This window comes from Alligator mississippiensis, chromosome 4 (genome assembly GCF_030867095.1).
Source record: "Alligator mississippiensis isolate rAllMis1 chromosome 4, rAllMis1, whole genome shotgun sequence".
Classification (NCBI taxonomy): domain Eukaryota; kingdom Metazoa; phylum Chordata; order Crocodylia; family Alligatoridae; genus Alligator; species Alligator mississippiensis.
Window position 1 is genome coordinate 223433444 of NC_081827.1, and position 288358 is coordinate 223721801.

The window sequence follows — 288358 nt, forward strand, 5'->3', positions numbered from 1 at the left end:
AAAAAAAAAGAGCTTGCCAAGGAGCTCAGGGTATCCACATATTAGTCTCTGCCTCTATTTATGAAATAGGAAGAGTAATGGTGCGCCCGGTAAGCTGCCTATTATATCAGTGGTGTCTTGTATTGTGTTAAGAAGTATTGATTCTGGAGTGAAGCCCACACCTTGTCACAGTACCTGTGCAAATATCCTGCGGTGTCATCAAAGCTCTTGCGTCACACTATGTACATTCACAACTCTTGTGGCTAATTAGGGGAATGAGGGCTAAAATGTAAGGAAAAAAAAACAACCTGAAATCATGAGAGGCCCTTCATTTTTCTTAGGGAGAAACAAAACTCAGTTAGTACTAAAGAAACATCTTTGTTGAAAGTGTTTTTGCTCCTAACATTTCTCCTTCTCTTACCAGATGCAATCAGTCCAAATTTAAGGTAAGTACCACACAGATCAAGCACTAATACTTAAATATTAACATTGCTATGATATTCCATATAATATTTTTCTATGTTCACTGCAACCTGTTTTAGCTACTATAAATCTATGTTTTCCACATATTTGATGCAAAGATCATGCTAAGAGGGAGGCTCCAGGCCTGAAGTTTATTGTTTAGCAAGGCTCCTGTTCATTTTAATAGGAATTTCATTAAAAAATTCAGGATCATGTCCCTAGGCTATTCTAAGGATGCAAAGTATTTGAGGGTGTTGACTATGGCAAATGTTTTCTGATAGCTAGACAATGTTTATTCTTTCAGAATTATACTCAGGAAGTATAAATCCTGTATATCTACTAGGTTGTGGGTGGAAAAGAAGGTTCACCCCTGCTGCATATATACAATGACTTCATACAGCATGGCTAAACTGCAAATGCAGAATATCCCTGTTACATGTGTAAATTAAAACCTATAAAATAATATGGGCATTATAAAATTTGTGTTAAAACTGATAACAGCTTTCCTGATTTACTGACAGTGAAAATATATAGCATTTTTTCTGTCAGAACATTTATCAACACTTGGCAACACTGGACTAACTTGACATGTAAAATGATCAAAATGGATTATGTAATCTTTTGCATTCATTTCTATTGGTTTAAGTTTTGATAAAATTCATCAGCATACATAGGAACACTTGGCCTGAAAGGCTTTGGTTGCAATTGGCTGCCTGTGGTTTTAGGATGAGACTGCAAAACAGAATATTCAGCATATCTTACTCTGTGTTTCATTAGTGAATGCAAACAGCTTTACCATTAGTACAAATTATATTCACTTATCACTTTTACTTTCTGTTTTAAAATTGCTGAATTCCAAGTCAAGACGACAACATGTAAATTACGTATCATTTAGGAAAAAGCATCTGTTTTGAACTTTTGTTTTAAACTTGTTCAAGGCTAATCAAAGTTATTTCTGTAACTGCCAGTAACATCAAAATGCCAGTGAGTGGACCATTTTAATCAGTTTATTGATTCATGCTTTCAGTTCTTATTCAGTTAAAAACAAGGCACATTAAATACATCCTCTTATTGCTCTATAAATGCATGCAGCTCATTCTGTATATCAAAAGTAATAAATAATGGCAATAAAACACCAAGACAGTTATAAAAATGACAACCCAGCCTCAAACACAGTATTTAACAGTCCAATCTAGAACAATAACCCAACACAATACATAAAAGTGCCACATGTAAAAACATGCAGTATATATACACACACACATCACTACTGGTCTTAGGCTTGTTTGTTAAAGAGCACAGTAGTTGCTTCACATAATATTAGAACAATGCCAGACACTGAAATTTTATAGTTGCTTTGACTTCAACAGTAAGCTTGTGAGACAATCTCATCTGGAAACAAAGTGTGTTGATGAAATTAATAAAATCCAGAATTATTTTTTTTTACTGATTTAAGCCATTGTAAATAACATGTGCAACTTTTTTCCTGTTGTACAAAATAGGTAGTTATACACATTTGGCTGTACTATGACAAAATAGAAAAGCGGAGGCTAAGACAGTAACCTGGCTAAAATTCATGTAAATCAGAATACGATGACTTGCACACTGCCATGAAAATCCCAGCATTATATTCTGATGGCATTATTAGTAAAACAGGAGAACAGCAAGGAGTGTATTGGATATAATTTTGGCTTTACAGGAAATCTGTTCAATCACACTGAACAGTGTCAGTGAGAGAGGAATTTAAGGATAGGAGGAGAGAAAGGGGAAGTAACAGGATGGACAATTAAAATATATATATATATTACTGAACTATACAAGTATAATGGTTTTCTTTACCTGACATGAAAAAAGACTTTCACATCATCTATTAGAATTACAGTTTAAAAATTACTGGTAGCATAAGTCCTTTCAAAAACCAAACCCAAACCTTGTACTGTTGTATATTTATTCCCCTCCTCCCTACCCTTAAACACTGTGATATGTAGTAACATTGGTTTGGGGTTCTTTACTCTGCTTGGAGAGCTTATTTGGCAAATCCAGTTTAAGTTTCAAGATTATATTTTATCTAGAAAATATACAGATATATATTTTATCTTGCAAATGCTGGCATATTCAACAGAAAAAAAGTTGACAGAGCCACAGGGAAACAATCCTTTTTATTCAAAATAAACGTCACATTGTCAAGTGGTCTGAAGGTTTTATCACATAGACCGAGCCAAATGAGAATACACAGGTCTCCAAGCAAGAAAGCTGAGTTTCCCTCATGCCAGGTCTGCAGGGAGGTACAAGGTATGTTAGCCAAATCTAATAAGCAAAACACTTTTCCAGAGGATGTCACCTGGGACTTTTTAGAAAACTATTTCTTTCCCTAGACTTTACAGAGACTAACTGCCATATATCTGTCTTGGACTAATAGATACACAATTATTTACAGAAGTTTAGGTGTTTTTCTCCTTTACTATTTTTAGATAGTCACCACTTTTCATAGGAGGGAACTTGCTAGAAGAAAAATTTCAAACAATGACACTTGTGCTTACTATTATCATCATAGATCGTAAGGAAATCTCCGCACTTATATAGTTTGCATAAAAGATATTTTCCCTTCTATTCTAAAAAAAGAAATATGTATTTTTTCAGTTTTGTAGTGTTGCAGAATATTAAATTTTTTCCTTACAAAAATTTTAACATACAATTATGTGCAGATATTCTGGCACCTAATACTCAAGGCTTCTGGTTTGAGATGTAAACTGGCATCTATACTCAGAGAGAGAAACATCCATAAGATTATTCATATATTATCCTTTCCCCACAGTATACCAGGCAAAACATTTTGATCTGATCTTGATACCAATCCTAGTTAAAGCTAACAAAAGAAAAAGTCACAAGGCAAACAGCCAGGTATGGCATATGTTGAGACTGGCTCAAATAAGTGGTCCAAAATTGGCTCTTAACTTTGCTTTTAATTTGCTGAAAAATAGCCTTTACACTTCTCAGTAAAGTCTGCTGGAATGCAAATTAACTTTCTTATTTCACGTGATGCTTGTGAATTTTACAAGCATAAAAGTGGCAAAAAAGCGATAGTGCAAACACTATCACAGAGGTCTAGCTATTTTACATACATTCCGCATTTGTCTACAAGCACAAAAACAAACAGTACAAGAGACTTTACAACATGTGGCAACACTTGCCAGACCAAGCAATTTACTCAGGCCAGCAGACTTTTCACAAACATGGGGGAAGGAAAGGTGTACCCTTGCTTTTCCTCTAACTTATATTAAGCTATGATAAGACTTATTTTATTTTTTAGCAATTCTTCTTGTGGTTGTCCATTCTTATGCTTCCAAAACATTATTGCTGGACATTAGTCTGACAAACTATTGATGCCACTGAAATAACACAATGCTGAAAACAACTGAAAACTTCTATCTATAAATTTCAATTTCCCAGTAGAACATTTAATTTACAAAATTCTCAAGCTAGTTCTTGCTACTCTTCTGATATCCTGGAAATGAACATTTGCCCTAAATAATTATTCCTATAGAAAGAAACAAACAAAAAACCCTAAAACAAACCAACAAACCAGGCACCACTTTGATACATGCAGTCTCTCTCTTTTTTTTTTTTTTTTTTAAAGATGTGACCCACTCTATGCATCTTTTTTTTTTCTTTTTAAGTATAAAGGATACCAAATTTTAATGAACAAGGCTGGTGGTGCATGTGCATGTCTGTATGCATATGTGTGTGCATGCGCACACAAATCTTTTCCAGACAGCACTCTGAATTCCCACTAATAAATTCTACACCTAAAGCATGTTCAGTCCAAAAGGCCACATATTGAAGCATTAACAGCTGTTCAGAAAATGTTAATAAGGAAAAGATAAATGCACCAATGTACTTTTTGGAGAAGCGGCACTGAATGCCAGATACTGATCATGTTGAATAAGCAGAGACAAACTGAAAGCATTGGAATGTTTTTCCACACTGAGAGAAGCAGCTACACATATCCACTATCTTGTAGCTGTAAGCAGGTTTTGTAGTTAGACTCACAGTCCACCTCCACTTCGATCCACTGGAATTACAACTCTCTGATGTAGATTCTCTTCAGCAGTCTTCATAAGCACTGCAAGCCGGCTCCCAGAGACATAGCCCTTCTGAATAGCACTCATGAGCTTAAAGAAACAACATTTAGAACATATTATGAACTCTGCCAAATGTATTAGCCAGACAAGACATAAAGCCAAACAGGCTGAAGTCTTTTCTCCATCCAGGGGATTCCATCCACTGGAGTCTGCCAGTAGGGTAGCTGCTCTTTTTACTCATGTAGCTTATCTGTATTTGAAAGCAGGGTATACTGCACTGGTGTAATTCAGAGCTCATTTCTTATTTCCCTCCCTAGATTAGAGGTTTGCATCAGAATCAGCTGGCTACTAACAACTGACGACAACTAACAACAATTTCTAGTGTAAACAATGCATGAGAGTTAATTATTTTATCTATGCCAGAAGCAAAGGCTATTACCCAAATACCAGTGCTGTGATTTTTGTATTTATTAAAACAACATGGCATTACTGTTTTAAGCTTTGACGGTGAAGCCCTTTTATATACTGCTACCAATGATATCAGGGGGTGTTTTACATATGCCTGGGCTGCAAGAGCCGTACAAGCATCTAATGTGCATTTGAAAGTAATGCTGAAGTAGCCAACCCACATGCTGGCTTTTCAAAGCCTTTTAATAAGGCTGAATACAGATGATAACTCACATATTTGATTTTTTTTTTAACCTGAAGAGAGTCATTTAGACAGAAGAAGGAGAATACAGATCTCAATCTACCACTGGCCCTACCTGATACCCTTTTTCACTTAACTCCTCTTTTTGGAAGGGACAGCCTACTTAGCTTCCATAATTCTTTTAAATCCAAATTTCTTTATAGACTTTTAAAAACTAATTTGCTTTTAAGTCCTTGAAACTGGACTCTCAGTTCTATCTTAATGAACACACTCCAGTGCTACGAGTTTACTTAATTCTTTTTTTATCCAATGGATCAGATGAGCATTAGACTTGAAATTACATGCAGTCAGCTTGTAAAAGGCTAATCTGGAAAGCAATTGGCACTTACACCATATAATTTCTTACTCTTATGGAAAGCTACGTAGCCATTTTGTTTCAAATGTCTTCCCTTTTTACAAAGAGCTACTGCACATAGAAAAGGCCCCACACAAGCTTGGTAAACCTGAAGGACGACTGACTGCCAGGCAGCCAAAACGGGATGCTACAATAGACTGGTAGGGGACAAATGGGGTTCAGCTGCGCTTTGCCTCCCCCAAAAGCTGAACTGTTCAGGGAAGATTCCCTAAACTGGGGGAAAGTGCTAGGGTGGGGATTCTCTCCCCCATCATGCAGCCTTAGGGAAGCAGTGCAAAAGAGCAGCCTCCCACCACATCCTCCTGCCATCCTGAACAGCAGCAGAAGCAACTAAAAAGCAAGCATTCCCTCCTCTTCCTCACAGTCTCTTCATCCCAGTTCAGGCAGTCCTCTTACCCTTTTGTCCCTTGCCCTATCTGTCAAACCCTGTCATCTCCTCAGTTTTCTTCCATTTAGTTTATCCCTACTGACAGTAAACTCACTAAAACAACAAACAAACGGGAACTAGCAGGGTGCCTCCTGCCATCACACTGTTCATTTTATGTTGCCATCTCATTTACTACCGCACACCTATCTCACCTACTTAGGCTGTGAAGCCCTTATGTCACAAAGCTTCCATCCCACTGGGCCACGTAAATAGAGGCAGTGCTGGATCTTTGACTAGTACCTCTTAAGCAAAACAAGATCTACAAATACACCAGTATGTACACAGGCCATGTTAAAAACCTGCCAGATCTTCAGTTGGAGTAAAATCAACAAGTTAAGAAAATGGTCCTAATATAAGACTGGCAGTCACTATCTGGTGACCAAATACAGTCCTTCTACCAGAGCCTGAAAACAGCCTGCAATTGTCAAAGCATCATATCCAGCCCCCCCTCTTCCCCCTTACTGTTCTTGTATAACATTAGTATGTCAGGAAACCATGCAACATTCTTACTAATTGTATTTAGACCTGGGTGAAATATTTATAACAAATAGTTTAACTGATTAATTCAACTTCCTTCTGCTAATATTCTCGTGGAATATATCTGTGAGCATCAAGATTTCCCTTCATTTTCTGCACAGTTGCTACAAGAATTCATTATTTTAGCTATATTCAGTGCTTGTGATTGGTCAGATGAGTCACATGCCAGGATTCTGCTCCCTACTTGGGAAAGTGAATAAGCACATTAGCACAAACTTTCAGTCACTGAAATACAAATTCCCATCAATACCTGCACAAAAAGCTTTCCATGAACAGTAATATGCCAGTAAATTCCATATGATTAAATTAAAGTTTTCAAATAGGAAACACAAGAGTACCACAAATTTGACATAAACAAGCCTTTAAAGAAAACTTACTACCATTCACCATATTTACTTGAATAGAAGATGATCCTGATTATAGGACAGCCCCCCTGCCCCCCAATAATTAGATTCTCTATATGGAAAATTTATAAATTTGTTATAATTTTCCAAGTACAGAATCTAATTATTGGAGGTTTGCCTTGAATTTGTCCCACTCCCACTGCTACAGCAGGGAAGTTAAATCTGGAGAGGTCAGAGCCCTTTTGCTCTCTGCTTCCCCCTAACTTTTGCCCCTGGCAACCCCTTTCCTCTCTCCTTATTATCAGATCCTGCTCTCCTTGAACATGAAGTGAGGAGCAAATCTGAAAGCAATAACCTTTGAATTAACATGGCTATAGCAATTTGCATAGAGTACCCAGACACTTAATCCACCCACGATTGATCCATGTTGGTTTTTTTTAAACTACTGCAAGTTTTAACACAGGTACTCCATAAATACACTTTTGAGCAGCACTTTGGCAGTTTTTTTGTTTGTTTTGTTTTAAACAGAAAATTTTTCATGTCCCAGGTCAAATCAGCCAAATCAGTTCCAAAACCGTTTGAATCATTCAAGAACCACATATGGCCCTGCTACTGACAAGCATCTTCCACCCCAAACTGGGGCTTCAGATACTTCCAAATCCTTTGGCAGGTATCCTATGTTCAAGCCCAAGTCTGGAGGCTTGGGGTTTGGATGCCCCTGACTTTCACTTGCCCCTGAGTTCCATATCACCACAGAAGCAAGCTAGGGAGGAGTCTCCCATTTCCAAAAAGTTGGCAGGTAGCCAAGATCCTCCCACTGGAAGCTGGCCAGTGGGAAGTTAACTATGAAGCTCTCATAGGTAGTCCTGTTCACAAGCAGACAGGGGTGCACCCTCCACTACACAGTGACATTTTAATTGCAGTACCTCGGCCAGGGTATTTCCCCTGCAGCACTTTGGCACCTACTGATATGCATTAGTCCAAAGCCAAATGTTCATGATTTACCACATAGCTTATTGGGCTGGGCCTCAGAGTCAACAGGATTTCAAGCCATGGTGATCACACAGCTCAGCACTGCCCAGTATGTGCGTGTACTCCAGATAACCCCCTCAAAGGATCCATGTGCTGATTAGCCCTGAGCCTCCCCCCATGCTCATGACTGGAACTCGATGTTCTTGTCACAAGTCCTGAGGTGCTTCAAAAATTTGTATGCAGATGAAGCACGGGGCATCCTAGCCTGGCTTTATCTCATTGAGGGCAGGGCAACACTAATCATATGTTCCAAGCTAAAAGAGGAGGCAAAAGATGGATTCTGGGTGAACTGTTTGGGGCCCTGTTTGGTGATGTTTGCTAGGCATTTATGGCTGGTGAAGTAACAGGAATCATTGGGAATGGAAAAGAAGGGCACAGTTCAGCTGTGAGAGTAAAAGGGAAGTGAAAAATGGATACAATGCCATGGCTCACCATGACTTAAAAAAAAAAAAGTGTCAGCAGTGAGGGGGACTGGGTTTAATGAGTACTATCATATGTCTTATTCAAACAGACTGCACTAATTTAACCTGGCAAGGGAAATACCGTGATCACCAAAGAGGTTTTCCTACTGGTTGGGGAAGACCACGAATGTGGCAGGGGGTAGTACCTTGGCTGAGGTAATAAATAGTTAGCATCCCGCTTTCACTTCCAGTGGGAAGATCTCGCCTATATGCCAACTTCATGGAAATGGGAGACTCCTCCCTAGTGTGCTCCTGTGGCCATCTGGCTGAGGGCAAGTGAAACTCGGGGGCACCTGAACCCCAAGCCTCCAGGACTGGGCCTGAACATAGGATGACTGCCAAAGTATTTGGAAGTATCTGAAACCCCAGGCGAGGGTGGAAGATGCTTGCCAGTAGCAGGGCCACATATGGTTCTTGAATGACTCAGATTTGGAATTGATTTGGCTGATTTGACTTGGGACATGATAAATTTTACTGTAAAAAAAAAAAAAAAAAAGGAAAAGAAGAAAGAAAAAGAAAAAGAAAAAAAATCTCAGCTTTTTTTGGCAAAGATCAAATGCAGCATTTTTGGCCCCAGAGTGATGGTGTCAGGGCTGGTTCTGGCCCTTCTGGTGCTGGTCTGGTATTGCAGTACCTGCGTGCCAAGTTCCAGGTCCCTGGAATTTTTTTTAAGGGCTACACAAAAAAAAAGGTTTCCATCAGCATGTTTGCTCAATATGGGCCATATGTTTTATAGTCACGGTCAGTGCCAGCTGCATTCAACTAGCTTCATACATGGTTTTCATTGCTGAGCAGATGCTGCTTTTGGCAGCAGTTTAACAATAGACAATGTATTTAGTAAGATGTCCTTGTATGTGATTTTGAGGGGCTTTTTCCCCCCAAGCCAATTGGGATGGAAAACCTCATCGTGTATTTAGGTAAATACGGTACTTTTCATATTCCCTGTGTGTGTGTGTGTGTGCGTGCGCACACACACACACACACACACACACACGTGTATATACATACACACATTCACATATTTATTTAAAGGATACGGTCCTTATGCTACATTTTAAAATGCAAAAGAGGGCAATATAGAAGGCACCACAAGGTGCACAGCTTTAAAAAGTAACTTAGAAATACACAAAGATATCTGCCATTTCTATTTTGGAAGTATTAAACTATAGGACCACCTCTAAAGAGACTACTGAAAACAGTAAGTAAATCACAACAGGATTCATTGCTTGTTATTTCTATTTTTTAACTACAGTGTACTCAAACTAATCAAATTATACCATAAAATGTAGTCATAAAAGTAAAGAGTTTTCTATGTGAAATGCAAAGTCACATTTCTTCTTTTAAATTAAAGTTTCTTATGAAAAAAAAAATTAAAAAGGAAGCTGTCTCCCAATTACCTGACTGTGGTGGGGTTTTTTTCCTGGTTGGTTTGTAGGGTTATATTTTTCTTTTTTTTTTTTTAAATGTATTGGTATAAAGACATAAGGCAGTTCTTAATTAAAAACAAAACATGCATTTTGTCACACAGCTGAACCACTCAGTTTCAGGTGAATAAATACTGCTTTTTTGTAATGCTGGACACAACCTGTGAAAATTTTCTGCATTTAGATTCAACAATGCTCCTCTTATCTACAGCTCATCTCGAGAGAGACAATTACCATTTCCTTTGCCTTGATCTTGTTTGTTTAACTTGACACAGTGAAGAAAGGGCTGACATTGACCAAAATCCCCAGCATTAATTTATCTCATGTTCGGCATTCATCATTGCCATGGTGCAGGAAAGACCTGGCAGTCATTTGAAATACCTGACCAAGAAAGACTCTACAAAAAACAAACCCAGCTAGCTGGAAACAAATAAATGGCTCGTTCAAGAGGAGTCAAATGGACAAACATTTTAGTAGTATCCTTATTGCCTTATTTTTTTTAAAGCCTTGGAGAGAAAAGATGCACGGGCAACTGATGTTCATTGCTTCCTTTCCCGTACTCTGATACATTCCTCTTTACCTAAATCAGAAATTAAACAGGAACATATGAACTTGACAGTGAATGGGCTTTGACAGTGAATCTGCAGTTTCTCATCCTCAATGCTTTTAAATTGAAGTTTCTAATCAGTGCTTCCATTAGGAACATACAAATGACAGTGTTTGTACTGTGTAGTACAGGCCAAATTATGCCTTGAAATGCTGCTTGGCTCTCACCAAATTTAGGGGAAGAAATATATGTTTATCTGGGGCAGAAGTCATCCCTGTCCTCTTGAAAAGGACCCTCAACAAACTGTAGGATACATTGTTTGAGTCTAACAGCAGTTATTTCTGCAAAGAAGAAACTCCTTGCATTTTAGAGTTCCTTAAAAGTCAAGGGGTGTTTTGCTGTATTGCACTGAATCATGATGGCAAACAGCTTCTGATGACTCTTGGGAGTCTGGTGCCACCCAGGTGATGCTATTACTAAAGCACTCTATTGCATGTTGAGGAAATAGGAAAATCAGCGTAAGTCACTACAGACTTAGTCAAAAGTTTATGTTTTGCTTTGCCCTGAAAATCTGCTTGGAGAGTTATCCCCCGGTTTTCCCCCAGTAGCATCCTTATCTCTCTGAAGACAGGAGTCCATGTGGAATTGGGGGCATAGGATGAAAACTTACAAAAACAAGCCAGCACTTGCCCCTTCCATGTCTACTCCACTTCCATCCTGCTAGTTAAAGGTCTCCTGGTCTTTCACACAAATAGAGGGGAACATATTCTTTCCCCTCCCTTACTTTAGCCTCCTTGTAGAAGGAAAAAAGGACAACAGAGAAGAGGTTATTAGGACAAATTTTCTTTCTAAACTCAGTTTGTCAATTATAGAAGGACTAGACCCACTTCCTCTTCTAGTATGTGACCTTTCTAATGCACCTTTATAGATTAACTAAACAGGATACATATATAGAGAGAGCACAAGCTTTCATGAATCCAAGTTCACTTCATCAGATGCTGTGAAAGGACAGCATAGTTCTATATGCATGTCTCCCTGTCTGTCTTTCTTTCTCTATGTCTCCCTTATTTAGTCAGTCTAAATGGCCAAGGATAGAAATTACACATCAACCAGTATAAGTGACTGGAAACTGGTTCAAATCTGTAACACAACAGAAGTTCAGTGCACGTAAACCACTTTCAGACGCCAAGTACAGTCAAAAAACCTAAGGCTGAATCAATTCAATCTTTGCACGTTTTTTTTAAACTGCATAGACTGAACCAATAAGCAAGTGAACTCATGTTCACTTTTCAAACAGGAAAGGCAGACAGACCTCTGCAGTGGCCGATACTAATAGCTGGGGAGCGCTAGAGCACGCCTCTCAGCCTGCTCGCCACAGCAGAGAGCTGAAGCCCACAGGGTAGCTGTGCAGGAGGCATGGCTTGGGGTATCCGAGGGCTAAGCAAGGTATCTTGGGGGGTATCTTCGAGAACTCCTGGTGCTCAGGTGAAGTGCCCAAAGAATGGAAGAAGGCCAATGTGGTGCCTATCTTCAAGATAGGGAGGAAAGTAGATCCGGGGAACTACAGGCCTATCAGCCTGACATCTATCCTGGGGAAGATCTTGGAAAAAATTATCAAAGGGACCATTCTTGACAAACTGGCTGATGGCAACATCCTGAGGGACAGTCAGCACGGGTTTGTTGCGGATAGATCTTGCCTGACCAATCTCATCTCCTTCTATGACCAGGTGACATATCACCTGGACAAGGGAGAAGAGATTGAAATCAGTATCTATGACTTTAAAAAAAGCCTTTAATCTGGTGTCCCACGATTTCCTCACAGAAAAATTGGCCAACTGTGGCTGTCGCTACATCACAGTCTGATGGCTGGGGAATTGGATCCGAGGTCAGACCCAGAGAGTGGTAATCAATGGAAGTAAATCATCGTGGTGTGCCATGACCAGTGGGTTCCCCCAAGGCTCCATCCTTAGGCCTATACTCTTTAACATCTTTATTAACAATTTAGACATTGGTATCAGAAACAGACTGGCCATGTTCACAGATGACACCAAACTTTGGGGTAAAACGTCCACACCCGAGGATAGGCTGGTGATCCAGGCTGACCTCGACAAGTTCACAAAATGGGCAGATGAAAGCCTGATGGCATCCAACACCGAAAAACGCATGGTACTCCACCTTGGGGAAAGAAACCCGCAGCATGCTTGTAGGCTCGGCAGTGCTACACTTGGTACACCACGGGACTTGGGGGTCATGACTGACCACAAGATGAATATGAGCCACCAATGCGATGTCACAGCTGGTAAAGCAAAAAAACTCTGGCTTGCATCTATAGATGTTTCTCAAGCAAATCCCAGGATGTCATCTTCCCGCTGTACTCGGCCTTGGTGAGGCCACAGCTGGAGTACTGCATTCAATTCTGGGCTCCACAATTTAAAAAGTACGTGGAAAAGCTTAAGAGAGTCCAGAGGAGAGCCACACGTATGATCAGAGGGCAGGAGAACAGGCCCTATCATGAGAGGCTGAGAGCCATGGGACTCTTCAGCCTGGAGAAGTTCAGGCTCAGGGGTGACTTGGTGGCAGTCTAGAAGTACATAAAGGGTGTGCATTAGCATCTGGGGGAACACCTGTTCACCAGAGCACCCAGGGGATGACAAGGTCCAACAGTCACAAACTCCTGCAAGACCGTTTCAGGCTGGACATAAGGAAAAGCTTCTTTACTGCCTGAGCCCCCAAGGCCTGGAATACACCCCCCCCCCAGAGGTGGTGCAAGCACCTACTCTGGACTCTTAAGAAACATTTGGACATCTATCTTGCTGGGATCCTTTGACCCTAGCTGACTTCCTGCCCCTGGGGCAGGGGGCTGGACTCGATGATCTCCCGAGGACCCTTCCAGCCCTAATATCTATGAAATCTATGAAACAGCCCAGAAGGAAGGGAGGGGAAGCTGGAACTGAGGGCTTTACTCTGTCTCCCCTTCCCCCACGCCTCCCCCCCACAGCTGGGAGAGGTGCTGGAATCTCCCAGCTATGCCCCCTTCTCAATCTCCCAGCCAGCTGAGGCAGCAGGGGGAGAAATCTGCACCTGAGCTTGGCTCAGCCCCGAGGTGAAAGCCAGGAGTCGTGCCCCCTCCTCAGCCTGGGGCTGGCTGAGGGGGAGGAGAAGGAAAACCTGTAGCAGGGGCTTGGCTTTGCCCCCAGAGCTGGGAGCCAGGAGTCATGCCCAGTCCTCAGCCTCCAGCCTGGATGCAGGGAAGCTGCAGTGGGGATAGCCTCCGTGCCCACCTCAGAGCTGGGAGCAGGGCTGGAGTCCCCCAGTCACACCCTCTTCTCAGCCTCTGGGTGGGCTGAGGGGAGAGGGTGCAGGGGGGGGTCTAGGCTCTGCTACCCCAGAGCAAGGAGGCACATCCCTTCTCCACCTCCAGGTTAGCTGAAGGAAGGAGGATGGAGAAGCCTGCAGCAGGGCCTTGGCTCCACCCCCCAGAGCTGGGAGCCACACCCCCTCAGCTAAGAAAGGGGTGGAGAAAGGTGACTCCTCCCCTGTTCCCAGCTCTGTGGGGAAGAGCCAAGCCCTGGTGCTGGGTTTTCCCCACTTCCCAGCCAGCCCAGAGGCAGAGAAGGGGGCGTGGTACCCAACTCCTGGCTCTGGGGGGGGCAGAGTCAAGCCCCCACTGCAACTGTGCCCCCCCCCCCAGGCCTGCAGCACCTGGCTGGCAGTCTGCTGCTGAGCTAGAGGGTTGAGTTTTTCCCCCTCGCCCCCTACTCAGCCACCCAGAGGAGTGATAGTGCTCCGGCTAGGGAACAGAAGGGCAGGGCAGACAGCACAGCCCAGCACTGCAAAGTATCGTGGGATGCTGGGGGACTATAAGTTAACTTGAACCAAGAAGGGATCTGGGACAGAAGTTCCATAAACTAGTTTGACCTAAATCAGTTAAGTCTGGTACAGCATCCAACCAGGCTTATCTTAAACCAGGTTTGGCCATTTTGAAAGTGTTTGAAGTGCATGGAGTTTCTGTTCTGTTACAGGTTTAAACCAGTTTCTGATCTCTTAAACTGGTTTATGTGCAATTTCTGTCCCAAGCCAAAGTGGCCGAAACAGGTTTAAAATAAAAGTGGATGGATATAGTATCAGACTTAATTGATTTAAGTTAAGCCAGTTTATCAAACTTCTGTCCCAGATTCCCTGGATATTCAAGTTAACTCAGTCACCCAGCATCCCATGATGCTTTGCACCTCCCCCACAAACCCTCCCTCACAGGGTGGGTGAGCTAGCTTTGACCCAAATTGTCTGCTCCAGCTGAGCAGGGAGGTGTGCTCTAGTGCCCCCTGGCTTTTGGCCTGGGCTGCTGCAGGCATGTGGCTGCATTTGCGGAACCAAAAGTGATTCCAGAAATGCGAAGATTAAATTGATTCAGCCTTGGACTTTTTGACTGTCTGTACTTAGCCTAAAGGTATGCATCTACGCTGCCTTCTAATTAACTCCAGACTAACATGGCTAAGTACCTCCTCACCTTTCTTACTCTCATGGGCACCAATAATTACAGTGGATTCTATGAGGCTACGATTTTAAACTTAAAGCTTGTCTTCACTGTAAGTTACAAACTTGAGCTAGCTTATCGCTTGTTCAACAAAAGTAACGAGATCTACCACACTCCAAAGCTACTCAAGCCAGACTACTTTTATTAACAGAACACAGGGCATTTATACATGTGCTCCAGCAGTGGGGGGGGGGGGGGGGGGAAGGGCAGGTGCTTTAATCAGCGGGGCTCCAAAAGCCCCTCTAATTAAAGCGCCTGGAGCGTCTTGTATATCAGCGTCCCCATGCTGAAAAGTGGAAGCAGGGGTACTTTAACTAAAGCTCGTTAAATTAAAGCTCATAAAATTGGGGTTCCCTTTGCTCTAATCAAGTTGGGGAAAATTCTTCCCCCCCACTTCAGATTGATGATTGTAATACTTACATATCTCCGCTTGGGCTGGCCACAGTGTACCTGGATTTGAATTTGACCATGTACAGGTGTCAGCACTATTCAAGCAGCAACATTAGTAAGCATGCATAGGGCATCTGGGCTAATAAGTACATAGTCTTTGGAGCAAAGGAAATTATGTGAGCAATACAGATACTACATTTAGGCAATTGCTTAGCATTTTTCATGGTGACCAAATTCATTGCCCACATGCAGGCAAGGTAAATTAGTATGAAAATCAGATGTACAAATGCTACATCTAGCTTTAATAAATCCTTTCTAGCCATCTATAAAATAAGACAGCTATACAGAGTAAAGGGGAGATATTCCTTTGTCGTCTTCATCATGATTCCAAATACAAAATACTCACCTGTAAAAACTCATCGAGTTCCACCTGCCCATTTTTGTTTAAATCCACTTCATTTAAAATATCGTGAAGTGTATTTTCATCAATTTGAATACTGATGCTCTAAATAAAGAAGGAAAAAAGACAAATCAACTGGATTAATTAAACACTATTTCAGTCATCCTGGGCAATTTAGATAAGAATTCAAAAATCACAAGAGAAATGTTACCTCTAAGACACGTTGGACATCCAGTATGGTAATAAATCCTTTATTTTCTTTATCAAACATGTGGAATCTCTTCTTATATCTGCAATATAGGTTTATTACTGAAATGGAGCTGCACTCTAAAGAAAGATAGAATTTTTATTCCCAGAATCAAGGGAGGAAGGGGATAAAAGGTCAACTTGTGCTTATTTACCTTTCAATATCCGAAGGCACAAGACTGATTTCAGAACTGTCCGTTAATTGCTCTGATTTTGCCTTATATCCCATTTCATAGTACAGAAACTTTTTCGCAGCTGCAAGTTCTTCCTACAACAAGAAAAAACTTCAGTTCTAAACAACAACTACTTAGTTACTACGCTGTTTAAATGAAAGGAGCCCATAAATTAGAATTTCTTGTCCTCAGAGGAATTCAACAGTTGATTGGCAAAAATCACTTAGAGGGGGATAAGATAATTAAGATTAGGTGATACTTGATGTTTTCACTGGATCTCTAGAACATTGGACAAATGTTGTTTGTCAGTTGATAATTATGCTGAGAGATATGGAATGTAAACATTTTTAGGGTCATACGTGGGCTCACAATGAAGCAGCAAAACTACACATGCACATCAGAACCATGAATGACACTTAATTTACCGAGTTGATGTCTTACAGTTGTAAATGACCCATTATGATTCTAAATGATCAATCAGGTATATCAAACAAAGCTGACATGCTATCCTCTTCACGTAGCACAATGTAGAATGAAGCAGAATGTTTTGGCATTAAGTGTGAATTTCTCTGTTCAATTTTTAGGATAGAGGGTCTGGCATTTTTTTTTTTTTTAACTAAACAACAACACTATGTCTCAAATATATAATTTAATATACTTGCATACAGTTTTATTCTACAACTATAAATATATTTCTGTAGCATTTTCAAGAGCATGTTCACCAGTTTGCCATAAAAGAAAAGTAAGTTAACTGGCTTACTCAATACACTACAGATTATGTATAATGGCATGCAAAAATATGCTGGAGCCATCATTTAGCAAAGACGTACTCAACTTTTAAGCACAAAGGGAAACCCTCTGAACTTTCTGGAGCTACTTACAAGCTTCAGGTTAAACAATCTAGTCACACTTTGCTAGACTGGGATTTAATTTAGCCTTGAATGCAATGACCTCATCCCCAGGACTGTACTTAAGGAGTAATATGCTAAGCAACAAAGTGCACTAAGGACAGCCTGGGCACTGCCCACCTGGACTGCCTGTTGAAAAGGTTGAGCACCGCTGTACTAGACTATTATGAAAATAGACCATGTACATAGAAATGAAAATTACAATCTCAAGATGCTCCATCCTTGGTTACAGAAACTGTATTTTATATAGAAGTATTTGAAAAATGAGCCATGATCATGCAACTACTGACTGCACACAATACGTAGACGGGTCAGAATTAAAATTGCCTATACAACCTCAACACTGACATTTCCTCAGTTAGGACCCTTTTGTGTTAACACCCTAACATTCTCCCGATTTAATCTTTGAGCAGTTTTCTAGAAATCCTAACTTCTACCAATTCACTAATTATCATAGAGGACCCAATCCTGACTGTACCTCCTCCTCCCACCCCTTTTCAAAATCCTAGATCTGCCCCTGAATTCTCTCTCTCTGTGTCCATTTAGCTGAGAAGAGTAAAGCAGGCTCTTTTCAGAATTTTCACGCAACTTTTGACAAGCTAGGCAGCAATATGAATAAGCAACAAAAAGCTTTCCATTCTTTCTAGCAAACTCCCTGAGAGTATTTTCAAGTTCTGCCTATACCAGAAATAAGAGAGTGAGGATCAATTCTGGACATTCTGCTTGGATACAGCTTCAACTACTGTTCTCCCTCCTTGTGGAAGAGCATTGAAAAAAAACCCATACCACATTAAGAGTGAAATCCTAAAAAGGTGCTGGGAACTCGTATCTGACACTGGAGACAATGAAAACGAAGGATGTTTCACACCTTGCAGGCCCAGACTCCAAGTCACCAGATTTCAATGACTGCCCAGGAGGATTCAGGGAAAAGAGACTAATAGGAGATTATTTTAGGGCAGCAGTGGCATCAAGCTCCATTTCATAACTAGTCTTGTGAGACAGGAGACACAAGGAGGTAAGGGAGACATCAAAGAACCATAAGCAGCATGCCTCTTCTCAGCAAAGCCAACCCAGTTGTTACGAACCCCATCATGAAGAAAGTACTTTAGGGAACAGACTGAAACCACAAAACTTGCTTTCACTTCAACTTAAGCAGCTGTGAAACACAGGTCTTTTTAGACCAATCAAAACGTGTTTGATAGCTATTTTTATAGCTAATAGCTATAACTACTGTAACTGTGGTATACAGGCATATACCAAAGGATTATTCTTTCAGGAAACAGATTTCATTTATAGTTTTCTCAGTCAACTAATTTAGACGTTTGCTCGTTAAGATGGAAACTAGTTAAGAAATATAAAATTCCAGCTGTAAGGTGCCCTTTGTACCTTTTTCCGCTGTTCACTCCAATTAAGTTCCTTCCCCATGATATCAACAATTCTTGGTAGGGCTTCATCAGCAGCCTGCACATTCAGGAAGGCCAGGCGAGTACGACGCGAGATCATATCGACTACAGTGCAGGCGTACTCTTTTACACCATATATCACCTAGGATATTAAAATAAAAGGTAAAAACTCAAAAAGACAACACAAGATTCTGCCTGGTTGGGCATGGAAAAATAAACTGAACTATTTGGGAGCAAAGTTAGATAGGACAAGCATCAGTATATGGGGGGTGGGGGAGGAGAGAAGAGAAGGTTTGCAAGAACGTGGCACACAATTACGGAAAGGATCATAGCTTTTCACATACCTCTGCTTCAATATATGGAAATTCGGACACAAGACGTTTTCCAACAATAGGCCACCTCTTGCCAGTAACCTGGGCTATTTTAGCCACCTCAAAAGCCTTGTCACCATATGTAGAAGCAAGATGCTGAGCCACCTACAGAATTGAGAGCAAATTTAGACGTTTATATCCCAGGAGTTTCTGAAACACAGATGAATACATGTAAACTATCTTGTCAGTTCTCCCAGTGCATGTAACAAATAGTCCAAGGAGGCTATTAGATTTTGATTGTGTGGGTGGAAACTACTTGTGTTGTGAATGCTTAGACCAGCACTAACACTACTATGCATGTATCAATGTAACGGTGACTAATGACACTTCAACTCCTTTCTGCTACTGTGATCACATTTGAAGAATAGATTTTGTTGGGCTTGAGATGCCCAAGACTGGTGTTGTCACACAAGTTTCAAAAGCAGAATTCATAGTTTCAAGTTTATGATGAATCTGGGATAAAGAACGTGCATGTTTTTTAATGATCCAATAGCGAAGGCGGCAAAGGACTAGAACCTCGCTCACATACAATTATGGTAGGTTTTCCCTGATTAAATAATACAGCCTTATCTGAATTAAAATCTCCTACTACAGGTGATAGTGTGACTAGACTTTTATTTATAAAAGGTTATTTATAACTGTAATTATTTTACTGAATTGAAATAGAAATAGCTTACCTCACTTTCAAGTCCATAATCCTGGACCAGTCTAATGTAAAGAGTAGGACTCCAGTCTTTTGCCCCCTGTAATAAAAGTCCTACTGTCTTACTGGAGCCTGCCATGAGATTGTGAGCCTGGACAGCAGCATCAATGGTATCCTGTGCCATGGAGCGATAGGTTGTCCATTTCCCACCTATAAGCAATTTATTTACTTGGTTAGGTTTCTGTTTTTATATGTCAATAAAAAATGTGGGTGGTTGCAGTTGCTGGACTTCACCTTCGTACTGCTTCGTTACTGGACTCTTGCTCCTGACTGGACTTGAATCAGCAATTCACTTATTCAGAAAGAATACCACTTATTTTTAAATATGGCTTACTCCCTCAAATTCTTGTAATAATATTCATTTATTATTAATTAAATACAGAAAATCCTAAAAAAGCCACACGAGAAACATCTGAAATGGTTTACCAGTACCTGCTATGGTTACAAGGCCACTATCACTGACAGCAACAATGTGATTCCGAGATATTGACTGTGTGTCTTTAGAGTTCGGATCTGTGACCAGGGGACGAATGCCACTCCATGCTGCCAAGACATCTCCTCTTCTCACTGTTGTTGGGAACCAAACAACAGCCAAACAGAATTAGAACGTAATCCCTAAGGATTCCATTTCTGATTAAAGGCAATTATTTCATTTCCTTAAAGTTACTCTGGCACAAATATTTACATCTGTTCTCCCAAATTCATATGCCAGACAGTCAAAAGACAGAAGCACATGCATCCTCAGTTTCATCACATCTAACTTAATTAAGCTTAATACTTCAACAACATAAAAAATTAGAAATATCTGACAAGGGGGTTGGGAGAGTTAGATGAGTCAGATATTGCACATGGGGAATCCAAGGAAGAAGACTGACAAGACTTGCCTAAGGACAAGAGAGGGTTCCTGTTTCAGAATAAAGTTAGAACTCAGAGTCCCTTGGCTCCCTGTCAGGTGCTCAGACAAACAGGGACCAAAAACATAATGGAAATTATAATACCTGTGACAACCCAAGGCTTACATATTATTTCATGCAGACTTTTTTTTTTTTTTTTTTTTTAACTGCTCATTCTTCTAGACCACCCTCTAACAGCAACATGAGGCATTTGTCTGTATGGTATGGTTTACAATGACCCATTCTTAGCAGCTTGGAAGAAAGCCAAATCAGGAGCTAGTTTAGATGATAGTCTAAATGTTAATGCAACAAAACTACCATAGTGTTAACAGCTGAATTAAAAATAGGAGCTAGAACAAAAAATACTTCTGATATTCTATATAATTTTTTATGACCTTCCTGTTGGTAGGATGCAGGAAGCTTTCACTGAAAATCAGAGGGAAGATAGGGCTAAGACACTTCCCGGCCAATGTTAAGCCTACCATTTCAAGAAGAGAATCCAGTATCTCACACTTCCCCCGTCAGAACAACTATCCTGATATGGGGTTTGAAGGAAAATAAAAGACTCATAGAATCACAGAAAAAGAAGAGTTACCCTGTATCCTTCGCCTGGTAAAGCAGTACAATATGCACTGGCTGAAGGACATGCCTCTTCTCAAAATATGTGTGTGATAGTTCAGAAAGGAGAATTCCCAGTACTGGAAGCCTCTTGCCAATTGAAAGAGGTTGGGGGGGGGGGGGAGGAGGGGAGCAAAGAGAGCAAAAAGAACTGGTCAGTTTTGTTGGTAAAAGAGGTCAAAAAGTTTATTTCATTTTAAATGGCAAGATTCCACCCCCCTCTTCTCCTCCCCCCCACCCCCACCTTTATTTGAAGTCACTTGCAGTTTCCTTTGGACTATTCTAATAAGACAGAGGTTATTGCAGTTGCCACTATGGCACTTTATTCTTCACTTCTAAAGAAGAAATGCACATAGGAAATAGTGCAGTTACTGCTTTCTTTTCATGAGGAAACCATTTTATTATTGGTGCATAATGGCTACTCGAAGAAAACACTGTAGGCTTTTCTGAACCCATCATGAACTCTCTCTGGATCAACAGGTAAACAAAATTATAGTGAAAACATAATGATTTGTTTTCATAGAAGGTGAAACATATACCCAGGTAAATGAAATATCATTTTTTCTATCTCTATCTTAGAGATGACAGGTACCCAGCATACACCAAATATAAAAACAGAAGAAACTAACGTGATACATGTTGTCCAATTGCTCTTCTGAGAGCATCACCACTACTCGCTGTTCAAAAAGCTTCTTGAATTAAAAGCTTTACATGTCTTTAAATTCAGTTTCCAGTGGAGACCGCCACTCTTCAACTGCTTCCTTTTTCACTGACTTATTATCCTTTGAGGTATCCAAACATTAATATTTTATATGTAAAAGAAGAATCTATCAGGCTCTCTCTTATTTCACTCCCATTTTCCTCCACCTCTCTTCTTTTGTTTAATCTAGGGGTGTCCGCACTAGCTAGATGAATGGTGCAGAGCCAGATCCCTTGGCATACTGAATCTGACAGGTGCTCCAGCTGGTCTGGGACCCAGGCTGCATGTGGCACAAATCCCAGAAGGGGCATCATATGTGGTGCACTCTGGCCAGAGCAGCAGCAGTGCTACATGCTGTGGCCACCTGGCCCAGACTGTGCTAAGCACAGCACCTGCTCTTGGATGTACACCACACACAGAAGCCACTCCAGTGCAGGTTGCAGTGGGCTTATCTACATGTGAATTAGTGTGCCTTTTCTAATCCACATTAAATGTAGTACCTCCAATGCGAGGTGCTAAATTAATGTGCATTAGACTGTGCTAATGCGCAGTAGCACATTTGCACACTTTAGTGACACTCAGCGCTCAGTAGACTATTTACTACACGTCGGCATAACATCATGATTTTTACATGATGCTTTAATGCATAGTAAAATGGTTGACTGTACATTAAAGCACACATGTAGATGCTCCTGGTTTGGCTAAAACAGGTGCCACAGACGAAACAGGTGCTGCCAGATCCAGTATGCTGGGAGAGGGAAGGAGGAAAAGAAGAGAGGGTCTGTGTGCGAGATCTACCTAACAGATGGACCCTACTTCACAGGTGTGCATGGTGCCCAGTGTGGGTATGATCAGACCCAGGGGCAGCACTGGGGGCTGGATAGCAAGGCTCCATGGGCCAGACTCAGCTTATAGTCTATATGTTTGGCACCTCTGGCTTAATTCCTTGAAGTTCTATATTTAACTTCAGGGCTGTCCCTAATCCTCATAAAATTAATGGAAGTTTAGGCACTGATTTCACTGAAAGGAGGAGCAGGTCCTTAGACCAGGAATGCTTAATCCCTGGTCTACAGGCCAGATCCAGCCTACAGTGCCATGTCATCGAGCCAACAAGGCTCCCCACAAGTTTAGCAATTTGGTGGTGGGGGAGTGGCACCACTCCCTGGCAAACCAGATCAGACACTCATCCCAGTGTGCAGGGGCCACACAGGGCCCCAGGGCTCACTCCTGTTGTGGTGAGGTGGGGAGTAGGCAATCCTAGGCTCCCAGGATCCAATCCCAGTGTGCAGGGGTGGTGGGAGGGGGTCGTACCAGGCCCCAATACTGGCAACAGAGGTGGGGGAAGAGAGGAGGTGCTACCAGGCTCCCAGAACCTAAACCCAGTGCGCTGGGGCAGGAAGGGGAGGTGCCAGGTTCCAATACAATACAATTTTATTGCAGAATAATTTGCCTGAACATCTGGCATATTCCAAAAAAAGTTGGAAAGCATTTACTTATAACCCATAGCAAATGTTATATCTTACATTGGCCTTAAAGACATTAACCATTTTGCTTCAGCAATGTAACAAATGTTTCTCATAGATCCTATGAAGGTGGGATCCTCACAAATACTTACAGCAGACAATGTACAATTAAACAAATAGGTATGCTCTGACCACTGTAGAACCTACACAAGTCTTATGTTTTCTAGCACTCAGCAAAACTTTCTTTGCACTGAGGCCAATTTACTAATTATTGTAATTAAAAAGTGTTCCTTGTCCTGTATACAACAGGAGCTTTATCTTTTTTTAGAATATGTAAATACCAAAGTGTTTTAAAATTGCCAAGCAACTCAAGCAATATAAAGAAAATTTAACAGATTTTACAAACAGGGTTAACAAATAATATAGTGGTTTAGACCACAACAGCATTCTTATTCAAGACACAAGAAGATGATTTCACTTTTTAAATAAAAAATGAAAGCAGCAGTGGCATTGATCAATTTAATTTTGTAGCTTATTAAATTTACAATGGAAAAACTGAAAAATTACTTTATAGTGAAGCATTTGGGTATAATTTTAGATACTGGTATCTTATAAAACTGATCAATGGAAAAAAATTGATAATATTGAATAAAAATGTCCCAAAAGAACCTAGAAAAGATTTCAGAAATTGTTGTTGCTCTACTAGAATGTTTAACCTGCCAAAATGAAGTGCTAATCACAGAATAAGATACCATATTACGTTTATAAACTAATGAAACTAGAAAAAGCAGCATGCGTGACACTATAATTAAACAGCTGGAACACATCCAAGCCTGTGTAAGTTGATAACCCTGGCACTGTTTCTGGCAGCAAAAAGGCAGGTCTGCAGTGAGTTGATATGGCCAGCACAGTTGTTAATTCAATAACAGGCAATCTATAAACACTGCTAATTGCATACGTGAAAAACAGCGTGCACCTAGGCAAGTTTCCTTCAGAAGCATTAAACACTTCAGAAAACTACTTGTGTAAAACATCTTGCAAAAATTTCTGTCTTATTCATAGCTTAGTTCAACCAACTACTGTCCTGGCATGCCACATCATTTTGATTAACTTCTTTATAAGAGACTTAAATGGTACATTTTTCTAAAGATCATTTTTCTTAAGTAGATACAAAAACAGAACTATCAATTATCCATTTCAGGGAAGAACAAACAAGTAATCTAGAATTCTCAACCTCTGGCTAGCAGGCCTCCTAAATCTAATTACCAGACACTGCTACATTCCCAACAGATATTCTGATTTATTTTAATGTTTCTGCTATGAGAGGAACCCAAAACTGCAGACACTTTCACAAAAGCATTTTAAAAAAACCATGAGAGGTGTTGGGTAGCACAAAGATAGTAATAAGCTACTAAACAGTGATCACCGTGTTTTTATCATTTTTTTAATACGTTTTTCTACCATTTCCTTTTCGCTTTTAATCCTCCCCTCTCTTGAATTGAAAACTGATCATGTTGGATACCTTTCAGTCTTTAAGAAAGTTTGCAACTTAAGAGTATTAGTATTAAGTGATTAAAAGTGGAAATACCACTAAGACTTGGAAAAAGTCAATGGAAAAACGTGACTAAAAGTCTGATGAACTCATGTTTTGATGCTACACGTATCCTTGAACAGTTTCATTTCTTCAAACACATTCCTCTTGAAACAGACAGTATCATGCACTTTCTCTCCACTCCTACAGAAGCAGATGAAGGCGGTCAAGGATGAATACTATTCTGGTCGAAAAGGAGAACTTGGACTGGTTGTTTAGATATCAGCTGATTTTACCTAGACTACTCTAGGGCATGTATACATGTCTGGAAAAGCAGCATTTTTGATAACCATGAAAGGTAAAGCAAGATGAATGTCCCACGTACATCAGAAACAGTTATCAGACTGTCTCATAAAACAGCATTCTTTCTTTCAAAACACCCCAGATGCATCAGCTTGCTTCCAGTGAAAAACACAGCTAAAAGATTTACCTTCAACATCACAACTCAGGTAGTTGCGCACTTCATTCAAAATAAAGTTGATATCTTCTTCTTTAGGTATTGGGTGAGGAGTGATATCAGTTGGAGTATCTGTTGTCCCAGCAACAGTCATCTTTTCCCACGGCAGGAAGAAAATCACTCGGCCATCACTAGTGGCTGGGTCAAGCAGCCCCATGTTGTCAGGGCTGAAACAAAACAGAAATAAGGTTAAATATTTTCTTTAAATCCTCACATCAAATTTAAAAAGTCTAGTTTACTAATTATAAAAATCACTGTGCATTGGAATTAATGTATTAACCAGACTCCCGTATTATACTCATAAGCCAAGATTTGAAAAAGAAAAAAAAAAAAAAAAAAGTAACCAGGGATTTTGCCTCCCTTTTATGTTCCAAGTAGAGTCATATGAAAGAAGCTTGTTTTTGATAAAGTTCTGTGAACCACATTTTAAAAACTGAGGCTGCAGGCATTTCTCAAGTGGGAACCCAAGACTGTTGGTCACAGTTCAGAACTTTGGTCATGTAATGTAATTCTAAGGTCTGTCAATTTAAAAAAAAACAAAACACCAATGTTTTTGAGAGAAAAAGTATGAACTGAAAAATAAGGTTAAGTTTTCTTAAGCAAAGACTGGAATAGGATCGATATTGTGTAACATTAAAAACAAGGTAGTAGCCTGGGAGGAGAAGAACCATAAAGAAATTCACTTCCAGTTATAACCTACATAAATGAGACCAACTATGTCTGCAATTACACTTAATAAGTGAGTGAATGCAGCTTCTTTGCTAGTGACAGGTGACAGATCCTGGAGAATATTACTGTATTTACTTGATTTCCAAGATAACGTTTCCCCCATCCCCCCATTTAACATGGCGGGAAAAGCCCCATATCTTGGAATCAAGTATGATGCGGCAAGGGAGTAGGCAGCTGTTGTGGCTGCGCCTACAGCCTCAACCCCAGTTCAGGGCTGGAGTCAAAGCTGTCCTGGCCCCAACCCAGGGCTGGGGTTAAAAGTCACAGTTGCTGCCTAGCCCCCTCCCACATCTGCACCCCCCATCTCTCCCTCCCTTCCAGCCTGACCTGCTCCCCTTTCCCTTCATTTTCCTTCCTCCCCTTATCCTTGCTCTAGCACTGGCAGGCTCTGTCCCATCTCCATCCTGGGGCATGGAACACAGCCCTAGTACAGCCACACAGCAACGGTGCTGGCTCTGCACTGCTGCTATGGGGCTGTGCTCCAGGCTACAGCAGGCCTGGAGCTTGCTGACACTGAAAAAAGAGCAAGTGGCAGGGGGTGGGCAGGAGGAAACAGTATGTCATTCACTGGACTCTGCTGCCCCAGCCGAGCAGGAACCAGAATGTGCCTTCTTTACTCTTTCACAATCCAGTGTGCAGCAGAGAGACGGAATGACTCTGAGCAGTGTGGGTCAGCCCAGAGCTGCCCTGTGCACTGCCAGGCAGACTGCGGGAGCTTGCAGAGCATGTGGACATGTGTGCACAGGGACCTCCTGGCTGCATAGCTCTCTGCTCTTCAGGGGCCCAGCATGTGAATATCTGTTCAGACATCTCCAGGTAAGTTTTTCTACCAGGAAAACAGACTTGGGAAAATTCTCCCAGATTATTTGAACATCTGTATGCAGCCTATGCCTAAACTTCTGTAGGAATAATTTTTTCATATTAATATTTTTAATTCATTTACATAGTTAGCAGCATAAAGAAAAAACTCAGATATGTGAAAATGTGCAAAAGGTCTGCATGTGAGGAATTTTGATCCACATGACTAACCAATATCAAAAGATATTCATTAAAAACCAAACCAAAGCAAACCACCTGTCATTTGTAAAGCAAATAAATGAATCTAACAGAGTTGAATCAGTATAAGCAAAGCTACAGAACTTTCTACAATAATAATCATTAAATCACAACCTCTATTTATAGTACTTTTTACTATAAAAGCTGCATCAGTAATGAGCATTAGTTCATCCCATTTGCCTATCTACCCTAGCTATTTCAGGTACAAATCAGTAAGGAAATTGTCCCATTTCTCTTGATCTTTTTTATTCAATAGGCTGTTTCCATAAGTAGCATCCAATGTTACAGCCACAATGATAAGATACATGTACTGGCTAACAAATTAGTAATAGGAATTATTAATAGGAATTTAGTAACAAATAATAATTATTAACAAATTATTAATAGGAATTTATCTGCTAAACTTCATCACCTGGGGTCAGATGCGTCTACCAGCCCCTACTTGAATATTCCACATACAAGACCATGTACTCTATATAACTGGGCCCAATGGAGCTATACAACTTTGTTCATGTTGAGTGCTACCACCTGTGAGTGCACATGTGAAACACAACACAAAGCCTTTAAATAAAGTCAGAATTTGCAGCAGCAGCTGCATGTACTGGACCAAGTCCAGAGTAAGCTCCATCGAGGTAAATGTCTTTTTTCTTATCATATACACATAAATCAATAGTATACTTTTCAGCTGAAACACTAACTTGCATGACATGCCTATAGCTGTAATTTCACCTAGGCCTGTTATTTTAAATATATTACCTTAAAAGAGAGCAGAGGGGGAAAGGGTGAGGGGGGAGGGGGAGGGGGGGGAGGAGAGAAAGCAAGTAAAAAATGGGAATCTTCCAAGGCACCAACACTTAATTGCAAGCACTTGTAGGAATGCTATGAAAAATAGCACCAAGTGGGGAAAAAAACTGCTTAGGCTATTTATTTAATTGTTAGACTGCCCTCTGAACAGAGAATACAAAATTAACAGAATAAAGGCAAAACTGTGTCGTAACGGTATGCCTGAAAGATATAACAAAAATAAGGCAAATTTTTACAATTCTTTTTAAATGGGCATCTTTACAGTTTTCACCCAATATTAGCAGCAATTGTCTTCAATCCATGCAAGGAAATTCCATTACAGTGTACTGGAGTTATGTCAGCATGAACTTGGAATACGTAAAAGTTTATTAAAGACCTGCATTTGTCCACTGTTCTCTTCACAGCAAAACTTAATGACTTCCTCAGACTGGAAATCTCAATCAGAGGAAGTTCAACTCTCAAATACCTTCCTTAATTTTTTAAAGGTTTATAGCTGCTTGTCCTGAGGGGAACTGATAGTGTTTTATTTCTGTGTGTATCCTAAAACCAATTGTGAAGAACAGTGAAGAAAGGAAGGGGCACTGGGAATTCCTAGAAATACAAGTGCATAAACCTTGAAGGATCTAGCATTGAACTGGTTGAAGAACAGAAAGAAAAACCATCAGAGAAATAAGTGAAGAACAGGTTAGACGAGAGAGGAGTGGTACGAGCAGAGGAAACAGCTGATCTTGGAAAGTCCCCGTAAGAAAGGGTAGTCTTGCAATGAGGGCACTAGCAACAACTACCAATTTGCATCCGAGATTCAGAACTGGGTTTAATTCCCAATTGGACACATACTGCCTATGAGATCCTAGACAAGTAATTTCCTCTCCTTGTAGTTCAGGTCCCCGTATATAAACTAAAGACAAGAGATATCCCTTTGTCCTTTTTTTGTTTTGGTTATAAGCTTTTCCTAATCTCTGTATAACACCTACCATAATAACCCACTCATGTTAATGGAGCCTGTGTGTACTCCAAGGGCTCCTAAAACAAATTAGAGTTAGGGGTTTAGAGAGAATTACTGAAACCCCCAAAAGATGCAAGTGTCTAAATTTTTTTTTTTTTTTTTTTTAAAGAGCTCAAAATAATCACAGCTCTCATTAATGAGGGAAAAATAGCTATCATCAGCACATATTCTTTAAATATATTGGGAAAATGAACAAAAACAAGTTTGTAGGAAGTGAAGTGGCAAAGTAAAGGAATCATTCTGAGAGGAAAAAAAAAATCTTCCTTGCTAGTGAAAATGTTGTTATGGGGAATGTGTCTGCAGAACTCACAAAGGGCAATTGGAAAGAATCACCATTTCACAGAATTGTTGATCAGCCACTTTCACAAGATAACAGTAGACATGGAATTAGTTAGACGCAACTTACCTTAAGAACATAAAATTGACAAAATTTGAGCTTTTTTTTTTTTAAGACGTTAAAATAGTTTATAAGAAACACTAGTTTTCAATACTGAGGAAGAGGGATTCTAGAAAGAAGCTGAAATATTTAACTTTGAAATACTGCATGTATATACTAGAATGTTCCAGAGATGATATTTATAGACAGCTTAAGGATACACTTGGAGAAGTACCATTTAATAGGCACAAGTCAACATAGATTTGTGAAGGGTAAATCACATCAGGGAAATGATTACTTTTCAAAATGAAAAAAGCTATTGATTTAGAGACAGAAGAACCTAGAGCTTTAATACACATTAACAGAATATTCACAAAATTCATCTTCTAAAACTTGGGAAAAAAGCGTATTTTCTTAATGTGATTTAGGTAATAAATTATTCATATTAGGAAAAAGCAAGCAAGCAGACTGTTTAAGTTAAAATAGTTGTATGATTTCTAGAACCTACTAGGACTGAATCTATATAAGTATGTAGTCGCACCATTATATTTGCAGATGATAGTGAAACTGAGGGAGGGAAACACTCAGCAGGATGCAGAGAATCCTCTTTGAATCTTTCCACTCTTCACCCTCATCCTACTCATCTATCCGTCCTGTTTCACTGCTACACATTTGACATACTTTGTCATTTATGTAGGCCTTGACTACTCCCATTGGTCTGCCTCTCCCATTATATGTCAGTGCTGTCCACTATACATGGAACATCCTTCTTAAGAGCATTCTTAATACTGACCTCCGCCAACTTTAACACACATAAGACCAAGTTTTTAGCCAACTAATGGCTAGCCAGAAAGGCAGCTGGAAGCAGTTTCTATTGAGTGTTTAAAACACTAACCATATTTTATCCCTCTCCCAGACATTTCTTTCGTATGTTTCTTGTCATCTTGATAGGAGGGACTGAAACTTCCTTTGTGAATGGACAATTTTTAGCAAATTGTAGGTGCCATTTCAACTGGTCAGGAATTTTCAGATCAAAAACATTTCCACTGCAAGAAGTGTTTATTCATCAAAACCAAAGTTTCTTGCAAGAATGGTGCAATTTTGATGACACTTATTGGGATAGGTTTCTTGCATCTAAGATGGAATTTTTAGTGAAACGCAGAGACACGTCAACTCACATAGGACTCATTAACTGAGTGTTTGGACACTCTCCTAAAATGTTTAAGACTAAAGTTCAAGTTCTCAGTCTGAATTGGGAGCAAAAAGAAACGACCTGAAACTGGGTCTTTTGACACTGTTTCCCACCACATTCTCTCAAAAAAACTAGGTGACCATGGCATTGATACCTACATAGTCAGATGGGTGGCAAATTGGTTGGATGGTTGCACCCAGACAGTGGCGGTAGACAGTTCATTTTCGACCTCAAGGGATGCGGGCAGTGGAGTCCCCCAGGGCTCGGTCCTGGGGCCTATACTGCTCAACATCTTTATCAGCGATCTGGATGTGGGTGTGGAAAGCACGCTGTCCTAATCTGCTGACAACACCAAGTTGTGGGGCGAGGTGGGCACGCTGGAGGGGAGGGATAGAATCCAGCTAGATCTAGACATGTAGCAAAGGTGGGAGATAAGAATAGGATGGAATTCAATGCAGACAAGTGCAAGATGCTGCATCTAGGTAGAAGGAACTAGCAACACAGCAGGGGGTTGGACTTGATGATCTGCTCAGGTCCCTTCCGAGCCTACCAACTATGAAACTATGAAACATACCTATAGGCTGGGGAACACCCTTCTTGTCAACACAGTGGCAGAAAGGGATCTTGGAGTCACTGTTGACTCCAGGATGGACATGAGCCGCCAATGCGAGGAAGTGGTCAGTAAGGCTAGCCGCACCTTGTTGTGCATCTACAGATGCATCACAAGCAGGTCCAGGGAGGTGATCCTTCCCCTCTATGCAGCATTGGTCAGGCCACAGTTGGAGTACTGTGTCCAGTTCTGGGCACTGCACTTCAAGAGGGATGTGACTAGCATTGAGAGGGTCCAGAGGAGAGCCACTCGCATGGTCAAGGGGCAGCAGGTCAGGCCCTACAAAGAGAGGCTAAAGCGCCTGAACCTATTCAGCCTGCACAAGAGAAGGCTGAGAGGGGATCTGGTGGCTGTTTACAAACTCACCAGGGGGAACCAGCGGGAATTGGGGGGAGGCTCTGTTCCCCCGGGCACCACCCAGGGTTACGAGGAATAACGGCCACAGATTGTTAGAGAGAAGGTTCAGGCTGGACATCAGGGGACATTACTTTACAGTTAGGGCTGCCAGGCTCTGGAACGGGCTCCCAAGTGAGGTGGTACTCTCTCCTACCTTGGGGGTCTTTAACAGGAGGCTGGGCAGATATTTGGCTGGGGTGTTATGACCCCACCACTCATTCCTGCCCGGGGCAGGGGGTTGGACCTGATGATCTGTTTAGGTCCCTTCCAACCCTAAGCACTATGAAACTATATCTCAGTGGGCAATTGGTTATTATGTGTAGATTTCTCACTCTCTCCTGTTGCATCTATTCTAACTGAATGTTCACTGGAACAGTAACTTGATGCTGGGTCTCCTACATTTTAGGTAAGAGCACCAGTAGCATAACTGGGAAAGGGGGTCCACTGAGGCAGCAGCCCAGCAGCTCCGGGGGTTGCTTCTTGGTTGGGATGGGGGAGGGGCAAAACAAGCTACCACTGCAGCTGACTATGCTACTGCCTCTGTAGCTGGAGCTACCCTGTGTGCCACTACTGCTCAGGGCACAGAGTTGCTTTGCTTTGAGCAGGGGGTGGAGAACTAGATGACCTCCTGAGGCCCCTTCCAACCGTAATTTTCTATGATTCTACACTTCTGGAGAGCCCTGGTCCCTGGGTTACTCACTATTGAGGCTGGAATTCTGTCTGTGTTTTTTTTCCATGAAAACCTTTGGAAGGTCCTTTGATGTAGACTGGAAAAAAGAATGAAGATTCAAATAAAGTCAAAAGAAGTATATGTAATTTGGGCATTACTTGCAAGTAAAATTTAAACAAACAGCACTAGTATACTACAGATTAAAATGGGTGTAGGTTCGTCAATAGAATAAATATTTCAATATCAGATCTCTACTGCACCTGACAAAAAAGAAAAGATAATGTCCTGAATACACAAGTGCATATAAATCAAAAACTTCCTTGCAATCTTTTGCAATCTCTTTACATAGTAATTATTGGACCATATTTAGATTGTATGTCTGATTTTAAAGAATTCAAAGAATGGTATATTACATTGAGCAAGCATAAATGGAATAAAATGGCTAATATATGAGGAGCATTAATGAAACCTGGGGTCTTGAGAGATCACAATGATATTCTTAACTAAAAAATTTAAGGCTAGCTAAGGATTATAAAAGAATACAAAGTGATTTATTTGAGGTTGTTGAACAGAAAAAAATAATTTGATATTTAAAGTAAAAAATTGATACATGTGAGAATAAGACTGCATTTCATAGCATGCAACAGATGCATGAACAGAAATCTAGTTCAGGTAATGGAGTAAGGTACTGGATGGCTATACCAATTTTAATAAGACTTTTAAGTGGTGTTAGGGCTTAATATAGTACAAGTTTAAATTTAATTTAATTTAATTAGTAATCTGTATTAATTTGAAGCTGGGTAGTAGTAGAAGGATCTGAGTAATAAGAAATAAGAGTTTATGACAAATTCAGATTTAATATTAAAAAGAAAATTCCAGACAGGAAGTTCCTATGGCTCACATAATAAAGGCAGTTTAAATCCTGCCTCCATGGTTAGAGACAGACATTCAAAAAGCCTGAGCCTGAACTGATTCAGTCCTTTCAGGTTAGTCCAACTTGCAGAGTGAACCGGTTTGCAAATGGCTAGACATTTGGCACATGCCTGCAGTGGCACAAGACAGAAGCCTGGGGGGACTAGAGCAACCCTTCACTTCCACAGGGAAGCTGAGTTGAGGAGTGGGGGCATGGCCAGGCCCTGGCAAGCCTGCCCCAGCAACTCCCTGACAGCCAGGAGTAATCCAGGAACACAGGGATGGCCAGACCCAGAGGGGAACTCTTCCCACTCCTCCTCCTCCTCCACTGCCCTGAGGCTGGGAGGGGAGCCCTGTTCAGTGCTAGCGGGGGTTCTTCTCCCTCTTCCTCCCCCCCTGTGGCGGGTGAGGAGGCAGGCTCTGTGAGGCTGCCTGGCCCCGGAGGGTGACTCTTCCCCCGTTTTCCCCCATCACTGAAGGGTGGGGGAGAGAGGGCTCTATGGGATGCTTCCCAGCCCCAGAGGGGGACTGTTTCCCCTGCTCTTCTGCCCCCCAGGGCAGGGGGAGGCTCTGTTCCATGCTGGGGGGAACTCTTGCCTCTCCTCCTCCCCCCAGAGGGGCAGCAGGAGCATGGAGCTCAGCTGGGCAGGATGTGGGCATGTAGGGACCATGCTCTGCAGCCCCTGCTGCCTGGCAGCAGCAGCAAGTGGGGTGGTCAGGGTGCTTGTGCCCAGCCCAGGCATAGCTCTAGCTGGTGCTGGACAGGGGAGAGGGAGTGGAGCATGCGTTATCCCTAAGTCTCTGCTCCCTGAACTTGCAATGGGGGAAGCCCTGCACTGGAGCCAGTTGCTTCCTCCACTCCCCACTGTGCAGATCCCACACTGCTGGGAGTGGAGGGAGCCCCACCCCCTGCTTCGCTTCAGAGTACAGCACCGGGTTTCCCCACCGCAAGTGCAGAGCTACAGGTGTGGTGCAGAGCCATGGAGATAGAAGCGGCTGGGCAGGCTGCAGTCCTCACCCCGGTGCAGTGCAGGCTGCCTCTACCCCTGGGGCTCCACGCTGCACGCCTGCAGTTCTGCACTCACAGTGGGAAAGCCCAGCGTTGGAATGCGCATGGAAGCATGGGGCAGGGCTCCTTCCACTCCGGTCAGACTGCAAGACCTGAACAGCGGGGAGTGGGGGAAGCAGCTGGCTCTAGTGCAGGCTTTCCCTCACTGCAGGCTCAGGGAGTACAGCTGCAGGGATAAGGCAGGCTCCACTCCCTCCCCCCCGTGCAGCGCTGGCCGAAGCTGCGCCTGCACCGGGCATGAGCACCCTGACATCCCTGCCTGCTGCTGCTGTCAGGCAATGGGGGCTGCATGCCATGGAGGGAGTGTGTGGGGGTCCCTACACCCCCCACATTCTCTCACACCCACACCCTGCCCAGTTGAACTCTACACTCCTGCTGCCCCTCTGGGGGGGAGAAAGAGGAGGGGGAAGAGTTCCCCCCAGCATGGATCAGAGCCTCCATCTGCCCCCACTCTGGGGCCAGGCAGCATCACATGGAGTGCGGCCCCTCCATCAGCAGCGGGGTAAATGGAGGAGAAGGAGAAAAAGTCCCCATCCAGAGTCTCCCTCCCCACCCTGGGAGGAAGAGGAGGAGGGGGAAGAGTCCCCCCCAGCAGGGAAGAGAGCCCCACTGCTAACCTTGTGGGACAACCTAACCAGCATGGTCCCGTTAAAGTGACGGAGGCAGGGAGAAGGGTTAATTCCTTCCCCCATCCCTTCCCTGCAGCTGGGGTCTGCCAGCTCCGTGGGCCACTGCTGTAGTCCACAGCTCCCCAGCAGACAGGCTGACCATGGCTGCAGTGGGGGAAAAGGGGAAGGAGGGAAGAATTGATGCCCTCCCTGTCCACTTTGCCTTAATGGGGCCATGCCAGCTGGTGTCTCTGCTAGGGCCAGTCCCTGCTCTGGCTGTGGAGCAGAGAGCCCTGCCCAGCCTAGACAACATTCCGGGAGTGTCTGGTTTATCTTAAACCAAGAAGGGGTCTGGGACAGACACTGCATAAACTGGTTTGAGCCAAAACAATGAAGTCTGATACTACATTCAGCCAGGTTCATCTCAAACTGGTTTTAGCCATTTTGAAACTGGTTTATGTGCACTGAATGCCTGTTCTGTTACAGGTTTAAACCAGTTTCTGATCACTTAAACCAGTTTGGTGTGTAATGTCTGTCCCTAGCCCATCTGGGCAGTCCATCAACAGAAATAGCGAGGTTTCCAAAAAAATGATAAATTTGCATGGGTAAGAGGGAAACATACTGTAGCTATTTGACTAAGAACATGTATACTAAAAATAGAATTAATGAGAGAAGGAATACAGAGAGAATTAATGAGAGCAGGAAGATATAAGAAACCAGTAGCAGATAAATGAATTGTCTCAAGTTGCACCAAGGGAAGTTTAGGTTAGATATTAGGAAAATCTCTCTTTCACTAGGGGTCTAGTAAAGCACTGGAACAGGTTACCCAGAGAGATTGTGGAATTTTTATCCTTGGAGGTTTTTAAGGTCGATTTAAGGCTTAGCTAGACAAAGCTTTGGCTAAGACGGTCTACTTAGGGATGGTCCTGCTTTGAGCACGGGGTTAGACTTGATGACCTCCTGAGGTCCCTTCCAACCCTAATTTTTTATGATTCTATTAACTGAATTAAAATCAAGTTAAATTAAATCTTATCTATACTTAGAAAAAAGTTCTCCCTGTTTGTTATGAAGTATTCGCTTGTGCAGGACTGGACCAAAGTTCTATTAAGGCAGTTACCAAAAGGAAAGTGGTTGCAAAAGAAAAAAAGAAAAAGAAAAAAAAAATCAGATTTTGCTGAGCAGCATTCTTTTGGCAACAAGAATGGGGATTTGCCAATTTATACATATAGCAAAGATTCAATGCTATGAAGATACTACTTATGCATACTGTTCCTTGTTGGCATACCCATCCTATTTAAAGCAAATTCAGTACAGCTTTAGCTAATCAGTTATCCCATGGAGGCTACGTGTGGGTAGACCCTATTTTATGAGAAAAGAAATGCCTACGCACTGACATACACTGGAGAACAAGATTTGGAATGTTCCTTTGTTCAATTTTAGTTTCAAATAATTTAGTTCATTATAGAACCACTGATTAAATTCATTATGCACACTGAATCATCTCAGTCCAGGCTACAGAAGATCACAAAATAATGTAGAAAATAAATAAATTCTGCTCCAAAGTCCAGTATCAATGAACAAAATGGGCAGCTGACCATCACATACCTGCATTAGAAAGTCTCCTAGATTTACATTTACATGGAGAAAAGAAAAATAACTTCATTGTTTACGAGCAGAGAGTTAGACAATATAGGTTTTAATCCTGTTCTGTCTATATAACCTTCACTAATCGACCTGTAAAATGGGAAGAACAGTATGCTATATACACTGTAACATGGTTTAGTGAGCTCAGATGGAAAATATTATAGAAACGCACAGTGAAATTTGTGCTGAATCTGTTTTTAAGGATGGAGTACAATGGGACTCTGAAATCTTCTATTTTTATATACATAAAAATGCCATCTGAGGATCTACACCAATATCCTTTGGTCTGAGTCAGAGGACTGGTTTTTTTTGGAATATTTTACTTTCAGTTCTGTGGTGATCTGGACCTGGGAAGGCGGGAGGGTTTCAGCTTCTCTTTAGCACCCCCTACCGAAAAGACAAATCTGGTGTCAGATAACTAGGTATTTATGACCTTCCCAGTCTATAGGAACTGGAGCTGTTGGCTCTAAGGAAGGCTAGCTAGGAGGGTAAACAATAATGCATAACAACTCTCATCTAACAAACTATTCTAATTATATTTCAAGCTATATTTAGAAATTAGAAGGAAAAAGAAAGGAAAGAAATGGGACAGCAGTGCAATTTAAATGAGCTGTAAGTTTGACCCTCATTAATTTCAGTGAAGGTAAAAGAGCCAAGGATGGCTGGCCATGCATTTCTTAATACAAATTTTGCTCCAAACATTCAGATCTGCCAGAAAGCCCGTGGCTTTGTGGAGTGCTGCACTGAGGCAGCACTCCACAAAATGTGAGGGAGACTTCTCAAATCAGGCAAAAAAATACATTGTTATGGACTGATATCCTCAAACAGCTGCAGCAAATATAGAACAAAATCATTTTTGTTAATTTTATGAGTGGATTAGAGGTAGAAGATGTTCTCTGTTGGATTAAATGGGGGTATCTTCAATGGATCTGATCTAATTCACACTACAAGACAATACAACCTTAAGTATATAACCAGGATCCACAAAAGATTCTTTGACCTTAAATCCCATTCCCATAAACTGATTTCCTCCTGTTTCATGAAGGGACTACTTCTGTCTGCATTCCATCAAATCCCTTCAATATTTCCAAAATAAATTCCTTGTCATACTACTTGCTCTGGGGACTAGTCTCACACCTAGGAACCAGGAACCCAAAGAAAGAAGACTTACTGAACTGGAAATGCATGCTGTATAAATTCTGAATCTAGTCACATTAAAAACGGTCTATTTTTAAAAGACTGACTTTATTGACAGGTACAGCCATTGCACAGATAGTGACCTAACATAAAAATTAAAGTGGATTTTCTTCATGAAAGAAGCAAACAAATATAAAAGTTTATGTTCCTAAGAGGTTTTATACATTGCTTATCTCTAGAATCAGCATTGCTGGGGAGGTGGTACATACCACAGCAAGTCTGCAGTAAGTACTTTGGCTAACTTCCCACTTATTTCAACTTCACTCTTTGTTTAACTGAGTCTTAGAGAAGAGACAACTATCTGGCTGGTTTTCAGCAAGATAAAATCCTTTTGCTGGTATGTACACTGCTAGAATTCCTGACTTAAAAAGGCATGCATTCAAGCAGTCCCATAAAAACTGGAAGTGCGTATTCTACGACCTTATTCATTATAGACACAGACATTGTTACAAATGGCTTAAGCTTCGAATAGCGTTACCTATAATAACCAGGCATCACAATATGCACGCCTGCACTTGGCTGACAGATGTTTGCTACTTCCTGATCATCCATTTTGCGCACAGAGTCTGTGAAAGGTCCCGTAGCATTGATAACACACTTGGCTTTGACATCAAATTCCTGCCCTGTGAAAGAAAACAGCATCAATCACATACCCCATTTGCTTCCCTGCTTGCTGACGCTCTGGATTATTAATCTATCTATGAACTTAACCCATTATAAAATACACTGCAACATTCCAAAGGACCTGAACAGCTGGAATTATTAAGATACTAATGAAGGGAGTTGAGGATTTTCTTCTTCTTTTATTGGTGAAAAAGAAAAGAAAGAAAGAAATATATATCAAAGTCACCCTGACAAAAAAAAAAGGAGAGTACTAGATTGTTTTTACACTTTAGTTAACTGAACTCTTATTTAAGAGCAAATCATGGGAAAACTGGTGACACTGCAGTCTGAACCCACAGAGCTGGTAAATAGTGTTACTAATGTACAGCATCTTATAGTGCTAGCTCTGCTTGACAGAGGGCTTAGATGTAAAGCCTAGTCTACCCTGCCAATGTACTAGAATTGGAATGAAACCCTGACAGAAGTTAAAGATGACTGACATTAATGACATGCTACTGCACTCTGGAAACATGCCTCTTTTGTCAGCTAATTGATATTTACAAATATTAGGGTCCCCTTCTCTTTTTCCCCGTTTCTTCAAGGAAAACAGAATGCATCTGTTAGAAGCTGTTCTTCATCCTTTTAAGTAAAACTATGAAAAATGGCTAATAGGGAAAATTTTCAGTTTCTTTCAAAGAATGTGCTACAGAACACATGTATTTGAAAAGTCACCTCCACACAATGAACTATGATCTAGGTAAGATTATAACTAATAAAAGGTATTTATTAGGAATAGTTTAGCCACACTCTGTAAATATCTCCAACAGTGCAATCTACACACCTGTTAAAACATCCCTGCAATGTGCGCCACAGACACGCTCCTTCCCGCTCTTTGGATCTGTCTTCTTCAGCAAGTGCACCACTTCAGTGTAATTGGCTGTGGCAGCACCATACCTGGCAGCAGTGAGGGCAATGGCAAGGTTCATTCGTGCATCATTGTGTTGTCCTGCAGCAGGGGACAGAATCAAAAGGAAGGACATGAGTCACCTCAAGCCACTGACTTGTGGTATGGAAGTGTGTCAGAACCGATCTGTCACATCTGTCCCTGTCACACTGAATATACATGATGGTTGGTCAGGTCTAACAAGAATTATTTAAAGATATGTTATCTCTTCTAGGTCAGAGCATTAAACTGCTATTTTAACTAGAAAAAAATGCAATTTTGTTTACTGTACAGGCATTTATAAATACAAGATTATTGCCCATACTGTATCATCTTTATAAACCCACTATGAATGAATGAATGCTAATTGTTTATTTCATCTTAGAAACTGAGGTATACACAAATCATTTTCTCTTTATTTTTGCAGACATCCTCTAATTTTGATACGTAGCAAGACACCACCTTTAGAGTATTACTTTTTGACAGTCCCCTGGTATTAACAATTTCTTTTAGTATAGGCATTACATGGCATTCAAAATCCAAAAAAAGATCTCTCTCACAGATTTGCAAGCTAAACCATCAGTTTTCTATAAACAGACATTTATTTTATGCACATTTGCAGTTCACAATTAATAACATACAGCATGAAGGCATCACAAAAAAGAAATAAGCAGAACAAGATTTAATTAATGAATTACTCTTAACATATATCATTAAAGATTTATTACTGAAACCCCCTCGTTAAAAAGAATGAAGAGAGGGTGGAGGAAGCATGAGGAGAAGATGATTAATTACTTTAAAATACTGGCATCACCTGAGACTTTTTCTATTTATTATTGCCACTGAAGTTAAAATCCTGGATGTTGGCTGGGAAGAATTACTCTATATTGAAGGGGCCAGGTTCTGTGCATCCTGAATAATTAATTTACAAAGGGCTAAACTTATTGAGGTATGGTTCACGTTTCCATGTGCTGAGATCGGTTCTATCAAGATAATACTGATAAAGCGATGAATTTGTAATGGATATTGTTGTTGATTTATGTTGCCAGCATACCAAACACTGAGTATAAATGGTTTATGTAAAGTTTGGTCCTTCTGATTCTGTCTGCACAGTGTTGAACCACCCTGCAAGTAATCTGTTCCAAGCTAAAAGGGCAAAGTTATAAAAATAGGATCAATGACTTTCAGGGCTCTGCTTTCCCACCCCCAAAACTTATTATAAACACAGCTGAAATGATGCAGTGCAAGCAATCCTAAACTATTTAAAAAAATTAAATTCTGTGAACATGAAAAGAGTAAAATGACAAACTATTTCTCAGAAAACAAACAGAAACTGAGTCAAAGTAACCAAAACAACGACACAGAAAGAGAACAGCTAAATAGAAATAGAATAGAATAGTTAAAAAAAACTAAGAATAGAGCAATTGAACAAGATATTAGAAGACATAGGCTTGCCATGTGAAGATGCTCAAACCAAGATAATTATCCAACAAAAACGGGGAAGGAATAGGGTACTCTGTGATGCAAGCAACAAACTAGATGATCCACTAGAGGCCTACTTTACACTAAGCAATGTACATGGAATTGAAAACACACTCAGCAGCTCAGCTATTGAGCTGCCAATGTGTTAAAGGCTAGGGACAGAAGTTACACATAAACCAGTTTAAGTCATCAGAAACTGGTTTAAACCTGTAACAGAACAGAAGTTCAGTACACATAAACCAGGTTCAAAATGTCTGAAACTGGTTTAAGATAAACCTCGTTGAATGTAGTATCAGACTTAACTGACTTGGGTCAAACCAAGTTATGAGACTTCTATCCCAGACCCTCCTTGTTCAAGTTAAATCAGTCCCCCAGCATGCTTTCCAGTCCTGGGCTGGGCTGTGCTGTCTGCTCCAGCAGAGAAGGGTGGTGGGGGGAGGGGGAAGGGGGAGAGGCAGGAACTGCGCCTCCTAGGAGCCAGGGGTGGGAGGTTAAATTTTCCTTCCCTCAAGTACAGAGATGCCCTGCCCTGCCCTGCTAAAAACTTACTGCTGGCTGTAACTGTGGACTCCAAATCACAGAGGCACCTGGAAGCAGGAATAGGAAGTGATGAGCAACCCTGCAGAGTCCTGCTGCTGTAATTCTGAACTGCAAATCCCAGAGACCTGAGGAGCAACAGGAAGAGAAAGCAAGTGCACAGCCCATGCTGGGTTTGTGACAGAAAGCTGTGCTCTGGTGCACCCCGGTTTCTGGCCTGAACCACTGCAGGCATGCAGCTGCATTTCCTGAATCAAAACCAAGTGTCTGTCCAGTTGTTTCTCAGTTTGATCTCTGCATTTTAGGCTAACCTGCAAAGACTGAATAGATTCAGCCTCAGCCTTTTTGACTGTCTGTACTTAGCCTTAGAGACCTTGAGAAGACTACCTGCTCTGTTTTCTGCATGGCAGCAAACTGTCCAAAGCCAGGGACTTAAGACCTTAAACGGCTAAAGTAATCTAAATAGTAATTCTAAAAAAGTGGCAAAGATATTCAACTCTTCTGGAGCCACTCTACTTCTCTCTGATACTTTGTTTTGGAGACCATAAAAATGTCTCTCTCTATCAGCTTCCTCCAAAAAGAAAATATGTGATGTCTTCCAGCTGCTTAAGAAGGCTGAAAACCTCCATAGGATGCAAACTTATAGAGCAGAAAGGTCACTCTTTTATCAAAGTCAATAAAAAGCCAAACAAAGAATCAAACCCAGCACAGCAGAGACACGTAGAATTGACCAGGATTTGGATTATGAATGAGAATAGTATCTGCCCAGCTCCACAACATGATGTTAGGGATTTGGGGCCAAGTAGAGAAGGCAGGCTACAATCAACATTTTTATAAGACCATAGCAGCAGGACACATGAGCATGGATGTTTATTTAAAAGTTCTGAAACTGCTTCTTAATTGGCATTACTTGGTTGGTTTAGCTCCTTAATAAGTGTCCAAGAGCTAAATCATTGGGCTTGCCTTCATCACTTTCTGATTTGTCCCTGAAAGAGACCCTTCAGCCAACCACTAGCATATCTTCATGCTTGGCATGAATGGATTCCTCTTGCTGACTTCAAGAACGGACTCATTCATCAAGAATCTGCATAAGGTAGGGTGATAGACAATACTTGGTTTGCTTCGCTGAGAGAGATCTTTACATAAATCTGGGAAGATTGCCTTTTCCACAGGATTTCCATCTTATTTACTTGCCTAAACACAGAGCAAATGAATGGCAGAAATACTACCAAAGCATATACAGTCTGTAAAACTAATAAAAAAAACCCCACAACATTCAGAGTACCAATATCCCTTAACTGGTTTATAATTTAGGAGCAAAGTCTAAGGGTGCTCAGCACCTCTGTAAAACCCATATTTCCTACCCATCTTCAACACACATTCCAGGAGCAAAAAATAGGCAGGAGTTCATCTCAGGTTTTGACTTTTTTCTAGCAATACATTTGAACTGATATTGAATGCATTTACCAGGGTCTAAGGTGGGCAGGGAAATAAGGAGTTCCGGTTGAACTAACGTAAAATACCTATTATATTTACAATGCAATGGCTAGCAATTATTATAACCCCAGAACACCTGATTCTTGCTCAGATGTTAGGTACATATGATAAAGATTGGTGGAGGGGGAAAGAGGAATCTTTAAAGTGGTTATTACTTATTACATCACCAGTAATACACACCACCTCTTAAACCAGATCAGCCTACTCTTCCAAAGGAAGTTAGTACAGCAATGGTTAGAACTAGGCATAAAATGTGTTGCTGTAAGGCAAACTTCATTGGCTTTCAATATGATTTGAACAGAGAGGGCCAGAAACAACCCTTATGTTACTCTGTTTAGTATAATACAGCAAGGAGGGAGAAATTTACATGTGAATTCCAGAAGTATGTAACTGGACCTCAACATCACTCTGCAATGAGCTTGCATTTCCTGTATTCTCTTCTACGTAGTTGCAATCTTACTTTCAGGTCTGGCTTTGAGCAAATTCAAAAATCTTCACTTGAAACTGCCTCGTTTATTTGTAAGTTCTGCCTTGTTTCAGACAGAAAACCCACAAACCTGAATTTGGCACTGGTTTAAAGCAAAGTCAGAATAGTACTAGAGTAACTATTTTAATGTTATCTATTAATTAGGCAATGCCCTCCCCACTTCCCTCCCTGTACATCCCAGAAAACTCAATTCAAATAACGAAAAACAAAATGGAGATATGATTTGGTACACTAGAAATTATGAAAGTTCTTTGAGGTAGAATTTTTTCTTCTCTCTCTTTTGGCCGAGACAGTATTACAGATTTCTGAAGACACTGCTATTCCAGTCAGCAACATGAAGATGTTGATCCCTGACCAGTAGAAATGTGCCAGCAGATGCCCAAATATACATGCAGTTTTACTGGCAAAACTGCACATTTACCAGTACATCTTGGAGGAGTATTTTTATTTTCTGCTCCAAAGACTTCAGTCAGTGCCAGCATACCCCATGTCAGATAATGCTGACATGTTATGTCTTGTATAGAAACAGGATATATATTTGTTATTATTCAAATCAACTTACTGGGGGGAAGGGGCACACACAAAGACGGTCCAACTGTTCATGCTAAGAAACACCAAAATTGAAAGACCCAAATTAGTTTACTTCAAAAACATCATAACAAGTTTAAAATTCTATTAGCTAGCACATTTTGTGAACAGGATAGTGGATGACATGCATAAAAAAAACAAATTCACATCTCCCCCACAAGAACAAATCTGTGCTTAAACTTTCAGCAGTCATACTTATGAAGCTGTCCAACTTTGTGCACATTTTATGTACTTCTGGATTAATTAAAATAATTACAGCAAATCAGCAAGTATGTTAGAATCAAATTTGGTAGGGAGGAGGGGGGCAAGATAAATTAATTCACTGTACTCATTTGCTTTACTAGGTCTTGTGCTTCTCATCTGGATGAGCCTGCTAGAATTGTACCATGGCAGATAATTACTTTTACTATTAAATATACATACATACAATATAAATACAAGCATGGCATGCAGCCTGCATCACTGATGCAAAGCTTCTCTCCTGTACCTGTCCTTTTCATTACCACAAGCTTTTGTTTTTGTGGTTTTTTTAGCCAGAGTTTCAACTAAATATTTACTCTTTGAATAATTAGTAATTAAAGTCAAATTCTATACTTTGGCATAATACAAGATTTTGCCATGTCTAGATTTGCAACAGTTGAACAAGGATCCCATATGGTTAATGATTTTTTTAGATTCTATTATTTTAAGTCTGAGACACAAGAGTGGGGAAGCTAGAAGAATTTCCATATTCAGGGCGCTGAATTGTCTTTTAAAAAGCTGCAGCAAAGTCAATTTGACTGAATTTACTGAAATTATACTGCAATTACCTTACAAATCTCAAGCTTTATAAGCAATTATCCATCTTGATTTTCAGAAGAAATAGCAGTCGCATATTTTATTTCTTGCATAGTCCCCTTCTTTCTGCTTTTCATATTGTACAATTCAGAGGGGTCAAAGTACATTTTGGGCAATAAGGGGGAGCTGCTATAAAGGAAAGTTTCATTTTTTACTTTTGAGCCAAGGATAAATAACTGGATTTCAGAAAGATCATTACCTATTTTGATGCTTACATGATAATCATTGCTGTAGTGTCAGAAGATGCTACACTATCATAACCTGATTATGTTGCTGATGAGTTAATGTTTTAACTCATTTACACAATTTATCTTTGTGGACTTGAAATTCTCTCTCTCTCTGTTTCCCTTTTCATCATTTTTCAGCTAAACAGTGGCCTCTAAATTTGTCAGCTCCTCCAATCACAAGATACTTGCTTCCCTATATAATTTTCTTCAGAGCTCATATATAATGTTTTATCAACCCACATACAACTTACAGGGCTAGATGACTCAGGAAATACAAGACAGTTCTGTGTCAAATGGCAAGTCTATAAGCATACGACTGTCCATAGAATATATATGCTTAGGATGGCTCCCATGCAAACCCACTGGCTCTTGTATCAGTCTTCATGTTAAAAAGGAAAAACTCAATAACAAGAAGAATAGTGTTTTCAATGCAGTTGGACTTGCACTATATACAGCTGAGGACTGTCACTTCTTGTCCCTTCGGTGACAACTCATGTATTAAACCCTGAACATCTTTCACAATGTTTGGAAGATAATTTAAAAATAAGAGAAGAGAACTGTCTAAGTAACTTGGTGTCTCTTCAACTAAAGAATGAAGGAATGGAATCAGCTGTTTAAGAACTGACAACAGCTAACCTCAGGTCAATAAAGTAGGAATTTATTAGTAGGGCATTTGTCCCTACCTGATGTCCATTGCCCTTTAATACTCATTACTTCTTTATTCCTGTCACTTCACAGGGCTACAATTTTGGATTATTCATTTTTTTTAGATGTCAAAAATTAGCTAAGGCCTGATCTGCTCTAGAGGCAATCAGAATGGGTTGTACTCAGAGGGTAGTGGTGGACTGGTCTTTTTGGACGTGGAGGGAAGTGGGAGTAGAGTCCCCCAGGGCTCGGTCCTTGGGCCCGCACTGTTCAATTTCTTTATTAGTGACTTGGATGATGGGGTAAAAAGCAGCCTGTTTAAATTTGCTGATGATACCAAGATTTGGGGCGAGGCGGGCACGCTAGTAGGGAAGGACAGATTATAGCAGGACCTGGGCAGGTTACAGGGGTGGGCTAGTGAAAATAGGATGGGTTTCAATACTGACAAGTGCAGGGTGCTGCACTTGGGCAGTAGGACCCAGCAGCATGCTTAAGCTGGGAAACTCCCTTCTCGAGAGCACGGTGGCAGAAAGAGATCTTGGAGTCATTATTGACTCCAAGATGAACATGGGCTGACAATGCGAGGTCACAGTCAGTACAGCTAACCGTACCTTGTCGTGCATCCACAGATGCATCTCAAGCAGGGCCAAGGAGGTGATCCTTCCCCTCTATGCAACACTGGTCAGCCGCAGCTGGAGTACTGTGTTCAGTTCTGGGCGCCGCACTTCAGAAGGGATGTGGACAGCATTGAGAGGGTCCAGAGGAGGGCACCCGGCATGATCCAGGGCCAGCAGGGCAGACCCTACAAAGAGAGGCTACGGGACCTTAACCTGTTCAGCCTTCGCAAGAGAAGACTGAGGGGGGACCTGGTGGCCATCTATAAACTCACCTGGGGGGACCAGCAGGGTTTGGATGAGACCCTATTCCTCCTAGCGCCCCCCAGGGTAACAAGGAATAATGGCCACAAATTGTTAGAGAGTAGGTTTAGACTAGACATCTGAAGGTACTACTTTGCAGTCAGGGTGGCTAGGATCTGGAACCAACTTCCAAGGGAAGTGGTGATGGCTCCTACCCTGGGGGTCTTTAAGAGGAGGCTTGATGTCTACCTGGCTGGGGTCATTTGAGCCCAGTTTTCTCTCCTACCCGGGGCAGTGTGTTGGACTTGATGATCTACAAGGTCCCTTCTGACCCTACTATGAATCTATGAAGAATGATCAAGCACTTTTATGTAGCTGCCAAACATTAATTGTCCATCCCACAGATGTACTAAGTTTTCTTTGCTATCCTTCTGTTTTACCATAATTGTAAGATGAAAAAGAAAAGAGAACCAATTAACCAATTTGTTTTCTAACTATCCTTATCAAAAAACACAGCATGGCACAGCTATCATTCAGTTGACTATGCTGTTACCAATTGATAAGCCAGCAATCAATGGGTATGACAGTTTAGTTTACCATGTAAGGTGAAATCTTCAAAATCTCTCAGCTCTAACTTTGAAATCAATGGAAACTTTCCCAGGGGCTTCCATGGGAGCAGGTACACCAAACCGAGTGCTTTAGAAAATCCTACTCAAATATTTATATTGATAACAAAGCATTTTGAAACCAACAGTAATGCCACTTTATCTGTGGTGGGCATTTCTGTAGTTTGCAAAAACTCTTTTCATTTCCTTAGCAACTGCTATATTTTCTCCAGATTCTGTTCATCTTTGAAGTGTGCACCGTTCCCAGAAAATGAATCGTCCCATGAAGCAAGCACAGCATGCATGTAATTGTGTTTTCACCTGCAATTAATTACAGCCAGTGCAGCAGTGGTCAAAGACCAAAGAATGTAGAAGTTTTTTGGGGGACAGATTTAACTGGAGTTCGTTTGCAAACTAAGAGATAGGAAAGAAGGTTTCAGCAAGAAGTCAATAACAACGTCTTCCATTTGTTCTGATATCTGCTGATTTTATTCTGACCTTTATTTAAAAACCTGGAAAGAAAACCTGATATGCTAACAGTGGCACAAGCTCTTTGTTTTTTCACCCTTACAAAAAAAAGAATTTGATTGGAGCAAAATGTCACATTAATATATTGCTACAGGGTAGTTCAGGACTGCAGTAAAGTACCCACATTACTACCTCCTTTAACTCTACTCCTTTTTCAAAGAACAAGGCTCATGAGTAAACTGCCTTTTAAAAGGAACAGAATAATTCTTTGGGTAAAACCAGATGGATTTGGAGAAGCAAAAATAAGAACATTTGCCATAACAGAAAGGTTGCCACTAAGTCTTCCTACAAATCAAAATCCGCCTGTTCAATAAGAGCAGCAGTGCTTTCAAAAGGTTGAAGGAATGCTCTGCCCATACACTGCGATGGGTACAGGAAAATAATGCAAAGTAGGGCTGTGCAAAATTTCGACAGACGTTTCGTTTTGAAGGTATTTCAACGCATTTCATGCTCGAAACACCGAAACTGAAATGAAACGCAAGGCTTTGAAACAAAACAAGGGCACCTGAAAAGTTTAAAAAATGTCAAAGAGTTTTGAAGCCAGATTTGTAGGGAAAGGGAAACCAAGGAGAGGGAGGGGAAAGAGGGAGAAAGGACTGCTCTGATACTGACATCTGTAGCTGGCCAGTGACTGTGATCCTTCCCTGAGGTTTCTTCCAATCCCAGTGTTCTGGGGAAGGGACATAGAAGAAGCATAAAAGCATTGTTTGAAGTGAGCTTTGTCAGCTTACTGAGCTGTGTCCTCCAGCAGCATCAAAAGCATTAGGAAAGCTCTCACTTCCTACTTGCTAGCCTGTTCCTAGCAAGTGGGATCCAATCCTTTCTGAAATATCCTAATACCCTTTCCCAATCCATTTCTTTCAATTTATTCCTCCCCCAAAATCGTCTTTTTGTTTTTGTTATTCTCTGTAATTCTTTCTCCACATAAAATAAACCTGTTTTCCCTGACAATCTGCATTGACTGTGCAGGAAAGCACAACATATATTACAGAACATATATTTATATATTACATAAATACATACATTACAGAAACACACAGATTTTCTAGCACACCAAACATGAAGTATGCTGGGAAGACATGTGACCACTCTTCTGGCCAGGGCGGAAGAGGGGGCAGAGGGAGAGCTCTAAGTTTCCCTCCCCCCATAGCCACAGCCTCTTTCCAACAACTAGCAGTCATGCCGCTTCTGCTGCTAGTGACACCAAAGAGATGGACAGCGTCTGCATTCCCTCCAGTAATGCCTGCCATAATAACAACAACCCCGAGCACCACCACCATGACAGCAACAAGCAGCACCAGCATTAGTCTCCTCCACCCCAATTTCAATTCCCAGCCTGAGTCTTCCAGTACCAGAGGAAGAGCTGGAGCTAGATCTGAGTGCCACAGCTAGGGAAATTCTGGGGAAGGAGGGCAAATCATCAGAGTTTGTGCTCCACATCCCTCAAGTCTGCCCCACAGCAGGGGTGGGTCGGATGCAGCCCACCAAGCCATTCTATCCAGCCCGCGGGGACCCTAAAAAAGTTAGAAAATTAATATTTATCTGCTCCTGGCTGCCTATCATGCGGCTCTCACTGAATTTTGGCAAGCCATGAAGTGGCCCTCTGCCCAAAATAATTGCCCACCCCTGCCCTAGAGCCAGGTCTTCTTCCCCAGAAGGCACTTGGGAGGAGGTTGAGGTAGGGGTTGTAGAGGCAAGTGACTCAGGTGAGTCTGTTCCTCCTGTTGCTGTGCACCTTGAGGCACCTACTTAGAGTGGGTCCCAGCAAGGGGTCCAAAAACCTACAGGGTTTAGTGGGGTCCATTAAGACCATGACTGAGCAGAAGCTTGAGGGTAGCCTCCCTATCTGTTATCTTTTCCAACAAAACATGGCAGCAGGCAAGAAGAGAAGGTGCCCACAGGCACAGTCACAGGGCCCTAGGGGTATCACAGCCATCTCTAGGGACCCTACTCTGTGACAAAGTACAGCTTCCCAGAAACCCCGGCACCTATCTCCTTGAAAGCTAGCAGGCTTCCTGGCCTCAGGCAGGGCTAGCAACCCTGCTGTTTTAATCCAAATCAGGCAAGAGATGACAAAGTTTTAGGTTTTTTTGCCAAAATGCGTATAAACAGCATCAAAGCAGCAAAACAGTTTCATCTAAACAAAACAAAACAGTGCTTCACAACAGCAAAACGTAACACTGTCCCTTTGAAACGGCAAATCTGAACTCGAAACAAAATGCTGCCATTTTGCACAGCCCTAATACACAGTTAGACAGACAGATAGAAAGAGAGGGTTTTGCCTTCCTCCAGAGTGCTTGGAGGAATACAAAGGTCCCCAGGGAAGTGAAGTGCATGCCAAATGCAAGGAAAAGCTACTTTTAAGTACATTCTCTCTCCACCTTCCCTGCCCAGGCTGACTAATTTCCACAGCCAATTTAAAAGATACTTCATGTAAGGATAACTGTGGGTCCACGCCTTTTACCACTGAAAAGTGTTTTATTTAAAACAGATATGGGAGGCTTACAAAGATGTATTCATTCATTCATTCGATTTATATGCCACCCTTCCCAACAAAGGCTCAGGGCACCTTGTAGTAAGGGAACAGAATAACTTATAAAACAGGAGAAGAAACAAGAGAACAGAACAACGTAAAAGGCAACTAGAATCATTCTAATATTATAAAAGCCTAAGTCTCTCTGTCTGTCACACTTTATTTGCAATCTGATTGGCTGACAAACAGCCAATCAGAGTGCAAAGATGCGTTCTGACAGAAAGCAGCCCACCGCCATGATGGTGGGGACACAGGGGTTGAAGCAGGAGCAACAGAGTGGAAGAAGTGGGTGAGGTCAGCCCTGCTCCCTGCAGGTAACATGGATCTACTTACCTCCCGCCGCAGTGGCCCAGCTTCTCCCCCACCCTCGGGCCCAGTCCTCCCCTGCATCGGGCCCGGGCCTGGACCCGGACCCACTCCTCCCTTCCCCCTGCCACTTCAGTGAGGAGGGGGGGAGAGGGCCCAGACTCCAAGCAACAGGAGGGAAGGGGGAGTGGGCCCAGATGGGGGGGGGGGGGGGAAGGGGCAGGCTGGGGCTCCGTCCCTGCCTGCTCCCCCCCATCATTCTTGATGGGCAATTGGCTAGTATCAACATAAAATAGAACCCCCCTAAACAATACCCCAGCCTAGCTCTGTTTGCTGGATACCTGTCCATTTAAATAGGAAGGTCTTATAACACTTCCAAAAGATGTCCAGGCTCAGGGTCTGGAGGGCCTCAGGTGGAAGAGACTTCCAGAGCTTTGGAACAAACTGATGACAACAAGCTCTCATGCCCTTTTACCCGGAGGAGTTGGCACTGATGGTACTTACAAGAGGCTGCTTTTGGCTGACTTTGGGGAACAGGATGGGGCATAAGAGAGAAGGCAGTCCCTTAGGTTCATATCACCCACACTACACTATTTCAGATGAATATTTCTGAAGTGTTTGCCAAAACTTTGCCATCAGGATAGGTCTGAGTGGAAAGTTTCAGATACTGAGGCACACAAGCAACTGAAAGTCAGGGTGGATTTGAGGCGAAGTACAAAAGACAAATATCAGAAAAACTGATTTTTTTTTTTTAGATTTTCTCATTGGTTTTGTACCAGTGAATGGAATCTTACTTGACAACTGCCACTGATGCATTAGACTATGAAAAATATCTGCCATTACAAGGCATTTACTAAACAACCACCACATTGTGAATCTTCTAAGAATCCTGGTCAGTCCTTGCCTATAAAGGACTCCTAATTACACTGCTGGCATAAATTACTATGAATCTGTATTAGACTTGATGTCTATGCACCAGGATGAGAGTTGTGGCTAACAGAGGAAGACTACTTTCTTTGCCTACTCCACACTAATAAAAACCCTACACAAAAATTTCTCCTCAAGGACTCTCCAGCTAGCTTGAGGATTTATGCTTTATAACTCTAGTTTTATCCTAAAAAATAATGTTTCATTGTGGAACATATGCCGCTGATCTCAAAAATTACTGTTTGCCAACTTAAACCCTGTAGGGAAGTCACAAAGACTATGACTGCCTCAAATACACATAATAACAAAACAATAATATTGCAATTGGGATGTTTAGGTCTGAATACCATATTTATCCATCCAAATCCAATACAATATTGAATTTAAGATAACCTTCCAATAATTAGATTCCAGACATGGAGAATTATAACAGATTTTTAATTTTCCATGTCTAGAATCTAATGATTAGGGCTAAGTACAGACTGTCAAAAAGCCCGAAGCTGAATTGATTCAGTCTTTGCAGATTAGTCTAAGCTGCAAAGATTGAACCAATAAGCAAATTAGTAGACATCCACTTTTGATTCAGGAACTGCAGCCACCACATGCCTGCAGTAGTTCAAACCAGAAGCCAGAGGGTGCAAGAGCACAGCTCTCTGGCATGTAGCCAGCATGGACTGTGCATTTGCTTCCTCTTCCTGCTGCCCCTGAGGTCTCTAGGATTTGCAGTCCACACTCACAGCAGCAGGTTGCTCAACACTTCCTCTCCCTGCCTCCAGGTGCCTCTGGGATTTGTAGTATACAGTCACAGCCAGCAGTAAGCAAGCAAAACAGGGCAACTCTAGTGGGGGGGGGGAGAAGGGGAGTTTAACCCCCACTCCGTTGCCCCAGACCTCAGCCAGGATTTGCCTGGGGGAGCCAGTGAGCCATCCAGTGAAGCCAGCGAGACAACCCTCACTGCTCCAGCTAGGGAGCAGAGGGGTAGGGCCAGCCCTGCTCTCTGGAGCAGACAGCACAACCCAGCCCAAGGATGAAAAGCATGCTGGGATGCTGGGGGGACTGTGATTTAACTTGAACCAGGAAGGGGTCTGGGACAGAAGTTTCATAAACTGGTTTGACCTAAATCAGTTAAGTCCGATATTACATTCAACCAGGTTTATCTTAAATCAGTTTCAGCTATTTTGCAACTGGTTTCTGTGCACTGAACTTCTTTTCTGTTACATGTTTTGTTTAAACAGGTTTCTGATGACTTAGGCCGGTCTATGTGTAACTTTTGTCCCTAGGCTAACCTAGAGGGTTATCTTAAGTTTGCCCCTTTCACTGCTGTAGTGGGGGAAAGCAGCAGTAGGGAGGCATCCAACATTGGGAGCAGGCAGCCTGCCCCCTGCCCCTTGTGCCCCTGGTGACTGTTCTCTCACCACTTATCTTCCCCCTGTTGCCTGACCCCCTCCCCCACCAACACTTGCCTCTTTACCTGCCCCCACCTTCCACTTTCTTCAGCTGACCCAGCAACTGAAGACACCCCAGAGCTGGTCCTGCCCCACTGAAGGCACTGCAAGAAGCAGCAGTGCAAGAAGCCCAACTCAGCTAGGGACAGTGGCAGCAGCATGGGTCAGGAACAGCTCTGCAGCTTCACCTATGGCTGTCACCTGAGAGTTGAAGCTCTAGAGTTGGGAGCAGTGGGTATCAGTTGTGTGGGGAGCTGCATGCAGATTCTTCCTTCCCTGCCCAGCTTCCTGCTAGCAAGGGAGATATGGGGGAGGGGAACCCAGCAGTGAGCAGATGCAGGAAAGAGGAACCTGCAAGCCAGTAATGTCCCTGCCCCAGCCAGGCTTCCTGCATGGTTGAGACGGGCAATTATCATTACTCCCAGATGGAGCGATCTAATACTTGATCAAAAGACAAGGCTCTGTTTCCCCCTCAAGATGAAAGGGAAAGAAAATTTCATCTTGGAAGTTAGTAAATCTGCTGATAAAAATGTCCTGCTTTAGCGTATAAGCTGGAAGAAGCGTATAAGCTGCAGAAGTCAGGATAGGTCTCTTCTTCCTTCACTCAATATACAACATACCTCAAATATGGACATGTCATTAGGAGTGTGGACTTCACCTTACATGGAGCATCAAACATTGCCTATTTTCAGAGACTGTAAAGTAATGATTGATACAGTTTGGCATATGAGAACCTACATTTCAACATGGGAGATTTGACATTGCTACTTTTGGAATTAAAAGCACTGCAAATCTCAAAATGTTCCAATGCATTTACAATGCCTTGTGGCCACAGGTAACAGCCATGCCAAGTCTTTTTCCAAGTTTAGGTTGCAACAGTGAGTTGAAACCCTTGAGAATTGGCCTTCAATTTGAATGCAAATGAAGCTGAGATTTACAGTGTTCCCCTATCCGCCCTCCCACCCCTCCTCCCTAAGTGCTAGGAGAGCCACCTGAATTCAGCTAGCTCCATCGCACAACATGACACCTTCAATAGGGAAATTACTCAAAAGCCTGTGACTAATCAAATCAAACTAGATGTTTTGAGAGTCCTAAGGTGTATTGATATAAAATCAAAATGTACTGCATGTGGAAATGGCAAAAGACTACTTTCAAGGGCACTACTGTGTGGGCGTACTGAACCATTACAAAGAAAACAGTTACGCATTTGAGGTTCCTGAAATGCTTTTCTGGGTTGATCTACACAGATCAAAATTTGAAATCTTACTATACTAGAAGCTCACAGCTCATAATTAGAAATTCTGCATTATCTTGTCACTAGTCAAATCAGGCCTATTGCTTCCTATTTTTACATGTATTAATATCACACTTGCAAATTTATTCACAGCATTAAAAGCAATTTGAAAAGGATACTGAAATTGCTCCTCAAGTTCAATAATTAAGAATCAAATTAAGTGGATTCAAATGGTTCCAAACTTCATAAGGAAGCAGATTAGTCAATTCAATTCCATGCAGAAGTATGTGAAATGAATTCAGAGTTAACCATCAAAACCAGGTCAATGAGACATATGGTTAGTGGCTCGAATTCTGACCTAACCTCTACTCCATACAACTGTACTGAGAAAAGACAAAGCAAAAACAAAACAATTAAATGGGGTTTCTGAGACCTGTTTTATCATTACATCAGATCTTTATAACAGTTATATCAAATCTTTCATGCTACAGAAAGAACAATTTTTAGGGATATTAAGGATCTGAGTGGATTCTACATCTGTTAGGTAAGTGATACACAAATCAGTTCTATCGTATTCAGTTCTAGTGAAATATGGACCAGATGTCAAGGATATAAGTGCATGTAGGTGTGCTTTTACAATTGAAAGCATTACTCAGAGCTCCAAAATCAGGTAAAGAAATATACAGCTTCAGTCACCATTCTAGAAGAAGATTCCTCAGTTTAAACCCATTCTGTTCTCAGACCCACATATTTTGACAGATTAATCTTTGTATGAGTCAGACGCAGAAATTTAATACAAATCTCAAGGCATTTAAAATAGCTACTGAATGACTGCTTCAAATTTAAATATACTCCTGCTGCTTTCTTTCTTAGCCCTATTCTAGACTAAGAGAAGTCCTTAGTCTCTCCCACTACTCAGCAACCTCTACCTGGGTGCTTCAACACTACTGCTCATTAGGACTATTGGCAAGTGAATTTTGCCTTCATTACCCAACAGTTAATTAAGAGCTACCATCTATTCACCAATAAATACTAGAGTCATCACTAACCCTAATAAATATTTCTCTGGAGAGAGAATGACAAAAGGCCACCTAGGATAATTTATTATTTTAAATATCCACTGTAAGTTATTAGAAAAGCTTAAGGTATTTAAGGCAGCCGAGTCTATTCTCATATAAGGAAAGATTAAAGGAATTAAGGAAGATGGAACCAAGAAAATTGCTCATGTGGCTAAAGAATTCAAATAAAAACACATCGCTATAAAAATTCAGAAACAAAGTCTAGCCAATTGTCCAATTCATGCTGTCTTTTATGCAAAGTAATCAACAAAAATACAGCAAGGATGACCACAAAATTCTGATGAATCCTAAAAGTATTTTACATCTCTAATCAGGTTTATTGCTAAACAGAAATACTAGAAACAAGTCACCATATCCAGGCAAAAGGGTCTACACATGTTATGGTAGAAATCTGGAACAAATACTATCAACACGCATTTCCAGTTGTGAGGACTCCATAATACTAAAGAGATTTGCCACAATAAATTCCTTGATTTGCAATAAAAGGGATGCCAAGCTGAAGAATTTAAGATTTATTTTTTTTAAATGGTTTATCTTGTTCCCCCCTTCTTTTGTATCAGCCTTCAAATTGCCAAAATCTTATTAGTGTCAGTACAAAGGAAAGCACAGTGTTAAAATGCAACCAAACACTGTCACTGCCAGTTACTATGAACTGTACTAAAATATCATAAAAAAAAATGTCACTGAAGGTCTGTTGTGTGTGGCCTTGCTGCAAAGTCAGAAAGAAACAAGATGATGTCAATAAAAGTTGTTACATATCTGTACAATAAGGCCTGACTGACTCAGCACCCAATCTCATATCTCAAATTTGAGACAGAGTAATTGTGTGGTCAAAAGCTATTTTTCAAAACCTGTCTAAGCCAACTGGAGATCAGTCAATAGTTTATGAACTACTGCCCGCTTCATAGAATATAAATGGAAATGATTTCCTGCTATATGACCTTGTCTAAACCAACCAGCTCTAGAGTTATCATCCAAGAGTATAAAAAGAGAGACAGAAGTGATGTTAAGAGATATGAAGTAGATGTAAAATTACTTTTCATGAGATAGGAGTGACCACATCACTCCCTAGTGACACACAGTAGTTTCTCAGTGAATAATGAGTGCACCCATAATCAACTGTACAGAGAAGTCAAAATCCCTTTGTTTATTGCATTTATAGAGCACTTATTGCCTTGTTTATGACTGTGCCAGCAACCTTGTAGGTTCTGGACAGTCATCAGCACAAAAATTACCAGAGAGAGAATGGTTGATTCTGCAAATGATCATGTGCCCCTCTCAGCCTGCAATGAAGTCAGGGTTGCTGAGACCCTCATAAGACTGCTCCTTCCCAAGCCACTTGGTACAAGAAAAACCAACAGAAACACAACATTTGGCCTATTACCCACATATTTATTATAGCAATACATTATTTAAAAGGGTAATGGCACATTCCAACTATTATAAATGGGAGACTGTAAACCCCGATCCTGCATATTGCACTGTAGAGAAATCCCCTACATACACTGAAGCGATGCATCTTTGCAAGACTACAGCCTTATCAACCTACAAAGGCAGCTGGCAGAGTAAGCAAGCAGGTAGCTGGTCTTCATTTTATTCAGTCCTGTTAAAAGAGCAAATAAATATCCCAATAGCTTTAAACGTTCATATACAGAAAGCACAGCATGATGGGCAAAGACATAATGGATTTTCCCTCAACCATATATATTATCATATCTACAGTATGGAACAATGTACATATTAACTAATGACCTACCATTAAGTTCACATAAAATACACACATATAAATTACAACAAAATTACATGCTTCAATGGAGTCTTTCCTCTAAAAGCCATGACACGCTGGGGAATACTAAGATGTTTGTGGCATAATGTGCAAATAATGTCATTTCGCTCAAGAATAATCTTAAATCTTTTCAGTAACATGGGATCTGTAGAATTAATCCCCATTCGCTTCTTGTTAATAAAGACAAAAATCATCCTTTGGTGATACGAACATTTAAAAAAAAAATAAAAGCATAGAATTCACTAGAATATTCATCATTTCCAACCTTAAACTCACAGCTTACAAATAGATGAATCCAGCAAGTCAGAGAGCAAAGCCAATTTAATCTGTGGCTCCCCTGAGGTAAATGTAGTTCACAGTCCTGCCCCCACCCCAACCTCAGCCATAATCCCTGGTTCCTGGAGGTAAAAAAGCACTGAAGTGAGGAAAATTCTGCAGCAGGATATAATGATCCAAAATGACAGGGACAATAATGACAATGAATTTCATGTCTCCCAGTCATGAGCTGGGGATGCTTGACTGGGCTGACTTATACAATTAAATTGTTACAGGTACAGCAGGAGATGCAGTTATCATCTGCATGCTTTTGGGAACGATGCCTCCAGCAAAGGAAGTGCTATGGAATGCACAGTCTCTTTTGTTATGAACAAACTATTACTCCTGTAGGTATGCTTATATAGTTGTACCCTTTGACAGAGGAAAAACTAGGTTAAAGACACAAGTCATTTTAAGATATTGATTTTATCCATTTTGAGAATAAAAATTCTTTGATGGATGAAATACCAGATGATGCAGAGGATCAGATTCTAGTAATTTAAGAAACAGTCACAATTCTGAACAAAGGCTTAGGCTTCCTGTCCCCTCCCCACTAATACTTACACAACATGTTATTTAAAAAAAAAAAAAAATGTTTTTCCCTCTTAAAAAAATAGTTTCTTGGTTTTTTTGGTTTCAGCAGCAAGTTGAACACATTTCATTTCCTTTCCTTTCCTTTATATTCCACTAGGGGCATCCCAACATACCTTCAACAATCCTCCTCACAGTAGGTAACCTTTTTTTAAAGCTTCTCTTATGCCTTTTTATATAGATCACTCAAAACACATTCTGCATGTTCTAGCTGCTTTTAATTATCTATAATTTTTCCTTGCCTTATTTGTACTTCCTGTGGGGTTGTTCATTAGAACCTGTGCCTGTAGTCTTCAATTTTCAAGTCAAAACTTCTACAATACATGTGTAATAATGGACTTCATCCGTCCAAAATCCTTTCAGTAACAAATTGTCAAACAGTTTTCATTTTTAGGGAAGAGAATCATTTGTAATAGGTATTTAAAGTTATACAATTGTCTATGTCTGCATTTGACCAATGCCCCAATTAAAGACCTTCATATTCTCAAAAGTATATGCTCAAAATATCAATTTGTCAAATATGAATTATAAAGCTGTGCCATTTCATAATTCACCACATACTCAAATAGTTGGAAAAGTAGCCATAGGAGCCTAGAAGAAAACAAAGAGCATTTATTCTATTTTTGACAGCTTAATGAACACTCTCCTTTTTGCACTAATTTTCTTATTTTTTCCCCCTCCTCATGCATCAAAAAGGATTTCTCATAGGGTTAACAGTAAACAAGGAAAGCTGAGCCCTTGACCAAAGATTCTACCTCTTTTCTACTTCTATTTCAGCAACTTTTTTTGTTAAAAAAATTAGAATGTTACTGTACTTTAGGGAAAATAGTCACAAAAATTATGACAGAAATGGAAAATTATGAAATAAAGAACAATTAATCAGGATGTAACCAAAAAAGGAAACTTACAAAATTACATGAATTTTACTAAATCTGATATATTTGGATGTGTCAAAAAATTATAGTACGGGTTAAAGCAAAAAGAGAAAAGGTCTAATTTTTGTCTTTGGGAAATAAAAATATATAAATATTCTAGTAAGAAACAAGAATTAACATGACTATACCATTTAAACATTCATAACTCACTCAAGAACCCATAAAAATTTTTCTCTATAGATTTCAAAATTCATCTTTGAAGGGAAAGTATGTAAAATACACAGAAACTTGTAACACAAAGATACGAAATAAAGCATCTTGAAAGAACTGACACTTTGATCTAGCAGCACAGAAAAGCTTTTATTAACAAAAAATAAAATTGTAATATTCTGGATGGCTAGATCTTAGCTTTAGACGTATAATATTTTTCTACCTCATATCATAATGTATTACATATAATTTAAATGGAGATTAATTCTTCCATTAAAATGCTTTAAAATAATTCTCTCTATGATCTTGAGATGTCAGCCTTAGCTTCTCCATAGTGCCTCTTTTCCAATTTTCCTTAAGCTACATAAATGAAAATGACAGATCACTGCTCAGATAGCAGCCACATTCTTCCCCCAAAATGTTGCCTTTTTGCTATTCGGGAGTATCCGAATACCAATAAATGCTAAATGAAGTCTGACATGTACCCCTAAGAAACAAACTTGTAAGTTGTGGCTTCAAAGGAAACCTTGAATAAATAGGACACATTGTGTACACCCAGGCTAACATCCAACATATGTTTTAGTTTCCTGATGCTGAGACAGAGCAAGAATAGCCCCTGGTAAAGTCTGTGATTTGCTTTTGCTGGTACTTCCAACATTTATAATGTACCATCTATTTTTTGCCTGTATAAACAATTTTAAAATGTAATTAAGAGGACTAGAGCAACAACATTTCAGAATGGGACACATTAATGAATAATGGATTGTTTGACACGTCCCTAGTTTGATAAGCAATTACTGAAAAAGGAATAGAAATCTGGTCCCTCTATAACTAAGAGAGGCAAAAAAGAGTAAACTAGATAAATGGGGTTTTATCAAGAGGGAAAATAACCTACATAGTGAGCCATGTTAAAACTGCTCTCTTTGGTGCTCTGGATTAACATGCCTGTCAGAGCTGATTTGGATCAGTGCCTCGACACAGTGGAACTTTCCAGCACAAGGCACAGTAAGGCAGGGGAATTCTCGGCATGGTGAAGAGTTCCGGCAGGGATAGAGTTCCCGTTGAGGATATGCAGATTTGCATAACACGATTGGCCGAAGTTAAATTATTCCCATGTGGCAGCTGGCAATTGGCTTGCTAGCCGTATAAAAGGTTAGGGGCGTTTCCGCCCTAGTTGGAGAACTCCGCGATTCCTCCTGGAGTGGAACTCCGGCAGCTTGATCACCTGCCAACGACTCCCCGTGGATGAAGCCTTGTGACATATCCTCCGTGTTGCATGCCCGAGTTAGACCCCAGCTACCCGGTCTACAAGAGCTCCTCGATTAGCGACTAGAGATTAGAATTGTTGCAACTACGATTGCCTGCGCTGTATACGACTCTACAGTGTAAGTAAAGCCATCTCTGTTTTTCCAATTGATACGTGTCTCGTCTGCACCTAATTCCGCTCTGGTGATAGAGAGTACCCATCTGCCCGCCACGGGATCGCAGCCGCAACCCCAGCTAGCGTTCCCGAGGGCTCCTGATCCTCCATTCCCCCTTGGCCCCCACAATGCCAAGCCTGGGAGAAACTTCTGGTAAGCACTACTCAGTACAACCAGTAGGTGCTATTAAGGGCGCAGACAGAGAGGAGAAAAAAGAAAACACTAATAAAGCAAATGTGAAACCTTAAGTTTTAAATGAAATCAACATTATCTAAAGCTAAATTCTTTAAAGGTGCCCATTTTCCTCTGTAAGTCATGTACCATTATTCTGCTGCTTTAGTAAAAAAGTGATATAAAATTAAAGAGTCCAATTTGTCTGTCCATCCCTTTTCCTGCTTCTTGAAATAAATAATAATGATAAAAATTCCTTTCACCAAACAGTTAGTGTAGAGAGGAATATTAATTGATTAATGTAAACCAACTACTGTTAAAATACATTTGTCCTGACTACACTGTGGCAAAACCATTGACTTGTGTCTGGACAGGATTTCATCTTGGAGTTTTGAAACTTGTTAGCCTAAACAATAAAGTTAGCAAGTACATTTTAATGACTTTATTCTAGTCTAAGCATAGCCTCAAAGGACTCAGGAGTGCATCATGAGCTTTCTCTCTCCTTGAAAACGCAGTTCTCAGATCATATGATTTCTCCACACTGGAGAGAGAATTAGAAGGTCGAGTAAGGTGCCACCAGTATGCTGATGATGCCCAACACTACCTTTCTCTCTCATATGACCTGAGCCCCTCAGTATCTGTCCTCTCCCAGTGCTTGGCTGCAGTTGGGGACTGAACGTGGGATAACTAATTGAACCTTAATCCAGACAAGACTGATGGGCAGTCTGCCTTACCTAGGAGGATTTTAACCCATTGTGGGGTTCAGCCTCCTTTTTCAACCAGGTTTACAGCCTTCAGGTGCTCCTGGATCCTCTACTACCCCCTGGATCTCCAGGAGGGAGCAGTGGCTAGGAGAATCCCTTTCACCAGTTCTATATCACCACTTGAACAAGAGCTGTGGCCCTTTCTTTTAGATTTGTATCTGAGCACCATCATCCGTACCTTTGAAACGTCAAGACTAGAATACCGCAATGCGCTCTATTACAGTTACAGAACTCACAGAAGGTGCAGAATGCCGTTTGATTGGGGTGGTTCTCCAGAAGCACATATTCCAGTGTTCCAAAGTCTGCACTTGCTTCCAATAGCTTTCTGGGTGTAATTCAAGGAGATGGTTTTGATCTGTAAGGTCCAAAATGGTTTGGGTCCTATGTACCTAAAAGACTACTTTTTCCCTTATGCCCCATCATGATCCTTAAGGTCAGCCAAGAGCAGCTACCTCCTGGTAAGTGCCATCAGTGTGCTGATTCTGCTGGCAAAGACACATGGGAAGCCCCTCAGCTTTGGAACTCCCTCCTTCTTGAGACCCACAAAGGCCAAGCCTGGGCTTCTTATTTGAGCTGGTGGTTAGCAGGCAAAGCTAACTGGGATACTCTTGGGGAACAGGCAGTTACTGTATAAGCTATTTACACACTTTATTACCTTTTATAAGATGCTTTGTTTCTTCTGTGTTGTTCCCTTGCTCACTAGTTTTATACATTATTTTGATGTCTTCTGTAAGTGGCCCTGGGCCTTTGTTCGTGAAGACGGCATATAAAAATTGAATAAATAAAAATTTAATCCAATTTCTCACTACTGTAGTAACAGGACATTGATGGTGCCATTGCACCTCCTAGCAACATAGGACTGAAAGGGTTTTGAGCCAGAGTCCAGTCCAATGCATTTGTAGGCTATAATTAACCAAAGCAATACCCCAAATCAGTTCAGGCTCTCAGCCACTATTACAAAGAACAATACCTGAAACCCAAGAATACTTTATAACATGCCACAGGTAAGAGGCAATACAAAAAACACTGGGTTTCTAGTGCCACCAAGAGCATCAGCACACCTTAGTCAATGGCTAACACACCAATGCCTTAAAAGAAAGGGACCCTCTTCCAGGAGCCAGTAGCATTCATGAGGGTAAAATATTTTTTTCCTGGCCTCACCAAAGCTGCTGCTTCTTCTCGTATCCTTGTCATAAACCAGATGTTTTTACAGAATTGTGCACAAGCGATGGCTCTTTCCATTGCAGCAGCGTGGTCTTCCTTTGTATAGGTCTCACTAAGGAGTTAGCAAACAAACAAGCGATCCATGGCCTGCCTTTCACTGCATTCACATGTATTTGTGTCGTTAGAGTAGTCACATTTGATCATGTTTGGTTTTGATCTTCCAGGTCGATTTCAGGGCATCTAATTGTGCACAATCTTTCCTTCCATAACGTCAGTCATGTCCTGTTGACCATCATGTCCAAGGGCGTAACACTGGTTACAAAACTCTTTTCCACTTTAAGCCACTGAGCTACTTCTGTGTGACCACACAGTAGATGATTGGGGTCTTCCATCTGTTGTGACCTTTTTTTGGCTCGCTACCTTTCTTCTGATATCAGGTGGTACAATGACAGCGTGTAAGTATAAGCTATCCTTTGGTATTGGCTTTAGCCATCCTGTTATTTCATGACAGCTGTTGTTTAGAACTGGATCTGGTTTCTTGGCATGTACTGATCATTCCCATACTGGACATGCATACTCTGCAATTGAGTAACACAAGGCAATAGCAGTGGTCTGTAATCAGCTGGTTTTGCTCCCCACTTCTGAAGTATGTTGTTGTGGGTGCTGACTTTTCCTTTAGTCTTTTCCACATATGCTTTGAAGGCAAGTGTTCAGTCCAATGTAACCCCCACGTACAGAGGGTCAGAGGGATTCCATCCCAAGTGATGTTTAATTTCCTTTTGATTTTTGTATGGAGTAGGTGAAAGGCTGTGACCTGCATCTTGGTTAAGTTGGCATGAAGCTGGTTTTTATTATAGTAATCTGAGAGACTGCAAGTGTCAGTCTGTTCTCGACAGTGGCAAAGTCCTTCTCTTGTGATACAATGCATATATCATCAGCATATACAGTATAGTCTCATAAATCTGGATATCAAAAATCCAGAATCATCAAAACACTGGCACTTTTTAAAACTACACTCCATCGGGGAGTAGCGGCGGCTGGTCCTGGAACAGCACAGGGGGAAGCTTGCAAACGGCGGTTGCTGCCACCATCCACCACTGTGCGCCGCTGCTCCACATGCAGTCACTGCTCTGGGACCAGCCGCCACTACCCCTTCCCCCTGGGACTGGCCGCTGCTCCAGTTTCAAAAACCCGGAATATTTACACTTCCAGCAGGTGCTCGATCCCAAGCATGCAGGATTCCTGAGGTTAAACTGTGTAATGTTCCTCATATTGCTCTGTATGGGTTAGGCATTGGTATAAATGTTAAAGAGGATCGGTGCTAGCACACTGCCCTGTGGGAGGCGGTTTGTCATTGCCTCCAGTAGCTCTATTTCTTGCATGGTTCTACATAAAAACATCTGTTTTCCGAAACAGATCGGACGAGCTGCACCAGGTGGTAGTTGTGCATCATATCGTAGACTTTGGCAAGCCGGTTTCAGTGGCTGTGTTACATGCCACTGACAGACCTACAAACACGGCACCCATTATCATCCCTTTCTTGAATCTATCCTCTATATGCTGATTGATGTTTAGTATTTGGCTAGTGCTGGACTTGTCTGGTCTGAATCTGGCTTGTTTTGGTATTAGATGTTTCTCAATATAAGGTGAAAGGCAGCTGAAAATAAGGCATTCATAAAACTTAAAAAGATGGCACAGGAGTGACACTGACCTGAAGTTCTCTGGGCCAGAGGCATCCTTCCCCAGCTTTAATAGAGCTATGTCATGGGCTTATCACCAAAATTTAGGTATTCTAAAGGTTGATGAGCAAGTATTAAAAAAGCATAATACCCATTACTTGCTCACAGGACCAAAGTGCTCAATCTGCTCCATGTATATATTGTCATGTCCAGCTGCTTTGCTACTCTTCAAGTGACTTATTCCAGCATTGAGTTCATCCCCTGCAGCTGGAATGCTAAAAGGAGTTTCCTTCAGATCACTCTGTCATCTAATCCATATTTAGGCTGTTTGTTTGCAGCTTTACCATTGAGCAGAAGCTGATGAGCCACCTGGTTGGCTGCAATGTTGTGGTATTGCTGTACTTTTTTTGGGTGATTACTCAGCTTGTGAGTGGTTAAATTAGAACTCCATACATTTCTCCTTTTATATACCTTGCACTAGTGGGTCTTGAGACAAAGGCCAGGTACAGGCATTACATTTTACCAGTATAAGTGATCAGAAACCAGTGTATACCTGTAACAGAATAGAAGGTCGGCATACAAAACTGGTCTATACCTGTAGCAGAAGTTTGGCACACACAGATTGGTTTAAAAATGCCAGAACCCGGTTTAAGATTTGCCCTCCCACACCAAAGGGCAACTCTGTGTTCTGATCACTACTGATCTAAACGATGCTGCTTCAAAACTGCATAACTTGTATCAATTCTACCTTGGGCTTTTTGAATATCTACCCAAGGAGGGATCAGCTGAAGGAAAATGAACTAAACGCACAGAAGTTTAAGCCAAGAGTTGCTGTGTTAAGTTTCTAATAACTTTTACATCAGCTCTTACTACAGAACAGGACTATTCAACTCCTTAGGCTCAATGGGCCAGGCCTAGTCCACAAGGCTTCTCAAAGGGTCTGACAACTTGCTTCTAATTGCAATGTGACATCAACTTATCAGCACAGCTGCCAGAATTACTGCTTTGACATGGCTCTGGGATCCAGGGAGTGAATACCACCGTTGATTCCCCCTCTCCATTTTTCTCTATCATCAACTTGAGTCACCAACAGTGACCAAAGATCCCAAATTAAGTAATGAGCAAGGAGGGTGGGAAGGTAAGCATTCACTCCATAGATTCCAGAGCTGCACAGGCTTCAATTTCACCCCAGATGGAGACCACAGGTGGTGACTTGGAAAGCCCTGCTGTAAGTCAACCAAGGAAACTTTCAGAAACATATTTTCCAAAATATTACTTTGATTGTAGGCCTTGGGGGTTTTATAGATATAGATATGTATACACACACGTTCTTTAAAAAAATACTCCTTAAAAAAGGAAAATACCATAGATGGTAAGGTCTTTTTTAGCCCACATAAGATGGATGTATTTCTTTTTAATATTGGTTGGACTGAGGCCTTTGATGATGCTTACTATCAAAAACCAAGAATATTTAATACAGATGTATTTACTTTCAGCCATATAAAAATATACTAATCACTGGGAAGATAGATTTTTTTTTTTTTAAATGGTACTGAAAATATGCTTATATTTTAGGCAGACATACACTGGTGGGTGAGCTTTAGTTATTGACTGGTGGGGACTTAGGCCTTATTCCTGCCATGAGGTACACACAGGACACTGCTGACAGACCTGAATGAGGCTTTGCTCAATGCCCAAAGAATGAAGTGGCTTAAACTGTGCCACCTTAACAAATGGAGTCCCATGGAGGAATTGTGGCTCCAAGTCTCTGAATTCCTTCCACTCTTCTAGGATAGAAAGTGTAATTTACTATTATATCCCTTAGTCATCCTTTTCTCTCCATTCGCCACTCAGTTCTCAAACAGGACGACGTAATTGGCCTAAACTCCCTGATTCTCTGTGCAGCCGTCTCAGAAACAAGCAGGCTTGATACAAGCAACTAAAGAGCAGAATTTGTACTAAAATATAATAACCTCAAGTATAAGCAGGAATTTGATGAATGGAAGTTGATGTTAAAGAAAATGGCATACACTTTTGTTTCAGGGCCATACTATCCTATTGAGCTTTTTGCAGAGATGATTTTAAATTGTGTTTGCATGTCAAAACACCTGACGATAGACAGCTAATAATAAAACAACAGAATGACATACATTTATTGATTTGCGCGCTTCAAAAGATTTCTGACTAGAATACTATGCAACTTCCTTATACTAAGTACTGTTTTCAGAACTCACTTGCCGTAAGTCCACAACAAATATTGCCTCAATATCTTCTAGGTGATTAAGTACCAAGACAATATATAGCTTCCAGTGGTCCTTTTGAGACATACATTCATTAGCTCTGCTAGAGCTTAATACCAGAATGTGGAGAAGAGAAACAAAAATTAATTTCTCTCCTTTTAACAGTTTCACATTTCTCCTGATTGTGAGAATGTAGATATTTGCTACTTCATCCTTCTCAAGGGGAACATCTAATTTACATGCTTGCTAATTTTTCCCACTGTGTACTTCCCAAAGTCACCTTCCTGTACCCAATGCATTTCAACTGGGTTAAAAAGTGTGTCCTTATTTTTCCCCTTTGAGTATCTGTACAAATAAATTTTTATAAATTCTGATGAAATTCATTCTAACAAGAAAGAGAAACCCCTTTTCTAGTCAAATATTGGGAGGAAGAAATTTCAGGCTGGCAAATTAGAGCTAAGAAACTACATTTCCAGCTTTTAAATCAATCAATCAATCAATCAATCAATAAAATAAAAGCATAACTTTTAAAGGGAAATAAGTGTTTATAATATTTCTTCTTAGCAGGATGCCTCCATGCCTAAAAGGGATGTGTGGCTTTTACATAACTGTTCCACATATGGTTTGTCAGGCTGCCATGCTGGCCATGAAAGTCACAGGAAATCTTTTATGTAAAAGTACCCTTACTTCCAATAGGAAAAAAAGATATGAAATTGTCCAAATGTATAGCATCACATACTAAAAATCTATAAAGACACATCATTATGGGTCTTATACAAGCAAGTAAAGTCAGTCAAGACTGTCCTTTAGTATGCTGACACGACAGGATACACTAAGGAATTAGTTAAATGGAGACCCTCCTGGATCCAGATGTTACACTCCAACTCGAGCCTTGAACTTCCATGTTGCATTTGCATGTGTATTCAGCATTTTTGTTTTTAATTTGAGCACTTTTAAGTAATTACCTATCAATCTAGACACAAGCATAGCTAGGGATGGTTTGAAGATGCACTGTAGAAAGGATTTTCAAAGTGGTAGAAGTTTCAATAAAACTCAAGGCACCCTTGGATTAATGAAACAGACTAATATTTTGAAACATACCTAATTTAAATTTCCAAGAAAAAAAAGTCTTGAGTTTCTAGGAGGATGTACTTGTTCATTTCACTTCAGAACTCCTTAATTATGTTCAAATGAAAAAAAAAAATGTCTTGTGTTAAGGAGTCTTTAATTGCAAGTTTTGCTGTGGCATCTGCATTCCTCGGATGACCACAATATAGTGGCTGACAGGCCTGACTAATGCTGCTATGGGATGGCTATATGAACACATGGCAGAGAAAGTTATCATCTCTGGCATCACAAGCTCCTTAGCTCATGTGGTGATGGACAGAGAACAATGCAGAAGATTCTTAAAGCTCCATGTGAATTGGAGAGCTCATGAAGACTTGTTTCTATGAATGTATAGTTTAGTATGTTATAGCTAAATGCATTTGGAATCGTATCTTTCTTAATGTAAAATGTTTTCTCTTCTAAAGGAGAAATTAGTTTCCAATGCAACTACCAGCAATAATGTGTCAGGAAATGATACATGCAACATCCTCACTTGGTGAGTTTCTATCAGTATCAGCAGCTAAAGCTCCAAAGCAGCTGAAGATATCTAGACTCTGACTTGCAAACTAGACCCCTATCCTTCAAGGTTAGTTTGATCATGTGGGGAATTTTTAGACTCCTGTATACTGAAATGGTCAGTAGCCCAAAGATGATATGGGGATGTTGAGTGTCAAGAGCAGATGTTCTAGCCTGGCAGAGGTGGTTTACGCAACCCATGTGGAGTACATTTGTCCATTTTATCTAGGATTGTCTTACATGGTAGGCACTTTTGGTTTCCTGGCTATTTGTGGATTCCAAGGCAAATAATGTCACTTATTTGCCTTAAATAAAATGTTGGTAATAAATATGTTGGGTAAAGTATCAGCCAATTTTATTTAGATTCACACCTCACTATAATTATTTTGGCTATTAAGATCTTATGCCTAGATAACTGCACGGCACAATCCCTGTGGTTGGAACCAAACTACTACAGTTCGGGTATAATGTAGCTATCTCCATGCCCTAAAAAGAGATTCTTTGTAAATGTTCTTCCTGAACAGTGCAACTTACAGCAATAGCTAATCAATAATATCATGTATGGCTTGTCCTCAAGGCTTTTGTGAGAATACAGGGAAGGGAAGATGTATGCAACTGGACTGGAGTCTAGCCACCCCAAATGTTATTTATATTCAAAGTGAGATAGTTACAGGGTTGTTTTTTTCTTTTCCAGGCCTTGCCAGGGACAGGGGGCAGGGTATCATATCTTGTGTAATAACAGTGAGGTCACGTACACACACATACCTTGTTCTAAACTATACAACCCTGACTCAACTGATGAGAACATATGCATGAAGCTAATCCTACCAAATCAACATCAATGAGACAAGTCGCATATAAAAATCTTACCAGTATAAATAATGTATGATTTCTAAAATGCAACAGCCTACAAGTCACTAAATATTTTACATGCCATGAGCAGCGAACACTTAATGAAATAAAAACCCCCAAACTGTTCTGGTAATCATATGAATGTTAAATCTATTCCAAGTGTGAATGATCAATATCCATAACATTCAGAAGTTTTTAAAGCACTTTTGCTCATTTTTTTAAAAACACAGTGAGTATTGATATAAAAATGCCTACATACAACCTAAATTGGTGTACATTTGGACTTTCAATTGCAAAATTTCATTTTTTTTTAAAGTACCACAGATGTGAAGACATCTTCATTCTCTCCATCTATAACTCAGTCACTGATTTTGTTTAAGTGTTTTATACATGAATATACTCCACAGGACATAGTTTTGGGTAGATTAAATTTGTATCAAGCTTCAGCCCAGAGGCGATTTTCTTATGGATTTATAACCCTTTAAAATAGAGGTTTCCAATGGAAACTACCCAAGCCTGATAGCTGCTCGTGTTACTTAATTGTATTTGCAATGAGAGTTCCATCTATAGAGTGAACAATTGAAATGAGAGAGGATGGTAGGAGCCATAAAAGAAAGTGATTGATGAACTGAACCAAACCAAACCAAACCCAAACATAAGAACCACAAACAGGAACTCAAATCATGAGTTTTGAATTATTCTTTTAAAAATGGAAGTGGCATAGTTAGCTATTTACGATCATTAACATAACAATGTCCCCTTGATGTGCACTACTTTAGGAAGAGTGGTCAAGCTGAGATCATAGATTTTTTCTAAGGATATTCTAAAGAAAGGATCTGACCCTTTGATTACTTCTGAACAACTAGGTCTTGTTGAAACAGTGTTCAGATGCCTGACTTAATATTCAGGATATTAACCAGTTAGGAAACATTTGTGTTATGCAGGTTCTTTCAGGGGAGTGTGATGCTTATGGAAAAACGACAGAAGCACCATGGATACTATGTGCTTAGAAACTGTTTTACATCAATCCAGCACAGAAGGAGCTGTTCTAGTATGACAGAATTATACGTGCCTGTAGAAGTCACCAAGACTCCCCATAGGGAGTCACCAGAGCATGAAAAATACTTTCACATATGTTGCTGCATCTACTAGCTTCAGCTGACAGTGCAGAACAAGTTCTCATCTATACACAGCAAATGTATTAGGGAGGCCAGCATCAAACCAGCTAAACACATGAGACCAGTGAACTGGGTTTAGTCATACAATTAAATTTAGCCAACAGAAATTATGCAGGATGCAAGGTAGATCCTTTAAGTTACATTCCTTAGTATGAAATTGTTTGTTTGGTTCGTTGGTTGTTTTGGGGTTTTTTTGTTTTGGGGGGTTTTTTTGTTTTGTTTTGTTTGTTTGTTTGTTTGTTTTTTTACACACATGAAAACATATGTTATTACTTAGAACTAGGTAGGACTGAGTAAGGACATCAAGAACCATAAAAAGATGGGTTTAAAAATCATTAAAAAGGAACATACCATCATAGTAGACAATAGCTCCTACAAGCCTGTCTTTCTGTAACATTGGAAAAAGTTCCAAGGCTCTTGATTTGCTGAGGACATAGCTGCTTTTCAGACACTGACTTCCTGCTACGAGGTCATAGAGTTTTATTCCCACCCAGTAATATGGTAACTGCCACCATCTGCAGAAAATAAGAAGAAATTCCATTCAGAAAAAAAATTAAAATCATTACAAGTTTTATTTAAAATAGATTTCTGCATACAATTAACATGATGTATTGAATTTCTTCTTATTCTACATAAATACATAATGTTTACAATCTAAAAATGAACTCAAGACTTCCTGGAGAAAAAAGGGAAAAGATTTTAAAGCTTGCAGAAGCATGGCTGGGAAATGCATTCCAAATGTGCCTATAACTATTAGGGGTGTGCGAAGTGGGCCATATTAGATTTCGATTCAGCCCAATTCGGGGGACAGAGATTCAATTCACTGATTTGGATTACTGTCTTGATTTGCGTCAGCTGAATCCGAATCTGAAGATTCAACTCTGATTCAGGCACAGACACAGCTTTATATGTTTTTTCTACATACCTCGAAGTACCAGGTGTGGCTCATGAACGCTGAGATGGTGGGGCAGGTGGAGCATCCCACAGGAGCATGGGGGGCCCCCCCCCATGCTTGGCGGAGGACCTGGAAGTGGACCAGAAGTACTTCCAGTCCACATCTGGGCCCGCTGCCAAGTGCACGGGGGACCATGGGTGCCCCCCCCAGACCCAGGAGGCACCAGTCACTGAGCCAGGGGAGTCCCCCGCATGCTCTGCAGCAGACCCAGAAATGGACCTTAAGTGCTTCTGGTCCACTTCTGGGTCTGCCACTGAGCGTGCTGGGCACCCCCCATGCTCCTGTGGGATGCTCTATCTGCCCCACCATCTCAGCATTCACGAGCCACCTGGTACCTTGAGGTTTGTAGAAAAAACATATAAAGCTGTGTCTATGTCCAAATCGTCAAATCTCTCCAAATCGAATCGGAGGCTTCCGATTTGATTCAGAGAGGTTAATGGGTCTCCTGATTCGATTTAGATTAGGAGATTCGCCTGCCAAATCGGGCCGAATCTCTTCCGAATCAAATCGGTGACTGAAGCTTCACACAGAGCTAACAACTATAGCTTCTGGATATCAGTATATAACATCGTTATATAACGATTTGCCTCATTTTAATGATACCCCATAATGATTTCTCTCAAATTTGAATCTGTATCAACTACAGAATCAAAACTTCGGCATTACTAAAAAAAAAAAACCACAAACTAAAAAAGGTCTTGCGTAAAAAGAATGTTCATCACTAGAAATGAATGCATTCAGGAACAGCTTACAGGGTGTTTTTACACATGCCCGGGGTGGGGGAGGGCTTTAATTAGAACAGTTCTGAGAGCTGCTCTAATTAAAGCACCTGCAATGTTTGTGCTCCAACATGCTGTAATGACAGCGCATCAGAGCAGCACCCCCACACATCTACAGGCACCCAAAAAGCTTTGTGATAACAAAACATACAAGTTAGTTCAAATTAAGGATCTGGAACTACACTCCTTAATCAAACAAAGTTCTTATTGTCATCAACAGAAGTCTGGCAGATTGAATGGTTAGGAAATCCCTCAGACTCTTGCAGACATTAAAAAAAAAAAAATAACCCCAAAAAATCACTTTAAACTCTGCATACTCCCGTACCAAGCCCAGACCATGGTCTGAAGAGGCAGCACATTAGTTGGACCCAGCTCGCCTAATGTCTGTATAGATTGGGTGCTTTAGTGGGTTTTTTTGGTGCTTTTATCTAATAGCTGATTGACTCTAATTGCTGCTTCTTCCAGTAACGCATGGGGGGGAGAAAAGGGGAGGAGGGTTTTTTTTTGTTTTTTTTTGTTTTTTTATAATTACAAGCAGCCTTAGGTTTCTCTAAAACAATGGTTTTCAATCTGCGGTCCGCAGACCCCTGGGAATCCACAGACTATGTCTAGGGGTCCACAAAAGAAGACTATGACGTTGGTCAATCAAAAATATGCAAATATTCACACTTACAATTCAAAGGAGTCCGCCCTCCATTTGAAATTTCCAAAAGGGTCTGCATCTCCATTCAAAATTTTTTAGGGTTCCACAAATGAAAAAAAGGTTGAAAAACAGTGCTCTAAAGGTTGCTTGTTGACCACAAGGCAAAGAAAAATGCATACTTGGCCCTTCATCTAACATCTGTATCTTCACTGATTTTCATTCATCTTTTTCCTATCTTTTTTCCTCAGTCCTTACCAGTGTTGCTCTTCCTTTCACTTTTATGCTTTCCTGTTCCTAGCTTTTCTTTTCTTGTTTTTTTTTCCAAACCCACACAGCCCTGCAGAGGCCTACACACATGCTTAATTTTATTTAACCTAACTGACAACTTTTTCCACTGTGAATTTAGAACCATTAAGTGCAAGCATACTTTGGGCCTTAGCTATTTTAGAATAGGGACTGAATAAGCATTCTATACACCTTCAACATGATTTCAAGAAAAGGAGTCCGAGTATGGGAATCAATGCAGAGGGGGTTAGAGTTCCCTGAGTTCAGGTTCCTGACCTTAAACCCTCCTATGCTAATATGATCAGAAATGTTGGAATGGACATGTCTGTGAGACAGTCTAGGCAGAGGCTGGATCAAGTATACCAAGATGGCTCTTGACAGATCTTTCTCTAAACTGTTCTTTAAAACCTCCAGTGACAGATATAGAATCTTGAGTAACCTATTTCCGTGCATATATTTTTAATTTTAAGGATATGTTTTCCTATGATCTAACCCAAGGGTGTCAAACATATAGCCTGCCAGCTGAATGCATCTCACAGAACCATTCCATTCTGCCTGCCGGTACTTTGGTGGGCTACAGGAAGTTGGGGGTTCTTTCTGCCTTCCCCCAGCCTTCTCTTTTCTTAACTTAAGAACCCCAATTCATTCAACCCTTCCTTACAGAAAGGTTCCTTACAGGTTTTCTAAGACTCTTCTTCTTGCTTCTACCACTTGTCTTCATCTTTCTTGAAGTGTGCTGCCTCAATTGCACTGGGTAAAGAGAAATAATTACCCCTTGTGTTGAGTTATCCTCATTCTGAGATATCTTTTTTTATTTTATTTATTTTTTTAACAAGATCACAATGTTGACTCATTAGAATTGTGACCCACTATAATCCTTTTCTCTAGAATTGCTGCCTAGCAAGTAATCCCTTACTCATACATTAGATTTCTCCTTCCTATTTTTTACTGAATTTTGTCTTGCTAATTTCAGATTTTCTCTTCAATACTTCAAGATCATTTTGAATTCTAATCCCATTCTCCCGAGCACCTGAAGCCTCACAGTTTTGTATGGTCCACAAAAATTATAAATACACTCTCTACTCCATCATCATCTAAATTAATGAAATAGTAAATAAAACCAAACCCAAAACAGACTCATCAGACCCTACTTGAAATACTCTCCCACCTTGATAGTGAACTATAATTACTTCTTCCTCATTTTCCCAGTCAGCATCCACCACATGGGCTACTTGCAGATGTTAAAAAACAAACCAAAAAAACCCACCACACTTTACCGGAAGTAGCAGCGCTTTACTTCAACCCAGCTCTGTAGCATCTGTACAGATTGGGCACTTCAGCGGGGCTTTTTGGCACTTTTAGCTAAAGCTGAGTCAATCATCTATTAGATAAAACAGCCAAAAAAGCTCCACTAAAGTGCCCAATCTATACAGACATTGGGTGAGCCAGGTCCAACAAACATGTTGCCTCTACTGGACACACACTGGGCTGCGTGCACAAGTGCACAGAGTTTAAAGTAAAGCACGGCTTTATTTTCATCAAAAACTTAAAATATATCACATCAACTACTAGTCGCTTACCTAACAGGCCAGTTATCCAGTCAAGAAAACTGGGCTCATTTAACATAACAAGTTCTCACCAATTTCACACTGATTATTTTAATTACTTCACCATATTCTAGAGATTAATGAATAGATTGACCAATCAATCACTGATCAATTCAACTGACTGATCAAATCAATTGATTCATTGATCAATCATTGATCAGTCTTCCTGAGTTGTCTAAATAAGGCTGAACTGTCTATAACCCTCTGGGTCTTCCTTTTCCCCACTATTAAAGAGATAGGTCCTCTGTTTGCCCTTTACCAGTCCCCCAGGATTTCCCTCATCATCATAAGTTTTCAAAAATAAATTGTTAATGATTCAGAGATTGCTTCAGCTAGTTCCTTAAGAACTCGAGTGAATTTCATTAGGCCCTGATGACTTAAATACATCAAACTTATCTAAAATATTCTTCAGCTTGTTATTTCCCTCTTCTGGCCCGCTCTCCTATTTCCTTGTCAAAATTAATTGTGTTAAGTATCTGGTTACAATTTACTTCTTTTACAATGACTGAATTAAGGGCAGCACTGAAAACTTCAGCCTTCTCTGCATTATCCATTGTTTCTTCTTCTTTCCCCATTAATGGATCTACAACTTCCCCATCTTCCTCTTACTTCTAAATTCTTTAAAAAAAACCTTTTTTTGGTGTCTTTTGTGCCTGTGATAGTTGCACCTTTTTTTGCATCTTAGCCTCTCTGATTTCATTTCTGCATGCTTGTGACGAAGCATGAATTTAAGGGAACAGAACATGCCCTTGTTTCCAGAAGAACTACAAGTCCTTTAAGACCTCTGATGCAGCCATACTGTTTCCTGTCTGTGCAGGTGATGGCCTGCCTAGCTTTATGAGTAGGGAGCCCATCCAACCTTCAGGATGGGCTGCACGCACACACAACTTAGAAGGGAACGCTCCTCTTTACAAATTGATTTAATTTCAAAATATTATGTAATATCTTATGAATCAAGCTTCACCTTAGAATGCATTTTTACTGCCTAGAAGGTACTTGAGTCTCAGAAGGACACAAGAACATTAACTGGTGGTGCTATACAAAACATCACACGTCCGCAACCCAACAACAGAATTCTCACTTAGGAGACAAGGCTTCTGACAGGTTAAAAGCATGCTAAGTAAAAGGCATAATAAAAAAACTCCTCTAGTGAAAAAGCATTGCTTTTGTCAAGAAAAGCTCTAAGAAACTGCAATAGAAAGAAAATTGAGGGACTTACTTGTAAACAGGAAGCATTATAGGTAAAGGAGAGGACAGATGAGGAGCGATCTCAAGCAAATTGGCACGCTCATGAAGTGCCTCTTTTACCATCTTGTACTAAAAACAAAATAAAACTAATAATTCAGGATTTTTACCTTAACAAGTGCGAGGTGATAAAACAACTGTGCTAGTTGTTGCATAAACTACATATAGGAGCCTTTTACTGTGGTAGTTTATTATGCACTCTCTACTACTTTTTCAATATTGCAATGACATTATTTGAAGCATTTGTTTTAGAACTTCCCAAATAAGAAAATCAAAATCTTTATCTTTCAGGTACAGAGCAAGTTCCAACAGCAAGTTTACTTATTGCCACTGCATATGAGTTAAACTGCTAGCTTTAATTAGCACTCAAATGGTATGAAACAATTCCTACCTTTGAAAATATCTAAGTAATTGCTTTAGATCCATATCCATATCAGATCCATACAATTATATTCTCTATCATTCACTGGGAGCAGCAAACACATAAGCAACAGAGTGAAATGGTTCTTAACATAAAGCAGTGATGTAGACAGCTGAATAGGGGATATTCAGTAAAATGTAATTCTACTGTATAATATTCAACCATGTTTGAGTATTTTTAGCAAGCTTTCAGGGAAAAATTTCACAGGGAGAGGCAAGCTTTTGGGCTTTCACAAACGTTCAGTTTTGCCTCACTTTCCATCTCAGTGCATAGGTTAAAAATATATAACCATTCATTTCCCATTGTCACCTTCATAACAAATCCATTCCCATCAACAGGATAAGAAAGGAAACACTGTACACTGAAATCATTCAGCCCCTCTTCTTTCCCCATACACTACACAACATACAAGTTACTGCATTCCCAATTGCCTGTAAATATAACCCAAACAAGAAAAAGCAGTGCATGTTTCCCCATTCTAGAAGAATTAACTGAGGAAACCATTTTGTATGCACAGTACCTCTTTTATGCAACAAAAGAAAGTATTAGCAACCATAGAATGGGAATACATATTTAATTGGGAAGAAGAAAAAATAAAAAGTCTACTAGCAATTTTTGCTTAACAACCAGCATAAACAATTACCTGCTCAAAATCCAACTTCATGATGGCCTTCTGAAGATATCTCACTCCACCATGGATCAATTTAGTGCTCCTGCTGCTGGTCCCTGATGAGAAATCATCTCTTTCTACAAGGGCTGTTTTTAGTCCTGTGTAACCAGAAAACCAAATTAACTTCTTAAATTACACAATTTGTATGTAATTCATTAAAGACACTTCTCTAGGGTAGAGGCAATCACAAGAAAAATTACTCTGAACATGGATAAATTTGTATTCAAAGTGCAGCACGCTGTCTACATTGTAATGAAAAGATTCTACCCTCTTCCTAGGGGAGAAGTCAAAGCACAACTTAAACAGAAGCACATTAAAATCTGGACATATCACAACAGAAAGGCATTATAGTACATTACAGAGGCTATATTCTTATGAGTTAATTAAAGTTTGTATTCATTGTAGGACCACATAATGTCTTATTAATAATACTAAACTCTATAGAAGTAAATCTCTCCAACTACAACATTCACAAATTAATCATCACAATACCCTAACGAGGTAGGCAACTGTTATTACTCTGATCTTATAGGTGGATTAAGTAAGAAAGGTACCAAAAGCCAAAGGAGCAATCAGTCACAACCAAGATTACAACATTTAAGGATTTTAGTACAGACTTAAAACATTTAAGTCTATTCCCAAAGCAATTCAGGACACTTTCCACAGAAAATACTGAGTTTTTGGTTTGAGGAAGCTATGAAAGACGAGAGTAGGAAACTCTAATGAGGTTTTAGTCTCACTTAGCCTAACTTTTAGGTTAGGGACAGACATTCAAGAAACCTGAGCCTGAATTGATTCAATTGTTGTAGGTTAGTCTAACCTGACTAGGCTGAACTGGTTTGTAACCGTTCAGACATTCCCTTTGGACTGAGGAAATGCCGGCACACGCCTACAGTGGCTCAGTCTAGAAGCTGGGGGGAGAGGAGTGCTAGAGCAGCCTCCCCTTCCATTCCACAATGCTGAGCTGGGGGCAGGGGAGGGCAGGGGGTGGGCAGGCCCTGGCAGGACACTCTTATTAGGGAGGGGTTCCCACCCACCCTCCCTGCTCCTGACCAGCCCAGCAGGGAGTTGGTAACAGCATTTATCAGCCCATCAACAAAGCAAGTCTTTCTCATTAGTTCAGGCTCTTTTTAAACAACTTTTTTCCAAGGAAGGAACAGAGAAGGGATATTACCAGCTACCTGTTGATTCACTCCAAAAAGCCCCATGTGGACACTGTCCTATCTGCCATACACAGACACGTCTCAGAATTAGCTAGCATACCACATGCTGGCTACAGTCTGTGCTATGGGAGAGGGGAGGAATCCCTGCTTGAGCAAGGTGGGGTGGGGTGAGGGATGGGGCAGATACTACTGTGCCTGCCATCACGGCTGGAGCTCCAGCTAGGGAGCAGATGAGAGGGGCCAGCCCAGCTCTCTGAAGCAAAGAGCCCCACCCAAGGCTACAAAGCATCTGGGATGCTGGGGGACTCATGTTTAAACTTAAACCAGGAAGAGGTCTGGGACAAAAATTGCATAACTGATTTGGGTCAAACTGGTTTAAGTTTGATATACTACATTCAACCAGTTTTATCTCAAACTAGGTTCAGCCATTTTCAAACTGGTTTATGTGCACTGAATGTCTGTTCTGTTGCAGGTTTAAACTAGTTTCTGATCACTTAAACCAGTTTGTGTGTAATGTCTGTCCCTAGCCTGAGTATAAAGTTAAGAACGAACGTTTAGTATTGAAATTGTTCCTGGTTCAGGACCAACACATAGTACTTTCAGTATGTGATCTCATGTAATTTGTCTAATCCAAACATTCTATTCTAGGTTCAAAACTGCTGTTAAATGATAGACTAACTCCACCCCAGGTTTTTTTTTTTTTTTTGTTAATTAAAGAACAGCTGCAATACCCAGGTTCCAAAAGCCAAATTTAATCAAGTGATGTCTCAGCTATCTTCTCTCTTTCAAGGACATATTTAATTACAACAGCATCATAATAACAGTAGTTATAATACTTTTATTGTTGCTACTAGTATTAGTAGCAATAGGAATGCTATGACTATTGTAAGTACTGTTGTTAATAAAGGATGAAAAACAGAGGACTCTTGCATTAACTGACATACTAGTTTTGCATGGGCCACATCAAGTGGATTAATTTTTCACATTAAAATTTGAGTCCATCATGGTTACTGAGGATGCAATTCAAATCTATGCTGCAGTTTAAACCTACTGCTTTGTATTCAGCTTTCTATGGTGAGGAAGAATAGTTGTTCTCTCTCCTTCATACAAGCCTTCCTAATATTTTTAAAAAATGGCTACCTTGTCACTCTTTAGTCTTCTTTTTGCCAAACTAAGCATTCCTAGGCCTCTCAATCTTTGTTCATACAGCTTGCTTTTGAACCCCTTTATTATCTTTGTTACTTGCCTCTGGAGTTTTTCTATGTTCTTCCTAAAATGCAAACCCCAGACTACTCCAGCTGAGGCCTAAACAGCTCCGAGTAGAATAGTACAGGGGTGCTCAAACTCCAGCCCACATCATTGTCATCTGGCCCACAGAGCTCCCCACAGGTCTGAAAATTTGGCAAAAAGGGAAAAGTGACATCTCTCCCTTCCTACCAAATCTCAAACCAGGCGCTGTGCACTGTATGATGAAGGGCCAGGCAGGGCAGCACTGGGTCCCAAGGCCCAATCCCATTGTGGGGGCTATGTGTGGGTGCTGCCAGGCCCGCAGGACCCAATCACAGTGTGCGTGGAGTGAGAAGAGGCAGCAGCAGGCCTCAGAACCAAATCCTGGTGCTAGGCGGTGATAACGGCCCCCAAGGACCCAAATCTGGCATGCACGGGGCAAAAGGAGATGGCACCAGGCCCCTAGAACCCAATCCCCGAGCACAGGAGGTAGAAGGGGACAGTGCTGGGTCCCTGAGGCCCAATCCTGGTGTACAGGGCAGGGAGGGGAGGATGCCAGGCCCCAGGGTCTGATGCAGCCTGCAGAAGGGCTCTGTCATTCATCTGGCCCGCAGTCTTCCAAACTTATATTATAATTGGTGTCTTAATTGACAGCTGTGTTAAGCAACTACTAACTTAACTGTCTAGAAATTCTAAGCAGCTACAAGCAACTTAACCACTGTGTGGTTATTTCATACAGCTGTATGAATTTGGAAGGGATGGTGCTCGTCTGAAATGCATTTCAGACAAGGTGGCAGCCTCTTATTCAAAACCTCCAGGAACAATATGCATACCTGAGATGGTTGCTTTCATAGAGACCTTATGTTTTTTCCTCATTTGAAATTAGGTAAGCAAAGCAGAAATAAAGGAGGAAGCAGATTCAATAAGATTCTAAGTGAAGCTGGGAACAGCAACTGTGCATGACCAGGGACAGAATAACCAATGCTAGCATTTGTCCCTGTACTCTGTTCTTTACCCTGCATCTCCTAAAAAACATTACAGTGCTTCATAATACTGCTTGTAGAACAATGATATGCAAACCTTTTAACATCTATTAGTTTCCCAAAACTTTGATGTCCTTAAAAATTATTACTGGTAACTTCAAAAGATCACAGTAATTTATTTTTGTCAAATGTGACTGAAGATTAATGGATACAATCAGGAATAATTTGGTAAAAACTTATCAAACAGAGAAAAAGCAAAATTTGTTGTTAAGTGAAGCAGCAAACATAATAAAAGAGCAAATTCCATGAATGAACAGTAACAATACACAATTCATTAACCAAACGCTCATGATTATTTCACACTTCAGAAAGCTACTGATATGATCAAAATATGTAGTAAAATGATAAATATAGATAACCTGCAAGAATTCTTTGTACACTGAACATTACAAACACAATTTTTTCCAGAGGACCAACCTAACAAAGTCCTAAACAACAATCTTTGATCTCACAGATTTACCAATTAACTTTACTGAACAGTAATTGTTACTTGAGTGGGATGTGCCATCCTCCTGTTCCTCCCAGAGAATCAAGACCAATTCATCTGCACCAAGTAGAAGGCAGTTTCCATCTTGGAGGAAAAGACTGAATGGTTAGAAGCACAGACATCCATGCTGCGTGCTATGAGGATAAATGAAGACTTCTTTGATAGAAGCCATGAGAAGTTGGCATTAGACAGGCCAAAGGGAAAAAAGAAGTGGCAACATGTGACAACTAGAAGGAAGAAGAGGAACTGAAGAGGAAGAGACTGAAATCATCAACTGCTTTCAAACACTCTGCAGTGGAACAGCTTGGGAAAAAGCAGAAGTGAAGACATCAGCATGGGGGATCCAGAGGACCCAGAAGTCCAGAGAACAGGAAGTGCATGGTCCCAGGAATGGGGCCTCTAAGATTAGTGCAACGAGAAGGAAGACGGAAGTGGTTGTGATAGGTACCTCCCTTCTGCAGGGAACAGAAGAACCAATTTCTTGTCCAGATTTGGGGTCCTGGAAGTGTGCCTGAAATCTGAGCTCATCCATCCCTCAGACCATTACCCTTTCCTGCTTCTCCACGTAAGTACCAACAATACTGCAAAGAATGAAACCGAGCAGAAAAGAAGAGACTATGAGACTCTTAGCAGGAAGATTAAGAAAATTGGGGCACAATGGAAGGTAACGGCCCAGGCAGGGACCATCATATCACGGAAATAAAATTGTGGCTATGGTGGTGATGTCAACATGAAAACTTTAGATTCTTTAACAATGGGCAGGTGTTCTGAGAAAAAGGTCTGCTATCAAGAGAAAGGATCCATCTAAGCAAAATGTGGGGAAAAGCAACTTTAGGCATTGTGTGGCCAACCCAATAAAGGAAGACTTTAAGATCCACAGAGGATGGTGAACAAAACCATGCAACAACAGAGCAAACAATCCAGAGAAGAATGGACCAGAAGCAGCAGCTCAACTCTGGGAAAGGTTCAGAGAGCCACATGAAAACAAGCAGGGCAGAAAGCAAACTGCATACAGATGTGAAAGATATGGGAAACAAGCAAGAGGAGCTGGAAATCACAGCCTGTAAAATAAACTATGAACTGACTGGTATCATAGAGGCTTGTTAAGACAGCGCTTATGACTGGAAAAATCAATACTGGATGCATCTGCTATGACCTGTTCATTAACGCACTGCAATCATGGTGCATTAAGTTAGTACCTGTAATAATGCACCGTACATTAGCACATTAACGCAGATAAATGCTTCTTCTGTGACGTTAATGTACATTACACTAAATCTACTGTGCATTAGCATGGTTTTTGCCTGCCATGCTAATGCGTAGTAGAATTAGTCTTCAGCATCTCTTGTAGATGCGCCCAACTGAGAGCTACACTCTGTTGCAGAAAGACGGGGCTGGGAGAAAATGCGTTGGTATTGCCTAGTATGTCAAAAATATATACACTTGTTCCTTGGTTCAGGAGAAAGAAAGTAGCATATCAGAATGCTAGAACAATGAGGCAATGAAATAGACTGCCTATGGAAGTTGTGGACTGCACATCATTGGAGATGTTCAAGAAGAGGTTGAATAAGCATTGGGCAGGGATGATCTAGTAGTAGCTATGCCTATTGGATATGGATATTTCCCACAGGGTCAGGAAGGAATTTTACCCTGTGGTCAGACTGGTACAGATTGTGGGATTTTCCCTTCCTCTATAGCAGAGGGCATAACCCTCTTCCTTAGATCTCTTGAACATATTTTAACAATGCTTGCAATAGCAGGACATTGGTCGCTGTTGTCCCCTGCTTTACCTGTTGCAAGTTAGGGTGACATGCCCTGTGGTGTGTGGCAGGGTCGACTATAATTTTAGTAACAGGCTAGACAAGGATTTATATGGGATGTTTTGGATATGAATAATCTTGCTTAAGGCAGGGAGTTGGACTAGATAACCTCCAGAGGTCCTTTCCAGCTTTACCTCTATGATTCTATCCATAAAAAACATAACAAAATTCACATTAGACTACCGATTGAAATGAACATGTAATTCTACAAGAGATGTGCGTGTTACTGCTTTACCTTATTTGCAGTCATACATTTTCAAGTTGAAACCTCCTCAAACTCTCACTGACTCTACAGGTCCAGAATTTCACCCCTCACTTCCAAGACTTGTCTTTCTGAGGCCATGTAGAACTTTACATTATGTGCAAGAATGGTAGAAAAGTGCATAGCTTCAAAAGTTAACACTTGAACCAAACAAGCCAGGAAGCTCAAAATTAGAGATTGCAAAGCATGTTCAGACTGCTATGACTGTCTTTTGAGACTCTCTGTCTTTTGCTTTAAAAGCACTGAGTTAGCAGCATACATGGGGATGTACCATAGGACAATTATACTAAACAAGGCAGTCTTCATCCAACAGAATTTGCTGTCAAAGTACATATTGTAGAAAAATAGTTTTGTCTCAATTTGTTTCTAAGCAATGCAATCAAGAGAAACTGGTGAATTTATAAATTATAACTCAGCTAAACTTGAGCAGAATTTAAGCATACAAACAAAATGTACCTCTCTAGTCTGATGGTTTTCTTCCAACCATGTTTAAAAGGCCTACTGCAGACAAGTGTTAGCATTTCATTAAAATGGTTACAAGAAATCACCATGAGAAATATTAAGCAGCTTTAATATTGGTGTGGCTGCCATATCCCCCTCTAATGAATGAGTTTGGTCTTTGTGTGGTGGATCTTTATAAGCACGTGGAATAGCATAACAGCCAGCAGTAAAGCCAAACCCACAAAAGCTAAAGTGAGGATCCTAACATTCCATGAGTGCAATTCACAAAGCTCTCATGGACAGGGCTGTAAAGCACGTTGATTTTCACCAGGAAGTTGCCTAGTGTTGCATTTTGACATGCCCAGAATAGTTACCAGCTTGGCAAGAGTATTTCTAAGTACACCCATGGATCCCAAATTTGCTTACATCCCCTGAGGGTCCCAATCCAGGAGGCACACTTAGAGCATGCCTAACTCATCCCAACAGCATTGATATCTGTGCTTCTGCTGAGCTATTTGATAATTTTTTGCAAAACACAACTGGAGGAAGAAGTGGTGATGGTCCTATTGCCAGCAGGCTTTCAAACCTACAAGTTAGAGTACTTACCAAGGAAGTGGGAGAACCTTGGCTCAATGCTCCTGATGGGAATCAATACCACAATCTCACCTCCCAGCAGAGGGCCATAAGCATCAGGCTACAGAAAAGGCTGAGGCTGGGAGGCTTGCTTACTCTCCCCCTAGTTCCTGCATTCCTTCTTTGCATAGTTAATTCTACTCCAGGAGCCAGGTCATAGGCCCAGCAATGCTCAGCATCACCATATCTAGGTTCCAAGTATGGGCTGTATGACAGATGAGGGGTGAGAGAAAGAACGAATACAATCAAAGAAAAATGAGGGCTGAGCAAGAAAGATAAAGACAGTGAAATAATGGGCGAGAACGGTAATAGAATGCTTTGAGGTGGATGTGAATCTTAATATTAATATGGATTAAGGCTCTAATACTGGTCACACAAATCAACACAGAAAGCAGAGCAGGGCAGCACCTTCGAGAGAACTGGTTCAGAGGGGCACAAGCATTGTAGGCTACTTCAAATGCTAATGATGCATCTAACAAACTAGGCTGTCACTTACAAAGGTCTGTGCCTCTCTGAACCAGATTAACCTCAAAGGTGCTGCCCTACCCTGCCTTCTGCCTGACTTCAGACTAACATATCAAGCTACCTTTCTCCCTGCCAAAAGGAGGGTGCCCCCCTCCCTCCACCACCACCGAATTCAGTTGGAGCCTAAAGGAGAAAAATGACAACAAATATTCAAAGAATGAGAGGGAGAGTAGTCACAAACAGAAAATCATGACAAAGAAAGAAAATGGCTACATTTTTATGGCCTACCATAAGGAAATAAGAGAAAGAAAATGAAGTAGCCATGATGGGAAGTCCAAAAGTACTGTCTTTCTATTAGGGATGGAAAATGATGGATAAAGACTTGGATAGCAAAGGAGAAAGGCACTAATGATTCAAGTTTAGGAGATGGGAAGCATATTGCTAGGGTAGACAATGACAAAAGAAAACAGAGAGGGGGCAGGGGTAGGAAACAAAGTAAGTGAGATAAAGCAGTTCTTTAAAAAAAAAACAAACAAACATATCTAGCAAGTTCTATAAGCAATTTATCCAGGTGTGCACCTATACATTGTTAATCTCATTAGCCACATTTTCATCAAAGCTCATCCTTACATCATTTTTTCCAGAACTTCCAAAGGGTTCCATGAATGAACTTTTTCTACAATTCTACGATAAACATTTCATTCATCCCTGCTAACACAATTTCCACGACTGTGAAAAAGAGACCACGGCTTACAAGCACAGTGACACTTCTGTCACAGCAGACACTTCTGTCAGCACCCAAAGGAATCCTCCCAACAGATGTGCAGCTCCCTGCTCTGACTCATGGTGCTGTACAGAAAGTGCCAGGAGTTAGGCAATCCCCCAACACAACTGACACCTGCTGCTGGGTATCAAGCTCCACTTTGGAGCTGATCTAGGAAGAGCTGTCTGTCTGCAGCCTCTCTCTCCTAGTACCCTCCCTCCAGCTCTGGTACTTTCTGCAGGAAGGGAGGGGGAGAAGGGAGGGGAAGTAGCTGTGGGTTGGGGTTTACCCAACCTGAGCCAGAGGGGGGGACATGAGGATTGGAGCTCCCCGCAAGTCACTCCACCTGGAACGGGAGCTCCAATCCATGTGCCATCCCCCATCCCACCTTCCAGCGCAGGCTGGGTAAACCACAACCTGGAGCTCCCTTCCCCTCCTCCCTTGCCGCAGACAGCACTAGGGGCAGCCCAACCCCAATCCTGAGAAGGGACACAGAGAAGTTAATGAAGTTGTTCTGCTTTGAAGTGCCTTCATCTGAACCCTCATTACATGAGGGTTTATTTGTCACGTGATCATGCACTTTTAAAGCATTCTGCATCTGTGCATTTCTGTCAGGGCACAGCTGTAGGAGTCTTTCAAGGGGTCGATTGCACGACAAATGTCACTTTTGTGAGTGCCCTTTGAGACAAGCTATGAGCTCTTACAAGAGATTCAGAATTAACCACTGACATGTCTTGAAGTGTGACGTTTCACAGCTCCTGAGACAATCACCATCCCAAAAATTCACTTTTAGATGGTCCATTTAACCAACAGCTAATTGATTCTGAGGCCTCTGCTGACTATTTCAGAGGAATGCTCAGCCTGCACAGCTGCACTTTATCATCTTTCTGTAATCATTTTTTTCTTAAACTTCTCAGATTTGACTGTATTCTATACTATTAAAAAGGTAATAGAAGGGCATCTATGGCAACAAGTAAACTACAGTGAGATTCTGGTACTTAGGAATGAGCACATCGCAACACAACACAGAAATTGAAGGGAGTTCAATAGAAACATAAAATCAAAGTTTAGGTGCCTCTTAGGCAAAGGCAAGTGTAACTAGTCTATTTGCTTGATTCGCTGATTGCTACGTGTTAATTTTTAATTATAGAGAGCACGCCATGATTTTTTCTTTATCAAAATGTATCAATTCCAGTTCTGGAATTGGTTAAAAATCAAAGGGTCACATTCCACCCACAGCAAGAAAATAACTCCTCTCACCACAAAGGAAGTTGTTTCTCTTTAAATTGGTTCTAAAGAATTTTGGTCCAATGTTTTAAACAATAAACCAACTGAAGTCTATGAAAATAGTATTAGAAGAGTAATATTTCTATCCATTTTAATTGTACAACAAAAACAGAAACACTTCAAAAGAAAAAACAGAAACTGATTCTGAAACCCATAGAGTGCGTCTGAGTGTGGATATTATATTCCCCCTTGCTACACAGAACTTCTCATTAAGGAAGAGAAAATAAATCAAAGACTTTCAAGCTGAATATGGTCAGTATATTTTAAACTAAACTGACTCAACTTAAAACCTGTGTTAAGATGAACAACTATTAAATGTTTATAGTAGCTGCAGCTGTCTCATCCCTATGTAAAATAAAATATTGTCATTTTAGAACAAAAGCAAGGAACACACATTTAAATAATAAAAAAACCCCACATATATATACTCATGCCCCCATGGCTCACCTCTAGTAACAGCATCTAAAGCGCAGCCACTCCCTGTTGCTCCTCCTCCTATAATTAGCACATCAAATTCGCTTGTGTTTTGTAGAGCTAGTAGCTGATCTTCTCTTGCAGGAAGGTGATTTTTCATTGGAACATTCGCAGGTTCTGCTGCTTGAATATATACGAGGTTGCCCTACGAAGATGAAAAACAAAGAAAGAAGAAAAGAAATCAAATTAAAAAAAACGTAAGACTAGTAGATACCTTATAAAGCAGGTGTAATTTAGCTGAGAATAACTGAAAGACGTGCATTTGAATATTCAGATCCATTTTTAAGATCAAAAGGATAATAATGACAAACAAGCAAAAAGAGTGAAAGGTTAGTGTACACTTGGCTCACACATCTATCACCAGGATAATAAATGATGTACAATATAAAAGTACCCAGAGGAAAGTAATGGAGATTTTAAAATAAATATATACCCTACACAGAATTTGAACTCTGTACCTCTGTACCCTAAAGTGCCATGACAGCCTTCTAAGGGGGCTAGGGAGTGCCAAGCAACATTAGCACTGTTAGGTGTGCAAACACTGACACAGGAGAGTGGCAAGATAAACCCGGAGATTTCAAATAGGAATCCATAGCATCAAAAACATTCGCTAGGGACAGAAGTTACACATAAATTGGTATAAGTGATCAGAAACCAGTGCAAATCTGTAACACAACAGAAGTTCAGTGCACATAAACCACATTCAAAATGGCCAAAACCAGTTTAAGATCAATCTGGATGGATGAAGTATCAGACTTCACTGACTTAGATTACATCAGTTTGTTGAACTTCTGTCCCAGATCCCCTTCAAGTTAACTCGCAGTCCCTGAAGCATCCCAGGATGCTCTGCACCTCCCCTGCAAACCCCTCCCCCCCCCCCTTGCAGGGTGGGCTGGATAGCTTTGGCCTAAGCTGTCTGCTCCAGCAGAGCAGGGAAGCATGCTCTAGTGCAGGGGTGGGCAAAATACAGCCCGCGGGCCAGATGTGGCCTGTGAGGCCATTCTTTCCGGCCCACAGGGCCCCTAAAAAAGGTAGAAAATTAATATTTCTTTGCCCTTGGTTCCTGTCAGAATGTCAGGTAAGTGGCAGGGACCCCGGCCAGGGAAGGGGGGGTGGGGGGAGTGGCCCCTTCCCTGCCCCGTGGCCGGCACCTCATGCTGCAGCTGCTCGTAGCCCACATGGGGCTGCCTGTGCCTGCTCCAGACAGCCCCGTGGGCTGCAAGCAGCTGCAGCAGGGGGCGCAGGCCACGGGGTGGGGGAGGGGCCGCTTTTCCCCGGGCTCCTTCCCTACATGAAGAAAAGCAGCCCCTTGCCTACCCCGTAGCCGGCACCCCCTGCTGCAGGCACTCGCAGCCTGCGTGGGGCTGTCCAGAGCAGGCACAGGCAGCCCCAGGCCGGCTGTGAGCTGCTGCAGCATGGGGCACCGGGCATGGGACAGGCATGGGGCTGCTTCCCCCCCCCCCCACGGTTAGCACCACCTTGTAACTTGGCCCCACTGCCAGGCTGGCAGCAGGGGCCTGTTACAAGCTAGTGCTGAGCACAGGTAAATGTGGCCCCTCGCTCGTTGTGTGGCTGGTGCCTCATGCTGCAGCCGCTTGCAGTCTGCGTGGGGCTGCCTGTGCCTGCTCTGGACAGCCCCGCACAGACTGCAAGCGGCTGCAGCAGGGAGCACCAGCCACAGGGTGGGTGAGGGGCTGCTTTCCCCTGCACTCAGCACCAGCTTCTTCCCTGCTGGCAAGCAGGGGGTCAGGGCTGTGCGCTGCCCCCCGCCTGTACCACGGGGCTGGGGGGTACTGGGTATGAGTGGGTGAGGAGCCAGTGGGAGCATGAGGCCCATACCGGTGCCCTGCGGCCAGCACCGGCGGGGCCCAGAGCAGGGTGGCAGGGGTACAGGGTCCCAGCCAGCAGGGGCTCTATGGAGCCGGGCCAGCTCCCCCCTCTCCCTGCTGGTGCAGCCCGGCCCAGCTTCACAGACCCCTGCAGCCTGCACCCCGCTTTGTGACCCACCAGTGCTGGCCCTGGGACATTGATCCCAAGACATCTGGACATTGGTCCCAAGATGGTGACCAGGGGGCGAGGCACCTGTCATGGGGCAGGGCTAACCATGCAGGCCTCCACAGCCTGCCAAAACTGGATAAGTGGCCCTCTGCCCGAAATAATTGCTCGCCCCTGCTCTAGTGCCTCTCCAGCCTCTGGCCTGGGCCACTGCAGGCATATGACTGCATTTCCGGAATCAAAAGTGAATGTCTGTTCACTTGCTTATTGGTTAAGTCTACACAGCTTAGACTAACCTGTAAAGATTGAATCAATTCAACCTCAGGCTTTTTGACTGTCTGTACTTAGCCATAAGAGTCTAAACCTGTTGTTGCCTTTCTGTGTCCTCTGCAATAGAAGAATTGCTCTATTATTTTTCTGTAGTCAAAATAAAGGGTAAAATGTAAGAGCTGGCATTTTCCAAAGGGTGCTTCAAGTCTAATGAGAGGAGCCTTGAGTCTAAAAAAGTTGAGATCCACTGACACCAGCACCTCTTAATCAATTAAGGTAAAGTCTTTGTAAACTACTTAGACACTGAAAGAATCCTAATTTTTACTGCTATCATGAAACATTAATATTGTAATGTATTTCCATTGTTGTAATACTTGTTCAAATCCCAAATATGGATCATACTTGCATGGGTCCATACAGGAAGGAAAAATTAATACAGTTAAAAAACCTGAATGCAAAATTTATAAAAGCTAAAGTTTGCACTGCTATTTTTCTATTGAAAAGATGCTATTTCTGGCTCTCTCTCTCCCCCCCACCTCTTTTTTTTAAGCCTTAAATACAGATATATTCACCTTCACCTTTTAATGATGCACATAATTGGATGCTGGACCACTTTCCAAACTATTGTTTGCAAGGTCTGAGGGGACTAACAATCTTTTCCATAAACAGAATAACAACTTGTTCTGAAGTAAGTAGATCTGCTAGACAAACTGTCTAATCAGAGCTTGGGCAAGTAATTACCAATAACATGTCTGGGCACTTGAAGGTAAAGAGGATAATTCTGTGGTTAACATACTTAACTGTGAACTAGATCAGGTCTATTCTACTCCCCACTCAAACAGATCTATACAATCTGAAAATGTTGACTGGAAATGACTTGTTCACAAAAAGTATCCATTACTTTCGAGCGCCTAAACTAAAGAGTGATTGTCAGAGGTGCTAAGTATCTGCAATAAACATATTTGTGGAAGATAAGATATTGAGGCTGCTTGCAGACGTGAAAAATGGCGTTTTACTTTAAACTTGGCACGCTCCCGCACCAAGGCCAGCACATGCCCAGAAGAGGCAGCACATTAATTCAACTCGGCTCTGCAGCATCTGTATAGATCAGGCATTTTAGAGGAGCTTTTTGGCGCTTTTATCTAATAGCTGACTCAATCAGCTATTAGATAAAAGTGCCAAAAAGCCCTGCTGAAGTGCCCAATCTATGCCGACACTGCAGAACTGAGTCCAACTAACGAGCTACTTCTGGTAAAGCATGGGATTTTTTTTCCTTTTCGCATCTGCAAGCAGCCTAAGGGTGCATCTACACTGCAGTCATTCTGCTTGATCACTTTTCATCTCAGTAAAATAGCCTTGGTTCAACTATTGTGGGTACTTGAGCTAACTTATAGAAAGGGCAGTGCAGGCAACTCTACCCTGAAGTTTAGATGTACCCTCAGTATCAAGTTAAGTACCTAAATTCACAGCTACTGCTAAAAATGCTGGTCCCTACAGTGCCTCCATTTCATCACGTAACATGAAAATGCTACTTCCTTTCCTCATGTAGGTGTTGCAATGCAAAAAACACACACACAATGATAAGTCACATGCATATTTAGAGAAGTTTTGTGCTACACCTCTAAAAGGTGCAGCATGGGACTTACAGCCTAGGGGAAAGACAGCAAAGATTTTCAGCTATTTTAGCACCCTCCCACCCAGCCTTTCTTTGACTGCTCTCAGGGCCAAACAAACCAACTTCATAATTTAGCCTTGACTGACATCTTGCAGCCTTCCTAGCCTGCCTCATGAGCCATAGGACTGGGTGGAACTTCTGTAGCACTGTATCATGTACCATTGTTCATCTCTTACCCAAATGTACCCACTACGCACTAGGACTTTCAAAGAGGTCTTCTTTAAGCAGCCTTCCAGCCATCTTCCAGAGTCCCTTCTCTGAAGAAATCTTCCCTAGCTGCTTTAAGTCTCTTTACATTACTCCTGACTCATCTACCCAATGTTGGCACAGAGTGTTATGTGCCTATGCACAGTTAGGTTAAAAAATTCTGGACAATTTTCTGAGTTTTAAAAAAGAAAACCTACATTACCACACACTGAATCAAGTCCATTAAATAAACAGGAGGACAACAAACTATTCTGCAGGCTTTACAAGAGGAGGTAAATGCACTTACTGCATTTGAAAGTCTATGCAGTAGTGCTTATTTCTTTACCAAATGAAGCGTTAGAATGCAGACAGGAATAACTTCTGCTGATTCAGTGCTGAAGAACACACCAAGTCCTTCTGGGAAATTTATTCCTATCTTTGGCTGCACATGCTGAACCTGATACTTCATTAAACTTCTATTCGTATGAATGAACATCTAGTGAAGTGATGGCAAACAACCAGTAAAGCATATACACACTGCAGCAGCATAAAGGGAATCAGTCCACTAAAACAGGACAATCTCCTTTCAAGTTCAATATCTACATATGACTTTAAGACTCTGATGAGTATGTGAGCCTACGCAAGAGCGCTTTGCCCCATATACTTCTTAGAGGTGCAAAGCCAACATTATACCACCTGCTCTCCCTCTTCTGCCTCAAGACCAAATCAGGGGCCTGGAGAATGGTCATTAGAAGAGAATTCCAGGGACTTTAAACATAAAACAGCCCTATAACTGTTCTAACTTATACTGAGGGCATGTTTGGCCTCTGTCAGCTGAAAAAAATAGGAAAGATATAAGGTTTATAAGTACTTTTTGTCTCCCCATCCCTGGCCTTAGTTCATCACTTGCTATCACTGAATATCAAGAACATACCAGTAATCCCCCCAATATTGCTAAAATGCAGGCAAGGGGCATGAATGGTCAAAAGCCACGTGCTTCAGATAGTCATTGCTTTGTGTTGCTCTTAGAGCTTCAGAAAACTTTAGCACACCATGATATATATGAAAGTAGGACTGAATGATTAGCAGTTGTTAGTAAATGATTAACAGACTCACTCTCTCTCTCAGTCTGCTAACACTACACAAAACATAAAACTGTCTATATGTATACCAGTGTGTACAACCCAAAAGAGAACGAATTAAGGTAATCAAAGTAGGTGCAGCTAGAAATTAAACGGACTAAGGTGAAGAAGAGGAAAACTTAGGCTGAGCATCAGAAGAGTTCCCACAACATTTTATGTATTTTTTTTACATGGGAAATGGTTGAGGCCCTAAAACCATTGCCCAACATACTGAATTAAGCAGACAGTACAAAATTTCTTACAATGGAGTGCAGTCTAGCTGATCAAATGCATCTTTACCCTCTCTAATAATACCCTCTTTACCCTACCAACCCAGATAAAACTGTGCGTGGCTGTCAGTTAGTGGCTTGCCCATCTCTTCTCACCTGCTGAGTTGTGCTGCATCTATCTTTCCTCAATGATCTCTAAATTATAAAACTATAAAACAAGATAATGTCACCATTTAGACTAGGTCAGCAACATCCAAACGTGCAGCCACAAAATGTGCTGAAATGGCTAATCAGCATTGTAAATGAACTGCCTAGCAGGGAGATGTGAAGCAGTATAGCCACATCTGCACAGTTCTTCCCATGTAGGAGCCCAAGGCAGCATGACATACTCTGAAGCACAGTAACCCTACACAAAACAAATATGGCCTCAAAACAGGGTTTCCCTAAAAAACTGTGAGAAAAAACAAAAGATTTGTTTTTGGTGTTCTGAAGGACAATTAAGATACACCGATATTCTCAACTGTTAAACTTCCACAATATCCCTTTAATAAGCAAATCACAGTTTGCCCTTTGGTTCCCCGTGACATACCTCTCTGGCTAAATAGCAAAACAACAACAGGCTTTTGTTTTACATCCAAGGTAAACTAATGACCAGCTTAGCTAGACACAGATACCAAATCTTCAACTCCTGTGAGCTATATATAGCTTCCACTGAAAAGGACTGAATTGTTCTTTTCCCGGGATGTAAGCCTTTAAAAAAATTGCATTGTTTTTAATAAAGTTGTACACATTTGTCACCACTTATGCAGCAGAAAACAAGACCTAATAATTACTGTCCATTTGTAAAGAAGTGCATATTTAAAGACCACAAGCAATTAGCAACCAGGTTGTAATCTTATGCAGTATTAATGTGAGTATGATAAATAAAGTTGCATGAAAATTACTTACTACAGCAGCAACCACTTCATTCTCTTACGTATTGATTCAATCAATGGAGGAATTAAAGCAGGGATGTTAAACTCACATGGCCCTGCAGGCCAGTTCACAGGCTGGATCAGGTCCACTCACCACCTCCCACATACTGTTGCAACCCACAAGCCTGATGCAGTATAGGCAGCACCTACCCACGGCGGCAGTGCAGCCCAGGAACGAGCCCTAGTGAGCTGCCTTGCTGGGATCAGTCCTAGGCTGAGTCACATGGTAGGGCAGGGTCTTGGGCTGTGCCAGCCGCACCATGCACTGGAGCCATGTCCTGGGTTGTGCTGACCACACCACCCACCGAGGTGTGAGTGGCACAGGCCAGAACCAGCAACAAGTAGTGTGGGAGGCACAGCCTGGGATTGGTCCCAGCAAACAGTGCAGCCCAGAACCCAGCCCGAGTGAGTATTGCGGGCAGCACACATCCCGAGCACTACGCAAAGGGCCAGTCTGGTGCAGGAAAGGGGCTACTACCTGGGGCCAGATTATAGGGCTCTGCTGTATGTTTGACACCTCTGAATTAAAGCAAAAACTGCTTTATATCCTGTTTATCGTCATTAAGAGGATAATACCATAATTACATGGATCCAAGATGATAATGCATGGAAAATTTGTTACAATTTCCATGCACCAAATATAATTATTGGAGGGTCATCTTACATTAGTCTCCCCCAGCTGCAACCAGGAAAGCAACAGGAAGGAGCCAAGCAAGAGTAAGGGGGCAGGCAGTGGTGGAGAGGAGGGTCAGGCAGCTTGACCTCAACCCTGCCACCTGTACTTGAATCCAAAACAAGGGCCTCTGCCCCACCCCACATGTTGTCTGGAATGAAAGCCTTGTCTTGGATTCAAGTAAATGCTGTATGGCTCTCTTACAAGTTAAGTAAAAAAAAAAGTTAAAGGGAATTAAAAAAAAATAATATTGACTACTCAGCTATGCTTTTTCATGCTGCTGTTCCTGGCTTTAGTTCTCTTTAACTTGTCAACTGCTGTACAAACCAAGATCAGTTTATTTTAGATAAAAACAAACAAACAATCTCACCTGTGATATTAATACTGCCATCTGAACAGATCTAACATCCACTTCCATAATGGAAAATGTATCTTTGGAATAGGCAAATTTCAGGCTTTGGTTTCCTCTTCTGATCCAGTGCTATTGTATTCTGTCTTTGCACACAAGGAGAATTCACTGCCTGAATACTGCATATCAATGGCACCAAAAATTAATTGTGTGCTAATGGCTGCAGTTTTAAAAAAAGGTGTTTAAAAAAAACTGAAGGTAGAGCATGGAGTGAGGACGCCCAATTTAGATGCTCTTTAAACTAAATGTTAGATACAAGTTCCATTTCTCTCTAATATTCTAATGTCCACTGAAATGTATTCTATTCAGGGAAAAATTCTATAGCTGTGATCCCAATACTACTAATTCTACCCCCGCCCCCTCCCAATCTACAACTTAGAAGGCTGGGAAGAAAAATCATGGGAAGTTTACACTTAGAGTCTTATGGTAAGACTGCCTGCAGTAGAAGCAATATCTGCATGGTACAAGGTAATTGCAATCCATGCTCCAATTGAGCTGTTATTCTTTGGCTTTCTAGAGATTGTTAACAATCTTATAATTATATGTTATAATATGTTATGCTGGTCTTAATTATGAGGCATTTGGAATACTTCTTAATGCTGTATAAATACCAAAAATATTTTAGTTTCCTCACTGATTCTCTTAACATCACCGTGCAACAGCCAAATAATAGCAATTGCTACAAAACTAATCAAAGGCAGATCAACTTGTCACCCAAAGCTGAGCTAGAAATTTCCCAGTTATTTGTGCTTATATTTACCCTGTACATGCAAGCTTTTAAAAACACATTTAAAAAGAAAGCCCCATATCATGAAATTAATTCTGTCTAGTAACCAAGGTAAACAAGTTTCTCCAACGTAATCCACATCCATTAGGAAACGAGATCCATCAGCATGCTCAACTAAATTTTGGGAGGACATAAGGTAAAGTAAGAAGAAAAATTCAAGGCTCAAGAGAGAGAATCAATGCATACAGCTGTACGTGTTTTACAATCTCTACCCAGCTAAAAGAAAGGGTCCATTGGCTAAGTGTAGACCAGAGTTCTGAGCACATACTGGTCTGGTGCACAGACAGCACAGTGATTGGCATGCTTGCAACTCATATATAGATAGGTTTCATCTTGCTGTCAATTAAACATGAGACTGAAAAAAAAACTGCATACAGAGATTACATCTGTAATAACATGATTAGTTTGGCACTGAACAAGAGTGCTTATTGAAATAAGCACTTGCTCTTTGTATCTACAACTTATCAGGCAAGAGTTCTATGAATGGTTTTGATTACTCAGTGGGCACATCTACACAAGATATTTACTGCAGAGCTGACTAATTAGCTCTGCAGTAAAACATCAGCATCTACACATGCGATACTATTAGGCCGAAGTAAACTAATTTACTCTGTCACAGGATAGTACTTGCAGATTCAATACACATGTAGACACTGACAGGGCTGGCTCGGGTGCAAGGGTGCTTCAGTGCGGGAGCTGCCTGCCTGCTATCTCTGCACTGGACCACCCTTGTGCCCCAGCCAGCCCATCCACAGCCCACTGATCTAGGTCAGAGCAGCTCCGGCTGGGAGACCAACTCCCCAGGCCTCCTGCCAACCAGGGCTACTCCGATTTAGCTCAATGTGGCGTATGGGAGCAATAAACTCTGGCGCATTGTGCACCAGAGTTTACTGCGTTGCATTAATAGCATGCCCTGGGAGAACAAATTTAGTTTGTCAGCCTGAATTAAATTTCAGCATTACAAGTGATCCAATAATCCTAAAGCAAGAATTTCTGATCATAATTGGACCTGTGTTAATTTCTCTGAAGGTTTAGAATCAAACCCCTGGTCATCGTTTTAAGAGTTATATAAAAAATAAATGTATTTGGAGATCTTTTTATTTTTGTTTGTTTGCTTGCTTTGTTTTAATAAGAGGCCTATGAGAGGTTAGCGCTATCCAGATATGTTTGTCCTGACTTGCAATACACAGTCACCATCAAGGTACAATATCTCCTTCTACACAAGAGAGGGAGGAAAGGATATTATAACTTGGACAAAGGCCAAGGCTCTCTAACTCAAGGAATGGCAACCCATCCTTTAGGCCAGGTTCCCATATCAAGAATTTTATGTCAAGCAACATGGCAGATATCACAAGGAAGGTATGTTGTGATTAGGTTAAAAAGTATTAATATAGAAGCACAAGGAAAATAAAATGTGTGAGCAGGCAACATCTTGCAGGGAAAGAAAGGAAGAGAAATCCTGTCAGCATCTTTAAGAAATACCATAAAACTACCTGTGTTTCTATTTCTGGCTATTGGTATCAAGGTTACAGAACTGTCTGCAACCCCATCATCTCTCTGGACTCTCATTTTGGTCCTTCCACTGTCAGGGCTCATACCTTTACTCCTCCCAGGATAGTCACATGATTCTACTGCTCTTAGACCAGACTCCTGCATGCAGTACCCTGTTCATAGGCTGTGCATATCCAGCTGGTACAACTGGGCTCAGCATACGTGGTTTATCCCCTTGAAAAATCTTGGCAACCAGTCACGGCAGTGACACAACAGCTCTCTTAAATCAAAATGCTGTTTAATATTAAGGAAATAGAAACCTAAGAGAAAAATATTTAAAGTCTCCACATGTTTTTTTCCATACCTATATGCTTAAAAAATCCCAATGGTAGCTCAAGCAGGTCTAGCTTCTTCAATTCACCTGTAGGTGTCTGTCTAAAGAGCTCACTACACCTTTTCCAATTCTAGAGGCTCTTTTTATTCAGCCCAAGTTCCTTTGTCCTTCTCAGTCTAGGATATTAGGTTCTGCTATTCCAACATAATTTAGGCTAAGAAGGGCAACCAAGATGATAAAGGACCAGGAGTGACCAAAAAGGCTAGGACTGTTCAATCTGAAGGAAGGCTGAGAGAAAATAGGCTAATATAAAAATCAGGAAGGGTGTGGACCCTTGGAGAACTACTTCTCCCAAGGCAAGTAAGTTAGACTCCACAAAAGACAAAGCCACATCCTCAGAGTCAGTAGTTCCCCCATTGTCCAGTATGCGTATGTATTTATCTTGAGTTACCATGTGCTTCCTGTTTGTTTCCTTACCAGCATGCAATTAAACTCAACCAATACAGGCATAGAGTAAATATCTCAATGACCCACACACAATATTCATACATTACTACAGAGCAACTCCAGGCTCACCAAAACAGTTTAAGAGTTAAGACAGGTTCATCTTCTGGCCACAGAAATCAGCATGGCCAAATATAGAGCCACTATAAGGTAAGAAAGGCTATTTGTGGTATAATTTAAAATCAATCAATCCTCTTAAACATTCCCTGATTTTATAGCTATAGCATTTCCTAAAATTATCCCTTCTACATTCTTACTGCAGAGTTGTGTTCTAGAATCTCAGCTGTTTATCTACACGTGAAGAACATGTTGAAAACATGAACAGTGTGTGAACCAAAGCAGTACTTCCTTTTGTAAGCTACAGTCTGTAAAAATAGCTGAATTATGCCAACAGCCCCATTCATTTCATTGACACGTGGACTCTGAAACCTAACAATGGCAACTAACTTGCCAATATTGTTCACTACTAAACATTTTAGCAGAAACATGGAAATAAAGTGCTTACACAACAATTTCAAATTGCTTCTCACATCTCCAAGTGCCAAGAAATCCAAAACCTTCAACTTTCCCCTGGTAATTTGTATGGTGCATTCACGTGCTACCAATACAAACATCAAAAACAAAAACACTCTAAATAGAAAAAGTAAACAAATGTAATATCAAAATTACTAGAACTGTTGTACCAAGTGCATTACTATTTATCTCAAACTATTAATGTTAAAGTTGATCTTGGCTGCAGCAGAAATTTCAGTTGGCTGAACTACGGCCATTATGCAGCTCTGAAAAGAAGCTTGCCACAGAGTAAATGAGATGATGATTATAGATACGTGAAATGTCTTTGTGCACATCATAGTTTACTAATATTTACTGTGTGATAAAGTTTTAAATAAGCAACAGACTTCCTACAATGTGCAGCCAATTGCTGCGTGTCTTGGGGCAGCCACATTCCCTGGCACTTGGACACTGCTAGATCCTTTGCCGTAGCAGATATTTGATTGGCAGGTTTTAGTAAAACAGAGGACACTTTTGCTGGGGGACAGTCTTACAGTGTAGACATCACTGTAAATGGGGTGTCCTTCTGCAAGCCCATCCCTCCAACCTGGTGTGCTCCAAGTTGGTTGTTTAAGGTATTCTGACATGCTTGAGGATCACCCCCTCTAAAGGAAGTTTTTAATTCAACACAGAAAGTATGTTTTGCGATATTTTCCAGTACTGATGGAAAAAGAGCAAAATTCTCCAAATCTTGGAAATCAGGTTAATTTTGCCTATGTGTAATTAATCTATTACATCTCCAATAGCTATTAGCACCTGACAATAATGCAACTTGTATTCATCTGACTGTTTAAAAGTAAAAGAAAGAAACAGTAATGCCAACAAAATAACGAGACAGTGTGACAGAACACCTTTGGGTGCTTGTCACGTTAAGAGCTAGAATAGCCATTAGGGCAGCTGCCAGGTGTGAGCTGGAATAACGAGCCAGTCACATGACTGCAGGAGGGCCCCGGGATTGGAGGAGGTGGTGGAGTAGCCTCCATTTTAGACCCAGACCCTCAGGACAGAGCCAGAAGTCTGCTGCTGGCAGCAACAACAGCAACTGGCTAAGCTGCTGCTCAGAACACTTTGGAAGTAAGGACAGGGGCTTTGGGGATGGTAGGAGGCTCCTGGTATGACTTGAAACTGCACTCTGCCAGGGGAGGGTGGTCTGGTGGGACTGTCCGTGGTGGGACAGTTCTCCAGAAATGCCAGGCCAGTTACCTACCCAGTGAAAGGCAGATGGGGTGCCTTAAAACCACAGCCCCCACTACCTAGTGGGCCATGAAAAAATGGTGGGACCAGATGCACCTACTGAGAGGCACCTGAGCCCAGGGGGTGTAAGACCCTGAGCCCTAGTGTAGGGGGCATAGTGTGTAGTGGGGCCAGGCATGCCCAGAGAAAGGCATTTGAGCCTAGTGGTGTGAAAAACCCCAAGGCCCTAATGTGTGGGGGCGAGAGCAATGAGTTACATGGAGAGGGACTGAGGTCAGAGCTCCATCCAGGGCCTGGTGAACTGGCTGGTCACCATGCAGATGAGGGTCATGGGAGATGCCCAAAAGGCTGTGCCACGGCCAGTCAAGGACTGTGAGTAGGCAAGCCTGATGACCTACACAGTCGCTCAAGGGAGCAGGGTGGGTGAGGCCCAGAGTGGGGCAGCATGTAAGAAGCCCAGTGAGAGAGGGCAGAGTGCAAGAGGCCCCAGTGAGAGGGGGGCAGTATGAATGAGGCTCAGTGGGGTGGTGTGAAAGGATGAATGCATGCGGCCTAGCAAGGGGCTCAGTTTGGCCCGGCCATAAGCTGAAGGAAAGAGCAACTCTAGGATGACATTTTAAACAGTCAGATGCCATAGGCCACATAAGGGAAGGCTGGAGTCATGTATAAACCCCTTGGCATCAGGGTATTAAAACTGGCAGCTTCCTGCTTATAACAACAGGTGGTTCCCAGCAAGTCATGGCAGGCGAGATGGGCTGACTGCCCTCGATGGAGGGCTGGCAGGTACAGTGACCAGCTGAGTAAGCTCCCTGGTCACACGATGAAAGAACAGCTCAACCGAAATTTCACTTAATTTCACTTAAAATGCAGAGATGACGTCAGGAAGGCCAAAGTGCAATTGGAGTTGCAGCTAGCAAGGGATGTGAAGGGTAACAAGACAGGTTTCTACAAGTATGTCGATAGCAAGAGGAGGATCAGGGAAAGCGTGGGTCCCTTTTTGAATGAGAGAGACAACTTTGTGACACAGGATGCAGAACAGTCTGAAGTGTTCAATTACTTTTTTGCCTCCATCTTCACAGGCAAGGTCATCTCCCAGAGTACTGGATCGGGCAGCAGTTTGGGGAGGAGGTCAGCAGCCCTCAATGGTCAAAGAACATGTTAGGTACTACTTAGAAAAGCTGGATGTGTACAAGTCCATGGGGCCAGATGGGATGCACCCAAGGGTGCCAAGGGAGTTGCGATCACAGAGCCATTGGCCAACATCCTTGACAACTCATGAAGATCAGGAGAGTTTCTGGATGATTGGAAAAGGCAAACATAGTACCCATATTTAAGAAATGGTTGAAGGCAAATCCAGGGAACTACAGACCATAGGCTCACAGATTTCATAGACATTAGGGCTGGAAGGGACCTCTTAAAATCATCAGGTCCAGCCCCCTGCCCAAGAAGCAGGAAGTCAGCTAGGATCAAAGGATCCAAGCAAGATAAATGTTCAAATGTTTCTTGAAACTGTCCAGAGTAGGTGATTGCACTACCTCTGAGGGGAGTCTGTTCCAGGCCTTGGGGGCTCGGACAATAAACAAGTTTTTCCTTATGTCCAGCCTAAAATGGTCTTGCAGGAGTTTGTGACCGTTGGACCTTGTCATCCTCTGGGTGTTGTGGTGAACAGGTGTTCCCCCAGATACTAATGCACACCCTTTATGTACTTATAGACTGCCACCAAGTCACCCCTGAGCGTGAACTTCTCCAGGCTGAAGAGTCCCATGGCTCACAGCCTCTCTTCATAAGGCCTGTTCTCTTGCCTTCTGATCATGCATGTGGCTCTCCTCTGGATTCTTTCAAGCTGCTCCACATCCTTCCTAAATTGTGGAGCCCAAAACTGGATACAGTACTCTAGCTGCCGCTTCATCAAAGCCTAGTACAGCGGGAGGATGGCATCCTGGGTCTTGCTTGAGATGCATCAGTAGATGCAAGCCAGAGTTTTGTTCGCTTTGGCAGCTGCAGTATCACATTAGTGGCTCATATTCATCTTGTGATCAATCATGACCCCCAAGTCTCTTTCAGTCATAGTGTTAGCAAATGTAGCATTGCTGAGACTATAAGTGTGATGCAGGTTTTTATTCCTGAGGTGGAGCAGCTTACATTTTTCCATATTGAATGCCATCAGGTTTTCATCCCCGCACCTTGCAAGCCTATTGAGGTCGGCCTGGATCACCAGCCTAACCTCAAGTGTGGACACTCTTCCCCAAAGTTTGGTGTCATCAGTGAACTTGGCCAGTCCACTTTTGACACCACTGTCCAGATCATTTATGAAGACATTTAAGAGTACAGGTCCGAGAACAGAGCCTTGGGGTCACCGCTAGTTGCCAAGTGCCATGTTGATTTGGTTTCCATCAACTACCACTCTCTGGGTCCGACCTTGAAGCCAGTTCCCCAGTCATTGGACTGTGGAGTAGTCAAGGCCCGCAGTTGCCCAATTTTTCCATGAGGACATCATGGGACACTAGGGTAAAGGCATTTTAAAGTCCAAATATATGACATCAACCTCTTTCCTTTTGTCCAGGTGATCATCATGGTCACCTGGTCATAGAAGGTAATGAGACTGGTCAAGTAAGACCTACCCCCAACAAACCCATGCTGGCTATCCCTCACAATGTTGCCTTCTGTTAGCCTGTCAAGAATGGTTTCGTTGATCAATTTTTCTAAAATCTTCCCAGGGATTGAGGTCAAACTGACTGGCCTGTAGTTTCCTGGGTCTTCTTTCTTTCCTTCCTTTCTTGAAGACGGGCACCACATTGGCCCTCTTCCAATCTTCAGGTACTTCGCCTGAGCGCCATGAGTTCTCGAATTTCCTCTCCAGTGGCTGTGCTATGTCTGCCAGTTCTTTTACCACTCTTGGGTGTAACCTACCTGGGCCAGCTGATTTATGGGGGTCTAGCCTCTGAAGATGCTCCCTCACAAGATCCACACTAATGGTGGGCATATATTAATCTTCATCCTGGTCATCCCATATCATGTTTGGCAGGGTGGTCCCTTTGGGCTGGTGAAAAACCAACACAAGGTTATCATTAAGCAGACTGGCTTTTCTCTGGGTGTTGGTAGTCAGCTGCCCCAGCTGGTTTAACAGGGGTCCAATGTTGCCCTTGTTTTTCTTTCGATTCCCCAAATACCTGAAGGAGGACTTTTTATTGTTCTCGATTCGTGTAGCCAGATGGAGTTCAGTTGCAGCCTTGGCTTTTCTAGTTTGCTCCCTGCCAGTGTGGAACCATGCAGTATATTCCTCCTTAGTGGTGTTTCCTGTCTTCCACCCATTACACTCCTCTCTTTTTAAATGTAGGAGGTCCAGAAGTTGCCTGTTCAACCAAGGGGGTTGTTGAGCCCTTTTACCACCTTTCCTATGGGTGGGGATGGACTCCCCCGTGCTTCTAGGCCTTAGGGAGCTCATCATGAACTCCCCTCCCTGTGAAATCATGGCCTCTTAGGGCCTCAAGAACAAGCCTCCTGAGCTTATTAAAGTCAGCTTTCCTAAAGTCAAGGACTACTGCATTGCTGGTGGACTTGCCAGCTACGCGATGGATAGTGAAAATTAACAACTCGTGGTCACTGTCACCCAGCTTCACTTCAATTCTTAGGTCACTGATTAGATCATCCCCTTTGGCCAGTACCAGGTCCAGCAGAGCCTTGCCTCTCATCAGCCCATAAACTTCTTGGGACAGGTAGAGCTCATCTATGCATGTAAGGAAGCTTTGTGACTGACTGGATTTGGCCGAGCTCTCTTCCCATGAGGTGTCTGGGTAGTTGAAGTCTCCCATGACAACCATGCACTGAGAGCGTGCAGACTCAGCCGGTTCCCTGGCAAATTCTTGGTCAAGCACTTGTTCCTGGTTTGGAGGTCTGTAATAGACTCCTACCATTGTATCCCCTTCACTATGGTCCCCTTGTATTCTAACCCAAAGGGTCTCCAGACCAGTCAGCCTCACCTCAGTCCCTGGGAAAGTCATGGACAAGATCCTCAAGGAACCCATTTCCAAGCACTTGGAGGAGAAAAAGGTGATTAGGAACAGTCAGCAAGGATTCACCAGGGGCAAGTCATGCCTGACCAACCTGATTGCCTTCTATGACAAGGTGACTGGCTCTGTGGATGTGGAGAGACCAGTGGATGTGGTGTACTTTGATTTAACTAGGTTTTTGATACCGTCTCCCACAGCATTCTCGTAGGCAAGCTAAAGTATGGGCTGCATGAATGGATCATAAGGTGGATAGAAAACTGGCTGAAGCATCGGGCTCAGAGAGTAGTAATCAATGGCTTGATGTCTAGGTTGGCAGCCTGTCTCAAGTGGACTTCCCCATGGGTCAGTCCTGGGGCCGGTTTTATTCACTGTTTTCATCAACAACCTGGAAGATGGTATAGAGTGCACCCTCAGCAAGTTTGCAGATGACACCAAGCTGGGGGGAGTAATAGGTATGTTGGAGGGTAGTGCTAGGATTCAGAGTGACCTAGGCAAGTTGAAGGACTGGGCCAAAAGGAATCCCATGAGGTTCAAGGGGGAGTGCAAAGTCCTTCACTTAGCACAGAACAACCCCATGCAGTACAGCCTGGGAACTGACTAGCTGGGTAACAGCTCTGCAGGAAAAGACCTGGGGGTTGCAGTAGACAATAAGCTAGCAGTGTGCCCTTGCTGCCAAGAAGGCTGACAGCATACCAGGCTGCACTGGTAGGTGTGTTGCCAATAGTTCAAGGGAAGTGATTCTTCCCCTCTATTCAGCACTGGTGAGGCCACATCTGAAGTACTGTGTTCAGTTTTGGGCCTCCCACTACAGAAAGGATGTGGACAAATTGCAGAGTCCAGCGGAGGGCAACAAAAATGATGAGGGGGCTGGGGGACATGACTTATGAGGAAAGGTTGAGGAAATTGGGCTTATTTATGTCACAACCCAAAGTTGTGATTTTTTGTTTGTGTGCGCGCTTCGGCACAGCTAAATTATTTCCCGCCAATTTGTCGCTTTCTTTGCACGGTAGAGTTCTCTGCAGCTAGAAAGAACTCTGGTGCAACGGGGGATTTCCCGCCAGATTACAGCTTCTTTGCAGTTTGCATCTCTTTCTTGCATCGTAGTGATACACGCTGTAAAGAAGTGCCCGCCATTTGTATTGGGATTCGTGCCACGTTATTGGCCGATTCCTAATGTAGGCACACGTGGCGGCTAGCGACTGGCTTGCTAGCCGTACAAAAGGCTTGTGTGGTTTCCGCCCAAGTTGGAGGACTCCACGAACACTGGAGGAGGGAGGACGAGAGAGATTCTGTGTGAAGATCTCCAAGCGCTGCGGACCCTCGCGGACCCGACGCGCCTCCCCTAAGCAGGCAATAGAGGCAATAGAACCGAGTCTACGGAGCTTTCGCTTCTCGCCTCTCCCCGTCGCCGAGCGCAATCTTAGACGTATCCCTTTCCTGTAACTTCGGACCCGCGGAGCCTAAGTAACGCCGGGGAAATTTTTCGAACCCAACTTAACCGGACGCGCGGAGCCTAGCAAACTCCGTGGGAGCAATCGATTTGTCAGAGTCCTCCAACGAGGGTTCAAGCGGGAGCTGTGCCTGGAAACCTGTCCAGCCTACACCATACCATCTTTGGGTGTAAGTAAACAATCTTTTCAATCAACCATTACGCCTCCGTAACTAATTCCAACTCGCGTGTGCTAAACCGCCCCGCGGTTCTCTCCAGCCCCGCGTGCCCGGGCTGCTGGCCACAGCCCGTGTGCACCGAAGACGGGTCCGGTATGACCCCGGTTCGCCCATGGCGGCCAGAATGGGATCGGAATCACCGCCGCACATGGCGACAAGGGCGGGATCAGGGCCCGGCCCACACAATTTAGTCTAAAGAAGAGAAGACAGAGAGGACTTAATAGCAGCCTTCAACTACCTGAAGGGGGGTTCGAAAGAGAATGGAGCTGGACTGTTCTCAGTGGTGGCAGATGACAGAATAAGGAACAACGGGCTCAAGTTGCAGCAAGGGAAGTTTAGGTTAGATATTAGGAAGAATTTTCTCACTAGGAGGGTAGTAAAACACTGGAACAGGCTACCCAGAGAGGTAGTGGAAGCTCCATCCTTGAAGGTTTTCAAAATCTGGCTAGACAAAGCCTTGGCTGGTATGATCTAGTTGGGGATGGTCCTGCTCGGAGCAGGGGGTTGGACTAGATGGACTCCTAAGGTTCCTTCTAGTCCTAACTTTCTATGACTATTTGCAAGGTGGAACTGCCAGCCTTGCAACATCAAATAGGGCTAAAAGGCATGTGATACTGCTCTGCCTTGACAGGAATCTTAATAAATGTACCACACTGCACAAAAGCCAGTTAGTTCACACCATACACATACAAAAAGCATAAGTGAAGTGTGCACATGTTACCACTAGTTCTGTCCATGATCTCAATGCTACATGCTCTCCATTCTCTCACACTTACCCCCATATGGGTTCCTCCCCTTGACCTCAAGCTCTGCTTCTCCTTGTAGGAGAGAGAAAGTGCATCCAATTCATATCATACTAAATTAAAACACAACAGCCACTGGATTTGTTTTTTCACTCCTGTCACTATTTTATCCAACATTAAATCTAATTGTCATCCTTTGCTACTGTAGGATTTTATTTTGTCAAAGTATCCTACTTGGCTTAAAAGCAATTGACTTGTACCAGTTCAGTGAAAAAAGTTTTTGAATGTGGGTGTCTACACTTATGCACCCAACTCTAAGTCTGATCTAAGACACAAAGTTAACAGGATTTTTTTTCATGGAATACATGCTAAAAAAGGCCTGATTTTCAAAGGCTGTAACAGGCATACCTCCCATACTGACATAAGAGGGAACTGTGAGTATTGAGCACCTCTGAAAACTCAAAGTCACTCCAGCTCTTGCTTTCTTAACTTTCGGGTTTCAAGTTTGAAAGTACCGGCCTATTTTATTATTTGTGTGTGAGGATCAAAGTCACTTTCTACCTTAACTTATTAGGAGCCCAGGAAATTTTCAAAAGCAATTGTATATAGCGCTTTTTTTTTTTTTAATAGTATTAAAAATGATTTACAAGAATTCTCAGTACTTTCTCACTTCAGAGACTTAGACCACTGAAACATCATGAAAGCAGTTCTCTAAATTAGTACCAGCCAATCAAGCTAAGAAGTCTTTGGCATTCATTTCCAAACAAAGCATAAACCTAACAGATGCTTTAGCAGATTTTAAGTTTCATATTTTATCAGAAGTCATAATTAATACTTACATGTTTGTTTCTATACTGAGAAAATTGAGAGAGGCCAAAAATTGTTGCTATGGCACCTCCTCCAATGAGAACAGTTCCTTTTACTGCCTTTCGAAATGCCATTTTTTAGTTCTACAAATGAGAGAGAGAGAGAAAGAGAGAGAGAGAAAGATTAATACACAATTCTAACATGCTTGAATCCAGACTGCCTAGAACAGAACACTCATTTAAACTGGAGGTGATGTTGTGGCAGATAGCATTAGGATAAAAAAAAAAGTTACAATCATACCAATTCCCTAATAAGTATAAAAATAACATACAGAGAGATTAAAGTAAAAATCCCTTGGAAGAGTGTATGTTATTAGTGGGGAGGGAGTGGGGGGATAGAGGGGAGGAGAAAGGAAAAATATTTCATGCTCCTTAAATCTGCTTACACAGTACCTTTGTGAACTACAGATAAACATGTATGTGTACAGAAGCAACTACTTTTACCACAGCAGTGTAAGCACAACTTAAACTTCCAATCATCCATGACTGCCAGGCAAGATCCAGCACAAAACTTGTCAGCAAGTGCCCTCTGCAACAAGACACCAACTAGCCTGAAAAGATACCTCCTCCATACAGTCTCATCAGCATCCAGATCATTCTTACAATCCCATTGCCCAAGAAAACTAGACACCCATCTCCCTATCTGCAAAAATATCCATTCTCTCAACGCTATGGTGAACACTGAAGGGAAAAAAAAAATCAAATTTCCGAGTTTACAAATGAAGAATTAAATTATTTGCCTGGTATCTACAAGGTGGGGCTACGTGAATGAAAGCCTTAGGAGTTGAGAAGAAAGATACTGAAGATTCAGATTCAGACTCTTAAGTTTTTTGGTTTTATGAAAAAGATTCTCTCCCTGAAATGTCTCTTACTGAATGCAAGAGCTAATTTACTAATTTCACCAGTCAAATTAGTTGCAGTCCACTTTTTGTCCTACCCCAACAGTAGCAATACACGTTTTACATTATTCTATTTACTTTGAACAACAATAAAAGAAATAGCCTTGTTAACATTCTACAGATATTTCATTTTACCTCTTTCTCCCATGTTTAGCTACATAACAGAGTCCCTGAGGAATTTTCCCAAAGTGCTCTTGCTAGGGTTAAGACTATTACATCTTGAGACTACTGCTCAGAACTTCATCCCTAATAACCAGATATTCCAATCTGGCTTTGATTGTCATAACGTCTTGCATCTTAATTCAGTTCCAGACATACTACTATAGAGCACACCTTCACCTCCACTTTATCTTAAACTATACACACTTGAATAACTCAAGTCAGATTAACTCAAGAAAAGTGAGACTTGCCACATTGCAAAGCAATACAAACAGCTGTATCCACATAGTAGGGCTGTTCAAAGCTTCGATCCCCGATTCAATTTGGCGGAGATTCAGCCCAATCTGGCGGCCAAATCTCTGAATCCAAATAAAGTCAGGAGACCCTTTAATTTCTCCAAATCGAATCGGAACCCTCCAAATCAATTTGGAGAGATTCAGAAAGATTTGGATATAGACACAGCTTTAAATGTTTTTTCTACATCCGTCGAGGTACCAGTGCGGCTCGTGAACGCTGTGATGCTGGGGCAGATAAAGCGTCCCACAGAAGCATGGGGGGCTCCCCAGCGTGCTCAGTAGCAGACCCAGAAGTGGACTAGAAGCATTTCCATTCCGCTTCCCGGTCCGCCAGGGAGCACGCAGGGAGGCCCCGCCACACCTCCCCCAGCTTGGCAGCTGGTGCCCCCTGGGTCTTGAGGGGGATCTGGGGTCCCCCTGCAGCCAATCATGGAGGCAGGGGAGTTCGTGCGGGGGGGGGGGGGGCAGTTGCACACTCCCCAGCAGACCCGGAAGTGGACCGGAAGTACTTCCAGTCCACTTCCAGGTTTGCCGTCGAGCACACAGGGGCCCCCCCGTGCTCCTGTGGGACACTCCATCCATCTCAGCATCACAGCCTGCATACCTGGTACCTCGAGGTATGTAGGAAAAATATTTAAAGATGTGTCTATGGCCAAATCGTTGATTCTCCAAATCAGCATCAAATCTTCAGATTTGGCCAAATCAAATTGAGGATAGTGATCTGAATCAACAAATCAAATCACTGTCCCCGACTCGGGCTGAATCCATGTCTAATATGGCCCATTTCGCACACCCCTGCCACATAGTGCCACACACGAGTGTGCAGCCTATGACTTCTTGTGTTATATCTCATGGTTTTTTACACTAAAGCAGGCATAACAATTCTAAGAATTCTATTAGTGAACTGCAGGAGAACCTGTCCAACTTTCATTAGGTACATGGGGGAAAAAATAAGTGTAGGAAGACAGGAGGAATAAGAGCATTCACATGGAGCTAGCCTGCATTCGTTGCATAAGCTATATTAGTGCAACTCCTCAGCTGTTAACTCAAGCTGTAGCCAATAACACCCAACAGACCAGCTCTTTTTAAAAAGGACCATTACCCACACACAAAATACTTTTGCTCAGGAAACACTTGAGATTCAATTCAGGTTAACTTTGCCATGAAGAGGAACCTATGGATCTGATAAGGATGACACATCAATAGCAGTATGCATCCGTGCCAAAGCAACAGGTTTGTGGCATGCAACACATTGTGTCAAATGGATTCAGTGGTTCTCAACACTATCTACACACTAGAAGAATTAAAACAAAGAGGCAGGGAGCATAACCCTGCCTGACAAGTTTATTACCTCATCTGAACAGATGCTGCCTCTATGGTTTATGAATGAGCTGCATGACGTACTTGTAGCACACACAAGAAAAGTAAATAACTGAATCAATCTGTGTCCAAACACATGCCAAGACATGTGCCTTCAATCGACAGATTTAGAATTTTCTGAGCCAAAGCCTAGAAATGTCTTCTCTCTCCAACATGTATAGACAAACAGCAGGTTTGCTTTAAAAGCTTCCATCATCACTAATGTTGCAAGTCTTTCTTAATGCACCTATTCACCTAATCTACATGTGCTTCCTGGATACAGTGATCAGGAAAAGAAGAACCCCATCCTTCTGTTTCACCACAGCCAGGAATGAGGCTGCAGGAAGCAGTAAGAGAAACATCCCAGACCCTGGACAGAGAGAAAGAGGTTCTGTCCCAAAGATCAGACAGAGAGTAAGAGAATCTAGGTGAATGTAGATGCCAGGCAATCCTAAAGAAATCTTGTAGTCAATAACCTTAAAGGTTGGGCTGCAATTTGAATAAAACTACCCCCTGGTTGTTCATATTAAATAAAATAGTAGACACTGAAGTCCTTACTTGAGTATTTATTAAAATGCACTCCTTCTCCCTATAATGGTCACCATTCAGGATTTACTGTTTATCTCAATCTGACTGGAGTCAGTGAGAATATCAGTTATAGATCACCGATTCATTGGCTCCCTTGTAATGTATCACTTACATTTTGAAAGCCACTATAAAGTCATTTAAAATAAGCATAGAAGTCAGGGAATGACAAAAAAAATAATCCACATACAAATTTCAACTGAACAAAAATTAAGATTTGAAGTTTAAAAAAAAACTGAATGGAATTGGCCAGCAGGCTCTTTTATGAATCCCTAAACATAAAAAAATAAGTTTATGAGAATTCAACTGCAATTCATGTACTTCTATATTTACACAAAACTTACAGCAGTGAACAAATACACATTATCCAAGCACGGTGTACTATCTACTCCTGCAGTTAAGATTCCTCAATCACTTGAATAATAATTAAGTATTCAGATTGAAAACTAGTAGCCCCATGCTAATCTGGAAACAATTTCACACATCTTATGCAGCAGGGATAAAATCATCTTACATAATACAACGAATTTCTAACTTTTAAATGCTTGTTCTAGAAAACCAAGAATCTGAGTGAATTTAAACAAAAAAACACCAAAAGAACAAATTAATATCTTTCACAAGAGAGCTGGGTTACATTATCCAAAAATGAACTGGCCCCATAGAAAACAATGGAACCGCATCCTTAGTGTTTCTATGGTTTACATTTATAAAAATTAATATTTAAAAAAATTTAAAAGGTACCAAGTTTATATATCTATTTGTCTGACAAATCATCTGAACACATACTCAACATTCCCTGGTGTAAACAAACCCAAAACCTTAGAATTAAGCCATGAGATTTTAATAATTTAAACTATGAAAATAGTGGCTTAGATGCAGTAAACACCCTACTAGTCCATAAGTAAACTACATATAGTTCAGAAAGCATTCTTTTTTAAAACTCAATTGTTTGAGAGAGAGAGACCAAAATATGATTTAAAATTAAACTGAGTTTAATTCGTTTATAATTGTATGTTGAAGGTGAGTCTCCCCCAAGAAGGCAATATGCATAAATATGCCACTAAGCAAGATTACTTTGAAACAAATATTGTGCACATACTTGTAATGACATAATAAGCAGCATTCCCATTTCAATGGGATTGAAGACAGAGAAGTTTGAACTGAATCACTTACAGAGCTCAATTCCCATTTCACACACACATCTGTGTGCTAGTCCGTGTGGAAAAAAGAAAGAAAGTAGTTTCCACGGCAACTTGCCCATCATGTTATTCTTCTACTGTTCTAAACTGGAAAACTATGCTTCTAACACAGCACATGCTATTAGGCCAAACATTTTCCAAATGTTTTCAAAACAGTCAAATATTCTTAAACTAAAGCCATAACTTAACTTTTTGTTTAGTTTAACTGACCTTTACATTTTCTTCATTACGGATAAAACAACTCTTTGTGTGCTGGCCCAGATCTACAATTTTATCTTATGAATCACACAGGAAAGATGATCTGATACACATGAAGAAAAAAAAATAGCACAGACTATCAGCTTTCGTGTGCTCCAGATTTCTGGATTGTGCTTGTAAAGCAATGCTGCATAACATTAAGGAAAACAATCTAACTGAATTAGTGTTCACACACCCACGCACAGAAGTCATAGTGAATAACTAGCTACTTTTTAAGTCTGAATGCCATGGTGACCAGTCAGTCCTCCATGGGCCATGGTGACTACTCTCCACTCTCCCCTAACCAATATTTCTTTCCACCCCCCCCCAACTCCCCCTTCTGCTGCATATAGTTAAGTCAAAATTGTACTAAGTTCTAAAGGAATTACTAGACCTGCATTGGGGCCAGGTTATAAAAGAGGCATCTATTTTAAAAAAAGCTGTTCTTGCCCAGCCACCCTGACTTATCACCCTAAACCCATCCTTTTAAAGGTAGATTTGCACCATTCCTTTGTGAGCAGTCAGACTAGGACCAGGGTGTGTCCCCAACCCAAATCCAGCCCTGTTTTCCATCACCTGGAACTCTTCCCCTTTATCCCGCCAAAAGCCCCAGTCAGGTAGGGGAGATTCAAGAAACTACAATATTAGTTTTTGGCTTTTGAGGACTGCTGTTCCAATTGCAGCATATCCAATGTACTGAAATGCCAGTTTATGTAGAGAATATCATATGATATTAATTAAAATAAAAATTTTCACTTGTCTGTTATTCCATTAGGGAAAAAGCAACTTCTTACAGCAAGGAGAATTAATCTTACTGCTGATTTATAGGGAAGCTGTCATGCAAAGACACTACATGCCCGTATCTACATGCCCAGTTTTTGTATCACCTACTATTAATGCCTCCGTACAACTTGTCCCACTGCTATTAACACAGGTAAGTAGCTTATATTCGCCAACAGGTTTCTCTACATAGCCTGACAAAGGGCTTATTGTGTAATAAGGTAAACCAAGCCCAGTTGTACTGTCAGTTACACCCACCCAACCAATTCATTCCTTGGCATGAAACAATAAAAAGAACTTGGTGCTTTAAAGTTACAGCATTAGCAGTTCCATTAACATTCCTAGTGAAAGATGTTTCTTGAAAAGTTCGATGAGGATACTGTGACAGGGGGCCATCCCGGGGCCTGTCCAATCATTGGCCTGACCACCTGACTTTCCTTCCACACCTTTGTTGGAACTAAACAGTTGTTCATAGGCAGGAGGCTGCCCATTTATTGCCCCAATGCCGTGGGTGTAATACAAGACTCCGAACCATCCTTATGCCACGTCCCATGCCTCACAGATGGCATCCAAAATCACTTCCAACTCCCCCAACCACATTGCCAGGCCAAACTTGGCCTCTGGCCCTAACTTGGCATCAGCCATCCTCAGGGATATCCTGTCAAATCTGTAGAATGCTACCTGCTGTACCACAATGCCTTCTAGGACTTATTGTCCCAAATTCCTATCTATGAAACTTGTCAGGTACAACCAGCAGAAAAATTGTGTATTGACATCAGTGCATTTCCACTGATGTATCCAAAGGTACAAACTGGCTTTTCACATGGTGTTTCATGCTGAGCGGCATATCCAAGAATTTATTCCTATGAATTGTCATGATTTGCAGAGATTGGAATACTCAAATTGTGTTATCAAGGCTTTTTGCTACTACACTCTATTTTCTACATCAGCCTGATTACTGTAGATCTGTGTTTATATGTAGTACCACACTGAAGTGTCTAATTATTCCTGCAATACAAGCATTTTCTAGTAAAGGAATATGGTATACTATGCCAGCGAAGGGCTTCTACTGTGGATACAGCTAGTCTAGTAGGGCAGCATGTTCCACTGATATATAAAACCATTCCCCCTTCCCCCCACAAATCAAGAACAATTTTGCTTATATAATTGCATCTGCACTAGTCTTCTGCTGGCAAATGCATCTCAGTTTCAGATCACCCAACACCCCTGACACACGCACATCTCAGCTGGCAAAAATCTATAATGTTGTCATGGCCTTACATTATGACTTCTGCTTGCTGTACAAATACTGATAATGTGCCACGTACAGATTTACAGTGGGTGCGCGCCTCATATATACATGTTTGTCTCAAACTAGGCTGTCAACAAAGAACCTCCTATTTATTTGCATAGCAATTAAGCACTTATTTTCTATCATTAGCCCTACTCACAGAGCAGACAACTAACTTATGTAATGCCCTAGGGAAAGGAATATTCCCGGAAAGCCTGCTACTCAAATTGTCATGTACAGCCTTTTTTTCATCAGTTAAAAAAGCTGTTTTCCTGTCAGTAACTAACACATAAGCTATCTCACAGCAAAACCAGTCAAAATAAGGTATTATGAATCTAAATACCTAAAAGGTATTTTCAAACATTGTCTATGACTTATAATTAATTTGCTCTATACTGGAGCAGCTCCCCCACCATAGTGCTGCCACTGTGGCTTCTCTCCACTGTATGGGCAAAGCCTCCCACACAAGCTCCCCAGCTCCATGAACTGGATAAAATATGGCCCCATAGGGCAGGTCACAGACTGCTGACCCCTAATTTACCAGATTAGGCCAAGTCACCCTGATTTCAGAGTTTGTACTGTCTCGCTACTCTTTTTTGACATACATAATGCCAGTTACGCCAGTGTAAACATTTACTCTCTCCAGTATAGATTCATAGATGTTAGGGTCGGAAGGGACCTCAATAGATCATCGAGTCTGACCCCCTGCATAAGCAGGAAAGAGTGTTGGGTCTAGATGACCCCAGCTAGATACTCATCTAACCTCCTCTCGAAGACCCCCAGGGTAGGGGAGAGCACCACCTCCCTTGGGAGCCCGTTCCAGACCTTGGCCACTCGAACTGTGAAGAAGTTCTTCCTAATGTCCAATCTAAATCTGCTCTCTGCTAGCTTGTGGCCATTGTTTCTTGTAACCCCCGGGAGCGCCTTGGTGAATAAATACTCACCAGTTCCCTTCTGTGCCCCCGTGATGAACTTATAGGCAGCCACAAGGTCGCCTCTCAACCTTCTCTTGCAGAGGCTGAAAAGGTCCAGTTTCTCTAGTCTCTCCTCGTAGGGCTTGGTCTGCAGGCCCTTGACCATACGAGTTACCCTTCTCTGGACCCTCTCCAGGTTATCCGCATCCTTCTTGAAGTGCGGCGCCCAGAATTGCACGCAGTACTCCAACTGCGATCTGACCAGCGCCCGATAGAGGGGAAGTATCACCTCCTTGGACCTATTCGTCATGCATCTGCTGATGCACGATAAAGTGCCATTGGCTTTTTTGATGGCTTCGTCACACTGCCGACTCATGTTCATCTTGGAGTCCACTAGGACTCCAAGATCCCTTTCCACCTCTGTGCCACCCAGCAGGTCATTCCCTAGGCTGTAGGTGTGCTGGACATTTTTCCTCCCTAGGTGCAGCACTTTGCATTTCTCCTTGTTGAACTGCATCCTGTTGTTTTCTGCCCACTTGTCCAACCTATCTTAAGCCATGTTAAACTGGGTGCCCAATCTGGGGTAGCTGCTGGCTAGCATAGTCAGATAAAAACCACAGTATAACTTTAGGGGATTTAAAAGAAGAGTCCTTCACTATACACCCAGAAGCAGGTGCGGGGGGGAGATGCAGCCTTCTTCCAAAGTTATGCCATGGAACAACCTAAAAGTCAATATGGGCACAGTGCGGACCTAATGGCCCAAGGGATATGAGGTGACAGTTAGATACATTTTTCTGGTCTTCAACAAATAAACTGCACACAAAACAGTTACCTGATGGTAAAGTATCATTTACGTGCTTGTAAAATGCATGCTAAGATAACTATTCAAAATTATGTAAGAAAACTGTATTCTCCTCCAAGTTTGGAATTGATGGCTCATACTAGGAACACAAGAGAGTTTGTCAATCACTTCACTGATTTTTAAAAGACTGAAAAATAAGCTAATTATCATGCAAGGTTCACTTTGTAAAATGTGCCCAGTGATGCAGTCAGATTCATACTGCCATACTCCAAATGTTTCAAATAGCTACAAAAAAATACCTTGAGCAGAAAATTGGATTGTTCTGATTTGACTAGATAACATTCGTACCTCCTACAACAAGTGACCCCAATTCAAAGTCCAAAGTCAATAGGAGTCGCCTCAATTACTTCAACAAGCTTTGGTTTAAGGTCAAATAGTAGCTCAGGAGTCTTTGATTTCATACAGCCAGCTAGTACAGATTATCATTTGTGTGCATGATACATATATAGTTGCATTCTTTTCATTTTTGAGGGATAGGGTGAGTGTAAATCAGTCAACTAAGGGAAACTGTTTAGCAACAATAAAGATTCACCAGGACAATCATTCAAACACATAGGTGTTGAAAAGTTTCTGAACATATGGCTTAAGCTTGTAAGGAAACAAGAAAAAACAGATGGACAGCATTAAACAGACAAACTATTCAAGTTATTTAGATATAGAATGTGCCTTTATGCAAACTTTCAACTTGCAAACAAATGGAAAGGAAGTTTATGCAAACACAAACTGGCCTCTCCAGACAGGGGAAGGATGTTGGTTTGAATTTAGGCAGAGAAGGTCTACCTGGGGTCTATACCCTCGGTGACTGCTCGAAGCATTAAGCCATTATACGAGTGTAAAAATATGACTACAGGAAGAAGAGTGATCACTGTTTCATTCTCAAAAACACAGGCTTAGGCTATGGACTGGTATTACATTTGTCTCATGAGAAATGCCTTTATCTTGGTACAAAATGCTAGCATTTCAAGGGGGAGGGTTGTAGAAGAAAACCAGCTCTTCGTAGAAAAAAGGAGAGCACTTCCAACCAGGAAGCTCTCCCCCACAAAAAGAAGCTTTTTTGAGCCAACTTCAACAGCTGTACACTTACTTCTCTCAGGTTCCCAGTATCCCTCAGCCCTCTGCTCTCCCTTCCCCCCTCCCCAAGGAGCAGGGAGGAAGCACAGTGGCTCCCAACAGCCCACCTAGCGGTGAAGTGTCAGTAAAGCTTGGGGTTGCCCTGCTGCCAGACACCTCAACTGTGTCCAGACTGTTCAAGCTACTAGTACCTTTGCCTCCTGCCCCACACACAGACCCTGGTCACCCCAGTCTGTACAGGAAGGGAGCGAGGGGAAAGGGCATTTCCCTACAGTTCAACGTATCCAGTAGGGATGTGCAAAACGGGCCGTATTCTATTCCAATTCAGATATGGCCCAAATCGGGGATAGTGATTCGATTCATTGATTCGGATCACAGTCCCGATTCAATTCGGCCAAATCTGAAGATCCAATGCCGATTTGGAGAATCAGCGATTTGGCCATAGACACATCTTTAAATGTCTTTTCTACATACCTTGAGGTACCAGGTGCAGCTCATGAATGCCACAATGCTGGAGCGTCCCACAGGAGCGCAGGGGGGGTCCCCCTGCGTGCTCGGCAGCGAACCTGAAAGTATGTCTGGTCCACTTCCAGGTCGGCCAGGAGCACCCAGGGGGCCCCCCCCCTGCACCTCTCTGGCTCGGCGATCAGCTGTGGGGGGACCGTAGGTGCCTCCCCAGACTCAGAAGCACCGATCAGCAAGCCAGGAGGGTGCAGGCCCCCAGTATGCTCCCTGGTGAACCCGGAAGTGGACCAGAAATGCTTCTGGTCCACTCCCGGGTCTGCAGCCAAGTGTGCTGGGGAGCACCCTACACTTCTGTGGGACACTCTATCCGCCCCAGCATCACATCATTCACAAGCCACCTGGTACCTTGAGGTATGTAGAAAAAACATTTAAAGCTGTGTCTATATCCAAGTCTTTCCTAATCTCTCCAAATCATTTCAGAGAAATTAAAGGGTCTCCTGATTCAATTCAGATTTGGAGATTCAACCACCAAATTGGGCCGAATCTCCACCAAATTGAATCAGAAACCGAAGCTTTGCACAGCCCTACTATCCAGGGTGTCAATGGGAGACCTTGTGTCTGCCATGAGGGAAGGGGGAGTAAAGGAACAACTACTTATCATTTCTGGCTGACGAGCTTGCCTCTGAGGAGACTTTTTTGTGCTCTGGCTAGGGGGCTAGAACACCTGTATGATTCCCCCATCCTGCTGCATTTTCCAGAACTGCAAATTTCCCGGAAGTTTGAAGCCCTGGGGAGGATCGCGATTTAAGACAGACAAACCCCATCATTAGGAATAACTGGTGTAAACTAGTTGAGAGTGGATTTAGGTTAGATATTAGGAAGAAATTTTTCACAATAAGGGTGGCCAGGATCTGGAATGGCCATCCAAGAGAGGTGGTGCTATCACCTAGCTTGGAGGTCTTCAAGAGGAGGCTAGATAGTCACCTGGCTGGGGTCATCTGACCTCGGTCCTCTTTCCTACCAGGGGCAGGGGGTCAGACACGATGATCCATTGTGGTCCCTTCCGACTCTACAATCTATGAATCTCTTTGCCTATTGGCAAGGTCTAGACAGCTGCTGCTTGGCATGCTGGTTGTTTTGGTGCAAATAACTCTCTCCAGGCACTGAATGGGGCAGAGTTGATCAACCTGCAGCACATGTACCACAAACAACATGGGCACCTGGTACATTTGCCACACAACTAACAAGGAAAGGTGCAGGGGGCAGGGCAGATACCTGCCAAAAAAGGTTGGCCAGCACTGGTATACAGAGTCTAGACGCCTCATGCAGGGTTCTGAATTCTACTCTGGGGTCCAGGAGCCTAGAGTTATGAAACATTCAGTATTACTAGACCCAAGACCTTTTTTTAGATCTAGCCCAAATAGCTTAGTAATAAATAGCACTCAGCCACTGGGGGGGAGGAGGAGGGAGAAGAAAAGTCAGAGGCAACTTCAGGAGAGAGAGGTCTAAAAAGAACCTGTTCCTTGAAAATTAAGAAAAAAAATAAAAACATCATATTTAGGCAAAAAAGAAGAGAATTCTTGCTAACAGAAGGGTAAAATTGTAAAGCTTAGCAAGAAGAGTGTGCAACGCCCTCTGTGCTGCTATAAGACACACGCTGTATGAAATACAAAACCTGTTAAATGAAGAGAAGTAACCTAATCTGCCGTTACGTTTGTTTTCAAGTGCTTTATGGAAGCCATTACCATGGAACCTGGGTGCTTCATATTCCATTAAAAAAAATATATCAACACATTTAACAAAACGTGAGTCACCCAGATGAATGACTCAGAAAGACAATCAGTGCAGGCGGTCATGATGTGATGGTGATTGTTACGATAAATTGCACTTGTTTTCATAACTCTGCCTTAACTTAATTATTGTTTTCTTTCCCTTTTCAAAGTTATTTAAGTGATTTTTAAATTCTTTAAATAGTGGAGTATGTGAAATGACATTAGTGAAAGGTTCCAGACTGAAGTTTCTGCAGCCATGGACAGCACAAATCTTCTTAAACGTGGCTCATGGTCTGACCTAAAATCTGTTAAAGTGTCCCCCTGCTCCACAATGCTGCCAACAACTGTGGTAGATAATTCCTGTTGAAAGAAATGAGGTAAAATTCTATTAGTGCCAGTTACTCTGGCTCAAGTTTTACCTGTCCACATACACCCAGGATACTCTACCTCCCCATGAGCTAGCAGCAAACCTGTTGTTACACCAAACTCCCCGCCCATTCCATATTTAGTCTTTCTAATAGCACTCTGTATAATGTTGCCAACTATGACGGTAAACAGAGACTGTCAAACCATGATTGTTTTGGCTAATTTTATGTTTCAAGTAGTCTGATCCTGAAATGCTAGTCATCTCTACAAGGGAGATTGTCAGAGAGGTAAATGTCATAATCTCTACTCCCCTTCTATGACAGCATCATCAACCAGCTTTTTGTTTGTTTGTTTGTCTGAAGGGCCAAAAATGCCATTATGAAACACCTGGTCTGACCTCCTGTACATCTATTCCAACTAACGCCTATCACAGATCAGCACCTGAGTAAAGAACAGCTGGTTAAAGCTCAATTAAATTAAAATTAAGGAGCTTCCTCTGCAACACACATGCATATATTATAATGAGTCTCCATCCTCAATTTAAGAGTGCATTACAGCCATTTGCTACTCCCAGGCACTGCATGGGGAAACTGATGCATGTAACTTGGTGTAGGGGCAGAGGTGAGCAGGATCAGGGAACTGGGGAGACTAGCAGGTCCACAGGGGAGTTGCCTAGATAAGGCAAGAGACCAGGGGCCTAAAAATAGCCCTGTCAGGGGAGGGGGAGACAGCCACAGGGTTGGGATGAACAGCTGGGCTTTCTTAGACTGGGTTAACTCAATCTCTATCTAAGTTAGTGCACCAACTTAGATTTTGCATGACATTTTTGGGCAAATTAAGCCCTCTGCACACTTGTACAATTGGCCATTTAGTCGACCTAACCCTGATTAGGTCAATCTAAATGTAATGCCTGTATGTACCCAAAGCGAGTCTGCTGTCTCCTGCATTTCTCCTTGCTTAACTATCCATGGTAGCAAAATAATCACTTACCCTCAACCTCACCTAAACAGAAAAATCACTACTGATCCCAGCAGTGACGGTGACACTATGGTGAACCACACACTCATGATTTCTACATTTAAATAGCTACATATCATTTATAGGAATGAAGCAACATACCAAGCGAGACCCAGGTGCTACAAGTCATAGGAATATTGTAGTTATTCATATTAACACCACAGGGGTCCATCTTCTGCACAGCCTCCTCCTCCCAGCCGCTGAATGCACAGTTCAGTTTAGGTTCTCTACCCTGATCCTCAAAGCACTCCATGGCATTCGCCTAATTACCTAAGGAATCACCTCCACTATCAGTACCCAGAGACAGATCCTTTAGGACCTGCCAATGAAAGACTGATTGGTCATAGAGACATCAGCTGGACCATTTCAAAGCCACAAATCCCTCTGGAAGCTGCAAAGGTTGAGACTTTAACTTAACTCCCAGAACTAGATTGTCCACCCTCCCTGCATACTAAGGGGAAAATACTAGATACTAAGGGGAAGACAAAAAAATATAACAGCTTGCCCTATAAGGACAATGTGTTGTTCCATGCTCCAAAAGTAGTTATCAGCTGTATCAGAACAGACACAGTACAAAGGGTGGTTAACTAGGGAACATATCACTGTGGCTACTGCCAATCAGGAAGCAACTTATCACCTCACCTCTAGCAAAGGAGCAAGGAAAGAGTGTCACGCACCTTGCTTGGCTCCCCTGCTCACTGGACAGGAACTAGGGGTTTTTCCACATTAGCTTCTCTCCTGACTCCAACAACTTTTTCCAAACCCACTGTATGCCACACACTATGCACTAATCAAACTCTCTCTCATACAGACTGAGAGAACGATCATGAGTAGATAGATATAATTATTTTCTAATAGGGACACAGGACTGAAAGGAATCTCCTGGCTCAAAGTCCCACAGGCAACCCCATCATATCCTACTAATAGAATTATCAAGCTCTATACTAGAATTAGTTAGGTTTATCTTCACTACTCCTGTTGAATAGCTATTCTAGGGCCTCTTTCTCCATTCCTCTCATGGTTAGAAACCTCTAATTTTCCACCTAAATTTATTCATGGGTATTTATACCAACTTTGTCTTTTAGTTGGTAGACAAGCCCTCCTCAATATCTACCTCCTTCTTGTGATGCAGTCATAAAACCATGTACACATAAGATACATCATGATACTTGTGCATTTTATAAGTCATCTAGTGACTTATCAGCATTAAGAGAAAATCCCTAACAGACAAGTTGTGTAATAACTGTCCACTAAATGGGTCCTTTAACATTCTTCTGGTACTAATCACCCACGGCAGTGTGGTAAGGTAAGGATATGGTATTATACGGGCCAAGAGCATAGTAACTACCAGACTTGATCATTTTTTTACCCGAGTAAATGGCATAGGAGAAATCAACAAATGCTGCTTTGCTTCTTACAGAACTGGACAGATTTGCACAGCCAAACAGCCACCACCCTAGAAATACTTACTGCACAATAAAGAAGCATTAGGCTGGTCCGGGGAGGATTCCAATTTTCTCTATTAGGACCCAATTTGCAAAGCAGATGAGCACCTGCAACTCCCATCCAAATAAAAAATGCAGGTGCTCAGCATCTTTTGCTATCAGTATTAACTAGCAGACAAAAGGAGAAGTCTGTAAAATATTTCAAATTGAAGCTAAAACTAACACACAAAAAAATAATATTCCAAAGGGTCAAAAATAAGTCACACTATAAGCATATGTGCTCACATACAGACACCTAGCACACTGCAATAAAGTTCCTGACAATACTGACATTAGGCTGCAATTTTAGAATGAGATGTTCTGGTACTTCTGTCCCAGAACAATTTCAAAGTAAGTGCTTTGTCAGAGGATAAAATAAAATTGCTTGGCATACTTAAGCTAGGTTAAGTAATTGACTAATTTGGGAATACCAGGAAACTTTAAAGCAATTCTGCTTAATGTAAAAAGTTTAAATAAGGACAAATAACAAATATATTTTTGTGATAATGTCTTCTGGTGTTTTGGAGGAAAATAGGCACCTACTGGGTTCCATGAAATTTTAGTTGCACTCACTGCTATGATGTAGGAACACAAATCATGCAGTAATTTTTCTTCTTTAATTAAAAAGGCTTGCAGTCAGACACTAGGAGAGAAAAGAAAGGGGTCAGGTTGTGATTTAAGGGCATAATTATAAATGTGTTTTCTTCCCAGAAGGGAAGGGGAGATCATGCTCAGGGGCAATCAGCCTGGGTTCATCAAAGGCAGGTCCTGCCAGACCAACCTGATTGCCTTTTATGACCAAGTAACTAAATCCTTGGATGATGGTGTCACTGTGGACATAGTCTTTCTAGACTTTAAGAAGGCCTTTGACACTGTCTCTCACCCCATCCTCATCAATAAATTAAGGGATTGTGGCATTGATGGCTGCACAGTTGGATGGGTAAAAAATCTGCTGATGGGGTGCACCCAGAGAGTAGCGGTGGACAGGTTGTACAAAACCTGGCGAGATGTGAGCAGTGGGGTACCCCAGGGCTCTGTCCTCGGGCCCGCACTGTTTAACATCTTCATCAGCAACTTGGATGAGGGGGTGGAAAGCATGCTGTCCAAATTTGCTGATGACACTAAGATGTGGGGTGAGGTGGACACACTTGAAGGGAGAGAGAGGCTTCAACTAGATTTAGACAAACTACAAAAGTGGACAGATAAGAATAGGATGGGGTTCAGCCTAGACAAATGCAGGGTGCTGTACCTTGGGAGAAGGAATCCACAGCATACATACAGGCTGGGGAGTTCCCGTCTTGAAAGCACAGAGGCGGAAAGGGATCTCAGAGTCATTATTGACTCCAATATGAACATGAGCCACCAATGCCAGACCGCAGCCAGCAAGGCCAGCCATGCATCCAAAGGTGCATCTCAAGCCGGTCCAGAGAGGCGATACTCCCCCTCTACGCGACTTTGGTCAGGCCGCAGTTGGAGTACTACGTCCAGTACTGGGCGCCGCACTTCAAAAGGGATGTGGCCAGCCTGGAGAGGGTTCAGAGGAGGGCCACCCACTTGGTGAGAGGGCAGCAGGACAGGCCCTACAAGGAGAGACTGATGGACCTGAACCTGTTCAGCCTCAGCAAGAGGAGGTTGAGGGGGGGACCTGATGGCTGCCTACAAGCTCATCAAGGGGGATCAACAGCAAAAATGGCAGAGCCCTTTTCTCCCCAGCACCACCAGGGGTGACAAGGAACAATGGTAATAAGCTGATGGAGAATAGGTTTAGGTTAGAGATCAGAAGGCAATATTTTACAGTTAGGGTGGCCAAAATCTGGAACCAACTTCCCAGGGAAGCAGTTCTCGCCCCTACCTTGGACAAATTCAAGAGGAGGTTGGATGATCACCTGTCTGGGGTCTTGTGAACCCAGCATTCATTCCTGCCTGTGGCAGAGGTCAGGCTAGATGATCTGTTCAGGTCCCTCCTGACGCTAGCTACTATGAAACTATGAATAGGTGTACAATAAAGCAGGGTGCCTTCAATTATGGGACCCCTAAAAATCAGATTTTTTTTTTGTCTTTCCAGGAGCATAGCTCTTTTTAATAGTAAAGTAACTAAAAATGAATATATTCTGGTAAATCTTTTTTAACCATTACATGCATCTAACCCTCTTATTCTCTTGAAGTCTGTTCGGCTTTCCTTTCCTTTTCCATAGGATGCTGCCTTTTCCCTTCAATCTGCTTCATCTTTATTTTGTCGGTTTCACAACAAAAATTTGTTTTGCATTTATTTTTCTTCCTTCCCAAAGCTTCATGGGTTTCATTTTTTCACCCTGTTTCTCCAGTTGCTCCTTATATATCTGCAAATTTGTGGAGAGAGGCAATAGGTATGAACCAAAATATTACTATAGCTCTGTGCTTATCCTAAGTACCAAATTCTATTCACATGAATGGCTCCACACTAACTTCAGTGGCACACCTATGTGAATAAAGGATCCTGCATTTTTTATGCGATTAACAAGTCACAAATGGAATGCCTAACTATATACAATTGATCCTAACTAATTAATGGATTGGGAGATCCATCTTTCAAAAAAAAAAAAAAAAAAAAAATTACAACATAGGCCAATAACCTCAGGAACAAGCAAATCCTGCTTACAACGTTCAAAACACCCCCACCCACAACAAGCTATCTAGAGAAAACTAAGGAGGAAACTGTTGCTAAACGCAGGTTGCATATAAATGAGAACGCTTGTTTTGAAATAGCCAAGACATTTAAAATTTGAAAGTAGGAACTAACTAGCCAAATGATAGGAAGAAAATGCTTCTTAAAGGACACTTGGGAAAGGAATTTTAGAAGTATGAATGACACCTAATGTTTTCACTTCAGAAACTGATCTGCCATACCTTTGTCTGCTCCTAAAATTGTCCAAATCTCTATTAAATTCCAATACATATGTAATAATTGACAGAACACAACATTATATGACAAGTTTTTAGATGCGCCCAGTTCACCAAGAATCATGAAAGTTTTTTGGTTTGTGCTCATATTTATAATCATACTCGCCCACACTATACACTATACTAGAGATTATTCAGGGCTGGATGGGATCCAAGGGTAAAACAAACAATAAGCAGACAAAACTACTAATGCAGGGGTGGGCAAAATGCAGCCCGGGGGCCAGATGCGGCCCGCCAGGCCATTCTATCTAGCCCACGGTGCCCCTAAAAAATTTAGAAAATTAATATTTATCTGCCCTGGGCATATGGCCCTTGATGGCTTGCCAAAACTCAGTATGCGGCCCTCTGCCCAAAATAACTGCCCGCCCCTGTACTGATTGGCCATTCCTTAACAGCTGAAGCTTGGTATGTCATTATTATTAAGCTGGATAAGAGTTAACAACTAATTTGCAGTCACTGCCCCTCATTGCTAAACACTTATGAATATAACAAATCAAGGGCAAACTCCTCTGGCCTGCCAGTCCATGGGCCAAATGAATGGCATGGAGTCAGCCCCACAATGGCATGGGGTCAGCCCCAAAAATCTCCTGTCTGTTCCAGCTAATCTGGAATCTGCACTGCACGTGGCACTTGTTCTGACCCAGTACAGCACAGGTGCCAGTGCAACATACATCACGGGTCCCAGACCAGCTGGAGCAAGCACTGGAGTGGATCCAGCATGTGAGGGACCCACAGACCCACCCCACCCTACATACAGGATTCAGCACCTACCCCTCTGGTTTGGGACTTACATTGTATGAGCCTTATGACCTCGACCAGACAGAGCAGGCACTGCATGCAACCTGCATCCTGGACTGGCCAGAATAAGAGCCATGGACACTGGATCCAGAATGCAGGGGGGGGAGGGGGACAAAGACCAGCACTGCACAAGCACCATGTACAGTGTGTGTCCCAAAACAGGTGCTACATGTGGTGCATGTCCCTGGCCCTGCGTGCAACCCAGGGCCAGCACAGGGGCCAAACAATATGGCTCCACAGGCCAGATCCTTAACACCCCTGTGATAAACTACTACCTTATCCAAGACTGTTCTCTTTGACTGGTCCTGAACTTAAGTTCACCATGTACTTTAGCATTAAATCCCTTAATCTGTTCCTTAACTGCCATTATAGAAAATTATACTATAACCAGGAACTGCCAAGTCACAAGGCCTATATCAATGCTATAACAAACTTTTGGCACAGATACAATATATGGATGCAGACCCCATTTTATGCTAACATTATTCACTCTCCATGTATGCTAAGCCTTTTCTCTTTTGTAGTTAAACATCATCAAGCACAACTTTCATGCTTTGCCACCTGAGACTATATCATTTGGATTGCCAGAAATCTAGTGCAAATGTGGCAGTATTACTAGAAGTGATAATTTACACTGTTTCAAATATAACTTCAGGGAAAAAACATCTCTCTCTCGCTCTCTCGCAGCAATCATAGCTGCCCCACTAACATAACCCAAGGAACTCTTTCAGCCTCAACGTATTCCTGACCCGGAGCCATACCAAGCACAAACACCCTTGGCCAAGAAACTCAATCACCTCTACCCTGTTCTCCCCACCCTCACCAAGCCAAGCTCTGCAAGTTCTTCCAGTTCCACCCCTAATTCTAACTCTACCATAGAGATTATAACATTATGTTTTGTGTTAGTGTCTATAGTTTAAAAAGTTAAACCAGGCATAAGTTCAAAATGAAATCATCAACAGAATTAGGCATATATTTTTGCCCTGGTAGTAAACTTCAGCACAAACATTAATCTTTTGAAAGTACTGCAACTTAGACACTCAAAACTGAAGATTCAAATTACTTGGTCATGTAATTATGAGTTGTGCAACTTTGGAGGCCACTTTTGAAAATATGTATAGGAAGAGCAAAATCCTCCACTAGTGTAAACTGATGAGGAATTCAAACCGCTGAAGTTATGCTGATGCATACAAGCTGATCTGGTCTCTCATGGTTGGTCAGTTCCTAACTGTATGAATGAGACAAGAAATTCAAGGATCCCCTAGTGTGAAAATGGAAGCAGGTTTGGTTTTAAAGAGTGGAACCAAAATTAAATGGTTCCAGCACCTAAAATATGAATGAAATACTGCTTACCAGATGCCTAGCATCTATAATATTACTAAAGTTGCACAATTAACACAGCAAAAAGTTGACTGAACCAGACTGAGATGATATGCCTTATAAACCAATAAGGTTTATAACCCACTTATATAAACTCACTTCAAATCATAAAAAGGTCTATATAATTCATATGTATGATCAGGACACAAGAGACTCAATCATAAAACACACAGCTAACAGAGTTAAAATTCTAGTGGAAAGTGACATTCTGAATTTTCTGACTTCGTATAACTGTAAACTTTGCTTATATTGGCCCAATTATTTTGCATACATTAAATTACCGCACAAAAATCAATTATGATGTGCATATCTGCTGAGGCCTTTTTACAGATGGTCCCCATCCAAAGACATGTTTCATGAACAGGGTCTGTGAACAGATGAACTGCCTCACGTCACTCAGAATGAGACAACCAACCTATATCAACTGCAGTGATTCCTTATACAGAAAATCTAGGTCAGAAAACTGTTTATTATAGTTTGGCTGTTTTTAAAAGTGACACAGCAACTAGAAATAAGAGCCACCATCACAATCACCTCTCCTCAAATCCCTAGCAGCTATTGTGTAGACCTCTGAAATTTGGCAGGGAGGAAGAATGTGTCAGTAAGAAAGAAGACAAGATTAACATCTACAAAACGGCTGCATAAGAACCTCAAGGTCGACTGGCTCTGACACCAGCCCTGCCATAACACCTATGTCTTCACAAGCATTCATAACTTGAAAATCCCAGGCACCAGAAAAGGCTAAAAAAAAAAAAGTTCATTGTAAATTAGGTACCACAAAAATTTAAGATTTCAAATATATTTGTCCTTTTTAGTCACTAAAATGTCTTTCCAAAATGAGAACTGATGCAACAAGAGGACTGGTTTTATAGGCAACCCCTCCCCCCCATCCCCCCCCAAAACAGACAAAAACAGACCCAGCTCCTCTACTGCTGTTCGCTGCTTCCTTAAACAGCAGCCGAATGAAGAGTAGGGTGTCTGTACCCACCAGCTTGCAAAGAAGAAGTTTTAGTTGGTCTAAAAAAAAGATATTGGATTTACCCAAAGAACCTGGAGAGATGAGCAGAGGCACTTGCTGCTATTAGGTGCCCTTCTATCAGTTTCCCATGACCGTTGTTTGAAAAAGTTCTGAGCAGCAGCTTCAAGCACTTACAGCTGACAGAAAAAGGAGGTCCCTTTATAACAGAAACAAACAAACAAAAACAAAATGATAGAAAAAAGGTCGAGGGAAGGAAGAAAAAAAAAAAAGATGACACTGTTTTCACCCCAAGAGCCAGCTGGGAAGTGAGAGTTCAAGACAGCCAGGTCCTACTTCCTATCAGCAACCAGGGAAACAGCTAACTTTGACCGCATCTTTGCTAACAGCCTGCTTAGTCTCCTGAACCGTACAGCTGGAAATTTTTCAAGCCCAAAGAGATAAGCCTAATGGCATGTATTAGGCAGTAATGGCTTTAATGCAAAGCGTTTACTGGCAGTTATTGATCACCTAGAAGAACTGGAAGCCCCAGGAAACCCAGCTGACTGCTCACGAGGCACAAACACGGAGTCACCCTTCCACCACTACTTTAAAAACACAAACACAAAATCACGCCCTCGTCTTGCGCTCACAAGTTGGGGGGATATCACCCGAGCCCTGAGGGGCGCCCAGTCCTCCCAGGCTTCTCCTGCCAGACCCGCGCCCGGTACCCAGCAGTCGCCGCTGGGCCGCCGGCCTTCCCCGGAACAAAGGGGCGCCCGCCGGCAGGAGACGCGCCCTGGCGCGGGGAAGCGTCCCGGCAGCAGGAAGCCCCGGGGCCGCGAAGGCCGCTGGCAGAAGCCGAGCTCCCGGGCAGGAGGAAAGCCTGGGGCGTGCGGAGAGCCGGACGAGCTCCTCGCATAGATCTGCCCGCGGACGTGGGCTCAGCAGCCCCAGCCTTCAAGCGACAGCCTCGGGGCCGGCGGGATGGACGAGGAGCCGCGAGCTCGCTGCCCGCGCCTCCCCCGATACCGCCCAACAGGTGCCCCCGTCGAGCCCGGCCGGAGGAGCGCGGCGCGGGGACACTTACGCTGCGGGAAGCCGCCGCCGCCGCCGCCGGGAAAGGCGGAAACTGAGGGCCGGGCCGGGCCGGGCCGGGCTGGGCCGCCCACGCGGGAACGCCCTGAGGGGGGCGCGGGCCCGGCAGGGAGCGGCACCGCGCCCGCCTCCCGCCGCCTGGGCCTGGTCCTGGTCCTGCCGCCAGCACCCGGCGGCTCCCCCACGCCCCTCCCCGGCAGCCGCGATCGCGCTCCGCCTCCTCAGCGCCAAGTGCCGCGGCCCCGGCCCGGCAAGCAGCCGGCTGCGGCAGGCTGGGCGCTCCTCCCGCCCCGGCCCGGCCTGCAGCCGCCGCCGCCGGGAGCATGTACGCCCGCCCCCCGCGTCTGCCCCCTGCCCCGGCCCGGCCCTTTCGGGGGCTTCCCCGGGGGTTGCTCTCCGGCAGGGTGGATAAATCAACCGTTTTCAAAATTAAAAAAAATCGGAGGTTTGTTTGTTTTTTTTTAATTCAATTCAGATATTTTTTAATTTTTAAGAGTTGTTTTAATTGACCTATATATAGTTTTAATTTAAGACATGTTTGCTCAAAGGTGTCATTGCAGAGTAGGGTTATAACTTAACATTATACACTATTTCACTATTTACACTGAGACTATATTCAGGTATTTAGTACTTTTATAGATGGGTCACGACAGGCCATGGCCTGTATTAGGGGCCCAATCTTCTGGGGTTCGCAGAGGCTCCTCTGTTAAAGAAAACCGCTCCACCCAATGGGACTCGGTGCTCAGTCTAGATGCTCCCTTTAAGCATCTCGGTGGTGCTTACTTCTCAGGCTATGGATTTATGTTTCTGGAGATAGCATCCTTGTTAACAGCAGTATATGGAGATAAGAGATAGTAGACCTGATTACCTACCCATCAGCCCTATTGTCTCTCTGCAAGCTACGTGTACACAGTCAAGCCCTTACCGCTCTCTGCAAGTGCAAAGTTTGAAGAAGTTAAATGAGGAGGATTGTTGGGGATGTAGTAGATCTGGACAAGGAAGAGGAGGCTGGAGATAAATGCAAGGAGGGGGTGGCAGTAGAAACAAAAGAGAAACATTTTGATCAAAATGTTGTTGAAATTGCAAAATACTTCCAGGGGAACCACTTTGCAGGCGCTGCTCTGAAGAAAGCAGGAGGAAAACCTGCTTACCAGAGTAAGTCTCCCACGAGACGTGTGGTGGAACTCAGTAGCGGACTGTTTTGAGGAATATATTGGGAGCTGGCCTAATCTGATGACAAGTTGTGAACAAAGTCATGACAAAATAGAGTTGTCATAGCCAAAGTTCTCAACGTTGGGCAAAAGAGAAATGTAGAATGGATGCTGGCTATCTTGAAGCCTATTTCCGTAGCCTTGAACAAAGGTTATATCAAACAACAAGACTGCACTTTTTATAGAAAACTGATTAAATCAAGGCTTCCTGACTAGTTACTGAACTTGATTTGATTTAAATCCACCCTGCTTTCAGGTCCTGATCTATGGGTGGAAGCAAGATAAGCACTGAGGGCCCTTAGCTCCCCAGGGGGCCTCAGGGATGTACTACAGTCTGGTTGGTGAAAGGTTGTCTCTGTGCAGCCTGTGTTCACAGCCACTGATACTTTAAATGGACTGGAAATAAAGGTGCTGCTATCCTCGGGACTGCTCTTCCTCCTGAACATGGGCTTGTTTCCCCTTTTTCCCCTGGATTTTTCCTTATACCACTCTCCTGTTGGGATGGAGGAACTTAAGTTTCCATCAGGTAGTCTTTCTGTGGTCAAGTTAAGCCAGAGGGGTTCTTTGTTTTGCCATTCCAGGAGGCCTAGCACGTGCTCTTTACATGTTGGAGGAGATGCAGTGCTTTCTGTACCAGGTACTGGGACATCTTCAAAGGAGTTACCCTACCACCTAATAAGAAGCAACTGATCCCCACAGGTCAAGGGAGGACATTGACCTATTCTTCCAGATGGTTCTTCCTCCCTTTCACTTTGGCTGAGTGACATGCTGCCTTATACCACAAGATCACTAGTAGTAGCCAGCTGAGTGGGCAACCCCTGCAAGCTATCCTACAAATTCTTAGCAAGATAGGAGATACTGGGAGTGACCCCCAAGAGAGGGGTCAAGATGCTGCTGCCAGTCCTGTTGGCCCTTATCCAATCTCCCTTGCTAGAAAAGTCTGTCACTACTGATTCTAACACTGCCACCTGGGAAATGGCCCTAGAGAGTATGTACAAGGCAGAAGCTGAGCACAAACTTCAGATAACTGACCCCCTCTGATTTGTAGAGGAAGTCACTTGCCATTTGCAGAGGTTGTTGTAGCTGTGTCCAAGATATTAACTTTCAGGAAGTCCAGCAGCTGAGGCTGGCTGAGTAAGAAGCAGAAGGTGATAGAGTTCTTGTGCCCTTTTCTTCGAAGTCTTTCATGGAGGAGACAGGTGAGATCACCCAACCTTTGACACCTTCTTGGCATCAACATCAATAGCTCCTCAGCAGATTTCTATGGTAGGAGTTTAGAGTGCATCTTCAGCGAGATTTTTGAGAGCCTGAGGCTGACTCTGGTTGACCCAGGGGTGATATTCTCTTTATAGGCCTTGGTTCATTGCTGGGCCAAGCCCATTGCAATGCTCCCTCCTCTTCCTGCCCTTGACTCTGATCATATTCTATGATCCTAACTATCCCCATGCTTGCTTCTAGGCCATCAAACCAAATCTGCTTATGCCACCATTGACATCCTCAGGGAGACTGCCAGTGATCATTCCCTAGTGGATATTCAGGCAATAGATGATAAGGATTTCCAGATAGGGAGGCTAGGTACAACACTCCCATTTGGACAGAATTTACATTGTTCATGTTTACACCATGCAGGTCACAATTGTAGCATTCGTGTAACTCTTCATCTATCACAGACTGCCACATGACAGTCTGTTTAATCTCTAAGGATATGCCCACGTGCATTCCTGGTGCATTGTTTTCAAGCCCTCCCAGCTGCCCCCAATTGCACACACCAAGCCTAAAAATAAGGCCAGTGACGACATAGGGAGTGCACGGGGGTGCATGTGCACCCCATGAGAGCATTGGTACACCCCCTTACTGTCTGCACTCTCTGCTTAGGCAATGGGCAGGGGGGACAGGTGGGAGTGCCAGTGCCCCCCCCTGCAAGCGCCAACCGATCGCTGCAGCCACTCCCAGAAGCGGCCCCAGTGATGGGCCATCACAAGATCGGCCGTGGGGGGACCCCCTCCTGACTAAAGCAGCACCAGTTGCCCATGAATGAGGTATTGAAGCCACGGCAGGAGCACTTTCCACCACTGCTTTCAAGCTTTCTGCCTCCACCGTGGTTAACTGCTGTGGAGGGAGCACCCTCAAGGGCAATTTATTTGCCTCATTTCTGAGTTGTTTATATATGAGCAAGAATGAGTGTGTGGGGTGTGCTTGGGGTAGGCTACAGATATTGCAGAGGTTGAAATATATGTAGCTTATTTCATTTGAATAGTGAACTATTTGGGCAAACTATCTGTAGAATTCTAGGGGTTCTGGCTAGACTGGCCAGGACAGAGGCATGCTTTACACTTTGTGTAAAGTTAGTAGGATACCTACATGGCTCTCTTAGTACCAGTATGCTCAGTGGAGTGGCAAGTTGTGAAGGCATGCATCAAAGGTGCAGGAGATGATGGAGCTGGAAAGTGAAGTGTAGTAAGGGCTAAGTCTTTGACAACCACAATGCATTTTTACAGTCAAGAATCCAGCGTCTTATATCCAAGCCTGGATCACAGCTTTTGCTGCTTTCGTGCCACAAAGAGGCAAAAACACTTTCTCTGCCTCCTGGTTTAAGACAGTACAGGTTTCGCTTGCCAACCACAGTTTTGCCAGTCACAGTCTTGAGTATCCACACTTAATATTCTATATGCCATTTTGGCTACCATGGTATACAGTTTTGAGTAACCACTGTTTTCCGTGGCCTTGCATCAGTCTGCCACCTGCCATTTTCCCCATAAACCTTTTGTCTTGCTAACCACAGTTTTGCTAACCGTGGGAACTTTCAGGAACCTTACCCCAGCAGTTGTCGAGGGAAACCTGTACCACTTTTATGGATATGTAGTTGATGCAGGAAATGGCATGTGCCTTCTTTCTGTGCTGATGTGTTTCCTGTGCATCTGATTAATGATGAAAGTCGCAAGGTCATGTAGGATGAGCTCCCAACGAGTCAGTACAGGTGACCAACGCCAACTGGAGCTTCCTTTTACTTTGGCTGAGCTCTTTATGATTCTACATGTGATACACACTAAATCTGTATGCACTGATGGACTGACTATAAAGCTCTACCATCCGTTCTATAATGTCCTTAAACTGGCTTTATATGTGGAGTAAGCCTACTGAAAGTGGAATGCCCCTTTTTGTTCAGGCCATCAGTGATAGCCTGCTGCCAAATAAAGAGAACCAATATGACCTGAGGAACTCATCTTTTGCATGCCAGCCATCTGGTTTTTTTCCTTAGCCATATCAAGGGTACTTGTGTATCACAAGGCCATCTCACTAATTGAAGTCCATGCTGGCAGTACTGATCCACCTTGACTGGGCCTGTACCATCTCAGGCTGGAATATATTTGATAACTCCTATTTGATCTGGAATATGACCCATCTAGTGTTTAGAGATGGTTTATCCAACACGATGATTCTCAATAAAGCTGTTGTGAAATCCTATTAAGGGTGCCAGTCAATATTAGCAGTCAGATATACAAACATCTATATGTGATATACAAGATAAACCCAAAGATTTCAAATACAACCCATATGTATCAAAAGCATTCTGACTTGTGGTCTTTCTGAGTTCTTTGCAGCAGAAGAATACCTCATTTCTTTTTCTGTAGTCAAAAACAAGTGAAAGTTAATAGCTGGTACTTTCTGAGGGGTGCCTTGAGTCTATAAAGGTCTGTTGACCTGTTATTTGCCTTCTGACCAAGAAAAGTTATTTGACAGAGTAGATCATGAAATACTTGTGAGACCTGGTATTAACTTTTTGGTTTTGCTCTAGTTCTTTCAGGTGAAGTACACTTCTAACAACCTCACATCAGCACTGAATACATTTCATTTTGGGAGTGTGTCAGGCCTGCCCTCTGTCCAAACTTTACTACTTTACCATTGGGTCTTTTCTCTTGGCAGAAAAAACAAATTGATACTCCAGGATGAGGAATGAGTGTGATGTTGACTGATGCCAGCAATGCATTTTCTGCAGCTTAGGACCCAGAGAACCTGATATGAGTGCAAGTCTAAAGCCCATCAATTTGTAGACCTTCTCCTTCAGAATCAACTAGAATGCAAATTCTTGCCTGGTGGTCAGGAATGAGCAGCAAATGGGTCCCCTCCACTATTTGATACAGGAGACACCCACTGTTTTACCTCAGTAACTACTGTCATTAGCTACCCTGCTTATCAAGTGGACTGAGTTGGAAGTGGACTGAGTAGGGCACTGGTGATCAAACAGCTAGACCTGTTCAATCTATGCCAAGTCATTAGTTAAAATCTTGGACTTCTACAAGAGCCTCCATCAGGAGAGGGTGGTTAGGGCCTGGTTTATGCTTTTAGGTCCCCATCTAAGGGGTTTCTAGTCTGATGTGGAGCCTGTTAGCAAATTCCATGGTGTTTCTAATTTGATGTAGAGCCTCTGGTGCCTCCAAAAGCTCTAATATGACTCTCAATCTTCTTACTTTAACTGAGAGGTCTCCCATGAAACTTCACTGAGCTGCTAGTTTCTTATCAAAACCTCCTCACAATCTAAAAGCTAGTCTCTATAACCAGGTCCCGCGTGACTTCTGAATATGAGATTCCTTGTTAGGTCCTTACTGCACAACCTTACATCTTTGTAGGCAAGTAGTGGTCAGTGTTCCTAAGTCTAGCCCAGGCTGGCATTACCATGAGACTGTGGATGAAGCTACGCTTGCAGAACACATGGGATTACTCATATCTTCAGAGAATGAAAGCTTCACTAATGTACACCTCTCTTGATTAACCGGGTTGAGTTGTGTGAGAGGATTGTCCTGTCCCCCTGGAGCTTTATGTTGTTGCTTGCTTTTTGAAACCCCACTCTCCAAAGCAAACTAGACATCCAGTCTGCATATAAGCTACACTTTGAAAGCTACACATTAGGACTATATATGCTCATGCCCTCACTATAATTCCTGCCCTCTTGTTTTGCCATGACACCAAGCAGTAGGACTTGCTACCTCTAAGGCCTAAGGTTCTTGATGGGCCACCCCATCTTTATCCTTGGTTTCACAGCCTACCAGGAAAATCATTTGGTAACTTCTGCATGGAGGAAAGGAAGGGAGATGGATATGCTGTATGTATGCTCATGTTTTGGGGATAATAGATTCCTCTGTCCCTGCTGCTTCAGTGGTGAGAAGAAAACTGCCCTGCACTTACCTACATTGTATCAGGTTGCAGCCATTCCTCTTCCTCCATGATGCATTACTAAAGTTTTGGCTGCACTTTTCCCTACACCTTTTCATTTCATATCCCCAGCAACACAAATGTTTGGGGCAGCTTCCTTGTAGTCCTCACCAAAATGATCAGGAGGAGAAAGGTGGTTGGGAAGACTGCCTTTATTATGGGTATTTTTCTGAGCATTCTTTCTAGCACATATACCCAGGGAATTCCTGAGGGGCTGTCCTTTTAACCCCTTAACTCCTTGGGCTACTGGAAACTGGTAGAGGTTTTCTACATAGTGTCCTGTTCTGTATCCCTTGTTTTGACACTTGGACCTCACTTTTTTTCCTCTTTATGCTTTTTCACCCCATGCTATTGTCTCTGCTCCTGGGACGGGGTGTGGATGCAGTGAAGCCAAAGCAGGATCCATCCAGAAGACCAAATAACTACTTTCACCAGCACATAGCAGAGGCCCATAAGAATTCCAGATACTGGGAAATGCAAAAATCCAAGGTTGCCTTGGATGATATACCCGTTGCTTAATAAAATGGTAACGCTCCAGGAAGAGGAAAGGCATGAGTTTCTTGCAGATGTAGTGGCACTGTGATCCAGCTTGCAAGAATTGCCTAGTACTTGAAAGAAGTTGCTTCTACCCTGCACTATGTTCAAGAGCTTCAGAATGCCAGCTGGATATGACCTTTAGATCTTGCATTGGGGCATTTGCTTTAGGTGAATCATACTTAAAACCATGCTGGGCCAAGATGTAACCTGATTTGATGGCTATTTATATATACATGCATACACGTACACACATGCACCTCTTGGGTCTATCTTTATTTACGCACAGCCTGTATCTGTTCCCAAACAGAATAGGTGTCAGTGAGGCAGTATCCCCAAATAGATTGCACTGACCATTGCTTTTCCAGCATGCCAGGATCTGTGCATTTATTTCCTTTACCATGCTTCTTGGCTGCTACCCAAGAGCTGCTTTCTTGGCCATACTTCCTTGCTGAGCTTAATCAACTGTTTTGCAGCCGGCATGAAATGTGTCTTCTACCAGGCACAGAAAAACAACCTGCTGCTGCTATGAATGCTGGGTCACATCTTCCTCCCACACACAGTATCTTTGAGGCATGCTCTAGTCTCCTGTCTGCCAACTAAATGTCAGCAACAGGTCTAATCTGAAGAGGCCATAGGGATCCCATCCTTCCCTACTTGTACGCACACATCAGCATAGATATAATCCGATTAACTAAATTGGAAACTGGAATAACGTATGGCTTTCACCTCTCTAGGTGGCATTTAGAGCCAGTAAACAACTCTTCCAGCTCAGTGTTGGATTTCAGATGTTTTGCAAAGTAAGTGATATTCAGGCTGCCAAGATTGGACTATACCAAAAGAATTAGAAGTGCAATGACACTTCTAAAAGAAAAAAAAGCCACTGGAGTGAACTTCAGGTTTGAAATTCCATAGAAATAACTGAGCTCTGAATCCTTCTCAGATAGATGAACCAGATACTATAGTTTGGTTTGCAGACATGGATCTTTAAGATGAGCTTGTCTGTTCTGTCTGTATAGAGATGGGCCCAGAACTTTACACCTCAATATTTTGGTAAAGTGAAGGCTGTAAGGTAGGAAATAGGTCAAATTATACATCCTAAAGCAAAACATATATAAAGCCTCAGATTTTTTAATGGGTCAAACCAAAATTCCAAATCAAAGCAGACACACATTTTAAGAGGTTGTAATAGAGCTGAATTGTGTAGCTTAATCCAATCTCTAACACACACTAAAAAACCCACAGTATTTTTTGTTAGTGTTGGACTTTGTCCCAGAGTCCTTGGCCTTAAGTTCTCTCCTCCAATTTTTTCTGAAGGGTTGTCATCCTCCACCGCAAGAGGAGATGTATTAGTGATGCAGTACACATATCATTTGTGAAATGCTTGTATATCATTCAAAATAAAAGATCCTGTATAAATAAAAGCTAATGACATATTTTGTTCCCAGGTAAGCACATTTTGAGCTCTGTAACTTCTATTTCATGAGCTCTCCAGAACAAAACAGATCTTCAAGGGGCAGAGACAGCAAAGTTCTGTTCCTCTTCCAAAAAGGAGAAATCCTAGCATGCATGAAACTTGTTCAAAAGATCATATTTCCCCAGCAATCTCCTTCAGAGACACTCCCTCAAATCTCCCCAAATTCCAGCTCTCTCCAAATGTTCATTGTACAGTCTTGCCCAACCTTAACTGGAACAGTTCTGTAAAACAACCATTTTTGACAGATCTCTTTCGTGCTTGCTGATGGCAGCTGTTTATACATTAAGATAGTGCATAACCTATCCACTCAGATTATTACAAGACTGAACCAAAAAGCAGAGTAGAAAAATTCATCCCTCTGAGTCTCTTTATTTAATGTCTAGATGAAATTGTTGCTTCCTGATTCTGAGTGCATATGGCTTGCTGCCTGGGACATATGCCAGAAAAAGAATTTCAGATGTCCCCAAATCATGTGCTCAGCAGGTGTAAATTGTGTTAAAGAAGAGTTCACCTTTTGTCCTTAACCCGTGGCAGTTTCTCTTCATTAGAAGGAGAACATGGAGAAAGAGATCATAATTTCCTGACTATATGCCAAAGTTATGTATCATAATAGAGACCTACTCTTGAAGAAAATCTGTTCATGCATTCGAAATCTGCAGTGTTTTCTTTAGCTACATTTCTTTATTTTTATTCCATATTTTTGGAATAATAACTACAGATAAGTAGAAAAATATGGCAGAAAAAAAACAGCAGCAGAGTTTGAACTCTGAGATTTCAAGTGGGATCGATTATAATTACTACCTTCAGAGAACAAAAGTACTTAGTCATAGCTATGATTACACATTTAGAAGTGTGTTTTCCTATATCTCACTGCTGGTATCAAGTATGACTTGATTATTGAGAAATCTATTTGAGCTAGCTACATTACAATAGAATTTTAATGTACAGACTGAGACAGGGATGTGACGCCAATATTATAATTAGGGGTTCCCACCAAACTCTTCCTCCTTGGACTGGGGTAACCTAATATGCAAAGGGAAAAGAGATGAAGAGGGAAGACCACATTTCCATTTAAATGAAAATATATTTTTATAATCATAATAAAGGCTTATTGATTACCATATAAATAAAAGCCCAGTCACAGCAGAGAATACAAAAAGTTACAGTTTTGATCAAAACCTGTAAGGTCACAAGTCACATTATTTGATATAGAACAAACAAACAATTTAAACTGCCAAGCCCAGGCAGCTGGAATGGAGCACTGGCACTAAAGAGGACCTGGCAGTGAAAAGTGACCAGCCAACTGTGTATTTGGTTCTTCTGAGACCAACATATGGGAGCGATTGTTAGGCAATAATCATAAAAAAGGGGCACCTCCAAGAGAGAGAGTGGAAATCTGTTTTTTCTGTGGATGAATGTTTACAGTTAATTTAGTTGGGCCCCAAGAGTCCTTTCCAGTACAACACAGGATGGCACAATTTATCATTGGTCAGGTTTGTGAACCTCACATGGGTGATTATAGGTAAAAAATGCTGTAGTCATTGTGTTAACTGAGGCCCCTAGCATAAGTTACACTTAAGACATGATTAGTCTGTTAATTGGGTCTTAAATGGTAACTTGACCACACATTCAGGGAATTAATGGTGTCACTAAAAAGTAAACTAGACATAAAAATATTACACAGAAAATGTATAATATTTTTGTGACTGGTTTCCATTGCACCTTAAACTCAACATGTGGCAGGGTTAGGACCATGCTGTGGTCTCCGAGCAGTCCCAGTCCCCACTGACTGACCATCAGCTGGATCTGAGACTGCACCAGGGTTCAGCTGGCCCTGATGCAGTCCCTGCTAGCTGATGATCAGCTGATTGTCAGGCATCCTGCCTTCAGCTTTTTGGTACAGGGGGATCCCAAGTTCATGATCCCAGACAATCCCTGCACTGGCAAATAGGATGCAGTTGGGATCTGATCCCCAATCCTAAAATCAAACAACTTGCCACGCATGTGTAGCATGAAGTTGTTGGGAGACATACTTGTTGGGATCAGGGATCAAATTCCATCGTGCCTTTAAATTAACATCTATCAGCAGCTGAAGTCAGGAGTGCTCAGCCTCCAGCCTGTGGGCCAGTACTAGACTCTGGTCTGGTGCCATGGATTCTGACCTACAGGGCTCCATGTGGGTCTGCAGGGAGACCCACAGGCTGTGTCTCCACATGCTAGATCAGGCATGCAGGGTAGCAAATGGGGCTAGAGGTGGCATGGGACCACCAAGCCCAAAGTGTGTGGAACCAGTCAGAAGCATCACAGGGCCCTGGAGTCTGATCTCAGCATGGGGAGGTGACACAGGGCTAGGTTGAGTGCCACTGGCCTCAATGGTCCAATAGCCTTACTCTGTTACATAAGGTATACTTTCTCTTTTTATTATGTCAATGCAAATCACAGAAGACAAAAGCCTTGGTACACTTCTCAGCATGCTCAGCACTAAGGCACTTTCAGGGTCTGGGGGCCAATGAGGCCCCCCTCCATATCTCTGCAATAATCATAGGAATTATTGTAAAACTATGCTTATATGATTGCTCTCAGAATTGAAGCCTGAACATCCAGTGAGTACCCACTAATTCCTGATTATTTAAGTGAATTTTCTGCTTCTCACATGATAAGGATAATGGATCACAAAGAGTTGTTTTCTTTTAACAATGAACAGCTTTATCAGAATAAAGGAACAGCTTCACTGTCCCTAAAGCTCCTCTGTGTACCTCCTGTCCCCATGCCTCGTGCAGAGCTTCTGCAGGGCTCCATATAGGACAGCCATTCTGAAAAGCTGGCTCTAAGGCAGTGATTCTCAACTAGGGTGTTGCAGCATCTTGGGGTACCCTGAGATCCTTTCAAGGACGCCATACAACATTTGCATTGTTTGGCGTGTAAACATGATTCACAACATAAAACTAGAGATTTCAAATAGGAATCCAGAGCATTAAAAAATATGACCTGTTGTGGCATTTCTGAGTTTTTTGCAACAGAAAAATTTGCTCTATGATGTTTCTGTAGTCAAAAAAAGAATGAAAACTAAGAGCTGGCATTTTCCAAACGGTTCTTTGCATCTAAAAAGATTGAGAACCATTGCTCAAAGGAATGTGCTTCCAAGTCATGCAAGTCATAAAAAGAGCAGGTTGTGCCTATCTCCCTTCTGCAGCTGTGGCTGCTCTGCCCTGCCTATCAGCCAGAGAGGTGTTTCCATGCCTCCCCCATTCCTGTTCTCCTGTCTGAATGACTCTGGCATGAGGTGGGCAGCTTGGAGGGGCTGTGCAAACAGCTCTGCACCATCAAACTCCACCCCTGAGCATTGTGCAGGAAAGGAAAAACCACCATGACAACATCACCTCCCTCTCAAAAGCAACTGTACCTACTGCTCCAGTTCACAGCTCTCACCTCTCCCTCTGCCACTTCTTTTTCAGAAGTCAGAAAATGGCCAAATAATTGTTTCATATTCCAGATCCTACCATCCTTTGCACTTGTAAGGAGAGTCCAAATGAGCAGTCGTGCGGTGTGATTGCAGCACTGCATACTGCAGTCCAGCATTCTCCACACTGCAAGGGCATGCTGCTTGAGCGTGCGTTGCTGTTTTTATTTTTCCTGCAGATATCCAGGGGTAAAAAAAACATACACAGGAAAAAAACCTGAAGCAGTGCATGCACCAAAAAAGCGGAACCGAGCCGCTCAGAGCTGCATTGCAGCTGCTGGCAGGCTCTGCCTGGCAGGATCACCATGGCTGCAGCTCCAGGAGGCCGCCACAACCTGAGGTAAGGCTGCAGAGGCCAGCAGAGTGCTGGCCCCAGCCTCCCCTACCCAACCGGGGGCAAACTGCTGTGCGTCAAAGCACACATGGCATGGGCGTTCCCTAGGGACAAGCAGTGGCACAAGGTACATCACTGCTACTTGTCCCCGGAGAACCAAACATCCACGCAAGTCTGGACACACCCATAGAGAGCTGTGGGAATTGATGTGGGAGATGATGGTCTATTTAATGGACACTGGAAGCAAAAATGCCACCATCTTGGCACCTTCCTCTGTACCCTCCTGCAGATGTGTAATGAGCAGAGTGTGCATCCTAGGCAAACCCTCTGGGAGAATAGAGTGAACTGGGGAGGTGGTACTGAGCATGGAGGTAGGGTGACCATTGATGCATCCCCAGAATACAGGATAGCCCCTTGGTAAGAGGCAGGCCCCCTTGGTCAATCAGCAGAGGAGCTATGCCGTGGGGCTACTTCTGCTGCCCTGTGGGGTTGGTGGCACAACTTAGGCATCCCTACTAAAGTGGCATCTAAGGCTACTGCCCCATTTGCCAAGTGCAACTTATCCTACCACATTTTTAAAGAGACAGAAATTGGGTTCACACCGTGCTGTGAGCTGGAACGAGATGGGGAACATATTTCTTTATCCTTGGTATTTTTCTTCCTTATATCACCACCTTGAAGTAACTGAAAGACATAATCTGCTATCAGGGTAATTAACATGATTTCATTTAACTGCTTCTATAACCAGGGGGAGTCAGGAAGCAGGACACAAGTTGAACAAGACCTATTGTATAGTCTTTGGTCTCAGAGATGAAATAAGTATCTAACTGGAACATTTCTACTTTCTCTAAAGGGCTATCAGCAGTATCCCCAAATTCTGCAATGCTGATAGGATATGACCTATAGTTCAACTCCTTAAGGAACCAAGCTCAATTGGTATATAATTGTGCAACAAATAAATAAACTATAAAAGTGTATATACACATATGCATACATATGTGTGTATGCACTATTAGGTAATAATAATACAGTTGCAACCGTTTTAGGAATTTGTGGCCTACTTATTTTTTATGGGACACTGGAAGACTAGAATCAACTCCAGAGACTATGCAAGTTTGCTACTTCATCCTTAAAACTTTTACCAGCAATAACTGAAATTATATCATCAAAGAACAAATGCTTTCATGGGTGTCTATAGATTTGTGACGAATTTAAGCAGATTGGTAGCAATGTAATCAATATCTGCCTACTGAAATCATATTAGTTTAAATGGTCTTATATGTCTTATCGGTTTCTGTTTAGTGACCTTTTGTATAGCAGAACTATCCAAGTGAAAACAAAGGGAAGTGAGGGAATCCAGAAGTTTCCAAATGACTGATATTGTACCCGTCTCTCTCTAGACACAAAACAATTACCAGCTAGAAAGGATTTACAATAGAAAATTAAATGCACAGATTGTATCTCATGTTCTCAGCCTCTTTCCAGCTGTATTTTTGGCAATTCTAGCTATCCTGCAGCCTTCTGAAAACACATGGTTAGAGCTTTAGTCTACTTACATATTTTCCCCATATATTTTAATTATTAATTGGGACAAGCCTAGTGGGGGTTGAGATAAACTTAAAGGAGGCAGATGTGTGACCAAGTGACCTTTTCCTGTTCTACAAGTCCCTGTGCTCTCACTGTGCTTAAAGGGATGCTGTCGAAATTGCTAGGCCTTAAAACTTTAACCTGCACTGACAAGTTGTTCTACATTATAAGTCTTTCCTTAAGGATTACAGCAATTGTTTTGTTTGTTTTGTTTAAACAATCTTTGCTGAAGGCTCCATAATATATATTCATTTTGTCTTTCAAGGTTGGTAGCTATTTCAAAATGGCTCATTTATAATGTGGCCCGTTTAACTCAAACTGATGAGTGTGCCCTGCTAGGAAGAGAAGTTAAGTGGTCTGCAAAGAGTCTGCAAAAAAGTCAGTATGTTCTTTTGGCAAGCATTTATAAACCTAATAGCTACAATACAAGTGATTTGTCACTTTAAGGGATTATGAGTAGTATCCATTATTTTGGGGCCAAACATAAACTTCAACTCAAATTGGTGATATTTAAGGGTAGCGAATTGATTAAATAAATTACCAGCCAAATCAGTCCTACAAAGAGGCATGGTTTTACATTTGTTCAGTTGTAAGAGTGACTGAGAAAATTGCTAATAAGGATGCTATCTATAGCACAGAATGCAGTCAAATTAGGTCAGAGCAAACAATGTCATAGTTTATCTTTCTTACATACTAATTTCTATTCCCGTGTTATCTGTCTGATCACCACTTATCTAGCAGTCCTTACTTTGTGCCCTGTTGCAAACTTACTACTCACCTACAAAGATTTTATGGTATCTCTCTGGATTACAGGCTGGTGCAATGTCTTCCCCCAGTGAAATAATATTGAGCCTGAGGCACACTAGAGCCAGCACCACTCTAAATCACAATGCGATGTTAGAGAACTACTTGGCATTCTCCATATTCCACTGTATAGTAGCATGGACAGTACGGACATTTAGACTTGCATGATTATTTAGTGTTCTTTTGCATTACCTAAGATAGAAGTAATAAAATTAGAAGTAAACAGGCCATTGTTGAGATTTTTTTCAAGATAGACTCATTGATTAAAAAATTGGTATCAGGCCTCATATCCAAATCTAAGCATTGTTGTAACGTATTAGAAATGTCCCTTATATTTTATGCTACAAATTAAAAAGTACACCACGTCATAATCCATGAGTAGGGAAAAATGAAATTTGTCTCTATATCCTACAGCAAAAGCTTCTATAACTGATTTATGGATCTGTATCAGCTTTATTTTAATGTGGCAAATGACATAAGAAGCAATTGAGGCGTGATATTTTGAAGGAAAATTCTTTTACATAGATTTAAATAAAGATAGATATGTCATATAAGACTGCCGTACTTCTGTAATTCTGTTACGGATATCATATCATTCCTCTTTTCAGTTTTACAGAAAGTGCTTCCTTGACCATGGCAGTGAATGCCCAAGGGACTCTCATCTCTTCTATGAAGAATACGGAATATAAATCAACTGAAAAAGTACTCAGAGATTTTGACTCATCCTGTCACTCTAGGACACCATTTTCTACTACCCAGTCCAATTCCTTCATAGATAATATATTTTTTAAAAAAGGTAGCACAGTATGAGCCCACACTATGTAGTTTTTAGAGGTGCTTACAGGCATGTTCAGGAACCATATCTGAGCTCTGGTGTTACCAGACTCCTTTTGGTTGCTTTCAGATATCCTAAAACAGATGCAAAAAGTGGTTTAGCAGATTAAGGAAACAGTTTGCCAAACAGTTTAGCACTAGCTTCATTGATGCTCTTAGAATGATTAGAGATTACTTGTTAAAAGCACAAAGCTTGTGAATCTGGAATGCACTTCACTAGCAGCCCCATATGAAGTTAATCAAAATGATTTCTTAAAGACTGTAATTCAACATAACTCAGAATGCTTTGTCAGCCAAAAAAGCCCTGATCCTTCAAAAAAAAAAAAAAAAAAGCCTGGAGACTGGCCTCTGTGCAGACCTTTTGATTTCAGCGGGTTTTGCTCTAGGAATAAGACCACAACCTCTTCTTTGCAGGCTTTGGCCTTTACCAATGCTCCTTTCCCGTTGAAACTCAAAATTGATTCCTCCTGGAGTCGGAGCTGAGCAACTAACGTTTGACAAGCGCTCGATTGGGGCAACTGTAGCAATAGTTCCAAATCACCTCTTCACCGTTCCCCTTTAGTTTTGTGTCTAAATCAGAAGGAACGTTTTTCAAACCTATCAGAATAATTTAGAGGCATTGTTACAGAACTGGTCAATTGCAGCGTGGTTTTTCCAAGCGGAAAACCCATTCTTCCTAGTTTCCATTCTTTACGAAGGCATATAGGAAGGTAATGCTGCATGGACGTGCGGGAGAAGCTCAGATGAAACTGTAAAACAGCCAGCTCGATGCTAAACAAGTGTTTATCCAGCCGCTAAACGAGGCCGGGCCAGAGCAGCATCGCTCCGCAGTCCGCGCGGCCGGGCCCCGGAGCCCTCCGCGGGGGGGACTTTCCATGATCTGCATCTGGCGGGAGCTGAACGAGAAGTGACGCGCTTGCCGGGACCCGCTGCGGAGAGGACGGAACAGACTCAAAAACTGAAGTTTCCAAGCTGGAACCAGAGCGCGCGGCTCCCTGCCCTGCCCTGCCCTGCCCTGCCCTGCCCTCCCCTCCCCGACCGCAGCGCAGCGCGGCGCGCGGCCCCGTGACGAGCCTCCTGCTCGCGCGCCGGGGCGACGCTGCAAGGCCTGGCCTCAGCAGGACGCGAGAGCCAAGAGCCCGGGAGCCGCGCGGGGAAGCGCCGCCTCCCGCAAGCGCCGCCCCGCGCCCCAGACGGAGGCGGTTCGCGGGGGGCAGCGCTGCAGCCGAGGCAAGGGGAAGCGGGGCGCGCGAGAGCCTCACCGGGCGCGCATTGGTGGTTCAGTGGTAGAATTCTCGCCTGCCACGCGGGAGGCCCGGGTTCGATTCCCGGCCAATGCAGCTTCGCTTTTGGGGGCCTCGCCTCGCTCGCGCTTTTGCTGGGGTGGAGGGGTGCTGGGCGGTCCCCTTGAAAGAGTCGCTCCGTGCGGGCGGCGCGGGCACTTTGCAAAACGAGCAAACTAAAAATAACTAAACCGCTGGAGATGCCGGGGATTGAACCCGGGACCTCACACATGCGAAGCGCGCGCTCTACCACTGAGCTACATCCCCCGGCTGGCGGCCGCCCGCCGCCGCGCTGCATGCCTCCTACCCCGCCGCGCCGAGCCCGCCTCGTGGAGCCTGTCCGGGCACAGGCAGAGGCCTGGTCCCGGCCCCGGGGAGGGACTTGCTGTGCCAGGCACCCCCAGGCTTTCACCGCCGGAGGGTCCCACCGGGGAGAGGGACAGGGAATGAGGCCCCTCCCCACGGCGCGGGCTCGTGGGACTGGAGCAGTGGCTCGCCACCTTCTTAGTACCAGGACCCGTTTGTAACCAGCGCCGGCCCGCCCCCACCCCCGCCCAGCGCCCGCGCTCCCGATCCGAGCCCCCCCGGCTCCGCGTGCGTGGGGCAGCGGGGCGCCCAGCAGCCCCTGGCCGGGGGATCGCAGCGCCCCACATCTTTGTCCTTTGAAGGGCAATGCTCTTTTAAAGTTTGTTCGCAACTCTTTCATATATTCTCGCAGCCCACGTTTGGGTGGCGACCCACGGGTTGGGAAACGCTGGTCTGTAGGGCTCGTGGTTTCTCCAGATGACTTCGTTGCCACGCCGCACGGTGCGAAGGAGGGCGGGCAACACAACACCACACAATAGAAAGGAGACACTGAGGGTAAACTGTATAATGGTTACATTGTATCCTGCGCACTGGGGAGGAGCAGGGGCTGCCTGGGGGAGTGGGCACACGACTCACCACACCACGACCGCCGACAGACCCCACAGCAGCCAGCACTTGCCTCCTGCCTTGCAGCTGTCTCAGGCCCGGAGCTGCCCTGCTGTGCCTCTGAGGAGATTACCTTTTAGGGAAACTCTAAACAAGTTTAGGATTTATGAAAGAACTTGATTTGACAACTCTCCATTGTATGGAGATTAGCAGCAGCAGTGCAAGGGCCACCCATAAAGCCCTGCCTGTAGGCCTCAATCCTCTCCCTGCAGTGTGGAAGCACTTTTTTGGAAGGAGAGGCCAATTCACTCTTTCTACCCATTAATTCCCTGGCTTCTTTGCCAGGTTAATACCAGTTCTGAGGAGGCTTTTTCTAACGAGTGAACATAGTTCTGAAAGAAATACATTTAAAATTACCAACCCATGTTACAAAGACAGGGGACAGGCATCAAAGGTATTGTATTTCTGTCATTTTTGACCAAGGTTATAATTCAGGTGGTAAACTGAAAGCGAAAGGCTCTGCAGTCTTCAGTTGCCAGTCACTGGAACTTTTCAATCTCTTCTATTTTATATTTTGACATGTTACATAGAAATATTTTGTTGTTATTTTACATTGTTGGCAGGGAGATAAAACAAGAATAGAACAAGAAACAAGAAATGCTCCTCTAAATCTTTTTGCTAGAACATTCCACTTAGTCCATAAAGACGTCCTAATATTTCAGTAATGAAATAATTAAAATAAATGGCACTGGGAACTATTTGTCCAACGCCATTTTTTGATTGGCCGGTAGGTACAGGCTGGGATGTAGACAACTACATCCAAGTCTCTACCAAACTTACAACCAAAATCTCTAATGAATGGGAAGAAAAAATTAATATGAGCAACTATATTCTTATTCTTCTTTTTCTTCATTTGTCCTTCTCCTGTTTTCTGCTCATCACACCTTTATTTGTCTGATGCCCAAAGCCTGTGAAGGAACAGACCTGAGACCACCCTAATTCACTTCTTTAAATAATAGTTATGCTATTTGCGGGGTTAGTAGTTAGAAGCCCAGCTATTCCAGAGACATCCCTAAACACCACCGGCGGACTAAGAGAGAGGCAGATGCTTCCCTTTGAAACTTATCATGGAATAAAGCAAGCAAGTAATTTTACAAGAAAACTGCTACTTGTTCCCTAAATCCAGCAACAGCATTAAAGACATTGGAAGGATACTTTTAATTTTAAAAATAAAATGATTTTAGAATAACTTACTGTGAATGTATTTGTAATAAAGAAAGGTCCTTATAATTAAGATCTGCTTAAATCATAGAGAAACTAAACAATCCTCGTGGGTTGGTCATGGTATAAATAGCATACTCCACAGATATTTCCTGGATGTACTCATATACCATATAAAGAAAAGTAAATTGTATGTAGAGTTGGGCAAAAAGATTAGAAATACTAATTTATACTTACCTTAATAAAACCAATCCATTAAGGTTAAGAGGGGTGGAAGGAGAGATGAGTGTGTGGGGGGAGGAGCAATGAAGGGGTGGCTACCATCTTGTGCGTAGCTGGAGACAGGTGGAGCAGCCCTTGGCAAGGCAACTGCTGCCCTTTGTGCCGCCCTGCCAGCCAGCACCTTCCCGCCCCAGGCAGGCTGCAAGGTTGAGCTGCAGAGGCATTAAGGACCATTGGCTCCCACTGGGGAGCCTGCATTTTATTTTTATTACATTTTTATTTTTTAAGTTGATTTCATAGATAATCTCATATTTTGTGTTTTCCACAAAATTCACAGAATTGCAAGTTGAGTAGACCCTTACTTATAATAGTTTCTCTACCATTTCACTTTTCTTTCTACTACTGTTTCCATAATGGAAGGGTTATTTGCAGGCAACTCCATAATTGTGGAGTTTACTCCCAAGTTCTGCCTTTTCTTTAGGAAAATAAAAAGGAAAAATCGATTATTTTATTGTCATAAGTCACATATATATTGTATAGGCTGTTAACACGTTTACTCAATAAAACCAAAAAGAAACTTAGATGCCTCAAGTGGGAGCTAAGTGGCATGCAGGTACCTAAATCTAAAAGTGCTATCCTTAGACACCCCTACCTAAATTTATAAGTCCTTAGTTGCTTATGTTTCTACTACATAAGTAACCTAGAGATCTAAATTTATGCTTCTGTGCATGCCTAAAAGTATCTTAATCATGAGATTATGAACAGTCCAATGACTACCTCATGCTTGATTTCCATCCAGATATGGATCTGGCCCGTGGGCCATATTTTGCCTGCCCCTGTTCCATGCTATAGTCCAGGTGGGGGGCAAAACATGTCCCCGGGGCTGGATGTGGCCTGCCAGACCATTCTATCTGGCCCGCGGGGCCCCTAAAAAATTTAGAAAATTAATATTTATCTGCCCTGGGCTACCTGTCATGTGGCCCTCAATGGCTTGCCAAAACTCAGTAAGTGGCCCTCTGCCCAAAATAATTGCCCACCCCTGCTATAGTCTAATGGCTGGAGTGATCATGAGAGCAGGTGTGAAAGAAAGACTAATGCTTAATTCCTCCTTTCCTGAGAGGATTCAAATCCACATCTCATACCTCTCTGGAGAGTTTCCTAAACAACAAGTTATGAACTATTCTGGGATGAGGCAGGTTGCAATTTCTACCCCTCTGGTTTTCATAAAATAGTTAAAAGTTATTTGGGCCCAAGAGTCAGAAAGTAATCATGACCCTCACGTTTAGTGGTTAGGGTACTCATGGGGGGAGAATTCACAGTTCTGGTTCCTGATTCCAGAAATATTTGTGGTTTTTCTCCGGTGACAGCCATTTGTAATTTATATTAGCAGTCCTGAGAACAAGGAACCTAGGTTTCCCCCTCCCAGATGAATGCTCTGGCCATTAGACTACTGCATAAAGGTGGGAGGGCCCCACCATGACATCTTTTTATGCTTTAAAAGAAAGGAGTGATCCCCAGCTCCATGTATGAAAGAAAGGGTTTAAGTGCCTGACTCCAAGAGAGGGCTAAGGGATGTGAAGCAAATTGGAGGCAGGCATTTCCTTGCAACCCCCTAGATGTGCCTACACTATGGTCTTCACGTAGTGAAACTAGCTTTCATCTAGGTAGTGTGACTAGTGACAGCAATCTAATCACGGTAGCATGGAACCCAGCATGGTCTAACTCACTCTGCCAAAGAAGTTGTTAGACACACTTCTATCATCAGTGTTTTCCACTGGAAATCTTTATTAGGTAGTTCCCCACTCAGCCTATTGGCTGTTAATCTTGCCTGATTTTGCCCATGTATTGTAAGGAATCCTAGACGCATACTTCGAGGCTGTAGAATTGCTGGTGGGGGGCAAGCATCTAAGATAGGCATTAAAATGCTGAGCATCACCACACAGAAGATTCTTTGTTCATCTCACCTTTAGCTTTCAACTCATGACTTAAGAGTCCATGAGGCATACATCTGTAGCCTACTTGTGCACTTCTTTGCTATGGTAACATTCAGAGGAACCAATCCATCTGAGTGGATGTTTCTCAAGTAACATATCCTTTTACAAGCAAAACAAAGGGCTACAAAATCAACCTTAAATACTATCCCTTTGTGATCTGGTCTGAGTCATTTTGTCCGTGTTCAAGAACCTCTGAGATGTGTCTCTGCATTTTAAACTAGTCTGGGCTTGTCTTGGCTCATACAAAGATGTGGTGTGAAATTAATGGTTTCTGAATGTACTTTATACGGGGCGTGAACCAGCATCTGATGGTTTTAGACTGACTCAACTAGGCTTATGATGATGCATAAAATATGCTATCAGAACTTCCCAGAAAGATTGATTGATAGCCCTGCCAGCATTGAATTATTGTAATATTACTATGGCTTTTGGGGTTCCTAACAGAACAGAAGAGAAAAAAGAAAAGTGCTTATTTTTACCATAGCTCTCTTTTCCTCATTGCACCTTGGGTTGTATCAAAGTTGGCTACTAAACAAGAATTTGGGATTTGAAGAGAGGGAAAAAACTCAGATTATTGTAACATAAATTCAGTTTAAATGCTCTGGAATAAACAGGCCAATAAATTGATAACAAAAAGTAGGAATTTATCCTCAAAGTCATAAAAATAACTATTTGTAACTGCTACTGAAAGCACAATGAGGCCATCACCAAGAGAAAATCCTCATGTGTGGGGACCTGGGCTGGGCCACAGTTTCTTGACAGCATTGCTTTAACTTAATTAACCTTTCCACAGAAAACTTATTACAAGATCTATAATAAAAATGTTTTATTATTTCTCTTAAAATGGACTTTTGCCAGCTTCTCTCCCTTCCTACCTGCAATGGCATGTTGAGACCCTTTCTATGAATACACTAATTTCAAAAAGTTTTTCTTTTTCAGTCTCATGGTTTTTAGTGACCTGCAACTTCCATTATTGGGTATTCAGGAGGAAAGCTCTCCCCACATTTCCCTTATCCTATTATGTATCTGAAGTAACATCTAGTCTAGTATTATTGCTGTATAAAGAAATTAACGGATCTTCAACAAGAAGCTGAGCTGGAAAAAGCATCCTGCCACCTCATTGAATCATATATTCATAGAAAATTAGGGTTGGAATGGACCTCAGGAAGTCATCTACTCTAAACCCCTGCTTAAAGCAGGACCATCCCTAAATACATCAACCCAGCCAAGGCCTTGTTTAGTCAGGTCTTAAAAACCTCCAAGGATGGAGATTCCACTACCTCTCTGGGTAGCCTGCACCAGTGCTTTACTACTCTCCTAGTGAGAAAGATTTTCTTAATATCTGACTTAAGCTTCCTTTGCTACAACTTCATAACATTGCTCCTTGTTCTGTCATCTGCTACTACTGACAACAGTCTAGTCCCATCCTCTTTGTAAACAGCCTTCACGTAGATAAAGACTACCATTAAATCCGGTCCCAGTCTTCTCTGCAGACTAAGTAAGTCCAGTTCCTCTCCTCATAAGTCATGTACCCCAGCCCTCTAGTCACATTTGTTGCCCTCTGCTGGACTCTTTCCAATTTGTCCACAACCTTTCTGTAGTGGGGGGCCCAAAACTGGATACAGTACTCCAAATGTGGCCTCACCAGTGCTGAATAGAGGTAAAGAATCACTTCTCTTGATCTGCTGGCAGCACTCCTACTCATGCAGCCCATTATGCTGTTAGCCTTCTTGGCAACAAGGGCACGCTCTTGGTTTATATTCAGCTTATTGTCCACTGTAACCCCCAGGTCCTTTTTTGCAGAGCAGCTGCTTAGCTATTCAGTCCCCAGCCCTTACCAGTACATGGGATTTTTCCATCCTAGTGCAGGACTTTGCACTTGTCCTTATTGAATCTCATTAGATTTATTTTGGTTCAATTCTCCAATTTATCTATGTCTCTCTGAATCCTAGCCTTACCCTCCAGCATATGTACTACTACCCCGAACTTGGTGTCATCTGAAAACTTGCTGAGGGTGCACTCTATGTCATCTTCCAGGTCACTGATGAAGATATTGAACAAAACCAGCCCCAGGACTGACCCCTGGGGCACTACATTGGACACCATCTGTCAACTAGATATTGAGTCATTTATTCCCATCCTTTGAACCCAATGATCCAGCCAGTTTTCTGTTCACCTTACAGTCTATTCATCCAACCAACCCATACTTTCTTAGTTTGCTTGTGAGCATATTGTAGGAGACCATATCAAAAACCTTGCTAAAGTCAAGGTATATCATGTCCACTGCTCCCCCGGCATCCACAGAGCCAGTCATCTCATCATAGAAGGCAATGAGGTTGTTCAGGCTTAACTTGCCCTTAGTGAATCCTTGCTGCCTGTTTGTAATCACTGTCTTCTCCTCCAAGTGCTTAGAAATGGATCCATTAAGGACCTACTCCATGATTTTTCCAAGGACTGAGGAAGGCTGACCCATCTGTAGTTCCCCAGCTCCTCCTTTTTCTCTTCCCTGAAGATGGGCAAACCCTTTTCTAATTGTCCAGGACCTCTTCCCATCGCCATGAGATTTCAAAGGTAATAGCCAGTGGCTCTGCAATCACATCAGTCATCTCTCTCAGCATCCTTGGGTACATAGCATCTGGCCCCATGGACTTGTACACATCCAGCTTTTCTAAACAGTCCCGATCTTGTTCTTTCACCACTGTTGGCTGCTCACCTCCTCCCCAAGCTGTGCTGCCGGGTGCAATAGTCTGGGAGCTGACATTGCCAGTGAAGACTGAGGCAAAAAAGGCATTGAGTACTTCAGCCTTTTCCATGTCACCTGTCACTAGGTTGCCTCCTTCATTCAGTAAGGGACCCACACTTTCCCTGATCGTCCTCTTGATGCTCACATACTTAAATAAACCCTTCTTGTTATCCTCCATGTCCCTTGCTAACTGCAGACTTCCTGATTTCATCCCTATATGCCCAAGCAATGCCTTTATACTAATCATTTGTCTGTTTCCACTTAATATAAGCTTCTTTTTAGTGTTTTAGCTCATTGAAACGTTTTCTGCTCAGCCAAGCTGGTCTTCTGCCATACTTAGTAGTCTTCCCACACATTGGAACAGTTTGTTCCTGTGCCCTCAGAAAGGTTTCTTTAAAAGACAACCAGCTGTCCTGGACTCCTTTCCCCCTCAGACTGGCCTCCCAGGGGATCCTTTCTATCAATTCCTTGAGTGCACTGAAGTCTGGTTTTCTGAAGTCCAGGGTCCTTTTTCTGCTGCTCTCCATCCTTCCTTTCCTCAGGATCCTGAACTCAATCATCTCATGGTCACTGCTGTGCAAGTTGCCATCCACTTCTCCATTCCCCACCAATTCTTCCCTGTTTGTGAACAGCATGTCAAGAAGAGCACAGCCTGTAGTTGCTCTCTCCAGCGCTTGCACCAGGAAGTTGTCCCCAACAGTCTCCAAAAACTTCCTGGATTGCCTGCACACTGCTGTATTGCCTTCCCAGCAGATGTCAAGGTGATTGAAGTCCCCCAGTGCCTATGGTCTGGAAACTTCCTTGTTAGCTGTCTGAAGAAAGCCTCAGCCATCTCATCCTCCTGGTCTGGTGATCTATAGCAGACACGCATCACAGTATCACCCTCATTGCTCTCCCCTCTTACCCTAATCCAGAGACTTTCAACAGGCCTATCTCCAGTTTCATACTATAGCTCTAAGCAATCATACAGTTCTTTTACTTAAAGCAAACTGCTCCTCCTGTTCTCCCCTGCCTATTCTTCCCAAACAGTTTAAATCCATCCATGACTGTTCTCCAGTCATGCAAGCTACCCCACAAAGTCTCTGTTATTCCAATCACATAATAAGTTTAGTGACTATGTGAAGACTTCCAGTTCTTCCTGCTTGTTTCCCAGGCTTTGTGCATTTGTGTACAGACACCTGAGGTAACTAGCTGGTTGCCCTGCTTTCTCAGGAAGAATGAGAAGGCCTCCCCTGTTGCTCCTTTCTGCTTTATGCTTACTCCAGGTCACCTGTTTCCCCACTTACCTTAGGGCTTTGGTCTCCATCCTCCAACAAACCCAGTTTAGAGCCCTCCTTACTAGGTTTGTTAGCATGTCTGCAAAGATGCTCTTCCCTCTCTTTGATCCCATATCTTCCTAGAAATCCTTTTTCTTAGAATAATATCCCATATTTAAAGAAATCAAATCCCTGCTGGTGACACCATCTGCACAGCCATTGAGCTGCAGGATGAGTCCACTCCTGCCTGGATCTTTCGCTTTGACCGGAAAAAACTCTTCATTTTCATGGAGATGTGATTTGATATTTCTAACATCTCATCTTACCATAGAATATATGATTTAGAAGGAACATAAAAGTCAGAAAGAACATAAAAGTCAGCTTGAGCAACATCTATTCCTACTAGAATAGTCCTCATGGATTCAAATAGAGCAGTGTTTCCCAACTGGTGTGCCGCGCGGCATACTGGTGTGCTGTCGGATACGCCCAAGTGTGCCGCAGAATCTTTGTGGGGTGTGGCTCCCGGCATGTCATGGCTACAGCCAGCGCCGCCACCACCGCCCCCGCATCGTGGCCAGCCCCGTGCCGTTACCACCCCCCGCCACCCCCTCCACATTCGGCTGCTTATCACTCCCCCCTCCCTACCTGCTCCATGTTTGGCTGGTGTGCCATGGGATGAAAAAGGCTGTGCAAGTGTGCAGTGGAATGGAAAAGGTTGGCAAACACTAAAATAGAGCTTTATAATCCTCAAATCTCAATTCTAAAAGAAAAATATCCTTGCTTAAGCATTCTCACTGAAGTCAACTGCAAAAAACCTCAGTAGCTTCAGTAGAAACTGTTATTCATCCTTTACTTTCTACTCAGTTGTATTTTCAGAAGCTAGTATAGTTCCAGAATACTTATCACTGTGAGATAGTCTATCCTAACTGAGCATTTAGAATACACGATATCATAAGGAGTTGTATGCAATCACCAGGAACAGCACAGACCCCTGAGCTGATGAGGATTTTTTAGCTCTTAATATTGTTAATTTTTTCTGGTGTTCAGAGTTTTTAAGTATATATTCTGAGTTAAAATTATCTTTCTATTCACTCTATTGTATATTTCATGTATTCACCATATCATATATTTTTCCATCTTTATAAGAGAATATCACACAATAATTGGATGTTCCCATTGCAGACATTAAGTGGCCAACTTTCTCAAAGTTACTGAACTTGTTTTTGATAAATAATACAAACCCCAGATACTTGATTTGATAGTTAACATGAAGCACAACATGTTTAGCAATGTTTTAGCAACAAAATTAGCAACAAGAACGTTGGGTCTGGTTGAGGGAGGTGAGCTGGCTACATACCAGCCACTGTCATGTATTGTATTATGAGAAAGCTATTATAAGCCCTTTCCATTATATGGCCATCTTCCTTTCATTCATCTGCTTGTAATGTTCTGAATAATAAAGTAATAATATCACTGCATCTTTAAGGAGTGTCAGTTTGATAGCCTATACATTAAAGTGTTATACTTCCTGTTTGAGAAGGTTTCAGGGGTCCAGGAACCTTACCCCAGCTGGCCATAGTGGGCTTAGCTACCAGTGACCCATATACCTCCAGCTGGCTCCAGTTATCTGCATGTTTATAAGCAGCAACCCTTTCTCTACCTAGCTAAATGCCCTATTATGTCATGATAAGGATAGATATCTTGGATTTATGACTTGCTGTTTTTCGTTTTCTGGTTCCTGTCTGTTGATTCCTAGGGCATTGATTCCTACACATGATATTAATGAGCCACAATAAACTCCGGTGCAGTTTGCACCAGAGTTTATTGCTCCTGGGTGCAGCATTTACATATGTACCTGGGACTGCAGCACATTGAGCCGGGAGGGTGCAGCCCCAACTGGCAAGGGACCTAGGGGGGTCAGGCTGTGAGCCCAGAGCTTCTCCCCACCATCTCAATGTGTTGCAGAGAGGCTGGCTGGGGCACAAGGGTGCTGTGGTACAGGGCTAGCTGGCAGGCAGCCCTGCACTATAATAGCCTCATGCCCCAGCCAGCCCTGGTCACCATCTACATGTGTGTTGTGGCAGACTAAATAACTCTGCCATAGGATAGTAGTTGTGTCAGGCAGTACTATTCTATGGCAGAGTTAATTAGTTTATTCCAGCCTAATAAGGGTACACATGTGGGCAGTGACACTTTACTGCAGAGCTAATAAGTCAACTCCACAGTAAAGCATATAATGTAGATGCACCCTAGTGTCTTAGTCCCCAGTCCTGCCTGTTTGTCTTGGTTTCCTAGGTTCTATTTCCTTGTTTGTGGTTTCCTGTTCCCTGGATTTGCTCCCCGGTTTCTGCCTGTTGGTTTCTGGTTCCTGCCTGCTGAGTGATCACCTATACTTAGAGACCTACTGAAATTGCAATTGCTCATTTTCCCTGGAAAATGCAAAATTGAACAGGCTCTGTGAAAAACAGTAGGCTCTGTGAGCTCTGTGATTTTGGTGAGCTCACTGAAAAAAAACCCCAAAACTCAAAATAAACAAAAAAAACCTTCTGGCTGCCTGCCTCCTAGCCTGGGCTCTGGGCAGGCCCCTGCTGCTGGCCACAGAGCCCAGCCTAGCTGTGGCAGGCGGAGGGGAGGCTGCAAGTGGTTCCATGGACCCCAGCCTGGCTCATTGCACGTGTGTACCCAATGCTGGCAACAAGCTGGGCTGGGGCTCTGTGGACCCTGGTGCAGCCTCCAGGCTGCCTGTCACCACTAACCCAGGATCCTGGTGCAGCTGCCTGCAGCCTCCCTGCTAGGTTTAATTACCCTGATTAAGATCGGGGGAGCCATTAATCCACACTTAATGTGTGGATTAATGGCTTCCCTAGGTTTAATCAGGGTAATTAAGCCACATTTTGGGGCCATCTGGCAATCTGCAGGGAGGAGTGGGACTGCTGGGCCAATCAAAGGTGTAGGGTGGGGGGGACCTGCTGTGCTCAGCCTGCAAAAATGGCGGCTGGCCCTGGGATCTGCCCGCAAAATTGGCCGGCCGCTTCGTTGAGTTCAGTTGATCTGTACTTATACTCCAGGCTGCCTGGCCCCCTCCTCAACCCCTTGTGTTCCAGACTGCTTTGCTGGCTCCTTGGCTTCTTGTGTTCCAAACTCCAGTCCCAGCTATTTCATAGTTTTATAGCTTCATAGTTTCATAGTTGTAGGGTTGGAAGGGACCTGAGCAGATCATCAAGTCTGACCCCCTACCATGGCAGGAAAAAGTACTGGGGTCAAACGACCCCAGCGAGGTGTTCATCTAACCTCCTCTTAAAGACCCCCAGGGTAGGAGCCAGCACCACTTCACTTGGAAGTTGGTTCCAGATCCTAGCTGCCCTGACAGTGAAGTAGCGCCTCCTGATGTCTAGTCTAAATCTACCCTCTGCCAGCTTGTGACTGTTATTTCTAGTCACTCCTGGTAGTGCTCGGGGGAACAGGGACTCCCCCGATACCTGCTGGTCCCCCCTGACTAGTTTGTAACAGGCCACTAGATCCCCCCTCAGCCTTCTCTTGTGGAGGCTGAACAGGTTCAGGTCCCTTAGCCTCTCCTCGTAGGGCCTGCCCTGCTGCCCCCTGATCATGGGGGTGGCCCTCCTCTGAACCCTCTCAATGCTGTCCACATCTCTCCTGAAGTGTGGTGCCCAGAACTGGACGCAGTACTCCAACTGTGGCCTGACCAGTGTCCCGTAGAGGGGGACGATCACCCCCTTGGACCTGCTTGAGATGCATCTGTGGATACATGACAAGGTACGGTTGGCCTTCCTGACTGCGTCCCCACACTGTCGGCCCATGTTCATTTTGGCATCAATAATGACTCCAAGATCCTTTTCTGCCTCTGCACTGACGAGAAGGGAGTTCCCCAGCCTGTAGGTATGCTGCTGGTTTTTCCTCCCCAGGTGCAGCACCTTGCACTTGTCAGTGTTGAAACCCATCCTGTTCTCATCTGCCTATGCCTGTAACCTATCTAGGTCCAATTGCAGCCTATTCCTCCCTTCTAGCGTGCCCACTTCCCCCCACATCTTAGTGTCGTCAGCAAATTTGAATAGGGTGCTTTTTACCCCCTCGTCCAAGTTACTGATGAAGATGTTGAACAGTACGGGTCCGAAGACCGAGCCCTGGGGAACCCCACTGCCCACATCCCTCCAGGTCGAAAATGACCCATCCACCACCACTCTCTGGGTGCGGCCCTCCAGCCAGTTAGCGACCCATTTGACTGTGTAGGTGTCAACACCACAGTCCCCTAGTTTTTTAATGAGAATGGGGTGGGAGACAGTGTCAAAGGCCTTCCTGAAGTTCAGAAAGACTACATCCACTGCTACCCCTGCGTCTAAGGACAGGAAAATTTGACACGTAGCTCCTGGTTTGTGGCTTAGTTTGGTGATCACTCACATACTAGTCCTGTAAGATTATAGTTGCCTACTCTGGACTTTCTATCCAGTGACCTAACTAGGGTAGGGTGACTGGGGCAACTTCCACCAGCAGCCATACAATTGTAATTGGGCCAGCAACCAAAATTCACCACTGCCCCTGTGCCCCAGGTACCTGTCCGCATTCCTACACTGCTGCTCCTGGCTAGTCATGCAGGTTTTGATTCCAACCTCCTGTTCATGACCTCACTTGGCTTGTGGTTCTGTCTATATGGCAGCCAATATGATTGCCTACACCCAGGTCCCTTACAGACCTTGGCCTGCTGACCTGCCTGCTCCTGATCCTCTGACTCTAATTGGGACCCTTACTTCTTTGACCTTGTCTGCTCCTGATTCCCTGGGTTGTGATCAAGAATCAAACCATGACCACCTATGTCTTGGTCATACCCGACAAAAGGCAGATGATGGCCAAGTACATCCAAGTCACCAAGGAGAACAGATACAAATCTCTAGATTTAAACTATCAAGGATTTAATTAATGCTCTTTTTGGTTTACAGTACAATTTTTTTGTGCACCTTACCATAAAGTGAAGCCATGATTCTACTGCACCCAGATCTGAACCTCCCCCCCAACCCCGACTACTACTTGACAAAAACAGAATGAACTGAGAATCACTCAGTCAAAATTAAACATGTGAATCTTTCACAGAAAATCAGATATATTTAGAGAAGTCTATAGAATAGACCTTGTTTTGCTTTACATAACTGTAAACATACTCAGTACTACGTTCTAATTTAGCCATATATGGAATGTTTTTAAAACTTGAACAAGCAGAAATCCAACATTGTTGCTGTGATAATATTACATAAAACTCCCCAAATTACCACATACATATCTCACAATTGTTCCAAGTATCCCCCACAGCGTCAGCCTTGTCCAGATGTCTGGAAGTAGCCCCGGGTTCCAGGAAACACTTTGTCATTTTGTGCTGAACATTTTTTTAATTTTGCTGGATACCACAGTGCAAACTTAACATTCAGCTTTCTCAACAGCTCTCTCATAGGACTAAATTCACCTCTTTGTGTTTGGGTTTCTATGCTGACATCAGGGAAAAATAATGTCACTCTATTATATAGCAGTTTCTCTTCTTTGCTAAGATTAACTCATTCCTGGTACCTTAGAAATGTTATATTCATTGCTAAGAAAAGTCCTTGGCAATACATTTTTTAATTAATGTATTAAAGACCCTACTAGTTATCTTTTTCCTAGCAGAATTCTCTGCCTTTTAAAATATGGATATTCAACCAGGGAGTTGCAGTCTTCAGCAGCAAACTCATAACTAACATTAGTCTCCTTCGAACTAGGAAGGAGGGGAGATTCTAGGCCTTTTCTTCTTTAATATGGGCTTACAGCGTGGAAAAGGTTATGATTACAACCACTATCTTAAAATATTTTCAGCTCCACAGACTATCCCAGTTAGAGAAAAAATTAAGTTCTTCCCCTTTTATGTACACTCCGCATAGGTACATATCTAAAATTGCTTTGTTACTTTTCTGATAAGCTTTTCTGCAAGCATGGATGACAGCTTTCTACAATACAATATTAAAAATGTTAAGTATCAAATAATGTAATGTATGAACTCCAATGAGAACAACAGAAGGTAAAATCCTGTGACATCTAAGAGGTCGTGCGAAGTACTATTTTCTATGATGATATGTATTTCATTATTACTGGGATTAAATGGAAGACTCTAGCATTCTTCCATTCCTTCAGAGCTATCAAGGAATGTCAGAACTTAAACTGTCTAGAAATAACTGAGCTGAACATGGCCTATATTTACAGTAGGGTGCCATCCCATGCTCATTTTATATAAAGAGCAGCAAGGGACCTTTTAAAATTCTAAATTCTTTTGGATAAAGAACTATTCTTTCGTCATGTGTGAGCTAAATAACAATTTCTTATGTGGCATGATCAGTTACTAGAGTCAGTTGAACAATTATGTCACAGGTTTTCCAATAAACAAGCAGCTCAAATTCTTTTTCTTTCTTTTCATAAGATCTACTATCCATTTTTGCAAATATTCAAATGGTCTACTGTAAAATATTCATGAATATTGCATATTTTACTGATTTCTACCAAAGTAGATTATTTATTTCCAGTTATTTTCTAAAAAAAAATACATCAAGGGCCAGAAACACATTTATATGACGTAGGTGATGAAATTCAAGAATAATGAAGAGAATGCCAATAGCTTGCTTATGATACTTGCTAAATATTTTTAAATATCAAATGCATCTAAACCTGTGATGGATTGTGGACAGTTTGCAAAGTCAGAAAGCTCCAAAGTTCGCTAAAGTTTGTATTCAGTGAATGGTGTTTAACTAGGTCTATTTAATCACTCAGGGAAAACATTTCTCTTAATGTTATCAGGGGAGATTTTCAAAAGCATTTAAGGGATTTAGATGTACAACTTCCATTGACTTTGAATGAAACCTATGTGCCTGCATCTTTTAAACACTTTTATACTCTCCCCCACCCTCTTTTTACTTCACTGATTTTTAATCAATTTCACTCCTGTATTTGATCTGGCTTGTGTAAGAAAGGTGGAGGAATGTGAAGAAAAATCTTCACATGACTCACATTCATACATTGTAGGACATAGAGACTGATACCAATCCAAGATATTAAATTGAAATATTGTCCCTAACAGAAATACTCGAAGTAGATCACCAGACTCAGTTATTTACAGATACATAGTATTTACCCTCTAGTACAGAACTATGGGCATTAGTGACATATCCAAAGATGAAAAGACAGAAAACAGGATTAAAAGACTGGGCTGTAAATTTTGTTATGGCTAGAGACAGGTAAGCAAATTATAGCCCTACAGAAATTATTTGACTGACAAATTAATTACAGAGTACTATAATGGCTCTTTGAGCCAAATTCAGCCCTGAGGAAGCAGGTATAAGTCCCAATGACTTAATAAAAGGAAACTTCAACTTAATCAGAGAAGAAAATTAACTTTACAGATTTGATGTTAAATAGAAATGTTGTTGTAAAACTCAAAAACTAGGAGTGTAGGCCAGTTACACAAATTTACACAGATTATAAAACAGAAGTTTCCAGACAATTAAATGATAATGCTTTTTACAGGCTTTTAAATTATAACCCCATTTGTGAAACCAAGACAGAAACTGATTTGGAAACAGATTTGGAAACAATTCAAGTTTGGATACATCATTAAAAACATCTTTCTTATTTGACCAAGGATTACCTGACTAAAATACCTTGCATCCCCTTTACCCAACTCCTGAAAAAAGACTATAATTTATAGTATAAATGCTTGGACTTGTTTTATGAACCTTATTCCAAGTTTATAATGCTTCCCTAAGGCCTTTAAAAATACATGCACAAAGAGAATGAAAAATATTAATTTTGTCCATTAAATATTATGATACTGTATTTTAAGTGAAAATATTCTTTGAATTCTGGCATTGGAACAAAAGCCTTCTGGACTTTGGTTACTATTGGATAAGCTTTAATAATGTACAAACAGAAATTGAAACAAATACTTTTTTGGCACATGCAAGTAATGATAATGACTAAAGGTGTATTCTTTAGCTCATTCTGAACCAAATATTAGCACAAATATCAACAAAGATCTAGCCTGACTGCATGGAACTAGTAAACAGGTTCATCTACGTGTTCATTAATGTGCCATAGTTATTGGATAATTGAGTACTAAATTAATGCACAGTAACTTGTGCTACTGCACAGCAGTGCCGGCATATGATTTTTTTCAGATGCAACCTGCGCTGTAGCCTAATACTACTGCGCAATAGTATATTAGCATGGGTTTTGCCCAGCATGCTACTATGCATTATTATTAGGCTACTGCATAGTTAGTGTCTTGTGTAGATGCACCCACTAAGAAGTGAAAGCTCAAGCATCTGATAGCATGTGAGAAAATGGACACACTATAAACTGCAAGTAGAACTCTAATTCCTAATTCCCCCAGATAATTTCCATCTCTGCAGCTCCATTTACTCCAAGGCAACCTGAAACTGCAATATTCTTTGCCTTCCTAAGATTATGATATAGCTACACTTCAAAATTAAAAGATTTTTCAGACCAAAAAATAAAGCAAAAGGCACAACATGAAACACTCCATGGCAAAAAAAAGCTTTGGAAAGATATTATTTTGTGAAGTTCTAGTACTAAACTCCAATCCCAGCAGGGCTTGAGTGTGATTATAGCCAGTTAAGCTGATTTAGGATTCTAGAATCATGACAGTGGGCACATCTACACAAGACATTTACTGAACAGTTGCTTAATTAACTGCGCAATAAACATCTCAACATTTACATGTGTACCCCTATTAGGGCACGCAAAAATAATAAACTCCACAGCAGGGTAGTACTTATAAATACAAGTACTACCCTGCTCCAGAGTTTTTTTGTGCTCAGCAGCACATGTCTAGATGCCAACCCAGCTGGCTGGGGCATGTAGGTTCTTCAATGCGGGGCAGCCTGCTAGCTAGTCCCTCACTGAAGCACCCTTCTGCCCCAGCCAGTCTCTCTGCAGCACATTGAGCCTGGTTGGAGCAGCCCCAGGCTAGCAGTCTGACCCCATGGTTCCTCTGCCAGATGGGGCTTCTGCAACCAGACTCAATGTGCTGAGGTCTGGGCACACGTGCAGATGTCCGCCTGGCAGCAGTAAGGGATACGCTCTGGAGCTTATTGCTGTGCATTAATTGGCATGTATAGATGCACCCCCTTGTGCGTTTCTGTGTAGCTGTGTATCTAACATCAGTAGATCACTTGTCTATGATTAAACATAGCATACATTATGGATTGTTGTGACAATTGTTTTGTCAGCAGGATTTTGGAATCAGCATATTATTAATAAATGGGAAAACCATGAGTATGTTTTAAAGGCCATCCCAAATATGTGTTGATGAAATCTTTATACCATATCATATATATTTTCTATATACAAGTGTGTTACAGAAGTTTTAGGATTAAAATATATTTATTGGGATTATTACTTTGTGTTTTTTCTGCCTGAAAATATAATACCATACCTCCATGGCTGAAAGGGAGCTATGTAGAGGCACACAACATACAGCCATGTGGCTGGAGAAGCATAGAGTTCTGATCAATTTTCCCAGTTGGCATCTTGGCTTACACATTTTTGGAACCTATGTCCATTGCCCCTTTTGCAGAAATATCCACCCTAAAAACATATCATATTTGTCTCAGGATAAATTTTATCCAGTGACAAAGTGCAATCATTCAGATGTACATGTGTCTTATCTCAGGATAAATCCTAAAAATGTCACCAGGATAAAAAGTACTACCAGTTTATCCTGGGACATCACACAGTGGGTGCATCTACACCTGTGATTTACTGAGGAGTTGATTAATCAGCCTCACTGTACAGTGATACTGTCTACACATGCACCAGTTTTAGGACTGAGTAAATTAATTAACTCCACCATAAAATAGGACAGTCATAGACAGTCCTATCTTATGGGGGAGTAACTGAGTGTGATGAAACACACATGTAGATGGAGACAGGAGCTGGCCAGGGCATGAGGGTGCTAAAGTGTGGTGGTTGCCTGCTGCACAGCTCTGCACTTTAGCACTCTTGTGCCCTAGCCAGCCCCAATGCCACCTGACACCACCACGTAGAGCCCAGGGCTAACCACCTGAGTCTGCTGCCAGCCCAGGGCTGCTCCACCCCAGCTCAAACTGCTGTCATCCTGGGTGCACATGTAGATGCTGCACCTGGGAGCAGCTAATTTAGGCTTGAACTGCTCCAGAGTTTATTGGGTTGCATTCATTTCACTTGTAGATGCACCAAGTGCATGTGACTTGCAAGGCAAGCTATACAAGAGAAGGCTGAGGGACCTGGGCCTCTTTAGCCTAAGGAAGAGAAGGTTGAGAGGGGACTTGATAGCAGCTTACTGCTATATCAGAGGAGTGCATCAGGAGCTCAGTGAACAAGGATATAAACTCCTGGAAGGCCGCTTCAGGCTTAATACCAGGAAAAACTCCTTCACAGTCAAGGTGACCAGACTGTGGAATAAACTCCCTCCAGAAGTGGTGCAGTCACCTAACCTGGAGGTTTTCAAAAGACTGGACAGTCACCTCACGGGGGTCACTTGACCCCAGTTGTCTTCCTGCCTAGAGTTGGGGGCAGGGTGGACCAGATGATCTGCAAGATCCCTTCCAGCCCCTAACAATCTATGAATCTAAGTGTGTCTGAATGGTTATTCCAGGATTGCATCATTGAACCAATGGCAGAAAAGCAGCAGTGAATTCAGCTGCTCACTAAACCCTGATTAGAAGGGTAAAGTGTGTACACACCAATCCCAGGATTTTTCTCTTTTGGGAGAAACTTTTCCATGGACAAATGTAACTTATGTTCCTACACTTGACCTACTCAATATATTTTTCTGGAAAAATCAGAAATCTTCCCCAATCGATTTATCAATTCTTTGATCAGGAAGTAGAAAGAGGAGCTTAACCCTAACTTGTTGAGAAAGGAGCACAATTGGGGTTACTATTTGTGGCTGTAGCAAAGAATTGTTTTGATTTTCATCTTCAGTTGGTTATTTTCTAGTTTAGAGCCAAGCTGAAGACTTCTTTCAGAAGGCTTCTGATTTTATATCAATGTCAAAGGCCCCTAGATCCAGGACTATTGCTTTAGCTTCTTTATATTAATTATAAATAATGTATAATGCATAGTAGGGGTGTGCGAAGCTTTGCTGGCTGTTTCGTTTCAACTCATTTCGAGCTCATAACAGCGAAATCGAAATGAAATGAAGGGCTTCAAAACAGCCCTGAAACAAAACGAGGCCAGTCAAAACAGTTGAAAGTTTTGAAACATTTTGAATTTTGAAGCAGCCAGCCAGGTGGTGGGAGCCAGAGAAGAGCCAGGACTGCGCTCCCAGCAGCTCTGCAGCCCCAAGTGGCTCAGCCCAGCAAGGAGTGCAGCCCTGGCTCTCCCTGCCTCCTGACTCTGGGCTGCACTCCCTAGGGCTGGCAGAGCCGATCAGAGCGCCATGCCAGCTCTGTCCGCCTCCCACTGCTGGGCTGCGGTCTGATCGGCTCCACCAGCCCCATGGACCTCAGCCTGGTGGTGGAGCCTCCCAGCCACTAGTCGTGGGACTGGCCTCAAGCTGGCCCGCTAGTGGCTGGGCAGATCCATCAGTAAATTTGCTGTTGGGTTGGGTCTACACATGCATTACTGTGCAGTTACTAATCATGCCTAAATTTGCTACCTGCATTTGCAGGTAGCAAATTTAATCCCAATTAAGGGATTTTACTGTGCAGTAAGCATGTGCACATGTAGACATGCATGCTTACTGCGCAGTAAATTTGGCAAGTGTGCAGTACAGGCAAGCCCCACTTAGCATTCTGAAGTGGTTCCTGAAAAAACGAGTGTTAAGTGAAATGAGCATTAAGTGAAACCGGAAATATTTGATGACCTGAGATGGCAACTGCAATTGTTTTTAATGACCCAGGAGGGCGATTGCAAGCATTATAATGAAATGAGCACTAAGTAAAATAGGGTATCAATTTCAAATGAATATTATAGCGAAATGGTGCTAAGCAAAACAGCATTTGGCAGGGGTTGCTAGTAATGCCTTTCATGTAGACATCCCCACAGAGTAGCATTTAAGGTACACCGCTCTTATCATTTCTTTCTAGTTGGCTTAGGCAGTTGTCCACTCAGTAGGCTGTAGAAGTCTCTAGCTACCTATAAGTCAGGTGCTGAAACACTCAGCATTGGAATGCCTAAGTCCTCCCTGTAGGCCTAACCCAAGGTACCTGAAACATGACATACAAAATTAAAACAGTTCCCCAAGTGTTGTTGATCATCATGTTTTGCAACTTGCAAGCTATGCCTATTTTTAGCATCTAGGACAGTTTCCTGGATTGTATTTACAGTCAGAGGCTATTATGGCAAATTCTTGCCTTCACCTGCCTTACAAGATTTGGATTCCAGTTGTAATTAAACAAACTAATAGCAGCACTAAACTTAGACCTCAAAACTAAAGATATTTCTGAAATCTTCCTCTGATTCTGTCTGTTGCCTTTGTTTCTCACTGTATGTAAAAGTGGAAGTCTCAGTAAAGGATTGGTACAGCTATGAATAAATGAGTGCTTACCTGCATATTACACTTCCCTGTCCCATTCTAATCCCTCTACCTACAAATGTATTATTGTTCATACATATTGATATTTTCCTTTTTTCTGTTCCTGTTTCCTTGTGCAAGTCACACATTCCCTCATGCTTCTCACTTTCCCCATGTTTGTGTCCAGTCTTTTAAACCTTAATCTCCTCTAATTGTCCTATTTTATTTCAATAGGGTTAACTGCAGCAGTAGGTTTTGCAAGGTTGGGCTAGTTGTTTCTCAATATTACACATGTAGGCCTATGTCCATAATCCCATTTCAAATCAAGCCAAGTTAAATTTCCAGATGTTAGATCTGCTACAGTTTATGGTATATTGGTTATTAAAGCAAGCATGAAGAATTATTATTCCAATACATGCTTATTTGTCACATTGATCAAAGAGTTTTGCACTGGTGTAGAAAATGTTAAGAGTGCTAAAGGCTAGTTCACTCTAAGCTTGTACTGTCAAAGCAACTTTGATGTATGGTAGAACAATAATTAGATATACGACTCACTGTTAATTACAGTGTATGTTAAGTAGGGTCTTCACACACAGGCTATAATTACTGAGAGTAAATTCTTAGAAACCTGTAATACGACCACACAATATTTTAGTTAAATGGTTTCTTTAGAAACTTTAACATAATTTGGAATTCCAGTGGAATACTGAGGCTGATTCTGCTTCTTTCAAGACAATGACCAAACTACCACTGATTTCCAAATAAGTGCAAAATGAATCTTCTATCTCCAAATATTGGAGGCTAAATTCTGCTCTTATTTTCCCTGCTATTAATCCAGAGTATCTTCACTGATTTAAGTGGAGTCATTCCACATTCTATTAGCATAACAGAATTTGGCTCTGTAATTTAGCTGGAACACTGTCCAGGGTAAAGTTATTAAAGTGTAACTAACATATACAGAATCCTATCAATTAGTCTTGTAAAGCAGACAAAGGTTTATCTTGTCTCCCAGTGCCAGTACAAGTTTCCTCCCATCCATATGTTTTTTCCCTAGCATCATTTTAAATTATTCAAGTGACAAGGTTTCCACAACTGCTAACAAGTGATCAGTCTTTTACCATTTCCTTTAGAAAACAGAGTCAGCATACCTCATGGCCAGAGTTCTGCTAATGCTTATGCCTATACTTAGTATTATGCAAGAGAAAGTATGTAAAATAAAGTATGCGTGTAATTCTTTGCAGGGCCCAGACCTATTATTGATTCTCTCTGGCTTTAGCAAATTACAGAAATCCATATACAAAAATATCCTTAGACTAAACTGAGCTATTATTAATATCTGTCTTATATAAGTGTTTGTGTGTAGGTATAGGTATAGAGAGAACAAGTGCCTTGTTTATCTGATACTTTGTAGGAAATTTTATTGGCTAAGCCCCAAATTAAAGGAAGCAATATACTTGCAATGGAAAAGAGTTACAAAATTGAACAAGAATTATTTCCAATTTATTGTATTTCATCTTTACAACTTCTACTAGATAAAAAGAGCTGGGCAGCTTCTATATTGATTTGCAGCATGACTACATATCTCTAATGAATTAAAATACTATTTGGTTTACTCCTTTGATGTTTTAACTGGTATTATTTGAAAATAGCATATTTTGATGAAAAATATGTCCTTTTGGTCAAAGTGAGTTTTAAACATGTTGTAAAAACTTTTCCAATATAAGGAAATAAACATGTTGTACAAACTTTGATTCCTGGCTGCATACAGGCAGTTCCCATTGGCAGAGAGATAAGAGATACTTCCACCTTTGTAGTATGTTTTGAGAGATGTTGCTTTTCATCAGCAGATATGTTACATACTACTAATACATACTTTTGAAAGTAAAGTTTGGACAATTATCCACAGAAGCCATAGTGTCTATGTTAGAATTTGTAAAGCTGTGCCATTTTAAAGTGCATTTCTTTCTACTCAGTTGATATTAAAATCACTCTGAGTTACTCAACATGTATATTCCATTTTCATAGTATCAGCTTTCAAGTCAACAACAACAGTCTGTTCCTTACTGATTTCTCTATAGAGTGACTCAATAGGGCTCAACAGGATATGGGTAATACCTTCAGAATTAGACTCTAATTTTTACTACTTTCAGCTTCCATAAGTGTCACAGAGCCTATGTCTCCCTGGGAGAACAACTTATTGTATTCTGATATGTACGTCAGAAACACAATTCTTAAAAAGAGCCAGATTATCTCCCATTTAAACCAGTATAAATATAAAATGATTGAGTTAACTTCAGCATAGTTACTCCAGATTCACAGCAACATTACCTAACAGAATTTGACCTGCTGAATCCTTTTTTCTGGTGTTGATGCATAGTATTTCATAAAGACTTGCAGATCCTAAGTAGGGTTCCAGGGCTAATAGTTAAAACTATATATATTTTTACTTATTAAGTGAGCGAGTGTTGAATACCAGATGCAAATCAGTTACTTAATTTGATTTCACTTGATTTTGAATGAAATCATATTTAGTTAGCTTTGTGTTTGGTTTGAATCTTCATGCTCTGGAAAGCAATATATTTAGGTTTGCTTACCAATATGTCAATTAGGTCCTAGTTCTCTGGGTTTTCTTGTTGAATAATATGTACTGATTTAATAGAAATGTGACTGATATAAAAAAATGACATATTAATTTCCTGATTACAACATTTCAATATAAAATCATTAGAAAGCTAATTGTGCTGCTTATCATATCAGTAGCTTTTCTGTTGGCTTTTCTGTCAAATAGTCTGTTGAATATACAATTCAGTTTTGATTTAGCACCTTATAATTTTGTTCTTTTTATTAAAGTTTTTTGATCTGCAGAGTAATACATTTATTTTCATTCAGTTTTAACGAAATATTAATCTAATTTTTCATATTGAAGAACAAGATCCATTTGGCTAAAGTAGATAAAAAAGAATAATTCTCTAGTTATACATATATTTTAAATTGCTCCAAATTCCAAAAATATATTCAGTACTTTTTTGCCTCAAATCAAATAATTATAACTTGTGTTGTTTCACAAGATAGCCAGTGTGCTTATATTATTTGATTACTTATTACTGCCTGGACAACATAGAAATATGTTTGTGGCAGGGCACTGTGTGTGCCTGCAACTTTAAGGGCCAGAAGGCAGCAGCTGGCAGGTGCCTCATGAGGGCAGCCATTTTCGCTTCAGGGCTGCCTGTAGAAACAGGGCAGTTCTGATGCTGGGCCCAGGCAACAACATTGCCTGGCCAGAAAGCAGCTAGGATCACCTGGAGGTAAGGGAGGAGCTGTAGGGGATGATCAGGAGGCTCCTGGTCCTGGGCATGACCTAAAACTGCACCCTGCTGGGAGTGGGTGGCCTGGTGGGGCTCTCAGCAGTGCAAAAGCCCCCAGGAAATGCCAGGCCAGTGATCACCCCAGTGAAAGGCGGGTCGGGGCACCTTAGCCCCTAGCCCCCACAACTGAGTGGGTTACCCCTTGTTTGGAGAGCCTGGAGGGTGGACCCTCAGAGAGAAGGAATAAGGGCCATATACTCAGGCCTGCCTGAATTTCCCCTGACTGGCCCATGCTGGGGCCAGAACTGGTGGAGGCCCACCACAAGGAACTTGGGGTTCAGACTGGCCTGGAAGTGGGCCAGGGCTAGAGAGCCGAAGGTCCCAGTGAGGGGTTCACACCCGAAGGGGGATCAATTCACGGAGCTATGGTGCCTGGTATGAGGGCAGAAGAGACCGCCTGAGGGGAAGGAATTCAGGTAGGGTTCAATTAGGAGGATTCTGGGGCCCAGTGTGGGGGCCGGTGACGATGAGAACATCTAGATGCCATCTGCAAGGCTTTGGCTGTGGTGTAGGGGGGGAAAGGAGCCACAGATAGTGCCCCCTGGCATCGGGGTGGTAAATGGGCAGCTTCCCACTTAATTTACATCCATTAATTAATTATACCAACAAGGCATGGCAGGAGAGAACTCGGGTGGTTAGCCCAGGAACAGGTGGGCAGGCCACTGGGAAGTCGGCCCCAAGCAGGCCCCCTGTTACAATGTTGCATGTCTATTTTTTTTCATTATTTTATTGATCTATGAAAGGAGAGCTCAGCCCCCAATCTGAAGGCCAGATATGGCCCCCAGTGCTGTGTCATCTGCCCATAGGGCTCCTCATGGTCTCCTGAGCCCCTTGGGCCTTTGCCCTACATGCTAGTCAGGTGCACAGAGTGTTGGGGAGCCCAATCCCAGAGTGTGGGGGTGGCTCCAAACCCCAGGCCTCAGGACCAGGTAGAGATCATACAAGGCCCTGGAGCCCAATTCCTGCATATGGGACTGGACAGTGCAGGGTTCCTGGAGCCAAATCCCTGCATGACTGAGAAAAGGTGGCATGGGGGCCCCAGAACCTGATCCCAGCCCATGGACTGGCCCATGTCCCTTGTCTGGCCCACGGAGCAAAAAGGCTCTTCCGATATATTTAAATTGCATTTATTTTTTAAAGCTGAGCAGATTAACACACCAGTCATGCAAAGGGTTCTGTACTCTCAAGCCATCTACATTGCCTTATTTGTGGCCTTAGGTATTCCCTGAGCAGGTGCAAGTAGGTGGAGCTTATTTCTCAGTTGTGCTTTCTGGCTCAGTCCAGTGCTCATTCATAGTCCAGATAAAGCCAAACTGCTCACCCTTTCCCAACAAAACCTAAAAACCAAAAGGCTAAAAGGCTGCATTCAAGAACTAAAACAAATTGAAAATAAATACAATCTAAATATAAGCCATCTACAATTATTAATGGAAATTCAGTGACATCCTATTTTCAGCTTTTTTTAAAATTGCTAATTAAAACTGATACAATCAATAAATCATTTTCAGCATAAATTCTTTTTTCAAATGGTTGAAAATAATTAATTCCTTTATATGTAATTCCTTCATGTTCTGTATGCATGTCAGGCATTTAAAAAAGCAAAATGATATTTTAATAACTATTTTCATAATTACAGATTCTATTCTCCATACCAGTCCCTTTTTCAATTAACATCCCCTATTAATGGGTTTATTCTGCCTGCCATTTACCTCTAATGATGGTTACAATTATATACATATGCAGAAGAAGATTTCACAAAATCACAACCAGCACAAGTTTTTTAATTTTACCAATTCTTCAAACTTTTATTTCCAAACTTTATAAATTGTTGGCCTGTTACACTGGAGATATTCAGAAGTCTTCTCATGCATTCAGTCTGAATGTCTTTTCTGATACATACCAATTGTTTTACATCTTTCAAGATCAGGGCCTTTGTTTGAATCTAAATCTTTAGGATTGAAGATAACACATGTAACATGCTGATGCTCTGTATTAAGTTAATTTCTTATGGACTATAGTGTACAGACATGTAAAGATAACTTTTCATTTTTGCTTAGCATAATTCACTGCAAAGCATTTAAACAGCATCTCTTCAGCCTTACTCTTTTAATTAACTAAATTTTATTGCTAAAAATTTAAGTGCATCTGTGGTCAGAAAAGTGGATCTGAAAATAGGTTAATGTTTCATATTCATTCAACATCAATGAATTCTAAATATATCTTGCTCAATTTATAAATCAAAATAGAGTCTCCTGTCATCTTGTGAAGAGCAACCTGATATGAAAAATCAAGTTCAGCTTGTATGTTATCAACAATCCTAAAGATCTGTAGATTCAAAGAAAAGCCCTGACCTTGAAAGATGTTCCATATGGGCATCCCCCTATGCTGTATAGAGTCCTACTAGCTTGGGTAGATGTAATGATCCAACTACACAGATCAACTGAGCTTAAGGGCCCAAGCCTACAGGCTAGAGACAGACATTCAAAAAGCCTGAGCCTGAACTGATTTAGTCTTTGCAGGTTAGTCTAACCTGCCTAGATTAAATCAGTTTGCAACTATAAAGACATTCCCTCTGAACTGGGGATATGCAGGCACATGCCTACAGTGGCTCAGGTTGGAAGCTGGTGGATGCTCGAGCAGCCCTCCCTTTCCTTCCGCATGCTGAGCTGAGGTGGGGTGGTATGGCCAGGCTTTGGCAGGATACTCTGATTAGGGAGGGATGTAAACCCCCACTCTGCCTGCTTTGTCCCAGGCTTTTTCCCACCCACTGTTCAAGGGGTGGGAGTATTACCAGACCCCAGCTCCAGGCCAGCACCTTGAGGCAATAGGGTGGGGGGGGGTCTGTGGGGCTAGGGCCTGTGCTGTGGGGGGTGGGAGGGAGGGAGGGAGAGGGGGTTCTCTGCTTGAGCAGCAAGTGGCGAGGGAGAGCAGGGGGAAGCCAGGCAGATGCTGCTGTGCCTGCAGTCTCTGCCGGAGCTCTGGCTAGGGAACAAAGGGGCCAGGTCAGCCCTCTTCTCTGGAGCAGAGAGCACAACACAGCTCAGGGCTGCAAAGCACCTGGTTTAACTTAAAGCAGGAAGGGGTCTGGGATAGACATTGCACAAACCAGTTTGACCCAAATCAGTTGAGTCTGATACTACATCCAGCCAGGTTTATCTCAAACCAGTTTCAGCCATTTTGAAACTGGTTTATGTCCACTGAACTTATGTTCTGTTACAGGTTTAAACCAGTTTCTGATCACTTACCAGTGTATGTGTAAGGTCTGTCCCTAGCCACACAGACAAACCTGACTTCCAAACCTAACTCCCTATACAGACAACATTCCCGTGTATTTAATGTGCTTAGGTGATAGATTTGTTGATTGTGTGTGAGAGAAAATAGACTACAGCTCTGTTTTTGGGTACTGAAAGCAGTAAAACTTCTGCTTTCAGTTGAATATAGGTAGCTAATGTAACCCTGTTTATGTTCTGTATGGTCACTATGGTTATGTTCTATACTGATAACGTTGTGTATTCTTTTTCTGCAGACCCTCATTAGTATGCAGGTTCAGAGGTCTGGGGGCTGCTCAGGCCTGTTTTTACTGTTTGTGGGCTTGGGTTTACTGTTTTGGGGTTAAAGTGGGCAACTGAAAAAGGCAGGTGGATGAGAATTTGTGATTCCAGTTTGTGAAGTTTTTAGGCACACAAATGTTCCTAATGCCAGGTTATACAAAGGTCATTGAAAGAGGGGTGCAGAGATCTGCAGTGGTATGGCCCTCAGTTTGAGGACCAAGTCAGTGCAGGTAATGATTAGGAGACAATTGGGACAGGAGTTACTTTTTAGATGATCTTGTAGTTCATAAATTCCTTAACTTTTCAAAAGGAAAGAGCTTGTGAGTACAAGTCTCTATGGTGGGATCAGGTAGAATTCTGATAGTCACTAGAAATCCCTGAGCCTCCTGTTGGGCTAAAAAGTTGGGATTCAATACACAATCTGAAAAGGACTAGCAGAGGAGTGGTGGTCACCCCCACTAGTACAGAATAGTGGCAAGGAAGTGGTGATCCAGTAGCAGAACTGAAGTAACTCTGGTGTGGGCCTCTCTACCCAGAACTTGCTACTCTGGCTAACTTTGTGGAAGTGCCCCCCCCAGAGCAGAGCAGCATCCCCAGGGAGGGAGAAGCAGCAGGATCATCTGGGGTGTGCATCCTTACCCAGCACCTGCTACTTGGTTGGCTGGTGTAGGTGGTAGAGCCCCTAAGTGGCAAGGGCTATACTAATGGACTTGGCTAGGTAGTAGGGGTGTGCAAAATGGGCTGTATTTGATTCAGATTTGGATTCGGCCCAAATCGGGGACAGTGATTTGATTAGTTGATTCAGATCACCATCCCCTATTCAATTTGGCTGAATCCGAATCTGAAGATTCAGTGCTGATTCGGAGAATCAGCAATTTGGCCATAAACAGAGATTTAAATGTTTTGGTTTTTTTACATACCTGAGGAACCAGGCATGGCTCATGAACGCTGCAATGCTGGGGTGGGTGGAGCGTCCCACAGGAGCGTAGGGTGGCCCACATGTTCGTGGCAAACCCGGAAGTACTTCCAGTCCACTTCCGAGTCTATCACTGACAGTGCTGGTGGGCCACCCCCATGTTCTCCTGGCTCGGCAATTGGCCATGGGGGGACCCCAGGTCCCCCTCCAGACCCAGTAGGCACCAGTCATCAAGCTGGGGGGAGGACAGCACACTCCCCAGTGGACCCAGAAGTGGACCAGAAGTGCTTCTGGTCCACTTCTGGGTCTGCTGCTGAGTGTGCTGGGGAGCACCCTGCACTCCTGTGGGATGCTCCGTCTGCCCCAGCATCTCCGCATTCACAAGCCGCCTGGTACCTTGAGTGTGAGAGGGGAGGCAAAAGCCCCCCCCAACACATCCCAACCCCCCACACGATGTGCCTTGATGCTCACCACAGGAGTGAAAATGAGCAGCAGCTGGGGAGAGATGCAGACACAGGCTCAGCAGTTCTGGAGCTGCCTGAGCCTGCAAATTGGTGAGTCCCAGGGTCATGGCTCCGGAGAGGTGCATGCTGCTCAAAAACTAGCCAGAGATGCAGCTGGTGTGGCACCGGGGAGCAGGGAGTGAAATGCTGGCTGGGAGATGCTGGCTGCAGAAAGCTCGAGCCCTGGATGCTGGAGAGAGGGACTGGGCACTTGCAAGAAGACCCAGACAGGCAAGGCAAAGAGCATGAGCCCCAGGAGCCAACAGGGGCAAGGGAGCCCCACCAGGGAACAGCAGCTTTTCAAGACGCCACAGGGGAATGGCGGTGCTCTGACCAGGAGTTCAGGCACTGTGACAGAGGACCACCTCATAGGATCACCGGCACCTCTGGGAAGCCCTGCAGTGAGCAGAGTGCGGGCTATCATAGACCCATGGGAGGGGGAAGTAAATGACTCCGGCTGGTGGGATCAGGATAATTCGACTACAGGTCAGCTGGGCCCCAGGGAGGTCATGCTGGGAGAGCTGGCAGAGGCTGGGCATGGGGCGGCTGCCTGTCCCCACGCCTGCTAGGAGAGAAGGGATGGGAGAGTCCCCCAAAGTGACCAAAGGGGTCCAGGGAGACAGAATCCCAGGAACCCGCTGGCAGACGCTGGACATTTTTTCAGTTAAGTTTTCCTCAGTTGCAGTTAACCCCAGACGAGACAGGTTTAGTTGCATGAGAGCCGGCCCAAAGATGAGGGACGTACACAAAAAGACTGATGGCTAGGAAGACCTGACCCATTTTAGGCGGGCAGCGTGGATGAGGTGACATCACCTAGGGGAAGACCTGCAGTGAGCAGTGTTTGCCCAAGCCATGGTTGTGATAAGGGTGGGCTAAAAGGGAGGTTGGAGCCCCACAAAGAAAACTCAGGGTCGAGACTTCCTTTGGGCCATCTATAGGGAACTGCGTCCCCAACAAACAAAAGATCAAAGATGTGGCAGGTGAGTAGAAGCAGTGCCCAAACCTTCGAGGTGGCACCAAAGCCCGATCTCACCCTGACGTCGCTGGGGGGGGCAAGGCACTGACCAAAAAGGGGCCAAAGCCCTATAATACCTACAAGTGACATTGAAGTATATAGAAAAAACATTTAAAGATGTGTCTACATCTGAATCGTTGAATCTTTCCGAATCTCTCCGAATTGATTTGGAGGGTTCTGATTCAATTCAGATTCAGAGATTTGGCCACCAAATTGGGCCAAATCTCTGCCGAATCAAATCAGGGACCAAAGCTTTGCACAGCCCTACTAGGTAGTAGTTTCCCTGGGTTGGTTTGTGTGGCAGGGCACTGTTGGTGCCTGCCACTTTAAGGACTCAGCCAAGCAACCAGCAGGTGCTTGATTGCAGTGGCCATTTTAGATCTCTGGCTGCCTATATATACAAAGCAGTTTGTTACTGGCTCCAAGTATCATCCTGGAGGTAAGGGCAGGAGCTGTAGGGGATGGTTTGGAGGCTCCTGGTCCTGGGCATGACCTAAAACTGTACCTTGCCAGGGGTGGGTGGCCTATTGGGGCTCCATGTGGCACAGGAGCCCCCAGGAAATGCCAGGCCAGTTACCACCCCAGTGAAAGGTGGGCCAGGGCACCTTAATAACCCCAGCTCCCACAACTGTGTGGGTTACCCCCTTGTAGGGTCTGGAAGGTGGATCCCGGAGAGAGAATGGGGCTATAGACATGGAAACCTGTCTTGAAATACCCTGACTTGTCAATGCTGGGGCCAGGACCAGAAGGGTCAAAGGGCCAGGGGCCCCCCGTGAGGGATGCCCAGAGCTGAGGGCCTGGGGTTCCAACTGGCCTGGAGGTGAGGCCAGGGCCTGTGTAGCCAAAGGTCCTGGGGGGACCACACCCATAAGGGGGAACAGCTCAGGGAGCTAGGTAACCTAGAATGAAGGTGGAGTAGGCTGCCTGAATGGAGGGATCTTGTAGGGGTCCGGATTGAAGGATTCTGGGGCCAGAGTGGGGCCGGTGACATTAACAACTGTGGATGCCATCTGCGAGGCTTGGGCTGTGGTATAGGGGAAGAATGGAGCCACAGGTAGCACCCCCTGGCATCGGGGCAAGAAATGGGCAGCCTCCTGCATAATTAAGATCATTAATTAGATAACAACTAGGCATGGCAGGAGAGAAGGTGGGCAGTTAGTCCAAAAACAGGTGGGTGGGCCAAAGGCAAATCAGCCCCAAGAAGGCCCCCTGTTACAGTTTGCCAATGACTGAGATTGTTAACTGTGTAGGGTTTTATGTTTAATAGTTAAGGGTTTTCTTAAGGTTGTGTTAGCACCACTGTCCACCAGAGAGTCCTTAGGGATCATTAAAGCACAGTTAACCTGTACATGGAACGTGAAATACGACCACAGACAACTCAGTGTCCTAAAATCAAAGTCTAACTTTATTAATACAACAAATGTTGTCTTAGCAATTTCTACATACACAGAGAGAACAAAGCTTAGTACAATGATCTCACCCAGTCCCAGATGTTACTTTGCTCAACAGAAAAGGCTGGCAACACCGTTCCTGAAGCAAAGGGTGCATCATTGGCTGGGACGGTCCAGACAGGGGTTGAAGGCTGGATTTATGACTATGACCACACACACAACTTTCTTGCTGTCCCCTTTTATGCTTTTCTTCAACTTCACTCCTTTGACTCTCTGCTTTTGGATTGGTCTCTGTGAGGTCAGCATACTGTCCATATTTGATCCTGTTAGCATATCACTTTGTTTAACAGACACGCTGTGAGGACACCTCTTAATTTGGTCTTTTTCTGGTGTCTTACCCTCTGATTCAGCTGGTTAGTGCCAAGTTCAGTTAAACTGAGTTGGTAACAAAACTATTACTAGGTTGTGTTAGAAAAACTTCTCACAGTGATAGAAAAGGAAAGAAACACCATGCGAGCAAACTCAAGGCCATAAGATGCTTACAAGAGGCAAGGCCAGCTGGTATTGCAGACAACAGCAAAATGAAACGTTCAGATAATAATGAGGCTATACAGAACTTAAGCAATGATTATATAATGCTGAATATAAAAGACAACTTTAAACAATACTGTAATTTACCACTCTATAAACCAGTGCAACTTTAAAGCATAAAATATGACAAGCTACCCTAACAGTTGTCCATTTGTCCCCTTCTTTTCTCCTGTAATAAACTCTGTTTTAGTTCAATATTGCTTGTGAGTTGGGAATTGTGTTCATCTTACAATACCCAGTTAAAATTTGTTTTCCCAGGTCTCTGGGTGGGGGTTTGGAGCCAGATTTAGAAAGTTGGAGTTAAATCCCTAATTTTGAACCCAGCCCTTGTTCCTTATGTTTAGTGCCTGGCAGAAGGGTTACACTAAGATATAAAAGAAAGCCAGCTGGTTTGGTAATCATAATTATCCTTTGCTTTGACTCCTGCCAGCCTCTCCTGCCAGAGGGGACTCAAACCCACATCTCTTACTTTTCAGAAGAGCATCATAATCACCAGGCTATAAACTATAGCAGAGGTGTGACTAGAAGGGAGGGGCACTCTTCCTCTCTTTCATGTTCTACTTCACATGGAAGGATCAATGATTCATCAGTTCAGAAAGGAAGAGCGAGAGCAGTATGAACTTAGCTCTGTTGCCTAGTGGTTAGAGTACTACCCAGAGGGAGCCAGTCTGGGTACCAGTCCTTCCTTCCCATAAATTAATTGAAAATACATGCCTTCCAGGCATGTGTAAGGCCAGTTGAGGATACAGAAACCAGGCATTTCTCTGCCTAAGCCCCCTGAGGGGCCTTGAAACAGTAGATGTGCTCAAAGCAGGCTTAATATATACTGACAGATGTGGCTCCTCATAAAATAGAGTAGCAGCTGTTTTATTTTAAATCTGTGATGAAGAATGCTACCTCTCCCTTTACATTATAGCCTGCTGATTAGAGCACTTGCTACTAAGTCCTTTATCAGATGTAGACCGACCCAAGCATAGGTGGATTAACACACAGGCCAGTGGGGCCCAGGCCCAGGAGTCCCTGCCAAACAGGGGCCCCAGGGTGTCTGGGTTCCCATGGGAAATGGTGGGTTTCCCCTTGCAGGCAGGCAGCATTGTAGCCAGCAAGGGGTTGCTTGGGGCTTCCAGGAGTAAGATGCAGGGGACTCCAAGTGCCTGTGTGAGCCACATGCATGCACACGATCTGGAACACAGCCAGGCAACGTGGAGAGCAGCTCCCTGCAGATAAGTGTGTGAGGGGAAGGGGCATGGGGGTGCAGATCTAGGTCCCCATGATGAGGGAGGAAGTGGGGCAGGGGCTGGGGCTGGGTGCGTTGCCCAGTGAGGGCAGTGCATGGGACCTAGGGCCAGGGAGGGGAGTGGGACAGAGCCATGGATGGCTCATGAAGGGGTTACTGGGAGGGTGGCTCCCCACCACTGCACACATCCCTGAGGGGAGGCATGGGGGGGGTATGTGCCCCCCCTCCCGCCCATATTTATGCGTGAGGTGGGTGCAGGCTGCTTGCTGTAGGCTCAGAACTCTACATTCTGCTGCCTTTGCCTGGGAACCCTGTGCCAGACACATGCCCCCTACATGTCGAGCAGCAGTAGGGGAGGTGACTTATGCCTCCCACTGCTGGGCAGGCAGGGAGGGCATAGCAAAGGCAGCAGAGCAGAGAGCCCCAAGCCTGCAGCAAGCACCCCGCATCTGGCCTCACCCCACTCAACTCTGCTCTGGCTGTGGCAGGGGGGGAAATATGGGGGTGGGGAGCAGGGAGGAGAGGTGGCCATGTGCCACCCCACCCCCAGCCTGGCTGGGGCCAGCCAGCCTCCACTGTGTGCAGAGGCAGCACCAGCCTCTTCCTGGTGGTGAGTGCTGTGCTAGGGCTGGGCTGAGCCAGGGGTTGGGTGAGCTATAGCCACCCCACAGTTCGTCTGAGCACCCCTGTAGCCACCCCTCCCAGCACTGTGACCACCTGCTCACCCTATGCAGCTGAGCCCACCCAACTCCCACCTACTCCAAGCCCAGCCCCAGCCCAGCTCCTCCCACTGGGAAGAGGCTGGCACCGCCCCTGCTGGGAACACTGAACCTTTGCAGGCTCAGCTGTGCAGGGTGGGTGGATGGTGGTGGCATTGGGAAGGGTGGCTGCAGGGAGCTAAGGCAAATTTTGGGGTGTCTATAACCCCCCAAGCCCCTCTGGTGGGGCATGGAGGCCTGCCTGCCCTAGGCAGCAGCAGCACCAGAAGGCATGGGTGACTGGTGCCGCCTTAGTTGGCACCCCCATGCCTTGCACCCCCATGCATCCCCTACGTGTCACCACTGCCAGAAGGGGAAGGGGCCTATCCCCTTCTGGAGCCCAGAGCCCCAATAAGTCTCTGGCCAAGCCTCTTTTGTGAATATGGCCCCTGTGCCTATGTTTCCAATCTGTAAAATAGGGATAACAACACTTCTTACTCTTGTAAAAATTTCTGGGGGATAAATAAATAAATAAAAGATGGACAGATACCTAGATACCTTGGTAATGTGGCCATAGAAGGAATTAAGAAGCCGTGAATTTTATTTGTAGCCCATTAATAAATGTAAGCTTTTTGGGGGGAGACAGACATGCATATTATTTAGCAGAAAAAAAATTAATTTGACATTTATAAGCTTTTATGAATTCAAACATAGAAGGTATGTTCAAAGGAAGAATGATGGGGAGGATCATTAATATCTTAGGAACAAAGGCAAAAGTAAACAGGAACAGGGATTTCTGCTCAAGAAAGAAGGCTGATAAACTATGTTGAATCAGATTTGTATTTATTACCATATTGTGCATTGGCGATGTGTAGGGGGTGCACGCAGGTGCATGTGCACCCCTGAGATTGGTGGTGCACCCCGTGAAAGAAGCTCTGCCAGCACCTGCGGCCACCCCTTTTGTTGCTGACACCTCAGGTAGTATCTGTGGCTGGTTGCCGATCACCTCTGGCTGCTGCCGCCAGCGGCATCTGTGGGTGGTTGCTGATTGCCGTTCGGCGCTCACCTCCTGACTGCCAACACTGCCACAGCTGCCTGCAGGACCTCCCCGTTTGCCACTGCCATACCCCTGCCACCACTGCTGCCTGCAGGCGGTTGCTCTGCCCCCCCAGCCTCCAGGAGCATGCATCATTCATGGTATTGTGTACCCCAAACATATAATTTAAACATGTTTGGTAATTATGCTTTTCAGTTCTGGTGTTCTTTTTGTAACTTTTAAAAAGGAGCTTTTTAAAAGGAGCTAATGGAACACTATTTCTGAAACCCACTGCCACTGAGAGAACTTACTAAGTATAGTATGCAAAGCATACATCAAGTTTTTATGTTTTCATCTTCATTGATCTTTCTCTTTCTTTGTATTGCATGAACCAGGCCTCAAGAACTACTGCTGTTTTGTTTACCATGTTGACTTTTTCAAACTAGCTACTAGCAACATCTTGATAAAAGAAATATACATAGGCAAGCAGAAAAGTTTCCCATTCCAATATACTGCATTTGGCTTCCTTCCATTCCGTGCCTGCTCTATGACGGTATGCAAGCTGTGGTTCTCAGTAATAGATCTATCACAGATCCTTTTGAAATTAAAATGGGAATTAAGCAAGGTTGCATCATTGATTCAGCACTCTTCTCTATTCCTTGCCGCAATGATACATCTGACTACCAACAAGCTTCCAGCTGGAGCAAAGCTAAACTACTAAATGGATGGTAAGATATTTAACTTCATCCAACTCCAAGCCAAAAAAAGCAAGACCATCCCAACCTCAATAATTGAGCTCCACTATGCTGATGATGCTATAGTGCATGCTTACCTGTAAGCAGACCTTCAGATAATTGTTGACATCTTTACTGAGGCATACAAGAAAATGAGACTGATGCTTAACATTCAGAAGACTAAGGTCCTCCACCAACAAGCCCCTAATGAACAGCCCCCAGCTCTGGTAATCCAGATCCATGGTGAGACTCTGGAGAATGCTGAGTATTTCCCATACCTGGGAAGCTCTCTCGCAAAAGGCTGATACCAACAAAGAAATACATCACCTCAAATGTGCAAGTTCAGCCTTTGGATGCCTGCAGGAATATGTGTTCAGAGACATCAGATCTGAAACCAAGCTCATGGTTTATCAAGCAGACATGATCCCACCTTGCTGTATGGAGCTGAGATACAGACAGTGTACAGGAGACATCTAAAGTTGACATCAACGCTGCCTGCAGAAGGTCCTCCCAATCTAGGAGAAAGACAGATGCACCAATGTTAGTGTCCTCCTGTAGGCAAACACCACAAGTCTTGTGGCAATGATCATCCCACATCAACGTCATTGGGCCGGCCATGTCATCCAGATGTCCAACTCCAGACTTGCAAAGCAAGTTTTATTCTCCCAGCTCAGCCAAGGCGTACACTCAAGAGAGCAGAGAAAACACTTCAGGGACGTCCTAAAGGACAACTTAATAAAGTGCAACATTGATGTCATCTCATAGGAGACTATTGCCCAGGACCACCCCAAATGGAAGAAGAGTCTGCTGCAGGGACCTCGGTACTTTGCAACCTCATTATAGCAACAGGAGATGGAAAAGCAGGAGAGGCAGAAACAGTGTGTTGTGGACCAAATCAAGAATCCAGTGCCACCCACCCCACACGGAATCACATAGCTGAGCTGCAGTAGAGTCTGTCAATCCCAGATAGGCCTCATCCGCCATCTTCAGACACACGGATAAAACAATAAACCTTGACTGTGAGGGACTGCAGAAGATTTGGCTTCCCAATCATCTGCAGAAACTTAAATCAGATGTCTGCTGTTCAGGTTATTTACCTATTTAAGAAATCTTCTAGCAATTTTATCAAAAGGAAATTGGAAACAAGATGGAAAACTGTAAGAGCATTGAAAAGAAACAGCTTACAGTACTGGGTCCTTTAAACACAAAGGCTTCCTTTCTCTTCAGGGTAGCCTCGCCACTCTCCACATGGTGCAGTATACAAAACAGCAAGTTGACAGCTTCCTGACAGCCTTCTTTAACCATATGGTACCTTGTGTTGGCATTGGTGGTCTGATATTACTACTTGGGTTAGAGAATACATTTTGTTCTTAGCATGTAGTTTATAAGCCATCAATTATAACTGGTGGAAACTTCTCTTCCATGTGTAATCCCATTGCCTTTGCATTCAAATTTTAAAAATAGTCTTTCAGAAGTTCAACTGGAAACGAGTTCAGTTGAAAATGCAGGACCACCCCAGCCCTGATCATTTACTGTAACTCTTTCTGTAAGTTTATTATATGGAAGTGGATATTTGTTGGGTTTTATTTGTAACTTTGATTGCCAGTTCCCAATACAAATTTTAAGTTATCCCAGAATACTGTACAGTTTATGTGAAATACTTTTGACTACTGCTCTATAGTCTTTACATGGATGGCTCTATTAAGTGATGATAGGAAAACAGAAATTATTAGCAGTTAGAAGCTAATTAATCCTAATAATTGTTGTATCGTAGTGCTTTCAGATCATTCGGGAAACAAGGTCAAGTTTGTTTTTTTTTCTTTATATATAGATATGAGTGCAGGTGTGCAATGAGAAGCTTCTGTGTACTAATAAGTGCCTCAAAAATAATTAAAAATGAAATATTTGGATTACATACAATCCTGGTCCTGCAGTCTGTTCTATCTACAGTTCCAGTGATGTCAATCAAACTGGAACAGAGCCTAAATTTAGGCCATCACCTTGTGATGAACTCTACAGGGAGGCAGAGGTATGTCCACATCGAGCATTGGTATTATCATGGGCATCCTTTCCTCTGCTTGTCTAGAGTAATGTCATAATATTTGTATTGGCAGAATGACAGGAAGAAGTTCAAGCCTGGGGGGGAAAAAGTTTAATTTTAATTGTAAAACGAATGCAAAAATACTAAAATCTGGATGCAGCTTTAAGTGTCAATGACTAGAAAATACAGCATAAAGTGAGGGAAACCTGTATGTGTTCCTGGAAAATGGCGCATAATTCAAATTTTCATAAAGGGAACCCACTTTACAATGTAACAAATAGGGATATGTTCCAGGACCTCAACTGTACTGACCTCCAGACCCATTTCTACCACTTTTACAAGACAGTTTTGGTACCCACCAACAGCAGACAGTACACACAAGCACAGGGCACTATCCTAATGGGGATGGCAACCACAGAAACATGTGCCTCAGGCAATGAGTGAGGAGCACAGATCCACACAGGAGACTATATTTTGGTGCATGTCACTCCCATAATCATGAGTGACTGGTGCATCCTGAATCTGGGGGGCACCTGCAGAAGCCACCAACCCTGTCAGGGGGTGCACCAGCCCTACCAACAGCATCAGTGTCAGCCGTTGGGGGGGGCCCATCCCCATTGGGGGGGGCACATGCACCCCCATGCATCCCCTACCAGTTGCCTATGCCCACAATGTGCTGCACAAGGCAGCTGACTGCAGGCTTCCACCCCACCGATCACATAAGAATGAATTTACCTTGCCTATAATGAATTTTTAGTATAAAAGAGGCCATTGCATAAGAGTGAATTTGCACATGCAGAGCCCTCATGAAGTGAGGGAAACCTGTACCTATATTCCATAATTATGGAAACATGTCTACTTGTCCAATTAAGTAAAAGGAAAGCTAGAAACAAAGCCATTGCAAAAATGCTAGCTAAAAGGCAAGGCGCTGTAACCTTTCACAGAAAACTGTAGTACGACTCCCTCAGGGCAGCAGCAGGTTGTCTCCCTCAGACCTGAGGGGCCAGCTGCTGGAGGAAAACATACTGGGAAAGCAAATCCTTTACACTGGAAGCTCCAGGTATGGCCTTTCTTGGCGAGAGGTGGAAAGGAAAAGAAAGACATGAAGGCTCTGACTTATTTGCTCTTTGGAGATGGAGGGATGGGAAAGTTTTCCTAGCTACAGTGACTTGCACAACAGGTGTAAGGTGCCAAACACCAGTCTGCGGCAAAAAGGCACGTTGCCAAAGCCGACAGTCCGGCGCCAAGGGAGGAAAACACAGATGTGCACCTGCCAAGCGGAAAGGTAGGGGGTTTGCTGCCAGGCCTGCCTCTGTCGAGACTTTCCGAGAAGGGACAGTGGCACCTCGTCCCCCGGCCGGGCCGCAGCCTCTGCTCCGTGCTTCTTCGCTCCTGCAAAGCATCCCCGCGGGGGGCGCACCCACACATGGGGTTTCCGGGCTTGTGCTGAGCAGCAAGCGCCCCTGACACTGCCGTGCCCCCGCAGCCAGGCACTTCACCGCCCCTGCTAGCGCCAGCGCGACTCGCCCCGTGCCTCAGTTTCCCCTCGGGTCCCGGCTGCAGGCGGAGGACCCCGGGGCGGGGGGCGCGGGCTCCTCTCCCCGCGGCGGCGTCAGTGGAAAGTCCCCCCCGGGCGCGCGTCACGGAGCCGGGCCGCGCTGACGGCGCAGCTGACGCTCTTGGCTGCCCGCGCCCGGCGGCGGCGGCCACAATGGGGCTGTGTGGAGCGGCGGCGGCGGCAGGCCCGGCCCCCGGCCCCCGGCCCGGCCCGGCCCGGCCCGCGCGGAGCCCAGCGGAGCCGAGCGGAGCGGTGCAGGGAGTTGAGCCCGGGCGCTGCAGCAGGTAAGGCGGAGAAGAGCCGCCTCCTCTCCTCCCTCCATTGCCATTTAAGAGTGAAAGCGGAACACATGTGCTGCACTGAGTCCCCGCGGGCGGGCGGCGGGCGGGGCTGACCTGCCCCGGCCCGGCCCGGCCCGGCCGGCTCCCGCGGGGGCGCTAAGCGAGGGGGTTTTTCTTTGCCGACCAACCCAGCTCCGCCAGTCCTTCCCCGCGCAGCTGGATTTCCGCTGGGTGCAGATGTTGCTAATGGCAGCTTAAGCACGGATGGGCAGATAGCATATGGGATGCAACACGTTGCCATCTGGGCCGTTTAGCCCCTCACCTCCGAGAATATCAATCACATATATTCCGGGGGAAAATGTAATGACTCTCGGAACAGGAAGATGAATCGCCTGCTACGATTTATATGCCTTGACCTGATGCTATGTAACAATAAGATGGGAAATGGATCTCACCGGGTTTTGTTGTTTTGTTTTTAATCCAGTGAGCGTGTGACCAAACGGGGCTAGGCTTCAGCTAGGATAAACATCTCTTTGCATTTATAGGATCCTGACAGCTGTCACATCTGCCCGACGCTGAGGCGTGACCCGGCCTGCTCTCTCCGAATGACAAGGGACGGTGCAGGCTCCGCTGTCCTCACTACAGCAAGTGACTGTAGCTACAAGAAGTCCCAACGCCAGTGTGAAATATTCTGATTTTGAGCAAAACTATCTTGATCTGCACTGCATATTTCTTTTAGGGACTAGGAATGGGGACAGGGGGGAGCAGCATATAAAGACTAAGCTTTAGACTACTTCAGAAAAATAATTGGGGGTAAAATTAATTGCCTTTTAGCAGTTTCCAACATGTTTTATATTTTCAACCATAAGTTCAGTTGTTTTTTTATGAACTAAGACTTTTTGACATAAGAAGTCCTATTAATTCCCCCCCACACACACACACATTTACAGAAATGTGAATGTGCAGAAAACTAACTGTTCTTAAGGAAACAGGTATGTATGTATGCATTATTGGTTGATTTTGCCCAATGATTGTTCAATATGTCTTGAATGTGCAATAACTTGTGCATTTATTGGGGCTCTATTACAAGTCAGTAGAAAGTCACCCATTGCTTTCAAAAGGTTATCTGATTGGGCCCAGCGAGACTTTGTAAATTCACTAGCTTTGTAATCTACTTCAGTGTTATGATTTTAACCTTTTGAAGCATGGTCAGATCCCAAAGGAAGGTTTTGCACCCGTAAAACTCAAAACTATTTATCCCTTGATTTCTATACTCACCCTGATGATTAATTTTTGAAGGACACTAATTTGAACATGTAATGTGCTGCTATCTTTTTATCTGAAATGTTATTCAAGATGGAAAGAAAATTAATAATTGTTCAAGGACAGAAACCAAGAAGTATCATGGACCTGTTGCCACTCTTTCTTATGTTGGGTTGTCAGTGACACAGTTTTATCTTAAATGAAGTTATTCTGCTTGCATATTAGTAACAAATACACACTGTAAGGTCTTTGGAGATGGAGACTGCCTCTTCATTGTGCTTGGTGTGCCCTGGGGCCTTGGCCTGTAGTTGGTACTTCTAAAAATAATAGTGTGTACACATATGCACATGCTCACACATTGTGTATGTGTGCACATCCCATGTCCTTCATCTGTAAGATGAACCTCAAGTTATTAAAAACTGTTCAATATGTTAAAAGATGACCTTTTGCTCTCAAAACATACAGAAAAATACATGACCTTCCCTGAACAAGAAACAGGCACCTGGTTTAATTAATATATTATATATGTATACCGTGCAAAATCCTACTGACGGTATGAGGTTTTCCTTTGTCTCCACGTAGCCGACCAGAAAAACAAAGCTCTTGTTCTGTTAAATGGGCCTGAGCCAGTTTTCATTGGCGTCAGGAACATAGTATTGAGCCCCATTTTCTTGTACCTCAAGGCAGGGTTTGACTTATGAGGGAGCTCAGGGGGACTGAGCCCTCCCATAAGAAACAAAAGCACCTGTGTAAGATTTGAGTCATAACCTGGAAAGGGGGTGGGGGGAGGGGGAGGAAGGGTGTCTGATTCTGTTAGGACATCATGATGGGCAGCCCAATATTTGTTTCAGACCCCCCCAAAAAAGTCAAAGTGTAATTTAAGCCCTGCCTCAAGGGCCTCTCCATTAAGACATGTGGAAGTGAAGTCTGAGTTGCCTATATGTGAATTAAAATATTGCTTCAAGCATATTCCTATTGCCAATAGGGATACAAATAATGTAAACCTCAAAACTAACACTTTGCAACAACAAAAAAGTTCTAATCTTTTAAAATTGATCAGCATACCTTTTAACAAGGTATTTTTCTGTGATTTTGTGTTTTTTTTAAAGAGGGTTTATGTTGGATTAATATTTAGACATGCAAGTGTAAGTATGTTATGAATGGATCAGTGTCTTTTTTATAAAACTATTGTTGTCATAAATCCTACAGTTAATCCTCAGCTCTAGTGTACTTGATTCTTACATGATCTCCCTACTTAATATCCATGACTTCTGGGTGCAGAGCTTTAAACCCCCCCTCCCCCCCCCCCCAAAAAAACAACAAAAAAACAAAAACCAAATTAACCTTTTATACCCATTTTCATTTTAAAAAAAATGCATATTCTTCTATAGGCGGTATTCTTCTATAGTTCTGATTTTTTGTCCTTTTACTCTAGACTAATTTTACTTTTATATGCTTATGAATTGTATAGAATGAACATTGTGGAATCCTAGTTAACATCCATGGTAACCTTTTTGACTTAACCCTGTAGTCTTTACTAAGCAAAGAAAGCTCCCTATTGAAGTCAGCGGAAAATCTTGACAGTGTAAGAAGGGCTGCAGGCCTATGAAGTGGCTGACTTCCAAAACCAGTCATACACAACATATGTCAGTGTTGTTCTAATGAACTGAAGAGGGAATGGTTTTAAATTATGTTTAGATATATGCCTTCTAAAATTCAGACTTAGTGCCAAAAAGAGTTCCCTATTCACATACCTCTTAAATTGAGAGTTGAATGGAACACCAATTGTACAATGATGTATACATGTACATATATGTGTGTGTGAGTGTATCTATGCATGTGTGTATAACATTTTGTATGGGCAGGAAAGGATAAAGAAGTTAAAGAATTCCAACACCATATATTGTGGATTTTAAATACATTAGTTTTCTTATAGTGACATCTGATTGCATTGCAATCATAGCTACTTGTTTATCTTCACACTGATATTTTAAAATATTTAACACTTATATATTTCATTTTAATGTAAAGGCCTTGGCAATAAATGACTGAAACTTTTTCGAACAAGGAAGCTAGATATAATGACTCTGTAATATAATAGTTCAGTACATTTTTGTGTATAACATTGCAGAGTTCCTCCCATCTTGCACTTTGAGAATTCATTTTTATTACTCAACTGACAAGTTGCTGCTTACCTAGAATGGTTCATCCTGTCAAATTACAATTACTTACATAACTTCACATTCATATTCAGTTTTTAGTTTATCTTTTAGTGAGGGCAATATGTAAATATAATATAAAAGTGCACTTCATAGTTAATACTTTAAAAGAAGATTGACATTTGTTTTAATTAAATGTGTTCTTTGGGCTCCTGTATTTGGATACCAAAATACAGCATTTCACCACATTTATAAAATTGTGTTTGCATTTATTTAATTTAGGTTTCTTTTTTAACGCGTGTAGCCTTGAATGTTTGTTCTCCATTTTTTTTCACATCATTACTCTGATACTGCTTGATTAGCTCCCTCCCCAGTCATGATTGGTAATTAAAATAGGCATTAAAATTAGTCACTTAGCAATTTTGCTGTTCAATTGGCAATTAAATTACTTAATTGCAATTAAAGTCCTAATTTTAATTGGCAAAATGATAGATGTAGATTTAAGATAATATGTATAAATACTTTAATAAGTGTCTATATAAGGATTACTTAATTACTCAACTTCAAGTTTATGCTGTTAACTTTAGAACTTTTAAGTGAGCAATGAAATTTATATTACATCTATTCTAAGGATATGGTAATTAGGTGTATTACTTGTCATTATAAGGGTTTTTTGCTATAAGTTACTTCTGTAGCTTTTAAAATTGTATCCTGGGCCAGCCATTGTAATTGTATATATTCTATGCTATGTATCCTTTTAGGTCTTTGATCCAGCCTGGCTTTCATTGAACTGGTACCTTGTCCTACTGAAGCAGTCTAGGGTTATTCATAGGTGAGACTGAATCATCATAATTGCAGGTGAGAATAACTAGATCCACATTTTATACAAAGAATATACAGTGATTATAAAGTTATTAGCTTCTTTTTGTTTTAAGAAAGATTCAAGGACACAACATTAAAGTTGTTGAATGTGAATTATTATTACCTTTGATTGTAGATATGTTACCATAACTTTTTTGATACTTTAGTGAGACATTTAACAGCTCTCCAATTTAAAACTTAGATCAAATACTATGTTTATACCTGTTATTGTTCTTGATTTCAGCATGTTTAATTGAATAAGGACAAATAATTTGGATGTCATGTTCATGTTTTTAATTGTAAATGTAATTTACAATTAAAAAAGTATTTTAACTCTTAAATTGGAAATACTTTCAAATGGATTTTTTGGCAAAACTTAGGCATACGTGCAAACCTTATTAGGGAATGATCACCCTTTGCCCTGCTATTCCATTTTTGCAGTGCTTTTGGCCCTAATTCTGTTTTAACCACGTTTAAAATATAAAATATCTAAGTTTTGTATAAAAAAAATCTTTTGGATCCTCTGTTTTAAAACAATGGCTCATTGTTATCAAGGTGATAGCACTTTTTGTGCAATTTTATTAATTCTGGGACTCTACGCATATCTTATAGATGTATTTTTTCTAAGCTGAGTTGCATTAACTGTAATCTACTGAAAATCATAATCAAAGTTTTCTATACACCAAAAACAAGGTGAAAAAGAATAATGCATGCAAATGGATGGAAGAGCTGCATATTTGCATAGCAAAAATACTAACTTGCCTTATTCTTGAACTGTTTTAGTAGAAAACTAATCAATTTTTTTAATGTGATTTTTTTTTTTTTGTAACACATAAATTTCATTGCAGCAGAGAACTCCAGAGAAAGCTCCCTCTCTTGGCTCTTAGCTGTGTGGAAGTCTAGTAGATTTCTAAAATATTCGTAATGAAAGATGTAATTTCACTCCAACTTCGCTCATAAATTTTGCTTTTTTTCAGAATTATCTTCCTGTCATGGGTCCCACTGAATGAAGAAAGAGTTGTGCTACTAACATCAGTAGGCATAGGAGAAGGTGACATGTATAAAATGTTTCTCACATGTATGAGATAAAAGGCTTTCTTGAAATTATTTTAAAACTATTGACTTGAAAGGCCTCAGAATCCTAAGCTGCATTTTTATTTGTATATGTGACAGTATAATAAAAACATAACTAAATACCTGTCCCCCTTATATTGGTCTTCATTTGTTTGCACGCAATAGTAAATATTATCCAAATCATTTGTATCATGTAAACTTTCTGCTTAATTTCACATATCCACAACTTAAAAGCTAAGGAAATACGGTGTGTTTTTTTTATTCTTGCAGCTATCAGCTGACCCATTAATATTTTGTTTTAAAAGCTAGGAAAAAAATGTTTGGGATAAAGAGAGAAAGACCATAACTAAAATTACCAGTGAAGCCAGGAGGAGAAAAGGTGCACCAAGATCACGCACCAACTATTTCTCTTACAAACCAACAGACTCAGAGCACCCATAGTTTGGCTTCGCTTCTTTCTACACAACCTTCCACCTGTTTTATAAAGGATTTGCCTTAGTCTTTTTTCAAATAATTTATTTCCTCTTCATTTCTCAAGAGGAGGTCGGACTCAAGTAAGTGCTGTCTTTTAAGTACAGCTAGACTTCTTAGACTCTACCCTTCTGGAGATAACCTTTCCATGGGAAGGCATTAGGCTTCGGGCCTAAGCCGCCCCATGACGGGTCACTGCACCTGCCCGGAGCCCAGAGGCCCGGCCGGGCACCGCTTCACGCAGGCCCGTCGCGAGTGACCCCTGTGGCCGCAGCTGCCGCGAGACGGCAGGGAGGGGCGGCTCCGGGGCACGAAGAGACCCGCAGCGGCTTCGTCCCCGGGCGCGCGGGCCCCCACCGCTGCTTCAGCCGGGCCGGGCCGGGCCGGGCCGGGGCGCGGGGGGCGCAAGGCCGCGCACTGGCGGCCCCGGGGAAGGGGGGGGGGGGCGCAGGCAGCGAGCCGCGCGCGCGCGACACCCGGTGCAACCCGCGAGCGGCTAAAAATAATCCCGGGCGGCGCGGAGTTTCCGATGGGGGAGCCCGGCAGGCCCTGCCCACCCACCGCCGGGCCCCACGCGCGGCTTCCCCGCACCCTCCCGCCGGCGCAATGGAGCAAGCGCCGGGCTCGGGCCGCTGCTGCCGCCGCCGCCGCTGCTATTTTTGGCGCCGGCGGCGGGTTGCGTCAATCGCGGCGTCCCCTTGCGTCACGCGCCGCCGCCCCGCCCCCCGCTCTCACTTTTTCCCTTTCGTGCGCCCCGGCCCACGGGCGGTGGCTGACGCGCCGCGCCGCGCTCGTGCTCATGAGCCGCCTCCCCCCGGCGGCGCCCGGCCCAAACCCAAGCCCGCCGGCCCGGCTTTAAGGTGGCGGCTGCGGGTTCCCGCGCCCCGCCCCGCCCCCCGCGGCTATTTATAGAGGGCCCGAAATAGCCGCGCGGGGCCTGGCCGGGCCGGGCCGGGACACCCCGCTGCGGTGCGGTGCGGTGCGGGCACGTGGGGCGCGCAGGGGAGGAGCAGCCCCCGGGGGAGGGGGGTCTCCCTGGTGCAGCCTCCCTCGCGTCTAGTGAGACGGGCGCGGGCCGAGGGGTCTCGTGTGAGCGCCATGCCCCCCGCCCCACGGAGCCCGCCCGCCCGCCTGCCCGCCCGAGCAGGGGCAGGGGCCGCCCCCGCCCCTGCCCCCCCGCGCAGCACTTGTTGCGCTGTCTCCGGAGCAGCCCGGTGCGGCGGCACCTGCAGGTCCCGGCGCGCTCAGGTGAGCCGCTACCTGCTCCGCGCCCACCAGTGTCCTGCCCGCGCGGGGGAGAGGGCGGGGACTCCGCACTGCCCCATGCTGGGGGGGAGGGGGGAGAGGGGGGACATTTCCAGAGAATAAACCCGGGGGACAAAGAAATGGGGGGTCTTGCTCCCGTGTCTACACGAGCGCAGCCCTCGCCCCCCGCCGCCGCGCGCAACTTGGGAGCGCTGCCCTGGGCGCGGGGCCCTGCTGGCCCGGGGCGGAGGGGGAGGGGGGTGTCGTGGTCTTTGTTTACAGTCCTGCACCTCCAGAGGGAGCCTGTGGGGGCGGGGGGGGGGGGGAATCGCACCTATTTTGGAAAAGTGGTAACAAGGTGAACCAAGGTAGCTTGTTCCCACCTTAAAATCTGCACTCGTGGTGATGTCACGTCGGAAATTTACCAAAGCAAGAACTGGCCAACGGTACGGAGAGATCCAGCCCCTTGAAGGGCTGATTGGGCGGGCAGCACTGACGTGCACTGACGCTTGGAGACTTTAGGTGCATGTTGGCTCTGGAATACGGAGCCCACATAAACAAAGGCACATTGGAGGGAAGGGCCAGTCTGTCCGGCTTGCTCGCACCGCACCGCGCCGCGCCGCGCCGGTCCTGCGCTTCCCCGCGGACAGTAACGAGCAAGTGCTCCAGGCGCGGCTGCTTTATCCGCCGACCCTCCCCTTGGAAACTGTTGTGCGAACAGTTGAATGAATGAAAAAGACATTGCTAACAAGTAAGTATTGGATTTGGTTTTCATTCCCCCTCTTTCATCTCCCAGCTGATTTGGGAGACCTGTGGGGTGCTCTTCCCCTTCGCTATAGCGGGGAGCTGGGGGGCGGGAGGGGGGGGGGTTCTCCGTGCTTTCCTTATTCGGGTTCCTCCCCATGTTTCCAAAACGTGATTCAGTGAATGCATCACTGCCCGGCCTTCAGCTCTGCTTCTGCAAAGCCCGGCTGCGTGGAGCCGGCCCTGGAGCAGGGCTCTGCCCCTCACTTGCTGCTCTGACTTTCGCCCCTCTCGGGGAAGCCGCGCAGCCGGGCCTGAACTTTCCGGGCTAAACAGGAGCAGAAAAGTTGCTCGGCGTGCGCGTTGCTTGGGAACGTCTGTACCCTGCCATGTCCGTGCTCAGCCGGGCTCGGGCGGCGGCTCGGGCGGGCGGGCGGCTCTGCTTTAGTGCTCTGCCACTAAATACGGATTGCTCCCGAGCGGGTGTGCGACCAGCAGGTTCATAGCCGGGGGGAGTGTTCCCGGGCTACCAGCTCCGTTCACCTCGCAGACTGCGCCCGCGGGGCGGTGATTCCCCGCCGATCTCTCTCCCACTTAGTTGCTGTGCCCTGGCCAGCAGCGGTGATGCCAGGCGCGACTTGGCAGAGGAGCGAGGCCGCGGGGGAGGCGGGGTGCGGCGCGGCGGGGCCGGTGCGGGGGCGCGCGGGGTGCGGGTCGGCTGCGTGCGAGAGGTGTCCCGCTGCGGACCAAATGGCATTGCTGGGGGCGAAGTTAGCGCTTGTGCTTAGAGGAGTCCTCCGCTCTGCTGGGCTGAAAAGTCACCCCCCCCCCCCTTTTTTTTTTTTTTTTAAATTCGACTAGTGCAAGTTCAGAAAACAGAGCAACAAATCAGCGAGGCGGTGCTGTGTCTTTGTAATTAATCTGAATTACATTTCTCTGTGCGAGTGCACCCATTGGAAACGTTTCACTCCGGCTCTGGGCAGGCTCCTCTCATCTGGGATCCTTGCCTGTCTAGTTTTCTCGCGGCTTGTGAATGCATGTGGCTTCCAGCCACGTAGGTCCTTTTTGTAAAGGGCCGTCGTTCAAAGTCTCGCTGCAGTGTCTGGGCTTGGAGGGTGGATGCAGACAAGGATCCCCCCTTTTCCGACCTCAGTAACGGCGCTCAGATATGTGTGGGGCGATTCAGAATAAATCCACTGTCTCTCTCGCACGGAAATAACACAACAGAATGATTATATTGCCCGAGACCTAAATAACAACCTGCTTTCAGTAAGTTTTCTCCCCATAAAAGAACTCTTTAGGGAACTATCTTAAATGTCAAAGTGCCACGAGGACAAAAAAATCGTGTTAGCTCTTCCCTTCCACCATTGAAAAGAGAATTTCTCGATTAAAAGGCCGCGTGCGGCGTCTGACCAAAACAGGCAAGATGTGCCGTGGGAGAGGCTCGGGGTTTAGCAACACGGTTGTTTCGAGTCCATCCCTAGCCAGTCTGAACATGAAGTCTATTGTGTCTGTGTTTCAGAGAACATACTGGGCAGGCTGGAGTCCTCATTGATTTCCTAAAATCTTGGAAACTTTGTTCTCCACTGAATTCCGACACTGTCCGCCTTTAATTCCCTCGAAAACGCCTCTAACTCGCCTGAAGGTTTGTGAGCTTCATTTCTTTCACATCCAAAAGACACAGCTACTCCCAAAGAGCCAAGTAGCCTCCGAGCGCCGCAGGGTCCAGGCAGGTGCCCCTCGCCCTCTGGGCTCCCTGCGCAGACGAGCACCGAGCGGCTTTGCCGGGGCCGGGGCCGGGGGAGGGCAGGGGCAGGGGAGGCGGCGGGACACCCCCGGGGGCCCCGTCCCGCACCCCGAGCTGTGCGTGCCGCGCTCCGCTCCCTCTCGCTGTCCTGTGCACTGCTTGGAGCGCCGCCGGGGGGGCGCGGCGCGACGCGTTAGGCAGGGAGGGAGCGCGCACTTGACCAGGCTGAGTCTATATCACGCTGTTTCGTTTCCAGCCATGCCCTGTGTTCAGGCTCAGTATGGGTCATCGCCTCAAGGAGCCAGCCCGGCCTCCCAGAGCTACAGTTACCACTCGTCGGGAGAATACAGCTCCGATTTCTTAACTCCAGAGTTTGTCAAGTTTAGCATGGACCTCACCAACACTGAAATCACTGCCACCACTTCTCTCCCCAGCTTCAGCACCTTTATGGACAACTACAACACAAGCTACGACGTGAAGCCACCTTGCTTGTACCAAATGCCCCTGTCCGGCCAGCAGTCCTCTATTAAGGTGGAAGACATTCAGATGCACAGCTACCAGCAGCACAACCACCTTCCCCCTCAGGCCGAGGAGATGATGCCTCACTCGGGCTCCGTTTACTACAAGCCCTCGTCGCCCCCGACTCCCAGCACCCCGGGCTTCCAGGTGCAGCACGGCCCCATGTGGGACGACCCGGGCTCCCTGCACAACTTCCACCAGAATTACGTGGCCACCACCCACATGATCGAGCAGCGGAAAACGCCCGTGTCCCGGCTCTCCTTGTTCTCCTTTAAGCAGTCCCCCCCCGGCACCCCCGTCTCCAGCTGCCAGATGCGCTTTGACGGGCCCCTCCACGTGCCCATGAACCCCGAGCCGGCCGGGGCCCACCACGTGGTGGACGGGCAGACCTTCGCGGTGCCCAACCCCATCCGCAAGCAGGCCTCCATGGGCTTCCCCGGCCTGCAGCTCGGCCACGCGTCCCAGCTGCTGGACAGCCAGGTGCCCTCGCCGCCCTCCCGGGGGTCGCCGTCCAACGAGGGGCTGTGCGCCGTGTGCGGGGACAACGCCGCCTGCCAGCACTACGGCGTGCGCACGTGCGAGGGCTGCAAAGGCTTCTTCAAGGTGAGCGGGGAGGGGGCAGCGGTGCCCGCAGCAGCAGCCTGCCTGCAGCTCCCTCTGGGAAGGCTGGGGGGCACACGCAGGGCGAGGGCTGGGCTGGCAAAAGCCTGGGCAGCTGCCCCCTGAGCTCAGGGCCGGGGCTGCTCCCTCCCCTGCCGCTCCCCCCTCCCCCCCAGCCCCAGTGCAGGGGGCCGGGGCTGGCTCAGGCCCTGGGTGCTAGTGCCAGGTGGCTGCAGGTCCTTGGAGAGGAGTTGCGTGCAGGACTTGAGCAGGGGGCATTTGCATGTGCTGGAAGCTGCCTTCCCCTTCAGATTGAAATTGGTTAGGACAGAGAGCCGTGTCTAAGCTAACCAAGTGGAACAGAATTCCCTATGGTAAAATTAAGTGATCTCTTTATTTCACCATCCTGATTGAATAATCTTATCATTTTAAATAGAGAAGGTCTCCAAGGAATGTAAATAATATGAATGCCCACGGATTTGTATTTACTGAGCGTCTCCTTCTCCTTCTCTTGGCATATAAAACACAGCCAGGAGCCGCGAGGTTAGCTCAAATGTTAACGCGAGCAATTTCCTTCTGTTAAATGCCCTGAAAAAGAGAGAGAGAGAGAGAGAGTGAGAGAGAGGGGAAAGAAGGGGGGAAAAGCAGTCCCAAGCAGGGAGACACTTTGTCTCGATCAACGGGGCTGCGAAGCTTTCCCGGCCGCTAACCCAGGGTCTGGGCTTTCCTCTGTCCGCAGCGCACGGTCCAGAAAAACGCGAAATACGTTTGTCTGGCAAATAAAAACTGCCCCGTGGACAAGCGGCGCCGCAACCGCTGCCAGTACTGTCGGTTCCAGAAGTGCCTTGCGGTTGGCATGGTCAAGGAAGGTAGGTCCGCAGCGCGGGCGGCCCAAGGGCTCCGGGGCCCGCCGCCGGGGTGGGTGGGGAGGGGGCGACGCGCTGCTGCGCTGGCCCGGGCCGCGTGCGGGGCAGGGGAAGCTGATCCCTTGTCTCTTTGCAGTGGTCCGTACAGACAGCTTAAAAGGTCGGAGGGGTCGCTTGCCATCCAAGCCGAAGAGCCCCCAGGAGCCCTCTCCCCCCTCGCCCCCGGTGAGTCTGATCAGTGCCCTGGTGAGAGCCCATGTCGACTCCAACCCGGCTATGACCAGCCTGGACTATTCCAGGGTAAGCTGGAGACAATCTTCCCGTGTAGACAGAGCGGCCCCCGCCCCCACCCGCCACGCACGGGCCCGCACCCAGACCCGGACCCGGACCTCGCTGCCCCTCTGCCAGCAGCGCAGCCGGCCCCGCGGAGGTGCCAGGGCTCCGCACCCTGGGGGCACTGCCCCGCGCCCGCGCTGCTCCCTCCCCCGCAGGGGCAAGGAGGGACCGGGCCGGGCCGGGCCGGGCCGGGCCGCAGGAGGCGCGGAGGAGCCCGGCCTGGCCCCGGCTCGGCAGAGGCGAGAGCGCAGCGCGGCCCCGGCTCGCGTCTGCACGGAGATGCCCATTTACATATTGAAAGCGGCGACCTCCTTGCACCCCCCTAATTGAATTAATTGCCCCGGAACATCTCATTTCCTCACTGGTCAGAGAGAGGTTTAATTGTTATAAAAGCCTGGCTCCCTACTAGAACCGGGGGTGGCAATTTCACGGGTTATATATTTTAGAGAACCTCATTAAGTGCTTTTTAAAATGAAATCCCAGTTCCAGGCTAACCCCGACTACCAGATGGGCGGCGACGACACGCAGCACATCCAGCAGTTCTACGATCTCTTGACCGGCTCCATGGAGATCATCCGGGGCTGGGCGGAGAAGATCCCCGGCTTCCCCGAGCTCCCCAAGACGGACCAAGACCTGCTCTTCGAGTCCGCCTTCCTGGAGCTCTTCGTGCTGCGCCTGGCCTACAGGTACCGGCCTCCGCTGGGGCTCCTCGGGGCCGCCAGGAAATCGCAGCCTTTCAAGGTCCGCTGGGCTGCGTTTTATTAACTCCTCGGTAATTAGGTGTCCCTTAAATCCTTCATTTATTGCTCTTCAAGTAATGAGTTGTTTAGCTTGGCTCTTCCTTCCCCCCCACCGCCGCTTGCTCTCTTTCCCCGGGTTTTCTTTCACGTTGCCGGCTCTTCGCCTCGCAGGTCCAACCCGGTGGAGGGCAAGCTCATCTTCTGCAACGGGGTGGTCCTGCACAGGCTGCAGTGTGTCCGCGGCTTCGGGGAGTGGATCGATTCCATCGTGGAGTTCTCCTCCAACCTGCAGAACATGAACATCGACATCTCCGCCTTCTCCTGCATCGCGGCCCTGGCCATGGTCACAGGTCAGTGCCGAGCTCCCTTCCTCCGCTTACCACCGCTTGCACTTGCCCCCGTCCCTGCTGCCAGACCTGTAACGTCCCGCTTCCTTATCTTTTGCAGAGAGGCATGGGCTCAAGGAACCCAAGAGGGTGGAAGAACTTCAAAACAAGATTGTAAATTGTCTCAAAGACCATGTGACTTTCAATAACGGGGGCTTGAATCGCCCCAATTATTTGTCCAAACTTTTGGGGAAGCTCCCTGAACTCCGCACTCTTTGCACACAGGGGCTGCAACGCATTTTCTACCTGAAACTGGAAGATTTGGTGCCACCTCCAGCAATAATCGACAAACTTTTTCTGGACACTTTACCTTTTTAAGACTTTTCCCATGCACTTAAATTGAACTTGAAAGAAACTCCACCTGTCTGAAGGGGAACTCCCCTGTGCACAAAGCAGCGCCTTTGGGTGCCAGATTCCCATCAAACAAAACACTGTTGCTAACCTCCTGCAGGCAGACCGTGACTGGGCATTTTGGCTCTGGGGCGTCATGGATTCAGATCATGGACTACACAAATACCATGGTATAAACTTTTTATTATCGGTTAAAAAGAATTTATTAATAAGGACTTCTGAGTAAAAAGACCAACATATCTGGCAACGCCGGGTGCGCAGCTACGACTCATATGATAAAGTATTAAGGTGACCCACACATCTCACCCTCCTAAAGACTAGAAGTTTTCTGCTGTAAAAGAAAGCTGTAATATATACTAAAAGTAAATGTTGCGTGGGTGGCATGAAATTTAAGAAGGCAAAGGCTTGTAAATTTATCAAATGCAGTTTGGCTTTTTTAAAAAAAATATTCTGTGCCTATTTATGAAGAAATATTAAAACCGATTCTAAAAAAAACAAGATAAATGAGTTTGCAAAAAAAGGAAAATAAAAAGAGAAACAGCTAACTCCATACAAAGGGAAAGCAAGCATGATGATTCTAGGATGACAATGTTATAGGCACTTGCTATTTCAGTAATGTCTATATTCTATAAATAGTATTTCAGACACTATGTAGTCTGTTAGATTTTATAAAGATTGGTAGTTATCTAAGCTTCAAACATTTTCTCAATTGTAAAATAGGTGGGCACAAGTATTACAGAACCGAGCTCCTTGGCAAAGGGACACATAGTGTTTGTAAACACCGTCCGACATTCCTTGTTTGTAAGTGTTGTATGTACTGTTGATGTTGATTAAAAAAAAAGTTTATATCTTGATTATTTTGTTGTCTAAAGCTAAACAAATCTTGCATGCAGCAGCTTATGACTGTTTCCAGAGTGCTTATAATATACATAACTCCCTGGAAATTACTGAGCACTTTGAATTTTTGTTTGGTTTTGTTTTGTTTTTTATGTCTAAAATTGTCGGTTAATATATTATTTTATGTTCGAGTAATATTTTTAATATTGCCATATCCTGTAGTATTTTTCTTTGTATATTTCCAGTACGGCACATTATACAAGTCACTGCCTTTTTTTCTATGGTGTATGACAGTTAGAGACGCTGAATTTTTTTTCCTGATAACTCTTTCTTTAAGAAAGACAATTTTAATGTTTACAACAATAAAACCATGTAAACGAATAGAATTTCGTCTTCTTTCTGTCGAAGCGAGAAGTACCAACACCACAATCCGTTGCAGAAAAAGGAAAGAGGCTTTGACAGAATAGTAATAAAAAGTGGAAAGGAGGATGGATGGGGCTCTTTCCCTTAAGTAATTTGGGAAACTGAACTTGCAAACTCCCCAGGAAGAGGAAGCGGAAAGCCTAGGATGAAAAGGTTGGTCTTTTCCTAGATTTTATTTTTTGCAGGTCTCTGTCTACACTGTGCAAACGCTACTTTTTATGGCGTGGAGGTTACATTAAATCTTCTTACCTATTTTTTTGTTTTTTGTTTTTTGTTTTTTGCAAAAGCCTAGCACTTTCCCAAATGAAGCTATGTGCCATCTAGGATAGGAAATTAGAAAGGTGGCAATTCTATAGACATCGCTGGTTCCCGAGGCCATTTTAAAGCGCATTTACACTGCGTTTAGTTGTAAATATTTGCAGTTTTTAGACTTTAACCAAGGAGCCTGTTCGCATGAGCATACTTTGGGTTCTAGCTTTAGGAAAGCGTTTGAAAACTAGGTAAGACTTGCTTGCACCCGGGCTCGGTCTAAAGAAGTTCTGGTGCAGCGCCCCGATTAGGAACTCTTCCAGGTTAAAGCAGCTGGGCACCAGTATCTGCCCCCCTCGCGTGTCCGCGTCCGCCCGAGAAACACGGACTCGCTTCATAGCTTAATGCACCATTAGTTCGGCCCCAAGTTGTGTACTGGAGAAATTGCGAATCGACACAGAAGGCGTTAGCTCTTTGATTGCCACTAGCAGAGCCTGGCCCCGTGCAGGGGAACTGCAGGGACGTGGAAGCTCCGGGGTGATTTAGAAAACTTCCGTCCCTGGTGGGGGTGCGGGTGCGGAGGGAGCCGGACAGTCCCAGGTTTGTTCTTTGCCGTCGGGTTCACCCTGTCTTCCTTGCAGCGCCGGTGGCACCCTAGCGAGGTGCCCGCTTCCAGCTTCTCCCGCCGTGACCAGAGGCCGGGGACGTGGGCACACGGGCAAGCTCGCAGCTCTCCCTGCTCCTGCCCAGGGGAGCGGCGGCAGCTGCTCCACTGTTGGATGCGAAGGCAAGAGAGGGCGAGCGACGGGGCGGGGAGAGCGGGCGCGGGGCGAGCGCGGATCCGGCCTCGCGGGCATCCGCGCTCGGCTCCCGGCTCCCGGCTCCGAGCAGCGGGGCAGCCCAGGCCCTCCCCGGCGGGCAGGCTCCGCGGGGACAGCGTCCCGCACACCCGGGCGGCGGGGGAGGGCTGCGCCCACCTGGCCTTTGCCGGCCGGGCGGCAGGGTCGGGGGCTCAGCAGCTCCCCCCTCCCCCGGGGCCCAGCGCCCAGCCCTAGCCCCTCGGCCGCGCCTCGCGGGCGAAGCCACGAAGGGCCGGGCTGCCGTCGGGGCAGTCCCCGAAAGCGGCTTGCCCTTGCTCGCGGGCGCCGCGCCGGGTCGTGCCCGCGGCTCCGAGCGGGAAGGCAGCGGGGCGCGGGGCTGGGGCCGAGCGGGAGCGAACGGGCGCGTCCGCGCTGCGCCCGGGGAGGCGGCGGCCGCTGGTGCCTCCCCGGGCCGCGGCGGCGGAGCCGGGCGCCCCACGCGCGGCGCGGCCGAGCGGGGCTCGGAGCTCGGAGGGCGAAGGCCGAGCCGCGCGGCCTGGGGCTGCCCCTGCCCCGAGATGCTCTCGGGCCGCGGGCACAGACCGCGCAGGCAGCGGCCCCTCGCTCGGCTCCTAGCCCGGCGCCCCGGCCTTCCCAGCCCGAGCCCGAGCCCGAGCCCGAGCCCGACGGCGGGCCCGGACGGCTCGACACGGCCCCGCGGGCCGGAGCTCCCCGAGCCCAGCCCGGCCTGGCAAGTGCGTTGAGACAATGCGGGAATGGGGCCCTTTCCAGCAGCCACGGAGCGCTGCAGCTCCCCGCCCCGCTCGCCCTCCAGCCCGGGACCACCCGCCCCTGCCCCTGCCCCTGCCCCAGCAAGGGGCGCCGCGAGGCCTCGAGTGGCCACGTCCAGGCGCCGGCCCCGGCTGCCAGGACACCGGCTCCGGCCCCCGTGCCCGGACGGGGCGCTTCTCCGCGGGGTGCCCGCCCGAGCTCCCGCCTGGGCCCGGCTCCGTGCTCCACGTGCGGCGAGCGCACCCCCGCCCCGCGCCACCCGGGGACACTGCCGGCGCCTCTGCAGCCCCCGGCCCGCCGCTCGGGTGCGGGAACCACGGCCCCGCGCTGCCCCTCTCCCTGAGCAGCCGGGGGCCCCGCCTCGGCCCGCCCTAGCCCCTCGCCGCGGGCGGACAGTGCGGCTGCCCCAGTGAGGAGACCCGGGGGGGACCCCAGGCAGAGGGGCTAAAGTTGGGTGCTGAGGTGAAAGAGGGAGACTGGTGAGGAAGGGGAGGCAGAGGAAGAGCTCAGGGAGGTGCTGGAAAGAGCCAGGGCCAAAAGACAGGCAAGGAACCTGGGGGGGGGGGGTGAAGAAGGTGCTGGGATGGGCAGGTGGGAGCTCCCCCATGTGGGAGCCGCAGGACTAACCTGTGGGGAGACTGGGCAAAGGCTGAGCTCTGGCCCCTACCAGACAACCCTACCAAAACACAGCAGAAATGCAATAGGGGCCGTGCCTGCCCCCTGGGCCTGGCGGGGGGAGCAAGCAAACAGCCCCTCTGCATCTGGGCCCAGTCATCGTTGCACTGAGACTCACTGTTGACTTGGAGCGGAGTTTCCAGCATCAATGAGGAGCCTTTTTAGGTGAAGGGACTAAAGGAGTTTGGCACATTCAACCTGACAGAGCAAAACAAGCTAGTAGGGGGCCCAATGGCTGTTGACAAACATACTGGGGGAATAAACCCCAAGGAAGGAAAAGACCTGTTTAAACCTAAAAGACTATATTGGCACAAGAATAACTGCATAAAATGAGACACAGTTAGACCCGGAATTAGGAAAAGGTTCCTAATAATCAGAGGCGTGAGACTCTGGAACAGCCTTCTAATGGGAGTAGGGACTGGATGACCTAGGAGGTAGCTGTTGAAAAGCAGGTTCCTCGAAGCCATGACACCAGTTCAGTGGACAAAAGAGAAACTGCAGAGCAGGTAGCAGCAGAGAAGTAGGTAAGTCAGACCAAGAGGCCAGTGGTGTGTTTCTGGCTCTGCCACTGGCTGTTTGGGTGCTTTTAAGCAGCTTCATCCATTGGTGCTTCAGTGCCTCCAGTTAAATGAGGGTAACATTTCTGTCTCTCTCTCACCTAGGTGACTGTGTGAGTTTGGGGAAACAGAACCTTTAAGGGTGGGAATGAAACTATGAGCCCTCTGATCAGAAGGGATGGGAGGAACAAACAGCTGTAATTTGGGTATTCACCTTTTGGTTATATAGGTACCAGGCCTGTCCACATGGCAAGACATGGACTAGGACAGGTCATATGTAACTGATTAATTTGGACACTTATAAAGAGTAGCATATGGTTTCAGTGATTCAGTTTTAGAGATTGTGATCCTTGATGTTAAAGGGAGGCAGAAGGAAGTTCTCTAACATTAGGCTTCAACTGTAAAAAGCAGTTCTTTATAATACAGATGCCTTACTTTAGGAAATAAGACACAGAGCTTTCCCTCACAACAATCACATCACCACAAGCTCTAGTCCTCATCCTTTTATATGAGGCTTTCAAGTGTGCCCCTTGAGTAGTTGGCCCTCTATGGCTGGAAAAGAAACAGGTGCTTTCCTAGCACAGCCAGTTTAGGACTGATTGGATTAAAGGAAGCTTTCTCTTGCAGCTGTGAAGAGTTTCCATCCTCTTATGTTTTTGGCTTCACCTGCTATCTGAGGAGATGGTGCAAACATGCTAATACATACTCTACTCAGATGAATTGCTTCACCTAGTACTGATGTGCAGGTGAAACATGTCAGCTGTTTAACTGTGTTCTGCAAGAAGTGGAGAAAAGTTTGCATGTCCATTACACCGTGCAAAGAAACAGTAAGAACCCAGAATTGAATTTGGTTAGGAATGGAGAGGTAACCTTCTGTAGTGTTCTAAGAGCTGTCTTCTGTTCATAATGCAAACTTATGGGTAAAGGGAAATTGTGGAGTCAAAAGCTGCTTGAATCTGAGAAACAGTTGCCAGTTTTGTTTTTTCTTATACCTGCAGAAAGGAGGGTAGAGCAATGTGTGTGCTTAGAAGAACTTTTTACAAGCAAGCTCAATGGGAAGCTGTCACTTGGATGAAGTTGTTCCTCCGGGTCTCCTTTTCTTTAGTGCACATCACCTTTTAGGATGTAGGTGTCTAAGTGAAAGTAGGAGTCTTGTTGGTGTTTATTAATGTTTATTTGAAAGCCATGCATCTGTTGCTGATGAAGTACATACAGACTTGTAATAAGAAGGCAAGGAGTTGTCTTTCTGTTCTTTCCTCCTTAGAAATTTGAGCACCCAACTGTGTCTAGTATGGAAGAGTGAAAGGGTTGCATGAATATATTATTTTCCAAAATGTATTAAAGTTTACACAGTTGACAAACAAAATATGGTGGATTTAGGTCAGGTGTTTGCTTATCGAATAGATTCCGTTCATCTTTGACATTTAATTTAAGCTTCATTTATCTGAGGGCCTGGATAGTGTCAAGTATGCTTTGCATGTATTATGCCTTGTGTTCCATAAAACTGTACTTGTCTGCAGTTATTCTGATATAATTCACAATTGGTGACTTAGGGACAAGAAAACCATGAGACATATTCTGAAACTGCCTTTTCCAAATGAGGTATTGAAAAGATGAATTACTGTAGGCATGAGACCCTTACCAGAGCTTTATTAGTTTTGAAATGCAATCAGCGACACTTTTTTAGTCTTTTACTTAATTATCCTCCTTGCTTATAGTATGTACATAGAAATAAGATCCCAGGAACCCATGTTTCATATAGCTAAACCTAATAAAAAATTGGTTTTGGTGTAATTTTCCCCTCCTCTCAATATCTTTCTTTAGTTGTAGGAATCCTTATCCTGGCTGCATACCTAAGAACACATTTGACACACCTGTGGCTTATTTTTATGTATGGGAAAAATAAAAACCATTGCTGCAAAATCTGCACTTGCAGAAGTGTTAGCCCTATATGACCTTTACAGCTGTTTATGGTGTGCAGGGAGATGTTGGTATTCATGAATGTTTTGACATATTTGACATTTTATACATGGTGTGCTGCTTTGTCTGCTTTCCAGATTCTACCCCCCCCCCCCCTATTTTCTTAGTAAAATGTAGCTGTTGGCAGAGCACTGTGGTTTGTTGCATTGGTATGGATCTGTGAAGAAACTTAAGCTTTATTTTTGTTTTTCAAAATGTACGTGTAGGTAAATAATGGGATTATTGCAATGTAGGATGATGCAAACAAAGGTAGAGCAGTTCATTTGGACAAAAGAGGTGATTTGTTTTCTGTTTCAAAAGAGAAATCTAGCATACAGAAATGCAAAATTTGTAGGCATGGGGTTTCTGCACACTTGAGACTTGGTATAGATGCTATATAGATGTACTGTTCTCATTGCAGTAAAGCATCAATTATTTCTTGCTGTTTAATTTCAATATATAAATATTAAGTGTTTGTCAACACTTGAGTCTCAAATATAGCATGTTTTACAAGCTGGGTAGCATGCCAGACCAATGAGTGTCTCTTTTGGTATTAAAGTTCTGATTTGGGATAAAACTCAAGAAGTGCACTCTGGCTAAGTAGGCTTCAAATGGTAAGATTATGTCTGCAGTGTGTATAGGGTGTATATATACTTGTTTTTATAAGAAATCAAACCTAGTTTGTATAGGACAAGAAGGCTTATTTGGTACCCAGCATGTTAAAGGAGAATCAATATAATGCTTTGGTCCTTTTACTCTGATACTTAATTTTTATCATACATTATACAGGAATAAAGTCCTATTTGAAAACAAGTAAAAGCATGCTTTTAATCTTTATATATTTTCCCACTTTGAGGAAAATATGTTCTAATAAAATAACATTTCTATGTATACAGCACTTTTACATTTTAAGTTTTCTTCCTGGTGAACCTATGTCAGGACTAGAACGCTGCTCCTACAATTCAGTGTTGCAAATATTTAAACAATTGTATTTGTGTGGATATGGTTCTGCATTTATACAGTTCTTTAGTGCTTGTGAGAAATTCTGGTCTTTCAGCACTGAGGACTTGAAATGCTTTAATGAAATACAGGACTGGTAAGTATAGTCTTTGCTGATTGTTACATATTCTAACAATTAAATGCACAATAGACACTTAATAGAATAAATCTTCAATATGGTTAGTAGACAATTTTATTTAGTTTTCTAAGTAAGACAATCTGTTATTTCTTAAATCATTTACAAAATTAAATGGTGTATACAGTAACCAAATTGGAGCCTACATGTCACTGAGATTTACCCATAGACCAATAATAAACATGTCAGAAATCCACCCCTTGTGAAAGCTTCTGAAAGCTGGTGAGACACACGATATGCCCTAAAGGAACAAATGGTACTTGGTACAGTAGCTACTGAAGTTACAACTTGGGCTATTTTTGGAGTTGAGTTACAAAATTCAAAGTCGAGGTGCCTTCATGGCTCTGTCCAATAGTGTTTGTCAAGGAACAGTGTTAAGCTCACTTTGATTTAATATCTACATTAATAGTTAAAGTTTGGATTTGAACTTTAGAAATGGTCAAACTTCTTCAAAAGCTAAAAAAAAGCAATAAACTTGGCAGTCTATCCAAAGGGCCATCAAAGGCTGGATTCTGTTGAATGGAGAAAGGAGAACAAGCTACAGAATTGGCCTCCCCCCCCCCACCCCCCCCCCCACCCCCCCCCCCGGCGGTAATGTTCGATTGTTTGATGTCCATCTAGTTATGCTCAGAATCAGAGATGTTCTCAAATTGTTAATGTGAGGGTAGAAATGGCCTCGGAGAGCTTTGGAACCCAAATCTGAAAAGGTTTGACAGATCAAAACCCCATGCCCTAAAGTGCACCCAGAATCAAACTGGAAAGCAGCATTTTAACAAATGGAAGTTGGTAAGCAGGTGGCCTTGTTCTTCACCAGCTGAACTTTTTGTGAGGTTTAAGATGTAGGCCAAACAGAAGCTGTAATCCACCCTGGCGATGACAAAACAATCAAAAACTATGACTGTACCACAGTCGTAGCTTCATAGGTTACAAAGTAGAGTAATTTGTGGTATAGCACCAGTACCAGTGGTATTGTAGGTATCATTGGGTGTGTTAACATGCTCGTAAGTAGCTGGCAAACAATTTTAAATGTACATATATGTACATGTGTATTTCTTCAGATGAATATAAAATACTGTGCAAAGTCTCTTGTATGGTAAATCTATAAGAGAGGCTTGGCAGAATGTTCTGCAGGTAAATTCAGTAACTATAAAGCACTACTGATCACTTTTTTTTTTTAACACCGATGTTGCTAATTCTGTAGGATTATTTTAAATGTTACTCTCTCTAAGATTGTTCCTAACTCTGTAAGGTTTGACATTTTTTTTGTCCCAGATATTTCTCCTGTTTTTATCTCCACTTACTTCTTGTCAGCTGCCATGACAGCTCCTTACCTCCAGGTGGAAGGGCAGGTGAGCAGCTTTCTCTGGCAATGATGTCAGGGTTGCTTTATTTCATGCAGTTGCTAGGAGTAGAGGTCTTATGTGCATTTTGGTCTCTACACTCTCCCTGGAGTCTGAATGCATCTCTAGTATGACACACTCAGCCTCAGTGGCCTGGGGTCTGGGATCATAAGTCCACCCCCAGTTTGCAATGAAATGCATTGCCTTTCTGTGCCTGGGTTGACTAAGCTAGTCCATTGGAATTAAAGGACCTGTCTGTAAATACATGTTTGGAATGTAACCTCAAATCCTGCTCTTTCTTAACAGACTACTGAAGTACATATTCTAGAGACCAATTTAAAAATTATATGTATTGGTACATTTCCTTAAAGGTTTTGGATAAAATTTTCAAAACAGTAAGTTACTAAGCAACTTTAGATTATTTTTAAAATGTTATCCCTCTTTTTATGTGAAATAGGATCTACTGTAACATGAAAACTAGGAATCTGCTTGGCCAATTTTACATGTTGTTCTTGTAAATACCATTTATTGTATCGGGTTTGGCAGTGGCCAGGCATGGACTGAGCCTGAGCCTGTGCTTACTTGCTTGGCTTCTCATACCCATTTTACCTCCTAAAACCTCATAGTACACTTCAAAGGATCTTGTAGCAGCCCTGGGTGCCTTAGCACCCTGGTTGAGAATTGCTGATTTAAATACACTGACCTGAAAAGTTACATTGGCAATGACATGCATGTAAATATTTCTAGGATTGGACCCTAATTAAAGTATGTGGCACAATGGATAGATTTGTACAGAGATGGGTAATCCCCCAAATAAGTATATTTAATATAGTATGACAAATAAATTTGGTGGGATTATCAATTGCAGAACCAATAGCAAAACATCCCAGATATGCCTCTTGATGAGTTTAAGCTGTACAATGGATTTTTATTTCTAAAAGATTTTATTAAGAGACTACAAATGAACATGGTGCTAATTTCCAAGGTAAATTTTTATGTAATTAAAAGGTGTACTATTTTAAATGCATTATATTTTTGCAATTTAAGAAGAAAAGTGTACATCATCACACTTATCTGTTCTGAATGACTAAGAGAAATAACTATTTTCCTTCCTTGGAGTCCAAGAACAGCAGAGACTTCCTATGCCTGAAGAAGGGTGGTTGCACCCAAAAGCTTGCTAAGAACTTTTTTCCAACTACTCAGTTGGTCTAATAAAAGATATCACATCTACTCAAAGAACCTTGCCTGCCTATTTTCTAGAGGGTATTTGTTTCCAAACTTGTATTTTAAATGCATTAACAAAGCAAAACTATATAAATCAAGTGGCATAAATGAAGTTGGCTAGTTATAAGAGAAGGTGTTGATGTAGAGGTCAAAATAAATAGGATGAGATGATACTTTTTATCACAAATTACAAGCATCATCAGGTCATCCAATTTGCTGATAGTTTGTGGGTTATAGAAAAGATGGTAGCTTCAGTTTTATTTAAAATGACTAGCTCTTCCTTCTAAATGTTTGGAACCCTGAACAAAACTGTTTGTCATGCAGTTTTCTTGGAGGTTTTGATTTTTGGAAAGCATTCCCTTAGTGAGCAAGGAAAAACTTAATTCCTGCAAACATTTACAGTATGTTTTAAATCAGATCATATTGCAGTATTTTTTTATATAATCCAAAGTTCTTTTACATACTTACATTATTTAATTCACCTGTGTGAAAAATAAATTAAAAATATGAAGAGAAAATAGGAATAAGGTTTTTGTATCAAAACACAAGAAAATATGCCAGTTTGGCTTAGTAACTTTTTTTAGAATGAATTATAAAATGTAGTGAGTGAAATGGAGTACAGTGGCTATAATATATTTGGACTGCAGATACAGAGTTTTGCAAAATCTTCATGGAATAATTCATTCAAGCTGGCTAGGATATGAACATTTTTACATGAATGACAACCATCTTAAGGACCACAAGGAAAATGGTAAAATAGACTATGATATGTTGAATTGTGGTGCGTGGTGTGCTGCGAGTTGTTGCAGAAGTCAATGTTAAGCCCAGCATATTTGATCACCTTGCAGATCATTACTAAGGGAGTTGAACAGTAAGCAAATTCAATTTATAGATGATATGAAGTTGGGCAGTGTTGTATCTATTAGTGAGGACAGGTAAATATAATTCTGAGGGAATGCTGAAAGATTAATATGTGGGTCTGAGTCTTCCAAGTATATTTGTCTCAAGTCCCACTAAAATCAACACATTTCCATGAGGGGGTGAAAGTCTATCTGAATAGATCTGTTTTCAGGATTAGGGCATGGTCAGGAAAGAAATAAACTTTTATATTTTTCCCCCTCTAATGTTGCTATCTGGTGAGAATTATTACAAAACTTCAACACTCTGTGGGAAGAAGATTTCCAAAAAAGATCGGTGCTAGACAAGAGCAGGAAGTAAGAGCGGACAGCAAATTTTAATATGAGTTTGTAATGTGACATGGGAATGAAAGAAAAAGAGAAATATGATTAGAGGTTGTGTCTACAAAGGCATGATAGCATAGACCAGGGCATTTATAGTTCCTATCAATATGATGAATCTGTACCTGCTGGAATATTGTGTAGTCCATCCTGAGCACCTAATTACTAGAAAGATGTCAAAAAGTTGGATGGAATTTGGAGAAGAGTAACAAAAATCATTACGGGGCTTCAAAGAGTGGTGAGATCTGGGCCCTCAATGACTAACCTTAAAAATGGGTAGTATCCTAGTTTAAATGTTACTGTATTATGTGTAATAAGCAGTCGCATTAGAATTATTGTATTAATCTTGTATTGCTATTCAAGCGACTTCCTGCCAGTGATGAATTGTTCACTGTATTTTAGAGCTTGCTTTTGTTGAAGTCGATAGGTAAAATATTTTCTGCCTTCACTAATGGCCTGATTCAAATACTGTTAGATCATGTTAAGGGCTACTAAGTGGGAGTAAGAGAAGAATTTAGCTGTTAGTGAATTTTTAAAGGCAAGTTTGTTTTGAAATTTCACAAAGATTGTAAAACAACAAAAACAAGCAAATGCCTCCTTTTTTTTGAAAGCCACAACCCTAAAACAGACCTTAATTTAAAAAAAAAAAAAAAAGGCCCAGACACAAGGAGATTTTAGGATCAGGGCTTTAATTAGAAAAAAAATATGTTTCAGGCTGGGCTTGTCTCTGACTGGAGAATAATTATTGCCAGCTGCTAAACCCCATGAAAACAGGATTTTAAAATGAAGTTCTAATACAGCCTTAACTGTAATATCATACCTTCTTCCTCCTTTCCAATTTCACCCATTGTCATTTAAAAAGACCTGTTTTCAAATCCAGGTTGAGTCACAACTGGAAATCAATGTTAGACATCCAGCTGGGACTAGGGGGAGATCGTCCTAAGTAAAAAACCTCTGCCACATGGTTTGGCACAGCTAGGCACAATTGGCAGATTTTCCTCAGCAGAGGGCTGGGACTAGAAGAGCAGATGTGTTGTAAGTCTGCTTTGTGGTGCATTGGCACAGCTGTGAGGGGACGTTGTACAACAAATGAATGCAGTAACTTGGCTCCAGTTTGCAATTTTGCAAGTACAATGTCAGGTTCATGAACAATAGAAGTAAACCAACATTTTTACAGGAGGTAAGATATTAGCCAGGGTTTTCTTTAAGGCATTTATCTGTGGAAACATTAAACAGGTGAGCCCTTGTGAGCTTCTGTTAACGAAGACTTTTTAATGTAAGACTCCATTTTAGAAGATAATGAGAAAAAGGGAGTAGGTACTGATGTAAAGACTATTGCCAGGTAAACTTCTTACTGGAGCTACTTCAGTTTAAAACTATATTCCATATATTGTGCATAATTGTGGAAGTTTGAAGAACCTCTTTGCTTGAAAGTGTATTAATATTATTTACTTGTGATGGCAGTGAGTGTATAACTGATGCTTGGGAAATATCTAAACCCTAAATGTTCCCTTCTTTCCCTGAGCAGAGGAGAACAGACCTGTAAAAGCATGGACCAGGTGAGCAAAGACCACTTCATGGTGTGTCCCCTTCCTCTTCTGTGACCCTGCTTTGCGGACATATGATATTCAGCTTCCACTGCTCTTTTTTTTGCAATAGGGATACCCGCGCTTGTCCATGCTACGAGAGAGAATAGTTGGGGAAGAAGAATTTTTGGCAATGTTAATCCCACAGGAGAGAAGTGGGACTCTTCTGCTACCTTTGCTATAGGTGGCTGAAACAGTTGCCACTTCCATAGGGAGGGAGGACTGTGTCTCCATGACAAGAGAATGGGAGGGGTAAGAGGTCCACAGATCCAAGCTCAGAATTTTCTAGTCCCTACTGAAGGGATCACTGGTCTTCTTAAGCTTTTGCTCATCTTAATTACATATGTTTAGGTTGCCAGGTTTGCATGGTTTATATTTCTTATAAATAGATAAAAAAATGTATAATTTTTGTTTCTTACTCATCCTTTTCTTACTCATCCTTGTCGTGGTTGTGAATCGTATGACATTCTTTAGGTAGTACGTGGTAGGAACTCCTGGAAGAGGATATCTACATTTTCAGAATCCTCTGCAGATAGCTCAGATAGTAAACCAGAGCAAGATGCTTGATTCTCTCTTTCCAAATAAACCCCATTTGAAAGCTGTCTTTCCACCCCAGAGCAGTCTATTACTGGTTTTAGCTATGGAGCAAGACTGGTAGCATAGACACAGTAGCCATTGATTCATTGTTAAAACAAATAAACCAGCAAACAAAATAGCCTTTTCTATGCAGTTAGAAAAACCCATTTTACCTAATAAGGGAAAAAGTGTACAAAATATATTTGTTTTTACTGTGACTTGCTGACATTTTTTTTCACTGTTTTAATCAAATACATTCAGTTTTCACCTTATCTGGATGTTACTTTCAATTGTGTGTCCACGTTGTAATTTTAGGGTGTTTCCTGTATCATGACAGCAGTTAGTCTCATGTGTCAAAGGCTGTTTCCACAATTATGGTTTGTCTAATGGTCCTTTTGTTATAATTCATAGGCTAATGGGAGTCAGAGATGGGAAAGACCTATTATATTATTGAGTCAATGCCCTGCAAATGCGGGATATAATCTCCTAGATGGAGGTGTATCAGATATTATTAAACAGATTCTACATTTGATCTTAGCTTAATTATGGCTAGTAGTGATCAGAGTTCTGTGTGTGGTGTAATAAGGATTGTTTCATTTCAGATTTTGTATCTAGCTAAACAAACTCTATCGTCTGGCATTTTTCACAAATTGCCTGTAGATGCATGCACAGTTTAAAGGAAAGAGCATATTCCTCACAGACAGCAATGTGCAAAAAGTCCATCAAATTTGTCTCTAAAGCCTTTACATTCTGCTAGGTTTAAAACAGTGTAAAATATTCAACTTTGCCTACTGGGAAGAGAAATCTGAGGAAGAACAAATCTCATCAACACATGAGTCAAGACTAGAGCTGCATGAAACTCAGCTCTTTTATTTTGCAGGGCTTTCTGCAAACATTGTCCTTTATTTTGAGAAGAGTATCCAAATGAACTTTAAATTTTAGTGAAACTAACTTAATGATTTTTTTAACTGGTTCTATATTATAGCTGTTGTGAAATTTAGAAGATTTGCATAGTTTTCATGCAAAATTTTAACTTTGGTTTGAATTCACTGCAAACTGGCCTAGATTTCTTTAAAATTGAACTGAATCTTTTGTGATACATGGATTTCACTGTAAACGTCTGTCTAACAGTAGGTAGCAGAACAATACAGACGTCTGTTTTCCCTCTTGGTCCTTTCTTTTATTGTTTAAACCTTCCAACCTGTTTAACTTATATAATGCATAAAAATCCATAAGAATCTTTGGAAACTTTTTTTCTGTTGTTTATTCTTACTTCTCCACCCATCCCTATCCTGTGAGTTCAGTCAAATGCTTGGTACTGTTTACTGCTGGAAAAATCTGTGGTGAGTACCACCAGAACCATAAAGTGATGATGATATGTGTCTTAACAGGCAGCTTCCATGGGTCTAGGTCAAATTTTTCAAAGCATCAGCTACATGGTTCATCTGCAGTACTATGACAGTCTATAGCTGATCTGTTTGTGGATTATGAATATTTTTTGACCTTTTTTGCATTCTGTAACTGGGGCTATAAAATGTCTGTGAAGGTAGGCAGAATTTCTGAGAAAAAAGTAATTGTCATCCTTTTTGGAGTATTTTTATATTCTCTAAGAAATGTCCATTCACTGTAGCTGTTGTTATTTTTCAAGTCTGGTAATGTAAATTTGTGATCTCTTTGAAAAGAAAGCAGCATACACACAAGCCCTGACAAAACCTTATATATTTTGATCTTATGGATAGGGAGAAGTGCATAAAATACTTGTACATATGAAAATATTTAAAAACAAGTCTAATGTAGATAGGCTTGTTTGTTTTTGTATTTAATCCAGTAACTTCATTTGAACAAATCATTTTTGGAGGTAAAACAAACATGTTAAATAACTATATAATGGGAGAAAATAGCCTTGAAAGGATAATGTTATTGTATAAGCCTAAAACTTAGGTTTAAAAAATAGTATTATATGACTAGAATTAAATGGAAATGGAAGGGTTTTCTCCCTTGTGGAAACCAGAAGTTGGAAGCTGAGGCAGCTTAGAATAAAATATGACTGCAAAGACAATTTAGTTGTCAAAGCAATTTACCCTTTTGGGGGTTGTAGCACAATATCAGATCTTCTGTTTTCAGTGGATCTTCTATTTTCAGTGGATCTTCTATTTTCTTCTACTTTCAGCTGAAAGCCAAGGGGGGCATGAATTTTAAGTCTTTCCATAATAAACACATGCATATTATTCTAGGCTGTGGACAAACATAAGATGACCATATTTCCCTACTTTCAAAATGGGATACCTTGCTGTTTGGCATGCTTGGCTATTTTGGATCTCTGGTCTCACATGAGCTGGGTGGAAAGCAGAGTGGGGGCAGTGGAGGTGCAGAAGAGTGAAAAAGTTCCATGTTTGCTGGGACAGTCCCATTTTAAATGCCAGTCCCAGGTGTCCAACTGAAAATGGATAAAAGCAATGGGACAACCAGGACGTGTTTAAAATAGTTCTGGTGAAAACAGGACATGTGGTCACCCTAGATCAGTGGCTTTCAACCTTTTTTTATTTGTGGATCCTTAAAAAAATTGCAAATGGAGGTGCAGACCACTCATTAAATTTTGAATAGAGGTGTGGACCCCTTTGAATTGTAAGCGTGGGTAGTCACATACATTTGCTTGATCATAGTCATCTTTTGTGGACCCCTTTGACAATCTGCACGCTCGCAGGGGTCGGCAGCCCTCAGGTTGAAAACTACTGCCCTAATCAAATGCAGCTTGTAACCTCTTTAAAAGGGGAGGAGAAGCTGCTGCTTAGAGCATGCCTTAGCTGTTATGATGCGAATGGTATTTCTGTATTGCCCTCGAAAAATCCAAATTTAACCCTGGATGAAACAGGTTTAAAATTGCAATGGTTTTGCCACACTTGTATTGTTAAGGGAGCTTGCAGATATAAAAGTTACATCATAATAGCTTGAATCAACATAAAATGATAGTGATAAAATTGTTAAATCTGTTTATAACTCCAGTTTCATTTCAGAGGAGGATAATAGATATTCTGCTTGCTGCTGGACAACTTGTACAATGTCTTATTCATACACTTTACTAATGATTTATAGCAGAGGTGCTCAACCCCTGGCCCTCGGGCCAGATATATCCCCTGGCAGCATATCATTAAATTTCAATGCAGATTAATAAAGCATGTTATACATGCAATGCATTATATCATACGTCTCATATTATATTATTGCATTATATATTAATATACTTATTATATATAATAACTAACTGTATATATTTTTATATAAATATAAAATATAATCTGCAGAGCCTATTCAGAAACGTGTTCCGTTAATCTCATTCCTTACAGCCTCCAGCATTCAGAGGCAAAACATAATATGTTACGTGTGCTCAGCAGTTAAGAAAGATTATTCTGTACCATGTGACTTAAGTACATAGTGAATAGGGGTGTGCAAAACAGGCCCTATTCAATTCATATTTTGATTTGGCCCAAATTGGGGACAGTGATTCAATTTGTTGATTTGGACCACTGTCCCCAGTCCAATTCAGCTGAATCTGAATCTGAAGATTCGATGCTGATTTGGAGAATCAGTGATTCGGACATAGACACAGCTTTAAATGTTTTTTCTACATACCTTGAGGTACCAGGCACAACTCATGAATGCTGCAATGGTGGGGTGGATGGAGCGTCCCACATGAGTGCGGGGCCCTCCCCCATGTGCTTGGTGGTGAACCCAGAAGTGAACTGGAAGTACTTCCGGCCCACTTCTGGGTCCTTTGGGGAGCGTGATGGGGGGCCCCCCTGCACCCCTCCAGCTCACTGACTGGCTGCAGGGGGGCCCTGGGTGCCCCCCCAGACTCAGGAGGCACCATTCGCCGAGCTGGGGGAGCATGGCCCCCCCCAGCGCTCTCTGGTGTACCCAGAAGTGGACTGGAAATTTTTGCCTTTAAAGAGCAGCATCAGAGAGAAATATTAGACATTGCTTGTGTTATTAAAGGGTCTTTAATCCTTGAGACAGACTAGTCAGCCTAGGAAGATGTGCCTAAGCTGGTGGATTCTTTAGATATAAAGAAGTACTTTTTTGTTGGTTTGCCCTCTTTATATTATAGACTTTTTCTGATCTTAACTTTCCCTATACATCTGCTTTTGAAAGTCTCTTTTGGTGGCCAGTATAAATCTATGGGTGGCCACTGGGGACAAATTCTTCAGTGGTCCAATGAGGTTGGTACAATCCTATGATGTCCTTTCACACAGGATTTTGAATACTGACAGGCATGAGATTCTCTTTGGAAATTGCATGCAATTGCTGGAGGTAAGGAACTAGTGTGGATTAACATATATTTGGGGGGGGAGGGGACAACATTTCACCTTACCTTGGGATGAGTAGTTTTGTTCCAACTGAATTGTACTTAGTTACCCAAAACCGCATAAAATGATATATTCTGAAGGAAGTTGAGCTCCAGTTTTTTCATAACTGCTTCCATCATCTTTTTACTCTCAAAGTGACTTAACTTTGTGGTATCTCAGTAAAAAAGGAAAGCTGGTCTTGTGACTAAAGAACAGGTTTCCTCCTGCATATAAAGAGAATAAAAATGCTTCCCTTCCTTCCATGGATATTGCAAGTCTTAATTTGTTAATGTTTGGAAAAGCCTTGAGAGCCACATTTAGAAGACACTATAGAAGTGCAAAGTATAATAGTAAAGATATAGTACAGCCAACCTATATCATTTCTAAAAAATGGATAATATGTATAATATATTGATTGACTTTTTCTATATTTCTCTTAGGGTGACTATCATTAGAGAAAACTTTAATTGAGTTGTGTTGTGTATTTCTGAAGAATGGTGAAAACCTTCCTCCCTTCCCCCCCTCCCCTTGCCAAGGAAAAAAACAAAAACAAACCCAAACACCTTGCTATATCTGTTAAAAGTAATTATGGAAAACAAATCCATTTGATTTCCATTTTGAAAAGCATGTAGTGTTTTGGGTGCCCTCACAGGACAGCTTTGTCCTGCAGGATCTCAATCTCAGCAAGCAAAGGGGCTGCATGAAGCTGGTGCAGCTCCCCTGGGATGCTCTTTCTTTGTGCAGGCTGTGCCAGTGGCATGTGGCCCCCTCTGCCCACTCCCCTTTCCCCTACTAGTGACAAGCAGCTACCTTGCTGCACTACCAGCATGCAGAGCCCACCATCACCATACTGGCTGCACTAGCAGCATGCAGACCACTGGGTTGTCCCCTGCCACATGCCATTGGGAATGGTGGCTGCAGGGTCTGCAAGCCACGTGGTTAACTTCTTGCAGGTCATGGTACCAGTTGGACAGCCCTGCTGTAGAAAAGCAGGATTGTCAGGAAATGCTAGACTGAACATTTCTTCCTTCATGTTTTGGCTAGCTACCTAATATTGCTAGTTTACAGTTTGAAGATTTATACTTTTTGTTCTAGAATATCTTTCAGTCTGATCATTATAACTAAGAAAGAGTTGCAATATGCTTCTGGTTTCTTGTGTATTTGTGTAGCATACAAATTATATGAAGAGCAATTATATTCGCAAGCTTTTTTCAGAAGCATAACATGCAACATTTCACAGTCTTTTTCCTTATTTTTCAGCTGCTGCAGCAGATGCAGACAGTGCTGAAGAGAAGAAAGGGGCAAAAGGGTAGTGACTCTTATGTAAATAGAGTGACAGATCCCCAGTTGTAATAAGCCACCTCCTTTGGTTTGTAAAATGAGACAAATGTCTCTTCAGAAGGATATGAGAACTTGGGTGAAGGAAATAGTTCTTATGAGATTTTAAAGACTTTTTTTAGCATGGCATGGAAAGGGTTTCCTACATGGCAAACACATTCCCCCTTTAGCAGGTTTGCTGATGCGGTTTCCAGGATGCCCTTCACCTGCCAAACTGTATTTGATCTCAGTTTTCTTCCTCAGGCTTTACAATAAGCTTTAAAAACAATACATGAAATAGGGCCTGAGGACCCCCAAACACTGAAGCTAGGGTTCATAGAGCATTTATAAGGAAAATCAGATGCATCTCCTGAAGCCATCTGTGTTTACCTACTGTTGCTACATGTATCTGAGAAGTATATTAATATGCCTATTAGTAATGAAAGCCTCTTTTGGTTTGGGGTCAGACAGCTAAAAGAATATTTTTCTCTTCTTTTTCTGATAGCCCTACCTGGATGGTAACTAGCTGAACATTTACAACTCAAAATGATATAATGCAATTAAGATGATCTATAACATTCAAATTTGCATATCTCATTATATAGAGTGACACCATTAGAAGACATGTGTTGAAGCTTTCAAAATGATCACGGTATGTGAATGTATTAGGCACATAGATATAGCTTGCCGGGTCCTTGGATGCTTGCTGCACTGGCACTAGGCAGAATTCTCACAAGTGCTGCTTAGCCTTGTTGCTGTTTACAGTAAAAAATAATGGTTCCTAAAGGACTAAAGTCAACTGAGTAATTGGCCCTTATTCAGACAAAGCTCTAGCGACTGAGTAAGGACTAAAGGATTTAACTTCAAGTTAATTACAACTGCATTTAGTGTCTGAATACAAATATAGGTTCAAGCTTTGTTTAAAAACTACAAATTTTAGTTCAGCCCAGATTGGTAAGATTTGCTCTGAGTGTTTTGGGTTCATCCTCTGTGTTATCCATATATGTACTTGGGTTAGGAATGAAGGGAGTGTGGAGGCATAAGAAATTTTAAGGTACTATTATATTCCACATATTCTTGAACCATGCAAAGGTCTGTCCAACACCTGGAATGAGTTAGAGCAGCCCGAGGGCTTCTCTATCCCTTATTCTGCTTCCTGTACTGTTTTGGAAACAAAGATTAGATGTAGTACAGTATACTTTGGACACGATTTCTCCCTATATTCATCTCTGCACCATATGTAAGGTACTGAGCTGGTGTGCTTAGTACCACGTCTACAGTTAGGAATATCCCATCCTGGGAGGCATTCCTGGGAGATTTGTTTTTACATCCTTTAAAGCCTCTTTGTTTAACAATGATGTAAAGAGGACTCAAATATATAAATTCCTGTGTGTTTGAACCAGAAACTCAAACCTGAGAACTGAACATGTGAATTCGGGCCAGATAATGTGCACTTGTACAGGTATATGGCTATGCCCTGAAGTTCTTAAATAGGCAGAATGCCTGTTTAATAAGAGTGTTGCCTGAGCAAGTCATAAAGTATCTCCCATGACTTGGAGTGGGTGATCAACCTTGAAATACTAGTTTCAGTTGGATTCTTGTTTGAGTAGGTATGATGAATCTGATGAGTGACAGTTGCTGGCAGAAAACAGTTTGAAACTATTAATGGGATTCTGCTGTTGTTCCTCCTGTCCTGCAGAGGGCGAGTCTGTGTAGTTCAAGGGTATCGTGTTGAAAGCAGCCAGAGTGTGTATTATTGAAGGTAGAATTGTGATACACCGTGAATATAGGGCTTCGTACCTCAGCACTGGAGGCTTCAGGAATTGGTCACAATGAGCATTTATAGACAAGCTTTGTGAGGCAGGTTGGGGGCGGGGGGTAGGGGCACTTTAATTAGCTAGCTGAACCAATTAAAAGTGCCTGAACATCATGTGCATCAGTGTCCCTGCTGTGAAAAAATGGTGGTGGGGCATTCATTGAGTCTGCTTCTATGCGCTGGATTTTCAGCACATTGGAGCAGCCTCCTTGCATGTGTATAGGTGCCCAGTAGGTTTGGTCTTTGGTAGAATACTGTGCGGGCGAGTTTGCATGACGTAGAATTCCACATGTCAGTTCTGCTTATGTAGATCCAGTTGCAGGACTAGCAGTCACATTTGTTATAGAGGCACTGAGTTTCTGTAGACTCCAAAAGTGATCTACCTTTTCTCCTACTTCCTGCCTAGTCACAAAGTCCATCTAATTCATATCTTGTTCTTTTATGCAAAACATATTTTTCCATAATATTTTAATTAATGCATTCTGTCCACCACTCATAAATAGGGACCTACTGAAATCATGATTTCACAGATTTTGCAGAAATCATCAAATTTCATAGATTTCATAGACATTAGGACTGGAAGGGACCTTGGAAGATCACTGAGTCCACTCCCCACCCAAAGGCAGGAAGTCAGCTGGGGTAATAGGATCCCAGCAAGATAAGCATCCAATTTTTTCTTGAAGGTGCTCAATGTATGTGCATGAACCACCTCTGGTGGCAGGCTATTCCAGATCTTGGGGGCTTGGACAGTAAAGAAATTCTTCCTTATGTCCAGCCTGAAACGGTCTTGCAGTAGTTTATAACCATTTGACCTTGTCATCCCTTGGGGCACTCTGGAGAACAAACGTTCCCCCAGATACTGGTGGTCACCCCTGATAAACTTATAGGTGGCCATCAGATCACCCCTGAGCCTGCGCTTTTCTAGGCTGAAGAGCCCTATAGCTGTTAGCCTCTTATCCTAAGGTCTGTTTTCCTGACCTCTGACCATGCACGTGGCTCTCCTCTGCACTCTCTCAAGCTTCTCCACATCCTTTTTGAATTGTGGAGCCCAAAACTGGATGCAGTACTCCAGTTGCAGCCTCACCAAGGTTGAGTACAATGGGAGAATGACGTCCTGGGATTTGCTTGAGAAGCATCTATGGATGCAAGCCAGCATTTTGCTTGGTTTACTAGCTGCAGGATTACATTGAAGGCTCATGTTCATCTTGTGGTCAATCATGACCCCCAATTCCCTTTCATCTGTAGTGCTAACCAGTGTAGCATTGCTGAGCCTATAAGCATGCTTCAGGTTTTTCCTCCCAAGGTGGAGAACCTTGCATTTTTCAGTGTTAAACACCATCAGGTTCTTGTCGCCCATTTGCTGAGCCTGTCCAGGTCAGCATGGATTGCCCTCCAGTCTTCAGGTGTGGATGCTTTGCCCCAAAGTTTGGTGTCATTGGTGAACTTGGCCAGTCCACTTCTGACTCCAGTGTCCACATCGTTAATGAAGGTGTTGAACAATATGGGTCCAAGGACAGATCCTTGGGGGACCCCATTGGTCACAGGGCACCATGTAGATTGACTTCCATCAACCACTACCCTTTGGATCCGACCATAGAGCCAATTCCCCAGCCAGTGGATTGTGGTGGACCCAGAGGTGATCATGGGATACCAGATCGAAGGCTTTTTTTGAAGTCAAGATATATGACATCAATCTATTCTCCCTTGTCCAGGTGATAGGTCACCTGGTCATAGAAGGAAATGAGATTGGTCAAGGAAGTCCTACCCACAACAAACCCATGCTGGCTATCTCTCAGGATGTTGGTGTTGGCCAGTCCATTAAGGATGGCCTCTTTAATAAACTTTTCTAAGACCTTCCCCGGGATAGAGGTCAGGCTGATGGGCCTATAGTTTGCCAGATCCACTTTCCTCCCTTTCTAAATGGCATTACTTGCGAAAGAAAAGAAAACTTACTGAAAATAAAATACTGGCTCTGCAGAGGGAGCCAGCAGTCTTCAGGGCAGTGCGGCCCACCTGCACAGCCTGCCAGGGGAAGGGGAGCCCAAGATGGCTGCCACTCCCATCTCTCGCTGCTGATTGGCTAAGATGGCTGTTGTGCAGCCACTCCACCAATCAGTGGTGAGGGACAGGGCCACATGACAGACAGCCCTCATAGCCAATCAGTGGTGAGGGGAGGGGCTACGAGGGCCTTTGGCCAATCAGAGGCATAGCGGGGGGGGGCGTTCTGTGTTCAGCCCACAAAAATAGCAGCCTGCTCTGCAATTTCCCTGAAAAATAGTCAGCCACCTCTTTGAATTGGATAGATCCCTACTCATAAATAATATAGTAGAGCAACGGTGCTTCAAAATAATTTTAGAAAGTATGAAACATGAAGAATACTTTGCCTATGTTCAGTGTGGGGCTGTAAGTCAGTGAGCAGATCTTTGCAAGCAGCAGCAAAGTCTATAATTTGATAGACTTTAGTAACTTTTCCTCTTTTTCTAAATTGTTGAATCAATAAGAGGAAATATTTCAAAGCAGAAAGCTTCCCTCTTGGCTTTGGCAAATTTATGATCCCCCCTCCCACCCATTCAAATAAAAATGTGAGGGCTCTAAATGAGGCAACACATCATTTTCATCTATTTCTTTTTTGTTCTTAAGTTTATGACCAATTTGTAGAAAACATTACATTGAAGGTTAAACATACCACAATTGTATGATGGTTTTAATATTTCCCACGATTTGATAGGCTTATGTAATTTAGTTAGAAGCTGGTTTGTAGCTGGCTGGCAGAGTATGCTTAGGATACCCTGCCCTGACCACCAGGTATTGATTCTGCTGAGAGAGTGGTTCTGTTGGCTCCACATAGGAGGCAGATGAATGCCATCTGGATAGAAAGGAGGTACAACCAGAGCTTATATTTATTTATCTATATATTCATCCTAACAACCAAAGCAGAGGACATTTCCTATAGATTAATGAGGGCCTAAAGGCATTGTCTGTCCAGTGTATTTGTGTCAGTTCCTCCAAATCGGTCAATATTTCTCAGGTAATGCATTCATTTTTCTTGCTTATATTTGGTCCAAAGCTAAGAACCCAATCTCATTAATGAAATATATGAAGAAACTGCTACTGAATTTAATGGAAACAAAGTTGTGTCCCCTCCCTACCCAAGTAAATATGAAAGCCTGCACTTTGTTTTCTTACTTTGCTTTTGGGGCTATTCTGGATATACAGTTAAATCATTATTTGTGCAAATTCCCATTGGTGTCAATGGGAGGGGTTTGCTGGATACTTGCCTCAACAAGTATAAGTCAAGCTTTTTTCCCCCTGAGTGTTTAATAATCTTCTTTAAATAACTGCAACAAATAAACCAAAACATTGAGACAGAAATGCCCATCTTCAATTGTAGAAGGCTTTCTCAAAGTTTAAGCGTTCAGCTTCTTTAGCATTTTGAGTAAAAGATATTATAGACCCCTTCTCTTAGTCATCTACTTCTTAAAGGCCCAAAAAAGCCTAGCCCTCTACTCCATAATTTGATTTCTACAGTGGATATTGAAACTGTACCCCTCTTGTACAGTTGCTGACTGCCATTATCTCCAGGTGAGGCCTTTACTCTGTGGCTGGTGAAGAGGACTTCCTGTTGTTTCCACCTCAGTGATAGACATGTTTATTTTTAACTGCTGATCCTTTAGATAATGCCTATCCTGGCTAGCTGTTTTTAGACACGTATCTTTAGAACAGATCCAGTTGTTGATATTTTACAAACAGTAGCACTTATTTACAGATACCATTTCCATAAGACCAAATATGCAGGTTAAATTAGTAAGACTAAAAATAAAGACTGTCATTACAATATAGGTATGAAAAGGCCAAGTTTTCAATAGTCTTGTGTTCCTTTACTGGTATGATTTGTGTCCTTGATAATGCACTTGCAGTATAATAGTGGATGCAATTCTTAGTACTCTCATGTTTGAGACTGTGGAAGTAGATACATATCTGATTTGTGCATTAAGATTTGCTCCCATAATTCATGAGAAGGTTAAAATATGTAGGTGCAAATTGTGAAAGAAAAGTGGAGCAGTCATGCCTCAATTTTATATTTGGTGTGCCCTATTCTCAATCAGATGGGATGGGTAGGCAGGAGGGGGTGCTGTGAAAGGGATGCCAGAATTTCGAGCGGATCCCTCTTTCCTCTATAGAGTTAGCCCAAGTCCAAAGTTTTTAACTATATACAATAAATACACATATATTACATAAATACACAATATACATAAACATAAAACTAAATATCATATACATATATTTACACAGTGAACATTCACCATTAACCAAGGTCAAACCCTAAATAACATCGTGGGAAAATCATTCCCAACCACAACTCCCAGAGAAAACAATATATCCACAAAAAACCTCTCAGCTTCCCCACCCCACAGTAGGTAACCTATACTCAATTAAAAGGTCATGCAAAGTGTAAGAGAGGAAATGTGATTTGACCCCTACAGAGGAACAGTTCCCTCTTTCTTTAATGCAGAAAGATAGGCATCAAAAGGACTCCTACCCAGTTAGGGGACCTAGCATTCCAAGAAACCAACAGGATGCTTTTCAAAAATTACTCTGTCCTGTAATAATGCTATTTACCCATTGCAATAAAACAATTTCAGCAGCATCAACACAATACAACATCACAATACAACATTTCAATTACAAAATATAAGGCATAAACATGAACCATCTTAATAACATCTATTCCTTAATATAGTCCCTGACCCATCACAAGAGAGAGTCCTCCTTCCAATGGGGTCCCTTGCGGGGGGAGGGGGGAGGGTGTCCAGGAAGCACCAGGGGCCCCTCCCCTTAGGGCCTTGACTAGGCAGGGGGCTACTCACCCAGCCCCTTCTCTGGGTTTGCCTGCCTGAAACGTCTTTCCTCTGTGGGACTCAAGGGCCCAATGGCTCATGCTCCCTCAGGTGGTGGTGGTCAGGGTACAGCTCGATGGGGTCTCCTCTGCTGGAGTGCCTCTCGAGGCCTATCCTGTGCCGCTGGGCTCCTCCCCACCCTGTGCCCCGCTCTGGGCACTGAGGGCTCAGCTCCTCTCAGCTGCTGCACCACTGCTGCTGGCTTCTGGGTGCTGGGCCTCACACTGCAGCACTACTATTTCCCCGTGCCCTGGTTTCGGCACCGAGGGCTCTTTTAGCACAGGCCAGGCCCTTCAGGTTCTGGCTGTCTGTCCTCATGCTGGGTGGCTAACCCAAACAGCCTCTGCTGCTCTCTGGCTCCCGAGGCTCTGGCCCATGCACCGCCCTGCGCGCTGTGGAACCTGGCTGCTTGCTGAAAGATGGGGCCTGAGCCACCTCACTGTGGCCCCCAAGGCCCTTGCCCTGTGCGCTGCCCTGTGTACTGTGTGGCCCGCTGGCCCTGCTGGGGTTGCAGGCAGGAGCTACCGCTTGCGGCTCCCAAAGCATAGGCTCCATGCACTGAACCATGCACTGTGATGGGCCCAAGCAGTCTCACACTATTTCCAGGTACCATCTCCCTGTACTGTCCCCATGCACCATCAACAGCCCAAGCGGTCTTGCACTGCTCCTAAGGCTGCTCCTCCAGTGGCGGCTTCAGGAGCCTTGGGCCTATTGCCCACTGGGGGAGAACTCCCCGGCTTTTCTTGGCTCTGCTCTTCTTGAGTCCCTCGCCACATCTGCCCAGTGTGCTCAGCATGCTGGGCTTCTATTTACACTGGAGGCCCTGCCCCTGAAGTCTGCTGGACCTGCAAAGTGCAGTCTTCAATCAGGTCCAGGGGCTGCTTGCATCCCCTTCCCCCCCACCTCCCAGCAGTTACCTGATTGGCAGAAATGTTCCAGCAAGCTGAAGTGTCCTTCTCCAAGCTGGGCTTGCCAGGCAAAAGCAGCGAGCCCGCCACATTAGATTTTATTCACAAAAACAAAATAAATTAGTGAGAAATATAGATTAAAACAGGTAAATTACATGTGGGTAGATTAGATATACAAATAGAGTAAGACATTCTTCAGTGAGGTTCTAAAGAAGCAAAGTATTTATTCTATTGTATAAGACTATGCATTAGTTTTTAATTCTTTTCTAGAATGTCTGGTTTCAGAGGGGGTATATGAGAAATTTATAATCATGACCTATCACTCTTAAGACCATTGCTTGCTTGGCTCAGAGTGAGTCACATAGTTGGTTGTTTCCACAGTTCTTGCCAGCTGATGACTGAATTTTCAGTTTCTCTTTCTCCCTAATTATACTGAAAGTCCCCTTTTGAAGTCAGGCTAATTTTATGAATTAAGTAACTTGCCTCTGCCATACAAATATTTAATAAACATTCAGGAAACAAATGTTCAAGCACTGATAAAATTAAACTGAACCTGTGACCCAGATTTGTTCTGTTTCTAGATTAAGTGGGTGGGTGGTTGCTTGCCTCTTGTTCATTCTTCCTGGGTGACTGAGAACCATTTGAAAGAATTGATTTTTCTACAAACCAGTCAGACAAGGAATATGGCTACTTGCAGTATTTAGCCATTAAGAAGATTAGATCATCTGTATTGGCCCATATAGTTTAAAACTTCTATCTCAGTGCAGTTTCATAATGCAGTTCAGTGTGGTTTTTGGTTTGGTTTTGGTTTTGTTTGTTTTGGTTTTTGTAACCTATTGCTCTGCTGTTTTTAAAAATGGAATTCATGCCCAAATATCCTTCTGACTTTTAAGTCATCTACAATTTAGGAAAACTACCATATATTTTTTTCTACAACATGCCCCAGAATAGGATATGCACCTTATTTTTGAAAGTTGGAATGAAGAAAAAAAGATCATTCCTTGTAATATGTAACTGAGCAGCAGCAGTTAGGGAGCTGAGCTGGTTCTTGTTCTGCTTCTGGTGGATCACAAGCAGAGTTGCTTTCTCTTTTGCCTAGCAGAAGTTTAAGTAGCAGAAACTGCTGTTACCATATTTTCTTGCTTATAACATGCACCCCAATATCCACCTTCTGTTTTTGGGGTGAAGAGTATGTGGTGTATATGAGAAAATGTGGTAAGACAGCTTTCTTCCTTTTTTTTTTCTCTTTCTATATTTCTTTTTATCCATTTTTAAAGACCTTTTTAGGATTTCCTTTAGGAAACAAATTATTTCATGTATATTGATTTTTTTTCTTATTTGTTTTTACTATACATCCCTGAATTACAGTGGTTACTCTTGACAGTTTTACACTGATAAGCACACAGATAATTCTTGGGCTTTACTAGTGAATGCAAGGCTAGAACTGTCAGTTTTCACTCTTGTATAACACTGGACTGAAGTAGGACAGGAATATCTAAAATTGTACCATAATGAAGGCAGGCACCATCTGCAGAGAACCCATATAAACAATAGCTTCCTGGTTGACAGAACACATTTATTATGGCTATTTCATAAATGATGATCTCTTTTTCTAGGGAGGATTAAAGCACACAGAATAAGAAAGCTTCATATGTATGAACCATGTAAGTTTATTCTTACAGTTACGAGTAAGATGGTGATAATTACCATGGTAATTTGGTTGCTTTATGAATGAGATTTTTTTTCAAACAGATGCAGAAATATCTTCTTTTTATCTCTCTAACCTTATGTTCAATTTTCCTCAGAGATAAAAGCTTTATAACATTTTAAGAAAATCCATGGTGGTCACAATGGAGGTCTTTATTTAATTTTTCTTTAAAACTTTATAAAATTGCTCACTATTCATATAGTTTTGTGTAAATAGTTAGATAGACATTTTCAATTTTGTATTTGGAAGGCTTAGTAAAAAAGTCATGACTGGTAAGCTGATGGTTTCCAGGATATCACTAGCCCAAAATTATTATTACTGGATAGCTGTTCATTGGGTATTATTGAGGTGGCTAGTGGGGAAAGATGAAAAGCATGGCACTGATCTTTGCCAATGGTAGCTTCTATAACAACCATAGCAGTGCGGTCAGGGAATGGATGGCTAAAGAAACTGAGTTACCCTGTGGACCTTTCTTAAAGGCTCAAATTATGCTAATGGAGCACTACTTATAAACTTGCTGAAATTAAGGGGATAAAGAAAGGGTTTCAGTCCTCAGAGCTGCCAATCAGATACAAACATTTTATTATTTGATGTTGTACAAAGACAGCTTTGTCAGTACTCATGAGATGTGCACATATTTAGTGAAATTTGCAAACCCTAGGTGGATCAGGAGACTGACTACAGAGACCTTATCTTTTTTGCATTTCTTCAAATAAGCTATTTATCAGATGGAGTTAAATTTTCTCCTTTTCTGGAACTTTGGGACAGATTGAATTTCTACTTAGCATTCTTAGTCTCTGTCATTTCTTCTGCAGAAGAAACTTACGTTCATCAAGATTGCACCAAAAGTTGAGTCAGTGCTTCCAACCTCTGATGGCAACTGTTGTTCAGCTATCACATTTCCTAAGATTTATTAGTGTAATCCAACATATTTGCGTAGTGTTATCACAGAAAATAAACACAGAGAGGAAAAAAGTACAGTTGTTCTCTTTAATTATTTCATTTTTCATGATGATACCAGCTGTTCAGGGCACTGAAAAATAATTGAATTTTTTTCATCCCACAGTTGCACCAGATTGCTTCCTTTCTAGTTCTCCCCAATTCTTCATTGCTTAGTTCATACTTGCTAGTAAACTTGCATGTATGTCTGAAATGGCACAATTCATTGTTTTAGGAGATGTCAAGGTCCAACTAAATTTCCTTTATGTACTTTATGAATTTTAAGATATACTAGGTAGTCTCCAACTCTCTAAAACAAGTGACTATACCCTGGATTGGATCCCTGGGATAGATGTACAAGAACCACTGCTTAACTGGGTCACATATTCTGGGTGGAAAGAAAAACTGCCCCCGTTGCAAGATGGTGTGGAGTGGGGGAGGTGGGGAATAGCTTGAAACTTCTGGATCATGATAAACTAGAAAGAAAATATCTAAAACTTAATTTCATCAAGAAGTCAATAAGCACAGGTACTAATAAGGCACTATAAGCATGCTGTGTTAGATTATTTTAAAGGTTGGAGTAGAATTTTAAGCATACAGATAAGTACTTGTTAGAATGTTCAGAATCACTTAGCATGTCTTTGCATCTTTAAGTGCTTAAAAACAGTCAAAAATCTGGATCTTTATGATACTTCTATAGACATTTTTCTACTGAGGCCTTTTCCCTCCTAGGAACCATGTAAATTAATGTAATTCTTGCATGAACTATGATAGAAAAAAGTGCAAGGTAGAAAAATCAAGACCAGAGGGCAAAATATGGTGTGCTACAGATCTCCTTGGATATAAGGAGATATAAAGAATTTCTTTAAATATCATGGCAAAAAAGGCATAGAAAACCTACCTCCTGAGCTGTATAGGAAACAGTTTCTTGTCCTCTGAGAAATTTCAAATATGCTTCCCATTCCTAATAAGGATGCAAAGTCAATTTTTTTGTTAACTGTTCCCCACCCAGATAAAAGCTGCTGGAACAAATGAACAATTTAATTTGATTTTTAAATATTTTGTTCAGATTTTGGCCAATGGTTTTTAAAAGTATAAATTTAAATTAAGAAACCTGTCTCAAAAACTTCAAAATGGGACATTTTAACCATTTCAAAACTTTTTACACAATTTTATTCAGATAGGACATTGTTTCCCCACAGTTTTTGCTTTTGACAAAACCCCCTGTCTCACAGAGACACAGAGTAGTGTTTTACAGAACATTCCCAGACCATTTATTTAGCAACTTCTTTCTATTTTTCAGTGGTGTATTCTATATGATCACAGAGTACTTTGTAATCAGACACACTATGCAAGGGAGGTCTTCATCCATCTCTGAAATGTGTTTACCATTAACTTGGGATGTAGCTGCTATTAAGAATGATGAACTATCTTCCACAACAATTTTGAACAAGAAGTGAAGAGTACCTGTTCAACTGACAGCATAATTATCCAGAATCTAGAGGTTCCTGCTCTAGTCTTATGAAAAGTGCCATTGGCTCGTGACTGTAAGCAGTCAGGACCTTGGTTTTACATGATATCCAAGAAACTGCTCCTACATCAAGGCAGCGCTTTACAATTCTGGGCTGAGGTATTTATCTGTTGTTTCATCAAGATGCTCCTTATTGAGCCCCTTTCCATTCATGGGCTGGTCCAAGTCCATCATGCTCAAGATCTGGTAAAATTGTAGACCACCTTTTAGGAATACTTTTTTTTTGTCTCTTGAAAATACTACCAGAGCCAAAATGAGTATCAGTTTTTACCCAAATTGTGGAAGTCAGTATGGTCGATTATTAGAAAAATGGTTCATCACATAAACTATTCAGTGAAAAAAGGCAATGTTAATTGAATAGCATATTTTTGACAAATAGCATTTGATAATTGCATGATGAATAGCTCCAAGGAAGTGATACTTCCCCTTTATTGGGCGCTGGTCAGACCGCAGTTGGAGTATTGCGTGCAATTCTGGGCACCGCACTTCAACAGAGATGTGGATAACCTGGAGAGGGTCCAGAGAAGGGCCACTCGTATGGTTAAGGGCTTGCAGGCCAAGCCCTATGAAAAGAGACTGGGGCACCTGGACCTTTTTAGCCTCCGCAAGAGAAGGTTGAGAGGCGACCTTGTGGCTGCCTATAAGTTCATCACGGGGGCACAGAAGGGAATTGGTGAGTATTTATTCACCAAGGCGCCCCCGGGGGTTACAAGAAATAATGGCCACAAGCTAGCAGAGAGCAGATTTAGATTGGACATTAGGAAGAGCTTCTTCACAGTTCGAGTGGCCAAGGTCTGGAACGGGCTCCCAAGGGAGGTGGTGCTCTCCCCTACCCTGGGGGTCTTCAAGAGGAGGTTAGATAAGCATCTAGCTGGGGTCATCTACACCCAGCACTCTTTCCTGCCTATGCAGGGGGTTGGACTCGATGATCTATTGAGGTCCCTTCCGACCCTAACATCTATGAATCTATGAATCAGCTTTACTGTGGATGCAAATGAGATAGGAGCACAAGCTGTGATGTGTAATATCAGACATAACTGTTTAGCCACTGGACAAACTGAACTCCCAAGACAAAATAACTGTTGGATTATTACAACAAAATGTATAGCGTGCATATTAAACATTATTTACATTCATGTTCTGTGAATGTAAAGAGGATCACAACTTCTATAATCAAATACGGACTTTTACTCGTAGCCTCTTAGACCTCAACAGTCATTGAGATTAATTCTAAAATCAGACAGTTTACTTATTGATAAACTCATGCTTAATAGGTATATTTGTTCACATAGAAAAAGTTCAGTTAAAATGTGTGCATAATGAGGTATTTAATAAAATCAATGTAATATACAAAAATATGAAAAAAACATCAATAGGAAAATCCAGAGTTGTAACCTTTTACTTAAGCTGAAAAGTACCTAGAGGTTTGCAAATCTTAAGGGTATAATGTTGATCATGATTACATACCTTTTTATATGTGTATGAGGACCTCATTGTTTGATAAATATATTGATTGCTTTGATTTTTACAAACTCAGAATCCCTCATGTTTTTTAGATATCTGTGCTGTTGTAGATATTATATAATATAATGTCTAATATCTACAGGACCTATCTTTGTCAGGGATGCCTAATAGAAAAGAAACATCAGTCATTAAACTGTTTTTAAAAAAATTAAATTAATATTCCTTTCTTGAAGTCTGTTGTATTTTTAAAAGGGCTTTCTTTTCAGATTTAGAACATATATTTCTGGTAGGCTGGACAAGGGCTGATCGTACCTTCAGAAAGACAAACTGGACAGAAGTGTCAACTTTGATCATGTTATGTAGACAGATTGCATTGTATTCATCCTTGGGGGCCAGTACTATCCATTAGGCACACTGTGCAGCTACCTAGGGTGCCAAAATGTGATGGATTCAAAATATGTCTCTTCCAAACTCTATTCAGTCTTTTAATCTTCACAGCTTTCTCTTTGCCCCTCCCATCTACACCATCAAGAACTTTGTTCCTCCTTCAGAGGGGATTTCTCTTAGAATTCTCTCATCAGACAATTTAGCCTCAGCCCCATGTGTTCTCTATATTTGGCTGTGACTGATGTTATATCCAGCATGAGGTAAAATCTTATAGACAAGGTAAGTTAATTCAAAGCAAATATCTAAGTGGCTTCTTGCCTTTGTTTAAGCATAATCAAATGTTAAGAGAGGATATAATCCAAGCCACAGAGATTTAAGGCTACATATACAGGGTAATATAAAACAAGATCAAATGTGACTGATAAGATGGATGGTGGCTGCAACAGTGTCTGCATAAAGATATACTGCAGCATATGATGCTTGGCAAAACAGTCAGCGCAGATCAAACGGAATGCTAGGAAGATTAGAAATTATTATAAAATTGCAGGATTTCCTTGGTAAGGTCAGTGACCCGATAGAACAATAGCCAAGAAACATGCATAGAAAGAAAGCTGTTAGAAGGCTACAGGTAGGGAATACCATATTTAATTGCACAGATTATGTATCTTTTTTTCAAAATTAGCTACTGGAATATGGAGCCAAATCCTTCTGGAGCTCAACTGCCCAGTCCTTCACAAGCTGGATGGGCTCTTAGCTGACTCGGCAGCTACTGCTTGTTGCCCACCCAGCTTGAGAAAAAGGGCCAGCAGTTTGACTCAGCCAGTAGTGCCTGTCCAGTCAGTTGTGGGCTGATCCTGCTGGAACTAAACTGACCAGCCCCTCTTCTCAAGCTAAGTAGACAGCCAGCAGCACCTGCCACATCCTGCAGCGAGGGGATTAACAGAGCAGCTACAGGTTCTTCTTCCCCCTTACTGCAGCTTCCTATGTTTTTCACTGCAAAAATACTTGTACGTTCAAAGAAAGATCTTTGTTTCTCTGTTCTGCCTCCCAAACAGGTCTTATTTGGGGGTGGAGGAGGGGGTGTTATGCAAGAAAATATAGCACTATAAAATGTGTATGCAAATACTCATTTGTATTTTTCCTCCCCATATTTCTTCTTCAGGAACTGTAGCTTTAATGAATTTATATCCCTTGAATATCCTATCAGGATGAAACTGCAGGGATATTTCATGAAACTGCAAATTTAAAATAAATAATTTTAGAAAAAATAATGGAAAATGAATTTTGACTATTCAATCATGAGCATCTGTTCTGGCAGTGTGATTCTAAGGGGTTCATTAATCCAATCAGGGAACAGAAGCAAAATGATTTATGTTAGCACATGAAAGATGCATATACTCTTAAATCCTAAAGCTCAGCACCAGGTTTTAGCTTCAACTTTGTTTTCAAAGAAGACAGACAGTTGACTTTATTCACTAACAGATGATTCCCTGGTAGGGGGAATCCAACTAGGATAGTGTATAACGGCTTACATGCATCACTTCTTCCCATACCTAATATGTATCACAATGTTCACATTGAAAAGCGGGATGTGAATGGTGACATGTGCCCAACTGATTTTTTTAGTGTCCTAATGGGCCCTTGTGCAGCATTATCAAGCTTAAGACTTCTTTAAATTGTGCCTGGCCACTCCTCTCTTCCATGACCAGGTTTAGGGGACATAAAGGTAGCTTAAAAGCCACTCTTACGCTTATCCATCTTGAGCTGTGTTAAGTGTATGTGGGCTGCTCTTGGGGCCTTGCTCATATTTTGCTAAAGTCAATTGACAAACATGAAAATTAGTTGTGGGGCTGCAGCTGAGTTTGCTGGAGGAGATGAGATGTAGTCTTTATGAGGATGCAGAGTAAGATTTCAGTGTAGACAAAGCCCTTTGGGTAGATGTAATTTTTTTTATTAGACCAACTACATACTTGGAAAAATTGTTCTTTGCAAGCTTTTAGGCACAAATGCCCTTCTTCAGGCATAGGGACCTACCAACAACCCTAAAAGAATTCAGCATGGGTGACTGGTGTCACCTTAGTTGGGGTGGGGGACACGTTCCCCCCCCCCCCAGCAACCAGTCAGCAACGGGGGAGGGTCCCCCTCGTGGCCAATCTCGCTGACTAGGTGGGAAGGGGTCTCCCATGGCTGATTGTGAAGCTCTAACTCCCCAGCTGGCGCTTGCAGAGGGGGCACTGGTACTCTTGCCTGCCCCACTTGCCCATCGCCTAAGTGGTGAGTGTGGCCTGTCAGGGGGTACACTGGCACTCTTAGGGGGTGCACACGGACCCCCTGTGCAACCCTTTTGCATTGCCACTGGATTTCAGTGTGGCAGTTCCACATAACTTTTTTTTTTCTGTGCTGTATTGAACTTGTTTTGTTTTACAGGGTTCAGGTCAATGAGGCAAGTGCACAAATGTAACATAACAAATGAAATTTGGTATATGCACCCTTTTAATATAAAAATGAGGTGTTTTATGAATACTGAGGAAAGTAATGACACAAACTGATAGCAAAATACATGGTCAGAGGGAGAGGGGTTATCTTTTCCAAAGTGAGAGAGACTGAACTCTGTAACACTGTCTTGGTATGGATTCTGAGCTAGCAATAGCATTGATTTTGCACAATTGTTCCCCATATGTGATTGCTATGAAGAGTTTCTCTTTGATTGTTGCTCAGTCCAATTAGAACTTAGCTGCGTTCCTACAGGTTTGTGAAATAGACTTTCAGTGTCAACTAGGCAATCAAAAAACATCCATAAAATATTGTAATATGTGTTGTACTTTGGAATAACCTAAACTCTAACTGGTTTACAAGTAAACAAATCTGCCCTTTAGCAAAATGGCTGCCTAAATTTATTTTTATATAGTCACTGTGATAAGTTCAAAATAAAACTTGAAAGTCGGTTGGAGAGAGCAGACTTGAAACGCTGTATTTGCATGGGTAGCCAGTCACTGTACCAGGCAGGTTTTTATGACAGCTTTTCATTAAGTTATTTAAGAATTTTATTTTTCCATTGTTACATGCACTTAATTTTTGGGGGTATTTCATGCAAAACTTTTGTATGTACAACTTCAGTTATCTTGCTTAGGACTTGTCTGGAAAGAGTATAGATTACTTCCCAATTCCCATATTTTTTTTTGCATACCACAGAACCTTTTTTTGATAGGTGGACTACAGAAAAAAAAGTTTGTTCCTTGAAAATACCAGTAAGTAAAGTATTTTCAGAGGGAAAACACTGTAGGGGAGGAGAAAAAAACCCATGTTCTTTTAACACCCTAGTTTGGTTCCAGCAGGATTGGACCCTCAGTTGACTTAGTATGCACCACTGCATGCCCATGCGGCTCACTTTGAGAAGAGAAGATGGGATAGGCAATTTGGTGCAGCTAGCAATGTCTATCCTGTCAGCTGAGAGCCCAATCCTGTTGGAGCCAAAATGTATGTCCGCACTACTCAAGCCTGGTAGGCCTCAGCTGATTTGGTAGATGCTGCTGGCTGTCCACCCAGGTTGGGAAGAGGGGCTGGGCAGTTAATCTCCAGCAGGATTGGGACCTCTACTCACAACTGTTTCCCCCAAGTACTCCAATATCTATTGGCTAATTTTTGGGAAAACTGTGTGTGTCATATTTGGGTAAAGACACTATTATTATTGGCCCCTTACTAGTTAGTGGTACAGTAAGTTATTTTCTTTTACAACTGCATTCATCAAATTGAATAATTCAATTCTCATTTTACTGGCATAAAATATCAAGGCCATATGTTACAGGCTAAATGTCCCCTACTTTGAAAATAAATATCTTGATATTGTTTTTATTTATTTTTGTTAATGTAATGGTCCAAGACCGTTATATGGTGATAAAGTTCTAGTCCCTTAACACTGAGATGCCTGATACTGTGCTTGATATCTTGGCATCTTGCTCAGGGAAACAGTTGCACTGAAATTCTTACTATTTGCAGTAGTTTAAAAAGGGTAACAAAATTAGCATTGAGCTTGGTTTGATCAATTTTCATATCTAATATTTCTAGAGGTACACTGATACATCATTCCGATATTGGATTGGTACCAATATAAAGAAAACTGGCTGTATCAGTTATTGACTTGATGGGGCCGATAATTTGGCTGATAAATGCCTGTGCTGTGTGCAGCTGCAGTGCAGGACTCAGGCACTGAGGAGCACAGCCGGCAGCATGGAGGGCTGACTCTAGCTGGTAAGTCTGGTGTAGGGGAAGGGGGAGGGAAGGGGCATGGAGGGGGGCAGATCAATGCCCCCCATGGTGAGGTAGGGGACAGGGGCAGGTGCTGCCCAGGTTGGTGGGGGCGGGGGTGGAGCCACAGCTTGTGGTGGGGAGGAGGCTCCTGCTGCTGCTTGCACCCTGGGAGGGCACAGGGGGGGCATGTGCCCCTCAGATCTGTGCAGGGTGGGGTGGGGCAGACTGCAACTGGGGCTGTGTGGGGCTCTTCTCAGCGGGGGCTGGGCTCAGCGGGTGCCAGTGGCACCGGGAAGATGCTGCACCCACCCTAAATTTTGCCGCCACTCTACTCCCAGCACTGCCACCATGCACCCACCTGGCACAGGCCTGGCTCTGCATGGGTGGAAGCAGGGTGTTGAGCCGGGACTGTGCTGGGTGGCTGCACAGTGGCATCAGCACTGGGAGCAGAGTGGCGGTGAAATTTGGGGTGGATGCAGCATCCTTCCAGCGCCACCAGTGCCTGCTCCGAGCCCAGACCCCGCTGCAGCCCTGGCTGCAGCCCGTGCTGCCCTGTGCAGATCCAGGGGGCACCCCTTGTTCCTTCCTGGGGTGCAAGCAGCAGCAGGAGCTGCCCCCATGCCCCTTCCCTCCTCCCCCACCACTTCCACCACACTGAACTTAGCAGCTGGAGGCAGCTGTATCAGAAATTGGATCAGTATTGGCCGATATGCCTTCTTAAATATCAGCTATCAGTATCAGCCCCAAAAATCTCTGGTCACCTCTAAATATTTCAGTTTTAAAATCATACATTTGCATAAGTTAAATTAATTTTCTTTAAACTACATGAAATACAAGCAATACCTGCATCAAACCAAATTCAAGGTTTACATTACAGAAAGTCTGGTGTAAAAGAAAATGGTTAAGAGGTAGAATTTTTACTTTTGGTGTCCTGAGAAGAAATGCATATAAATAAACAGCAATTCCCTCTCTGCAAAAGATCCAAGAGGCAATTCTGATCCCCTGGGGTCTCACTTATTATAGAAAAGAGATGGCAGGAAAATGGATAGAGAGCATGGGCTCTTATAGACATAACTGTCAGATCAACATTTTTTTAAATAAAAACTACTGGGTACAATCAGAGCAGGGGAGAAAAGTTAGGAGACCAATTATAGCTCATTGATTCTTCCATTGACCATAACATAGTTGAGAAGAGTCTAAGAACTGTTCTATACTGTACCAACTATTAAGAGCTTCTGTGAGCTCATCATCTAGCTGGGGGGTTGCCAGAGCTCAATGCAGATTGCTCCTTGACTTTGTTGTACCCCTTACGCCAGGCCAGGTGGTGATGATGACACAGCTGGTTACACCAGCTGAGCACTATCCCTGTTGGGAAGAATACAACTAATGTATGTGTTCAATGTGATTAAAGGGGCAAGGCTTTTTTTGTCATATCTCTTACTGGACCAACTATATAATTCAGAGGCTAAAGGAAAGGACACTTGATGCCAAAAAAGCTTGTCCAACAGCTCTCCCAACTACACACTTGGTCCAGTAAAAGATATCACAAAAATCTTTGCCGCCTCTTACATTTTCTGGACTATGATGGCTACAATAACACTCCAACCTTACTATTTTGGTGTGATAGTAACTCCAGGAGTGGTAGTGGCCCCCATGCTATAGTTGCCTAATACTCCGCACAATAAAAATTTTCTAAACATTTAAGTTTGAGGTTCTTAACTTTTTTAAAGGGGTGTTTGAAGATCATATGAGTGCCACTTTCTGTCCCTTGTTCCTACAAAAATTCCATCCAGCTTTGTCTGAAACAAATGTTGAAAATGTATTATTTTTTCATGCTTAATGGTATTTGTTAGATAAACATACTGGGCATGTCCAGATGAGCCCGCACATGCCTCGTGCCATATCTCAAAGCAGTTTGAGATGTAGCAAGAAGCACACTGGGAACAAAAAAAAATATTTCTTGCATTGCATATTTGCATCAGGGGCTCAAAATTTGATACCTGGCTATCCAGGTATCAAAAAAACCAACTAAACAACTCCCCCCCTCCCCCCAACCCCTCCCCTCCCCCCCAAAAAACACAACAAAAAAACCCTGCAGAAAAAAAGTGGGGCATGGTCCAGGACCATGCCCTGAGGCAACTGGAGGCTCGGGTCTTCTGAAGAGATGCTCTGGTAGTCAGCCAGAGCATCTCTATGATTGCCTCTTGCCCCAGTGCTGAAGCATGCTGCCTCCACGGGAATGGGGGAGCTGTGGGGGTGTGGGGACTGTGGGTGTGGGGCTGCTTGGAAGAGGGGGGCCCACAGCTCCACCCCACAGAAGCAGTCCACTGGGGGGCTTGGGGCCCTCCTGGTAAAGCTCCCCCACAGTGTGGGACAGCTTGGCTTAGCCCTGGTTGCCTGGCACCTGGAGCTGCTCGTAGCAAATTGTGTGGGCTTGGCCCAGCTCAGCATGGCACTGTGCACCTTTGGGCAGCTCCAGGCCACTCAGGTTGTCACCTGGGCCCCCGAACTGCTCATGGGGACCCTCTGTTGCACCAGGGCAGGTCCTGCATGCACAAGCCCTGTGTGCCAACATGCTGGGCTGGTTCTATACATTCAGGACCTGAGCCAGTGTGGCAGGCAGCCCCCGTGGGAGGTGCAGGGCCGTGGGTGACAGCCCAAGCTGTCTGGAGCTGCCCAAAGGTGCACAGTCTCACATGGTGCAGCCACAGCACCACATGCAGGGGGAGGGGCTGTGGCCCTGTGGAGGGAGGCAGTCTGTGAGCTGTGCAGGGGGGGGCTGTGCCCTTCAGGGGGCAGGGGACCCACCCTTCCTGAGCACCCCTCACCCCCCAAGCCACCCCTAATCCTGTGGGTCAGGAGTGAGTGGACTGGGGCAGGGGGCAGGCTGTAGGTTGAGCATGAGGGGCAAGGGCAGGGGCAGGGCACTAGCATATCAGTGCTGCTCAGCGCTGCACATCCTGGTGAGTGAAGGGGGTAGGGGCAGCTCTGATTTTTTTTAGAAGCCAAAAGTAAATGCCAAAGTGTATAGATATTTAGAATTTATTTTATGATGATGGTAGGGGCTTCCAAATTGCTTTAAACTTGTAAATATATCAATAAAACATTGCCCAACTGATATTTCAATATATAGTGGCATTTCATTTTAATAGTGAAAGAACACTATTTTGGAGATAATTTGGGTTTCTTATTAGAGAATTTGCAATTTCTAAGCAAGGAACACCAGAATCTCTGCTGTTGAGACAAGTAGTGAGACCTGGGCAGAGGAGCCTGTCCAGGGCCAGCACTGGGGACCCAGCTGGAGGAGAGATGGGGTAGCTGACCTCTTGGCTGACTTGTTGGCCATTTGGGGCCAAGAGGGTACACTTGGACAGCTCAGAGCGGGCCACTACAAAGAGCACATCTTCTGGGTAATACCTACCCAGATGGCAGAGTTGAAGTAGGTTGCCTTCTGTTCAAAGCATGTGATGCATTCCTTCAGATTTAATTTCACCAGGGTTTCTCAAATCAAAATCCTAAACAGTGGGCGCGTCTACACATGCAGGTACGTGCACTTGTAGCAGCTCAAATAGGAGCAGCACAAATTTGAACTGGGGCTTTTTGCATCAGCACACATGCCCAGACATGCACTTTGGTGTGGAGCAATTGGGTCTGGCAGGCATGCAGCCATGGAGCTGCAGGTCCAAGGGGGCAGATGATGTCACAGGCGGCAGTAGGTCACAGGCAGGCAGCAGCCACCACTGTCAGACTGCTGCAGTGGGTAGAGGGGGCAGGGACCACTCCAAGTCAAGGCTGCTTCAGTAGTCCAGCTGGCAGAAGGGACCCCAGAGACCAATTGGCTGGGCCTCCGAAGCTCTTGAGGGCAAGTAGCCCTGAGCTGCTCACCAGGGCAGCTTTTTATATTGCTGGGGCCAGCACAGGGACTGGCCCCAGCCTTCAGCTCCCCCTGGCTGTAGATCTGGGGGGAGCTGAGTAGGGTCAGTTTATACCAAGTGGCATACATTGCCCCATACCAAAGTGCATGTTTGGGCATGTGTGCTGATGCAAAAAGCCCCGGTTCAAATTTGTGCCACTTCTATTTGAGCTGCTGCAAGTGCACGTGCCTGCATGTGTGGACGTGCCCACTGAGTTTATAATTTTGATTTGAGAAACTCTGTTGAAATTAAATCTGAAGGGATGCATCACATGCTTTGAACAGAAGGCAACCTACTTCAACTATTAGAATCGTGTCTCAGATGCTCCTAATTTATTCCTAAGGAAATACATGTGGTCATAGTTAATAAATATTGACTTTTAAAGGTGATCACTGCAAATGCAAAACCTTATAGTTGCAGTTTTAAAATGTGAATATCTTGTACTGCCTGCAAATGTCAAAAATGGATTAAAGCAGGATGTTGTTTTTTTCCTCTTTTTAGTTTTTTTGTTAGAAATTTAACAAGTGCCTTATGATAGTCATTTATGAAACACCTATAAAAATCTAGATTTTTAGTGGATTGGAAAGATTAAAATCCTTTCTAATTAATAAACCTTGATCACTATGAATTACATTAGCAACACACTGTCACAATATTTTTTAAGATGATGATCGTTTCTTTAATTCATTCCAGCCTTCAGTTATCTGTCCTTGTTACATTATATTGGACTTTTTTTCCAGAAAAAGACAGTAAGGAAAAAGGGATCTCATGTAAAATGGAACTTTAAAAGATGTTCTACAACACTTTTTCCACTGATATTAAAATTCATCATGGTGCAGAGAAAGTATGGAGAATCACCATAGCTGCATGCTTCATGGGAAGGCATAAGTGGTATGGATAATCATGTATTTGCTCCTTGTATGGTAGTGAATTTTACCTTAAGTCTCATAAATTTCCCATGTTTTTTCTTTTGGCACTTCCTAGACTATGAGCGAACAATATTTTAACTCCCAATGGGATTAAAAGGGAGACACCATTATTTTACTATCAACTACACACCATTATAAGAGAATCTGAGGTGGCACAAAAATAATGATTTAGATTCCCTGAACCGCATGGTATCCAGGAAAGTTTAGATATTGATCTTTCAAAACTGAATGGGAAACTTATGGTTTTTACCCTTCTGAAACCTTCCAATTCATTCATTTTGTTATGCTAAAGTATTTTTATAAACAAATACCATGATTAAATAAAATATGCATGGCATTTTGTCTTTCTTAAATAGGTTCATATTCCTAGTTTGAATTAGAAATGGCCATTGTTGCCTACCTTACCCATTTCAGGAGTTATGTACCGCTAGGGTGCATGACTGAGAGAGATCCAGTTATATGCAGGGTATAAAAGGTTGATAAATCACAGAAAAGACACTTTTATATGGAAAAATGCATTCAACATTTTTTCCTGAGTAAAGTATGCAGAAAACCTGCTTAAATGGGGCATATAATTTTTAATGAATCAGGCCCTTAGTCCTAGGAAATGAACCAAGTATGATAAATAAGATGGAGGCTGGTGAATATCTAGGGTCTAGTAATCATATCATCATATTTGAAATACACCTGAGGGTTTGTGTGAAAGGTAGTAGTTTAAAAGGATTAGTCTTTTTAGTCTAGCAGACATTGAGGAATATAAGATATAATGAAGAAATTTGATTTTAATCAATTAATCAAAAATATGCTGCTGTTACTAAAAGAACTATCAGAAAGATGCAAGATGCATTAATTTCAATAAAATACAAGACCAATTGCTTACAAAAAATATTTGACTTATTTCTGAGAGATAATAAAGAACTACTTGCATCTATAGAATTGGCCTGAGTGTAACTTTCCCTGCTCTGGTCTCCTTGAATTATCATTTTATTAAACATTTAGACTCTGATTCTTCTCATGTGACCAGTATTAAACTTGTGCTGCTCACATTCAACCGTTTCTTCTATTTTATGTTGGTGGGAGATCAGAATAAGGTCTGTATTATCCAGAATATAGGTAACCTTGCAGGTTGGCTACTGATAAAAGAGGAAGAAACAGGTGTACAGACCAACCTTTTATGTGCTTGCACTTCAAAGCACAAAACCAAATATTTATTGCAAAGTCTATCTGGCTACCCATGACAGCACAACATAGGTTCTCTTACCTATACTAGCTGGGGAGACTCAAGAGGTAGGAGCACCTATACTAGCTGGGGAGTGGAACAGTTCCCCAGAGTTGGCAGAGCCCACGCCAGCACCCAGCCCACAGCCCTGCCTTGCCTCACCTCGAGGAGGAGCCACTGCCTGCCCTGAGTGAGGCTGTGCCGGCTCTGGGGAACTGCTCCACTCCCCAGCCCTGATGCCATGTGCTTCCTCACTCCCCGAAGTGATGCCGAGGAATGAAGCAGGTGGCATGCAGATTGGCAACAGGTCTTCTTGATTTTGCTGAGTTCTCCAAATTTATATCCAAATTTATAATTATACCCTTTATTTATATATGGCCAGTTCAAATTTTCTAATAAATGATCTCGGATTGGTTTTATTTACATTTCTTTGTTTTACTAAAACTTTTTTAATGGAACCCGTTTTCTTGTGGTTATGAAAGGTGTCAAGTAGTTGGGATTTATGTTTCTATGAAAATTATACCTCTGGAGGGAAGGATTCTTATCTTCTTCCTTTGCTGTTATGGAACAGTGCTTGCCCTCATCCTGTTTTTTTTTCTTCTCCAAAATTTATGGTTTTGTTAAAAACAAAGGAACTACTTTTTTTTGCTTCTATTTACAACATAGCTAGAAACTTATCATAGATGCTGTGTTCCATACTAGATATATCTAATACATTTGTTTACATCAATTACTACAAGCTAAAGCTATGATATAGTGTATTTGGATTATTTAATGTTGGTCTTCTCTTGTGATGTCTCTTCAGGCCTTGTGCTCTGTTTTATTGCATCTCATTCCTGGTTAATTTAGACATGTTGAAGCTTCCTTTAATTTGCTGACCAAGCTAATTGTCATGTGTGCAAATGTTTGCTCTATGGACACTCAGAAACAGGCTTTGGGGCCTTTTGCTTAGCCACAGGTTCCTTGCAAAAGGTTAAGGCTTGCAACACCTGTAGACATGTCTCACTTCAGATGTACCTGGCTTCAAAATGAGAGATGTTTGCTGACAATAATCTGAGAGTTTATGCAAGCATTTGCAACCATTTATTTTTGCATCATTTCTTTCATTTAACTTGATGTTAACTTCATTTAACACTCCTCATGCAGGGTAGGCAGCTGCCACCTGCTGGAGGTGGCAGCGGGGGTGGAGGTGGAGGCAGGGGTGGGGGCAGGTTCTGCTGGCTGTGGGGAACTGCTTCATTCCTCGGCATCACTTCGGGGAGTGAGGAGGCACATGGCATCAGGGCTGGGGAGTGGAGCAGTTCCCCAGAGCCGGCACAGCCTCACTCGGGGCAGGCAGTGGCTCCTCCTTGAGGTGAGGCAAGGCAGAGCTGTGGGCTGGGTGCTGGCGTGGGCTCTGCCAACTCTGGGGAACTGCTCCACTCCCCAGCCCTGATGTCATGTGCCTTCTCACTCCCCAAGGCAATGCAGGGGAGTGGAGCAGTTCCCCAGAGCCAGCGGAGCCTGCCCCAGCCAGTATAATCAGCTGTCCAGATGGGTATTAAAGGCACGAATAACCTAGGGCAGTTGGTGCTTGGCCTTTTGGATAAGCGGTGCTGGACCAGTCAGTGGGCCAGGCCCCTTGTAGGGTCTGTACATGGGGTTGGATCCCAGGCACCAAGATTGGGCCCTGCATGGCCTATGCCCAGTCCCACATTCCCAGATTGGGCCTTGTGCCACCCCAGCCTCACATGCCCAATCTAGCACACAGGGCCATGCTACCTGACCCACTGGGCTCCCCATGAATGCAGACATGTAGCAGCAGAGGTGTAGTCACCACTCTCCCACCACAGCTAACATGGAGAAGGGTGGTGGCTGAATCCTGCCTGCTCCCACCTGGACACTTACTTTGGGATACTTACCGGTGGACCATGCTGCGCCAAAAGGGGGAGGCAGGACCAAAGCAGTACACTCACGGACCGAAGCAGCATGCTCACGAACCGTTACTCCATGGAGGGAACATTGCCTGTGGGGCCCTCTCCCAACATCACTGCTGGAGCCTAAAGGTGCCTTGCCTGCCACAGCTGCCTTGGCAGGCCACCCCAACCCCCGCTATCACCTCTGCTTTCACCTGAAGCACACCGAGTGGCTGAAATGGATGACAATACCACTGCTTCTGCTGTTGCTGCTACTGCTACCATTTGTTCCGCTGCTGCCCCCTCTCAGGAGAGTGAGAGATTCCTTGCTGCACTACCTTGTACCACTTAACACCACACCTGCGCTGGATTACTCCCTAATTGACTGATTGCTGCTGCACTCCCCGACAGCTGCCTCACTGCATCTGATCCTGCTTGGTTTTCCTGCCTATTGCTCTGATGCTGAGTGCTAGGCTGGAGGCCTAAGGGTCTCCTGTACTGAACTTCAACAAGCAAAGCCATCTTTTACATCTGCCTCAGCAGACTTCCCTGTGTGTTTTGGCCTTGTGTGGTAAGTCCTATGGTCCACTCCCCCTGCCCTGGTGTTTGTTGTGTGGCCGAGTAAGCCAGCTTGAGTCTTCCCAGCCCTTGCATGTGTATTCCCCCTCCTCCACATTCCCCAAGCATAGCCATCCCGTTTTTTTTTTCCTATGGGGCTGTATCTCAGTAAGCTTCAGCCCCCTTCCCTTCCACTGCCCATTTTCCCTACAACCCCAGCCTGCCCCTATTAGATTCATCAGCCCCAGTGGATATTTTGGTTTTCTTCATTTCTCTCATGTGAAGCAATGGCAGGACAGGAACATTCTGGGGGGATAGATGCCCCTACAGAGCTTCCTGCAGCCCCCACTATGGGTGCCAATACTAGCCAAACCCCCAAGGGGATGCATGCCCCTGCGGCTCCTAGAAGAGTTAGGGACCAGGGTGGTCCTTAGCTCCATACTACCTTATATCTCTAATTGGCTCTGCTCCCCCATCTCCAAACCCTGGGGAGAGTTATCTCCCAGGTGGTGGCCCTCTCACTGGGGTGTTGAGACCCCGGCCTCCACCACATGCGCTCTTTCCATCATTGGGTCATTATCCAGCTGGTGGCAGGAACGTGGCTGGAGGCTGAGGGCTGCCTCATGATTCCTTTTTAGGGGGCCTTAGTGAGGATTTTCTATATGCTGGGGACCCGCAGTGCTTCTCGTGCTGTGCCCTGGGGCACTTGTATCATGAGTGCACCATGAGCAAGGTGGGGAAGGCACTTGCAGGTCCCACTGGCAAGAGGGGTGCCCCTACCACCAGCACCCCTCCCCCTTTGGGCCCCCCTGGTATCCCAGCCACAACTACCAGCCCCTACCACGTAAGCTTAAGGGACCCTGTTCCCCAACCAAGTATAGCAGAGTCCCAGGGAGGGCAGCTGCAACCAAGGGGAGAGAAGGAGTGGGCCCCCCTGCCTCTAGTCATGCTCCTGGAACAGCTCCCCACCCCCCAACCCTCACCTTCTCCTACTGGAGTATGTCCACCAGAGGACCACTCCATTGCTGAATGAGTACAGGTCCTCTCCAGGTACAAAGGCAAAAGGAAGGCCCGGGTGTAGTTGGAGCCCTCTGACATGGAGGACTCCTCCCCACCCTCCCAAGACCACCACATGGTGGGGGAAGGAGTGGCCTGGCATTCGGGGGCCTCCCTGGCTGTGCCTGACACCCCACCCCTGGGAAAGAACAAATGGGTGATCCTGGTGGAGAAGGTTTTGGGGCTGCTGGACAGTCCTAAACAGGAGCCCATGGAGGAAACCCCTCACTCTGCTGGCCAGGGCCTACCTCCTGAGACCATGGGTGCCTAGGCTGAGGCAGGAAGGGTCTCTGGAGATGCTGGGTGCTCTCCTTCCTTCAGGAGAGAGGGTACTTCGTGGTATCCTTGCAGGAAACCCTGATGACTCCAGCGAACGAGCCTAATTGGTGGCTGGAGTGGGGAGGCAGGGTCTTTTTTAGTTGCCTCTCATCCACCTCTTGTGGGGTGGCCACTCTGTTCTCCCCCGGCCCGCAGCCGGAGGTTCTCCAGGATGTTGAAGTGGTGCCAGGCCACCTGCTGCACCCCTGGGTCCAGGTGCAGGGGCTGGTCCTGAACCTTCTGGACATGTATGCAAGTTCCTGTGGCATTTGTTCATATACCTAGCACTTAGGGACTTCTCAGGTTTCACCATTTCATTGGGATCTGGACAGTTCAGTGCTGGAGTATATGCCTTGGAAGGCCTTTAGGGTGCTTCTCTCCTGCCATATCTTTGATGTAAAAATAAGTTATTACTGGGAGTAGGATGTTATATCCAACCTTCCCTGGGGGTCTTCTGTAACCAGGACAGTCCGGTTTCCTGATTTGAGGCTCCGTCTCCCCTACACCTCACCTTATGCCAACCTTAAGATGTTTATCTTCTGCTCACCTCTAAGGTAAGCTCTGGCAATATTTTTTGGCTTGTATTGGTTTTTTGGTTTTAAAGGAAAAATAGGGTATGGACCTCACTTTTGGCCTGAGTTCCCCATCATAGCAAAGAGTTTCTTGTGGTCCCTGCTATCCCCAGGTTACTTTGTTACAAGTGACATCCTTGCTTCTCTGTTGTATGTTTATTTTGGTCTGGACTCCTGGCTCTCTGTTCCCTTTGCAGTGTTCCTGGCCATCCACTTTCATCCGGAGGTGTCTGAAATCCACACCTACTCTTTAGGTATGTACTTTAGCTGTTGTGGGCTTTTCCTTTCTTCATGTGCCCTCTCCTGAGGCAGCCACCACTGCTCCTCTCTGGAGCTTCCTCCTCCTTGAGGCTCTCCTGGCTCCACTAGAAGCCTCACTTCCAGTCCTCCTGACTCAGCACCCAGTGGGGACTTTGATTCTGCCCTAAAGGGCTGGGTAGCAAATTGGTGCCGGCACACCACCATAAAATGGGTCCATGCCGGTGCGGGAGCTGGCCTCAGCTCTTCCTGGACCTGTTGTGCTTTTTCTCTTCTTTCATCGCCACAGCATTTTTTCCTGCCATGGGTTTGCTTTCACTGGACTTCTGGTTTGCTGCCATGTCCCACCAGCTCAGGAGCTCTTCACTTCGGGGTAAATTTTCCTTTGGGGCATTGCCCCTATCACACATCCCCCCCACTTAAGTTGCCTTTTGACAGGAGTGCCTTTCGGGTTTGGTCGTTACCACCTTGGTTCATCTTGAAGTATGCTGTCGCTCTTTCATCTGTCCCATTGCATCTGGACAAAAAATCCACTACCTTGTTAGTCATTCTGGGCCTATAACTTGCCATGAATTTAAAAGGCTGTAAAGATAGTGCCCACCGTGTTATGCGCACATTATCATCTTTGGTCTTATTTAGCCATTGTAGTAGGGCATGGTCAGTTATTAGCCTAAATTCTCTGCCCATCAAGTAATACCAGAAATAATTTACAGCCCATTTTATGGCTAAACATTCCCTCTCGATAGTAGAATACCTTGTTTCTGCTGCATTTCATTTCTTGCTGGTGAAAGCAATTGGTTGCTCTGTTCCTTCATGCTCTTGACATAACACAGCTCCTATGGCTGTTTCAGAGGCATCTGTCTGTAGTGCAAAGATTTTGGAAAAATCAGATGTTACAACAAGAACATTATTGCAGAGGGCACTTTTAATATCCCTGAAAGCCCCTTCCATTTGGGGTGTCCATCATATGGATCCTTGAACCTTGCCTCTTATCATGTCTGTCATAGATTTCATAGACATTAGGGCTAGAAGGGGCCTCAGAAGATCATTGAGTCCAGCCCCCTGCCCCAGGGGCAGGAAGTCAGCTGGGGTCATAGGATCCCAGCAAGAAAAACATCCAGGTTTCTCTTGAAGGCATTCAAAGTAGGTGCTTGAACCACCTCTGGTGGCAGGCCATTCCAGACCTTGGGGCCTTGGACAGTAAAGAAGTTCTTCCTTATGTCCAGCCTGAAATGGTCTTGCAGGAATTTATAACTGTTCAACCTTGTAATTCCTTGGGGCGCTCTGGTGAACAACATTCCCCCAGGTCCTGGTGAACACTCTTCATAAACTTATAGGTGGCCATCAGGTTGCCCCTGAGCCTATGCTTTTCCAGGCTGAAAAGTCCCATGGCTCTCAGCCTCTCATCATAAGGTCTGTTTTCTTGACCTCTGATCATGTGTGTGGCTCTCCTCTGGACTCTCTCAAGCTTCTTCACATCCATTTTGAATTCTGGAGCCCAAAACTGGATGCAGTACTCCAGCTGCGGCCTCACCAAGGCTGAATACAATGGGAGAATGATGTCCTGGGATTTGCTCGAGAAGCATCTATGGATGCAAGCCAGTGTTTTGCTCACTTTACTGGCTGCAGCATCACATTGAAGACTCGTGTTCATCTTGTGGTCAATCCTAGCACCCAAGTCGCTCTCGTTTGTAGTGTTAGTCAGCATAGCACTGCCTAGACTCAGCAGCGTAGCACTGCCGAGCCTATAGACATGCTGCAGGTTTTTCCTCTCAAGGTGGAGAACCTGCAGGTTTGGACCAGTGCAGAGTATTCCTCCTTGGAGGTGGATCCTGTCCTCCATCCTTTGTAGGTCTGTATTTTTACATGCAGGAGGACCGCCAGTTCCCTGGAGAGCCAAGGGGGCTGCTGCGCCCTTTTGCTGCCTTTCCTCTGAGATGGAATAGCCTTAGCTTTGCCTTAGATTGCTCCCTTGAGGAGTGATCACTCTTCCTGGACTTCTCTCCCTTTGGGGTCATGGTCTCTTAGAGCCTCAACAACAAGTCTCCTGAGCTTGCCAAAGTCAGCCCTCCTGAAGTCGAGGACCTCTGTACTGCTCACTAACTTGGTAGCTTTTTGGTGGATGATGAAGGTGATCAGCTCGTGGTCACTGTCAGGGCAGTTGCTTTTTTGGCGAAGTGTGGTATAAACCTTCCATAGTAATTAGCTAGCCCCAAGAATGATCTCATTTGCCTTTTGGTTTGCAGGGGTAAATAATTTTCTATCGTGGCTACTTTGCTAGCCAGAGGTCGTATGACCCCCTGTCTGATCCTGAACCCTAGATAATTGGTTTCTCTCATACCCAAAGAGCATTTTGTGGAGTTAGGAGTCATCCCTACTTGATGGAGTCTGCTGAGCACCACCTTTAAGTGACATATGTGCTGCACCTAGAATTGTGAATATATGACGATGTCAATATATGTGGTGGCATACCTTGTACGTGGTACAAGATATGGTCCATGAGGTGCTGGAAAGTAGTGGCAGCTCCATGGAGGCCAAATGGCATTCTTGTCTGAATTTAGAAGACCCACAGTGTACCAAATGTGGTTTTCCGTTGGTCTCTTACTGCTGTTGGTATTTGCCAATATCCTTTGGACAGATGTATTGTGGATAGATAGCGGGCTTGGCCTATCCTATCTAATAATTTTTCTATATGGGGCGTTGGAAATGTGTCAAACCTGGCAATCTCGTTCACCCTCCTGAAATCTGTGCATATTCATTAAGATCCATCAGCCTTAGGTACTGTGACCATAGAGCTTTGTCATGGGCTCTGGGATGGTAAAATAATCAATTGGGCTAGCATTTTCTGTACTTTTTGATGTACATTGACTTGCAGATGGTGAGGGATAGGTCTCCATCTTTCTCATACTATCGTGCCTGCTGGTATATTAATTTCAGAAGGGATGTGGCACCATCAATTGCCATGCCCAATCCCCTCTGATAGGGCATTGTCTTGCTCTGTATAACAATGTATTGTGCATTTCAAAATGGGGGTCACTTGCATCATGATCCAGATGTGTGATTTCATCATCAACCTGTGTCACTGCTTCCTTTCAAATCTTTACGAATTCTTCCCCCTCCTCCTTTGCAGTCTGGAACTGATGCCCCAGGACTTCCACCCCTAGATTTACTAGGTCATCTTCCCCTGAGGATGAAGTTTCTTCCTCCGCTATCCAGCCTTCAACCTTGGGCCAGCCTTTTCTCCTCAATCTTGGGCCAGCCTTTTCTTCCTTGTGAACTTTCTTTAATACCTCATTCAAGTGAGGCCAGTCTCACCCAATGATCACTGGGCCATCTAATTTGGGAGCAAATCCCACTTACATCCTCCCTTTCAGGTTGGCTATCCGGACACTGATATTTCATATTGGTCAGATTCTCCATGGGTGCAGCACATCCTCATAGGTTTCCACCAATCTATGGTGTTATCTGGTACCAATCCTGCCCTTATGAGGGTCTGGGCACAACCCATATCTAGGGTGGATTGGACAGGCAGCAACTTAAATTGGAACCTTCAACCCTCGCAAGTGCCTGGTCCTAGGCAGGGACTTTAATGTCACCCTAGTCATGTGAGACTGGTTGGGCAGAGAGCGGGGGCAGGCCTCCATGGGCATCCTCAGGGAGATCCTCATGGGCTACTCCTTGGTGGATGTCTGGTGTGCCTGTCACCCTACTGACCCCCCTGCCTTCACCTATGCAAGGGTGGGGAAGGAGCAGGCATGCAACTCCCAGTTGGACCGGGTTTATATCTCTCTGGTGCACTTTGCCCAGGCCCACTCCTCTGGCATCCAGCCAATCCCTTTTAGCAATCAACACCTTGTCTGGGCCCAGGCATCTGGGGTTGGCCTACTGACATTTCAACGTGAGTCTGCTGGAGGATGTGCACTTCAGGGAGGCCTTCCAGGAGTTCTGGCTGGCCTGGTGGGAGCAACGGGCAGCTTTCCCCTCAGCTTGGAGATGGTGGGATGTGGGGAAGGTGCGCATATGACTTTTTTGCCACAGCTACACTTGGAGACACACCTGGCTGAGGGAGGTGGTCCAGGAGCAGCTCAAGTGTGAAGTGCTGGATCTTGAGAGGTGCCTGGCCACTGAGCCAACCAACCTGTCCCTCTGCAGAGAGTGTTGGGAGAGGCAGGAAGAACTTTCTGCTCTGGACGACCACTGCACACAGTGCATTTGTCCACTTGTGCATCCAACTCCTTTGGGAGATGGACCATGGCTCCCACATCTTCTATGCCCTGGAGAGGAGGTGGGGGGCCAAGAAGTACATTAGCTGCCTTCTGGTGGGTGATGGCACCTCCCTCATGGATGCAGGTGAGATGCACCGGTGCATGTGGGCCTTCTATGAAGAGCTCTTCTCCCTGGATCCAGCTGATGCCAAAGCCTGTCAGACCCTCTGGGAGGGAGTCCTGCATGTCAGCACAGGCAACTGGGACTGGCTGGAGGCTTCTCTCACTCTGGCTGAGTTTTCAGCCGCCCTCTGCCTGATGCTTGGCAACAAGGCACTGAGCATCAATGGACTGACCGTGGAGTTCTATTGGGCCTTTTCGGACGTCCTCGGCTTGGACTTTGCTGTGGTCTGAGCTGAATCCAAGGGAAGAGGGAAACTCCCTCTGTCATGCTGGAGGGCTGTGCTGACCCTCCTGCTGAAGAAGGTGGATCCCCATGACCTGAGGAACTGGTGTCCCATGTCCCTCCTCTGCATGGACTACCATGTAGCAGCGAAGGCCATCTCACTGTGCCTGTGGTCCGTGCTGATGGATGTGATCTATCCTGACCAGACGAACATGGTGCCCATGGAAGATGTTCCATCTTCAACAACCTGTTCCTGGATTGGCACCTGCTGGAGCTAGCACATTGGGAGGGCCTGTCTTTTGCCCTCCTATCCCTGGACCAGGAGAAGCCATTTGACAGAATGGATCATGGGTACCTCACAGGCATGCTGCAGGCCTTTGGCTTTGGGCCACTCTTGATGCTGGCTCTCTAGGTGCTGTATGCCTCTGCAGAGTGTTTGGCCAAGTTCAACTGGACCCTGGCAGAGCCCATCCCGTTTAGGAGAGGGGTGCGTCAAGGCTGTCTGCTGTCAGGCCAGCCGTACAGCTTGGCCCTGGAGCCCTTCCTCATTCTTCTGTGGAGGGGGGTGTTGGGGTTGATGCTTTGGGAGCCGGTGGTGTGGCTGGTCTTGTCAGTATATCCTGATGATGGTCTTCTTGTAGTCCAGGACTCAGACAACCTGACACAGGTGGAGGCCTGCCAGGCATTGTATTTGGCGGCCTCCTTTGCCTGGGTCAACTGGGTCAAAAGCTTTGCCCTGGCTGTGGGTGATGGATGGCAGGTGGGCTCACTCCCACCCATACTCTGTGGGATCTGCTGGGTCCCCTCCTGCCTCCTGTGTCCTCCAGCCCACCAGAGTTTGTTGTGGGAATGGTACCTCATATGGCCCCATAGTGCTCCCCTCTCCACCACCTGAGCTGGCTGGAGGACACTAAACTGGTCCGCTTTTCTACTGTCCATCACTGCCACCTCTACACGCTCGTGTGCTGTATGGTCCATCATGCCGCCTTCACATCCTGCCCAGACACCAAGTGGCAGGACCTGCTTGGTGAGGGTGTGTCTGTGGCACTGCAATGGCTGAGTCTGTACTCCACCCTTACCCCACGATCCACTGGGGACCTCAGCTGGGGGCTCCTCCATGAAGCCATCACCATGGGTGTGTATGTGGTGAGGTTCATGGACACCTTGGTCTCCTGCCCCTTCTGCAGGCATTGGGAGACCCTGGTGCACATGACCCTTGAGTGCACCAGACTGCAGCTCCTTCACCTCCAGAACCTTCTCCTGAGGTTCTGGTTGAATTTCACCCCCCACCTTTTTGGTTTGGGGCATCACATCCATGGCCTCACCAAGTCCCGGGACCTCCTGGTCAACCTCCTCCTGGTTCTAGCCAAGTGGGCCCTGTACTTGACCAGGAAGGAGGCTTTGGCCGGGAAGGTGCCCAGAGACTGTGGGGCCACTATCCTCTCCCTTATCCATGCATGTTTCCAGGCAGAGCACTAGTGGGCAGTGTCCACTGGCTCCTTGGATGCCTCTGTGGGTGTGCCCCGGGGGGCTCTGCTCGGTGTCCCCCTCTGGAGAACTTCTTTTCACATTTTGAACCTTTGACCCCCATGTCACTCCTACCCTTTTCTTCTTTAGTTGTCCCACCAAAAAAAATAATTAAATTTATTAGTTGTATCTTTCAAACTTTGGCCTCACACAGTGGGGGCTGTTAGTTAACTAGATGGGCCTTAAGGCCCTTGATCTCTGGAAGATACAAATAAGCAGGAGCTTCTCAGGCCCAGTCAGTTGGGTTGACGCAGCCCTGACCTGGAGTGGCCACTGCCCTCTCTACCCACTGCAACAGTCTGGCTGTGACCTGCTGCCACCTGCAACAGCATCTGTCCCCTTGGACCTGTGGCCCCATAGTTCCATGCCTGCCAGACCTGGATGGGGTGCCCCCATTCTGTCCTCTGAGCATCTATCACCCAGAAGATGTTCTCCTTGTGGTGGCCCACTCTGAATTGTCCAAGTGTGTCCTTTTGGCCTCAAATGGCCAACAGGTAAGCCACCTTGTCTGCCTTGCAGCTGGGTCCCCAGTGCTGGCCCTTGACAGGCTCCTCTGCCTGGGTCTCGCCACTTGTCTTCCCAGCAGAGATCCTGGTGTTCCCTGTTTAAAAATGGCAAATTCTCTTATAACAAACCCAAATTCTCTCATTAAAATACCCAAAATAGTGTTCTTCCACTATTAAAATAAAATGCTACTATATAGAGAGAGATCAGCTGGGCAATGTTTTATTGCTACATTTACAAGTTTAAAGAAATTTGGAAGCCTCTATCATAATAAAATAAATTAAATGCCTATACACTTTGGTATTTACTTTTGGCTTTTTTGTCATAGAAAAATCAGAGCTATCCCTACCTCCTTTGCTCACCAGGATGTGCAGCGCTGAGCAGCACTGATGTGCCAGTGCCCTGCCCCAGCCCTTGCCCCTCACTCTCAATCTACAGTCTGCCCCCTGCCCCAGTCCTCTCATTCCTGACCCACAGGGCCAGCATGCATTAACTGTAGTATCACATGCAAAACTAAGGAAGTGATACTCCCATTGTACTCCGCATTGGTGAGACCGCAGCTGGAGTGCTGTGTCCAGTTCTGGGTGCTGCACTTCAGCAAGGACATGGAAAAAATTGAGAGGGTCTAGAGAACAGCCACCCGATATGTATTGATTCCATTTATATTGCATCCTCTCTCATGGATCACAACCTTGACATTGTAGAGAGGCCAGTGTGCTACCAGTGATCCCAAAAAGAATGCCACCTGGAATTTTGTACTCCTCATAGGGTGGCCAGCGGCATCTAGTTTGAGAGCCAGGTTTTTGGAACCAATAGTGATACAAAAATAAAAGTCTCAACAGCAGAGAGAGAAGATGAAGAAACAATACTTCACAATGGTTGCAAAAGCAGATGAAGGCTACAGCAGAATAGAAACATCCAGTCATCTAGGTGTTCCTTGCCATCAGATTAAGGTTTCCTTCCTGCAAAGAATCATGTAGTTGCTGATGTGCGATGAAATCCCCATGTTAGAAGACATGTGCAGGCATCTTTCTTTATTAGCAAGTCCTATGGTGATGGGTAAGTGGTGATGGGGGTAGGTGCTAGTGATTATTGGAAGCCCCTAATTGTAATCTACATGAAGGTGATGATTGTATGGTGATCTTTTTGTACTTGGAATTGAGGCATGCAATTCAGCAGCTGCAGTCTTGACTGAGCAGGCCTTTTTAGGATCCACTCTGTATACCTTTGTATAAGGAGAAGGCTAGAAAAAGTGTCCTAAATGTGGTCTATCTCATTTTACTTGACTAGGAAACCGGGTCCAGTGGGCTTATTCTACCTATGGTCCAAATCAAGTTCTGAAATTTGCAACTTAGACCATCCATCCGCACCTCGAGGGAAAACCCTAACAGTGATCAACTGGAGTTAAAGACAGCACTCGTGGCCAGAGAACTTGCACAAGTTGATATTGATATTGCTACATTTAGTGAAACTGGATGTGCAAAAGAGGGGAAGCTCACAGAACATAGTGGGGCTACTGTTTTTTGGAAAGGAAAAGTGAAAAAAGGTAGACATATCAACAGTGATGTTTTTGCTACCGAGGCCAAGATTATTACTTAACAACTCTAACTGACCCCACAGATATCATGTGACAGCCTCTGCCCCAACCCTGATACAGATGATGAAACAAAAAAAGAATTCTGACCTAAACTCAACAAAGTCCTGTCATCTGTCCCCAGAGAAGATAAGATAATTTTTCTTGGCAACTTTAATGCTAGATTAGGCAAGGACTCTAACCTATGGAATGGAATACTTGGAAAGAAAGGGGTCAGGAAAGTAGATTCAATTTGAATTATTTTTCCTGAGCAAGAATTTGGAATATGATCTCATCGGCACAAACTCCTTATATTTGCCAATGCATCAAATAGAAAACATTGTGAATGTATCTGTGCAGGCCGGGAGCGATCCGGGCCCTTTTTCACGCCGCACGGGCTGTGGCCAGCAGCCCGGGTACGCTGGGTCGGAGAAAACAGGCAGCACGCTAGAATTAGGCACGGACGCGTAATGATTGATTCAAGATTGTTTACTTACACCGAAGATGGTCGCGGTGTAGGCTGGACAGTTTCCCAGGCACAGCTCCACTTAAATCCTCGTTTGAGGACTCAGACAATATTCGGATCTCTCCCACGGAGTTGTCAAGGCTCCATGGATCCTTTTGTGCGCAGGGAAGAGGGATACGTCAAGGATTGCGCTTGGTGATGGGGAGAGGCTAGATGCTGATCAGACCCCTGTTGCCTGCTTGAAATGCGCTGGGTCCGATAGGCTCCGCAGCGCTTAGAGATCTTTACACAGTGTGAAGTCTCCTCCTCCTGGTGTTCGTGGAGTCCTCCAACTTGGGCGGAAACCACTCAAGCTTTTTATAAGGCTAGCAAGCCAATCACTAGCTGCCAAGTGTGAATAATTTAACACAAGCCAATAACAGGGCTCAAATTATAATACAAATGGCAGGAACTCTTTGCAAAGTGCATTTCTGTGCTGCAAAGAAGAAATGCACACTGCAAAGAAAGCTACAAATTGGCGGGAAAATAATTCAGTGGTGCCAAAGCAGACACAAAACAAAAATCACACCCTTGGGTTGTGACAGTATTCCTGTTCAAAACAGTGTCACCTGATTGAATATATCATTGCACTGAGCACATGACCATTGCACTGTCTGTACTGTTAGAGCTATGCAATTGCTGGATGGATCATTGTCTGATACGGTCCTTCATAGATTCATGGATTGTAGGGCTAAAAGGGACCTTGGAAGATCATTGGGTCCAGCCCCCTGCACCAAGCAGGAAAGACAACTGGGGGCGGGTGACCCCAGCAAGGTGACTGTCCAGTCTCCTCTTGAAGATTTCCAGTGTAGGCAATTGCACCAGCTCTGGAGGAAGCTTATTCCACAGTCTAGACGCCCTAACTGTGAAGATGTTTTTCCTAATGTTGAGCCTGAAATGGTCTTCAACAAGTTTGTGACCATTACTTCTAGTTTTTCTCCAATGGTGCCCTGTTGAGCAGTTGTTCACTGAGCCCTTGATGTATGCCCCTGATGTACTGGTAAGCTGCTACCAAGTCCCCTCTCAGCCTTCTCTTTTTCAGGCTGAAGAGTCCCAGGTCCCTCAGCCTTTCCTTGTATGGCTTGACATGCAGGTATCTGATCATATGGGTGGCCCTTTGGCTCTCTTAAGCTTTACCACATCCTTGTGCAGCATCCAGAATTGGATGCAGTACTCCAGCTGTGGTCTCATCAAAGCCAAGTACAGTGGAAGAATCACTTCTTTGGTTTTGCTGGAGATGTATTGATTGAAGCATGCCAGGGTGCTGTTAGCCCTGCTGGCTACAGCATCACATTGCTGACTCATGTTCATACTGTGGTCTATTATTATCCCCAGGTCCCTTTCATTTGTAGTGCTGGTCAGATTGGCATTGCCAAGCCTGAAGGTGTGCAGTGGATTGTCTGTCCCCAGGTCAAACACTTTACATTTCTTGATGTTGAACTTCATTTGGTTCCAGTCTGCCCAAATTGCCAGCCTGTCTAGGTCTGCCTGTTTCTAGTTTGTCCTCAAGTGTGACCTTCACCTTATCCAGCAGGTGCACAGCCCCACTAGGGGTAACGCCTTGCTGGACCTGGGCCTGGCCACGGGGGATGACCTGGTGAGGGGACTTCAGGTCCTTGACCACCTGGGCAATAGCAATCATCACCTGCTGGATTTCATTATCCAATGCAGGGTGTCTAGGGCTCACACCAAGGCTAAACCCCTTGACTTCAGAAGGGCCAACTTCAATGAGCTTAGGAGACTAGTGAGGGAGGCACTAAGGGCCCAGAAGGTAGAGGAGATGGGAGTCCATGAGGGATGGTCATACCTTAAGGGGGCAATCCTCCAGGCCCAAAATATAACAGTCCCTGAGAGAAGCAAGGGGGATTAGAGTGCTCAGAAACCCCTTTGCTCAGCAAGGGCATTCAGGAATGCCTGAGGACTAAAAGAGGGACGTACAACCAGTGGAAGGGAGGGGCTATCACCAAGGAGGAGTACTTCTCGGCCTGTGAGCAGAGATGGAACTCAGGCTAGTGTTCAGGATTAAGGACAACAAAAAGTCCTTTTTCAAGTACATTGGGAGCAAGAAGAGGGCACCAGGCAATGTAGGGGCCCTGCAAGACACAAATGGTAATCTTGTGGCCACGCCAAACAAGAAAGCTGATATTTTTAACAGTTTCTTTGCCTTTGTTTTCTTGAACAGGGACTGGGATATCACACCTACCAGAGGTAGGGACAATCTTGGGGACAGCTCTGTCAGGCCTTCAGTCAGCGCAGATGTAGTTAGGGATCTTATGGAAGGGCTAGACATTTTTAAATCTGCAGGTCCAGATGCTCACTACCCAAGGGTGTTGAGGGAGCTGGCAGGGGTCATCACGGAGCCCTTGGCCCGGCTGTATGAGCATTCGTGGTCATCTGGCCAGGTGCTGGGGGATTGGAAACTGGCTAATGTGGTCCCAATTTTCAAGAAGGGGAGGAAGGAGGACCCAAGTAACTATAGGCCTGTAAGCCTCACCTCGGTGCTCGGGAAGCTCTTGGAGAGAATCATCAAGGAGCACGTCTGTGGAGGGCCTGCAGGGGAGATCATGCTCCGGGGCAATCAGCATGGGTTCATCAAAGGCAGGTCCTGCCAGACCAACCTGATTGCCTTTTATGACCAGGTAACTAAATCTTTGGATGATGGTGTCACTGTGGACATAGTCTGTCTAGACTTTAAGAAGGCCTTTGACACTGTCTCTCATTCCATCCTCATCAATAAATTAAGCGACTGCAGCATTGATGCCTGCACAGTTGGATGGGTAAAAAATTGCCTGATGGGGCGCACCCAGAGAGCAGTGGTGGATGGGTTGTACTCAACCTGGTGAGATGTGAGCAGTGGGGTACCCCAGGGCTTGGTCCTCGGGCCCGCACTGTTTAACATCTTCATCAGTGACTTGGATGAGGGGGTAGAAAGCAGGCTGTCCAAATTTGCTGATGACACTAAGATGTGGGCTGAGGTAGACACACTTGAAGGGAGAGAGGCTGCAAACAGATTTAGACAGACTACAAAAATGGGCAGATGAGAATAGGTTGGGGTTCAACGTAGACGAATGCAGGGTGCTGCACCTTGGGAGAAGGAATCCACAGCATACATACAGGCTGGGGAGTTCTCCTCTTGAAAGCACAGAGGCAGAAAGGGATCTTGGAGTCACTATTGACTCCAAGATGAACATGAGCTGCCAATGGCAGACCGCAGCCAGCAAGGCCAGCCATACCTTGTCATGCATCCAAAGGTGCATCTCAAGCTGGTCCAGAGAGGCGATACTCCCCCTCTATGCGACTTTGGTCAGGCCGCAGTTGGAGTACTGCATCTGGTACTGGGCGCTGCACTTCAAAAGGGATGTGGCCAACCTGGAGAAGGTTCAGAGGAGGGCCACCCGCTTGGTGAGGGGGCAGCAGGACAGGCCCTATGAGGAAAGGAGAGACTGAAGGACCTGAACCTGTTCAGCCTCAGCAAGAGGAGGCTGAGGGGGGACCTGGTGGCTGCCTACAAACTCATCAGGGGAGATCAACAGCAAATAGGCAGAGCCCTTTTCTCCCCAGCACCACCTGGGGTGACAAGGAACAATGGTAATAAGCTGATGGAGAATAGGTTTAGGTTAGAGATCAGAAGGCAATATTTTACAGTTAGGGTTGCCAAAATCTGGAACCAACTTCCCAGGGAAATGGTCATCGCCCCTACCTTGGGCAGATTCAAGAGGAGGTTGGATGATCACCTGTCTGGGGTCTTGTGAACCCAGCATTCATTCCTGCCTGTGGCAGGGGGTCAGGCTAGATGATCTGTTCAGGTCCCTCCTGACCCTAGCTACTATGAAACTATGAAACTTATCAAGAGGCCTTGAATGCCATTAAGCAGATACAAAACAAGAAAGCGTGTGACCTGATGGAATACCAGCTGAAATTTATAAGCAAGGTGGAAAGAAGCTTTCTCGCCAACTACACTTTATTTTTCTGAAAATCTGGAAACATGAACAGATTCCCAGTGATTTGAAAGATGCCAGAATCATCATCATATTTAAAAAAAGGAGATATAGAATGGATTGCAGCAATTATTGTGGTGTTGCATTCCTATCCATAGCTGGAAAGTTCCTTGCCTGAATTCTCCTTCTAGCCTTAGCTTCCACTCTGAGGAGTATCTACCCAGGTCCCAGTATGATTTAAGATCTCTCAGAAGTACAATAGGTATGATATTTGTTTCCAGACAGCTGCAGAAGAAGTTACGAGCAACAAAGATCTTTATGTGGCCTTCTTTGACCCAACTAGGGCCTTTGATTCAATTAATAGAGAGACCCTAAGGAAGATCCTGATGAGATTTGGATGTCTGTTAAAATTTGTTACCATCATCAGACTCCCTCTTGCAAACCATCTTAAGCAATGGATCAAAAATGGCCCCCTTCATTATTAGAACCAGAGTCAAACAAGGATGTGTGTTTGCACCAACACTCTTGTCTATTTAAATTACAGTTATTACACATCTCATTGTCAATAGACTTTCATCTAGAGTCAGCATCAGTATTTTATGGATGGGAATCTCTTAAACATCAACTGGTAACATTCCAAATCCAAAATAACCAATATTAGCATAACTGATTTTCAATACACTGATTGTATCATATATGCCCGCTCAATTGAAGAGGTTAAAGTTACTCTTCATTGCTTCTATGAAGCATATGAAATGCTTGGACTTACTGTCAACTTAATGAAAACCCAGATCCTTTACCAACCTATCCTAACCGGCTAACCAGTTGTTCTTTGACATATTACAATTAGAGGGCAGTCTTTGGAGAAAGTTGAGCATTTCTACCTGGGTAACCACCTTTCACCAAAAAGGTAACAGATTTATCTGGTAGGCATAAATCTGCTGGTGTTGCGTTTAGAGGTTTTACAAAATTGTGTCTTCAATGGGGAGCAAACAGGCTCGTTTGCAAGTGGTTCACAAGTCAATTCACAGGTCAGTTCCTCCCCGCTCCCCAACCTACCCACCCTCCTGTTTGCAGGGGAACCTTCAAGGTAAGCTTATTCTTTCACTAAGAGTAGCTAACCTACATATATTTAGTATAAGTAGCTAACATTTAGCAGTTTGGCCAATACTTAAGCCCCTTGCTTAACTACAGTCCTGGGGGGGAATTGCCAGAAGCTCTCTCTCATTTTTCTTCACTGTAAGTTTGCCTAGCAGAAGCAGGAAAAAGGGAACCTTTTGGGACCAAGGAGCAGTGAACAGGCCAGCTTACAGGGGAGTTTGTTAGGGAAGGTCTCCTTAGAAAAAGGGGCAGGAATATAGAGGTAGTGGATTAAGAGTCCCAGCGAAATGGCTGGAGGATGTCGCAATGCTAGAGGCACTACTACTATCAGCTTTTCCTCTGCTTCCACCTGTGAGGTGTCTGTCCAGGCAGGATTGCTCACAGTTGAAGTTTCCACCCAGGTCCAGGTCTGGTGCTGTGGAGACTGCAGCTTGCAGGTTCTTTCCAGTGACAGCCAGGTGGGGGAGTGCCTGTGATGTGTGTGGTGTTTCCTGGTGGTGTCCCTCAGGGAGCAGATAAAAGAGCTACAGGGGAAGGTGGCAAGGCTCTGAAGCATCCTCCACCATGAGGACTTCATCAGTTTGATGCTAAAGGAGACCTCTAGGATTGCAGAGGAAAGACTAGCAGAGGCAGTGACAGAGAAGGAAAAGTTCATGAAGCAATGGGTGGTGGTGGTTGGAGACTCCCTTCTACAGGGTACAGGGACATCATCTGCTGGTCTGACCTGTTGTCTCAGGAGGTCTGCTGCATGCCCAGAGCCCAGATGTCATGGAAGGATTACTGAGACTCATCCAGCCCTCTGACTACTACCCTATGCTACTAATTCATGAGGACACCAATGATATTACCAGCAGTGACCCTGAGCAGATCAAAAGTGGCTACTGGGCTTTGGGTGCAAGGGTGAAGGGGTCAGGAGCTCAGGTGGTATTCTCCTTAATCTTTCCAGTCAAGGGGAAGGGCCCAGGCAGGAACAGACACATCCTACATATCAATATGACATATCTGCACAGATGGTGTCACAAATAGGGCTTTGGCTTTTTCAATCATGGGATGTTCCAAGAAGGATTACTAGGAAGGGATGGAATCCACCAGACAGAGAGGAAAGAGCATTGTCACAGGCAGGCTTGCTACCCTGGTGAGGAGAGCTTTTACACTAGGTTCACTGGGGGATAGAGACCAAAGCCCTGAGGTAAGTGGGGAAGCGAGTGACCTCGAGGAAGCACACTCAGGAGGGGGCAACAGAGGAGGCCTTCCCATTCTTCCTGAGAAAGTTGGTCAATTAGGTAGTTATCGCAGATGTCTGTACATGTATGCATGGAGTCTGGGAAACAAGCAGGAGGAATTGGAAGTCCTCGCACAGTCCCAGAACTTTGTTATGATTGGAATAACAGACTTGGTGGAATAGCTTATGGGACTGGAGCACTGTTGTGGGTGGGTATAAACTGTTCAGGAAGGACAGGCAGGGGAGAAGAGGAGCAGGAGTTGTGTTTTAGGTAAAATACCTGTATGGTTGCTCTGAGATTCAGTATGAAACAGGAGATAGGTCTGTTGAAACTCTCTGGGTTAAGGTCAGAGGGGAGAGCAATGAGGGAGATGTTGTGTGGTGGGAGTTTGCTATAGACCACCAGACCAGGAGGATGAGTTGGATGAGGCTTTCTTCAAACATCTAGCAGAAATTTCCTGATCACAGGCCCTGGTTCTCATGGGAGACTTCAGTCACCCTGACGTCTGCTGGGAGGGCAATACAGCAGTGCACAGGCAATCCAGGAAGTTTTTGGAGGGTATTGGGGATAATCTTCTGGTGCAAGTGTTGGAGAGGCCAACTAAGGTCTGTGCTTTTCTTGACCTGATGCTCACAAACAGGGAGGAATTGGTGAGGAATATGGCAGTGATTGGCACCTTGGGCAGCAGTGATCACAAGATGATTGAGTTCAGGATTCTGTGAAAAGGAAGGAGAGCATCAGTGTAAGGACCCTGGACTTTAGAAAAGCAGACTTTGACTCACTCAGGGAACTCACAGGCAAGAACCCCTGGGAAGCCAGTCTAAGGGGGCAAAGAGTCCAGGAAAGCTGGTTGTATTTTAAAGAAACCTTACTGAGCACAGGAATGAATCATCCCAATGTGCAAAAAGTATGGCAGAGGAGCAGCTTGGCTTAGCAGGGAGCTCTTCAGTGAGCTAAAATACAAAAAGGAAACTTACAAGAAGTGGAAACTTGGACAAAGGACTAGGGAGGAGTATAAAGGTATTGTTCGGGCATGCAGGAATGAAATCAGGAAGACCAAAGTGCAATTGGAGTTGCAGCTAGTAAGTGATGTGAAGGATAAAAAGAAGGGTTTCTATAAATATGTCATCAACAAGATCAGGGAAAGTGCAGGTTCCTTACTGAACGGGGGAGACAACCTAGTGACAGATGATACAGAAAAGGCTGAAGTAATACCTTTTTCACCTCACTTTTCACAGGCAAGGTCAGCTCTTGGACTGATGCACCTGGCAGCACAATTTGGGGAGGAGGTGAGCAGCCAACAGTGGTGAAAAAACAGGTCAGCAACTATTTAGAAAAGCTGGACATGTACAAGTCCATGGGGCCAGATGTGATGCACCCAAGTGTGCTCCGAGCATTGGCTAATGTGATTGCCGAGCTTCTGGCCATCAGTTTTGGAAACTTGTGGCATTTGGAAATGGTCCTGGATGATTGGCAAATACAGTGCCCATCTTTAAGAAAGGAAAGGAGGAGAATCTGAGGAACTACAAACTGGTCAGCCTTACCTCAGTCCCAGGGAAAATCATGTAGCAGGTCCTCAAGGAATCCATTTTTAAGTACTTGGAGGAGAAGAAGGTGACTAAGAACAATCAGCATGGATTCACCAAGGCAAGTCATGCCTGAGCACCCTAACTGCTTTCTATGACAAGACAATTGGCTCTGTAGATGCAGGAAGAGCATTGGATGTGGATACCTTGAGTTTAGGAAGGCTTGATATGGTCTCCTGCAACATTCTTGCAAGCAAGCTCAGAATTGAAGAATGGACTGTAAGGTGGATAGACATCTGGCTGGATCATCAGACTCAGATGGTAGTAATCAATAGCTCTGTCTAGTTGGCAGTTGGTCTCAAGTGGAGTGACTCAGAGGTTGGTCCTGGGGCTGGCTTTGTTTGATATCTTTATCAGTGATTTGGAATATGGAGTGCACCCTCAGCAAGTTTGCAGATGATACCATGCTGGGGAGGGTAGTAGATATGCCTGGGGGGTAAGGCTAGGGTTCAGAGAGACCTAGACCTATTGGAGGATTGGACCAAAAGAAATTGCATGTGGTTCACTAAGGACAAGTGCAAAGTCCTACACTTATGATGGAATGATACCATGCACTGGTACAGGCTGGGGACTGACTGACTAAGCAGTAGCTCTGCAAAAAAGGACCTGGGGGTTACAGTGGACAATAAGTTGGATGTGAGCCAGCAGTGTGCCCTTGTTGGGAAGAATGCTAATAGCTGGGATGCATTAGCAGGAACATTGCCAGCAGATCGAGGGAAGTAATTATTCACTTCTATCTTGGCACAGGTAAGGCTACATCTGGAGTACTGGGTCCAGTTTTGGGTTCTGCACTATAGGAAGGATGTTGACAAATTAGAGACAGTTCAGCAGATGGCAACAAAAATGATGAGAGGGCTGGGGCATGTGACTTATAAGGAGAGGCTGAAGGAGCTGGACTTATTTAGTGTGGGGAAGAGAAGACTGAGAGGGGATTTAATAGCAGCCTTCAACTACCTGATGGAGGGTTCCAAAGGGGATGGAGCTTGCTTGTCCTCAGTGGTGGCAGATGACAGAAGAAGAAGCAGTGGTCTCAAGTTGCAGCAAGGGAAATTTAGGTTTGATATAAAGAAAAAAGTTTCTCACAAAAAGGGTAGTAAAGCACTGGAACCAGTTACCCAGAGAGGTTATGTGATCTCCATCCTTGGAGATTTTTAAGACCTGCCTAGACAAAGCCTGCCTAGACAAAGCTAGGCTAGGATGATATAGTTGAGGATGGACCTGCTTTGAGCAGAGGGTTGGACTAGATGACCACCTGAGGTCCCTTCCAACCCTCCTTTTCTATGATTCTATCATGACATCAGGACCCCAAACAAACTTCTCATCTACCAGGTTGTTGTCATCCCTACCCTGCTGTATGGGTATGAAATTTGGGTGACATATTGGAAACACCTGAACTCTTTGGAACATTACCATCAGTAATGCTGTCATAAAATCTTCTGTATCAGTTGGAAGAACAGAAGAACCAATGTCAGAGTTCTGGCTCTAACAAACACTACCAGCACTGAAGTTGAGTTTATATGGCACAAGCTCTGTTGGATGGATATGTCATAAGCATGCCTTACAACTGCCTCCCAAGACAGGTCCTATACAAATTCACCAATGGTCACCACTCCAGAGGTTGGCAAAAGAAGATATTCAGGAACACCTTGAAGGCCAAACTGAGTAAATTTGCTATTAACATCAATACCTGAGAGACTAAGCACTGAATTGTCCCCAGTGGTGCTATGATATAGAAGAAGGCATTGATCATTTTGAGCAAACTCACTTCACCACAGAGGCATATAGGTGAGAGAGAGAAGAGCTGCATACACACATTTAAATAGTCTGGGGGAGTTCTCCAATGCTTGTTTTCCTGGTAGAAAAACTTATTCAGATTCCTGAACAGACGTTCAAATACTTAGCCTCTGAGGACTGGAGAGCTTGCAGTGCAGCATCACATCTTGGTATTCTCGGCATGCTCCCTTCATCTGCCTAGAGATGGATGGCAGCAGTGCCCAGGAAAGCCCTGATTCATTGTCCCAGACTGCTCAGGGTTAGTCTTTGTCCGCCTGCAACACAATGTGGGGATTGTAAATCTTCCTGCTCAGCTGAAGCAGTAGAGTCCAGCTCAAGTGACACACTATGTCCCTGGGTGGTGGTGGTGGTGCTGTTTGGTGGGGGAGTGGGATGAAAGTACTCTCAGATGCTGGAGGACTGTTCTATAACTTTTCTTTCAGAAGAAAAAGTACACAGGTGTTCATTCTCTCAGGAGCAATTTAACCCTAGTTTTTACTGGGGTAATTTTTTCTCCTGGAGTGGGCATTTGTGCTCTAGGAGAACAATTCTGAATATCTGTACACTTATGATTTCTACCAGGAGAGCAGTGACTCTCCCAGTAGAAACTGAATATCTGTATGTAGCCAAAGGGAAAGAGCTGTGAACTGACACTGTCAGGACCGGCTCTTTCCTCCTAGAGCCATTTGCCATGTCTGCAGTCAAACATGAGGATCTTGGTTTAGCCTCCTCAGCCTTCTCTGAACTCATCAATGACTTCCCTATTTACTGGAATATTGTCCTCCTCATATTGAGGGACTACCAACAATGACTTTTCTTTGGTGGAAATTTTTTTAAAGCGCTTGTTCTAAATTTTCTAAAGAACATGCTTAATGAGCAAAGATCATGTTTTGGTAGAAAGCTTGCTTAAGACAACAAATGGCATCTGTGCAGTACTCATGGATGTAATGACATGTCATCACTTCTTAAAATTCATTTGAACTAAAAGCTACAAAAAATAGAAAATATAAGAACCTTGGAATAATTAAGCTGTTAATTTTACCTGGAACAGCAGGGAAACTTGCATATAAGCTTCCATGTTTATCTGTAATAACTATGAGATTTATGACTAAGGTATTTTAGTGCATTTGGTCCCAGAGTAGAAGAAGCTGGCTTTTCAAAACAAGGTTTTCTTCTTCTTCCACATCACTACAGGGATCAACCAAAGCTGTCTGTGTGTGCCAAAGGAGTATTTCCATACACTGACATGTTTAGATTTCTCTTAAGTGTAACCTTAACTCTGAACTTCAGGGGTTAGTAAGGTGTGGATCTTGGATAATAATAAAAAAGAAAATTACTGGGATTTTACAATTAAGTTATTGATAAGTACTCTCAACTTAAACTCCACATCATTATTCTTTCTTGTCTTAAATTCCTTGATGCTTAAATCATTAAAAATTTCATTTTTGATATCTCTAATTATTACAATATAATGATTATCAATTTCCTATTACTTTTAACTTCTAAGGGCAAATTCACTGGGACGACACGAAAGCAGTGCAAAGCTATCCAAATTCACTAATTACTTTGAGTTACAGGTGTTTTACTTAACCAGAGAAGTGCAGAACAACTAAAGAGCATTTCTGTATTTTACCTTATTGGTTTAGAAGGCTGTGTCAGTGAGACTAAAGCAATGGTTCCCAATGTAGATAAAACTTCAAAAGAATACAAAGTAAAAGGAAGCTGCATTTTGAAGTTGCAGATCTAATGCAATTTTAAGTAATGGATGAGATGATCGGATTGATCTAAATTCTAAACTTTAATATACATATTGGCTCCCACTGCTTTTCTTTTAAACTCAAATGTGCCCTTGGGCACATAGACATTGGGAAACCCTGGACTACAGCAATGTAAAAGGACATAAGGGGAGGGCAGTCCCTGAATCCTGTTATTTTGATGCTTTGTGAGATCCTGATAGGCTTGGTTTTCAGCTTTATAGCAAACAGGGACAAGTCAGGAGTGTTATAGGGGGGTCCTTCAAGCAATGCTCCAGAAGCCAGCATGAAGCCTCAGACCTCTTATAAAGCAGAGACAATTCTTGACATGTACATTTAGTCTCTAATAGAGTCCTGAGTCATTATAACCTATACTATATTATAGCCTATGCTATAATATACATTATAACCTGTAGTATAGGTTCTATAGCATTATCGCAAGTATATGTCTTGGAAGGTTGGTTGAGTTGCTTCTGATGCCACAATAATCCCATCTAAATTAACTGAGCTGTAGACCTGATTGTCAGGCTTATCATAATTAGATACAGCTATTGTTAATGGCTTAATTCAATTGCAACCCAGTTGCTTGAAATGCAGGTTATGCAGGAGATCTCTTACTTTGAGCAGACTACTGAACTTCCTAGATTATATTGTGTTGTTAACATCTCTTGGAAAAGCCTAATGCATGTCAAATACTTTGAAGGAACTATTTTTTAACTATTTTAACTCCTAAACTAAATTATTTGTAAATTCACAGAAAATACATATTTTTATACCAAAAAAAGCCGAATCTGTTTTTTTCAAATGCAAAGGTATTTTATCTGTTCAGTTTCTTTGCACTAATATTGTTTTTACATCTAGGGGTGGGTTAGCTTAGCCATTCTTCCTGTGCAGATGTTAAAGTTCTGAGCATACACAACTGATTCATATGTCAGCATATTATCTTTCATTTTTGACTCATGACTGTGTAACAGAGAGACCTGTTCATCCAAAATGTAGAAATTGAGAAATCTAAGATGTTTTATCTAGTAGCACTTTAGCAACCACAGCCATTGACTTCACCTGTATTATTTTCCTGATTAGGGTATGTTCTTATCAAATGAATTCAAATAACCAAGGTGCTGAATTTTGGCATAGGAGGAAAGTTATCAGAATAGACTGAGAACTGGTTAAGATCAGGAGACGATAAAGGGTAGGAGTAAATGGAGGAAAGGGGAAAAGGAGGTGGCATGGCTTGAGAGCTAGTACTAGGCTATCATTTTATTGTTACATAAGTAGCATGTGTGTGCTGTATATTTGCTTGAAAAATTATAAATCCATTTCAGAAGACAATTTGTAGTCGCACTCAATATTACTAAACAATGTACAGTAAAAGCTCTGTTATCCGGCATCCCCTGGAAATGGGGGATGCTGGATAATAAAATATGCCAGTTAATTGAGCGGCCCGAATATGCGTCCTTGTCTGTTCAGGCCGACGCTTCCCCTGCCGTGTCTGGGTCATCGCTGCCCCTCCCGTGGCATCGCCAACCCTCCCATGGGCACCTGTCCATGTGGGCCCTGTGGGACAGGGAGGCAGGACCTGCACAGCCTGTTATGCCCCTGGGCCATGGGGGCTCAGTAGAACAGGCTGCTTTGCCCTGGGCCGTGGGGGCTCGGTGAAACCGGAAGTGCCACACTGGACACTTCCAGTTTCACTTTACAAGCCAGCATGCCAAGTAATAGAGCATGCCAGCTTGTAAGGTGCCAGTTAATGAACTTTTACTGTAATTATATAAGAAAAGTAGGTATCTCATGTACTTGTTTTAGGTGATAGTAGGTGCAATTCAATATAGATAGATGTAGGATAATAAACCTACAAGAGAGGGGAAACGTCTCATAAAACAAAATAATCTGCTGCATAGAAAAATAGTTAAGTATCTTTACTGATAGAGAGATTTGGGAGTTATCAATAAGTCCTTGAAGCTTTTTAGCCAGTATGCAACTGCAGAGAAGAAGATAAACAGAAGCTGGGCTACAGAGGAGCCAAGGGATATGGGAGTAGATTATAAATTAAGCAAGGAAGATACTAGTTGGTAGGCTATGCTGGTTAAAGTTCATGCAAAGTAACATAATAATGATGCACATACTTCACAGGTTTTTTTTATAGATGGAATGTAAGCAAGCAAAACAACGTTATGATATCTAAACGATTGATGAAAACCCCTGAAAGAAAAAGGAGATTGGATTTATCCTTCATGGAAAGGTAAAAACTGTTTATTGGTGACAGCTTTAAATATTTAAGTGGAAAGTTGTTTCTCAAATCTTACCCAGATAAACCAGCAAATATAACAAGAAGGCCAGTTCTGGAAAAAAAGAAAACAGAGAATGAACAACAGTTGGGTGTATTTTTTTGTATGTCTACTGGGTCTTCTTGTCTGGGAGTCTGAGTGCAGTACTGGGGGGCATACTCATGGCTGCTCAGTTGCATACACTGCCAAATTTGTGGACTTGTGGAATGTATGGTGTTTATCTCTCAACAGCACTTCTAGGCTTGTTCTGGATGCTGCACCAATAAAGATGCAGTGTATCTCTCTCCACCTATAGCTGGAAAGCATGTAATGGGAATACAAGCAGAGATTGAAGGGAGTAACTTTAAGACCTCAGTGTGGTATCCTTGGCGGCAGGTTGCACTGATCAGTTAGTTCTTACTAAACATTCCTTAAAATTAACAAACTCCTGTTGACTAACGGCCTTGCTAGCTTCCCAGTATTCACAGGTAACTTTCAGTAGGACTAATGGAAAAGATATACATGCACAGGGCCAAATCTTTCAGTGTTTAATAAAGTATAACTTCTATTCAATGAGAGTGCTGAAAATGTTCAGTGAGTGTTGTTCAGATAGAAAAAGTTTTGACAATAGTTATTCAAGGAGTAATTACCAAAATGTGCATATGTGTGTCTGTGGGGGTGGGGAGGGGGTTACAATAAATTATTCAAAGAGTTTTAGTCAAGGTTAAGTAAACTCTTCAGGATTTGGCTAGAAAAAAGTAACTAGATTTCTATATGCAAATTGCTTTTTGTTTTTGAAAGCCTCGCAAAGTGCAAGTTCACTACCTTCTCTGGTTTTGTTTTTTTTTGGTATTTTATACCTGGTCTGAAAAATATAACCCTCTAATATAAATGGATATATAATGGGTAAGACCTGATGAATACAATTCCTTTATCTGTTTCGAGTTCGCTAAATCCTGAATTTGTATTTCATCTTTTGAAGTGCCATTTGCAGCTACCATTTTGAAATGCAGTAGCATGCTTTGTTATGGATCTCTGATTGCAGGAAGAATGCGAATATTAATCTTTGACCAGCTATAAAATGTTGTAGCAGTTTACAAACGTATATATTTTCCGTGGAGTAGCCACCTTGGCTCTGTGTTCCTTGGTATGGAGAAAGTAAGGTTGAATAAGGTCACTGGTTCAGTCTGTTAGATTTTATTGGAGAAAGCTGTTTTTGGTGAGTGAGCATTCCCCAGGCCACTACTGATCTATGAAAAGGCAGGAATTGGGGTATGAGGGAAGAGTTTCAATATCTATGTTCCATTATGTAGTTTGCTGTACTGAGGTGCTGGGATACAGTTACATAGTTAGGATGGTCCATCTGCCAGTCAATCTACCTTCCTTTGAGTGCTTACAATAAATAGTATTCAGAGTAAATATTATATCTGAAATGCTGCTGTGGACATGGCCTCTTTTTCACTGTCTACAGTGTGAGCTTCTTGATTTATTATTGGCTTAGTTGGTGATTTGCATGAAGAGGATCATAGTAATGATAAAATAAAAATAACTTGCTTTTCAAAAGAATATTTTATATCTCATTTGTAATTTCCCCCAAGGAAATTATAAGAATTCAACAGTTCTGCTTTGGTATGTGCATTGCATAGAAAACACACAAGATGCATTTGTGCACTGTCTATTGTAATTGACTGCTTTTCACTGGCAGGATGATTGCATTTTCTCCACTTAGTTACACGAAATATTTTCTAATCTTGAACTCTCAGTGTAAGCATCAGCTACTTTGAGCTTTTATCTTAAAATATTTTAATTGGGTTTCTTTTTCAACATTTTGTAAAATCCTATATACTACAGCAATGCAACCTTTTCAGATTTTGAAGTCTTATTTTTTTTATGATTATTGTTTGTTTTGATTTTTCAGTAGTTCAATGTGCCCCTTTAAAATTCACATTACCTTTCCCCAACTATCTCATTGTGCTTATGGTATCTTTAGATGTAGAGACAGAGACTATGCTTCAGCTTGCATCTTGTGACTTTCTTGGAACATATCGTCTCCAACAATTAGCCCTTCTATGGATTACTTTACAGTAAGGGAAAGCAAATTAGTTGACTTTGCTATTATCCCAGTAGTCACACTTTTTGGAAATAATATTTCTAGAAGTTGGCTCTATATGAACCAGTAATAGCTCATGGGTTAAGGGAATAGATTCATGGTCTTTGTAGGAAAAGCACATAAAAATGACAAGTCTTTTAATTCTCACCCATCCCTCTTTCTTACAACCCATTTTATAATCTTCCTAATATTATTTAGTATTGTTTGTTTTGCAGCAATCAACTACCTGCATCTTAAGATGAAAAGACTATTCAGAATCTCACAATCTTAAAAATTGCACATTTATACCTTGTATTTTTCATGTGGTCTAGATGGGCATTTTAAACACTGGTATAATAAATTTATTCAAAATAATTTGTATATTCTAAAACTAGAGATGACGCAGCTCAAACCTGAAATCTGAAATATTTGCAATTCACATGAAGGGTGATTTCACACTTAAATTAGATTTTAACTTGTTTATGGTTATGACTTCCGTTTAGGTCCAAACTCAAAAAGAACCATTTTGCATTTCCAGTATTAATTAACATTTCTATACATGACAGAGGTGATGATATTGGACAATACAAATAAAGGTGGATTATCTATTCTGAAAAGCTTGTGGTCAAAGACTCAAAACAGCAATAGGAGCTTATAACATTGGGAAAGAGTAGAAAGGGAGGGTGAGGCAGAGGATAATATGACTGTGTGGTCATTTGGGAGGTCTGAGGTTGACAATTTTTATAAAAAATGGATAAGAGGCTGTGGAGTGCATATGCTTTCATAAAGGAGCAGCTTTAAGAAGTTATTGAACAATTCCTCTCTTCTCTTTTACAGATATGTTCAAGGTGAGCATACTGTGAATTGAAGGCAGTGTGGAGACAGAGTAGGAATGGCGCACAAAGAAGGTATCAAGGTAAGAAAACTTCATCTGAATAAAGAAGCAAAGATAATAAGGTGGATGGTAGATCAGGGTGGTCCAACTTCTAAGGCCCTGGGGGACTGCATGCTGTAAAAGCCACGCCAGGTATGCTGCATGGGCACTTCCCCAGATTTACTCTCAGCTACCCATGCTGTGGGATTGCCCTGCACTCTGGGGTGAAGGCAGGAAGCAGTAGCTAGAGGAGGAAGTGGGAAGCCTGGAGACCTTGCAACTGGGGGAGCTGCAGTTAGGTGAGATCCTGGGTGCCTCACATGAAACCCATGTGGGCTGTATGCAGTCTGGGGCCTGCTAGTTGGATAGCCCTGGGCTAGGCTTAGGAACCTGAGATGAGGTTTAGATAAAGTATCCTGCAGCTATTTTTAAACTGCAGCATTGTAATTAGATCAGCTTTCCAAGAACTCTTCTAATTAAAACATCTCCCCCACACTTCAATGTGAAAGGACCATTGAGCTCGTGTACCGGCAGCAAAGGATTCTGAGAGAATTTCAACGGGCAGAACTTTATTGTGGGATTCTGGTAGACTGGAAAATATGGCACTACAGAAAGAAATCAAAATAATTTCTGGACTATGATAGGAAATTTTATGAGAATATTATAGGGCAGACACAACAAGAATTGGAAGAAGAGCAGGAATAAGTTAAACCAAATATTTTTCTCCTGCATAAAGTTAGAAATGTTGAGACTCACTCACTGCTCTGTATGAAGTTGAACATACATTATTATTGCACATAGTTTTCTGCATGCTTTTAGTTGTCCAGAATGCTTTGTTTTCTTCTACTCTTATTTTTAATGTTTTGTATTTTAATAACTGAAACATTTTGTTAGCATTTCCTAATCTTGTTGTGCATTCAGTTGAGGCCAGACTGTTAGTCTAACTTCTTCTGTGAATGAGTGGTTCTGATGATCTCTGCTTTAAGTAAGAGAATTGTTTTTGTACTTGGTATGCACCTTTTCCTTCTAACCAAACAGAAGTTGGTTCCCTTCAAACCCCATTAATGTCACTCTGAGTTCCAGCCGAAGAGCACTGTGAATTACTTGGTCCTTGCCAAAAGTTTTGGCATTCAACCTTGGAATACCTCTTGCAGACCCTTCCAGTGCCAGAGAACTGTGTGGGGAAAAATAAATCTGGGAATGGTTGAGCACTGCAGTCTCCTCTCCTCTCCACTGCAGTATCCTCTCCTCTCCTGTTATGGCAACAGGTTTGCAAACCTTTTGCTGCAAAATCATTTCAGTGTTTTTATCATAAAATGATGCAGGTGGTAATTAAAGAATAGTTTGATTTCTGAACATTGTTTTGAATGAATATATAGATCAAACCATCACACAGATGGGGCCTTCAAAGAAAGGCATTTTGAAATGGCCTGTCCAGTGTATTCTGGTATATATGAACATTTTGGACCGCAGCAGTTCTTTTGGAGGGATGGGGGATGGGGGACTGATTTACACTGATCCTAGGATTTGCCCTTGGAAAGTAGCTTTTGCAGTACTGTATCATATTAGCTTTATCTGAGCAGAGCCTGAGGAACTGGTGGATGAAATGCAAGGCTGTAACATGCAAGGCCCTTTCCTACTTAACTCACTCTCAACACTTCTTTGTCCACAGTAGAGGAGGGAAGGGCAGTGGTGAGACTTTAGAGACTATACCCAAAAGAATGATCTTCAAAAGATTAATTCTGATACTATCTTCCTATTAGTAGTAAAGATTTGTATCAAAATGTTCACGTGTAGGACCTTGCTATCTGTTTTCATGTCTCTCGCACACATTGGGTGAAAATTCCTTGAGAATAGTTTGGTCCGATAATGGATTCTATGCATTTATAGAACTGGGACGAGCCTGTGGGCCATTTAGTGTAACCCTTGCAGAGATGCAGGATCCACTGCTTCTACATGATTCCAGGCAGATGCCTATTTTGCAAAATCTCCAATGTTGGTGATTCCACAGGTTTTTGGACAGCTCATTCTATTGTCTGTTGCTTCTTAGAGCTAGGAAGGCTTTCCTGAGGTATATCCAACTCATCTTCACTGTAGTCTAAATCCATTGCATCTTATCCTGACCTCTGACAAGGAAGGACAGTTTTTCTCCTTCTTTATGGCAGCCTTTCATGTATTTCCTATCAAGTCTCATCCCCCCCCTTTTGTCCTTCATACCCTATTTCCTTCAGCCTTTCCTTATGCTGCTTGCTTTTGTCACGTTTATCTCTTGCTCAGAATTGTTCCAAAGGCCTGAATCATGGTCAGCTGAGTATTCACTAACTTCAGCAATCTAGATTTCTGTAGAAAAGTTTGAGAAGTTGAGATGTTTCATGTGAAGCTTCAGCTTTCTGTCGTTTCTTCAGCAATGTCAAACTTAGTGAAAAATTGTGCTAAACACTTTTTTTTGTCTGTTGATATATATTAGCGCTCTCATGTGTAAAGTGGGAATAAGGTACAGCAAAATGTAATGACTTGCCAGACAGAAGAATCCAAGGAAATTTCAGTACTGCACAGTCTTTTCTGCATCCCAAGCTTGCCCATTTCTTTATGGCTCATTCATCTAGTTCATTCCACACTTACTTTTTCTCATACATCCTTACCCAAGGTAGTATCTTGTTCTTAATTCAAAACAAACAATATATTGCTGTATTTTAATATGCAAACCATTCCTAAACCAATATTATTAAGCTTGCTTGATTATGGGCAAGCATACCTGCCATGCAGTGACCACTCAACCATTTGTGATTTGTGCCCTCCCCCACACACACAGCCCGCCACCCAAAAAAGCCCATAAAACATTCAGCAGTTTTGATTTTCACTTTTTCCTAAGATGCATTGGAGCTGAAGAGCGATGCCTTCTATGTGTTTCTAAATGGAGCAAAAGGTGGGGTAGAGAACCACTTCACCAAAGACGAATATACCTCCTCTGCTCGTGCTTGTAGAGAGGCAGTTAGACGGGCCAAAGCTACCATGGAGCTGAGGATGGCATCCCAAGTAAAGGACAACAAGAAATTGTTTTTTAGATATATAGGGAGTAAAAGGAAGACCCAGAGAGGAATAGGACCCCTGCTAAATGGGCAGAAACAATTGGTGACGGACAGGGGGGACAAGGCTGAACTCCTCAACGAGTTCTTTGCCTCAGTGTTCCTAAGCGAGGGACGTGACAAGTCTCTCACTGGGGTTGTAGAGAGGCAGCAGCAAGGCACCAGACTTCCATGCGTAGACCCTGAGATGGTGCAGAGTCACTTGGAAGAACTGGATACCTTTAAGTCGGCAGGCCCGGATGAGCTCCATCCGAGGGTGCTGAAGGCACTGGCCGACGTCATTGCAGAGCCACTGGCAGGAATATTCGAACGCTCGTGGCGCACGGGCCAAGTCCCAGAGGACTGGAAAAGGGCCAATGTGGTCCCCATTTTCAAGAAGGGGAGGAAGGAGGACCCGGGCAACTATAGGCCAGTCAGTCTCACCTCCATCCTTGGCAAAGTCTTTGAAAAAATTATCAAGGCTCACATATGCGAGAGCCCGGCAGGACAAATTATGCTGAGGGGAAACCAGCATGGATTCGTGGCAGGCAGATCGTGCCTGACCAATCTAGTCTCTTTTTATGACCAGGTTACGAAACGCCTGGATACAGGAGGAGGGGTGGATGTCATATACTTAGACTTCAGGAAGGCCTTCAATACGGTATCCCACCCCATACTGGTGAACAAGTTAAGAGGCTGTGAATTGGATGACTACACAGTCCAGTGGGTGGCAAATTGGCTGGAGGGTCACACCCAGAGAGTCATGGTGGATGGGTCAGCTTTGACCTGGAAGGGTGTGGGCAGTGGGGTCCCGCAGGGCTTGGTCCTTGGACCGATACTCTTTAATGTCTTGATCAGCAACTTGGATGAGGGAGTGAAATGTACTCTGTCCAAGTTTGCAGATGACACAAAGCTATGGGGAGAAGTGGACATGCCGGAGGGCAGGGAACAGCTGCAAGCAGACCTGGACAGGTTGGACAAGTGGGCAGAAAACAACAGAATGCAGTTCAACAAGGAGAAATGCAAAGTGCTGCACCTAGGGAGGAAAAATGTCCAGCACACCTACAGCCTAGGGAATGACCTGCTGGGTGCCACAGAGGTGGAAAGGGATCTTGGAGTCCTAGTGGACTCCAAGATGAACATGAGCCGGCAGTGTGACGAAGCCATCAGAAAAGCCAATGGCACTTTATCGTGCATCAGCAGATGCATGACAAATAGGTCCAAGGAGGTGATACTTCCTCTCTATTGAGCGCTGGTCAGACCGCAGTTGGAGTACTGCGTGCAATTCTGGGCGCCGCACTTCAAGAGGGATGAGGATAACCTGGAGAGGGTCCAGAGAAGGGCCACTCGTATGGTTAAGGGCCTGCAGACCAAGCCCTATGAGGAGAGACTAGAGAAACTGGACCTTTTCAGCCTCCACAAGAGAAGGTTGAGAGGCGACCTTGTGGCTGCCTATAAGTTCATCACGGGGGCACAGAAGGGAATTGGTGAGTATTTATTCACCAAGGCGCCCCCAGGGGTTACAAGAAATAATGGCCACAAGCTAGCAGAGAGCAGATTTAGATTGGACATTAGGAAGAACTTCTTCACAGTTCGAGTGGCCAAGGTCTGGAACGGGCTCCCGAGGGAGGTGGTGCTCTCCCCTACCCTGGGGGTCTTCAAGAGGAGGTTAGATGAGCATCTAGCTGGGGTCATCTAGACCCAGCACGCTTTCCTACCTATGCAGGGGGTCGGACTCGATGATCTATTGAGGTCCCTTCCAACCCTAACATCTATGAATCTATGAATCATCAACTAAATCCGTGATGTATAAGCTTTGATGTGCCCAGGCTCACTTCACTGGAAGATTCATCAGATGATTACTTCATGAAATGAGGTTGGAATCACAAAAGCTTATGCATCTCTGATTTAGTTAGTTTGTAAGGTGCACCTCTGCCTTTTGCCTGATGTCAGGCTAAAATGAGTAACTACCTAGCTCTGCGAAATAAAACAAGTACTAGATATAAAAACACTTTTTGTAATGGAAGAAAACATTAGGACACGTATCACAGGCAGCTAAAATATGCGTTATGTTCACAATCAAAACAGTAAAAAATAGTGTCCAGGAAAGTCAAGCCAACAATGCAGATTCTATACGAGCCCCTTGGAGCTCGGTCTTGTATGTAATACTGCCCTCTCCTGAAACACTGAGGACTTGCACATGTCGCCATTGTTCTCTCCCACAAGAAACGGAGATGTCTTTTGTTTTCGAGAGATTGGCCTGTGGTTTTAGAGGCAAAGATTCTACTCTGGAATTGTGAATTCCTTCTAGGAATTCAGGCACATGGAGTGTGCTGGTACGTACCAGTGGCTTTTTGTGTTTCCCTACAGAGAGAACCGAATCTACGACAAATATGTTCACTATGTTGCTATGTGGGTATTGACTGAATATGGAGAGGGAAAAGTAGATGATAGGGAGATTCAATATTGTTACAAAATGGTATCTTTATTTTTTTGTAAGATTATTAGTTTTCACTGTGATACTCGTGTTGCAATTTTCAGTATTTAAAAAAATGAGAAAGTACGAGAGAGAGAGAGTGCAAACCAAACTTACGTTCAGATAATTGTGTATGTGTTGTATTTAGAAGGAATGGAATAGTAGGTAACTTCAAATAGTAGGTGGTGCCATAGAACAGTATGGCAAGCTTCCATATGATATCTGAATAAAAAAATGCTATGTATATATATGCTATATAATGCTGTCTGTCTGTCTAGATATAGAGATATCGCGATATAGAGATATATATCTCGATATATAGATATATATCTATAGATGTAGATCTATATGTATATATATGATTCATAGATTGTTAGGGGCTGGAAGAGACCTTGTAGATCATTGGGTCCAGTCCCTCTGCACTAGGCAGGAAAAAACAACTGGGGTCAAGTGACCCCAGCAAGGTGACTGTCTAGTCTCCTTTTGAAGATTTCCAGGGTAGGTGACAGCACCACCACTGGAGGGAATTTATTCCACAGTCTGGACACCCTGACTGTGAAGGAGTTTTTCCTGGAATTGAGCCTGAAGTGGCCTTCCAGGAGTTTGTATCCATTGTTCCTGGTCTTCCTTAGGGGTCCCCTGGTGAACAGCTGTACACCAACTTCTCGATGTACTCCCCTGATGTAGAGGTAAGCTGCTACCAAGTCCCCTCTCAGCCTTCTCTTCTGTAGGCTGAAGAGGCCCAAGTCCCTCAGCCTTTCCTCGTATGGCTTGTCTTGCAAGTCCCTGATCATATGGGTGGCTCTTCTCTGGACCCTCTCAAGTTTTTCCATGTCCTTGTGGAATGTGTGTGTGTGTCCATATAGTGTGTGTGTGTGTGTGTATGTGTGTGTGTGTGTGTGTGTGTATGTATAAAAATTTGTATGCATGTATATGTATATATGTGTGTATATACTTTACTCCAACTATATATATAAGTTGGAGTAAAGGGCTCAGTGCACCCTCTGCCATTGTCTGTTTCCTCACAGGGGTTAATAACTGAACAGTAGTGATTTCTGTCTGGAGGACGTGATACCAAACTCTCTATAGGTCTTACACAGAGGAACATGAAAGGGTGAGGAGTTCTGTTCCTTCTCCTGCTTGGCCAGGTATGACAAGGGTGCAGTATATTACTAGAAGGAAACAAAAGAAAAGAGAAGAAAATGGGAGAGAGAAACATGTACTCGGAATGCTCCCTGAGTTGTAATAGGAGCAGTCATAAAACTGTAGTTTAGCAGAAATAGCTATATCAGGTACACAAAAGAAGATCCTATGTAACGTTGGTGACCCATATGCAAGTCTCTGAAGTGTTCATCTTTCCTAGAAAATGCATCTGGGACATTAAACAATGATTAAAATGGGGATTTTTCTGAGATATGTGGGCACCTACCTTCCTTTGGCTCCTTTGAAATTTCCAGCCGAAAATGTAAATATTATACTGGTGGACACAAACCAAATAAAAATATTTAATCAAGATTTGTAGCAGGTGCACAAATATTTATTGTGTCATTCATTTTTTCTGAATTGCCAGCCAGTTGCCAACCAGAAAGACTGTTTTAATAAACAAAGAAAGCAATATCAGGCGTAGAGGTAGGTCTCTTTTACACACCACATTATCAAATATTAAGAGCATGCAAGAAATGTAGAAATGGGAGCTGGCAAGCAACTGTGCCTATGAAAATGCAGTTGTAAGGACTTTGCGGTATGAAATACACAAGCACTCTGTTTTCACTACAAACATAATTAGCACTGAATTTTCTTTAATGACTAATAATAAATAAAAAGTCAAAATTTCTCTTTCTATTATAATAACAAACACAATAACAAATGAACAACAAATGAAAACTTTACAAAGAAAACCATACAATATATCGATATCTTTGCTATATTGCTCCTCAGCAGCAAAAACCTTCACTGTCTCTGATACTCGTTTGTGTCTGGGTAGCAGCAGATTGAATCCACCTTCTCTGGAGCCTCTAGATGGATACAACTCACTTATGTTATCTTTTCTTCTCAGCTGGTACTCAGAGCAGGATGCATGCCTGTGGCTTACAGAAAAGTAATCCAAATGTCCTCTCAGCCTCCTTGGCTAGGGACAGAAGTTACACATAAACAGGTTTAAATCTTCAGGAACTGGTTTCAACTTGTAACAGAACAGAAGCTCAGTGCACATAAACCAGTTTCAAAATGTCTGAAACTAGTTTAAGATAAACCTGGCTGAATGTAGTATCAGACTTAACTGATTTAGGTTAAACCGGTTTCTGAAGCTTCTGTCCCAGACCTTTTCCTGCTTGAGGTTAAATCAGAGTTCCCCAGTATCCCAGCACGGGCTATTCCTCTTCCTGCAGGCTCTGAGGTCTCTGGGATTTTGTAGTCTAGAAACACAGCAGCAGAACTCTGCAGGGTTGTTCATCACTTCCTCTTCCTGCTTCCAGGTGCCTCTGGGATTTGTAGTCCATGATCACAGCCAGCAGGACTCCACAGGGATGTTCCCTTCTGTTCAATACATGTTTGCTTCAGAGAATGGACTATTCTTGTTCAGGCTTTTATGAATTCAATGCTACTACTTCCCCCTGACCGCCCCCCCACCCCCCGCAGCCTGGTGGCAGGTGCTGTTCCTCCCCTCCCCCTTAGCCCAGGCAGACCCTCCTGCTACCTCTGGGCTGGGCTTGGCCATGTCCCTTCCACTCAAGCAGGCATGGGGGAAAAGTCTTGGAGCTAGCAGGTGTGCTGTAGCACCCCCCAGCTTGCGGCTTTAGCCACTGAAGGCATGTGCCTGCATTTCTTGTATCAAAAGTGAATGTCTGTGTATTTGCTTACTGGTTAATTTTTGCAGCTTAGACTAACCTGCAGAGACTGAACTGATTCAGCCTCGGGCTTTTTGGCTGTCTGTACTTGGGCAGAGAGTTCTCTCAGAATGCTCCCCTCAGGGCTGACATTACAAACGCTCCAACCTGGTTGCTGTGATAGTTTTTTTTCCCTCCCCTTGACCTCAGTGGTACACCCAACAGCAGCTCCCAACATATCCCCAATGGGAATGCTCCAGAAGGTCTTGCTGACGTTCCCAACATGGATGCATTTTGAAATATTTCACAATAGTGAAATATATGAGGAAACTAATGCAGATGCCAATTTGAATGTCTATCTGTATTGTTCTTCTATGCTCGCGTGTGTGTGTACCTGTATATCTTACACACAAAATGTAGGCAAAATAATTGTCAAGAAGGTTTAATAGGCTAGTCAATGTTGTTCTCCTTTTATGCTTCTCTCTAAAAGTCTGCACTGAAGCTTGTATCTATTTCTTAAAAGTTTGGCATTAAATCTTGTAGAAAAAGCTTATTGAAAAATAGTGATATTAATGTGTTAGGGAAATAGTATATATTCTTGCATATTATGTCATAATGTACATGTTCTGTTTGTCTTTGCAATCTGATCTATGATATATAATGGTCAGGACTTAGGTATTTAGCATTCCAGTGATCTAGATGTTATGCCTATAGTAAGAAGTGATGGGCTAAACTTGGAAGACCCAGAGTCTCCTATCAGGTTCATAGTCTTTGGTCCAGTGGTGCAGTAACAGAGAGAGAACAACTGTTTCTCCACATGATATAGAGAAATCTATTTGCAGAAATTGGGTGACACATTTTCTTTGTAAGCATGTATTTCAAGCAGCCCACAGTGAATAATTAAATCCTTTGTGATGCTTTAGAGCTTTAATATATCTGCATAACATGTTATGGAAACTTTTATATATGTATGTATTAACATATGTTAAATAAATGTTGTTGTTAGTAGCGTTAGAAACGATGCTAAAATAATCCTAGTATCACATATCTGGTATGAATTTCCCCTGATGACTGGATGAGTGGTTTTGCTATGGCTGGGTGGGCCAGGGTGTTTCCTCATGCTTGTCATTTCTATCTAAATGCAAAATCTTCCCTTCCCCAAGCTGTACCCATATACTACTCTTCATGAAACTGAGATCTTGCTTCATGCATTTTATATAAAACACCTTCCAGGTCTTATGGGTTGGAGAGAGCACCATTGTGACTCAGCTGTGGAAGCATTTGTTTTGTAATGGTACTGTGCAAGATATTGTGAAGTCATTATTTGGGGAGTATAATCACTTAAAATAATCACTTGTTCAAATGCTGAATTTTAGTTCATGGTCATGATCTTTTTAGCTCTTGCTATCATAGTTTGGGTAGATATGCACCCAAGAATAATTGGGTCAGGCAAAGCTCTCGTGTCTGATAGTTATGCAGTTGTTTTTTGTCACTTGTGTTGTCAGAGCATCTTCTTCCCTTTTTGAAATCATGCTTCCATAAATATTCTTCCATGATAAGAAATAGTTTTCTACAGCAGCCGCCAAATCCCTGTCTTCAGTAAGGGTGTCGTTCAAGCAGAAATATTACAATAAGGCTGGTTGGTGGTGTTTAAATTATGCATCAGATTATACTCTTTCAATATTTTTTTTGCTCAAGGAAGTGGTATAAATTTGTATGTTCTAAATATGACTTGATTTTTATTTCAACACATCATTATGTATTGATGAAATGCTGAAAAATATAAATATTATTATGTATTTTCTCTTTGGAGGCACTGCTTGTGTTTTAATTTTGATAATTAAAAAAAAAATTTCCCATGTGCACCAGGTAGGACTGGAATATTTTTGAATTGCCACTGATATAAATACAAGATCCTGATAGTTTATAGGCCTTTTTGTTTTTAATTTCATAGGTATTTATATATTCCTAGTTTGGAATGATTTACCCAGTGAAAGGGCTTGAAAAACTTAATATGATTAAGCTCATAAGAATGATGTATCAAGCTGTCATGTATCTTAAGCACTTTTCTCAAGAGAAAAAAATGCTATATTAGGAACCTCAAGATTTAATAAATATTTATTGAACACTAATGCCCCATTTGATAAGGGTGTCTCTTCCCTATCTAGCACTTCTAAAGCTGCAGTGACATTGGAGGTGCTTTGTTTCAGAAAGAGACCTGATGAGTTGTAACTGAGTGAGTGTTAAAACCTATCTAACAGGAACATCCTCTTGGCAAGCAACTGGATTAACAATATAGAGAGGTGGGGAAGCCAAATTATCTCTCTTCTTTAAATCTGGCTGGCAGGAGTTGTACTGGCACTGCATATTGGATTAATGCATTCTTTTGCTAAAGAGAATGTGACAGACCCCATGTCCCACAAAACCCCACAGTGAAAAGGCTGTATTGTGGCACTGGAGACCTATTTTGCATGACGGGGAGATACACTACTCCCAAGTGTAACGATCCATAGTAGGGGTAAGCATGCTAATTACTCTAGACATGGCACCGGAAGGAATGATATGGATAGTATTTTGTCTAGTCACCTTTGACTCCCCTAGCGTCCATTTACAGTTGGGTCAATGGGGTTGGCATCTGGCACATTGGGTCTCTGCAGCTGTAGGAAGATGGGTCTACTGTTGTGTCCCTGCAGAATTGGTGGGCAGCCTTGTTTGGACTGACTAATGCTACTCCCATTGCTTATGGATTCATAGTGTACTCATTCTGAGATGAGGGTATAAAATCTGGCTCTGGAATATTCATATAGAACAAGAACTGCATTGAAGTTTTCATATCAAAGGTTCCTGATATACTAAATTAATTCCTTTCAAAAGAAGGAATGACTAAGATAACTCTTCTGGAATTTAACTTTGTAATTTCAGGAAGTCTGCATAGTTTGCCCCAAATGCTTTAGAGCTCTGTGAATTGTCCTCTTTGGGTTCACTAAATGTATTAAAGATTGTATTGAGGCGGGGAAATTCAGTGTAAATTGTAACTCGTGTAAGACTAGCGAAGAAATTGTTTGAGAAATTTGCAATGGAATAAACAACCTTTTTGTTCTAGGACCCTGTTCTAGTAGCCAGAACGTTTTCAAAATAGGTGAATGCTACAAATACTTTATTTGTAGTTTCATGGGACTGAAACCTTTCTCTTCCATTTGAAGAGATTCGAAACCCCTTTATTCATATTCCACAAACCTCCATCTAATTCAATACTTTGCTCACAAGAAGGTTAGTGGAGAAAAAACATGTAATGAAGACTTGAGAGAATGTATATTTGTGTTAATGTTGATACTTGAAAGCCTGTTTTGGTTGGAAATCATCTAACAGGAAGAGAAACAGTGCTATGAGTGACCATGGATTTCATGATCTTAGCAACCAACAGATCTCACGCACAGTCTAAAGACTGAAATATAGTTCCATAAGTTTTGGTCTTACTGTGACTAATGAACCAGTTAGTAAAAAAAATCTCTTTATAGCTACCTAGGTCATAAAAAAGAGAACTACCTTTGCCTGTTAAATGTTTTTTGGGGACTAATTTGCCCATCTTTGCTCCTGAAATGAAACAAGATGGTGTTTTGTTCTAGTTGGCAGGTATGCACAAAACAGTCAGATTTCATCATCATTGGCACATGTGCCAGAAGAGAGGTCTGGGTAGATAAGACACAGAACCCCACCCTGGAACAGTTATGACAAGTGGAATATTACAATGTGCAGAGAAGCTCACTTAGCTGCTCTTCTATATGTTTTGTGGATACACCTAGAACTTCAGCCTTGTCAGACAGGTACCTTTTTGACAATACCTTCACTTAGGGTCCTTTATATTAAAAGAGGTAGTTTGATAGAGCTTTCTGTCTTCTGACCCAGGAAAAGATTGGCTGCCCATGTATTGATAGCATGAGCTTGATCTGATTGTGGAAGAGAATCCACAAAATGCTAAAGGCTTTTCACACCAACTACTGAAACTTTCTTAGCCTGTCGAAGGGTTTTTGAACCCGAAAGCTTGCTTAATAATTATTTTCCAACCATTTGGGTTGGTCTAATAAAAGATATCAGATTCGCCCAAGGAACCTTGTCTGCCAAAGGCTTTTCTTGGCTGATATTTTGCACAGGACTCCTGAAGCAGTTGCCAAAGAAATCTCTGGTGCTCTATCTTTTCTATTTCCTATGAAGTTCCTTTACAACTGATTTCTCACTGGTAACATCTTTTATGTTACAAAGCCTTATGCTTCAGAGCTGATGCTAAATTGTTCATAACAGAGAAAAAGATGTGTGTAATTTTTTATACATGTAGCTAATTCATCCAGAATCACATTTAGCTGTAATTAAATACACTTTATATATCAGGTATAATTAATATTGTAGGACATCCAAAAGACAGTGTTTAAATATCTAAATTTTGTTAATGGATTCAGTATACAAGCTTGTTTTGTAAGCACAGGAGTACGTAATTGTTTGGGGATTACTCTGGGTCTTTCATTAGTGATCTAACATACCATCTAGGCTAAACCACCTATTTATCTAGAGGGTTTCATAAGCAATTGATTATAAACACAGATTTAACTAACAAATCAATCATAATAGCTAGGATTATATTGCCAATCCTGTTTTAGTGGATTTTTATCAATTAGTACCTAAAATGTCTTCTATACATGTGTTTACTCCTGCTAGAATTTGGGTGGATGAGTGATGCATTTTTACAGGTGATGGGAGTATAGTGTCTTTGGGATTTCTATTCAAGTGATTAGTTCTCAGGATGGATAATCTACATGTTTTTCTTTGCAACTATAAATGTATTAATTAGGATTAAGGGCCTGCGCTGTAGTAACTCACACAAAATGAATGAATTTGTAGTGTAGGAACCACTTCTGTCTTTCTTATTTACATAGGACTTTATTCAAAATCCACTAATGTCAAAGCTCATTGACCTCAGTGGACTTTAGATGAGCCCCATCAAATTAGTATGACTTGCCTTGAAAAAGTGGACAGAATCGAGCACTTAATTGTACTACTTCGAATGTCTTAGGAATGAAAATTACATGAATAACACCATTGACTGACTGTATTATATGTTCTTTAAAATACAATGCCATAAATTGAAGTATCTGGGTATGTATTAAAGAAAGGTATCTAAGTTGGATATAAGAGCAATGTAATCATGAGTAGTAAAAATAAATTCTCAGGGTCACATCTGATACCTTTACGTGTATTGAATACCACTTTGCTCTGCAAAAAGGTACAATGAAAGCAATCAGGATTTGCAGTAAGGGCTTATCACTCTGAGGAAGGCTTTCAGGATCAGGCGTACAGTGAGTCCCTTTAGATGCATGTAGCAGCAGCAGGTAGTTGATGGGTGTCGACTTCCCTAGAAATGTATATAAATGAACAAAATCTAAATTCTCGTGGACTGTGTGCTCTCTGATTGAGACCTTTTATTCTTTGGCTGCTGCCTTGTAACTATGAGCAACAGGGCACATTTACCTTTAAGAAATGCTTGATATCAGTGCAGAGTGCCAATGCTCCTGCTGCTTTCTATATACAAATAGGGAAATATAGGTGGAAAGAGCTGTCCTGACAGGGGGTAGCTTAGGAGGTGGTGAGCGGCAGTACAGAACACAGTTGCAGTGAAGATCTAGGAGTAAATTCACTTCATGTGTAGAAATATCTTCCTTCATTCTCATTTTAATAAAACTATATGTGCACATTATCGTCAATCAGTCAAATATCACACAAGCCCTCCAGTAAATTATAATGTACACTATCTATATGGTATTTAATCTTTTTTTAATGAAGCGATTTCATCCATGATAGATGCAGAGCAACTCTGTTAGTGTATTGCGTGTTGTTTTATTGAACATCTGTTTTCTTCATTATGCAGTGTAAGCAAATACCTTACAACTAATTTTTAATATTTTGAATGAGCTATATTTTTCTTCTAACAGTTTTCATATGGCTTTTCAGATCACTACATCCCATGCCACGTAGATATGATGGGAAAACAAGACTAGAGTAACATTAGTGTAAGTCACATGATGAGACAGAATATAATTCTGGAATATGGAGTAGAAAATGTGGGTTTATAACATTACCCATAACATTCAACAACAAGAGGAAGACCAGGGAAAGGGTAGGTCCCTTACTGAATGGGGAAGGCAACTGAATGGCAGATGATGTGGAAAAGGTTGAAGTATTCAATGTTTTTTTTCCCTCAGTCTTCACAGGCAACATCAGCACGCAGACTATCACACCCGATAGCACAATTTGGGGAGGAAGTGAGCATTCAACAGTGGCAAAAGAACAGGGTAGGGACCATATAGAAAAGCTGGATATGTACAAGTCCATGGGCCCAGATGCAATGCACCAAAGGGTACTGAGGGAGTTGGTTGAGGTGATTGCAGAGCCACTGGCCATTAGCTCTGAAAATTCATGGCAGTTGGGAGAGGTCCTGGATGATTGGCAAATATAGGGACCATCTTTAAGAAAGGGAAAAAGGAGGATCTGGGGAACTAAAGACCAGTCAGCCTCACCTCAATCCCTGGAAAAATCATGGAGTAGGTCGTCAAGGAATCCATTTCCAAGCACTTGGAGCATTGGGCTCCAAGGGTAGTAAACAATGACTTGATCTCTAGTTAGCAGACACTATCAAGTAGAGTGCCCCAGGGGTTGGTCCTGGGCCTGGTTTTGCTCAGTATCTTCATCAGTGATCTGAAAGATGGGATGAAGTGAACTGTCAGCAAGTTTTCAGTTGACACCGAGCTGGGGAGAATAGTGGATACATTGGAGGGCTAGGATTCAGAGAGACCTCGACAAATTAAAGGATTGGACCAAAAGAAATCTCATGAGGTTCAACAAGGACAAATGCAAAGTTCTGCACTTAGGACAGAACAGTTGCATGCACTGGTACAGGATGGAGACTGACTGGCTAAAGCAGCAGCTCTGCAGAAAAGGACCTGGGGTTACACTGGACAATAAGCTGAATATAAGCCAATGGTATGCCCTTGTTGCAGAGAAGGCTAATGGCATACTGGGCTTCATTAGTAGGAGTGTTGTCAGCAGATCGAGGGATGTGATTATTCCCCTCTGTGGCCACATCTGGAGTGCTGTGTCTACTTTTTGAGCCTTCCACTACAGAAAGGATGTGGACAAATTGGAGAGAGTCCAGCAAAGAATAACAAAAATGGTTAGGAGGCTAGGGCACATGATTTATGATGAGTGGCTGAAGGAACTGGTCTTATTTAATTTGAAGAAGAGAAGACTTGAGGGGGATTTAATATCAGCCTTCAACTACCTGAATGGTGGTTCTAAAGAGGACGGAGCTAGACTGTTCCCAGTGGTGGCCGATGACGGAACAAAGAGCAATGGTCTCAAGCTGCAGCAACAGAAGTTTAGGAAGAACTTTCTCACAAGGAGGGTAGTAAAACACTGGAACAGGTTACCTAGAGAGGTTGTGGACTCTCCATCCTTGAAGGTTTTTAAGACCCAACTAGACAAAGCCTTGGTTGGGATGATTTAGTTGGGGATGGTCCTGCTTGGAGGAGGGGGTTGAAGTAGACTTCCTGAGGTCCCTTCCAACCCTAATTTTCTATGATTTATGATAAACATCCAACCCATGCACAAGGATTGGCACCTGACCATCATATTGTCCCTCCAGACAGTTGAACTATTTTGGATCCTAATTACTGCTCTAGAACAGGATTGTAGTAAACTAACCATATTACAACACATGTAATAGGTGTGGATTAGTTTAAAAATGAGCAACATTTTGTTGGTGTTATCGGGTCTCTTGTTGAATACTTGTCCACCCCTCACACTCACCTGCCATGCCTTGATGGGAAGAAATAGAAAATGAAACACAGGTGAAACGGACTCTAAGTGATGTATCTTTTACTAGGTAACAAGGTGACTGTCAGTTACTCCTGCCATTTCAGGATACAGTGTAACAACATGGTTCCCATCTTTCCCCTTTTCCTCCATCCTTAGATATGTTTGGGAGCTTCTGTACTCCCGCTGCACTGACTTCTGACCCACTTCTTCACAGGTTTTGCTCTGCCAACACCACACTGTCTCTGGGAAGAGGTCACCACCATGCTGCTCCGAGAGGGTGCTTCCCCAAACACATAAGTGACCGATCAGCTGCCTACCTCTCTGGTGGTTTTTACCATTGTCTCTCCTGTTGTGTAGGCTCTTCTAGTCCTCCGGTGTATCCTTGCTGAAGGTCCTCTCAATACTGGCTCTGTTGCATTCCATTGTCTGTGCCCTGCCGAAGGATGAACTCCCGGCAAATCTGCCTTTTATCCATGGCCTGGTTCTCAGGCAGCAATTGAGTTTAACCCACTTCTGGTGTTTCATTGTTTTGGCGTTTCCCAGGTGTTCGCTATTGGTGGACTTCCCTTTAGTAACAGGTATGCCTAGCTCCCTATTACAGTTAGATATACACCTGCATCTTTAAAATACCATCTGTTGTATGGGAGTTTCATACTTTGGAGGATAAAACTGATTGACTTGAAATTTGAATTCCTGATTCAGAAACAAGTGGAGGCTTCTTTTGCACAGGATAGATAGAATTTCAAAGATCTAGAATTGGACTGCGCAAACTTGAATTCCATCTTTCTGTTCCCTGCAATGTTCTAATGTGTCTATGTGGAGTTACAGCAGGATGTGTCATTCTTAATATGAGGCACAAGCTAAGCATGAACTACTCTATGGTGCTTGGGTTACAGAAAAGCCTTTAAAATAATTATTGCTTGAGATACTGGCTCCATGGAAAATGAATGACAGATAGTCAAAGGTTGTCAAAATCTTTACATCAATCTTGCTAATATCCAACACACACACATCTATCCAGGTGAAATTTCTACTGAAACCATGGATAGTTTATTTGAGTGTAAGCCATGGAAGAGAAACCTTCATAACATTTTAGACTTGCATAGGAAGTTGGGGAGAGATTCTACCTCTTTTGTTTCTCAAAATTTGATCAGGACAGAGCAAAAAAATGGAGTAGAAAACATGAAGGAATCAGATCTTGCATTTTAAAGTAGAAAGTCATTTTGTCTGGATCTCTTCTCCT

The 288358-nt window shown here is 43.3% G+C and overlaps 2 protein-coding genes, 1 long non-coding RNA gene and 3 other non-coding genes across 11 annotated transcripts; 4 read left to right on the forward strand and 2 right to left on the reverse strand.

Moving 5' to 3' along the window:
• Positions 1 to 1432: 1432 nt before the first annotated feature.
• Positions 1433 to 128255, reverse strand: GPD2 (glycerol-3-phosphate dehydrogenase 2). 2 transcript variants are annotated; one of them, XM_059727374.1, is made up of 18 exons: positions 127979 to 128255; positions 126975 to 127108; positions 106033 to 106143; positions 86351 to 86522; positions 76286 to 76410; positions 75196 to 75293; positions 70059 to 70222; positions 38923 to 39087; positions 37957 to 38101; positions 25183 to 25376; positions 19920 to 20054; positions 19462 to 19637; positions 18758 to 18889; positions 18397 to 18555; positions 16085 to 16197; positions 15895 to 15973; positions 15690 to 15788; positions 1433 to 4613 (listed from the first exon to the last, which is right to left on the reverse strand). In XM_059727374.1, the coding sequence occupies exons 3-18, from the start codon at positions 106132 to 106134 to the stop codon at positions 4488 to 4490; spliced, it is 2184 nt and encodes a 727-aa protein (XP_059583357.1). In that variant the 5' UTR covers positions 106135 to 106143; positions 126975 to 127108; positions 127979 to 128255; the 3' UTR covers positions 1433 to 4487. The 2 variants fall into 2 exon arrangements, with proteins under 2 accessions (XP_059583357.1, XP_014455031.1); XM_014599545.3 differs by lacking the exon at positions 126975 to 127108 and having other exon boundaries at positions 127979 to 128254.
• A 16452-nt stretch (positions 128256 to 144707) lies between these two features.
• TRNAG-GCC (transfer RNA glycine (anticodon GCC)) lies at positions 144708 to 144778 on the forward strand. Its single transcript has one exon. It is a non-coding gene; the product is annotated as a tRNA-Gly (tRNA).
• A 138-nt stretch (positions 144779 to 144916) lies between these two features.
• On the reverse strand, positions 144917 to 144988 carry TRNAA-CGC (transfer RNA alanine (anticodon CGC)). The gene has a single exon. It is a non-coding gene; the product is annotated as a tRNA-Ala (tRNA).
• A 39361-nt stretch (positions 144989 to 184349) lies between these two features.
• Positions 184350 to 190009, forward strand: LOC102562409 (uncharacterized). The gene is made up of 4 exons (XR_001372330.3): positions 184350 to 184533; positions 185076 to 185522; positions 188714 to 188810; positions 189791 to 190009. It is a non-coding gene; the product is annotated as an uncharacterized LOC102562409 (long non-coding RNA).
• A 1920-nt stretch (positions 190010 to 191929) lies between these two features.
• On the forward strand, positions 191930 to 198746 carry NR4A2 (nuclear receptor subfamily 4 group A member 2). 4 transcript variants are annotated; one of them, XM_019480610.2, is made up of 8 exons: positions 191930 to 192354; positions 193870 to 193992; positions 194351 to 195216; positions 195953 to 196082; positions 196216 to 196379; positions 196899 to 197101; positions 197327 to 197505; positions 197603 to 198746. In XM_019480610.2, exons 3-8 carry the CDS (start codon positions 194353 to 194355, stop codon positions 197857 to 197859), a joined length of 1797 nt encoding a protein of 598 aa, XP_019336155.1. In that variant the 5' UTR covers positions 191930 to 192354; positions 193870 to 193992; positions 194351 to 194352; the 3' UTR covers positions 197860 to 198746. The 4 variants fall into 4 exon arrangements, with proteins under 4 accessions (XP_019336155.1, XP_006266964.1, XP_019336156.1 ...); XM_006266902.4 differs by lacking the exon at positions 193870 to 193992; XM_019480611.2 differs by lacking the exon at positions 193870 to 193992 and having other exon boundaries at positions 196216 to 196304.
• A 3562-nt stretch (positions 198747 to 202308) lies between these two features.
• On the forward strand, positions 202309 to 288353 carry LOC106736708 (uncharacterized). Of its 2 annotated transcripts, none has more exons than XR_009461380.1 (4): positions 202309 to 203090; positions 267790 to 267898; positions 270850 to 270928; positions 287330 to 288353. It is a non-coding gene; the product is annotated as an uncharacterized LOC106736708 (transcript). The 2 variants fall into 2 exon arrangements; XR_009461381.1 differs by having other exon boundaries at positions 202309 to 203052.
• The last annotated feature ends 5 nt before the right edge of the window (positions 288354 to 288358 follow it).

What these genes read in the sequence shown, in the direction of transcription:
- GPD2 (XM_059727374.1), bottom strand. Translation starts at nt 106,134, where the DNA reads ATGGCATTTCGAAAGGCAGTAAAAGGAACTGTTCTCATTGGAGGAGGT. An exon ending in TTTAGATGCTGTTACTAGAG is followed by an intron (nt 76,411 to 86,350) that starts GTGAGCCATGGG and finishes CTGGTTACACAG; the next exon opens with GACTAAAAACAGCCCTTGTA. An exon ending in TGAAGTTGGATTTTGAGCAG is followed by an intron (nt 75,294 to 76,285) that starts GTAATTGTTTAT and finishes TTTTGTTTTTAG; the next exon opens with TACAAGATGGTAAAAGAGGC.
- NR4A2 (XM_006266902.4), top strand. Translation starts at nt 192,333, where the DNA reads ATGAAAAAGACATTGCTAACAA. An exon ending in GAAAAAGACATTGCTAACAA is followed by an intron (nt 192,355 to 194,350) that starts GTAAGTATTGGA and finishes TTTCGTTTCCAG; the next exon opens with CCATGCCCTGTGTTCAGGCT. An exon ending in GGCCCTGGCCATGGTCACAG is followed by an intron (nt 197,506 to 197,602) that starts GTCAGTGCCGAG and finishes TATCTTTTGCAG; the next exon opens with AGAGGCATGGGCTCAAGGAA.